Genomic DNA, 288,358 nt, shown 5'->3' on the forward strand with positions numbered 1-288,358 from the left:
GTGTGAGTGTCGCCAGTTTCTCTTTCTCTCTTGTAATGAGTCTGACATTATAATTGGGCCGCTTTAGGGCTGAACTCACTTCACTTCACTCGCCGTGGATGGCTTGAAAAGTCATCCCGCTGTTGTTCCTATATTGCATCACAACACAGAATTCTAACTCTCTCTCTCTTTGCACACACACGCATACATAATCATACAACCGTAAAACAACCATAAAACGTACGCCCTCCTTTCTGATCACTGCATACACACACACACACACACAAACAAAAATGTGATGGAAGCATGAGTAGGAACAGCATCATGACTTTAATGTTTGCAAATCAAAGGATGCACAGTTTGCAATGTCTATAATCACAGAAAAGAGCTGAGAGCGGTGGTCATATATTAACAGCGATGAACGACATGCTGATTAATAGGATTCACAAAACAGACATCCAGTGTGTGTGTGTGTGTGTGTGTGTGTATGTGTGTTCCCTGTATGTTTAAATGCATTGATCTAGGTAGAAGACCTAGCATTGATTACTATGCATCAGTGAATCCTCTCTTATTGGCTAAATGACTTAAGAGCCACGAGGCTCTTCAGACTCGATGATGTTATTCCCTTAATGTAATTACTCCTCCATTACTCTGACAGTAGAATCCACACTTTTTTGTATTCTGCCCCCAATTATTTAGCTACTAATGTTGTTCTTACTAATGTTTTAGAGGCCAAGTTTATTGATCATCCACCTATCCTGTAAAGAGAGTTTTAAAAAAATCACCATGGTGTTTTTCTTGGCACAAACTTAAACATTGAATCCTTCACTCTTCCTTTCAGACGGTTCAGTCACAGTTTTCTTTCCTGCTAAATTTTTTTTTTTTTTGCCACAAAAAACATTTTTTTTAATTACTGGAAGCACTCTTTACATTACTTTACAAGACTTGAGAATTGTATTTCTATATGTTGTTCAGCACCAAAATCTATATACAAAATGGCATCAGGGTAGCGTGGTATTCCCTTTTGAACACTAACTGCAATGGCCAAACTTCCTCTTCATCATGTCGTGTCAACTTTAAGGCAGACTAACTCTTCCATTAGTGTGAGACGTAAATTCTTGTTCCAATGAAACACAGGATTATATGTAAGAACATATAAATAACTAAAGGAAAACAGTAATTCCAGTTAAGTGTAATGTAGTAAACTGTACTTGTACTTGTTTAATGTTTCTAAATAATTAACAGTCATCCGTCTGTGAGCAACAGTGTGAACTTGTCAGGATTAAAGTGAAGTGTGAAGTGAAGGATGATGTCGAGGTGTGCTTTAAATCATCCGTAACATTGCATAAACAGAGTGAAATCAGATCCGTAACAAATCTACAAAAGTGCTTAATTTTGAGGCTGTAATGACCAGTTTGTCAACTAACTAAGAGAGAGTAGTTCTGCACACACGCTACGATATGGTATAAGTATCTACAGTAGTTACAGTATATCAGATATCAAGTGTACTGTCTGCAATAAACCCAAAGAAAGACTGAAGAGAAACAAGAACACAGAGCCTCCTGGTTTATAACCTTAAAGCAGATTCTCTACCAGGAGAGGAAAATATTTGTCCTTGTTGCATTTGATGCTTCACTGAGCTGAACTGATTGTTTTGAATATACTGTACAGTACAATGCTAAAAAAAAAAAGCATATACAAACTGTGTTTTAAGGTTGTTTAAAGGACAAATAGATAAATTGCATATCATTATCGAGAGAAGAATACATTTTGAGGTCATGAAATGGTTTCAGCTGTCCGACGGCCAAGACGCCGAAGTCCAAAATGTGTCTGCCGGATACAAATTGGATTGTAACAAGTAGCAGATCTTTGTAAGTGTCTGAAGAATTCCTGTCAGCTGTAAGACTGTAGCTCTGTCACTGACTCTGACCTTTGACCTCCCTGTGAGAGCAGGTAACATATTATTGTAAATTCGTCTAATCTGTAGCACCTGGTTTATCTGGCAGTTAAAAACATAAAGTTAAATTAAAATGTGGAGGGTGGGGGGGGTGCATATTTTTAATTTATCGTCCAAAAAAAAAAAATCATTGATAGACGGGGTAGCCCGGTTTACTTGAGGAAAAGCGATTGTTGGCCTTCCTTTACCTTAATTTAACTACTGTATGTCTCAATTCTCACTACAAATCACTTGAAGGTTTTCTGCTTTGTCGCTGTTCGCCGCCGCTTCTTATGCCGTCTCCTGGTGGCAGCATCGAAGCAGGTGACCATCATGACGTTGGCCTTGCAGAGGTTGACCCTGTTCTCCAGCCGAGCAGTCACCACCTCAAGGGCCTCCAGGTGCTCCAGGGAGTCCACCTCGAAAGTCTGCCATAGGTCGACTGGAGAGGGACGGTGACATAACACTTTAATTATCGTATGTTGACAATATTACCTTGTAGTTAAAGGGGATATGTTTTTTTTTTATTGTTATTTGCTGCCTCATAGCCAAAAGTTCCCATAAGGATGCTGAGATTTCTTAATTTCAAAACTCTGTTATGGCTCAAAACCACCCCAATAATTGTATTTCAAGACACTGTCATACTATAAGACTTGCTTTGCCTATGTTGCAATTTGAGTTTGTTGCCCTGGTCAGTCCTAAAACAAGGAGAGTGTTAAGTAGCTCAGCGCATATCTTGTTTGCAATCCATCTTGCATAAGAGCAAAGTAAAAATGTGATGTGGTATGATAGGAAATTACAAGTCATGCAAAGGACAATACTAAAGATGGCAATGAGGACTCAGTAGTACGGAGCCCTCCCGGGGTCAGTTGAGAAAAAAAAGATCCATGTGTAAATGTGTGTACACGGTTTAGAAATCTGTGTGCACGGTTAATAGACCGTGTTCTCAGATTTATAATCTGTGCCCTCAAATTACAAATCCATGTCCACGGATTTGTAAACTGTGCCCTTGGATTTGCAATCCATGTGCTCAAACAACTTCTTTCTTCAGAGAACAGGGACCTTCATGCATGGAGCATTTCGACAGTGACCACATCCGCCAAATAAGTCCAATTTATCTTAGATTTAAGGGTAGATTTAATGCTATATTGTGTTGTGCATTGGACGTTTCACAGCTTTGTTCTGTTCTCTGAAGGGCATGGATTCGTAATTCAAGGGCACGGATTATGAATCCGAGAGCACGGTTTATAAACTGTGCCAAAGATTTCTAAACTGAGAGTACAGATTTACACATGGGTCTTTCTTTCTCAGCTGATCCCAGGGGGCCTCCGTACCGTAGGATACTTCCCCCTGCTGAACTGTTTTCACACAGCAAGCTAATTTGTTAGATTTTTACATTCCTGAGCTGAACGTTTGTGACAACCTCTAGTTACTATATACCACTAAAATTAAAAAAGGATAAGCGTTACAGTGAATTTAAAGTTAAAAGACACATTTTGAATGCGTAATGTCACTCACACTCTTGGTTCCACTTGGCGGGCTCCAGCAGGAGGTTCTGTTTGGCCTGCTCCAGCTCTCTCCTCAGGTTGTTGTACTTGGCCCGGACGTCTGAGATCCTCTGCTGACGATGCTCCAAAAACTTCAGCTTGGCGCTGAAGCATGCAGGTCCCTGAAAACACACACACACACATTTCTCTACTTTTATTTATGTTCATATAGCATGTAATATTTCAAAAACTTGTATCTCAAAAACAATTACTTGGTGTCTCCAGATCAAATTACTCCCCATCTCCAAAACAATCACTCACTTCTTTACTGTTCTCTTTACAAATGATAACATCTGGTGTATTGGCTGTAACATTGTTTGGTTTGACTCCTCCATACACACACACACACACACACACACATACACACACACACAGTTTTAGAGGTTGTAGGGCAGGGACTGCACCTCTGGGGAGTGAATCAAAACAGCTCTGTAGGCTACTAAATGGAATTACTCTCTGATTATACTAACCTTATTACACCAAAGACACGGTTGCAAAGGTCAATAGATGCACATTATTTAAAAGGAAACAAAAGAGAACCTTTAAATATGAAGCTGCACACTATTTTAGTTTTTTTTTTAAATTTCTCTCCAAATGGAAGAATTAATTAAAGGTAAGTATCAATATAAAGATGCTGAAATTTCAATATGTGCTCAATTTGTAGTATTTTCTTATATCTTGTATTTTTCTTATGTGTATTTTTATATTATCTTTTACCTACGATGTGTTATATTTGTTTTACTTACAGTGTCCTTTGTTCTTTGCTGCAGCATTGACCCAATTCCCCCCATGTGGTCATTAAAATTGTATCAAAGTTGCAGCGCCTAAGTCTGGTGGAGGCGGGGGAATAGTCTCATGAGGCCAGACCTTTCGTCATGGGGCCATAACGTCAACACATGCACCAGATTTTGTTTTCAAACGCATTTCAACTCTAAATGCGAGGTGGAATCTTTTAACCTTGACTTAACCAGGGTCAGTTTACTGAGCACGCTCTTTTTCAGCAACTGCTTCTACTTATATAACCTTAAGGCCACTGCTGCCATCCAAATTAGAGATGAAGCCACTGTAAGAGATGTGCCTCTAGGATTTTTTTAATGAAGCAATGCTAGCCTGTCTACCTAGAGTACAGGCTGTGGGACACACAGAACTTGCAAAATTACTGGATTCAAACAGCCATGCAAGGCACTGGCCCAAATCCCTTATCAAATGTAAATAGCTTCAGCTTTCAACATAGAAGTAACTCAAGATATACGTAACTAAAACTAAAAGAATACAGAAATTATAGAAGAATATAGAAAGTATTCACAATCCCTAGTTATAACCTGAAAGTAAGATGAGCGGCAGCCTTTTTGCTAACTGTTGGCTAACTGCACATTTACTGTGATGTTGATTAATGTGTGTTGTCCCTGTAAAAATAAAAAAAAAAATGAAATGTTGATTGAATGTATCTCACACTGTAATAAAAGGTGTAGATTTTTAAATTTGACCTGTTTTTGACAAGCTACTGAACATGCTCCAAATGCTGTGGGTGCCAAAGTACATAAGCTAGTTTGGTTAGCGTGCAGTAGTAGGCATTTAGTAGATCTGTGTATGCAGTTAGCTACAATAGCTAATCCAGGGGGCTAAACTCTGTGTTTACTTTGGCTCAGAAACCAAAAGGATTTGAAAGGATTCATGTAAAAATTAAGTTTATTTGTAAAACTGTAGGTGCTGCTGCTTGCCCCAATATACTTTTGCTAGAATTGCATTTACTGAATCTCTACAACGATACCTTGAAACATAGTCAAAATGGCCATAATTATGAGAATACGACACATATTGAAAAATACCAGAATTGTCCTTTAGCAACAGCCATTACAGCCATTAATTAACTAAAGCTAATACAATCTGCTGCCTGTGACGTTTATCATTTGAAATGTGAACGCAAATGCAATGTTTTCTACATTGATCTTTGTTAATAAGAGAGCAAATAGGGATTAAAGGTTGAAGAGATTTAAGTATTTTGGGGGACCAGGTCCAAAATGGACCAGCTGTCAGAGCCTAACCCTAGTCCTGAGAACGCAAATGGCCAGAGCGACTTTAATAGCAAAATGACTTGGGCTCATTTTCAAACCTGATGCCAACATGATGAAAGGGGCTTTTTATGACCCTAAAACAGGTTGGCCAGAGATGTGTTCTACATATGTTGCTATTCCCGCTGGTTACCAATAGAGGTTGATGAAAGGTCATATTTTATGTAATGCCCTTTAACCTCTTAAAAAATTTCAAAATAAACCCAGCACCTGTTTGCCAGCACCTGCTCTTTTCTGCATCCACTGCACATTGTCAATCTCATAGACCTTGATCTCGTAGGCCTCTGGGATTCCGCGATCCACCCAGCGAGATCGCAGACCACTAGCTGAGCGTCTCATTGGGAGGGATGTATCATGGGAAAGAAGACGCTGGTGAGTACCTACAGCAGGGAGAGGCAGAAAGTGCAGTGAAGGGTTGATGTTTCTCGATCTGTTTTCTTTCTCTTCTCCCTTTCCTGAAACCTTCTACTGCATGCACACCGGTAAAAATGTTGAGATATGAAGGTATCTGACTGACTGTATTATCTGCAGTAGATGGGTGTTGGCACCCCTCCCCCCCAGTTTTTAGAAGCAGGCAGAAGTACGGAAGCTAAGCACTGTACTGCTGTGGACAGGGCCAGCAGCAAAACATATTTTAGCCACCTAAAAAAAAATCAATATCAGTTTAAGTGCGCACTATATTTAGAATATTTCCACTGCTTTACATTTACCTTGGCGTCAGACCCTGCCCTTTCCTTTGGCACATTATTTTCTCACACACATGCTGTTACGCTGCAACAGCACTTCCTGACCCAAACAGTTGACCTGCAGCGTAATACAGTGCGTAGGAATACGGAGGTTCTACAGTTGAGAAAACGTAGCGCCAAAGGAAAGGGCTGTCTGATGGTAAGGTGAAAATATTCTAAATATAGCATACACTTAAACTGATATTGATTTTTTTAGGTGGCTAAAATATGTTTTGCTGCTGACCCCGTCCACAGCAGTACATTGCTCTACTTCTGCCTGCTTCTCGTAACTGGAGGGGTTGGGTGGGGGTGCGGACCGTCATCTACTGCACATAATACACTGACTATGCTTCGCTCATAGAGACTGAGGACAGTCTCCCAGGTTTCATTGTTAAAACTGGGTGGAAACAACTGGAGAGTTTAAAAAAAAACCTGCATTGCAGAACCAATCCAAAGTCTTTAGGGCGACCCTTCATATTGGGGCGATGACATGCAGTTCACTACGGAGGAGAATGGGGGGTAGAGCATCATTTCCGGTAAGGCGTGTCCTTGACAAAATGTAAGGGGCGTAGGTTTGTTAGCGGCCGTTCTCGCCGCCGCTCAAGCAACTATCGTGCATTTAGAAAGCTCCAGACTTCGGTAGGCAGAGATCTCCGATTGTCTATTATCGCAAGAATACATACAACCCCACTTTGAAAAATGCAAACTATCCCTTTAAATTTTAATTTTGTTTATTTTAAGTGCAGCATTTGACATACATCCAGCAACATAGCCCAAGATTATGCTGTTAAATTCTAAGGCCATATTTTTACAAGATAATAAGGCTGTGCGCTGGTGCTAATGGATACTCAAGGTGGCTGATGATACAAACGGAGTATTCTTGAGCCACTGTGTTGGTATTGGTGTTAATAAATACAAACACTGTGCAACAATGGCAGCACAAGTCACAGGAACAATAAATGATAAACCGTCTTAAGGCTTGTGTCCCTAAGCGGCCTCAAAGCATCGGCTGTGTGCACTTCTGAGGGACTGAAAACACAGTTAGCCTGAGGGCAAAGTCGGCTTTGCGAAGGCTACCACATTATTCATATAACTCAACACAGGGGACAAGGTTTATTTGACTGTTTCTGGCTTGCCTTTATTTTCCAGTGCCAAAAAAGATACATAGTTTATGTTTTATGTCACTGGGATCAAAATACATTAAAAATGTGTTTTAGTTCTAAAGATATGTGTAGAGCTTTCATCAGACTGTAGATGAGTTAATTACGTAAGGCGATACTCAAGGAGAAACTAGGTACAAACAGAATTGAATCAGCCAATTAATAACATATTACGTTTGGGGACTTTAAATTATGCTCATCCAGCATAAGCTTTGTCTCCTCATATTATTGCTCCATTAGCAGTATTATCACTGTCTCACCATCCTTTCTTTCTTTTTCTTTCTTTTTTTATTTTTTTACACAAAAGCTATTAAATATATCTCAGTTTTTAATTTTACTAGCAAGTATTGTTAGTGTGCACACACTCAACTTTATAATTTATCAACCAACACTCTTCATTTTCTGCATTTACACTTCCATTAGTGAGTGCCATCACTGGGTTCATATATTAATGATGTGACCTGCACAAAATGGCTTTAAATGCCAGTAAGAACACAAGGTCTGACTGCATTCTACAGATGTGTGTCATCTCCTGTTAATGTCACATTAAAATGTTATGTGGTCAGATTACAAACCAAAAGATATGATGATGGAACTATCATTCCTAAAGATGTGTTGTTTATGGGTTGGAAGATCATATCTAAAGAAGAAATGACACAAATTTCTGCAAAATTTGTTAGAGCTAATCCTCATACAATGCCTTTTAAAGTTATTTTCTTTCCCCCTTCAAAAGGAAATATGATTCAGCAGATTGATCATTTTACTGGCACCGTTAATTGGATTGGTGTGTAACAAAACATTCCAATAATGAATCTATTTTTCCTACCTTCCCACAAACACCTTTAATGAATGCGTCTGCACAACATTGGGTCATTGGAGGAGTTTTTTATAGTCTCTGACCTTACCTCCATTACCTTTCAACAATTTCAGAAAACGATTTAATGATAAAACACTGACAAAAATAAAAGCAGACATGCTGTTTGCTCAGATGTTAGTCACATTGTACTGGAATTAACGGAAAGCAATGGTTACGATGAGGGTTGGAAAAAAAAGGCATTAGTCAATCTAAAATTGTCAGTGCAGTTTATCTTTAAGATGCTCAACATGCATCCCAACTGAAGATTCTTTTTAGACTAGACTTGCAAAACTAACACCTAACAACAACGACACGATTAGAGGTTTTGATCTTTCCAGAACAAAAAGTCATTCATTTCAGGTTTATTATTCTTGTTGTTTTACCTGTGTTGCCTCTCCTCCGGGATGATCTGCTGCTGCAAGCCACACTGAGGAGAGAGCCGCTCCTGTCGCTGACTGAATCTCTGTTTGAAGTGCTGCTGCCTGTGGCTTCACTGTCCCTCACCATGCTGTCATAGCCGCTGCTCACCATACTGTTCCGGTTAGAGAAATGCAGGGATGTTTTTCCCATAGCTGGTGGCAAATCGCCACTCAACACACTGGTGGTGTCACTGGCGTGCCCACTCATGTGACTGGGCACACGGGGAGCAGTCACCCGGCTGTATGGCGAAGGAAGTGTGGTCATTTGGTCCAGTCCTCCCGAAGTGGGGCTGGTGGCCCTTTCCTTAAGGAGGTCGGAGATCCGGCCACTGACAAACCCCTGGATGGCAGATTTTGTGGATGAGCATGTGGAGCTCTGGCTTGGAGTCCGGCTGATAGAGTGAAAAGAACGTGGAGGGGAAGAGGAAAGAAAGGAAGATGTTCGCTCAAAGCCAACATTTTTACCATCTGGGGAAAGACTGGCACTTCGGTTGATGGACTGTCGCAGACTTTTGTGGGAGAGACTGAGGTTCTTGATGCTGGGGGCAGATAGCCGACGGACTTTGGGGCTAGCCATCTTGAGTTTCCCCACAGCAGAGAGCTTGGAATGATTTTGTCTAGCAGATTGAGAGTTTTCAGAAGGGAAGAAATGATGACTATGGTCAGACCGGGGATTCTTCCTGGGGCTCCTGCTAGCCCTTGGTAAGGTACAATCTCCCTCACTACTTCCTTTATAACCTCCCTTACAAGCCCCTTCAGTTCTTCCCTTGGAGCTCCCCTTAGAGCTCATGGAGGTGTTACTACTGCCTCTATCCAAAGTTGGGAAGTCCCTTGGGGTCCTCCCAAGGGAATTAGTCCTGCAAGACAGCTGCTCCAGTTTGGCATTGAAAAGCCTGCCACTGTCCTCAATAGGTGACTTCAGCCTCCCGCTCATATTATCATGTTTAATGCTTACGCTTGAGGTCTCAAACAGTGATCCAACGCCCTTTCTGGGAGGGAAAATAGCTTCCTGTTTGTACTCTGTTCCATATTTCAGAGAAGAGGAGGCATGGAGGATGTGATTAGCGGGGGAGCACTGTCTGCCCTGCCTCCTCTCCAGAGTTACCCCTGGGCTACATGGAGTGGATGATGTCACCCCCCTTGGGTCTCTGTGGTTGTCTGCCACGTGACCACCATGGTAGCTGTCCTGGTGGCTGGCATTTTGCAAGCCTCTGGGTAAACTACCTGTTTGAAAGGAAGCAAGGGCGGTTTCTTGGCAACCAGGTGAAACACCAACTCCCCTGGGGGTATTCCCAACATGTCTGCAAATGTTCTCTCCCCCCAATGAGCCCCTTGGAGTGTTAGTGGAATAAACATGTTCCCTGTCTCTAGGGTGGCTCTTATCTGTATTTCTTGGTCTCTTTCCACATGTTTTGTTTTCTGCAGTTCCATCACAGAAAGCTGAATCTTCCATGACCATTGAGTCATAGGAAATTTGGCTTGAAGGTGAGTCACATATCTTGGAAGGCTTTTTGACATGTGTCTTAGAAGCAAAAGCGCCATTCTTCTTCTCAAAACTCATTGTATCTTCTGGACATTTGGCATTATTACCTCTGAGCTCAGACTGTGACTTGACTCCTGTAAAACTGTCATTTGGATTTTCTTTTTCTTTCACACCATCCAAATCATAATCTATATCTGTATTAATCAGTATGGGATTTATAAATGAAGGTAGGCACCTCTTTTCCCTTCTGAACTGATGTTGGGGCTTCTCAGTGCCAGCTTCTGTGGCTAAAGGCTGAACAACATCACTTTTGGCTGTCTTAGAGGAACCTGCAGCTGCAGATTCTTCACTGACATTGCTGATAATTCTGATAGGTTGGGAGTTGGCAGAGCCCTGAGCATGTGCCGATGACTGGGCACTGTCTCTGATACAAATAATGTTTCCACCTGTCCTCCCTCTGTCTAAGGCTCCACTGATGGTCACTTCCTCCACCATAGAGAAGACAAGTTCATCTTGACCTTTTAGGTCCAGTGGTTGTTGAACAGTTACAGTGATAGTGGCCTTCATTTCCTTGATGTCCTCTGTGGGGCGATTAGGTAAGACGTCCCCAATTATAACACTCTTAGCCAAGGAGTTTGAAGAGGAGCAGGAAGAGGGAGGAGATATGGGGGAACTCTTGCCAACTGGTGAGGTCCTTTTGTCTGGTTTGAACCAATCAGCTGCTTCATGATTCTCCTGTTTACTTGTTGGCTCAAGTGCAAAGGCAAGTGAACTGTTAGCAGCCATGCCCTGAGCGTCCCCACCAAAGTCCTGAGAAGAGAGTTTATCACCTGACTTATGAGTTCCAGTGTTGGGCAACTCAGAGCGACAAGTCATGTTCAGGCTGAGAGTTTGATTCAGCAGCTCCTCACTGGAACTGGTTGCACTGCACTCCTCACAGTCATACAGACCTGAATCCTCTCTCTGAAAACTGTCTCCAGGGAAGGTACCATCTGTCTGCTTTTCTCCAACAGACGTCTGATTGCAGCCTAACCCCTGATTCATCGTCTGTTGTGCCTCTGAGGATTCAGTGTCTGTCTGTTTCCCTGTTTCTTTCTGGGGTTGTGATTTGGTTGTGACATTGTTAACAGGAGGGTCTTTTGAGGAAGACTTGAGCACATCCATTGTTATCTCACTTCCATCGATGCAGCCCAAGCGCTCTTGAAGTTCAGCAAACGTGTCACATTTAAGACAGTCTCTCTCTGGCTGCTTCACTTCTGCTTTCAGCACATCAATATGCCCTTGAACAGCTTCATCTTTCTTCTTCTCTCCCTGTAGCTGAGGAATTCTCAGGAGCTCTTGGAGCAGAGCGGTAAACTCTGGGTCATCCATGTCAGTCTTGTTAGGATGCAAAGAGGGTATGATGGGCACGAATTCGGGTTGTGCAAACCTTGGGGCAGCGTTAGACTGGACCAAGCCATCTGAGTCTATTTGGATGACTGTATCACAGGACTGGTCACTACTTGAGTGTTCATCTAGTTCACCACGCAGACGGAAATGACGGATGTCGACATCTACCTCATCGGTGGAGTGGAACGCCCGCAGGGACAGAGACTGAGGCCCTCTCTTCTCTTTAGTTAAACTCCTCCCACAAGGAGAACATGAGGTGGACTGCTGTTGAATAAAGATAAACTGTGGTGTTAGTTTTAGGAATGGACTATGGTTAAGATCCAAAATATCAATCAATAAACAAATTATTGGGGTGCAAGGGAAACAATCACATGGTAAGACAGTACATACAATAAACAAGGTTTGCAAGTTTTGAACAAAATGATTTTGCAGGACATGTATAGTACCTTCGTCCTCTTCTGTGTCCTGCGGATACGAGAAGCCAGCTGGATTGTTGATAAGGTTTCTTGTAGGTGTATCAGGGAATCAGCAACCTCAGCAATCACTGTGGTGTGGCAATTTACATGACCCAAGGACTCTCGAAGGAGCAGAGTCAACTTACTACTCCTGTACAGAGATAGAGCAAATGTCCAGACATTAACTCAAAGGATGCATCAGTCATTTAAATCTCCAAACAGCATAATCTATCAGTTTTCAAATTCTGATGCAGTTGTCATTGCTAAAAACTATAAATTGGGTTTAATAATCAGACATTTTTTGGAAACCAAGTTATTAGACCAACATTCATGATTAACTTCAGCTCACAGTCCAGATATTAGTGGGGTACTTCAGCGATTTAGTATTACACTTCCAAAAACTTAGGGAACTTGCAAGAGACAGATTTTAAAAAGAATGCTCAATATTGAAGCAGCAGAGACCGAAATCCAGACTTCAAATCCCTAATTCCCAGACCCAAAACACTAAATCCTGCACTTTCCATCATTTAACTATATTACGTCTTTTATTAGATTATTAAATGGGCACTCATTTCAAACTCCATTCCCTCAGTTTCTAACTTTCTTTCTCAAGTCTCTAAGAGATACCAAGAGACTGAGATAATCCTGTTTACATCACCAATTATTATTATTGGGTGAAGTGCCCTCTTACAGTTGACTGTACACTAATGGCTAAAATGCTGAAACACTAATACTATTTAAAACTAAATTCTTACTTTTTGGTGATCGTTTTATGTCCACTTAGTAGTGACAAGACAACAGGGCCCAGTTCAGAATGAGGAGGTTTATGTTTGCTGTTGTTGTGTCCACCACCCCTCATACCACTACAGACGTCTATCATAGTCAACTTGGTGGGGCCACGTGAACCTAATGAAGGAAATCAGAGAGTAGATGAGAGTGTAAGAGAGTAGCAGAGCGTGTGTTTCCAAATATGCAAATAAAAAACACATTAATTATTAGATAAATATTAAACTGATTTGAATAAACAGTGATCTTAGGGTTAGGGTAGCTATGGAAAATAATTCATGGGGAGACAAACCTCCCTGGTAACTGAATATTTTAATACAACCTTTGCCAATGGTGCTGCTTTCTGTACGAGGGGGCTGGATGTGGAGAGTAAAGAACATTATGGAGCTGTCGGACAAGAATGTAGTGAAGTCTGTGTGTCGACGCGCCGCAATGGCGGCATCCAGAAGAGAAGCAGCCCGCTCAGCAGTGGGGGCCTTGACCCGGTTGTGGTTACGAAGCTGGAAGAGAAAGAGATAGTCATAAAGTCAATCAGTTGACCATCTAAATAATCATTGACATAAATCTAACTTAGAGGGATCCCAAAGGAAGGAAAGGGTTTTTCTAGGAGCATGAGTACATTTTCTTGGTTCAAAGCTATAAAAATGCCACTCATTTTTGTATAAAATCCCAAATTGACTCTTTGATGCATTGCCAGTGAAGCAGAGCCAAGAAATATATCACTCATAAGCAATAAAAAGTGTAGCCTTGGCTCTCTGGTCTCCAGATTTGGGAGCATCTTGTTTATGTTTACGAAGATTGATTTGACTGTTCTGCCAATAATAATAACTCAAATTTTTAAAAAATGTATTTGATTTTAGTGTTTATCTTGTTCTTCAAAGAAATATTTGTGCTTGTGATTCGAAAGAGACTGACTGACTGACAGAGAGACACAGCAGAAGCAGCGGCTGGAATCAGAAAGTATTTTAAAAAACAACAATGCTCTAAATTATTCCTGTCATTTAACAATCTTGTCCCCAAAATCAACCGTTTTTCCTTCTACCTGTATTCCGTAGACAGGGTCCTCTTGGAGTCTAATATGGGCTGTTGGGCTGTCCTGGATACTGCCTAATGAGGGGACAACCTCCCCCAGTAGATCCCTCAGCGTGTCCTCCTCTCCGCAGCAGAGCTCTATAGCAGACACTGATACAGTCAGATCTGTCCAGGTCTTCTCCCTCCGCCTCTCGATTGCACTGTACAGCCAGGAGATGGCACAGGGAATCAGCCCTAGCTTCCCGATGTTCTCATCACTCCCCACCATGGTGGACCAAGACCCTGAGGGAGAGAACACATCACACAGATATATGGACATGCAAACAATACATGTATATTCTGGCCGATAAACACATTTTCACTCCGACATCACATACACAGAAAAATGCACTTTCAGAACCACCATTTCTGTATGGTTAACTGTATGTTTGAAACCCACTTTAGCCAAATATAGTACAGTTACTCTGTAAAACGCTTTCAGTGCAAAACTGTGTATTTAATAGTTTGTTTTAGACAATGGTGGTAGAGCACAATCAAGCATAATGGCTCCTTATCATGAGAGATCAATCACAACTCCTTGCAGATCTCTACTTCCTCTTTATAGGTGGTGGCAGGTGGCAGCTCACACACTCAAAGTCAACACAAGCAACTCACCAATAATTTAAAAAATGTACTTAGCAGGGGCTTATCTAAAGATCACCACTGAGTATTCCTTAAGTATCATCAGACTGAAAATAATCTGGGATTTAGGAAGCAAGATGGTGCAAGCTCCCATCCACCATGATAATATCTGCTATATCTGGGGTTTGAATCCTGTTAGCGGTATCTCCAGCTTGCCATGGTCGCAGGTGGGAAGCCCTTGAGGGTCCCTGTCTTTTTGACTGTACTAGAAACTCCTACTATTGGATTAGGGCATCTGCACAGTTGGGGGGGGATCTACTGGGGGAGGTTGGAGGGTATAGTGCATCTCATGGATTACATCTCCCTGATAAAACTCATCTATGACAAGATGACAGTTACAGGTGACGAGGACCACAGTGCAGAGAGATTTCAAATTGGGAGAGTAATTACAGAGGAACACATATTTGTAGGACAGTATAAAAACATGGATGCACACAGACACACAGCCCCAGATAAATGAAGAAATAGGTAAACAGTGTATATAATAACAGAGGTACACTGGCTTACACAAAACACAATACATAAACTCACAAGAATGCACGAATGACGGCAGATCAGATCAGATGTATAGAAACACACCCACAAACACATTTAGATTTTCTTATGTATTCCTGCCATACTGTACCTCCTTGTGCACTTTTGCCCCACATTAGTTTTGAGTTATGGTCCTGTTTTACCCTCTCTTGTCTTATCCAAACCCTAATTGAATGAGGATAAGAGAATTGGTTTACTCCAATTAAAGGCCGAGCTGCCTGCCGTTATTCAGAGAGAATAGTATTCTGTGGAGGAGATTGATGTCCCCTGGCTGTGGGCCACATGTAGTCTGTATTGGCCAACTAATTCAATCAGATTTACGGAGAGTGGCGTCATGTGAAAAAGCAGCTCCAAGGAGACCCTGTCCTTACCTCGTGTGTGTGTGTATGTGTGTGTATATGTGTGTCTGCCGCAAATCTATTAAACCCCTTCAGCGACGCTAAGTGCAGGGTCCCATCTCTCTAATAGCAACATATTACAGTCCATTTTGTTTATAGTCCCTGCTGAGCTCAGACCTTTAGCAAAATAAAATATTTGTGTCTTTTGGGCGGTATGCTTGAATATCTATCAAGCGATGGGAAGCTTTTAAAAAAGAATATGTGCTGTATAATTGATGAATAAGCTTTTATTTACAAAGTAACAGGTGAAAGATAAATGACTAAAAAGGAGAGAGTCGAAGTGGCAAGACTTTTCTGTCACTACTAAGGAAAAAGGAAAGAAAATAGACAAATGGAGCCAGAGTGAAAGAAAAAGAACAAGAGGGCTGGAGATGGATATCAAGATTGATAAGAGGACAGAGAGAGAAGATGGAGAGGGAGTTTAAGTGATAAAAAAAGGGTGAATGATAGCAGGAGTGGGACAGAGGTGCAGCAGGATAGGGGGATGGATGGCTTTTGAGCAAAGATAAAAGCGTCCCACTCTGGTTTTAAGATTTTAACCCATGGCCCCTCACTGCGACCGATTACTCACCCACATCAGCACAGCCCAAACCTAGAACACATCCATCGCTGCCGCTGAGCACACAGCGGATGACGTCAGCCAAGACGCCTGCACACACCTCGGCCTGGTCAGGAGAACAAAGGACAGCGAGCATCTTATGATTCATCCTCGCGCTGAAAGAGTACATCCAATGAAACGAAAGAATCGAAGCAGAGGAGGGATGCATACTGATTCTGTAGATTCCCTTGGGCTCAAAATACTGTAAGCGGAGCTTGAAGAAAGTTGAATATAATTGATGGACTGTGTAATTGTGGTGGCTATCCAAGCCCTATCAGCTTTCAGGTCATCAGACAGAGAGAGCAAATCAACGGTGGTGTGTAGTGTACAGAAGGGAAAAATGCATGTTGAATACTTGAGAAAACGTAGAATGCTCTCGACTCATGTTACGTTATCAATGTGCTGCATCTGTCAGTGTAAAACCATCAAGATAGATCAGTATCAAGCAAGCACACATGGAAATATTTGAAACTATATTTAAAATGGTTGTTCATCAATAATCATAATGAAGAACCAAACCTGGCTTGACTCTCGAAGATAGGCAGCATCAAAGTTTATGTTCCTCAAAGGATTTCTGCCATCCCTGCCAAGTGTCATCGTAGTGTGTGGTTGGCTTTGGCCGACTGGTTCCATTATGGTGACTCTTTTCTTGGACTGGTCAACTCGGAGAACAGGTGGTTGGCCTTGGCTGTGTGACAGTGTTGGACTCACCCTCAGCACAACTTTGACCTGTGCACCAAAGGAGATGGAAAAAAAACGGGAATATTGATATATATTGAATATTATTTCCAGTATGTGGAGCATGAACTGTTGAATACCCAGTGAAATCTTTTAATTTGACTAAATTAAACTCATACAATTATTATAACTTGCTGCTTTTTAGCCACACAGACTGCATGATTCTAGAGATGGCAATGTCGGTCTGTTTGTTGGTTAGTTGGTCCACCACTTTTGAAATATCTCAACAATTATTGGATGTATTGCTGTGTACTTTTGTCTAGGCATTCAAGGTGCCCATAGGATGAACCCTACTGGCCTGGGTGATCCCCTGACTCTCTTGTAGCACCACCACAAGGTTTTTGTTTTTAGTGAAATGTATCAACAACAATTGAATGGATTACTGTGAAATTTGAGAAATACTGAAAAGTCTAACTAGGCTAATATTTATATTATCCTATTACTAGCATGCTAGTGCATCCAGCTAACAGTCAGCTAGTGAGCAGCTACGGGCTGAGAGATTAAAGGGTTGCTGAAGGAGAAGTGAGCACAAATATTTCACATACGTCTGTACACATACTGTATACTAGGGATGGGAAGATTCACCAATTGGCATTGGTGCACCGGCATAAACATTCACAATGCAACTGCCCCGATTAAAAAAGTGTGCACCATGCAGAGACCTTTACAGGGGCAGGTACTCAAAGTTAAGAACGGGCACATGGAGCACCAACATAATTTACAGCATAACCTGTTGAATTATAGCAACCCATATTCAAACAGAATGTCACATCGAATCAGACAACAAACCACATCATATTATATCATAGTCCCCCACCCAACGAAACCGGAGGGGGACCATGATTCGCTCTCTATTGTGTGTGCGTGTGTGTGTGTGTGTGTGTGTGTGTATGTGTGTGTTCTGTTGGCACCTATTAAACATCACACAGCCAAAAGCAATATTCTCTGCAAGCTGGATGAGGCACATCCTCATCATAAATTGTGAGGACCAAGGTTTTGTCATTGTAAGGGTAAATGAATGGCTGGATTAGCCCAAGGCTTCGTGTATTTTTGTCTGAATGACTCAGTTTATAATGTGTGGCTGAACAGCATATAAAACAATTCGCTTTCAAAAATAAAAGCCCCTGAGTGGCGAAAAGGCTGCTCCTTTAAAGACATTTAGCATATACGTATTGTTTCTAAACAAAGATAATGCAATTTCTCTGATCTAGAGCATAACATGTAGCTCTTCAAATCCCATAATTACAGAGAAATTTAAAAAAAAATTACAAGACATATAACAAGTGGGATGGAAAGAGGGGAATCTTTAAAGACTATAAAATACAGCTAAAAATAACGGAGAGGCAGAGTTTAAAATTAGTGCAAGAGACAGACAAAACCACACAGCTATAAAGTCTTATCTTAAAAGAAACCATATAAGTGAGGCGCAAGCAGCACATGGCTGCCGTTTCAGAATTTATTTTAATTCAGCAGCTCGAAGCAACACAGTGGAAAAATATTTATAAATCCTTGAAAAACCATTTGCTGTATTTCAGAACATGTTTTGGTTGAAATACCTTATTAGATGTTGGATTTTTAATTGTTCTTCAATGGAGATGTCACTGAAAAAGATTCAACTTTATAGGACTGTTTAATATACATTTTTCCCAACCAAAATGAGAGAAAAAATTATTGATTATTGTGATTATTTCCCACTAGATTTTCTTTCTGATATATATATATATATATATATATATATATATATATATAGTACTTTTCTGCTACTTCTACTTCTAGTCAGCACATCTTCAAGGTTTAAAAGCTGGGATGTGTCATTTTCAGTTGTTTCCAAACATGCTTTTTGTTAGGAATGGAAAAAAAGTCTCCAAAGAATTTAAATATTTACACAGAGATTTTGTTTTTGGGGGTTTTTGGGAGTCTCACTTATTTCGTTAAGGTACAGTTACAGAAAACATCATGTTAATAGAGTTGTGTAGTGTTAGTATCTGTATCTCTAAGTCCTTTTATAGCAGGTTTCAATTTGACTTTTGTTAGTGGGAATGCCCTTTAGTTTACATTTGGATTTGAACATTTTGCCAACAGATTGTGCCTTTGAAAATATTTACCTTTGAATTTTGTTTATGTCTCTCCATCACCTGACACCTGGCAGGGTTCAATGTTTTTTCACTCGCCCAGTGGGGCAGTGGGTCAGAAATCTACTTGCCAAAGGTCAATTTTTACATGCTCCTATACAAATTACTTTATTTATTAGTGGTTATCAAATAACAACAATTAAAGTTAATTGTCATTTTTAATCTTTATTTATGTAAATGAAACAGTACAAGGACACAGAGTGTCATAGATGCGAAGCAACAAACATTCACCTACATTTAACTGAACACTAAATTCCTCTGATCAGCCCAGTTTCCTTCAAATAATGGAATAGACTCCCCAAAAATACAGTTTTTGGATTAATTTCCCCCACTCCACTCTCCACTCTCTTTCGTGTTTCTCGTTCTCAAGAGTATTTATGGCAGTGAAAAGTTCCACGCTCCACTGATTCCTCTATTTGACAGTGCTCACATGATCCTGAGGGATGTTTGTTTCACGCATCACACTACTAACCTACTCAATTCTTGGCCAACGGTGCGTGCCAATATAGTCCGATGTGTGCAAGGGGAGGGTAACCTGACGCACCAGATGGTTTGTTACACAGAACCATCTGAAAAGTTGTCTATGGAAGCTGTTTGGTAAAGGGCAGGCACTTTTCAAAAAAATACTTGGCAGGTGATTGGATGAACCATATGTCTGTCACCATCTATCACCATGCAAGGCAGCTGAATTTACAACGCTGATTGGTCCGAACCACCTGACAAGCCTGACAAGATGGATTCTCGTGTGATCTCGTGATGTGATCTTGCGAATCCAGCTGCTTCGCAAGGTAAAGGGGAGGAAGCTATGCTGTGTGCCAGAGTACGAGAACATAATTTATGAAACAATGATTGAAACTTTTTTTTTTGCCCAATCAGGCGAGTGAGTTGCTAGATTTATTAGCCCAATATTTACTTTCCCCGGGCAATCGGGCAAGCCTTATTGTTGAACCGTGCCTGAGCTGCTTCACATGTGTTTCTCTTTCCTCCCTAAACTTTTTCTTTGAATCTTGAATCGGTTGCATCTTCTTTACGTTTCCTTGTTTTTCTTTCAACACTGTTACATCCTGAGAATCCTCCTAGCTTCTGTCTCTTTGTCTCCTGATTCCTTCACTCACTCTGGAAATGTAAAAAGCCTTCCTTTTAAAAATCTGACAGAGCATGAAGCAAAACTTAACTTGTATGGTGTTAATTACAGTAATTGCGGACAAACAACACACAGTGGGAATGCATCAGCAGGCAAGCTATCCAAACTATCAAGCTAACGTTAAATTAACATTAATGGTAATGTAAAGCAATTTTTAAAAAATTCATTTCACTGAGTTATTTTCTAGCTACTTAGTTGTCTTTTGTCTGACATCGTTATTTGGTGCCGCACATGTCAGTTAATGTCATATATAGAGCTGTCGCAAAAACTGTAATATTGCAATACCGCGCTATAGACAAGCCAACCGCGGTGGAAGGCAAACAAACACCACAACCGCACCATGTTCATGTTTTTTTCTTTTTTTCAAGAGGCTACCAGTTTTCTACATTTCTCCATTTTCTACATGTGTGTGTATTAAATGTCCCATGGCTTCCTTGGTCTGGTCTGGTGGCTCCAGAGGATCCTTTCTGCCTCGCACGACGGCGCCCAGCCCTCGTAGTAGAGCTGGGCTCGTGGTGTGCTGACCGGGGTTCCGTGTTGATGCTTGGTAATTAAAACACATCTGTATGAATATTTTGTCTTGGTTATATGTTTAAACTCTTCTGGGTCACTGCACGGCCAAGCCGGCGGCCATTTTACATGCAAGATAAAGTAGTTTTCCACCAACCACACAATCTAAAGGAGCATCCAGCCAGATTACATTCATAATTCCCAGGTTTAAGGGGACTCGGCTCGGTAGGCCAATGTTGTTTCCTGCCACAACGTGATTTAAAGTGTTTTCTTTGTTCGACAGGTACTGCTGCTCCATTCAGCCGACACATAATCAGACTAACATACCTTGATTTTCACAACAAAAAAATAAGGCTCTAATACCACATAGACCGCATACTGTGCTGTTAAACCACCCTGAACCATTGCAGGGGAAATTCCTTCACCACAACAGCCCTAGTTATATATGATCCTCTGAATTGATTCATTCGTCTGTTCCATGAAAACGGCTCCAGGCTGCCTTCTAGCTTCAGCACAGAGGGTTCATTTGTTTTTTAAACCCAGCGTAGCAGGAGTGAGCGGTGGTTTGTTTGTTACTCCTTGTTAACAGTAACAGCTGTCTCTGTGTCACATACAATAATACGATGTTCAAATGGGAAAGAAAAGCAGCGCTCCTCGAAGCTACAACAGAAACCACAGGAGGAGTCAATCTGAGGTAACAACTGTAAAGTGTAAAGCGAACATAAAATAAGCCTTGACAAAAGGGAAATTTGGACATCAAGGAGCAAAGAGGCAGGTGCTCGTTCTTTTGCAGTGCGTGGAATCGCATTGTGTTGAATTGCACTGCACCGCAATAGGGGTGAGTCGTTTCGCATTGGTAGTTGCTTCATATGTATCTTTAATGTATCGGATTGTTGGCAACGCATCGAGATGCATATCGCATCCGCCTCGGTGATGGAGATGTACATCCCTACTGTATACATTTACAGTATACAGGAAAAGGCTAAACACTTTGAAGTACTCTGAGACACCTTGAAAAGAAAACGTCATTATTTATTGAATGCGAGCGGTGAGGTCTTCTGCTTTTACAGAGCAACATAAGTGATTTCAGAAGAAGCTCGTGACCCCTTCAGGTAAGAATGAACGGCATCAACTTTAACTTTTCAAAACAAAGACCAGCAGCAATGTGTCACAAACAGAAACTCATGAAAAAAGAATGAGTTTCAGGACAGCACGGTTTAAAAATATCCTCATATAAAATTCAGCGAGTTTGAGCCAACACGGTGTTTGCGTCCCCAAAAAAAAACCATAATATCCAAGATATCCGAGAACACCGTATAGACTGAGAAAACTCTGTAATTTATCTGTATATATGCTGCAAATTCTTCAAACTTGATGCTTAAAGCTGACTGCTATGATGACAGTGGCAATGCTTTTTTTTATTTCTATTTATATATTACTTGTGGTTTAAGCCTTTATGTTTACAAAAACAGGGGTTTTATCGCAGGAGGCTGACATAAAACATAGCTGTCAGAAGGAGAAGTAAAAAAGTCTGACTTCAGCACTGAGCCCCTGCTGCTCAGCCGTGGGAGGTTGAGATACTATTTTATGCAACGTAGCTTGTAAGAAACCTCGGTTGTAAAAGGGGAACCTTTGATTTGATTTATTTGGATCTCTTTTAGCCCACTGGCTAATCTTCCAAGAGTCCACACTTGGCAGAACAAAGTGGTAAATGTCAGAAAGGATCAGGATTGAGCACGTTGGATGGTGAGCTAAGGATGGTGTACTTTGCTATTGTGAATGTTTACAAGTGGAACACACAGGGAGGCAATTTAGTACCTTTTAATACATCTGACAATCTGTCCGTTTGATTCATAGCAATAAAAGAATTTGTTAACACATACAGTATGAAAATTTTATTGGGCTGACAGTTGAGAAGAAAAATGTCTGACTGAGATGCCAACATATTTCTTTTAGGCTGCAGTGGGTTGATCCAGTTAGTGCAGATACAGAAACTATACATGCACTTACAACTGCATGGTGATGCATACCTCCTGCTATATTTCTGCATGGCGTGACATTAATTTCTTAATGCAGTTCTCTACAGGAAGGGGCTTTGAAGTCTTAAATTCAGTTACATCCTGACTCTGACAGCCATCTAACAAACCTTGTCTATTCTGCTATTCTGCAGGAAGATAAAGCAACATATATCTCACAAAAGACTGAACAAGCTGAATTAAAGTTAGAAATCGGTTCTAAAATTATTCATAATCAGGATTCAGGTCGATAAGATTGCGAGCACTCCTGTGTGCGCCTGTCGAATATGGTTTTCTTGAAACAGTGCAGGACTGCATTACACCACGATGACATCATCTGTCCATTGACAGTATGAAAATCTGAAAGCCATATTCCATCTGCCACATGATAAGTTCCCAGTGTCTGTGAAGGATTTTTTTCCCTCCCTTCCTCATATTTTTTTTAGAAATTTTTTTTTCTGGCATTTTTGCCTTTATTGAATAGAGGATAAAGAACTGGCCGAGAGGAAACAAGGGAAGAGAGATGGGTACGACATGCAACAAAGGTCACTGGCTGGAATCAAACCAGGGACGTTGCAGTTATGTGGCATGTGCAGTAGCCATTCAGCTACCAGGGTGCTCCCCCTCCTCATAATTTCAATACCTTATGCAAGAAGTGGCTCCCTAACCCTATTGAACATGTGTCAAACTCTATTTATGAGGGTTAAATTATTCAAGAGACCCTTTTACAAGCACAGAAAATCCTCCTCCGCTCTCACACACATATATTCTTGCATGCAGAGGCACACAGAACTGAGTGCTTGAGCAGGTGTGGCTGGCGGCGGGGTCTATCTGAGCCTTTATCTGTAACTCTAGACTAAACCCAAGAGTCCATCTATGAGACATGGCGAGAGCAGGCAGTAATATTGATCTACCCCGGTTTCTCCCAAAGGAGGTGAGGGGAGGGGAGGGGAGGAACAAGATGGAGGCATTAGCACCGCATTACAGTGTATCATAAAGGAGGGGTGATATAGGATCTCCACCAAATTGGCTGTGATGTCTTTACTCCGCAGTATGGGTGGTAAAAACACTTTGAAGATGGTGTTTGTGGGTGAGAATGGTACAAACAATCCAGACCATTGCAATATAGGATACAAAGTGACCAAAGTAACACAGGATGTTCATCATGTGACTGTAATTTTCTTCTGATAGAACATTCACACTCTTCTCAGCAGACAATGTCAACTAAAATGACTATTTGTCGAACTTTTGTATCTTTAAATCCGTCTATATGGGATGTCTCTGTATACTGGAGAGCATACAGTACATACATATCTTAATGAGAAACGTTTTGGCAGAAAAACAGGTTGCATACCTCTTCAATTACTGGGAATGCGGTGTATTATTGTCCTGTGCTTATGCCACATGGTCAAGAGTTCAAATTGATTGATCTTTGAACCAGAGCTATGCTGGCCTTTGTGAGCGCAGCTAATGGCTGAAGTCTACTGCTTGTGCTATGATTAAAGATGGAGGATAAGTTAAGGTGCATTTCTGAAATCTGAAATTTACAATAATAAATTGTGATGATAATGAGATCAAACTAAGAAAACATTTGTTGGGCAAAATACCAGCGTCACATGAAGCTGTGAGGTTTGTTACAAAAACACAGCAAAAACTAGTGATACAACCACCGTTAGCAACAGTCACATTTAGCCTAAAGGTCTTTGCAAAAGTCATGTGGCAAACAGAACAGATCATGATTGGTTATACTGAAACTTTGCAATGTGATATTTTCCGATAACTTATCCTCCAGACTTTCACTCCTCCCTCAAGAATCCCACGCTGAGCAGAGAGGCAGTTAAAGGGGATCTATTATGCTCATTTCCAGCTCTATATTTTTATTCTTTGACTCCACTAGAGTAGCTTTGCATGATTCACGTTTCACAAAACTCCTTATTTATCTTACACTGGCCCTTTATGCAGCCCCTCAGTTCAGCTTCTGTCTCTTAACAGGCAGTTTTAGCTCCTGTCTCTTTAAGGACCCCCTCCCGAAGAGCCAACGCTGTCCTGATTGGCCAGTTTTCCAGAAGCCAAGGGGCAGCTGTATCAGAGTTGTGTTAAGTTACTGCCGATGAAAACTCAACATTTCCTTCTTTATAACATTGTAACATTATATATATATATATGACTCAAAATAATCAATAATAACAGTTCCCCTTTAATGAGATCACCTTGTGATCACAGCTTTAGGCTGTGTATGAAGGTTGATAGTTAATCCACCAGTGACAACCAAACTTTAAATATTGCAAACACAGACTGGTAAAATATTTAAAGGCCCCCAAAACTTATTATGAGCAATCGGTTCATACGTGAACACACAGCTTTCAGCCAAATTTAGAACAATTTTGGTTATTTCACATGAGAGATTTCTAATTGCACTGCTTTTGTCTGTGCTTTTCTCAATGGTTTAAAGTGGGCAGGACTCACTTGGAAAAGATATTGTCACTTACTTTTGTGCACCAATCAGAATTTTTATTCATACATTTTTATTTATACATTTTATTTATGTGATAACAGTTGTACAGCTCTTTGTGTATGTTGTCAGAACTAGTTTGTGTCTGGCTGTGAACCTTTGAAACATGTCATTCCCTGTCATCTCTCTACTGTTGCCTAATAAATGTTTTTAAAAAGTGCTTATTTTATTCTCAGGCAATAAGACTTTTCAATAGTCTGCCATTAGTGGCAAGCAGCCACTTACACTCTGTTGTGTTTATTAAAGACTGTTTCTTTCAGTTGTTTATATATAATGTATGTAAAACTGTGTGTCATAGTGTAACTGTATACTGCGTGTATATTGACTGGAGAGCAGCTAGGCAGTTTTTCATTGTATAGATATGCACTCGTGGCATTTTGATGCATATGAGAATAGACTCCTTGACCTTCACCATAAAGCAGATTAGCAGCATTTTGACTATTAACTCTTTAAGAAATAAACATTAAGGATGTTTTGTTCTTTTATTGTTGTTTATTCACTGATTAATATTTAATGTTAACACTTTGAAACCAAGTTTTTTGGGGCTTTAATACTGATCTGTGATTGAACCGCCTCCCTTCAACCAATCAGTTTGTTTTTTCTGAATGCTTAAGTCTGGATGTAGCCGATCATTGATCCAATATGAATCAAAATCAGGGCAGTTTAATAGGAGATGGAACTGTAACCAAATTGCAACCAAACCAAATGTGATCTGCAGCTACATGTACAAGTATGTTCGGAGGTCTACCTTGCCAACATTGGGCGAGTCTTTGGTTCTGGTGGCAGCTTGAAGCAGGCAGGAGGGGACGGGTGGAGGGTTTTTCTGGACAATCTCCCTGAAGCAGGTGGAGAGATGAGCAGGAGCTGGATCAGAAGCCTGGCCTTTTTTCCTCGATGTCAGGTTGAGTTTCTCAGCTGCCCTGTAGGGAAGGAGGGAGGTGGCATGTCACAGTACTGAAACTTAGCCTACTGTGTAACCAATGTGGAAATGTTGTAGATTAAAAAAAGGCCAGAAAAATAAGTAACTGACATTGATTTTGAAAATGTGCAAACACATAATTGAAAAAGTATTGTAAAGAGAACAGTAAGTGATTTTATATAGATGAAGGTAGATTTACTTGGCCAAAAAGGACATGGCAGCAGAGTTGGCGATGGTCACCACTCTGGAGATGTGAGGGATCTTGGAGTTTGTCTGTACAATCCCAGCGTCTCCACAGCTTAATGCGACAGCGTCTGCAGCCTGCCAGGGGAGAAAGCTCATTATAAAAATCAAAATCTGTAATTGCACTCCAGCACCCACTCCAAAAGGGGCTATTATCACAGGAATTACTCCAGGGAAGAGCAAGGGGTGTGTGAGCCTAAGTAGGGCATCCATGCTGAGAGCATACTGGGTTAAACATACTAACTGCTAGCTGCATATGGAGTGTGAGGAATAGTTTATGATGGCTATAGTGACTGTTGTCTGAGTTTGTCTAAGAAGAGATGCAGTAAACATACTGTCACTGCCTCTGACACACACACACACACACACACCCTCAGTCAAACAGCATTATGTAAAGCAATTCCACTCGCATTGCTAGCTCCAAGGTGCGTGTTTTAGCACTCATTCATAGCTGTACTAACTGTCTCTGTGTGTGTGAGTGCAACACGGACTCTTCATGACCTTTTCAGCATGCCTCTGCTGCTGCCCAAAATGGAGTCACAGAGCCTCGCCGCAGGCCAGGAAGCCAACATCTTAGTATTACAGTGCTCTAATATACCGCTCTCCAGCTCCATGTCTCATCAGTGTCTCAGCTTTTTTAGGGCAAGATAACAACGTCAGGCTTTTTTTTTTCCTGATAGCGTCCAACCATGAACTGCCAATTAGTGCAGTAGAAGACCTACAGTAATAGTTGGTTTGAAGGGAGACTGGGAGCAAAGTTAATATGAATAACCAAAGGTAATATGTATAGATATTGGACTTCTCCACCCCCTCCTCTCTTCTTTTTGACGCATATCTTCTACCTTTTTTTATCTTTACTTTCTTGCTACTCTGCTTTCTTTCTGTATTTGCTCTCATATGGTCTTTTATTCTCTCTTGTTCCTTTCCACCCTCTCCCCCGCCTTCCCACCTCCCCCTTATATCATCCTCTCCCTCCAGTCCTTCCTCCTGCCTTCCATCTTAAACACTTCATTTCCCTTTCTCTTCTTCAACTGTCCATTTTCCCTCTGCCCTCCTTTTTGTCTCGTCTTTCCAAACTCCTCTCTACTTTCACTCCTCTCACATTATTCCGCTTCAGCCGCACAAACCCATATTGATCTGCTCTCATACTGGACTGGCCTGGCTAATTTCTTATGCAGTCTTGCAACAACCAATGCATAATATGCTGTATTGTTATTGTAGAATTTGATTAGACAACAGAATTAGGAACAGCAGGTTAATTACAATAATGCTTTCCTTTCAATATATTTGTTTTACCCTACGAACTCAACAGATTTGTAAAAAATTCCGCCAAAATTTAATCACCAACATAAAAAACATCTAAAACTCTCCTTGTGCAGGTTTGTAACCTTTTTATATTGTGGACTTGGGGGAGGTGGGGCTCGATCTGGCATGTCTTCCATCACAGTAATGCATATTTCACCAGCCGCTCTGTTAAATATGTCCACCCCCCCCACTCCTATTGATCACAAGTGCTTTTTGACTGCCTGGCTTTTATGACAAGGGTAACTCATGACTCAATTCCATTCCATTAGCAAAAGTACTTTTAAACAACGTCCTCAGCCATGGGATCTAAATAGGCTCTGATTAGGCACTATGAATCATTGGCTTGCTGACATGTGCACCCTTAAAGACGTACTTTAACCATATAGCTCATAAAAAGGGGGATGCACACTTGAGGATGTGTTATGTGTGATTTAGTGCTAAGAGAAGGCTTTTAGGGGTACCTGACGGTGAGGGTAGATGGTGACACCATCAGTGTTGGACACAGCTTTAGCGGCAGAAGAGACCAGCTGCTGCTGCTCTTCTACCCAGCGGTCCATATCAAAGTTGGCGAGCTTGGGCCCCCTCCGTCTGAGGGTTTGAGGGGTCCTCTGAGGCGTCCTGGGGCTCCGAGGCGTCTGGGGGCTGTGAGGGCTGTGGGTTCGACTGCGTGATTGGTGCACAGCCGTGGCAGCTTCTCTTGGAGATCTGTCACCATGTTTTGTCTCACTTTGTCCCAGCAGTGTGCCAGCGCTGAGGCCAAGTTCAAAGGGAGGGTTAGCTAATGACTGACCCCTGCTCAGAGCCAAGTGGACGGCCTCTTGCTTCAGCTGAGTCAGTTTTGTACCGCAGGCTCCACACTCACCCTGATCCCTTTCTCTGTCCCTGGCCTCTGTGGTGGACCGGCTGTGAACGCGGAGGTTCTCATGAAGAAACGCAGACAGGTCACTTGAATCCTACAGAATTTGAGAAAAAGGTGGCAGGGATAATTTTACATTTACAAACTAGGGACTGACCTGGCAATTAGGTGTTGGAAGTAATCATTTACAGTATTTATTCCTGCACATTTCACATCTCCCTGTAATTGACATTTGCTGCATTTTCACAAAACAGACAAAACTAATAAAAGCAAAAACATGCAGCACAAACTTCTAGCAAAGACATAATAACAAGCTAATTTGTTTTGTTTGATTTCAGCCTTGAGAATTTCATGAATGATCACTGAGCATAGGAAAATTGAGTTGTGGGAAGACACTGCAAGCAATCTTAGCACTTAGCAAACTAATAATGGAGTCAGTTATATTGATTAATACTTCATAAGTGCGGTAAGCAAAAACCCAGTGACTGTACCTTTAAAATAAATGCAATGTGTCACGAATCTCCACGTCATCTCATGAATATTCATGAAGAACATGCCACCAGGCAGAAATGATTAAAGAAACATTTTTATTTAGCTTAGGCATTATAAACCACTCTATAAACAAGAGAACAATTTGTATGTTTTGTATTTTCTGTGAATGAGGGCTGTGCAGTCATTCCCCATTATCATTTTGTCATTTTGTCATAATGATTTAAAGATAGAGGTTAGTGTTGTAGACAGTTGTTATTTAAATTACAGCTAATGATCAAATTCAATTAAGAAAACTTTGACAACTTGCAGCGTAAAAAAAAACTAAAAACAAAACATTTTTGACATTTAAGGTCTATCCCTGGACCCACGCTGTCAAATATAACAAAATGAAATCAAATCATCGCTTTTCACCTCACGTTTCATCCTGTCAAAGACACTCTCGTGTCACATCCTGTTTGGTCTGCCCTTGACACCTGCTAACATCCAACACACTCACTCCCTCCCTTCCTCGCTGCCCGTTCACCATCCATCGTGCAAGTTGCCAGCACATTGCCAGTGACCCATATTCCCCCAGAGGAGTACTGTAGGAGCTCTTAAATCTTATGTAAAACAGAGTCAATTCAAACTCTAAAAGACCTTCAGACTAAATGTATTTCATGAATTCAGTGGCAAGTTTTTTTTTTTTCCTTTATTCCATGAAATATGCAAAACAAACTGCAAATTCTACCACCTGCAACTTTAACTTCCAGGATTTAGTGCCTTGCTTTTCCATTAACAGAAATGATATCAAGTATATAGAATAATAAATGTGCTGAACTAGCCAAATGGGCTACTGGACTGAGTTTCTCAAAGCATGTGAAGACTTTCCATCTTAGCCAGACTGCAAGCCCATATAAAAAGATGACATTATAGCGCCTTGATGCTTTTGAGAAATTGGGCTCGGATCGATAAGCCTGCATGGAGCTAGCTGGCTTATCAGATTTCTACTGACCGTCTGCGGCCACAAGATCTCTCTCCTGCCTGCACTGTGTGTGTGTGTGTGTGTGTTGTGCTGGCCTGTGGTCGCTCTCTAAAAACATGACGCTATAGCTGCGCCCCATCCCACTTAAGAGGACAAAAATAAATAGTCTTTCCTCAATGGAGCGGACTGTGGAGACGACAACAGGGATGTTGAGATGAAATATTCATGCCCATTTTAAACCACTCGCACAGGAATGGCACTGGTTTACTTTGTCGATTGGGGTGTGTTGGATGGATGTTAGTGGTGACAAATGTACAGAAGGATGTGGGGAAGTACATGTGTGCATTCCTCTTAGAGGCAGGACTGTAAGGACTCATGTGCCCACATGAACATGTTTTATTGTCATAATATCAGAAAATGTGTTAAAAGTGGCAGTTTTATCGACAAAGTCTACATGTGTGTGATTATACAGCATTATGGCTGCAACTAATGATTAATTTCATTAACAATACATTTTTTTCTAGATAGATCTATTAATCATTTGTTCTGTAAAACATCAGAAAATAGTGAAAAAAAATGTATCACAATTTTCCAGACCGCAAGTCAACTTATTATATTGTATGTTTTGTCTGATCAGCACTCCAACCCCAAAAGATTTTCCTTCCAGTTTCAATATAGCAGACAAAGAAAAACTGCAGATAGTCACATTTCAGAAACAGTAAATTTAAGGCATTTTTGCTTAATAAAATTACTTTTCATTTAAAAAATGACTTATTGTTTCAGCTAGATTATATACTGTATATATATTCTGTTCAATGTTCTTATTTGTTATAAAAAAAAAAAAATTAAGCAAGCTCATGAATCCAATTATTTTGGGTGATTAAAATAAGATTTTACATCGCATATAGTTAGATAAAGAATATGCAGTGGCATATTTATGTATTTTTATTATATTGTCAACTATTACACAATACTACCACCTGCTGAAAATCCCCGAGATGTGTTTACCTGAATGATTTTTGATGCCAACACTTGGAAAACACCATTTTGACAATAAAATGTTACTCCATCAAGATTTGTTTCAGCCTAAAAGTGAGCAGACTGGGTTTGATTGCATTTATGGTCCACTACACCCCTGACCAGCTCCTCTCTCATTAGATCATTACGGTTACTGACCTTGCAGGAGAAGTGATGGTGCACAGCCAGGCTCAGAGCTTGTTTCTTCAGAGCAACAAGGGTCGCTGAGCACTTCTCACAGCACGCAACTTTCCGATCAGCCCTCCCAAAGCCAGGATTCATAGTGCCTCTACATAGAGTGCCACCGCCAGAGGACATGATACGGTCTCCTAAGGATCCAGGGAGAGACTTGTAGGACGGGACAGCGTCTGCTCTCTGGCACATATTCCGATGTGGGTCGCCCCTGGACCCTCCGGCACCCTCAGGAGTGGGGCGCTCCTTGGGATGGCAGCCGCAGCCTTTCCCTTTAATACTTGGAGAAAAGCCGGCGGACTCAATGTGATGCTGCACTTCTGAGCTCTGAGAAAGAAATCATTTTAAGAAGGATGTATGTGGGCTTTGGCAGCGGGAAATTAGATATCAATCGACGTGGACAACTGTAACCACACCCAAATGTTTTTTTCTAGCAGTGCAACAATATTATTATCATATAAAAGTCTATAAAAAGCAAAAATTTGTTACAAATGTTAAACAAATTCTTCTCTTAATGAATAAATCTGACTTACCCAATGTGTTCCTCTGACCGAGGCAGGAAATCTCTCTCCCCTCCGAGTCAGAGATGACATGACAACTTGTTAATATTTAAAAGGACATCCGAACAAAGGCAGGGTGCACTTTTATATAATTTTGCCAAAGCTCCATGGACATAAAACAAAAACACTTCACTCATGGCAGGCTTAAATAAAGAATATAATCAACTAAGAGGCTGGAGACACTATGTCAGAGGTGGAGTGATGACAGTGGCACAGTGGAGGAGAAGGAGTGAGCGCACGGGAGGACGCTCATGGATTTACTCGGCTATTTATTAGAAGCTCCTCAGGGAGGCGGTAAGGAGCAAGTGTTCAGACAAACATTCAATTGGATCAGGCGTTGAGCAGTTTATGGTTGTAATTTGAGCGAATATGTCTTTCCTGTCAGGTATGATTTCTCTCTTACGTAATAGTTCCTCACACTGTAGGCTATGTAATGGTATTGTGCACCTTCTTGCAACAGGAATACTCAGATAAACCAGCCTGTATGTGTACAAGGGGACATGCAATTCCTGTAGCATCCTTCTATATCACTGCAGCAACCAACATGATGACATTTTGCATCATGATGTCATTATATTCCTTATCATGAGCCATCTGAATTTACTGTTAAGTAGCACTGGAGGTCACCTTTGGCAGTAAGCGAGAATTATAAGAACAAATTTATTAAACTATGCAAAATGGAGGAAAAGTCTGCACATACACAGCATTTTTAAAATTATAACTCAAGGAAGTAACAATATATATAATAATATAAAGGTTAAAGGAGCACTCCAACAATTAAGTATTTCACTTCCAGAAAGTTAGGAGACTCACAAGGGACAGAAATAAAAACACAATGGTCAAATTTGGTGCAACAGAGGCCAAGAAAGCCTGACTTTTAATCCTTAGTATGGGTCGAGCTCCAGAAACCCTGGATCCTACATTTCCCATAATGCAACTCAATACCTTCTTTCTTTAGATTTGAAGACTGTGGGAGCCATGCATTTGATTTGTGTTAAATGTAATATTCCTCCCGAGCACTAGGGGGTGTATGGTAAAGGTCAGGTTGGCCACAGGTCATTTAAGTTCATGCCAGTAATCACAGATGTTGCTGATGGAAAGAAGCAAAAAGTTTTTGACTATGCTCAGATATATTGTTTGGCTGTCTTTGTATTAACTTTATGTTGAAAGCTTATTAGAAGTGACAGACAATACAGGAAACGGACATTGGTAAGAAAATTAACGCTGTATAAATGCAGTATAGGAAAAGACTGAATATCATTTCTGAGTGCGCGTCTAAACAATTAGGCCCATTAGCAGGCAGTAGCGGCTAAAGTGTAGGACAGAGTCATTAGAAAGACATTAAGGGTTATTTTTTCAGATATGGCAAAGTTCCAGAGTGTGTGTAAAATCAATGGAATCAATAAAATAACTAACAAGGAGTTGAAAAAACATCAAATGTTGCTTCACGTGTCTACCAGAAAAGTAGCAGTTTTTTCTGCTTTTACAGAGATTGTTCAACGACACTTTAAAAAAATCCACATTAATGGAGGAAAAAAGTCTAAAATTGGAAATTGTTTGTTGGTTTTTATTTATGAATATGGAATTTCCTTGCAGTCACCAACCTCCGTGTTATTAATATGTGCAGATACATCATCAAAGAAATGTTTGGCCTTTTTAAGCAGCAGTTAAAAACAAGGTAGGCTGTTTATTCTATTTCAAATTTGGAAAATAAGCATGAAAGAGAAATATCTTTGTATAGCTGTAGTGGAAAGTTGGATGGATTTAACGATAAGCTAACTCCATGATACAATATGTTTATATTCTCCCCTGGAAGTCACAACTTTTACAATATGGAGACTACAGTGACTGGTCTCTCCTACCACCGGGTATATGCAAACTAAATTTTGGACTTGCACTTATACTACATGGACCACTATCTCCTTCTTAATTAGGGTTGATAACATTGTTATTATTTATTTAGCATATTCCTAGCCCATATGGTTATTCTAATGTTAAATTATACATGTGCATTCCTTTCAGAGGCAGCACTGTAATGACTGATGTGCCCACATGAACATTAACGCACGTTTTAGTGTCATAACACCTGTCAGAAAACATGTTTTTATCAGCAGTTTTATCAACAAAGTCTACATACAGTATGTGTGTTATTATTAGGGCTGCCACTATGGTTTAATTTCATTATCAATACATTTTAGATTGATCTAGTAATCATTTGGTCTGTAAAATGTCAGAAAATAATACAAAAACATGTCCAAGACTGCAAGTTGACTTATCATATTGTATGTTTTGTCTGACTTACACTCCAAACCTCCCAAATTTTTCTTCCACTTTCAATTTACAGAGTAGATTAAGAAAAACAGCAATTAGTCACATTTCAGAACCAGTCAATTTAGGGGATTTTTGCCAGAAGCATGAGCATACTTCTGTCGTTCATCCCCTCCCAAAATGTATTATGCTCAGGGGCAGATTTAGTGAACACTGTCTTGCTTTATTTTCACCCTTTCCCCAACTGGGAATGCTGGTTTTGGCAGTGGTAGAAGAAGTACTCAAAACTGTTTTCTTAAGTAAAATGAGTAATACTGCACAGTAAAAATCCTGCATTCAAATTTTTGCTTTTAATTTTCAATAATGCTGGATAGTTTAATGAATAATAATGCATCATGTTTTTATTGGTTATATTTTGTGAATAAAATCCGAATCTGCAACATAACCAGTAACATTTATTTGTCAGAAAATTATTAGCGGTACAATGTTTTCCTCTTAAGTTGAAGTAGAAGTATACAGTTGCATATTTTTTAAGTGCCTTGGGGGCCTTTTGTAAGTCATTTCGGGGGACAATTAGAAAGAATAGTAACATAATTCAATGTTTTTCATATCTAAACATCATAATAAATCTATAGCTGTTTGGGGCTCTTTTAATTGGGGGCCAGATTATGCCATATTATGTTATGCTTCTTTCTTTTTTGCAAATAAAGAATGTTATCGTGTGTTTTCTTTGTGATAAATATGTTTCCTCCACATTTTGTCCAACGTTTCCCCAACAGAGCATTTGTTTTGTGTGATTACGGCAGCGACAGATGGTCGGCGGGCTATATAAGCTGCGCTGCGCTGCTGTGTGAGTAATTACGGTAGGAGACGTCATCCTCCTCCCCCACACCGCAGGCTCTTTTGCCGGTAAAAGATTGGTCGGACAGCGGGTGCCATTTGGCGCAGTTTTGAGCTTCATCCGTTAACAAAGGGCGTCCAGTTATTTATTTGTCGTCGTATTTGTGACTTTTATTTAATACATTTTGTCGTCACACATTCACGATGAGCTCAATTAACGTCAAAAAGCTGAAAGTGAACGAGCTGAAGGACGAGCTGAAAAAGCGTAATCTTTCGGACAAGGGGCTGAAGGCCGAGTTGATGGACCGCCTGCAGGCCGCGCTGGACGAGGAGGCCCTTGCCGGAGACTCCCCGCTGGATCAAGAGGCTGCAGCGGACGGAAGTTTCGGACAGGCCGCCGACCAAGAGGGCATGGGAGAGGAAGAAGAGGGCGAGGGCCCGGTAGAGGAGAGCATGGAGGCCAACAACGAGGAGGAGGAGGAGGAAGAAGAGGAGGAAGAGGAGCCTGAGAACGGGGGCGACGGTGATGGCGCTGCCGAAGACGAAGAGATGGGTGAAGGGGAAGAGGACGCGGATGAGGACGACGAGATGGATCCCATGCTCAAGGGAGACGTAGATGACATGGAGAAAATAGATACGGAGGATGGTGAGCCCGTGGAGCAGGCTGCTGAGGGTGAGTCGACCGGAGTGGTTATGAAAATGTGACTGGCTGGATGGACTGTGGCTGGGTGTCGGTTTTTGATATTTAACGTTAATGCTGCCGCGGGAGGGAGCCGGCGGGGAGTCACTTTAACCTGACTGCGTTACCACACAACAGAGCGTCCATGAGCTAAGATAGCGCTAGATAGCGTGACCCATGGATGTATAATAAGATCGGAAGATCTTATAATACAGCCATGGCGTGACCTTACTAGGCTAGCTTTAGCCACAAACCGAAACCGTGAGTTAGCCGGCCAGCTACATTAACGTTAGCACCGGTTAATCGTTTTATAACGTTAAGATTCGACAGTCCAGTCCACTAGCGTTACCATAGGAACAGTTATTTCATTGCTGGATGTCGTTAGCTACAGTTTCCATGTGAAGGAAGTAGAGAATAACCGATTCATGTAGATTACTTCATGCAACGTTACGGCTTTTCGTTGCGCCTGGTTAGCATGTTAGCTCGCCAGCTAACGTCATTTTCTTTGTCTGTGGTGCTAGCTAGCTGGTCGGCTAGTTCAGTGGTTCCCATGTTGAAGTCTGGCTACGAATGGTCGGTTGGAGGTGCGCCAAGAAAGTTATTTGTTAGCTAGTTATACTTTAAAGTTAGTTATACTAGTCACACTAAAAAAGTGGCATAAGGGGAAATGTCGGAAATAACTACTGCAGTGATTGAAGAGTGTCCTACAGTCACTGGTGCGTTGCTACTACCGACGCCTAAAAGAGACAATTTGGTAATTCAAAAAGAAATACAATTTTAATGTATCATTTCCAATTTCTTGGGGCTAAAGGTCTACACACGGAGTGACAGTGACCTACTGCGTGTGTGTGTACATATAAGTGTAGTTGACTTTATAAGGGCCGGGAACCTCTGAACCAGCTCACGTAAAGCGGTGCGGAAGATTGTGCAGGCGCTGAACTTGCTTGTCTAGCTAGCACGTGGTTAGTTTGTCTGTGGTTTGAATAAAAACACTCATGTCGCCAGGTGAGCAATAGAAAATATGCACTTACAACCAGTCATTTAGGTAACTCAGGGTAAGATATGGATATGGAAAGGGGAGGGGGAGGGGGTCAGTGCAGTTCTTGGTAGGTTTTCCATTTCCTTGCATGATGCATTTGTCCCAGTCAACAGTAAACTTGCCCCATAATTAATTAAACTTATTTCTGAATCCTATTGAAAACAATATATTCTAAGCCCTATATTGCAGGGTTAATGTCCCCATTATTTTTGCAGAGACTTGTTTTCTTCCCCCAGCCCCAGCAAACACTGTTCACTGTTCATTTGGACCAGCTTACATTGTAATTACTATCTGGTCATTACAGCTGTTACAATTTATGGAGTATGATTGTATTGTATTTTTAAGTGTACTCATGAGGTGTTACCTCTTAGTTACCTTTTTTTTATTATTGATAAATATGGTCGACACTATGTAACTAATGAACGGGCTTTGTGGGCCAGAACCCCACTGCCAGTCCGACCTCTCTCTCACACAAAAAGGAGCACCTCATTCTATATGTTTGTTCTATTTTCAAAGGGGATGCGGACAAAGACACGAATGCTGATCAGAAGAATAAGAAGGGTGTTAAGAGACGCCGGGAGGAACATGGAAGGGGCTACTTTGAATTTATTGAAGAGAACAAATACAGCTGGTAAGGATGGGACAGAGCAAAAATGGCCTTCAGCATCCCTGAAGTGCCATCCATAGCTTTGTTGAACTGTATTGGCTTTAAGTGCCAATGCACCTATAACTAGCAAGAGGAAAACCCTCATTTTCAAGTATTATACCATTTATTAATAACCCTACTTTTCACACATGTTTTGAGGGTCATCCCTGTCTACTTAAAGAACCTTACCATTTACCTTTTACAGTGCCCACTCACATTGTCTTTAAGGACTGCATTCTGTAGCAGAAGTGCATCTATCAAGTCTCTATGAATTTTCACATCTGTTCCTCATGCCACTTATTGTTTTGGAAAAGCCGGTTGTGTCCTCAAGGTGAATCAAGGCTGCTCAAAGAGAACCCAGAGGAAAGTAGCAGATGTGCACTTTTCAATGGAGGGAGGGAGGGTGGGGAGGAATAGCTGAGAGGCGTGGAAGGAGGGGTCCATTGCTGCAGGGTAGCACACAAGGACATAGCAAAATTCCCAAAGTGTTTTGGAACGTCCACGGAGGAACTCGCTATTGACCGTCCATCGTTTTGCCTCGCAATGGTCTATTTTTTTTATTTTTTTTTATTTTTACTTTTCGTTTTGTTTTTAATTTCACTGGTTGTATGACGTCAAAATGCTATTTCTGTCTCATGTATCATGTCTTGCGTGTATGTCATCATAGTGTGTGTGCGTGCGTGCGTGTGTGTTTTACAAGGCTCTTTTTCTACCCCTGTGCCGGTGACATCATGCATGGTGTGCATGTGAGTGTGCGTGCGTGTGTGTGTGCATACATGTACCTACTTCTTGGTCAGTGTTTTGTTTTCATTGCGCTGTTAACAGTTTAAGGATCAGCTGGCAGGAAATGGGATCACTTTTTTGAGGGCATCGCTTTTTTTTTTTTTTGCTTTTTTTTTTAAAAAAATTTTTGGAAAAGCCTTGGATTCTTCACGAGTGTTGGAACAAGATAGTATTGCTGCCTCTTTTTCAAGTATTTTTTTTTTTCCTCCTGAAAGCCAAGATTTTTTTTTTTTTTTTTTTTTTTTTTTTTTTTTTTTTTTGAAAGCGTCCTTTCATTTCCAAGTGAAAGTCCAGTTTTTCCTATTACCGCATTTTTTTTCCCCCCTATAATACTTCACCGCATTAATCTACCCTATGTGAAATCGTTGGCCCCTGGGCAGCCACAGGCCTGTAGAGCGTCAGCCAGTATGTGTGACCCGCTGGCTGGCTGCACTGACCATATGCTCCAGTTAAGACAGAATGTTCTACAGAGCCACCATAAATCTCCCCACAGCAGCCATTTGTACAACACTCAAGGCTGTTAGAGGACAAATATCATGACAGATGTCTTTTGACTTGGGGAGATGTAAATACTGCTGCAGATGAGAATGGGGGTGATGAACCCACAGTCTGTTTCTTTCTACTGAATAATTTCACTATTCCACTGGACTGCCTCAGGTGGCACAGTGCTTTAAACATATATATATAACTTTTTTTATTTTTTATTTTTTTTTAATCTTAACAACATTTCACTAGTTCCTTTTAAACTTCCCACAAGAGACTTAAGTACCTAAACTCAAGCTACAGAGTTGGTAAGTTGCTGTGGCTCTATGTACACTGATTGCTCATTTCAGGCAGCTAAACATGCCAACTTGTACTGCATAGATATATAGTTACACAGTACAGTGTGAGATAGTCATGACCTTTTTAATTTAGAATTCCACATACTGGAAGTTAAATATAACTACACCCACTATCGCTATTCAACTGACCCCACAGCAGTCCTGGAGACCATAAACACACGTTGATCTGAAAGGGGAGAGGTCTGTTTGATTATCACTTTTTAACCAATGGATAGCCTTGCATGCTAAGGCTAGCGGAGGTGCTGTTTTTCTGTGTATCTCTCACATTTTAGATTTCACTGGATACTGCAAGGTAAGTGTTGTTTGCCAAGGCCCACAATAAAGCTGACTATCCAGAAAGTTTGGAGGCTCGCTTGCCCAATTTTACAGTTTATTTTTTTTGTATTGTTTCCCCTAGTCTGTCTTCCTACTTCTCCCCCCTCCCCCCTATATTTCTTTTTTTTCAGCAAGTGGTACCCATGCAGCTGAAATGATGTGAATCCTCCAATTGACTGCATGTGCTCTCTTTTCAGGGCCTCATTTAAGTCTCCTGTGCCACCCCTGGAGGAAGAGGATGAGGAGTTTGATGACACAAAAGTCTGCCTGGATACCTGTAAGTGGTTTAATGTGACAAATGACTACACCAATGGATTTTTTTTTTCTTTTCTTTACAATTTATCCAGGTTAATTGTAGTCAAGGATCCAAAATTGTGTTTGCAAATATGTCCAAAAAGAATTAAATGACAACTAACTATAACGTAAATTACACCTACATATTGATATTCACATTGATATGGATATATTTGCATGGATACAGTTATTGAGTGTCTTTTTTTTTTTTTTTTTTTTTCTTTAGACAATTGCGACCTGCACTTTAAGGTGTCACGGGACCGTTACAGCGCCTCATCTCTCACAATGGAGAGTTTTGCTTACCTCTGGTCCGGAGGCAAGGCCACTTATGGTGTGAACAAAGGCAAAGCCTGCTTTGAGATGAAGGTACAATAACAACGAGGATTAACTGCATTAATAAGTTTACTGTGTGAGTAAACATGTTAGTCATTCTCAAAGAATCCATTTCACTTCATGTGTTTTTTCTTAATGTCAACAGATTACAGAAAAGATTCCAGTGAAGCACATTTCCAGTAAGAACATGGACATCCATGACGTGCAGGTCGGCTGGTCCCTGGCTACCGGCACGCTGCTGCTTGGTCAGTGTCTCTTATACTTGCTTTAGCTCTACAGTTTGTCTCTGTAACAGTATTATTGTCAGTTTTCATTCAGGCATTTAATGTCTTGGTATGAAGTGTTGCGTCCAACAGTGACTTTCCATCAACCCATGGCAGCGTTCGCCAGAATGATTCATACTTGGTCACATCACACATGCAGATGTTCACTGTTAAAACGAAGGGTTTTTTTTTTTAAGGAGACTTTTTTTGGTCTAAGGACTGACACATTAATGGGGTATCATTGCCTCTTTGATGATGGCCAAGCCAACGCAGCCATTTGCTATAATTCATTCATTCCAAACACTGCACAGTTTCTTGACTCAACAGTACGTTCCATTCATTTAATGTCAGCAAGAAAGTGAACCTTTGTATTAAAACTTGGACAAACCAAACTGCAACGGGTGCATATTTGCATTGAAGAACAGCCACATTAGTTCACATTAAACACTGAGGCTGGTGTCATCCTCCCTTTTTTTTGAAAGCCAGTCTGTCCTGAGATCCCTCTAGTGGTTCATAAGCAGCATGACACATTTAATGTGAAGTAGTTTCAGTTCTGGCTGCATCATGGTAACGGTAACTGGCCTACTGCCAACACGGATGATTCACACACCATTACAGTCCAAGTGATTGGGACATGATGTTGTAATTCAGAAATATCACCATCTGTTAACTGTCACTATGCATTTGTCAGTTAATGTGTTCTCCCATTATTGTTTAGGTGAGGAGGAGCATTCTTATGCGTACTCAGGGAAGGGTAAGAAGACCACCAACTGTGTAACGGAGGACTTTGGAGAAACCTATGAGGAGAATGATGTCATCTGCTGCCTTATTGTAAGACATAGTCGGATTAAGTGCTATTTGTATTTAGCTTAGAATTTAAAATGCCCTAAAGCATGTATTCAGAGATAACTTAAATATGTGGGAACCAGTTATTCTCTGTAAAATAACCGTGACAACAACTACAAACTGACAATGAACAGCAACCTTTCTTTATATATTGAAAATGAAGTGCAAGTAGATTAAAAGAAATAAGGTTTCTCAATTAATTTCCAGTTTTTGTGCTAAAAAAAAACTGCATCTTTCTTTGTTCAGGACTTTGAGGGTGAGGACCTGGTGTTGTCCTTCTCCAAGAACGGTGGGGAGCCAGCTGTCGCTTTCCAGGTCAGCAAGGACTCCCTGAACGGCCAGGCTCTTTTCCCCCACGTCATCTGCCACAACTGCGCCGTAGAGTTCAACTTTGGCCAGATGGAGACTCCGTACTTCCCTCAGCCCCAGGGCTACACCTTCCTGCAGCAGATCCCAGTGGATGACAGAGTCCGAGGGCTCAAGGGGCCACAGACCAAGGCTGACTGCGAGGTAAGCACAGTCATGTTCAGATATTCTTTTAATCAGTCATGCACTTCTCTCTTTGTAAACTTTTGCAATGGTCTTGACTTTTTTCTTTTCGTATTGCATAGATCATAGTGATGGTCGGCCTGCCAGGCTCAGGGAAGACCACATGGGTGAAGAACCATGTCCAGGAGAACCCCGGCAAATACTACATCTTGGGCAGTGACACCATTGTGGACAAGATGATGGTCAGTTGTGATACAGCTGTGTGGTGTTTATAGTAGCTGTTACATTCAGTAGCCTTGAGAAATCTTGACAAACAATCTTATTCTTTTTATCCAATTTCATTCATAATACAGATCAACAGCCTGAAACGCCAGTCAAAGGACATCACAAAACTGACTGCCATCTCCCAGAGAGCACCTCTCTTCTTGGGAAAGTTCATTGAGATCGCTGCCCGCAAGAAGAGAAACTACATCCTCGATCATGTAAGTGACTTACCAGCATGATACAGATATGACATATGTGAAATAAACTATATTAAATCACAGTATAACTGAGCTATCTTTCTCCTCCCTCCAGACTAACTTGTCTGCCCCGGGCCAGAAGAGGAAGATGTGCTTGTTTGCAGGCTTCCAGCGTAAGGCTGTGGTGGTCCTTCCCTCCGATGATGATTTCAAGGAGAGAGTCCAGAAGAAGGTTGAGAGTGATGGCAAAGAAGTGCCTGAGCATGCTGTCCTCAAAATGAAAGGTACAAAAAAAGATCTTGGAGACCCTTTGTCACTGGTTCTTAACACAGCAAAGACTTATTTGAGGATATGTGAATGTAGTTTTTCCCCAGATGTGGTTGTCTGTTTTCATCATTAATGTTCTGGTTTTGTTTTCCTTCTCGCAGGCTTCTTCTCTCTGCCCGAGGAGGGAGAGAGCTTCATCGAGGTCATCTTCGCCGAGACTCAGAAGGAAGACGCTGCCAAGCTGCTGGAACAGTACAAAGAGGAAAGCAAGACAGCTCTGCCCGCTGAGAAGAAGCCCAACCAGGGAAGCACAACGCCAAAAAGAGGCGGCGGCATCCGTGGCGGCGGCCGGGGAGGCAAGAACCAGTTCGGCCGCGGCGGTGGACTTGGACAGAGAGGCGGTGGCCGTGGAGGCTTCCAGAACAGAGGCAACTTTAGAGGAGGTAGGTTTGGAAGGAAGTCATGGGAACACATGATTACAGCTCTGAACGGCACATCGGCGCTAGAGCGTGCTCCGCCTGGCTTGTGGTAAAGGGCTGTTCAATCTTAATTTGTGCTATATCTGGTCTGTCTGCAGCCCCCGGCCCCCGTGGTGGCTTCAACCGCCCCCCTCGTGGCTTCCTGCCTCCCCCAGCGTTCAGAGGAGGTTTCCCCAACCGTGGCAACTTCAACCGGGGTGGCGGCCCCATTCCCAGCCTTGGTGGATCCCCCAGGGGCGGACCAATGAGGGGTAACATGGGCCCCAGAGGAGGACACATGAACAGAGGCGGCCCAATGAACAGGGGGAACATGAGCAGAGGAGGTGGAGGCAACATGAGCCGTGGTGGAAACAGGGGACATCCCAACCAGGTGGGTTTGACAATGATGCCTTTACATCCTGTTCTCCCGTTTGAACTAGCATTGACTATCTTAAAATGTCAACATGCTATCGATCTTGTGGGGAAACCTCATGGTCATCATTTCCTTGCCTTTCTGCGCCTACAGTTTCAGCAGAGAGGCGGTAACCGTGGCAACTTTGGCAACAAGAACGGCAACTATGGTAACAACAGGAATAGCGGCAACTTTGGCAACAGGAACGGCATGGACAAGGCCCAAGCCTTCAACCAGAGCTGGCAGCAAGGGGTAAATGCTGCTGCTGGAAAAATGTCTCTACTTGCATGTCACACTAAAATTTAAGATGTGGATTTTCTGCACTGTCACAATATAAGTTTACAGGCTATAAACTCTTGAATTTTGCCTTTGATGTCAGAGCATCTCTGAATGCAACGACAAGGGGAAAACTTTTACATTAGTTCTGCTTTTAACTGTATTTTGGAGCAATATAACTTTGACAGAAGCAAAATATATTGAAGGTAGATCATCTAAAAACTTGTTAAGTATAAACACAAAGTCAACTTATGCATGTCTTGTGTGTCCCGTGCAGTTCTGGAACCAGAAGCCGTGGAGCCAGCAGTATCAGCCTGGATATTATTAAGACACTTGTTCTAACGGACTGGTGGCCGACACTGAGACCCACCACTAGCCACGGAACATCCCTCCACCCCGCTGTTTTTTGATTTATTTTTTTTTTGTTTTTGTTTTCCTAGAACCCACTTTTTAAAAAAAAAAAGAGAAAAAAAAAATTTAAAAACCCACCAACCAACAGAGACTAAAGCGATATGGAGAAACAACATTCCACGTCAGAGAGGAGACCAGGCATCCTGAGTGTAATCGAAGCTTTATATATATCTATACACACATGTGCAACGTGGGTTCAGTGTCATTCAATCATCTGTTGTTGTTTTTTTTTTTTGTTTTTTTTCTCTTTTGTTGTATATTATCCTTTTTTTTTTCACCACTTTTAAATGACGTGCTTTTAAAAAAAAAAAAAAAAAAATCTAATGTTTGTAATATCAGGAACCAGAAACATTTTGCCAGTCTGGCAGATGTTAAGAGATTTTTTTTTTTTTTTCTTTTTTTTTCAGGGTTGTGCATTTTATCTGTGCTTTTTCTTTCTTTTTTTCTTTTTTTTTAAATTACAAATTGTAAATATTTGTTTTTGCGTAGTTTGTATGAGAAGTTTAAGAAACAGTAATGATTGAAAGGAACCGTGGCTTCTTAGAGAGAAGCATGGTAGCTGATAATATTGTTAGACTGTCAATAGAGTCGACTGTCAAACAGTTGAATTGAAGCAAATGAATTACAGCAAAGTTTTTGTCTTTTGTTCCCATTATCAAACCTGTAACCTAAACTCCATAGACCTACAATAAACAACTCGTTGGCTTTTTTACATCTCTTCCTGGCTTATGACTTTTGATTCAGTTCAAAGGTGTGTAAAAGACCTTTGAATGGGCGATGGCCTGGTTTGCTACTTCAAACAATAAGGACATCAGCCCCACTACTGGCCCCCAGTTGACACCTCATTAGTAAAGTATTCCCCTCAAGTGTCCTGTCTTTGATACGTCATTTCCAGTTCTTCAGCTATTCTAATGTACATTGCTTTGGGAAAGTATTTTGGCCAAGCCATTTTAAGGATATAAGTAAGCCATTTTTTAGTACTACATTATGCCTTTTAATGCATTTATTTTAAAATAAGTGTTTTAATTTATATATATAGATATATTAAATTAGGGCACTGACTACGCTTGATTCTCAGGAGAAGGTGTGGTTCTTGGATTGTCTTTATCAACGGTTCCTTTAGTGCAGAAACTTCTGAAAACAACTAGCACTGATCAATTAAAAGTCAGAACCACAAAATTGAAATTTTTTTGCTTTTTTTTTGTTGTTGTTGAAAAAAAAAAATTAGATTAACACCACTATTTCAACAAAGTACATTTCTGATGATGCTAGTTCAGCACAAAAGTGGTTGAAAGCAGGCAGGGGTTGCTCATTTTCACCAGCAAACCAAAAAGGGCTACACAGTGTCACAATACACCCACGACCGACACCATCAACTGTTCATAAAAACAAACAAAAAAAAACCTTTTCAGACTGAAGGAAAGAGAAGAAACTTTTTATTTTTCACCTTTTTAAAGGTATGGTTACGTTATTTCAAGGCACTCCGGAGTTCATGTTGGTAACTGTGTGGCCCGGCAATAATGGCAGCTCCTCATTTAACAGCTCATAATGTGCCACACCACATTATCCTGGCAGAGGACACCCAGCTTGTGTTTCAACATCAGAGCTGGTAAACAGACCATTAATACAGAACACACTGGTGTGTGTCCATTGTTTTTTTTTTTTTTGTTTTGTTTTGTTTTTTGGTTTTTCTTTGCTTTATTTTCTGCCCATGCTGATATTTAAACATGTAAATACTTCACCACTATTTCAACCATGCACGAATGTACATTAATTGACTTCCAAGTAATACTGTGTTGTGATTAAGAAAGTGTTAGTTTGCCCGAGTACTGCTGTGTGATGAATTGTCGACTATATTTAAATGTCTGGAGAGTTTCTGCCCTCCTGTTTTAATTGTACTGGATACATAAATCTAGCAGAATGCAAGCTTTGAGTTTACAGTCTAATCTATAAAAATGACAGACACTATATTTTTTAATCGCTTTATGTTGCAGGTTGTATATCAGGTCTTTTATTATTAAACCAACAGTGCAAAAGCTTTGAGATTTGTTGTCTTTTCTATCTGACAGTTTTTTGATATTTGTGTTTATAAAAATCTGGGATTGTATTTTCTTTTTAAATTTGTCTCAACTCTATTAAAAGTCAAAGAAGCTGGTATACAGTGACTTTGTTGTTTGTTACAGTGCTTAAAACAAGTTGTCATTGGAAGTTTTTACTTCTGTTTATTGACTTATAGTGTTAAATCAAAGTAGATTTAATGAGGCTTTTATTGACAGAAAAAGACTTTATGGTCAAAGTGAAAACATTCCTACAAATTGATCTCATAAAATACTTGTTTGTATAAGTTTTTACCCCCCTCCGTGTTAGTGTTGAGCTACAAAAGATGCAACTCTTTCCCATTCTTTGCAAAACTGCTGCAAGGTTGCATGGGTTGACATGACCAGGACCATTATACGACATCCCTGTGTAGCTTTAGCTTTAGCTCGGGCTCATTGTCTCATTACAAATCAAACCACATCACAGGTTTCTTGCAGACTGCGTCAGATTTTCCTCTAGAGTTTCCCTGCGTTCGAGTCACCCTCTACCTCCACAAGCCTTGCAGAGCCTGCTGCAGAGAATCATCCTCACAGCGTGACGCTGACACCACTGTGCTTCTGATGATCTGCAGCGTAACACTACATTTAGTCTGATGGCCTGTAAGCTCAATTCTGGTCTCATCAGACCATAAAAACGTCTTCCTGCTGACTTCAGAGTCTCCTACTAATCTGTGACTGGTGAAGCATCCGGCCAACTGTTGTTGTCTCCGCAGTCTCTCCAATCTGAGCCTCTGGAGCTTGGAACTCCTTCAGAGTCATGACAGGTCTCTTGGTGTCCACCCTCACTCATATCTTTCTTGCACGCTCTCTCAGTTTTTCAGCATTGCCTGCTGAAAGGCAGATTTACAACTGTGCTGTTCTCTTTCCATTTCCTAATGACGGATTTAACTGCACTCCAAGGGATGTTCAACGACTCGGAAATGTTCTTGTATCCATCATTTAACTTGAGTTGCTTGGAATGTTTCTTTCCCTTAATGGTGGAAGTTTTTCTCTTATCCCGTCTCACCAAAAGCGCGACCTTGTAGATGCAGGTGTATTTATACTACAATCAATTGAAAGCACTTGACTCTCTACTGAAAGAATTATGACTTCTGAAACTACTTGGCTGCACAAGTGAGGGTTTCAGTGTCCAGTTAAAGGTGCAAATGTGCACTCTATAGGGATCTGTTTTCACCTTGATGTTGAGTTTATTTTTATGTCGATCAGTGTCAAAAAAGCTGCATTAAATCTACTTTGAATGTTGTAAAAAGTAAAAACAGGCATGATGACTTTTCATAGAGACTGTGTCTTTATCTAAAGGTGGAATAATCCAGCAGTATGTGTGACCTTTTTGACATTCACGTCTCTTCACAGCACCACCTGCGTCCCTTCCATTCACGTGTGCCCCGGTGTTGCCCGGAGGCGCATGATGGGAATCCACTTCCCTCCCAGACAGACAGCTGCTTGTCTTCGGCTGGCCTGCGTGTTTACCTCCATCAGCAGCATATTAGTGAATGACAAGACCCCCCACTCAGACAGCAAACAGCGCATTAGGCATCGGCCCTGATTACCAACGTTTGGCCCGGTCTAAGCCTGATGTAAACACACGAAGACCCCGTTCTAGCTTAATGTGAATTGACTCCATGTTTCTCTGTATGTGGCCGTGTAGCTTCTTCCCACTGCAAATAAAGCATTACAGGTAGGTTTGACCCTCTTTGTCAATGACAGCGTGGCCTCAGTGTAACAAGTGTTATAAGTCATTAGGCAAATTATTTGCTCTGCTCCACAATTTCCTATAAGTGCAAATAAAGAGGTGAAAGAGGAGCTGCAGCAGCTGTATGTAACTGCATGTGAATGCATCATGAATGTGAAAGAGGGGCTCGGGTGCAGACAGACAACAGGGAAGAAGAGGACCAGAAGCTTTAAGTGAAACAAAATATTTTATTTTCCAAACATAAACTCATCCATATTATGTACAGCTTGAAAATATAACATATCGGACAGAATTTGAATGATGTCCCCACGATTCAACGCAATTCATACAAATTCAAATAAAAATAAAAAAGGATATCAAAAATTTACAAAATATATAAAAGTGCTTGTGAAAGGAAATGGAGTTTAATGTTGTGTGTGTGAAACTCCCAATAAATGTCCATTTAAATAGAAAGTACTAGATGTGTTGTTTCAAACCATTAAATATGTCAATTCCCCAATGAAACTATAATATTTCCATAATACTTCTCAGCCATTATAGAATTGTTATAGTAGTTTTCAATGAAGTTAACTTCATACTATGGAAACATTGTCCATTGTGCACGCACACCTCTCTACAATCATATTGGGAAACTCAGCCACTTCTATCTCCGTGTAGTCTCCCTTCTTCACCAGGTACATGATGGGTAACGGGGCGCTCTCAGACACCGTGCACCTCCTCTCTCCGTATCCGTAGTTGCGCTTGGGTTGCTTGCAGCCTCCGGTGCACCTGAAGGCCTGGTAACCCGCCGGCTCGATGATCCAGTACTGCGTCCAGGTGAGCGCACGGAAGTTGATGAAGTACTGCTCCCTGCAGCAGGTGTCTTTGTTTTGGTTGACATCACAGTCGCCACGAGAGCTGCAGAAGAAAAAGATAAAGACAGTTAGATAATTGTTCATTTAAGGGGGGAAAGGGGGCTGGGGGTACCAAAACATATCTTACAGGGGGCCCAGAATCTCTCAGCTACGCCCCTGCTAAGCTATTATCCAATTATGATATATGTTGTTTTTTTTAGTAGGTAAATCTATATAAACAAGCCTAAAATATACCTATGTAGAAGTTTTAAAAAAACATAGCACACTTACAATTAGAGCACGTGCTTTTTGTAAACAGGTTGTTTATTGATACCAGCCAGTACTTTGTCACTAGATTTCTCCAAACCACGAGAATGAGTAAACTAACGCCCCTGTGCCACCCTGCTACAACTCTAATAACGAATGCAAATGCTAACAGGTACCAAAAAAAAGGATATGGGCTAATTGTCACATTGATACAATATCCTGTATATCAAAAGCTCGCGCCCTTACCCGTACTCTTCGAGGTTGAGTGTGTAGAGGATGAGCTCGGGTTTTCCCAAGGTGTTGTCCGTCTGCTCCTGGGTGGTAAAGCGCACACTCTTGGCCATCTCTGCCGCGTAGCTGCCAGGTCTCTCGCCCTCGATCCACACCTCCAGGTGCATAGGTGTCTTCTGCTGGGTCTTGGACCAATAGTGCACCGCCTGTGTCACATCAAAGCTCTTCCAGCCGGTCTCGTGAATTGGGATCAACCTGTGAACACGAGAGATAAGGACAATTAATTAGAAGAAGGTAAAACTGACATTTCCTGATCTGATTGTCTGTTTGGCAACCACTGAGGGGATGAATAACATTTAATTATGATTAAGATAACCCACTGAGAGCTTAATTGCTTTACAGTTAATATATTTTACAACACGTCATCAGGGGAAAAACATCTCTTACCGTGAATCTACCAGTGATGTCCGGTTGGATCCGTTGGGCAACACCTCCACCCAGTAGATGCTGACCCGGGCGTTGTTAACGGGCCGGTGGTTCTTCCTCTCCACCGCGAAGCGTTTGTGGTAGGAAGCCCTCTGGTAGAGCTTCAGCTCCGCCATGGTCACCTCGCTGTTATCCGGGATCCTCGCCTCCATGTCGAACACCATGCGATTCCGAGTGGTGTCAGAGTACACATACTCTCCGGAGATATCTAAAACACAAAGCATTTATGCGATTAGGTGATATTCTCCTATAAATTATCTAGAAATTGCTGTTTGGTAAAGGTAATTCTGTGCGTAAAACTGTCTTTGCGCATCAAGTGTCACAATTACGCACGGAAATAACTGTTTACTTCTACCGGTATCGGTGTCAAAGCTATTTTCATATGAATTGCTATAAATTATTTGTTATATATTTTAAAAATAGGGAAGGTCCTTACCAGCATTGCCAGGGATTCCTCTCAGGATGCCCGCCAGGCTCGGCAAAGATCTGCGTCTCCTGCTGTGGTGCATCTTCAGCATGGACATGTACTTATTTCTGATATGAGCGGGAATAACCAGGTTCTCCAAATCCCTCTTATGGATCTTAGGAACTTCATCCAAGCCCAGTTTCTGCAGCAGCGCGTCCTTCATATCCTGATGCGTAAAAGCCCCGGCGAGACCGAAGAAAACGGTGCACAGGACACAAGCGCGGAGGAAATCCATGAGGAAAACTTCAGTGTGATCGACAGCAGAACGGTAGCACAAGTCACCCAGAGATAGACAGTGCCCCCCTGACACTCCTCCGGCCCCTTATATTGTTGCGGCCCTCCCAGTCGTTCGCACTTTGTCGATGGGGGCAGGGACCCTTATCAGAACAAAGGTGCGACAATACAGCCCCATCCTAAACAGGATATCTAAGTGGCCATACTTCAAACAGCAACAATTAGACTCGAGTGCCATCCGTATTGTGTGGGTGTAATTTCACCATAGTTCCACTAAAACTATGCTTGATGTCGGTGGCCTGTGTTGCATTTGATGCCAGAATGAGGATCTAAAATCTGGTCTTTATAGTGTAAATAAACAAGTTCATTTATATTTATCTAGCTTTGGCAAAATCAGACAATCAAATTTTGTTTTTGTTTTTTTGTGCATTTAATGTATTTATATAATTGTTAAACTATATTTTTGGAGGCCGAACCAAGTATCACAATGCTTAAATTGGTGCAGGGTTTAGTGTTACATAATGGTCTAATTGTTATTTCAGAGACTATTCTCCCCTGAAATGAATAAGATTGTAGGGGAAACAACTAATTTGTGTGTTTATTTGGCCAGAAATGTATCAAATTTAAAATAATGACCATCAACAAAAAATATAATTGACTACAAATATCAGTATTGTGATTCAAAAACCTACATCTGTCCAGCCATAATTATCGGTTAAGTCATCACCAAGGAGAGTTTGACATTCATCAGGATTTTATGTGACTTGCTGTTCTCATTTACAGTAAATCAGAAAGAGGTTGACAGGACTTACAGTTATAATTGGTGTTTATTTCATTTAATTGAACAAATAGTTTAATGTCTTCCTTTTATTTCTCCAGAATACTTTCCTCTCCGTTCCACCCGTCGTGTTTCCTCTGCTGCCACAGATGAGCCCCAGACAGACATCTCTTGACCCTGTGAACCTGAAGTGCCCTCTCTTCAGTAGCACCCTTGTCTATACACACACCCCACGCTCTGACGTGTACATTCCACTGGACGATGTCAGGCCGGGGCAGTCTGGCAACAGTCTGTCACACAGCGGGCTTATTTCTGTCTGGGTGGCTGGAAAGCAATTTTGTCCAGCAAAGACGGACCAAGATCAGGACAACCTCCAGTATGTCCATTTTGGTATAAATGTACCAAAATGAAGGGTCGAGGAGGAAATGCAAGGCTCCGAGGGAGGGGAGGAGGGGAGTATAGGATTAGATGTTTATTCCGAGCCCTGTCACCCATTCTTGGCCCTCTCCGGCAGATTAAAATTATTAGCCAAACAGACAGTTAATCCAGGGGCCGGGGGGCCGGCGTGGATGTGGATTGGGGCAGGCTCTTCACAGGTTGGTGATTATCTGATTCCATTGCGAGGATTTGCCTTGCCTTTTTTGTCACACAAACATTAGAAGAGGGGTGCTCTCACTGGCTGCCCAGAAGGCCCTGCCTGCGGTTGTGTATTGGGCTGTGTTTGCTTAGAGATGTCAGACAGACTGAAGGGGCTCACAGGAAGAGCAAATGACAGATGACTGCCAGACCCGCTCACTCCAGCTACAGTGCCAGAAATATTAATTAGTGCTGTAGACATGATACCACACGACACAGCTCATGTATAGTACAATCACAAGATGCATAACTGAAATGTTTCACACTATGGAAAAACATTTTAAAAACCTATCCAACTGCATGTGTGCAAAGACAGCTATGTGCACGTGTGTAGAGTTAAGACAACTTATGACTCTGCTCTTATTACAGATCTATAATACCTACTTTATTATATTTTTGATGACATTATGCTGTTGTTTTTGTCTTTAAACCTGATAAATTGCAATTGTACTGAAAATACAACACTTGCTTGATGAGATTTGCTCCTTTTTTGCACGCAACTTTTGGTATATAATTTTCAATTGCACAACAGTAATGTAGAGACTGTATTGTGCATAATATAACTATATTAATAATGTAAGTGTTTCATTCTAAAGAGGGTCATTTGAAAACATTTATTCTATTCATCCAAAATTACTGGGAAATTACACTTTATGTTTTTTATTTTATTAGTTCATTCGACATGGACACTGCTCATTGATCAACAGAGAGAGCTGTTAATCCCCGTCCCTTGACAGATGTTAAAAAGGCACCTTAAACATAGAATAAAACTACATATATTATAAAATTCACATACACAGAATTATAATTATACACAAAACACATCCATCAGTAAATACAGTTGCACACAGTTATATTTTTGAGGGGAGAATTACAATATTATATATTTTATTTATGTTTTTTAAAGTATTGACAAATGAAAAAAGGCAACCTTTCTGTCCAAAAACTTAATTCCACAGGGATTATTTAGGAGATGAGTGTAAGATCCCCAACTCAGACTCATCTCCATCAAAGCCTACAAGTGAGGTACAAACTGGTCAATCAGATTGTCTGATGTCAGAAACATCAGCGCAGACATGTAAATACACAGTAGATCTATTGTCCAGTCCAGCCAAAGGCCAGTCTAAATGCCTCCTCTCCACAGCCTAAAATACATATGGTATCCCCTCTCCCTAACATTACAACCCCTAATTCGGGAAATTAAGATGCCCTTTGTGTGATATTTCTCAGTCTTTCTTCCTTCCCATGCCAATCAAAGACAGGTTTCCTAGTTCAAAGCCACTTCTGATGCTCCTAGGTGCCATTTCTTTTCAATCAAAGGCCAACAAGCTCCTACAATCAACAACACAGGTGTTAATTAACATCCAGCCATTTGCATTCAAAAGCAGTCCAATTTATAGGTCATTCCCTTCCATTTGTGAAACATGAAATCCCCTTTGCTTGCCAGAACTGCTGTTTGTGGAAATTTAGACGCTTACATCAATATGCTGTGGAGACGATGCAAAAACATATATATATATCAGAGGAAAGCTCTCAGGAGGAGGGAGAACTGGGTGCAGTTTCTTTCCATGTGGTTTGCACATTACATTACAGCAAAGCAGGCATTTTAAACGTCTCTCTGCATGGGAACAAGGCGGAGCTGCTCCAGAAAGTCAATATTGAACTTGTGTTGGTGGTCAGCGCAAATTCCTCATTATTCACATGGCTGTATTGTCACCGACTTCCTGACCTATTATTGGCTGCATTATCTTAACATCAAATATTTGGGGGAATGAACCGGTCTAGTTTGCACCTTAATGGCCCATATAAGACGTTTTTTTTTCTTTACTGCGGCTGCAGAGTCTGGAATCAATCCATGGAGCTGGCTGCCAATAATCATCGATCAGTCTGTCAGAGGGGAAAGCGCTAGACCTGTGCAAGGACAATACGATTATTGCTCAATGGTCTCCACATCTAGACAAAGTACAGGACAGTCTAATTGCATTTCACGCAGCTAATGACGCGTCAATCAGCGCAGACACGGAGGGTTAATCCCAGTACTGTAGACTTAACCAAATAGGATCAGACATGATTAGATAGGACTAACAATTAATATTTTCATTAACTTTTAATTAATTGACAGAGGGGAGACTTTTAGTGTGCAGGGTGTGTGCCGTTGCAAAGCAGATGGACACAAAGAAACCAATAATATATATATAGAACCACATCTATAGTGGCTGTAGTTGGTTATGTCTGTGGATTCGTATTCACCAAACAAAGAAAATCTTGTAAATGGTTTAAATTAGTTAATATCTGCCGGAAAAAAAGACTAAAAATCAACCAAGAAGTACAAACAGCTACAGAAATTTACCAATTTAACAGCTGTGGGAAGGCAGTTTGTCCACCAGAGGTCGCTATGGTAACACTGAACAAGCACATGGAGGCTTTAAAGGGAAAATCCACCCTAAAAAAAGTATTGACACGCTGCTTTTCATGTAATTTTATTTTTAAAAACCCCCAAAAGAAAACAAAACACCTGTCAGCCCAAACAGGAAATCAAGACTTGAATTGATGACGTCATTAGTTCACACTTGCTGATATACAAACTCTTTAATTGATCAATTTCTCTACTGCACTTTTATTTCCTCTGTTTGCTGTATAGTTGTAATTCTCATCTATTTTTTTTGTCTATTTGTGTTTTATTTAATTTATCTGATGTTTAAAATGAATTTTTATTTTTATTGTGTTTTTAAATGTGGTTCTAATAACATTTCTTTACCTCATGTAAAGCACTTTGAACTGACTCTGTGCCTGAAACGTTCTGTACAAATAAAGCGTTGCCTCACCTTGCCAGGGCACGTACCATATTTTGAGATTTTACATTCTGCTTCAGTGTAAGACTTCCAGCTGTCAATCAAAACAGGCCATTATATCCCATTAAAATCACCATTGTTGTTGTTAGTTGTGTTCGCCATGATTTATTGATTTACTGAAGAGTAACACCTGCACGCTGACTCCAAACTTCATATGTATCTTAATGGACAAAATTTCAATCCCAGTCAGATCTTCGTCAGGTCAAAATGTTTAAAAACGGCCACCACACCCATATGTAACCTATATATACCAATAGGCTGATAGGCTCCATGATAATTATCCTATGTTAACCAACCAACCCAACATCTCAAAACAATTCAATAACTACACAATGAAACTCAATCAAAAAGTACATTATTCCCAAAGAGTGGGACTATTTCTCAAATGTATCAAAAATGTCCCAAATAGTTGTCAGTTACATGGAAGAGGAAACATTATAATAAATATGATTATAATAGTAAAAGCGCCTCATTCACATTGACAAATGAAAACTGTGCTGCACATTATAACAGATGTAATGTATGTCAATTCAATTTTAGAGTGCATTCCCCTTTAATAAGGTGGCCTGGATCTGCGTCGCTATGCACGTCGGAGTCATGAACGATTGTGAAACAGACAGTCAGAGAACAAGTACATTTTCTCTCCTTTAGTATTGTTGTTATCTTGTTATACATTGCAGCACACATACTCTGAATACACAGAATACATTTCCTAACCCAAATAATCAATCATCTCATAGTGGTTGTATTAAAGCATGTATGAACTGGTGTTTGGCTGTTTCTGATAAACAGTCATGCCAATGCAGTATGCTTCAAATTACACTTGGTCACCATCAAAAATCAATTTTATTGGACACATCTTGCATGCTAAGTTGTTCTGTGTGTGTATGTGTATGTGTGTGTTTATTCCACTACAGTGCCTCTTTGTGCCTTTCTACTCCTTGGCACGGAAAAGGATTGCAGCAAGAATCAATTTGAATATTTCTGAAATATAGAAGTGTATTATTTTATTTTAGTGTAAGGTCACACAAACACACACACACACAAATACACACACACTCACATAAGGCCTCAGCTATGTAGGCTGCTGAACAGATGTACTTTGAACAGTGATAAGCGCCACACTTCAAAAGGACGGGACCTTTTCAAACAAAATATGATAAGTCGGCTCACTGTGAATAAAACCTAACATGCTGATTAGGTGTTTTGTGTGTTGTAAGTAACCACTTGCTGATACAGTAGTTTGATTCACTGAAAAATATCTGTGTGACTCATCTACTGTATTGATCTTTGTTTAATTCTCATCTGGTGATCCGTACATATGAAACGTCTGACTCACTCAGCCAGCAGGAAAAACATCAGACCTCGAAAATCCAGCTCTAGCCCACAGGCCTGTTTACCTTGGTTAGTTTGCTCGCAGCATTAAGCCGCTCGCACCCGTGAGAACGAGAGTCCAAGAGACAGAAAATCCCGCACAAACTTGACACACCTTGATGTTGACCCTACACAGAGCTCTGTGAGATGGGAAAGTACAGCAGTAGTCGTATTTTATTATGATCAAGTGACTTCTGATCTGCACACAGGCCACAATTAAAGGCCTGCACATAGTTGGCAAAGTTGTAATTTTTCATGTCATCCATAAAGGTGTATAAACTATACTGCAATATGGATGACGAAGTCACGTCCATCCCTTTATGTACTTTGCTTTGCTTATGTACAGCAAATAGAATGACCCTCCATAAAATACCATAAACTGCAGGTTTATGCATTTACAATGTGATATTGTAAAACATGAAGGCAACCTATGCACGCCTAAAAGATAAGTCCGCAGTCTTAAAGCAATAGTCAGGAGCTCAAATGAACATTGAAACATGTTTTTCTTGCTGTAATCATTCCTCCTGTTCGTACTGGCCATAAGAAGATCCCTTCATAATGCACTTACAATGTAAATGATGGGGGACAAAATCCACAAAAATGTATTTAAAAGTTTATCTGAAGTTAATATGAAGCTTCAGCGTCCAAATGAATCAAATCAAGTAGAAATCTTTCAACGTTAAAGTCTTTTTAGTGCCAAAGTCCCTCTTTTTGTTACTATACTTCCACCACAGCTCAACAGGGAAACACTGTCCAAGGAAACACAAAGAGGAAATTTGATGCTAAAAAGACTGTAAATGTGGCAGATATCCACTTGATATGACTGACTCAGACTGCTGAAGCCTCATATAAGCTTCTCATCAACTTTTAAATGCATTTTTGCACAAAATGACTGTGTGGACACACTGTGGACTTTGGCCCCCATCACTTACATTGAAAGCACATTTGAAGGGGATCTTTTCAAGGCCAGTATGAACAAGAGGAATGATTACAGCGAGGGAAACCTCTTTCAGTGTTCATATAGACAACTGATTGTTGTTTTAAGACACTTTTGAGAAAATTGTCAACCCATCCTTTAAATTAACATAAGTAAAAGGTTGTGTGAATGTGGCCTATTGCAACAGCTATCATGTCTCAGCACAGGTTGTGTTGTTTTAGACCTCCATAGGCACATCTCCATAAACTGGGTGTCTTGCAGACAGTTAAAGGGACAGCAGTCATTGTTATTTTAGTCTGAAGAAAATGTGCCCTCTCCTCTCCGCAGCACGCCACCAGCAGCCTGACAGACAGCCCGCAGTTTCCATTCACAATATTGACAGCCACCGCACACCCCCACCCCCTCCGCACAGCAGATGCTGTGACGGGCGCCATGATGATGATCTGGGACTTTGCCTGCAGCAGCAGCAGCCAGAGATGGTAGAAGACGCGGGAGAGTAGTTGCTATCTGCAAACAAAACGATTCATTCACGCTGGAGCGCAGCAAAGATGGTCGACTCGAAGCTTGAGCGCTGTGCGCATGCGCAAAAGCTGGAAAATATCGCAATTTTTTAGTAAAAATGCTGCACAAGAGTGGTTTGAAATCATCTCGCGTGGCAGGTAAGACATTTTTAAATAAGTGAAAACATGTTAAGTATTTTGTGAGTGTTTTAAAACGAGTGTTTTGTGCGCGTTTAAGCAGCGTCCCGAACATAGCGTCCATTTGTAACTCATTCATATTTTACAGCCCTGCTTCCCATAATCCATTGCGACGCCCCGGGCAGAGCTGTCTGTTGGACCATCTCTCCTGTCGACAATCTCTGGCAGCGAGCTGCTGGTAGCTTGACTGTGCGGAGACGGCAAGAAGCGACCGACCGGCGGGGGAGGCAGGCAAGGCAACGGAAAGGAAAGGACGAGGGGGGGGGGAATTTAGGCTGTGTGTCCCGTATTTGGAATAAGCAAGACTTAGACTACAGCTTTCCTCTTGACGTGAAACGAGCTCCTCTGTAACCTTCAGAAAAGGACCCGCAGTTTTTTTTTTTGTTTTTTTTTTAACGGCTAACTGACGCGGCTGTCCGAAGCTAACCGTCGTTTTGAACTGTGAAGAAAACTAAAAGAGACGTTTTGGTTTCTGGACGAAGAATGGGATTTAAAGAACATATCTGCCAGCACTGAGTTGCGAAAACAAGGGGATATTTTTTCCAGTTGGATGAAAAATAACCACACAGTCGAAGAAGGGGGGACCGAATTCAGTTAAGCTGTGTTAATACTGTGCGTATGACAAGTCAACTCCTGGGAGGAAAAAAAGGGAGCAATGATGGCATTTAGGAGCGGAGAGAAGTAACGTTAGCTCGCTGGCTAGCTAAACAGCTAACCTAGCAGGCTGCTAACTAAGCCTGTGTCGCCCTTTCCATTCCTGGAGCAGAGGAGGGGCGCTGGGGCTTTGTAGCATTGCAGATCTGCCTTGCATTTTTTTTTTGGGTTGCTGCAAGAATGGAGAATCCCAAATATCTGCCACAACAACTCAGGGGGATCTGCTGAACCGCATCGACTCGATTATCTTCCATTTTTCCTTCAGAAAAGACCAGAAAAGTGCCAGCTAAAAACGTTGGGATTTCATCAAAAAAATCAACCGGCCCGGGGCAGCTAGGGTCTGTAATTGTGACTACTTCTTTTTCGTATATGCCCCGTGGGGATAGGTATTATAAAATGGGGAAGTGCTGCACATCTTATCCACCTCCTAGATACTGGATGTCGGTAGGAAGATCATGAATAGATCGGCTGTAACGCGGAATTAGCACCGGCGTCGCCCTCAGCTCAAAGTTTTATTATTTTCGAGGCACATTCAAGGTGAGAGAACTTCTTTTTTTTTTTTACAGGCCCCTCTGCGCTAACTAACAGGCCGAGGAGGTGTTTGCTCATTCCCCCCCATCCACCTCCTCTATCATCATAACTTCAGAAACCAACAAGCCGGAATAATCATGTCGGGAGAGGTGCGTTTGAAGAAGCTGGAGAAGCTGATCCTGGACGGGCCAGTCCAGTCTACTGGCCAGTGCCTGAGTGTGGAGACGCTGCTGGATGTCCTGGTCTGCCTCTACGATGAGTGCAACAACTCCCCGCTCAGAAGAGAGAAAAATGTCCTGGAGTTTTTGGACTGGGGTAAGCAAGCAGTGTCTTATTATTATTATTATTATTATTATTATTATTATTATTATTATTATTATTATTATTATTATTTTAATCCCCTCTTGTTTGGCATGTGCATCCAGCCTCCCTGTCTTTTTGGTAAGATGATAGGCTAATAATGTTGGTGGTGCAGTGGCCCTCCCTTCCCCATCACATTCCTTTTATAGTAGTAGTGGGGCTCAGTTGGCCTGCTCTCTTCTCACACTCCCTAAAAAACTAAAAGCAAAGCCACTTTAATCACCCGCAAATTAAAATGTTTTATATGTTGGGGAAAAGCAAAACACATGATAGGATGTTGGGGGTTTACAAAAACACACGTAAAAACAGAAGGCTCGGTACAAAAAACTGATATGTTTTAATAAAGGTGGTGCCATGTTGACAATGAGAAGGAGTAACCCAATACACAGAAGGACATTAACAGTAGTGAGGAAGAGCTTTAACAGGCCCACTCAAAGTTTTGATATGTGTCCAGGAAAGATCTCATAAAGAAGTCCTATCCTCCAGGCCACCATTTAATCTTCTGAACATGCACTCATACATGCCTTTCTGTTATTTGCCTCAGCCCTTCATAGTTTTCTCAACCACTTTGCATGCAATTTTTGTTTTCCTTTTTCATGGTTGTGTAGGTGAAAAGCTTGTCGATAACCCACCTAGCTCCTAGCTCTTATCAGGTCTACAGTGTTATGGTTAAATAAAAGTAGAAGATCTGTTGCCATTTCTGCATAGAGATCACAGTTGCTTAAAGTTTTCTCCCGGGACTTAAATAGTTCATAATCAGGAAGGCAGTTTTGCTGACTATTTTGCAGTTTAGTAAATTTCCCACTCCTCTGGCTAAAGCAAGGTTAGAAAAAACACAGGAGGCAAGAGGACCACACACACACACACACACACACACACACACACACACACAAACAACTCAATCATTTGTGCAGAAGGACTGTGTGTGTGTATGTGTGTGACATCGGGGGTTTGGTTTGTGCATGAAGCAGGAATGTGAACAACTCACCTTTTTTATCTGGCGCAGAGGCCCAGCTAGCTGCCGGAGCATGCCTGGCTGGCCTGCTTGTCTTTTAAAGCCCTGAGAGAAGTGCTGCAGCAAGGCAGAAGCAAATCAGTGCCCTCTCAGGCAGGAACATGGACCAAAGCGTTTAAATAACACAGCAGTCAATGAAAAGCAAAATGTATAATGTAAGGAAAATGCCATTTGTGATATTTGCCGGGTTGTCTTTGTTTATTTCTGAAACGGTAAACAGGCCCATTGTTTGTGATATTTGCTGGGTTGTTTTTCTTTATTTCTGAAACAGTTTAAATTGCAGTTTTAAAGGGGTATTAGTTGGGCCCATTATGATGTTGCAGTGACAAAGACAGACAAGACAGGATGGCAGTTAAACTGGTCAAATGGTGGTAAATTTTGGCTGTGGCTGCTAAGTTAGTCTACCCCACCAGCCACCATCTGGACAACCTATTCTGAGCTAAAAATGGAGGCATGCTGCCTGGTAGAGTGCTGGAAGTGGTTAGATTTGGTGATTTTTGTCTGTGCATGAGAATAAAGAGGTACTTTCCTGTCTGTCCAAAGCTATACCCAAATGTGTTTGTTCGTTACACACGTAATGCTTCCTTCAGAGCCCTCTATTTTTGCCTTAGTGACTAGTCCCAGGCCACACTGCTGCAGAAAACCTGCCTGTGCAGCTGGCCCTGCAACAATGACGGTGTGCCCTGGCCTTTAAGGAGAGATGCCCTCTGCTTGGGTGCCAATTGGTGACTTCATCCTGACATTTCCCTGTGTTGACACTAGAAACTCACTGACTGAGCTCGGCCAGACACAACACTCGACATACACATGTGTCCAAGCTGTTGCAGTTGGGAAGAGGTCCGATGTTGCTGCTTGTTATTGTATTTCCACAGGGAGATTTGAGAAAACTTCAAGTTTCTACAATTAATTTCAATTCATTTAATTGCGTTTACTTTGTATTCAGAATTATGCGAAGTTGGAGTTCTGTAAACCATATGAGGTGATTATCTTAATCAGGTAGCCCTGCTGATATAAGAGCCCCAAGGGACTTGTGCTTAACTCAAAAGATTTGTCACTACAAACACAAGATCGGTCTTTATCACAATGCATGATTAATTTTTCTTGTCAAATAACTACTTGACTATGTAAACAATAGTCTCACTCATTAATTTGGCCTTTGTCATGCTCTGCTGTTTATAGCTTTATCTTATAAAACTGTACCAACTTGTGACTTAAGCAAACATGGTCATTAATTCAATGGAGGCAGTCTGCCCCTGCAATAAGTAGTTAAGGAAACCCTGTCCAAACAGATGTCCATGATGCTTCACTGGTTTCCATGCTCACACATACATCTCCTATACACAAACACTTGTAGGCGTGGTACAGTATATCACAAAATCCTCACCTTAACAAAATGAACCCCTGGTTGAGGTTACCCAGCAGGCAATAGACATCTTTGAAGAGAGATTCAACTTGTACTTTGTTACAGACCTCTCTGTCCTATAGAAATTCAATATTGAGTAATGGAAGACCCAGCAGACAGTCATTATAATCAAAGACTCCCAAAGGGTCTTGTATGAAGGCTAACGGAGGATTCACATTATGATGCAATGTCACAGTCAAGTGTTTTAGGACAAGCCGTGTATGTGCTTAATCAGCAGTCAAAAACAAACATTCAGCCATCGACCACTGACTGATTCGGTGTTTTGGGACGAGAGAAGATAAGTTGCTGTTGTGTGCTTTTAGCATCATGACAACACATGTTCACAAGATAGCAAACCACACCTTCATTGTTGTAGCCATCAACAAAATATGATATAACTGAGGTCAAGTCTTGTCTTGTCTTCCAAAGTTTTTGGAGTGTCACCACTCCCATGTTTTCTTTTTTTTGGCAGAGCACACAGCCAGATGGTCAAAGGAAAAAGCGCACCTGTTACACATTCAACACCTTTTGTACTATTTGGACAATTATAAATGTTAGCTGAAGAAATGAGATAACGTCATTATAGTCCCGTCTTTATACTGTACCAACAGAGACAGAGAGTGCACATGACCAATTGTAGCCTATAAAAAGCAGATTGGATCAGATGGATAACGTTAACACATACTCAAAACACGGTTTAATCCTACATGCAGTAAATGGTTCAAGATGGGCCCAATGAAACCTTATATGTCTCCAACTTGTGAGTGATCTGCCTTTGTCAGCCACACAGAGGACGTGTTTCCGCAGCCATGCTTTCATAGAAAAGATGCATCGCTGTACCTTAGTCACCGGGCCTGTGCACCTTTTTTTTGTGGATACAGCAGCACTACCGTGACAAAGGTGCACCGATGTTCTCTTCCCTTCCTGAGAATTTATATGAGCCTCAGAAGAAGACAAACATTTGTATTGGGTTTGCTTTTCCCCTTGTTTGGTGACCTCATTTCAGCTGAAATAGAGACCCTTACATGACCCGCAGCCACAGGGGAAATGAACACGGGAAAGTACGCTGTATCCTGATTCCTCACATTTACCACAGCAGTTACCCTGTATAACAATTTCACTAGCTCAGGCCTGTGCTTATATTTGTTCTTTTACAACCAGGCTAGTCAGCTTCAGTGTAAACCAGCCAGCTTATGTCAGCATCCTCCCCATCTGTAATTTTTACCAGGTGTTAAGTGAATTTAAATGTTTCAGTATTGTTGATTACAGCAAATATCAAAAGTTAAGTGTCATCATACCACTATACACGTGAGATTATGAAGGCCTAGATGAAATATCTGCAGAGTTAACATAAAGGGTGAGCGTCATTCCTCAAAGACTATGACTTTCTAAGAAGATGAACTACACCTACTCCCTTTTCACAGAACAAGCAATTTTCAGTCAGGAGCTGAATGATGAATGTGTGAGTGTGATTCTTTCAGTTCCACATTGATCCATGGCTCCTGTGGCCTAGTGTTGGTGTTTCAGTATTAGCACTATCCATGAAGTTGTGGTCTTTTTGAAGTGATTACAACTTTGGTGTAAACTTAATCTTTTATTAAGTGGTTTAAGTGTTATCTTTAGGTTTCTAAACAGGACACAACACTTGCATTCGTTTCTCATAGATATCCTGTTTTCCTACAACCTCCCATCATTTCCTGCTTTTTGTTTTGTCCTGATCCCCTTCCCTGTTTTGGGAAACGGATCGGTGGCAGCTGAATGAAAACGGGCAGCCATGCCAGCCCACAGTTGGCAAACATGGGGGAGGCTGCCTGACCTTTTCTCAATCCAGACGCAGTGTTAGCCCGCAGTGGCCAGCTGTTCAGCTGCAGCTGATGTGTGCTCCACCCTGCAAGGCTTTCATTGGCAGCATGCCTCACACACTACTCGCACTGTAGAGGCACACATAATCATACACACACACACTTATTATTGTGGTTTTGCCTAACTAGGCTATCTCACAGTGCACAGGCTGGAAGTCCCTCCCTGTTATTCCCGCTATAGGAGCTGCCACTATGCCTTTTGAGAATCTGAATTGTGTTGGTTCCAAAGAAACATTTTTGTGTCACATGGTTTAAAATTCTGCTCAGAGGTCATTCCCTCTGCCAAGAGCAAACAGCCCTGTACACAGGGCTATGACTTCCAAGTAGGGTGACCAGATGAGAATGGGTGACATTCGGGACAGGGGAGTCATGTGGCCACGGTGGGTGTGGCCTCCTGTACATTACTTACAGGAGCAAATTCACAAAAATATTGTGCTGCTTTTGCGGCTGCTAAATCTGCACAAATGAGACAAAAAGAATTCACAAAGCACCTGCAAAGAGTGACATGCACCCCAAACTTTGCGGCCATGCAAATAGCGTCTTGAATTCGCCCCTCAGTGTCAATGAACAGTAATTCATGTGAAAGTCAAAACCCAATGCTAAAATTTGTTATTTTTTTCATGAAGTCAACTGTCTGTCATTAGAAAAAAGAAACGCAATGACTGTATTGTATGTAACAGTTCAAATCATTTCCTGTTACATGACATTCCTTTTATTTTACTCATTCATCAATGTGGTGCCTATCACATCTGTCTGCGTGACGTGCATATCCTCCTCCGTGGCTGCCTGCAGCTACACTAACTATTCAAAACTCGGGTTTAATCTAATTTTCGGGACAAACAGGACAGGATTCAGGATTTGGGACATCTGCCCGTAATTCCGGACTGTCCTGAATATTTTGGGACATCTCGTCACCCTACTTCAAACCTCTGCCATCATATTTTTAGCGCATATTACTCTTGCAGTAACAAACATGCCTTTAGACCAGTTTAAGCTAACTGAGTGCAGCTGCAGCAACATCAATGATCTTGAACAATTTGATAAGCCCATAATGCCTTGTTCAGGTAGAGGCAGACCAGGCAGGAAATGTCCTCTGGTGCTTGTGCTTCTTGCAGCCTACGGCGGATTATAAAGTGGAGAGTTGATTGTAAAGCAGTGTCTTATTGTGTTCGGGTCAAGATCAGGAGTAGGTGTTCTTATGTTGCATTAAAATCAATTTTTAAGGGAAGTTACTGAAATGTTGTTCAGATGGACAGTCATCAAATAATTTGGATGTCACATTTTGCAAAGAAACTCAACTTTGAGTGTCGAGAAAAAAAATGTGTGATCATCACTATAGTCTGTATCAGTAATCTGTATCGTTATTCTCAGACCTGAAAATCCTGTATGGGACTGGCTCCTATCAGGACATCCTTGTTGCCTCTTTGGTTGTTGTGCTGTTTCCTGTCTGACTGTCTGGTTGTTACAGAGACGGGCACAGAGAACAGGAAGGAACCGCAAGGACTCAGTGAGGTAGTCCGGACCAAACGGGTACATGATGTCATACAAGGAAATGGGACAGCTGTATCGCATTGTGTCATTGTGTACTCTGTGGCTCGCTTTTATCCAACATTTCGGTGTTGTTGGGAAGCTGCAAGGTCGCCTGCGTGTTTATTTCCTTGCTGGTGGATTTCCCTTTTCACACCAGCTCACATACAGCATGTCTGTTTGCTCACATAAACACTGAGAAGCTCTTTGAGTCTGTAGTTACTTTCTCCATCTCCCAATCACTCACACAGTTTTTTTTTTCCCATTGTCTGTGAGTACACTCAGGACAATCAGACACAGCCCATCCTCTCTTCTCCTGGTGTCCGCTACCTCACACCACAGCGCTTAGTGTCCCAAAGGGAGCAGTCCAGCAGCCACTTACACTTTATTATGTGCTTTTTGCCCTCCACAGTTCATTTGCTATTATTTTAAATTAACCACAAAAAGAGAAAAGAATATAAATATAAATCCTCTATTTATAGAAGATCATTTAAAGTGCCTGAAACAACTTTTTGTATTATTTTAAACTGACAATGTAATGATGGAAATTCCAGCCTGAGCAAAATGATTGGGACTGATGTCATTGTTTATCAGCAACAAAAATACAATACAAATACAATTCATGATTTTAAAAAAACTTGGACCATCTATATGATTTGAACACTACTTTTAAACAGCATTTAACAGAATTTAGTTAACAGCAGTTAAAGGCGCCATGTGGGGTTTTCCTGTAAACAAACAAAGTCATGTTGACATTCAGTGTTTATCACCAAAAACATATTGTATATCCTTGAGGCCTAACAAACGTGTTCAACAGATGTCCTTATAAGACATTTGATTATGTTAAACGGTTTTGAATAGCGCTCTGTTTACATCCTTCTTCGCTTGCCAGCAGTTTTCTTCTTCACTGCTTTTCGGGCACATTACTCTGCGTCTTTGTGCTTGATCGCCACCAACTGGCAACAGGAATGCGTATCACGTCACCCACATGCTCGGGCGCGTACATGTGCAGTCTTTTGTGTGTTCACCATACAAACAAAATGGCTTCCTAAAACATGGCTCCATAGCGCTACTAGTGGCCAAAAAATCCAGAGTGTACCGTTAAACTATTTGTCAAACCAGAGGTTAAGATTTTTGAAGAAGAAACATTTTCTTGCATTTGATAAAGTCGTATTGTGAAGTACTGGGTATCCAGTTCGCAAATTACTATCATTTTCTCAATATAGGTCTGCTACCTACTGAAAATTACCATAATTTAATGTAATTTGACGCTGTCAGTCATTTCATGTGAGGTTATTATTTTTTTCTCCTCATGGTGGATCCATAACTTGCTGCAAGGATTTGAAAAATCACTAAGATTAGTCCGCTCTCAGCCTAATGACGACGATCCAACAATGCTGACTTTTCTTTACAACATACAAGTTCTAATGGGATCTGATGAAGTGTTTTTAAGCTGAAGATGACCTACACATTTACCAGGCTAACATGTGAAATTGTGCATGGCATTTTCAGCATCTGGATATATCACAGATGGCCTTTTAAAAACACTCAGTCAATCTGTCTGGGTGCTTTGTAGGCAGAGAAATGCCTGCTGCTAATTGTGATGTGTCATCAGAAAGTGGCAAGGAAAGGGTCAGCTTCCTCTCTCCTGTCTCCCAGAGGACACACTGTAGCACAGGTCATTAGCCAGCCTCGCAGGACCCTCGGGATCTGACTACAAATGGTCTCCCCCCCCCCCCCCCCCCTTCCCTTTTCCTTTTTTCTTCACCTTCCCTTCTTCTCATCCTCCCATCTCTTTCTTTTTTTATTCTTCTCCTCTTTCTCTCCTTTATTCTTCCCCTGCTGTGCCTGTGAGCTTGGTTTGGCTGACCTCTCTGCTCAGCTGTCTGTCCATCACTTCAGCCAATGTTTATAGATCAGATGAAAATGAACCTGCTCCGTTGGCTGGTTTTGGCTCATTATAATAGTTTCTTTTCATACTGCACCTTTAACAAAAAAAAAAAAAAGTCCTCCTGTTGGATGGAGGTAGTTTAGCATGAAGCACACACCACATACTTGCAAAACCACAGATTGTGTCATAATTTCTGGCCTGTTAGGCATTAGCATGACTTATTTAGTACACTATTATCTGCACTCATAATAATATAACCTTTAATGCTTTTACTGATCTCAAGCGCCTTGACATTAGCATGCATGATGAGTTTAGGCTTTAGTGCTGCATCTAACGCCTTTAATCATTTGTGAGTGTATCATTCTGTACATACTGAAGGAAAAATGTTGGTCTGCTCTCCCTGTAATGACTCTTCAGCTCAGAGGAGCAATTAGCAAGTCTTCCTTTTAGTCTGCCAGCTAAGTCTACACCAGAGACACACACACACACACACACACACACACGAATGCCACAGACAGAACAACATTGTTTTCTCAAAAGATTTTTTTTTTATGTCGTCAACGGTTGAATTTGGGAAAGCTGCTCGCCCCCTCCACCCGTTCAGACGAAATGGTCCCACGGCCAGCTGGCGAAGGCTCTCGCTCGCATAGTTTTGTCTCTTCCCATACTCACTGAACTGGGAGTGTGAGCCAGTAAAGGGAAGTGCATCCATGCTGGTCTTACTGAGCAAGATGTAAGCAAAAGCCAAATCAAAATGAAGTGGAAAAATGCACAACGCACATAATCGTCTGTTTCTTCATTCAAAAACAGCATAGAATTCATAGTAATTAAAACAAAAAAAAAGGAATAGTCCACTGAATATCCATCTTAAAGGTGCTATATGTAAGAATCAGAAATTCTTTCTCATTAATGACACCGGTGGCCGGTGGTGAACTGCAGTCAGCCTCCTGTTGCTTGCAAGCGAGCACCTAAAACCACAATATCACAATATATTTCACATGCTTTGCAGTAATGTTAGCTTACCTGTCCAATAAGAAGAAAGCCAGTTCGGTTGCTGGTCATTTGTTGACGTTAGCTAGTGTTGCAGGAGCTGAAGCCGATGTTGCAGCGCTGAGTCCGTGAATGTGTGTGTGGAGGACTGGACAGAGTGGAAGGACAGAGCTGTTGCTCACCGAGAGACAGCTGCTGGGCACCGGTGAGCTCTGGAGGAGAGAGCCGGGGGCAGAGCCCGAGCTGATGTTGCAGCGCTGAGTCCATGAGAGTGTGTGTCGAGGAGTGGACGGAGCTCCTACTCGCCTACAGACAGCTGCTGAGCTCCGGAAGAGAGAGTCGAGGGAAGAGCCGGAGCCGATGTTACAGCGCTGAGTCCGTGAGAGAGTGTGTGTGTGGAGGACCGGACAGAGCAGCTGCTTGCCGACAGACAGCTGCAGAGCCGGAGCTTCTGGAGGAATAACACCCGGACAGACGTGCTTCACTAGATAAAACTTTTGTTTTTTGGGCTTAGCTGGACTTTGTGTTGGACTCTGTGTTGTGGTGGGTGCCGGTCGTTTGTTGACGTTAGCGGACTCCATTTCTAAGCTAACGTTAGCTAGTGTTGGCGCTGTAGCGGGAGAGAGGCAAGGCACTCAGGAGCGCGCATAAATGTCACATCCTTTGGATTTTTGCGGAAAAACAGGCCTGAGTCCTTCGCATAGAAATCAGTCCAAAGGCTGTAATAGGCAACTGAGAAAGTCGGAGAAGGTCTCATTTTTAAGTTATGTTATAATCCGTTCACTCATTGGCAATAAAAAAATGATTAATACATGTAAATTGCCTCATAATTTATACATATAGCACCTTTTAAATACTGACTCTGTTGGCTCTGTAACTTGCACTTTTTCTGTTCAGTATTATTTTTTGAGTTGTAAAGAACCTCTAAATGATGAAACTTTATGGTGCTTAAATTCAGTGCCAGTTGTGTATTTCATGTTGTATGTATTGTGATACACTTAAGCTGGAAAAAAGCTTAATAAAATGCAAAACAGTCCAAGTTCGGAGAAAACTTCATTTAACTACTGTTAAATCTAGGGATTAGAATCTAAGACTGCTTGGGCAGTAGCCATAGACACAATTTGGCTTCCAAAGAATTTCTACCAGATCCCATTTAAACCATGTATACACACTATTTATAATATTTGTGTAGTATTTCCACAAACAATTGATTTTTCATTAGTTAATTCCAATCCCTCAATATGGGAGACAGATTTGTATAAGTGGCAAATAACTTTAAATTTAAAACACAATTTAAGCTCATAGTTTTTACTCATATAAATCTGTCAGCATGGGAGTGTGCCTGCTGGCTGGCCCTCTACTGTCTCCGACCCCAGGATAAAACCTATTAGCTGCTCTTAAAACCAGATCCCTCAGGAGCCTTGTCAGGGCACAGGTTCATAAATAACGTGGAAGAAAACTGCAGCATGTGATCTTCTCCGGCCTTTGGTTCCTCCTGTTCCCTCTTTCCTCTATCACAGGATGTTTCTCTGACAGGCAGTTTGGCACGAAATCCCAGCTGCGGTAGCACGGGAAGATGCCAAGGAATCCAGTCGACCTCTGCTTGTCTCTGCTTGAGACAGTGGTGGGTAGAATAAACAAAAACGATACTCAAGTAAAAGTATTGTTACATTATAATTATATAGACTCAAGTAGAAATAAAAGCACTATTACGCTGAAGATGAGACAGCCGATCTGCAGCGTAATACAGTGCGATACAATCTAATTATCAATACAATCACTGTCGGGCGTGTGAGCTCAGCTGAGTATAAAAATTGTTTATAGCTGAATGTGTCCGTAAAAGTAGCAAGAAGTGTGTAGCCCAGTGTAAAGGAGTAGAAGTGCATATATTTCATCGCAAACGTACTCAAGTAAGAGTAAAGTATGTGTTCTGCAAAAAAACTACTCTTAGAAGTATAATTTATCAAAAAAAATTCACACAAGTACATCTAACAGAGTAAATATAATGCATTACTACCCACCACTGACTTTAGGGTTGTACTTGCTGGCCATGTTAGCTGCAAAATTATGTTTTTCATCTAATTTAGTCATGGTTTAGAGGTTTTTAGACTTTTGGTTATTGTTGTTATTTGGAATCCGTTCCAACTTTTCATTTTTTTTCTGCTGGTCCTGTTCTGTTGTGTCTGAGTGTAGCTTCTCGTTAGCGTTAGCACAGGACATGATAGCATTCATTTTAGATGCTCATTCCAGCCAGTTTGTTATCCTAGTTCAGAGCTTCTGTTATGTTTTATTGATATAGATGTTCATCTCTACCTCTGTGGGCTCTGACTCTCTTTCACTAAGATGTATCATTAATGCTCTCTTGTTAGATTTTGCATCATAACACAGCATGACCTTTACTGCATCGATTCTAGTTGCCTCCGAAATGTGAAAATGTGGCATCATTTTGTTGCGATGCTGGTTTTTTTTAATGGATAACCACAGCTTATGGTTTACATGCAGAAGTCTGAAAAAGCCAAGCAGAGCTCCAAACCTTTGAATGTGGCTGCCTTATGTCCCTCTGCATGTGCCGTAGCCCGCACATCCCCTTTTCTGCTTTGAGCAGAGGGCTCAGCTGTGTGTGTGTGTGTATGTGTGTGTATGTGTATGTGTGTGTGAAAAGCGCTGACTCAGGCCGCAGCCCCTCATAGCCGGGCTGCTTGTGGAATTTGGAGCTGAGGTGCAATGTTAGGGAGAACAGCAGCTGTTTAGATGAGGCCAGGTCTCCCTCTTTGTCCACAAGCGCCCCATTCACTCTCCCTGTTTGTCTGTCTGTCTGTCTGTCAGTTCTGTTATCTCTTGCTTTCACTGTTTAGGTCAGTGTCACTCACTTCATTCATTCAGTGTTCATTACTCTTATACACTGTAATGCTGCACACCACTTACTGCTCATTTGGCTCTCTTTGTCTTGATATCAGCCCTCTCTTTTCCCCTCCTGTATTCAGTTTCTTTCCCTCCTTTATTTCCCCTGTTTGCTGTCTCCTCCTGTCCTCCCCCTCCCCTTCCTGCCTCTCATAGCTCCTCTACCCCCTCCCTCGCTCCTTCCCAGACTGCCGTATCCCAACTTTGCCTAGTGACAGAGAGGGGTGGGCTGGTGTGCGAGTGTGTGTCTCATTGTGCAGGGAATGTACCAGTAATATAGTGCATTGTGCCGCGTTTGTGTGTGGGTGTACATACTTGTCCTTTTTGGGGGAGGGGGGGGGGGGGTGTTTGCATGCGTATACTTTGCATTAGCCTGTGCAAAAGAGCCACACGTGCCAAGGCTGAGTCTATCATGCAGCACAGTCAGTCCAGCCAGTAGCGTCCTGACAGCACAGAGCTAAGCTGCATCCTTGACAAAGCTCCTCTGATGCATCCACATACACACACGCTTTGATCCTCTATCTCATGCTGGCGTACTTGTAACAGGAACTTCATGCCAAATGAAAAAGACAGGTATTGGTCCCTTTGAATTTGTTCAGGCTAAATAAAGACCGCACGCTCCAGTGGCTAAATTATCCGCTAAGCAAGACCATTCCAACTGTGCTGCAGCAGCCAGAGATGACACAAGCACACTCATGTTGAATCCCAGAATGGCAGAAAAATTCGCCCCCATGACACATCAGTAGCGATGTGCCCATGCAGCTTTTTAAAACAATTTCACAACTAAAATCAGCTGATATTGATATGTATTTTTGTAAGAATCAAAAGAGGTTAAGGTAATCGAACAAACCTGTTTTTAAAATAATTCTTTTTTTTTTTTTTTTTTAGCATGTTGCTATTTTGAGAGTTGTGTTAACTGATGTACGGCTTAAATTAAAGTCCCCAAAAATGTCCACATTCAGCAGATGTCAGCACTAATAATGATAGCAACATTGACCCCATTTAGTCTTGGACAGAGGGAGACACTTAATGCATCTTAGGCAGATCAGACAGCTGTCGAAGCATTCAAGACAGATTGCAGTCCGGCTCAGATGTGTTGTAGCCAGATGTTGAAAAGTATAAATGATTCCGGCTCACCAAGACGCATATGTTAGTGTCCCAAGTGTAACTACGTCAGTAAGCACTCCGGAAACAACCACTCACAAAGTCGTCCCCTGACAGAATGGTAGCTGAAGTCGCACTGAAATTAATTGTTCTCTTTGTCATTTTGGACAGAGAGAAAAGGGACTCCAGTGATTTCAGCGTGTACTATCAGAGCTGAGAGCTCAGAGCTGTTCTAGCATTTATCTGATCTTTCATCAGTTCAACCACTTAAATGATATGTGTTGATGAGAGGACATTAATCTGTACTGGTGAAGGAACAGAGTTGGCGAGAGCCCATGAAGATGATTAACCTTTTGTTTCACTCGTAGTCCATCCATGGAAGTCTTCTATGCGTTTGTGTTAGTTGTTGTATTGTATATAATTGTAACTAAACTGCTAGAGTGCACATAATTTTTTTCTTCTGGTGTTTTTGGCATTCATTTAACAGCGTCAGGTGCTGGTTTGCGTGTAGCCCAGTAAAAGCAAGATGGATTGCGATGAGATTTGTGAACTGTGATGTGGTGACGTGTAAGCGTATTCACTCACATCTGGGTTTTATCTAGATACGAGACACCTGAAATGTCAAGTGTAAATTGCACATTCGCTAAATGTCAAATACCAACTGTATGCTGACATATTGTTTCATCTCTGCTAATCAGATACTCCCGAGCAAACCTCTTCACACCGCACTGCTCCAGTCAGCTGGAGAATGCGCTTGTTCAGAACTTGTCCAAGACATAAATTTGCGTAATTGTGCACAAAACAAATGATGACTGGATTTAAGAAAAAGCATATGTGCTTAGTCAAATGTCTCTCTGGACAAATAAGCATTCAAACTTGTATTTTATGGCATTTCCGCTCAATCTTCCTGATTAGATAATGACAGAGGAGATGTGAGAAATTAGGCAGAGAAGATGAGACAGAGGGAGATGAGGACACATTGAAACAGTTAGATGAGCCCACAGTGTTGACTTTGATTTGCTGAAGAAGAGGAAGATTGGAAGTCAGTTTGTCTATCCGTCGTACTTATTGTTCCTCTGCCTTTGTGCTGCTCGCTGTAGCTGACACTGATGGAGCGCTGACCTTGGCTTGTGGTGCTGCTGCGAATTTGACGGTGACCTGATCTATTTTTAGGCCCGTCTATATATCCACACCGCTGTATGCGTGCGTGTTTCTTGCACTCACTGTTCTGACCTCCCTGTCTTTATAGTGCAGACGCATGACTCAAATCATGTTAGATGGGTGAACACTATGTCAGCACCGCTCATCCATCTTCCACCTGAATGGCGGTCATTCACTCCGGTGGGTCTCACATGCAACTGATCTGATCAGTCTCTCAGTCTTCCTGCTCAGGCCTGAATCACCGTGTTGTCTGGATAAATTCTTAGTGATAACACGAAGCCCCTGCGTAGCGCCTGACAATCTGTTTACACATTCACACGTGAGCATGTTTCCTCCTCTGAGTTGTTTCATTCAGATAGTAATGTAGCGCCTTTGCGGTATCGGTTTTGAAAGGGGGGGTTTTGTGGTAAGAGCAAGAGTGAGTTTGTGACTGCTTATGCGCACCACTGAAAGACTGAGTTTGTGTGCAGCTATAAGTGGCTGTTTTGAAACTCGCTCAGTATGTTTCATCTGTGGTTTGACGAACCCCCACACCCCCACTATTCTCCTAGCGGGAGCCTATCATTCATGCTTGGCTGTCGCTCCCGTCTCTCTGCCTCCTTAGACGTCTCTGGTGGGGGGAAATCCTGTGGTCGCCTCGATTGTCATCTCAATTGTCTTCCACTGAGTCGTCTCTGTTGTTCATCTCTATATATAGAGAGCTGCCTCACATTGTTTCCTCTCTCTGCTGAAGGTCATGATGCAGACATAACAGTTTGACACGGAGCTGATGAATAAATTTCATTACCTCCAATCCATTTTTTTTTCTCCTTTAGGCATTTGAAACAAAACCAATCAGTGCCGTAGTTACTCGATTTATTTTTCTATCTCCCTCTTTATTGATTTTCCATATATTATAGTAGTAAATGGGTAGGGGGGGGTTATTGGGAATAAGTTTAGCATGGTTTAATCTCTTGTAGAAAATTAAATCTAACTTATGCTCTGTAATGAAGAAATGTGTCATTTATATCACAGCTTTCTGGTATCTACTGTCACAATCCTTATTAAGCATAGCATAGCACAGCATAGCAAGCACCCTTTGTTAAAACTCTAATGCTGAAAACACACCGCTGCCGTGGCGCGTCATATGACGCCTGTCAAGTGCCGCCCATCGCCCTTAGTACCAGTTGGAAGTGTGGCTCTGCAGCACGTCAACAGGAAGACATAGTAGTTACCTGGATGTAACTCAATTTTTATGAGTACAGCGTGGGACAATGAAATGCCATGGGTCAGTTGCCTATTGTGTTATGTTTTGAAAGCTGGAGCTCAACCAGCAATTAATTCATTTTTGCCCCTTAGATAGAGGCACAAGTGAAATAGTTAAAACTACAGTGAAAAGCAAGGGGCGGCGAAGCTGAAAATAGGACAGTGGCGTGACGACGGGGCGGCGTGACGACGAGTGCTGGCGTGCACGTAGCCACTGCCGTGTGGGAGTTGTATATAGAAAATGTTTGACATTTGCCGTTCGGCTGCAGTGTATTTTGGCCTTTACTCCCCTTCTTCCTTACCGATAGCCCCAATATATTTTATTAACAAACTGTAAAATTGCTTCATACTTCACTATCTGTAATGTAGAACTTGGGGTTAAATATGATTAAGTTTCTATGCAGCTGTCTGTCCAAAACACTTAATTTACTGATATAAGTTAATAATGACTTTCCATATGCTCTAGATGGTTTAGCCCCTGTAGCGAGATACTTAGCCTTAATTGCGTCCCATCTGTTTTCAAAATGCTACTCCGATAAGGAAATCCTCTAAATGAGGTATTTCCATTTATTAGTATTATAATGATATTCACAATGTTAGAAAATGGCTTAACTGGTGCACTTATTAGCCTGAGTGTGTATCTGCCACTACACAAAAGAAAGTGCAGTTATCAATGCAATGAGGTTTTTAAGTGTGAAGTTTGCAGGTATTATCATTGGAGTAAGAAAGTTGCTGTGGCACTTCTACTGTCACTAAAGGTGAACATTCAATATAGAATATTTAGCATTGTTTTTGTGCTGCATGGTGCTAGTTAGCCCTAGAATTACATCCATTCATTCTGGCTCCAGCTCCTATGTAGTGGATGTCCCAGTCATAAAGGGTTTTTTTCTAATGTAACCAGTAACCTCACAAGCTAATCAGTCAGTCAATAATGTGCTCCTTGGCCCTGAAGTAACACTTGGTTACTACTGAAGGTTGTAAGCTAGTTAGCTGGACATGCTAACCTTTGCAGTTTATGTAAAACACAGTTTAATCCATTCCCTACACTTTTTGTCTTGTGTTTTTGGTTTTACACAGACCCATTGCACACTGCTTCAACATATAGAGAAATGAAAAGCTTGGCAGGCCTGCCATGCTAGTTGCAGTTGCCAAGCTGTGATTGGACAATCACTGATTCGGGGAGGGGGTTAGCGAATGCAGTTTGCCAAAAATGCAAATCCTCACCATCCAACCAGTCCTGGATGGAGCTGCCATTTCATTGTTAATCATTTCAGATCTATCATGGCTTTGCATGAGACTGTGAAGTGCTCAGTCATTATGGTTTCAGTTAAGCAGTTTTTTTATTATATTTTTTCTGCCCTAGAAGTTCACTCCTTGCATCTTTATTATATTAGCAGTCAGGTCTGGATGGCCCACCTTGAATGAAGCGCACAGTTAAGCTGAAGGTGTTAAAAATTTTTAAAAAGTAGCCCCCTCATTCATTTGAACTTTTGCCGAACTGCAACAACACATCATCTCTCTGAATATTATAAACAGTTGTATAGTGTTTTTATGTCTGATAAGCCATCAAAATCTCAAATCTCTCACTCAAACTTGACTTCCTAGATTTCCTGTCTCCATGTTCCTGAAGCAACACACTCCTACAAACGTAGCCCGTCACATTGTTTTGTTGTTTTCTGAACACTTGGTTATACTTCTTTCCTGCTTACTGTTTCGTCCATGAATAAATAAGTCACATCAGAGGTTGTGGAGGTGTTATCGTTTAAAAGCCGAAGCCACAGGTGTAGAGGCTGAGCATGTTTGGTGATAGTATAGTGCTTGGTGCTACTCTGTAGGAAGTTTATGCACACCACTGTGGAAGAGGACAAATCGCGGCCGGCAGTTTATCAGCCTGTCGAGAGAGTCTGTGTCTGCGATCACCTGGATGTCTCATGTCCTCGTCAAAACAAGGGCTCGTTCCACTGTAGCCTCCCACGCTGACTCAATCTGCTTATCAGTGAGGTCATTAGTCTCGTAACTGTTATCTAGGTGTCTGCCTGCTACTGCACGGCCGCTGTTTGTTCTCACAGCTTACAGCATGGGGCCTGAGCTAATGGATAAGTCCTAAATGGATAAGCCTTTAGTTTTCCCTGCCTGTTTAACTCTTGGATGGATGCTTTAATTGACTGGCCAGTTAATTGAATGTAGTGAAAATATGTCAATGTAGTTCTCTGTCCTTGTACATGATTTGTAAATTGATATCAATAGTCTTGTTTGTTCTGAAAGATGTTTTTGTGCTTTTAGATTATTAGGCCATTTAACTACCAATACTTGTATAGGTTAAGTGCTAATCTATATGTATATAGATCTCTATGATAACAGTATGGAGAAGTCTCAGTCCCTGCCCCAATCTGATCTCTGGCTGTCTATCATCTTTGTATTCTCCCTTCGAATGTACCTTCCTCCAGCTCTGAACAGGCGGCGTGTCCTAACACGCCCAGCTGTTGCGAGATGCATATTTTCAAGATACTTTTGGTTACAAGTCCCAGCACTGACACCTTTCTTCTAGAGGTTATAATTAGTAGCCAAGCTAGTCTTTTGCAGCAACGGGGACTGGTTGTGGCCTAGAAAGTGTCTGTTGTGCATGGCTGCAGCAGAGGGGGGAAGTGTGTATATATAGCGTAGCACTTCAGTCCCCTCCATTTATTTTGGGAGCAGAAAGTGGTAATTTAGTGGTTTTCTCCAGATTTCAGTGTCAGTTGACTTTACAGCCTACCCATTATTCTTTTGTAACAGGAGAGGCCACCACCTGCAATGGAAAAGTGAACTTTGGTAGCAGTGTTGTGGTATTAGCCAGGAGTTAAACATATATTCTCTCTAGGCTTTACATAGATGCCAATGAATTGTTAAGATGATCAGTTTTTCTATCTTTTCCTGTATTTTCGGTTGTTCTGATCTCATCCATGTGCGTGGACCAACAAATAGGAGGAGCTTGGATTAGATAATGACTAGGCGTGTAATGGTATGTGTATTCATCCCAAACCGTTTGGTACATGATGTTCGGTTCAGTACGCAACTTTCCTCAGTTCGTTATGCTTCGTGACCCAAACAATTACCGTCAAAATAGTTTAATTACCCACTTACTCTGACGTGCGGAACAATAATTCTACAGTGCTAGTTCCACCCGAAATGTTTTAGCCAGCTTAGCCAAATTAGCTCGGTTACCCTGGTTACCCCGGTTACCATGCTCATGTAGTATCACTGTCGTCAGGGTGACAAACGAGAGACCCGAGCTGAACGATCCTCCCATGACACTGACTGAGTGCAACACTGTTATTAAAATATGCGCCATTATCTCCACATTTAAATGATATCACGTCGCTCCATGCCCCTCCCCTCTCTGTGACAGTTGGCTTTTCACTCCACCTTTGACACGGTCACACAGCATGTTGTAAGAACCAGTTCTTACTGCCAGCTCTGTGCTCCTTGCAAGAAACAGAAAGCCTGTTTTCCTTTTTCATTGCAGCACAACTAAACTGTTTCAGAAATAGTTTTGACCAATGAGCCATTGTTGGATGTTTACATTTTTCAAAATAGAGAACCCAAATGTTTTTTTTAATGTTTTCTACCTTTTTTTTCCCTCCTGTACCAAAATTGTACCGAACCGTAACCCCAGGCTTTTGATTGGTCACGCCTGATTGGCGTGTAATTGGGACGTACCACACCGAGACTTTCTGGGCAAATTAGGGCCCTTCTACACCTACCTTGTTTGGTCTTGACTTTCAGACTTTTCAGTTTGATCTGAACCAAAATTACAGGCGTGAAACCCCCCTCGGACCAAACATGTAAAGTTCTTTAGTACGCTCGCATAATTGCAATGTGAAACCAAAACTAACTTGATCAAATGTATACAGTGCAACAAAAACAGGAACCTTGGTTTGGACTTTCAGGTGTGAAAAGGTCTTTAAATGACACAAACACTTTTAAATTTTGTCAATGATTCACCATCAAAATCTGTGATGTTGGATTGGTTTTCTGTCACCGTGTCCTCCATGTTGACCATAGCTTCAGGTCCTTCCTGTCGGCCCCAGCAAGAGCACACCTAGCCGGGCTGGTTTCCAGAGAATGAAAGGGAGCTTCGGTTACCTCCATCATGACACATATCGCCACAGGGAGCCAGCAGCCGAATACATCTTAATGTTGAATAGGAGAGACCTAGGTCATCTGTAAAGTAAATGGCGCTCTGGTTGTTTTCTCCAGTGACAGCAGAGGGGGGAGGTGTATGTGCACGTCAGTCTGTGTGCAATATAGGCAGTGTAGTTTTACTGTCATGGACATCTCAGTGTTTTTGAGGTATGAAATATCTCTCTTTCCACTCCCCCCAGATTTTTTATTTTCACTCATCTTGCAACTCCTCTCTTTGCTCCTCCTCTCTTCTTTTTGCCTTTTCTCTTCCCACCTCTCTGCTCATCTTCCCTCCCTTTATGTTGTCATTTCTCTTCCCACATCTGTCCTTCCCTTTTCTCACACCCTCTGTTCACCTCTTACTAATTTCCTTCTCTCTCTCTCTCGCGTTGCTACAGCACTTTCCTCCTCTTATCTCTTTTACCCATAACTGTCATAAATTCTCCTCCCATCTGCCACTTCCAGCTGAATTTCCTTATTGTCATCCACTTCACTCTCGCTACAAAGGTCTAAACGAATGCCTAGTAAATGCTTTCATTCCGTTTGGGTGGATCCATTTATAGTATGGGTGGCCCCAATGGGAATCAAACCCTTAAATGGTGCAATGTCAGTGCTGGGCTGTACCAGTTGAGCCGCAGAGGGCCGTAACATAGTAACAACCCCCCTCATTTTCCACAAGCTGCCGACATCCAGAGGGGGAAAAATATCTGAGAGAGGATGAGCCCAGAAAAGGCAGTAGGAAACTTGTGCTGTAATATCTGTCAGGATGTTGTGACATGTTGGTGCTGGAACACAACTGGCAGTAAAGTCTTACCTTTGTTTAAGTGATGGGTGACTTTAATTTGACTGATCTTGATATTTATAAGGTGCTGCTGGAAGTTGAAGAGGTGCTACAGTACGACTACATTCTCGTATGTGCACCGTGCCAGCTTAAATTTTTGCGCCCTCGGTATTGGAAAATATTGTCCGGGTTGCTGAACATTCCCACAGCACATGCCCGGTATTCCTAGCTCTGGCTCTTGTAACCACCCTGTAGTGTTTTTCCTTTCAGGCTGATGTGGGAGCTCTGGCCTGTGAAGGCACACAGAGGCTGCCATAAAGTCATTTGTTCCTGGGATTGAGCAGCAAGTGTTTCTGCTGGCGTTAAAAGCAGAAGATTCATACAGCTGTCAGCATCTGTTTCTCTTGTGGCCACCTCTAGAGCCTGCAACTCCTTCCAAAGTTGAGATGAGAGGGAGTTGGAGAAGGCAAACATCAAATACATATATGTATTACATTTTTAGCTGGATATTGCAACCAGGATTGTTTTTAAAGAACAAAAATTGTTCAATATGCTCAATGTTTGAACTTTTGTTCTTCTTCTAAATGGATATTTTAAACATACCATCTCACTTCTTTGGCAAACTTCACTGCTTTAAATGGAGTGACACATTGCAAATTTAACACCAAGGTAGTTTTTTTTAGTACTAATACTACAGGATACATGGTTATCGGTCTGTACTGATACCAACTAAATTCCCCCATATATTCATGCCTCCTGTGCAATATGGCTGCACAGTAATGATACATTTTCAAGTTATTTAGAAAAAGAGAGAAGTTTATGGAAACCTGCGTGACTTGAAAATGACCTCTGAGGTAATCAATCAAAGACTGAAATGACTAATGCTCATACTGACACAAGATCCAAATATGGCAAATAATACTGGTGATTTTGTTTCCCAAACCATTATAATTTGTGACTCAGGTGCCTTGTGATATAATCAGGATTATTACCGTGAAAGGAATTGTGTAGCACTATCTTTTCCTGACATCCCACTGTCTTATCACAGTCATCGTTCTGTCACTATCAGCACCCACCAGAGGAACAATGCAGCACCTGGTGCTTCTACCACCAACAGAGTGGCAGACAGTAAGGAAACCCAGCCAAGCTGGGTAACATGGCCTGGCAGGCTTCTTTCATATCCTCTCTTTATCTGCAGATGGTATCGGGAGGCTGTGTTGACACAGAATTGTGTAAATCAACTTGTTTGCAATGTGGGTTGAACAGGTCGATGTGAGGGCTTGAAGAATTCTTTGAAGTACTGGGAACACTTCCTCTACAGATAGCAGAAACTGATGTAACCCAGCCCCTCAGAGGCAGTTTTTCTCACATTGCTGGCCTGGGTGTATGCTCACTGCAGTACTCTTTGAGTTGTAATACACACTAGATCTGATCTATTGTTTTGTCAAGCCCTGCCTCCCTCTTTTCTTTGGTGTTTGTGGTCTTAATATTTTGGGAACATCCTGTTTGTGTGTTTAATGTCGTGGGGCACAGATTGTTTCGTTTAAGGCCTCTGACCATTCCTGCCCTCTTATTAGTGTGACAGGACAAGAAAGATGTACTGAGGCAGCAGACGAAAAGACCCAAGAACAAGAAAGACAGACAGAGAGAGAGGGTGGAGGCTGAGGCAAGTGGAGGAATTGGAAAGCTGTGAAGGAAGAGTGAAAATGTAGGAAAAGCAATGAAGGGATGGAAAGAGAGAGAAGTGGGGAGATGTAGGGTGATGTGGCAGAGAAAGGAAAGCGGCATTGAGGGGAACTTGAGGTTGGCTGTGGTGAAGGGGTGGGGCGGGGGGTTGTTGCAGACAGACAGCACTGGGAATTCTGGTGTCGCTGGTGTGCAGCCTAGCATTAAATGCAATTTAATGCTCCGAAGCATGTTTACGTGCTATGTAAGTGATTCCCAGTTTGCGTTTCGAGGATTTCCGGTGCTTATCAATGATTTAATTGCATACCCCCCACTCCTCTGATAGCTGACATGCATCATACACGGCAAAATATGTGTTGCAGTGCCATTTGGTGCCCTGTGGCACAGCCTGTGGGGATCAGACAGCTGTGCACTTGTGAATATACGTGTATATATATATCTATGGGAGAGTGAGACATGGAAAAACCTTTTTTTATTGAGGTTGGTCGTGCCTCCCTACACACATCTGTTGGGAGAACCTCTGGCTATGACATAAAGGAGCCTGCTTCTATTTCCATCTGTAATTTAGGTAATTTACTGGATGTTTTTAAGCTACTTGCAACTGAATTGCTAAAAGGGCTGCTGAATCACTTTCCCTTTTAAGGACTAGGTTATTAGAATCACACAGGTTTCATTTTTCCTTTGATGACCTTGGCGTGCTATTTATTCAGCCCTCACTTACGTGTATTTATTTGGCCTTTTATTTAACCAGGAAGTACTTTTGTAATAAGGCAGCTCTTATTTCTGGGAGACCAAAGCCTTTTATATTTAAAAATTAGGATATGATGGGTCTGGAAGAGTTTCTAACTTTGCTTTTATAACTATAAATAGCGGATGTATGCTTGATTTCTTATGTGGCAGCTAAGTAGTTTTAATACACAACCTTCCTGGAACTGTATTAACCCAGTAGACCATTACACTTTGTGTAAGGAATGATGGGATGACTTCAGGAGCAGAACTTGTTATAGCAGGAAAATGATACAGGAGCTGGTGGCCCAAGTTTGATTTGGCTTTTGGGTTTCTGCTGACACAGTGGCACTGAAATGTCACTTTCGTAGCCAGTTTGAATTAGAAGGTAATGTAACAGACAGCCTGGCAGCATAGTTTAGGAAAAGTCTTTGACCATGTGACCTCACAGGAAATGGCAGGGCTGGTACATTTATTTGAATCTGACAAAAAAAATAAAGGGAAAATATTTGAATGGCAGATTTCTACAGATAGTGACAATTTTAATGTTAATTTGTGCAGGGAATAATGACTGACCACATATAACAATACATATTTAACTGTATTGGAGTAGGGAGCGCTTCCAGTTGACATTTTCCAGCAGGTGTTTTCTGGCCAAACAAAAAATTTCTCAAGTGATCTGCTTCTCATCAGATGTGTTCACCTGTTATCATTCAAAATCAGAAAAAAAAAATCAGGCCCCCAGTTACGACTGGCTATTTATGATGTTGGCACAATCATAGTCCAGAGTTAGTCAGGCCTATCATTTGCTCCTTTTTTATGACGCAGAGTATTTCTTCTGCAAAGGTTTACACAGTCTAGGAAAACTCCCAGCCTGCTTATGAGGTGTGTTAAGTTCACCCACTCCAGTGGTCCCAGCACGGTCAGATGGAAGGGAAGGCCGTCCCTGGGTCTCTTCCTCTCTTCTCTGCTCCCTCTTCACGTCAGATCCTGGAAAGCTTCTCTCTCTCTCTCTCTCTCTCTCTCTGTTTCCATCTCTCTGTCTCCCCTGTCTCTCTTGCAAGCGGCATTTTTGTGTCGTTACCTCACTGTGGTTGTAAATAATCCCCGTTATGGCTTCCAGATGTCCCTCCGTCCCACTCTGGAATTGGGGATGGGGTTGGAGCGCGGCGCGGGTGTAAAGGGTTGGACACGTACTGTAACTGGCTCAATTGCTGACTGGGCCTGAGTATGTGATGCGTTTTCTGTCTTTCACCCTGTCCTGTCCGGTATCACTTTCTCTCACGAGTTGAACTTGATTGCTTTTTCTGTTCTTCTCTGTTCTGTCTCTAGTTCTCATGGTTTTATCCTTCAGTTGTGTTCTGTCTTTCTCATGGTTGTCATTCCTTAATTCCTTAAATTCAGACAAGAAGCGGACATTGGCATCAAGTAAGCACTTACACAAGTGTCCGGCTGTTACCTCAAGCTAACTCCTACCTCCTATAAAACTATCAGTGCTCTCAGAATTAGCTGATCTGAGACTGTACCACCAAAACAACACCAAAATAGTTTTCATCTAGGTTACAGGAGTTGTACACAGGAAGAATACAACTGTTTGTAAACACAGAAGCTTTATATGGCCACAGAAAAACTGGAAACCTGTATGTGATTGATCAGGAGCTGTAATTGATCATTGTAGCTATAGTTCACAACATATAGACTTTGGGAGATTTGTTGAATTAATGCTTCACTTCACCTCGTATGCAAGAGAGAAGAATAGATTTCTTTTGCAAAAAATGGAGGGGGTCATATATTGTTGTGTCTTGTGTGCATTTTTCAGAGTCAGTGTTAAGTCTTTGTCTCTTTTGTCCTCATTCATTCACTGATGTTCTGTGTGGCTCCCTTCTTTTTTTCTACTTATTCTATCCGCACTGATTCACTGTCTGCTGAACTTGCGTCAACTCTCCGAGGAAATGCAAAAAATACACTGGCAATATGTGGATACTTAGAGATACATGACTCATATGCAGTATGCACAAATGGGCAGTATTACAGTATGTAATATATACACAGACACAGCAGCGTTAGGGAAGATTACTTTTTTAAACTGCTGTAACTACTGCTGCAACTAACAATTATCGTTAATCTGTTATTTTCTTGATTAATCGATTAGTAGTTTGGCCATAAAATGTCAGAAAATGGCTAACTGTTTCACACAGCCCAATGTGACATCCTCAAATGTCTTGTTTTGTCCCAACCAAAAGTCCACAACCCAAAGATATTTAGTTTATAATCAAAAAGGACTAATGAAACCAGAATTTTGACATTTTCTTGTTAATAAATGACTCAAAACAATCAATGAATCATCAAAATAGCTGGTTCATTTAATAGTTGGCAACTAACTGATTAATCGATTAATCGTTGCAGCTCTGTCACATGTTTACCTGCCCTAAGAGGTAAGATGTTACCTTACCAAGTGAGTCTTTATTTAAGATCACTAATTTACTAATGCATATGGAAATATTGCTAAAACATGAATTAATTCATTTGAGTTTTTATTTGTTTGAACTTGTCCTTTGAGAAAACATTTAAGAGCCTTGCGACATACTGTATATGGAACTGTATATGATTGTATGGGGACTCTGGGATTATGGAGAAGTATTAGACTGACAGCATGTGTCAGGTGACTGTATGTTTGTTTTCCTGTAATATTGACTGAAGTGATGGGTGTACCTTTTGCAATTAAGAACACAGAAAACGCAGCACACCCATGACAGTCATCTAACAGCTAGAACACATTATGTGTTATAACATTATGTTATAATGGTTTTTTTATTTTCACAATTCTGAAGATGATATGGGACAAGATGATTCATGAATTTATTATACATCTGTAAAAATAAGTCACCGATTAAATACATTGAAAAGTAACATGTTCAGTTACTTATTTATCACTAAAAAGTCATATAGTTACACCCAACACTGAGTCACACACACTTACTAATCACATGTAATACACGTAATAACACTCAGTACACTGATGACACACACACAATGAGACTCTCACGAATTTCACATGAACACACCCTCGAGACATAGCATGGAAGGGACCCAGACAGAGGCCTGTTGTGAGTAGGGAGCATATCATTTGTGGGCCGGCTGCTAAGTGAACACACTTGCTTGCAGTTACCATGTTTCACACAAAAATGGCTCTGACTTCTCTTGTTGGTATGGAGCAAGATGGGCCTGATAAGCACTCAGCATTTTGGGTTAAACCAGTCTGGCTATGTGGATTAGCTGGCGTCACTCATGTTTTTCCAGTTTCACTGCATCCTAAGGCCTACTACTGAACACGTGTGTGTATTTTGCACAGTGCAGACTATGCGAGAATATGTGTATTCTCTTGTGTTTTTAGCACACGTGGGTATGTGCTCATAGGGCAGATGGATGAATGTCTTTCCCGCAAAGAACGCAGCACATTAACGTGACTGACATCTTTTTCCAATCTTGGCTTACAAGCCCTACACATTGCAAAACCCTCTGAAAACAAAGAGCTTCAGTCATGCTAAAGCCTGGATAGTCACCTTCCCAAGCTTTGCAAGGGGTTCTTACCACGCCTTGTCATAGCAACCGTTGCTATGTTTAGGTCAACCTGTATATTTTGTCAGTGAGTTAATGTGTATGACCAAACTTTATGGTATTTATCTCTCTGTTGTAAAAAAAAGGGATGCATCATGTCACTATGAATCCATCTTAGCTACAGGAGAAGCAGACACATTGATCCCTGGGTAAACGTGGGTGAGCTTGTCTCAAATTAACTTTATGACTCACCTGCCAACAAGACTGGTAGATGAAGAAATCCACCGGCCAAGTGTATTATCTACCAGCCAAAATAATAAATTGCCTTTTTGTGTCACATATACATTTGTTTCAATACATTTCATGGAGATAATAAGGTATTATGTTGAATACAAACATACAGAAAGCCTTTTTTTTTCTGTGCTTCGTCCTCAGTGGGTTTTTGTTTTAAAGGTTGGCTTACTCCTTGTAAATGTTGCCACATAATAACTATTTAATTAACGGTAGCTAGCAGCAAACCGGCAGCAAGTGACAGTTTAGCAGAGAGCTGTGATGTCGAGTAGCTGATGTACATCAAACTCAGAGCACTCCAGATGGCCTGTTGCTGGCGCTTCTTCACCTCAGACCGTCTCAACCTCCTACAGTTTCGCGGCACCGTTTAGACGCACATTAAAAAAACACATGTGGTGCTCATGCCTGCACTGTAGAGAGACCAACATGAGTAATTTCCTCTGACCCATCATACCCATTATTTTATTACATGACTATTTTGGTACAAACATTTACTCACCAGCGTGGCGGATAGCCTTCTGAGAGTTACTCGCCAAATGGAAAATCTACTCGCATTTGGCTCTCGGCAGGTGTTAATTTCGGACCCTGGAGGGCAGGCAGTTCTTGTTTGAGTCAGGGTGTTTTTTATGTTGACCCTGCATACTGAAATATGGGCCTAGCATTTCCAAAACACACACACACACACATACAATTGAATTCCGTTTATAAATTACAGTCCAGAATAACAGTTTAATAGCTGCTGTGTGCTTCAATAAACCACCTGCTGTTGGAGTGACGGCCGATGATTTTTCTTTCTCCAGAAAAGCAATTTATATAATGTGTTTGGTCGTGGTATTACTACCAAGGCCAGACAAAGACATAGCCACCAATTATGTGTCAGATGTAGATTTAGGGAACTAGATCGCGCTCTGTGTGTGCGCACATATTTGTATGTGTCTATGTTTGTATGTGTGCTTTGTTGTGGACAGGGCCTGTGGGCTCCTGGCTCAGAGATGAAAGACATTTCTCATGTGGCTGGTTTAGTGGAGCTCCTGAGTCAGCGTGCAGCTACTAATCAGTGTTTTCTCCCTCTCAGCTAGCCTGACTCTGTTCCCCTCACTCTCTGGCCTACCACCCTGTTAGCCCTGACTTGTGTTATTAAGAATTCAACCAGAAGTGAATTGAATACATATATTTTAGCCTTCAACCCATGTAGTTCAGCACTACCAGTGACCAACCCTACCACGTCAGATCAGTTTAGATGAAGAAGCGAGGCGGCTCAGACTACTGCATGATGGCCTAGATGTCTTCCAGACAGCACTGGCTTTTGTAGTTTAAGACATTGAGTATAAACACTTTTGAATTGGGATGACAGTTGAACAGGAAGCACTAGCAAGTTTCCATGGTTGTGTCTCTAAAAAGTAGACGAGTCAGTGTAACTCTTTAAGACAGATAGTGCTAATAAGACTGGATAGTTTGTGTGCACTGTGCTGAATTAATGGATCCCTCCTCTTGAGATAAGAGCATTTATTGATGTGGCTGTCGTCAGTGAAGGGTGTCGATATAATTTACCTGCAGGGTTATAGATCTTCTGCTGCAGTTAGCTTAGCAGGGCTTTATTATTGTAATTAAGACATTTTGGCTATTAAAGATATTGTAGTTTATAAAATAAAAAAATACCTAAGCTCATGACAAAAATCTGAAGAATTTAACACTTAATACTTTGGATAAAAAGACAACAATAAAAACAATAACATGGACTTGTTGTGTGTTGTAATGACCAACAATCAAAAATTGTGTGTCAGTCTCGTATCATGAACAAATTAGCTGAAATAAAATATAAGAATCCAGTTATAAATATACTAAAATCATAAATACGAACACAATGTTTTGTTCTTCATTCTGAAGACATCAAACAGTCTTATTTAGGGGATTTAATCTCTCATTTAATCGTTCGCTGCTCCGGCTTGATTGTGTGGCTTTGATACATGAATTAACACAAATCCAAAGGGATTTAGTTGTGACATATTATCTTTGTCCTGGTAAAAATACATCAGGTTAGAGATGGTGGCTAAAAGAGAGCGCTCACAGTTGAAAAGGATGCGATTCGCAGCAGGAAGCAGGATGGGAAATTAGCACCAGCAGAGAACCTGCGGATCAGCCCCTCCTGAATGAAAGATGTTAGGTGATTATCAAATGTAACATTGCCAGGTAGGCGTTGCCACACTTCCTTATTGAGGGGACCTGTGAAATAAAACTACTTCTCAATATCTCATGCACAGAGATCACATCTTCATAGATTTAAATGTTTTTGTGGTTGATTTTGCGCTGTAAATTAAACTGAAAGTGCATTTTGTCAGCCAACTAACTGTCTGAACTGTAGAGGAGGCTGTTTGGATGTGATATGTTGTTCTAGGACAGAATCTTGGGTCTTGGCAGGTCAGCATCATTTTCTGTCCCTGGATTTGTATTTTTGTTGGAAATTGTACTGTTAGATAATGCATGAAGAAGAGGAAGCAAGAACACCTTTTGAGAAAAACTAATTCAGATCCGTGTCACAGCCTTGTTTGTCATGATTTTTTACAAACTTGTGGTGGTACCCTGTTGAATTCCCTGAAAGTGGCTCACCACCCCTAGCACACCAGTATTGATCGCCCACTAATTATAACTTTAATTAATAGTGACTAAGCGTTTTTCCCACGTCAGGTGTTCCCAGCCTTACTGACTGGGATGACTAAAGGGTGATTTATGGTAAGTTGCTCAACACTTCTGATAAGTGTTGCTCGACAGAAATTACATATTTTCAAAAGAAACAAGTGTTGCTTTACACTTTCCTTGCATGTCATGCACCTGGAGAATTTTGTTATGTTGTGGACATTGTCATATTTTGTTGCGCATTTTGTGATTGGGTAGTGTTATGGCCAAAATACACTGGGCACAGTAATGGCACAACACGTTTGTGACAGCTTGGATGCAGCAGAGCGCGTCTATTATAATCAAATGAGGCTGCTACACTGACCACGGAAGCCGTGGTCCCCTATGTGTGGCTACATTGCCCTCTAAAAGGTAAAAACTACATAGAACTGTGTAAAAAAAAAAAAAAAAAAAAAAAAGTAAAAACTTGTTTAAAAATGTTTAAAATAAATACCTCATTGTACCAGAGGCAATGCAACGTAGTAGTGCAACCTTGTGAGTTTTTTTTTTTTTTACATTGCACATTAAAATAAATCAATCAAATCAATGTGTATCCATGATCCTGTAGTTAAACAATCTAATTAATTAATTCAGTACCAATTAATATAGCCTACCCTGCATAACCAGCTGCATTATCACTTACCAACCCTAACCCTAACTCAATATGCACGCAGTGACGGAGACCGGGTTGGTGTAACTTTAGATTGTAACTTGTATTGTCCTTGTTTAATTAGTCCTGTTCGGGATGATATACTGTAACTAAACAAGCAGGCTGGAGGATAGCGTCTGGTTACCATGGAGATGACCGAAACCTTTCGCCGAAGCATAAATTGAAAACGTCACACGAATCTTTGATCTCTGTTGAGTGACACTTACAAAAGTGTTGAGCGACCTCCCATAAATCAGCTTAAGTTGTGGGTTTATGTGAGTACAGGTTCTGTAGTACTGTGTGCCAGGACATGCCACCCTCTGCCCCGCGGTCATAGCAGGCCAGGCCAGCTGTCAGTGGAGTCAGGAGGGAGTGTGAGGGAGAGGGAGAGCGAGAGGTTGCTGAGTTATGATTGGCCTGTTTGTTTTATTTCTGCAGGCATTTCCCCTTCTCACAGTGGGAGAATGTCCTTTTCCTCAGCACTGGAGGGTCTGTAAAGTCATGGCATCCAGATGAGTTTAACATGATGTTTAGCCAGTGAGGGATTGCAGACAGGTCTAGAGTGTCAGCTTGGCTGGTGGTCAACACCCACACACACATACACACATGCACACACACATACACACACTGCAGAAACCAAAAACAAAAAAGGATGTTTGTATAATGGATGGAGATTTTGTCTTTTGTTAACCAAAAGAGCTACTGTATGTAAAAGTCAAACATCTATGGGTATTTGTATGTGAATGCTTGCTTGTCTGTATATTAATTATGCTAAACCAGGATAACCATGCTGTTAAAAAACACTGATGCACTGCTTAAGTATGGGAGTCAGCAAGTACTTTTTTTAAAATAAAGAGTTAAATTATGTTCCTCCATGTTATCAGAGCATCTGTGTATGAGTATAACCAATATGCTGACCTTGGTGAACTTGCAACCAATCCAGGTTATCCATGGCATGCTGAGATCATGTAAACCAGGAAGTGGTTGAATAGCTCTTCACAAATGAGGGAAATGCTGACTTTGTAGATGGAATCTCTGTCTAGCTTTGTGAGAGAACGCTGGCGTCCCTTGCAGATCCCTCCCAAGTCCTTTTTCCACCAGGAACCATAACTGCAGGCGCAACAATAGCCAACTTTATCATTCAGCCTCTCTGTGTCCGGTGTCATGTACTATAAAGAACCAGGTGGTTACTGACACTTCGATAAAGTTAATTAGAATAGCATAACAGCCTTTCATGAGTAATGGGGAAAATAGTGGGTTTGACTAGGACAAGTGTGTTCACATACGCCTGTGCTGCTGAATATCTGAAACTTTCCACCTGGTCATCACAATAGTTTTATTAAAGTTCACTAATGTGTAATGTGCTGATATGAAGAAAATATAAATGATAGTCAGGGTTGACCCCGGAAAGTTGACTAGTAGAGATTGAGAGTGCTGATAAAAGTCCAGCTGGTTGATAGAAACTTTAAACAGACTTCAAGTCAATGCAGACTCTGTTGGGTAAAACATGTCCAACTGGGGATTATCAAACTAACTTAAGCGGTGAGTTCAGCACCAGATTGTGATTGACTGGGCAGGGTTTGTCAGTTCTCCAGATCTTTTCTCTAGAAATTGCGAAATGTTGTTCTGATGAATTACTGTGAAGTGAATGCATGAGGGGATTTATCAACTTACTGTTTATTAACTTACTGTCTGTTACTGGCAGAGCTGAATCAGACAGATCCTGGTGCAGCTCATGTCGTTATCACTGTAGTTACCAGATGATGGTTTACATCATTAAATACATGGCCTTGGCTGTACTTTTTTTTCCCACCATGAAGCCCAACAACCTTAATATATTTCCTAAAAATGTAATAATGTCTCCTGATATTGATGCAGATGCTCTTTATTTCAGGCACCTTTATGATTATATATCCTTTCTGAGTCCGCTATGTGTCATTTCCTGTCTGATTTAAATTAACCTGACCTCTGTCTCCTTTCCTCTCTGCAGCTAAACCCTTCACCTCCAAAGTGAAGCAGATGCGGCTGCACAAAGACGACTTTGAAATCCTGAAGGTGATTGGACGAGGAGCCTTCGGAGAGGTAATATACCTTCTGGTTATTAACACTCAGCATCACCATGCAACAATCCATTACCGTACAAGCAAGAAACAAGAACCCGCAATTTGGTTTCCCCCCACTTTTTTTTCTCTTTTGTTTAGAAAACAGGTGTTCTAGGTTAGTTTGAAGCATTTCTTTTTACATGCATCATCTGCAGTGCATGGTTTTCGTCTACTTGTCTGTTTTGACAGGAGACATCTCAAAATCTGGAGCTTCTTCCTTGAGGCAGAGGTTTTGCAATATGATCCTTGGACAATACCTGTCAGTAAAGGCCATTCTCTTATACCCTTATACCTTAATACCTGAGCTATAAAAGTCAAGAGAGTTTGATGGTGCAGTACTTTCTGCTGCATTCCAGCAGCAGTGCATAATACTAGTCTGCTACATGAGCATGACTCTACTTGCAGCTTGAACAAAACCTCTTAATTCGTCTTTCACACTAAACCTGTGAACTGCAAATGCATTAAGAGTGCAAGTGAAACTGTCCGGTGCAGGCTTGTATGTTTTTTGTTTATTTTGTTTTTCCTTTTATGTGTGCCTGTAGGGAGGTTGAAATTTGTCATTGGGTTTCAGGTAATGATGTCAAAGCTGGGGAATGTTGGAAGGACAGGTATCATGGTCCTCAGCCAAGACTCTTACATAATGTCAGTGTCCTGCAAAAAAAAACAAAAACTTGTATCTCCAAGCTGACAGTTTTCACCATTGTGCAGAATTATTTGTAAAATCACATTTCCCATTCCAGTAGATTTTTTTTTTTAAATAGAAGACGTGAGGTTTCAGCACCGGATTGATCGTTTGCAGCCTTGTTACACATTTCCAAACATGTCATCTCCGAAACTGTTTGATCACATCTGTACGAACAAGTTAGTGAATTCCTTCTGACAGAAGGCAGGTGGAGAGAGACAGAGAGAAATCACACACAAGTGATAGATTGATGGATGAAGATAGATTTGAACACACCTGCCAGCATGTAGCTGCAGCGCCAGCGCAAAAATACTAATGGTCTCACTTGAGCCACTGCAAAGAGTGTTGGTATGTGCATGTGTGAGTCATGTGTCTGTGTGTGTGTTTGTGTGTGTGTGTGTGTGTGTGTGTGTGTGTGTGTGTTTTGGGCTTGTGTTCAGTGATGTGGTGTGACCCATGAATGGTGCTACCTTGTGGTAACATTCCAGTGCCCTTTCACTAAGCCAGCTGTGCTACTACGAGTTTTACGTGACAGAAGAATTAAATTAGCTGGATAGACAGCATGATCATCTCATGTGTCCACTTTTTAATCGCCTGATGGAAATATACTCGGTGTAGTGTGTTGTAATTTGAATGTTACCATCATGGTACAATAAACAGAAATATGGTAAATAATGCAGGCAAAATGATCGTTTTCTGTCCAAAGTAAGATGTCATATTGGTCTACATTGCAGCTGGCTGACTGGTAGAAGATTAAGTCTGGTTTTTTTTGCAGTTGTCATTTGGACTGCATGATTATATATTTCTTCTTTGCTCATTTTAAAGATTAATGGGATTGAAGTAGCACTTGCTGAATCTGAAGGAGAGTTTGTTGTCGTGTATGTGACACAAATCCACATATTTCTGAGCTCCTTCGTCTTTATATGGATAAAATCCTCAATTATCATGTATGTAATTTTAGTACACTGTGATATAGATAGAAATTGCAATACAGTAATTTTATGGAAAATCATTTGAAAAACTGTTTATGGATAAAATAACCAGACAGGGATGTTTTTGGTTAATGTTAAAATCATATAAAAATCTCATATTGCCATAAAGCAGGTCCTGCACATTGATTTGTGACATGGCTTAATACAACCAGAAACATTTAGGGGGAACCTTCCCTGCTATCAATGGTGAGGCAATATAACTGGAAATATACAGTCCATAATCTCACTGTAAATATATCATCATATCAGCCACCACTATACAATGTCTTATTAAGCAGATGTGAGTTTAAGTGGTACTGAATATACAAACATAACATTACATAACATTCATTTACATACCAGTCTTTATGGCTGCTGGCATCACAAAGTTTGGAAGTCTTATTATATTCTAGTGTGATGACAGTAATAACAGTCATTCAGCCTATGGTCAGACCAAGCAAATATGGTGAATGTGTATTATGGAAAGGCCTCATGGAAATTTATAATTTTTTTTTTTCGTGGTCAGATTTTCAAACTGATTTTACACATCAAAGTCTGTTTAGAGGTGTTGCGGAGTACTGCTGCATATGTGAAAAAAGTTGTAAAAAAAAAAAAAACCTGTTTGCGGCTCCAGAGGCAGCTGAGTGAAATCTGATAAATTGCCTCGAGTGATGTGACTCGAGTCGGTGTCGTTCGGTGCTGAAGATGTTTGAAAATGAAAAAACTCTGAAGAAAGAAGTGATGTTGCCAAACCTCTGTAGCCTGCTCCTCATCTCTGCTTCATTAGCCACTACTAACATTTCACACCCCAATCTCAGACTGAGTCGTAAGCCGTAGAGTTGCATTGTGGGTAACGTAGGCACCTTTTTGACAAGGAAGGAGAATATGCAGAATAAATAGGACAATATCTCCTGTTCTGCTGCATCGATATTGATCTTTTTTCTTTTTAAACTGACAACTGTGAGTCTGACAGTGTTATGGGATACAGTGCTGAACCAGTGGAGTACTCCTTTAAGAAAACTGAGCATAATACTAAGATAGAGATATGGGAACAGAGAGCCACTGACAAGCTGACAAACAGAGTTAAAAAAACATGGAGGCAGCAGACAGAGATAAAGACAGACACAGGAAAACAGAATAACGACAAAATATTTGAGTCATAAAGGGAGGCGAGGGAGCTTGAGCGCAGAATGTTTTGATTTCATCCTCCTATTGTCAGCAGCAGGCAGAGAAATGGCGCGGGTGCGTGTTGTTGTGGAGCTCATCTGATGAATGGACCAGTGTGTACTGGCCTGCTGTCTGTGAGAACGCTCCCATTAGGACTCAGCCGCCTCTTCACCAGCACAAACGGGCCAAACGGTGCTCGTTCTGGTGTAGGTCAGCGGACAGCTCCTGATGCAAACAACGTGTGGATTAGAGGTTTCATTCCCAACGGCTGTCCTTGTTAAGGATGAAGGCTATGTCATCACGCTAACTGTTAAGTCAGTTTAAAATATTATCGTGCCGCTTGTTGCATTGGGTCAAAATGTTGGGTGGTCCGTCTCTACTACTCTGAAAACAACTTGGCTGGTGGCATAATTAAATTAACTGTTGTGGTTTCATGCTTGTTCTCAACTGATTAAACCAGATTTGAAGATACTATTGAAACTCAGCTAACAAATCATCTTCAGTAAAAAAAAAAACAAAAACAAAAAACACATACAATACACACTTTATTCATGAAAATAGAAATGCAGACATGCAAACTCTGCTTAGTCTTGCTCGGGCCTTGCAGTAGACCGCAGGCCTGAGAGGGAGGACAAGATGAAGTAAAGAACAGTAGAGAGAAGAAAGAAGAGATGGGGAAAAGACAAAAACAGCCAGGCGTTGCCAAGAACAGTGTGCTCCCCCCTGTCCTCCTCTCTTCCTCCTCCGTTCCTCCTCTCCTCTGGTGAGGGATCACTAGGGGAAATCCAAACACTGCAGGAATGTTATCATTGTATTGCATTAGCAGCATTCCCCAGCTCATTTAATAGACTACAGACCCCTCCGTTGCATGGGCGCCTGTGTTTGTTTCAATCCTCATCTATGTGTGTGTGCAGCGCACTTACAAATTCCTGTCCTGTCTGTTTACTCGGTGCATTTCTGTGTTTTTAAGCATTTCTCTATCCTGTCTATTTCTGCATATTTCTGTCTTCAATTAACCGCTCAAGAGGCCAAATTAAAAGCTGATTTCTGCTGTCTAGATAAACAAAAAAAAAAATCGTGAAAAGAAATTAGTAAATCAGTTTGCGTGAACATATGCTTAGGGTGTCAGCTCGCAGCGGTTTGTCACAGCAGCTCATGCAGCTCCTTTTTTGGTTAAATGTGAAGGCAGGGCTGAGGAAGTTTATCTTGGTAATGTTCAGCAATTATCAGTGAAGGGAAAGTTGGCAGTTGCTATGTTGTTAAGGAGGTACAAGAGGGTATTAGAAACACAAAGGGAGTGAAGTGAACAGACTGAACAGTATAAGGTGGCAAAAGTGAGACATTAACCTCTCTGAGACTGAGTAAACTAATTACTCGTGTTGTTTTCTCCTGACCGGATCCTCGCTTGTGTTGTATTAACTCTCGTGTGTATGTCGCTTTGGATAAAAGCGTCTGTTAAATTAAATTATAACATAGTAAATTAGAACAGGCAGGGTAGCATTAGTAGCTGGTAAGATCTCCACTGTTTATTTAATTATTCCTGTCTGTGCGCAGGTGTTTGTACATTCAGTATGAGCTAGTTCTTGATCTAAAATGATGAAATGATCCATCTGGGACTTAAAATAAGCTGTAAATTTTTGTGGCTTATTTGTAGTTTTTATAGTAAACACATCAACAACAGTTAATGATCAGAGACTGCTTTCCAAACTGTCACATCTGTACAAATCTGTCCATTCACTATTGATTTGAGCCCATTTTGAAATCATTGGACACAGTGATTAACAAAGTGTCCCATTTTTTTTCCCCCTCACACTGCAGACTGTAGCTTGGAAGCAATGAATAATATCCAAGTGTCCAGCAGCTGTCTGAGGCTGTTTGTGTGTGTGTGTGTGTGCGTGCGTGTGTGTGTATGACTGATCCAGATATCTCTGGTCACTTCCTGTCCCTGCTTCTTCTGCCTCCTCCCCTCTTTAGCTCTACCATGCTATCCCTTCTTCCCTACCTCCTGTCCTTCACTTCTTCTCCTTATTTGTCCTCTCTGCCTCATCCTTTCCTTTTCTCCCTGACCTCATCCTATTTCAACTTTACAACTCATCTTTCTTTATCCACTCCTCCACCCTTATTCCTTCCTGCATCTTTCCTCCTAATCTTTCTTCCACTTCTTCTCTTCTTGTTGTGCCATTGTTTTCTTAAGGGTTTAGCTTGATTCATGATTTCCTTCTCTTCTATCCTTATACTTTATTGGCTTCAAAGGACAGAGATTTGAACCTGGAATCCGGCCGCTTCATAGTTGGCTCTCTGTGTAATGATTTTTATGGGCTGAGACGAACTCCCTCTTGTTCCTCTCTTGCTTGTACCACAGCACAACTTTGTCAAAGAAGGAAAATTATTGCTAAAAGTGTAATCATTATTATTTTGTAAGACATAGTTTGCTTTCTAAATTGTGTAATAATTGTTTGTGGAACTGTGAAACATGAACACACATGAATAATATTTGTGCAGCTCTTGTTTGAGTTGCTTTAGGGAAAAGATATAATCTCTTTGATAATTTCCTATTGGTCTTTTTTTAAACATGCTTCTCATAGTGTTGCTGACTTTGCTGTCAAACAAATGATTAATCCTGTTCTAATCTTTAACTCACCGTGTCTTCTCCTCTCTGTGCAGGTTGCAGTGGTAAAGGTGAAAAACACAGACAAAGTATTCGCTATGAAGATTCTCAACAAATGGGAGATGCTGAAGCGAGCCGAGGTGAGCATCACTCACTGACTGAGCTGTTGTGGGGGGTGGGGGGTGAACCAGTACCAGTGCTGGTGTCAAGATAATGGGCCAGTGCAGCACCAGCACAGATTTAAGAAAATAACAGTAAGGTTTGATGATTCATTTAAAATGCTGTCAAGAAGAAACCACAACCCTTGTTTATCCAGCCTCAAATCAGGCTTTCGTTGATAGATGCTCGCGCAACATGTCCCTGCCTGAGCTGCAGGAGCTGCCGCTGCATGTTTTTCTCATCGACCTCTTCCTGACAGTCTGACATTCCTGTCGGTCCCCTGGGTCTTCAATCTTCATGCCTCATACGTCATAGGCCAAAACTGCTCCCTGCTGTGTGTGTGCAAAAGTCTGGACATGGGAAACAATGTAGAGCAACAGATGTACTGTAAACTGCAGGCACCAAGCATGTAACTGTCGTCGTAGACAGAGAACATCAAACACTAGGGGTAATTTATGTGTTAACATCCAGTGGGGTTTCCTTCTTCAAACTCCACTTCCCCTATCGTTTTTGGATATGATACTGAGTTATGTACTAAAGTGAGTATGCATGTATATAAAAATATAATGAAATGTAGTCTGAGAAACTGACAGACTATCTATTATTTGCATTACGCTTACATGCACACAAGACACCTGGTCATTGGGAGAAATCATTTTAAGAAAACAACTTAACAGTAAAATGATCTGGTTACTGTAACACATTTGGTAATCAGATTTCTCCTCTATATAATACTGTATTTTTCAACAAGCTGGCATATTTCAAGTGAGTGATGTAAGACACATAACCTCCTGTTCAGCTGTGGAAATTATAAATATTTATAATATTAGTTTTCCAGATTTTGGATTCAATTATTTTGGATATAAGGATGTACCAGTACAAGTAATGATCGGTGACAGTTATGCAGATATACTCTTGCAAAACTCATTTAATAAAAACCCAGTTAAAGGTAAAGTCAGTGATTCTAGTTTAATACACTTTTTGTGAAATTCAGCAATAACTCCTCACGTTCTGCTAGCTTTCCGTTCCGTGGGTGCGCTGAAAAAAAAATCTGGAGTCCATAAACAGCCCCGGCTCTGTAAACGGGCATGTAAACCCAGTGGTTTGGAGCGAGCCACACAACACTACTCTGGCCAATCAGCAGCAGGGGGCATTCATGCTTGTGCATGGGACAGAGGGAAGTCATCCCAGCAGCTGTCTACGTGAGGACATGACAGTCTCACATCTCCAGCACCCGTTGATGGAGGGAGAGAGTGGCCGCGGCCAAATTTTTTTTCTCACGGAACAGATTCGCTTCCCTTTTATTAACTGTATCAAACCACACTGAATCAAAACAGTCTCACGGAGACCCCCCTGAGTTTTTTTTACGCTCCGAGTTTGTTTCTGTCGTGTTTATTGATGTGTAATCTGAGCCAGCAGCTGTTTAAATCACACAAATATCCCACTGTGTATGTGTTTTCAACTTATTAAGCGTATCAATTAATCAATAAATACAAACACTGTTGATTTCTTCCCGTGGAGCCGACATGCAAACCGTTTTGGTTCAGTTAATTTCTGCTGTCAGTCAGCCTGGTGAAGGCGGTCTGTCTGGCCGCCGTCCTCTCAGCCTCCCAGGAGCTGCAGCTGACAGACGGCTGCTTCTGTGGACAGAGACGCTGAACGCAGGTCGAGTGAGAAGTGGGGAGGCTGCAGAGAGGCAGAGACGAAACTTTTTTTCTGCTCGTGATAATGTGTGAGAGGATCAGAAGTGACTCTACAGCTGACACATCGCTCTGAATTCAGTCATATTCCTCTTTTGGTTGTTGCCTTGGCAATGCGTTTCCAGGAATTTGGGGGGCGGAGCTTCTGAAGGAGCACGAAGGGAGGGGTGTATTTGTTTGGGTGTTTAGTTCAAATATCAACAATCTTTCTCCAGAATGACTGACTCTACCTTTAAAGATGTAATACTTTTGATTTCAGTTCTGGTTGGTTTGGCGACACAGGTGGTTACCGCAGTAACTGCAACTATGGTTTCATACAACAGCCGTCACTCGTTAAGCAGCTTTTTTGTCAGAAATACAGCAGAAGAACAACAGGTGTATCTGTTTACAGAGCAGACAAACAAACTGTTTTATAAAGAAGTCAGTCAATGATTTTTGATAACATGCTTGTGAATCCCTTGTGCTTAGGTTGGCAGTCCTTTCGCAGACCATAAATGGTTTCAAAAACGATGTTTGATTCAATAAAAATCTTAAGGATTTTAATTTTAAGTGTGTACTGGGGCAAGAAAACAAGCTTCTTTAGAAAAAAAATCAAGCTGGAATAGTTGGGTTTCTCTTAATCCCTTAGTCCAATTAAGAAAACCAGGTTTTCCGTTCCAGAAATCAGGTTACTGCACAAAGCCGACAACAACCAGATCACATAAATGAGTGTAAATGCACAGGGCTGAAAGTTGTTGTAGTGTCCTTGAGCCAAAATCGTTAATCCTTGTCAGCTCCAAGCATGCAGTTCTGTAGAAGATCCTGACCTCCGACCTCCCAGTAGAGGTGAGGGTCAGGTGATACGAGAATTTCTTTACCATGAGAGGTGTCACATATATTATATAGATAATAAGAAGAATGTGGGATCTAGTATCGCATGACATACATGGTTAAATATGTCAAATTACAACATTAAATTTCTAAGGTATAAAATTGATTGTGTCTTTCTTTAGACGGCGTGTTTTCGGGAGGAGCGGGATGTGTTGGTAAATGGAGACTGTCAGTGGATCACCACCCTGCACTACGCCTTCCAGGATGACAATAACCTGGTAAGATGGGAGTCTCTTCTCTTTCTCTATGTGTGTGTATATGAGCAGGAATGTGTGTTTTTCCAGGAACTACCGTAAGTCTATTTCCAAAAATTCTCCTGCCAGTTTTTTTTTTATCTTAATTTTTCAAGGGAAACTATTTCTCTTTACTCAGATGTATCAGACTCCTTTTGAGCATCAACCTTGGTACATTTATATATTCCTGGACATTTAAACTTTAAACCTTTCCAAAGTAATGGCCGCTGTCCCTTACTGTTAGGCACCGAGTAACTCCACCTGCCACTTCCACCATTTCACTCACCAGTTCCTGTTTTAGAATACAGTACCACCTCTGCATGATGCCTGGTGACCTGCCAGATGCTGACCAGCACATTCATTTCTCACCGCAAAACACAACATGACTTAGAATTGTAGGAAATTGGGCAACAGAAGGCAGCAGTGCCAAAAAAACATTTACATAAAAGACCAAAAGAATGACTTTGGAGCTAATAGATTGGTGTTGAGCCAAGCCCTTCCTCACTTTCATCGGCTGCCGGAGGCCGCCGTACTCCATCCAACCTGACAGTCCGTCCTCTCTCCCTGACCCTGAGTTCAAATGCCAGAACTGCTTGTCATTCCATTTCCCACATTCTCACAACAAATGCTTTACCCTAGACACTCCCCAAGGCTTTAAAAATACACACCACTGCCCGTCCAGTCGTCTATTTTTAGGAAAACCTTAAAAAAGTTCAGAACCGTTTAGGCCATCGCTGCCTCTGTGCCACTCTGTAGTAATCATACTGTGAGAAAAAAGGGAGAGGAAAGATGGAGGGGAGATATTATATTTTTGTCTTTCTTGTGTGACTTTCTTGTATTATTTCAGACAGAAATAATCTCACTAACTTCAGTAACTGTCATAAATTATGTACTGCGCTGCAACAACAATGCCATATCACGTTTTCTCTCTGTCTCTTTTTTTTTTTTATTTCTCTAGTACCTGGTCATGGACTACTATGTGGGTGGTGACCTGCTGACTCTACTCAGCAAGTTCGAGGACCGGCTGCCGGAGGAGATGGCCAAATTCTACTTGGCTGAGATGGTGCTGGCCATCGACTCCATTCACCAGCTACACTACGTCCACAGGTGAGGAGCAGACACTGTGTGTGTATGTGTGTATTTCACAGGTATAAACATGTCTCTAATTATTTTATGGAGACGAACAGACTGAGCAATAACACCTAATGATGGATGTTGAGTGTATTTACTTTATTCTTGCTGCGTGGGCAATTTTCCAGCCACAGGGAGCTACATGAAAATAAATGAAAATAGTGGAGAGTGCGTGTGCACATGTTTGTCCTCAGTCATCACTGAGGATTTTCAGTACCGCTGACTAATTGTAGAGTATATTAGTTTGTGTTCCTTTGTGTGTTATTATATCACTCCTGAACATTCCCATTTGAGGTTAAGTTTGTGTGTGAGAGTTAGGATGCAGGATTCAGTGCTTGTTTTTGTGTAGCTGTCATGTCCACTGTTATGGCTCATTTTACATTGTTATATTTAAGTCCTGTTTCCTGTTACAATCACTTTTTCTCATCTTACCGAATGAAAAATAAACCACCTAAAAGGAGACCGTTCACAGGCCGTGGATCTTGAAACCATTTTCTTCTCTGACATATACACCAAAAGAATCTGTTGGCCAATAGAAGATGCCCTTGGGAGCAGGAAGTAAGGTTCTGCCAGACAGGAAGCGGTCACATCGGCATGTCAACATAATTACAATGTCGCTTTCGTCGGGGGCTCGTCACAGCAATTTCGTTCAAAGATGGGTGGAAGCATGGATAGAAGAAGGGAAAGATGAGAGATAGATGGATAACAAGGGAGGGCCAGAGAAAGGGCTGGTGGGATAAAGTTCTGGGTGTGTCTGTAGTTGATCTTGGACAGAAAGAAACGCACTGAGAGACGACAACAGAGTTATAGATGTAGATATAAATGTATAAGTAAAGAAAGAGAGCGGGGAGCCACTAATTGCATGGTGTTATCTAGGGGCCGTAGGTGGGGGTTGGCGGTGGCAGCAGAGACGGAGAAGCGGATAGAAAGAAAAAAGGACACGGAGGAGGGGACAGCACTGTTTCTCTTTAAGTCCCCTCATGGACGCTTTGGGACAGTAATGATGGGGTGTAGGACGTCTGTGGGTGGGGGTGTGGTGCTGTTACATCCCCCATGTACCAACCCCCAACTCCTCCTTTTGCTCTCTCTTTCTCTCTCTCTCTCTATTTCACACTCTCACACACACACACTCGTGGGAGATTTGCATGCTTGCTCTGCAGAGGGTGGAGACAGCCAGGCAGGTCCCCTGAGAAGGGTGTGTCCTGCTGGCTAGGCCCATCTGATGAGAGTGTGTTTGGGTGCATTATGAGGGTGTGTGTTTATCTTGGTGATGGTGTGTGTCTATGTGTGAGTTTGGAGTGTTTCCTAGTCTTATGCTTAAGTTAAAGGACAATGCATTAACCCTCCAATTTAAAGGCTCTAATGTCCATTTAACAGTAAGCCACCCTCCCTGTGTTCATGGCTCACTTTCAGCTGCACCAAACAAACACAACTGACCACTATTTGGAAATGTAAACAGACAAGTTGTGGCTGTACTTGCTTTTCTTGTTTTTTTTGGCTGTACCGGCCACAGACCAGCCCTATAACCCCGAATATCTGTCACTGACTGACTGACTGAGTTATGAAATTTGTTTTCCCATTGGCCGTGGACCTTTCAAAATGAATTGGTGTGAACAGTTTCAGTTACGTCCTCAGGAGGCGTTTACAGCGGAGCCCCTGAGTGCAGTCTTGAAATAAGTTTTAAAAACACAGATTTACCAACCAAAGCGTCTGACACTGACAAGAGCACCAATCCATGGATACAAAGAGACACAAGTGATCCATTTTACCAGCCTGCACAGCAACTAGCAGCTAGTTAGCACGGCTAGCATGACTGTATAAAAATAAGGTGTAGCTGTGGTGTTTCCGGTTTAACAGCATCGTGCTGGACCGGTGACAGATGTGTTTACGGTGCTCTGAAACATGTCACAGTGTGGATACAAAGTCACACAGCTGAAGGACTGTTAGCCTAGCATGCTAATTGTACGTAAACATGGGTGTTTACAGACATCCACAGATAGAAACAGATGAAAGCAGGGGAAAGTATTGTTCTTGCAACTGCATTTATAACCCTTTTCTTGAGTCAAATGTTACTTAACCAGGTCATGTGATATGTTACGTCAGTCACTTTAACAACAAATATTACTGGGACCACGACAGAAAATTGCAGATGAACATTTAATATTCAGGAATTTACATTATAGCCACAACCACCGACTATTCCTGTAACAAATTGACCACAATTACGCACATTGACCATACTAGCCATATACTAGGTTTTGGCCTAGTCTTATTCTCATGGGAGTCACAATTTTAGTGGACTGTGATGTCAGTTTCTCCTGGAAAAATTTGTGGTACCACACTAACTCTACTGTGCCCTATGTTCAGGTCCTCATCCAGGTTTTGAAAACAGTAAAAGAGCAGAAGCCCATTCGTCAAATGTAGTGTTCATCAAGCTATGGGTCAGGAAGTAAAATAGATTGTAAGCTTGTGTTTGGTTGGTTGGAAAGAGTGAAAATAAATTCTTACAAGAATTCTGGATCCCTGAATGCAACTTAATTTTTAATTTGAGGTGCAGCCTTATAAGGATTACTCGATCCATTGATTAGCCAGTCAACAGAAAGTTAATCAACAGATGGGACATGCAGGGAGAGAGAGAGAGAGAGAGAGAGAGGGAAGGGGTTGCAAGGAATCAAATTTGGGATGCTGCACCCAATATGCATGCGCCTCCACCACTAGGTCACCAGACTCCCTAAGCCATTTGTCAAGCAAAAATGGCAAACATTCTCAAGTGTCTCAAATATGAGGATTTGATACTTTTCTTTGTTAAAATCATTGCAAATAGAGTATCTTCCCCCATTTGACCTGTTGGTTGGACAAAACTATCAATTTAAACATGTCACCCAGCATTCTGGGAAATTATTATAGGTATTTCTCAGTATTTACTGACATTTTATAGACGAGTAAATAATTTGTTGATTAACTGAAAAAATAATCCAGTTACTGAGGGGAATATTTCACAGGAGTGGTGCAGTCCTTGTCACCCACTCAAGCTTTAAACAGGCTCAGAAGTATTCAAGTATCATCCCAGACATGCTATACAAGACTTACTCCTTCAGTATGTTTATATCACTGGCTCAAATTGAGCCTTTTGCTGTTTTGTGGGACTGGAATGGTTGTCAAGTTTACTGTTGCATGTCACATGTCCACGTATGTAGCAGAACATACAAAATACAACAGGAGATATTAAAGGGATAGCTACCTTGGTAGAAACAATATCTCTATTGACAAATGTCTGTAGTCTCATAGAATAAATCATCATGATGACAAACAGTCTCTAGTCTAAATTATGTCATTTTTGCTTATCTAACGTGCTTAATCTTGTTTTGTGAAGTCGCTGACCTCGCTTCAACACTGGCCCATCTAAAATGTATATTTACATTCCTGTTGACGCTGATGAAGTTGAAAAGAGCCCAGATGAAAGAAATGAAGAGCAAAGAGCCCTGAGGTCAACCTTCTGTCCCCCTCGGCCGAGTCCCATGAGAGGCTGAGTGTGTTAGAGTCAGACGCAAAGGGAGACTCTTGTGTACGAGCGTGTGTGTGTGAGTGTGTTCATTTATTCAGTGGTCAGTGATCTGCGTGGCCTCCCAGAGGGGTCTGACAAACGTTTCAATAGGCCAACTCAGCATGGCTTTGTGCTGCCTAGCACCACATCTGTCTGCCCCAAGAGAGTGTGTGTGTGTGTGTTTGTGTGTGTGTAAGACACTGCATGAGATAGGGGGATTCAGATGAAGAAGTGGGGGTTGGTGCAGAGTGATGGTTGTGAGTGTGAGTGTGTGTGTGTGTGTGTGTGTGTGTGTGTGTGTGTGTGTATATATATAGGGAGAGGGGGAAATTTGTTATGGCTATCAAGAGAAGAGGACAGACATGGCATCAAAACACACACGTATACAAAATAAGATGTTATGTGTGACAATTAACATCTGTTCTGAGTGGGGTCTCACTACTTTGGAGTGCTGTGTGTTTGTGTGTGTTTTCCTATTGATTGCAGCCTAATGTGTGTTTTATTATTGATCAGGGCCATGTGTCTCTTCATAGCTCAGTGATCTAAGAGAACAGGGCTCTCTCTCTGTCATGCACACACACACACACACACACACACACACACACACAACCATTATTTATCAAAGAGCTTCATTCACAATGCTAACTATATATACTATATATATCGGACCACTTGGATGTTAGAGATATTCTCCAATTTCATTGAAGTGGACACTTAATAAAAATATTTTAATAGTAAGCCTGTGATATGGAGGTTGTGAGTGTGTGTGTGTTTGTGTGTTTGTGTCAAGTGATGCCAGAAGTCACATAGGCAGCAGTTCCTTGAACCATTAGTTAACAAACGCTTGGCTAGAGCCATGTGGACATGCCTTGTCTGTGCAGTTTCCAGTGTTGCTGCAGGCCACATTGTGTGTGTGTGTATGTGTGTGTGTGTGTGTGTGTGTGTGTGTGTATTGTGAGGTGGCGTCCAGATGGCCCTCACAGATGGATGCTGTGGTCTTAAAAGAGATTACCTCCCTCTATTCTCGTCTCCGCGCTGCTCCTTAAGACCGCAGGAGCCCTGTGACACTGTAGCCCAATTTTCTGTGCTAACTAGCCTAGCATTAGCTTAGCGCTGCCACCGCCCTGGGTCTTTCCGTGAGTGGAAGGCTAAATGTGAGTCAGCTCCTGTGCTGTTAAGCACCATATATGTTAGTTGGAGGCGTTAAAGAGGCTGCCCTCACTATCTGTGGGCTCATCACAACAGTCTGGGAGATGGATCGTTGAAGAAAAGATGAGCTGTAGCAGGCAAAATGTACAGTTGACTTTTGGTGTCTGAGAGAGAAAGACTGGTCAGGGAGATTTGTTGTAGACAGACGTTTGCTGCTAAGAGGAGCAAGAGAAGAAAAGAGGGGAGTGGGCAGACAGGGGCTTTTCTAAGACCTAAGTGGTTTATCAGCAGCAGCAACAGCACTGCCCTCCGGTACCCCCACCATGCTTTTTGTCTACCACACACACATTTACACACATGGACAGGAAAGGGTCAACTCACACTGTCTGCTCTTTGGCAGACCAGAAGTCTCTGGAGCAGATTAAGGCCTTGCAGCAGTGGAAGCACCTTTTATACACACATACACACACATACACCCACATCTGTGTGCTTACACAGTCTAGTCCAAGTGTTACGGGTGTCATTCATGATTTGTTAGGCCTACACTTCCTGTCAAGGTGATCCAGATTCTATGTGCAGAGACCGTGTGCCTGTCAGTGTAATGTTAAGCCACACTAGTGATCACACAGTACTCTATTAAGTGTGGACAAATATATTTAACAAATAAAAAATTATATACAACAACTGAAAAATGTGACATTGTGATGTTTGACTTAGCCTATACATTTATTAAAGGTTCTATATGTAAGAATTATAAAGAATTATGGGGCGGACTTACTGGGAGTAAGAGATGCTTTGCAGAAATGGTTAAAAACACAACGTTAAAGTTTTTAACGTTATTATGAATAGTGTAAGCGAGGAAAAAGACATCACCTGCAATAGTCTCACGCTGCTGCTATCTCTACACACAAGTGCAAGCAACAGGATGCTGACTGCAGCTCATTTAACGGCCACTGGTGTCACTAATGGGAAGGAATTTCTAATTCCTACAAGGTGTTGTTAAAATAAACACCTTAAAGTAAAGTTGTTAAGATTCAGATATAACAGAACAATGTCCAAGAGAAATGTCCTCTTAGAGATGTAAAAATTTGATCCAAGAAATCTTAATCCACCGTCTCCAAGTTTTATGCTGTCTTTGATAGTCTGACCTGAAGTATGCATCACGTCAGTTATTTTTGTGTGTTTGTGCCTGCCAAGCTTATGTTACTCCAGATTGGTTTGCGTGGATGTATGCACTTGGGTTTAGTATGTGGTTGCAGTCCAAAATCTTATATACAGTATCCTCTTTGGAAAGCGATGTCCAATCTGGAACTCATCTGTGAGCAGTCACGGTCTTTAAAAAGACTTATAAGTAACTCAGGATGCACACTGTGATTTGGTAAAAAAGTAAGTGTCAATTTATTTCTACATTTTGGAGCCCAACTTTTATGTGTCTGTACAAGTCGCATATGTGCGCACATTACTTTAATCCTTTGTGTTTTATAGGTAAGAGATTTAGTGGTGTCTCTGAAGCAGAGTGATAGCTAGCCCACCCCCCATGCAGCCCCCTGAGATGGGACTATTAACACTACTGGAAAATGACAGAGGCTTCACATCTGGCTTTGAAGAGATCTCTAGCTGAAGACAGAAACATCAAAGCTGTCTTCAACCACCACTAAAAAAAAAAAGCTGTCTTCAAAGCCAATTTATATCAGTTCACTTTTAAAAGCGAAAACAAAAGTCCCTGAGATTTGGGCTATAGTCTTATGTCTTTATTGAGTAGTTCAAAAGAAGTTGAGAAAAATGTGAAGTGGAATGTGGGAATTTTTCAACTTTAACTGATTAGCTTTTACATCCTGAAGCCTCGCTCTGGCAAAAATTGATTGTTTCGCCAGGCAACGTTATCACATTGATTGTCTTTCAGGATGCACTGGAATTAATCCGTGACCGCAGTGTAACTTTTACTAGACAGACAGCTCTGGCTTGAGGTCTGTTTGAAGCCAAATCTAAAAATACGAGGTATCATGTATAACCTTGTGCTCTATAGTGAAACTTTGGCGCTAGTTAGAGCCAAAGTCATTAGTAAAGATAGAAGAAAAAAGGTTATTCTTGTAGCTCCAAAGACTGCAATAATTTGCTGTTACCAAATTAAATAGTTTGGTCAATGCACACGCGTGCACGCAGACTGTGTAGTCACTCTTAACAGGCTGTCGGAGTTTGACCTTTTTAATGTGTTGAGCTTGCAAGTTGTGCTCCTGTTTTATCTCCTTGTCATGTTTTTACTCCATAAACCACACAAGAACTTTTAGAGGAGTACTCTATAAATATATATTTTTAAATTGGTGTTAGCATTATTATGTAAGGGATGTGTTTGTGCATGAGTTAGAGGTGGGTGTGTGTGCTTGTGTTGAACATCAGGTTTATTATTTTAAGCAGAGCCGCGCTCACATCACCGGACAGAAATAGCACCAACTCAGTTTTTTAACCTGTGACATCAAATGTTTGAGTTTCTGTCTAGCTGACTTACAAGTTACACATTCTCCCCTTAACCAGTGGCATTTGTGTGTGGCTGCATGTTCTGTGTGCGTGTGTGTGTGCACTTTTGACAGTACTCTAAAGAGGTTTTCATGTGCCCTCCATACCATGTGTATTGAGCCGTGTCGTGGTTCAATGTTGATAAAAGGGCCTCAGACACAGGGCTCGACATGGTCTGCCCTCTGGGGAAATCAGTGGAATGGTCAGACAAGGACAGAGTCTATATTTAGCCACGGCGGTGGGATACAGTGACATCTCCGTTTCATACCAGTCCAGGCCAGCAAACATTTGGGTTATTTAGCATGTTTTTGCCATTATTATAATATGGATTTCAAGCTCAAAATATTAACACTGACACCAGAGGGTCAGTGAGGACAAAGGAGCCAATGGACTGATTGTTTCTGGAATCACTCATGTAGCACAAGCTGAGAGTCACCCACTATGGGCCGAGACCGGACTAGACCAGGCCTGGCTGTAGATCTAGGCCAGTGATCTACATTCAGACTGCTATGTGAAACACTTGCACTAGTAACCCAACACAAACCACCTGTCAGTGACCACCTGTTTAACATGCTGGAAGATTTCCAGCAACATATTTACTTTTTTTTTTTTTTTTTTTGCTTACATGAAGTAGACAACTGTTTCATAAAGTTGCAAATGATGCAAAACTCACCACTCCCTGGACAAATCTACCTTGAAAATATTCTTTATGCAGAGGGCTTAAGAACACAGGGAAAGAAACCAACACATGCCACCAACCAAATGTTGATACACGCTGTTTATCCGAGTCCTTTAGCTACTCTGATGATCCTGTTCCACTCTAAAAAACCTCTAAAAATGGCTCAGCCGTTGTAGCTGGTAGACAGAAAACTCCTGCCCTGTGTAGCAATTAATCCCACTGACTGGAATCCAGCCACAGTCTGTATCTATATTGTAAACATATCATCAGCAGTAGTAATGCAGAACAGATGCATTTTGAGAAGAACGTTTACAGTGGCCACCATGTACATATCTGTAAAAGAATTTGTTGTCAGTAACGCCCCCCCCCACCCCCCCCACCCAGCCAGCCAGCCTGCCCGCTTCTACTCACAAACACAAATATTGTAGATGGAGGAAAAAAAAAAGAAAAACAGGGGATTGTGTCTTTTTAGGACTCGGGGATCTTTTTTTCTTTCTTTTTTTTTGTGGGAGTGTGTTTGTGTGTTGCATATTTCCTTAAACAGAGTGCGTGTTTGTGTGTGTTTTTTGAAGCTGTGTCCTGTTCTGTGGCCAGACAAAAACACACCCCCCGTTCATGGGACATGAAGACACACACACACACACACACACACACACACACACACACACACACACACACACACACACACTTTCTGCACAGCTAATTCCCACAACAAATCAAACTATTTCCAATGTTTGTTCTTTCTTTTGGTTAATTTAGATTTACCACGCTGCTGATAAATGGGTTTAGGGAAATTACACTTAATTGAATCACAAATATATCTGAATTATTATAAACAAGCTTCACAGGCAGGGCTCCTGGGTGCAACCAAAAATCTGTCAAGTGCGACTAAACATTTTTATTGGTCACACAGGTGCGCCTGAAATTAAGCAGGTCTGATATTTTTTGGAAGTATAAAAATATTCTTAAACACACATAGACATTTGGCTTTAAACAAACAATATAAAATATCCTTTGTTGATTATTATGTCAGTGTATAGCAGGATTTTATGCAGGCTACATCTTGCACATGTGCCGTACAAGTCTCTGTGTGTATGTGTGAGACTGTGCTCCTCCCACTTTCCTTGCGCACAAATGAGAAAAAATCGTGGGCGACATCACAACCTTAAAACATAATTCAAAATGAAGAGAGCTATTGATTATTTTTTCATCAAGAAAAACACTGCAGCGTTGATTAAACTCGTCCCTGGCTCTGAGAGGTCCAACTCAGATTTGACATCATCGGTGGACGTAACTGTTCACCTGTCCCCCCCCGTCCCGGTCCTAAGATGCCTAATCCTGAAACAGTTGAAGTTATTGTTGAGTGTGCTGTGATTTAAATAACGAACGTTTACAATCAGTTATATAATGTGTTAAGAAATTACCTATGTGTATGGGAGGTAACGCAAGTTAACGTTTAAAATGTATTGTTGTGGTGCCAAAAGGCGTGGTGAAAACTTTTGGGTGTACCTAAATTATATGCTGTTGCACCTCAATGAAGAAGTTAGGCACACCAGTGCCACCAATGTAAAACATTAGTCTGGAGCCCTTACAGACAAGTCAAGACAGTTGAATGTCCCCAGGTTATGTAATTTAATTTGATGATAATTGATCAGGGAGTTGCACTGTAATATGAGATCAGGCTTGTGTGTGTTTTGGAAGTCTTATAAGTATTGTTTTGTTTGGAAGAAGGTCTTGTTTTCTTCATCTTCATTCTTCTCCCAGTAATTGCTTGCTCAATTTGTCTTTTCCTCCCACCCCCACCCCTCCCCCCCTTGTCTTTTCGCTCTGTCTTTTTTCAGGGACATTAAGCCCGACAACATTTTGTTGGATATGAACGGCCACATCCGCCTGGCCGACTTTGGCTCCTGCCTCAAACTCATGGAGGATGGAACGGTAAGTTTTTACCACACTGCTGCTGATGCCTCCTCTGGTCCAAAGCAAACATACCAGAGCTTTACTGACCTCTTTGTCAACCCCCTGGGGGTCTCCCAGGAGGAGCGTGTGGTTCAGCTGCTTGGCTGTGCCTGCAGTTTATGATTCAGACAATTCTTCAAGCTAAAAAATGAAAAAAAGTCCGCCTCAGATGTTACATTAAAGAAAAATGACACAATGAAATGGATGAATCAAATCAGTGCCTCGGTTTGTTCCTCCAATGTTAACATAGTGACCAGGTTATATGACCGTTTGGAAAAACAAATTCAGCCCCTGTTGGACACTTCTTGGAACATCTTTGTCAGATTGAAACGTCTAGATTGAAACTGTGAATCATGAGAAGAGTGTATTTCTTTAGTGTCTCATCTGTTAATAAATAGACATGATGCCAACATTCTTTGAATTCCCCTCTCCAACATCTGCTGTCTGTCTTCCTCTGGGAACTTTTGGTACTTGAAGATGACAGTCATGTCTGAAAAACTTTTATTTTTAAATCATAAATCTTCCTTATTTACTGCTTTGACTTTGATTCAGGATTCAGCATGAAAGGTACATTCTCTAAAATGCTTTGAAATGCGTTGAAACAGACCTCCGAGCTCCATATAACAGTACAAACATCTTGTACGATAAACAAAAAACAGTGCAGGCAACAGAGTTCATCCTGAAGTGGGGGTCTGAAAGTTTAATAGGTCTTTGTTTGGTTGTTTGCTATTGCTGGAGTGATGGTATCCATCTTTCCTGTTTCCAAGACTTCAGCCTGTAACTCATCATCATTACTTTGATTAGCATTCAGGCTGAACTGGAATAGTGCTTCTTTGTGAGATTTTTGTCTCAATGTGACCTTTTTTGAAAGAATTTTTTTTTGGATCGGATGTTGACTTTTGTTTTGTACCTCTTATAGGTCCAGTCCTCTGTGGCGGTGGGAACCCCAGACTACATCTCCCCAGAAATCCTCCAGGCTATGGAGGATGGGAAAGGCAAGTATGGACCTGAGTGCGACTGGTGGTCCCTGGGCGTCTGCATGTATGAAATGCTGTACGGCGAGACTCCTTTCTATGCAGAGTCCCTCGTGGAAACCTATGGCAAGATCATGAACCACAAGGTGAGCTTATAGAGTTTGAGCTAGATTTTTAAGCTGCTTCTATGTACATGTAAAACACTTCTACTGACAGAGAATATGAAGCCTACACTTAATTGTAACATAGCTTTCTATTTGGGAATTATCTTTTGCACAGGAGCGATTCCAGTTTCCACAGCAGATAACAGACGTTTCAGAGGACGCAAAGGATCTGATTCGTCGGCTCATTTGCAGTCGAGAGCACCGATTGGGACAGAACGGCATCGAGGACTTCAAGCAGCACCCGTTCTTCTCTGGTGAGTCTAACTTCACTATATCATTATATATTACAGCATGACAATACTAATACTCTTTAATAGCTTTAACCAGTGAACACCACTGCATTGGAATTTCTTCTGTTTACTCATTAACTAATGAATCCTGAATTATCTTGTGCTTTATCTGTGATCTCTCTCTTGTGTTCAGGCATTGACTGGGACAACATCCGTATGTGTGAGGCCCCCTACATCCCAGAGGTCAGCAGTCCTACAGATACCTCCAACTTCGATGTGGACGATGACTGCCTCAAGAACTCGGTAAGGGTCATCCAGGGATCAACAGACAAAAAATGTACTTGTGTTGTTTCTGCCTGTAAATGTGCTCTTTTTTTTTTTTTTAAAGCTCGTGTATCAGATACAATTTGCAGTCTCTGAAAATAATGACAATCACACTTGTCTTTTTTTATTTATTTATTTTTTTCATTGCTTTCAGGAGACTATGCCCCCTCCCTCCCACACTGCCTTCTCCGGCCACCACCTGCCCTTTGTGGGTTTCACCTACACCAGTAAATGGTAAGTGCTACCGAGGGGAACAAATATGTAAAAAGATAAGGACATAGAGGATCGTTGGTTTTAATTACTGCTTACATTTTTTTGGTCATATCACATCATTCTTGGAAAGTCTTCCTTCAGTGGATGATTTGTTGATCTCTAGTTTTTCTCTGCAATTTTGATTAAAAGGGTGAAAATGGAAAAAGGAATAAATAGTCTTGAAAAAAGAGACACCTTATCAGTAGCTGGCTTCATATGTGATTAGTCATTTTAAATCCTGCCCAACATTTTCACTCTATCTTAAGAAGCGTAGGAGCGTAGGTCTTCACACTGAAGTGCTACCCGTGAGAAAACCCACCAGTTGCTTTCTTATCTCTTCAAGGCTCAGTGATAATTGCCTTTTTTTTCTTTCTCTCTTTCCGCTGTCCCTCTACTCTCTCTCTCCCTCTCTTTCTCCCCATGTGCCGTTATGTCGCTGTCATTTCTCCTCCACCCTCCCCTCCCTCTCCCTCCTCCTTCCATGACTCAACATCCTCTCATCTTTCAACTCATCTCTATCTGTGTTGTCCACTTCCCCTTCCTCTTTCTCCCTCCCCCTGCTGTTTCTCTTGTCATATCCTACTGTGCTCTTTCTCCTCCTTAACCAAACACTTTCATGTTGAATTTTCTTTCTGTTTAACACCATTATGCCAATTCTTCACCTCTCTGCTATATACATGGTTTCTTGTCTTCACTTATCACTAATCCTCTGCTATTTTTACCCATTTTCACCACTCTGTTTTATCACTGTCGCTGAACGTCACTGATCTCATGTCTCCTGCACCTTTCTCTTCACTGCCTAACCTTTTCCCGCCCTCCTCCCCTTTAGCACCATATCTGATCGGGGTTGCCTGCGACAGCTGTCAGGAGAGCCGGGTAAGGCAGGGCAGGACCAGGTGGACCTGGATGTCCAGCGTAGCCTGGAGGACAGCCTGGCCACCGAGGCCTACGAGAGGAGGATCCGCCGCCTGGAGCAGGAGAAACTAGAGCTGAGCCGCAAACTGCAAGGTGTGAGGCTGAAAAAGGAGGCTAAACATGTTAATGCACATTCATATTCTGGTCTATCTGGCATGCATGACAATATGGCCCAGATGTTTTCATCATCTAAATAAATTAATCATATTTAGATCCCACTTGTCTTGAGTATTTTCCCCCTCACATCTATGTTTGATTAAAAAGAACATAACTGATGCCTCTTACCTGACCTGGCACAGAGTCGACCCAGACGGTTCAGGCGCTGCAGCACCCAACAGGCGAGGGCCCCCTCAGCGCCAACAAGGAGGTGGAGATCAGGAGTCTGAAGAGCGAGATCGACATCCTCAAGAAGCAGATTGCTGGTCAGGAATTCTGATATTTAATATTAACTTTTTTTAAACACCAACCATAGTGGCTGAAACTCACCAGTTACTTTTACTGCTTCACCAGACAAATTTGAGTTTTAGTCAGGGAACACTAAACAGAATTCAGATTGTGTATAAACCTTGAGAACATAGTTAAACAACCACAGTAAAATGTCACCATTGTTCTACAAACATTTTCACTCAAACTAACCCTAACTTATGTGTGTGTGTGTGTGTGTGTGTCAGACTCAGGCCAACTGGAGAAGCAGCTTGAGGACGTGACGTTGGCTCGTAGGGACTTGGAGGACTCATCCAAACATGTTAAGACTCTAGAGAAACAGATGAAGAGCCTCACACAGGACAGGGACGACATGCAGAAGGTATGTGTGTGTGTTATTTATTTTGACACTGTGCACTGATTCCACCACTGGAAAAATGATCTGTAACTATAGTTAATATGACCTGTAATAATACAATGTTAACTTGAGGAACAATGATGCTATTTTTCTGCAGAAAAGTTGTTCTGTAATATTTTGAAATGACGTTATTATTCATACATTCATTCATACATGCTTTTCTGATGTATTGAGTGTGAGCACTTAGACCCTGCATTGTAGCTGTCTACACACACAATGACATAAAAGTAAATAGTCTTACATGCCACACTGCTACATGGCCAACCAGAAAAAGTCATATAAAATTCCTCATATTGAGGATTTCAGTGTGTATCTGTATTCATACATTTTCTCTGTTGTGACAGGACCTCATGGAGGCCCATGAGAAGCTGAAGTCTCAGTCGAAAGACCTAAAGGAAGCCCACAGTCAGAGAAAACTGGCCATGCAGGAGTTCTCTGAGCTCAATGAGAGACTCACAGACCTCAGGTAGCATCACTGCCACGGTGCACCATTTCCCTCAGCAAACACACTTCCTTGTTTCTCCACAATCACAGCTTCCTGTTGAGGAATTTTAATGCCATATTGAGTTTGTCTAGAAATATAATCTTTTATGAACACACTATAATAATAGGTGGTGATTTATGCGCTAACTTGGCAGTAATGTAGCAACTCTTTCTTTATGGTGCTTAATGTGCTGTATCGTTTCATTTCATAATTGCTTTCTTGGTTATTAATGTTAATCACCAGTGAATTGATCGCAGTAGAAATCTTGTCTTTCTGTTTCTCTTCTGTCTATTTACCACTGGTTCTGAAACTTTCCTCGCAGGTCGGCAAAGCAGCGCCTGGCTCGCCAGTTGCGTGACAAGGAGGAGGAGATGGAGAGTCAGACTCAGAAGGTTGAGGCTCTCCGCCTCGAGGTGCGAAAGGCCGAGAGGGCCAAGAAGGAGGTAGAGTAGACTCCCTGTGGTTGCTAGCACACCCTGTTCCCCTTCCTTCACTGGTTGGTGCACCAATCAAACTTTTCCTCTCTGTGTATTATATCTGTATCATCTTTCTAGAATTTTTTATAGATTTCCATGAATATTTACACAGTAAATTGGAAACAATGTGGCAGCGGCTTTATTCCAGTGTGTAATAATTGTGTCTGCACACTTGTAAAAACATTATGGAGATTATGTGGGGAGGTTTTCATCAGTTTAGAGTAATATTATGCATAATAGTCATAATAAGTCTCCATATGTTCCTACACAGCTAAAAACAGTGGAATAAGGCCACAAAATCAAAGGAAACTGAAATGTAATCTTGTGTATTAGTGCAGTAGTTACATGTGTGGTTTCAATGTTTTAAGTTGCGTTTGTTTTTGTTACAGCTCTGTAGGTTAGGGTTGTATTGCGTACGTGAAAAGGTTCCTACTTTTCATCCCGGTGTGTGAGCAATAAATAGTGTATGATGATACACTTTCATCCAGTCACTGGAGTTTATGTGTGTATCCATGATCAGATGGAGGCGCAGACGGAGGAGCAGGCAGCAGAGGCTCAGAAGGAGAGGAAGCTGAGAGAGCGGAACGAGCAGTATAGCCGACAGCTGGAGGAGGAGTTGGAAGGGCTTAAGGTAAGTGTGCAAACACACACAACTGAACATTAACCTGTTCATCTACAGAGTGTCTGCGCGTCCTTAAAATTAAGTATTTATTTTGTTTGTTTTTGTTTTTGCTCTGTACCTCAGTGTAAATGATTTGAAATGAAACAATGACTACACAGTTTAAGTGTTACCTCTCAGGTTTGATTTGAGTTTTTTTGCACAAGAACACAAAGAAACAAATAACTCAGAAAACCCTTAAATACCACTAAAGCTAAAAGTCAGCAGTTCAACCTTTTATTGTCCTAATACTTAGAGACTATATTGTAAATGTCCAATCTAAAAGAAAAGCTGTGTCATGGTAGGTTTCTGTGTGCTTTGTGTCCGTTTTTAGATTAATACAAAGATTCATTTAGATTGCCTCTTAAGTTTCTCTCGCTGTCACCGTCTTTCTTTCTGTCTCCTGATGTCTCTTAACTAATCAGTCCCAATCTCTCTCTCTCCACTACTTCCACCCAGGTGAAGCAGGCCGGCTCCCCTGCCACCCCAGCCTCAGCGGACCAGTCCCAGGAGGTGGGACGCCTGCGGGGAGATCTGGAGAAGAAAACAGTCCTTTACGAGGAGGAACTGGCGCGCCGGGAAGCGCAGCATGGCACCGAGCTGAAGGCCCTGCGTAAAGAGCTGCGGGACGCTGAGAGCCAGCATCTCGCCCTGCAGAAAGAGATCCTGATGCTCAAAGACAAGCTGGAGAAGACTCGCAGGGAGAGGTATTTTATCATTTGTCTTTGATTTCTGGGCTAGTTTGTAACCATTATTTGATAACACCAGTCTCCTCTGATTAAGACAAATATTTTTGTTGGTGTAGAGCAGGGTTAGTGGTATTGCTGTACTGTGTATGTGTGATATCCAACACCATAAACAGTGATGATACAGTATTATTGTTGTTTTCTTTGTCTTTTCCAGTGATGATTGCATGAGGTAATTACAGTTATATTAAAAAATAGCTCAATTCCCTGTCTGGTATAAATGTGTAGCTGTGAAGTGCTGTTTCTTTTGAATAGTTAGCAATAGTTATGTTAGCCCTAACCCACCAAGAGGTAAAACTCTGTCTTTACCCAGGGGTTCTCAAGTATTTTCATACCTCCATATTGATCTTTCAAATATGAAAGATGATGCTTTAATCCAAGGCACCAAACAGTACCATTAGTGCAAACATTTTACCAGTAGTAGCATCTGTGGTTTCCCACTACTTAGCCATGACATAGTTAGCATCTTTAACTTAATTCTACAATTGTCAAGTTGAAGGAACCAAGCAGACGTCTATCGAGCCCGTACAAATGTGGACATAGCTTAACAACTGAGCAAATCCCTTTTTACTCTCATGTTTATCTCAGTTAGTCACATTCCTGAGCTGCAAAATGAAAATTAAAAGCAAACAGTCAAGCAGTTGTGGTTACAGCGCTGGAGAGATGATATGTTGTTGTTTTACTCATTTGTATTCACTCAGTTTAGGTATTTCTGAATCCAAACAACTTAACTCATTAAACTTACTGGTTGAGGACTTGATTTGAGTAAATAATACTGTGTTTCTGAATGGTACAGAGAGGGTGAAAATGGTTCATTGAGTCGGGGAAAAAAACATTCTGTCAAAATGTGCCAACTCAGAGGTTAAATACCAAGAAATAACTTATTTTTCTCCTGGAGACCCCCTGGTAGGTACTCAGGGGCACCTGATCCCATTTTTGAGAACCGCTGGTCTAATCAAATTTTAATAAAATCTTGTTTTTGAGGAGAAAGCTTTAGAGATTTGTTTTTGTAGCCTCTAGCCTAACCTTCCTGCCTGGTGTTACTGACATATTATTCTCACTACTTTCTAATTCATTTTTAAACACACGGCTGTATCAGATTCTAACTGCATTAATGTGTTTGGGCTGAATAATGTGTACCTGGTATTAGTACCGAGCCTTTGATTTAGGTTTTTGAAGAAATGTGTGGAGCTAAGGCCCACACATGAACAAAGGTAGGAGAAATGAGGCTTTTTGACGTAGAGAACATTTGACTGTGTTTGTGATGTGTTTGTATTTACATTGTTATAAAACCGCTGCATAAGATTAGCATTTCAGTTCAGGAGGTTGGAAAGTGGAAAACAATTCCTCAAAATCTCTGGTTTTTGAAGGGCAGAGTTTGTATCATGTTAAAATGACAGAGTCAAGAGTTGTTGATTATATTTAGGGAATAAATTTACGTTTTATACAGTGTCACAAGTTTAACAATCCTGTGCTCTCTCTCCTCTCCAGCCAAAGCGAGCGGGAAGAGTTTGAGACCGAGTACAAGCAGAAGTATGAGAGAGAAAGAGTTCTTCTTATTGAAGAAAATAAAAAGCTGTCCAGTGAGTTGGATAAGGTAAGATATGTATTCACATATACACACAGAACCAAAATCACTCTGAAAACACCCACACAAGTCAGTTTTCTCTTGCTCTTTTTCAATATTTGTCACTCTTTGTATCAGTATTTTTCTGTCTTGCTTTCTCAGCTTTTTAGCGATCTGTTTATCTCCCTAAAACACACACATGCAAAAGACCACAATTCCCTAACCTGCCCTAACCCTTCTTAGTTCGGCCCAAGTGCTTTCATCACATTCCTCACTCCACCCCCTCTCTCCTAGCAGCGCCAAAGAAATCACTGTTCAATATCCCTCATAAAAACACCCTGTAGCCTCCTACACAGTCAGATGGAATGACTCTCTGGATTACGCTCTATTGAATTTGGAAATCGCTCTTGGAAGTTCAAAAAGGCCCCCAATTTAAACAATGTCCTAGAAGTAGGAGGCTTTTTGACGTATGGAATAAAATGTCTACGTGTTGTTTTGAAAGTCTGTAGCTGATTTAAAAAAAAAAAAAAAAAAAAAAAAAAAAGAGAAAATATCTTGATGAAATGTAGAGAATATGGATGTGGATGCCACTGGAATGATAGCACATATCTCTGTTGCTATTTAATGTATTATTCTGTTATTTCACATGCTGAAAAATTATATTTTCACTCAGGACGGATTAGGGCTGGAATAGTCTTCAGTCTTTTGCACAAAACAGTTCTTCAATACATCCAAGAGTATCTGAAAATATTATCGTTCAACTGCTCTAATGTTTCAAGGGAGACACATAATTTCCACTCTGTTTGCTTTGCAAAATCAAGCCACTCCATCTTCAATTATAAAGACATTTTTCACTACTCGAGACATTGACGACTGACTATTTTACCAGCACAACCTTTAGTTATTGAGCGTCTCTTACTTTTTCCCCTCTCGTGGCTTACTCATGCAAATCTTCTGAGTCAGATTCACCAAACTCTCAAATTTGTCAAAATCCCTCATTTCAGCCTGATGAATGCTGCCAGTTCACAAGTAGGTGCGCGTTCACGCAGAGTCAGTCACCGTGTTAGGGACCTGGAGGGAAAAATAAATAAATAAATAACAGAGATTTTGAAGAGCAATGACTAAACCAGCATCTAACGTGTCCGAAGTGACATTTGCAGGTATGTTTACATGCTGTTTAATATGCTGCAGCTGAGCAGCTAATTAGCTATGTAGCTGCTAACTGATGTTAGCGGTGCACTCGTATATAACATTTTTGTCGTACTAGTGGCTCTTGCATGAGGTCCATTGTTTTTTTAGTTTTTTGTTTTTTTTAACTGACCTCATGTAGCTGGTAGAGTAGGCTAGCTTTAGCTACAGCCGTGATTTGTTGTTTGATGGCCATTTCCAAACCTGGGGAAACATATGTGTGGTTCCAGGTGCAACCATGTTATATCTGCTTCATCACATCTGGGCATGGGAGCATCATTCTGAAACATGATCTAACGAGCACATCGCACATTTTGATATAAGCCAAAGTTATCCAAAACGAACAGTTGAATACTTAAAAATAAGTCAAGAGGCACGTCGTTTACTCTGCAAGAGTTGTTTCCATTATTGTTAAATGTCAGCAGTGAGAAATCAAAAGCACCTCGAGTGATTTTATATATTTAAAACCATATTATACAATGTGTTTCTGATGAGGTATAATGTCCTTGCATTATCCGTCAGCTATCCAAGCCTGCTGTTACAATTAAATATTGTCATATGGAGTGATCACATCACAGGGAAACCATTACAGAATAAAGCATATGGCATTTGGTAGGCTCTTATTCAAAGAGTAACGGTACATGCTGAAAAGCCAGCGTTCATTTCGCTGCATGTTTATGTTTATTTCAGTGACTCAGGGCCTTCTCCTAAGCACTGACATTCCTTTATGACCATGACTGTCCTCAAAGATATCCTAAACATTTATTGGCAGTCACCCACAGGACTGCAAAGCCATTGCAAAACAATATTAAATTACTGTCTTAGCTTGAATATTACCTCACAGTCATGAAGGTTGCAAGACGCCAAAAATGTGCCCACAAAATGAGGTATTTGAGCAAACAATAGGGCAGTTTGAGACTTGAAATGATGTCACCATGGTAATGTGCTCACACACCTCTCATATTAAAGGATTCAGGAGAACGTTTTTAGATTCCCTCTGTGTGTGTGAAGGTGTGTGTGTGTGTGAATGCTCACACCTCCTACGGTGGTCCAGTGTGGTTGAAGCATCTGGGAGTTGAATCATAAAATCCGTCCATAACCTTCAACAATACAGTGATTAATTTTCCACATGTACTGTACATATTGAACCAATCGTCACTTCCAAGGCCCGACCGACACCTCCGCGTGTAGTCGCACAGCAGCTGCTCACCTGTTAGACTCATTACACCGCTTTCAAATGTTATGTCACGGTGTGTGTTTATATATTAATTAATCCATTCACCAGGTCCCATAGTTCCTAACGACGGTTTTAAGACTCTGTGCTCTTTTAATATGAAGTTTAATATGACCTGTGCGCATGTGCTTTTTCCCTCAGCTGACAAGCATGTTTGAGAAGATGAGCAGCTCCAACCGGCAGCTGGAGGACGAGATGAGGGAGCTGGCTGACAAAAAGGAGAGTGTAGCTCACTGGGAGGCCCAGATCACAGAAATCATCCAATGGTGAGACACAACAACTCCCTGAAATGTCTCTAAATACTTGCTGAGGTGTATACTTTCTCACTGAGGCAATATCACAAACTGAAAGAAAGTCTTTAATTCCGCCTTACTCATGAAATACACACACACACATGCACACACACTCCTATGTTGTCTAGCAGTGTATGGCTGCTACCTCACAGTATAACTGCAGCATTTTTCACATACCTCAGAAGATCTTAGAGCTACTTGACCCTCCCTTCCTCACAGATCACTTCCCATTGCAGCTGACACCCTGCCAGCTGCTCGCCTTCCCTCTGTTGGACAAGCCTGCAGTCTTCACATAGCACACATAGTGCGCGCGCACGCACACACACACACACACATGCAGACACAGACACACGCACACACACACATTCCAAACATGCACATACAAATGTTGAGTCTGGAATTTCCTCTTAGAAGAATTCAGTGATCGATGTCGCCCCCTGGTGGGAATGATGTGCTGTGAATATGTTACAAAATGTCACTAAGAGGTCATTAATTGTTGAACAAAAAAAACTATATGCAGTCTTCTTAAATGTTTATTTTTGGGTGTGAACATGAAAATGGTGATGTGCAGAATGAGGCATGTTACACATTTTGAGTGTGTGTGCATGTGAAAGTCACGGTATATTTGAGTTATGGTGAGTTTGGTGTTTATATGTTTAAGAGTGGGAATATTTATTCTGCCTGAGCGTTGGGGACTAATGAGGCGCTCTGGTTTGTTTGTGTGCAGTTAATGAAGTGTGGAAGTGATGATGGCAGTCTGTTTTAGGGTCACAGTACATAAAGAGTGATGCCAAGTTTTTGTCGTCCTCTCATGTATAGTAATGCTAATCTGTGTGTTTGTGTGGGTTTGCTACAGGGTGAGCGACGAGAAGGATGCTCGCGGCTACCTGCAGGCTCTGGCCACAAAGATGACCGAAGAGCTGGAGGGACTGAGGAACACCAGCCTGGGAGCGAGAGCCACGGTAAAACACACACACACACACACACACACACACACACACACACACACACACACACACACACACACAAAAACAATTTATAACTGCTGTAGATGCCCTTGAATGAAACAAAACGGCTTGTTATTGCTGATACGGAAGTATTCTGTGATTATAACCTGTGAAATGAATCAAATTGCAATGTGTGAGTAGTTTTTTCCAGGATAATAGAATTAGATAAAGTCATTTTGTTACATTTTAATGTTATGTCCTATTGATGTAGTAATGGATCTGCATTATTATTTGCTAACTTCTATCTCGTTTTTCAACCCCTCCTTCCTGTTTTAGGACATGCCGTGGAAGATGAGGCGCTTTGCCAAACTGGATATGTCGGCCCGTCTGGAGCTGCAGTCAGCTCTGGACGCTGAGATCAGGGCCAAACAAGGCATCCAGGACGAGCTGAACAAGGTCAAGGCCAACAACATCTCCACAGAATGGTACGGATACTTTATAACAGCAGTTGTTCACTGAAAAACAGATTTGTACGAGCGTTTTGGCAGTGATCTCTGAAAAAAATCTCTCCATCCCCATGGTTAACATCTGCTGCATTAATGTATTTCTCTGATCCACCAGTAAACTGCAGGAGGTGGAGATTAAAAATCAAGAACTCCTGGCAGAGATCGACAGGCTGAAGAAGGAGACGGAGGAGCTGCGGCTACGCAGAGGTACGAGTGAAAATATGAAACAAACTCACAAAGAATGATGTCGTTGTTTCGAGCGTCGCAAGTCTTAACGTACATATTTTATCCATACTGACCCCCAAAGTGCTAATGGCAAATTAATGCAAACAAAAAGACACTTTAGCCACCACTACTGCTGTAGATGGTGGTGTTGTCATGGTCACATCCACAACACCACAGTGGTCTGAAACAGCATTAGAGAACTTCATATTTGAGCTGTCAACTTTTCCTGAGAGATTATCACTGTAAAGAGGGTTTATATTACAACCGGGGGGCCCATTATTAGAGGGTTTTGCGTCAGCCCCCCATATTTGAGAAATAAAATCATGTGCTATGTACATGAAAATGTATTGTTACTTAGGTCATATGAAACACCCCCCACCTCTCACAAGCAGTCCTGTGACTCATTTTGTTTAAGTCACCCTTTGATGTTTTAATATCACGTACTTAACCACGGTTGTGTTATTTGTTCTGTGTCTGTAGGTGTCAAGCACCAGGATTCCCAGAATTCCTTCTTGGCTTTTCTCAACGCTCCCACCTCAGCACTCGACCAGTTTGATGTAAGTGTTCGTCGGTTAATCAGCAAAAGAATCTTTACTGGGACGTTTTTGAGTATACTGGAGGTGTGAGCAACTATATATCTGTCTAGAATTAAAAGATTTAAAATGTTTGATCAGAAGAAACTTTAAAACCATCAGTTGTCGTCATTTTCTTTGTCTTGAATCAGATTTATTTTTCAGTTTTATCTCTGTGTTGTTGCTTTTTCGTGGTTTTTATCATTTTTGTTCCAATGAATTTTCCCAGATTTTTATTTATTTTTGTTTTTACTTCTTTGGTTGTTTCCTTGCTTCATTCTCTGGTACATCAGGACTCTTATTCCTCCTCCTCATCCTCTTTAATTGAGTTTTGGGAAGACGTAAGTTTCTCCTGGCTAGGCGGAGGTTCATGTTTGTGTATGCAACAGTAGCAGTATGCTGTAGGACTGTGAACATATTTACTAGCCGACAAAGACGGTGTAGATCTGTGTGAGTACATGCGTCTGTGATTGTGAGTCTGTGCATCAGTGCAAGTGTGACGAAGAGTGGATCCACTGCAAAAAATGTCAGTCCTGTCATTTTTATAAGGTGGAAATCTTACTTAATTGCATATTCATTTTTCCCATTTTATATGACATTGTTTCAGCATCACTCAAAATTATGTTTAAAGATATATATTCAAGTTTTATCAATCATATTGGAGAGAGAGAGAAATTACCTTACCCTAATAATGCTTTTTTAAAGGTTTAATGGTTAAATATGAGGGCAATACTCCTTACAAACACTTGGCATTTTTTGCAGTGCAGTATGCAGGTGCTGGCTAGTGATCGTAGGCTAGTGGGCCATGTGAATGGCTCCACTTTGGCTTTTTAGTGCTAGGAGTTGGTTTGAACCGAACCATAAAGTGCACAGTATAATTTTTAAAATCCTTCATAAACCCCTTAATCTTCTGTTTATAGGTTTTTCAGCCAGAAACTGATCTTTAGTAGTCGTCGTGCTCCATACTGACTTTCCCAGCTGTTCCCTCCCCATCATTATGTGTACTTTTCTACATTAGCACCCATCTCCTCACTCTCCAGCCTCTGTCCTTCAGTTAAACCCTGGTGGACATTACAGTAGTTTAATATAATAAAAGCTTGTCTTTCAAATGTGTGTTTTCAGCTCAGTCTTTTCTGATATTCACTCATCTCTGTGTCTCTGCCACTCTCTGCCTCTCCTCCTGCCACTGAAGCGCTCGCCATCCGTTGGCCCAGCTAGCAAAGGCAGACGTGTAAGCACCATCACTGCGCTCTGTGATCGCTCCCATTGAGCTTTTCTTAATGTGCCGTCTCGTCATGTTAATGTTTCACTTGTTTGTGTATTTCCTGTGTATGTTTACTGTGGCTGTTTGGTTGCATGGCAGGGTTTTTTTTTTAATTTGTGATGGGTTTGTTGTCAAGGGCAATAATTGGTTTGATTGTTTTATATTTTAATCACATTGGGTATTGCTACATGTGCTGCCTGTGTGCACTGGTGTGTGTATTTTTCCTTTTTTATTCCTCAGTGTAGCTCTATGAATCACCAATGCATGGTGGATGGTGTACGCTTGCGGTGTTACCAATTAGCATGGTCTGTGGGCTGAAATATGTTATTATACATGGTGAACAATAAAGTTGTGGTCAGTCTCTCTAAGTAGCTTTCAAAGTCCAGACCACAATATCTGTTTATTCTTTTTTTCCATTGGTATATTATGGCACCCACCCCTCCCTAAGCATGGATGCTGTATAGTTTTCTCTGATTTATTTGGTTCCACTAACACTTTGTACTTCTTTTTCCCTTCTGTCTCCTTCCCTTCCTCTTCTCATCTTCCTCTGTCCCTCCACCTCATCACCACCTTGTTCCTCTCCTCAGGTGGACTCTATGGATAACTTCACCCCCTCCAACACTCCATCCCGGGAAGAGGACCCTAAGTCCCACCTCAAGTCCCGCTCGCGCTCACCCTCCATGGCTAGCGATATGGAGCCCATAGAGGTCAGACAATCCCACGATCCCAAAGTCTAGCCGAGCGTCTACAGGCCACAGTGACTGCTACATGCTGAAATAAAAAAGATTGATGAGGCTTATTTTAGTTTAGAACATTAGGACAGGAAAAAATGATGAAGAATAGTGAAGCCGAGCAGTAGGAACCTCTCTCATAAACATGGCATGTTTGTCTGGCATGTGGAGGAACAAGAAAAAAATGGGTCCAAATATTTTCCATACCAGTTCAATTGACTATTTGCAATTAAATGTTCAGCTGAAACAGCTACTTAGAGGAACTCACAATACTGAGACTGTCAGATAGGTCAGCGCTTGTGAATTGTAAGTAACTCGATTATGGAGAAATGCAAGAAACAGCAGTACAACACAATAAGTAGGAGAACATTGAGGTTGGCAGTAGACTCCAATCTAAATTGAACCTGGCACATTTTCACTATTGAATATGATGTTGCAAGTGAAAACCAGTGTCCAGACTGTGACTTGAGTCTGTTTCTGTTTAATGGCATTCGGAAAAGTGCTTGTTAGTCAAAATGGGAGCAGAGTTGCTTTGCTAGTTTCTCAAATTAAAAAGTAATAATGGACTTAATTTAAAACATGTAGAGCTCCATGGAAATGTGCAGAAAATGTGCAACTGCACCCTAGCACAATGTTGTCCAGTGTATATGAAAAACAGCATCGGTGGGGGGAAAAAACCCAGCCAAGATGCATTGATGTGTCTCACTGCTTAATGTTGTTGTTTGTTCCCTCATGCAGTTGATAGACCATCCTCCTCGCACAGTCCAGACCCCCACCATGCGCTCAGGAGGCTACGGCAGCATCGGCCGCTCCTCACCTAAGGTTAGACGTTTTTTCTGTGGAGTCACACTTCCTCAGTTACACAATCAACCTCATGTAAGATTAATAACCACTCGTTTGTTTCTCGCCCTCCAAAGCCCAAAGCACATCAGTTTGTGGTGAAGTCATTCAGCACGCCCACTAAGTGTAACCAGTGCACTTCTCTCATGGTGGGACTCATACGTCAAGGTTGTACCTGTGAAGGTAAGAAAATGAATAACGTGAGGTAGAAACACTCAAAACCTACATAACTTAATGATTCCAGTTCATATATTCTCATCTCAAACCTCTCATCTGTCTTCATATCGTCTCCTCCTGTGTCTTCGTCCAGTTTGTAACTTCTCCTGCCACGTAACATGTGCGGACAAGGCTCCGGCTGTGTGTCCCGTGCCACAGGACCAGACGAAGGGCCCGCTAGGTATCGACCCTCAGAGGGGTATCGGTACCGCGTACGAAGGCACCGTCAGGGTGAGTGAGACCGACAAAGGCCTCGGTTGTTTGTTGGTTGGTGACTTGGTTGTTTGCCTCAACACACAAACATAGAACAGTCAGTTGAGAAGAATGTAGATGTTTGGAGACGTTGGGACAAGCACTGGTGTCTTAAGTTGTTTATTTATTCTGGAAATAAACCAGATTTTCTGTCTGAATCCACTCAAAAGTAAACAAAATAAGGCTTTTGGTGGATGCATTGATTTGAGGTTTCTTACAGTACCATGACTCCTCACACTCAAGTACAGATGCACCAAGCAGCAATGAAACCTGTTTTCATACAGTTCTGACTTGACACCTTCATATTTCTAACACTCAAGAAGGTATTTTAATTACAAGCTTTGGTACTGGTCCAACTGGTAAATAACTAAACTGTGTTTCTTTATCTGTCGTAGGTGCCCAAACCAACAGGGGTGAAGAAGGGTTGGCAGAGGGCGATGGCTGTGGTTTGTGACTTCAAACTGTTCCTCTATGAACTTGGAGAAGGAAAAGCAACACAGCCAAGTGTAGTCGTCAGCCAAGTCATAGATATGAGGTAAGACGACCACAAAGCAGGTCCTCACATGTAGCATAAACACGAGAGCTGAAACAGTCAGTTGATTCATTTATTAGTTGATGGACAGAAAATTAATCAGTAACAATTATTTTGACAACTGATTAATTATTCCATCCTTCGGCTCTGGCTTTTCATGTATGAATATTTGCTGGTTTTCTCTGATAGTAAACTAATTATCTTTGGCTTTTGGACTGATGGTAGGAAATTTAATGGCCATTTGTCACTATTTTCTGACATTTTATTGATCAAATAATTACTCAACTGCAGAAAGATCAATAATGAAAATAACCTTTTTATTATATTTACATGTCAACTAAATATCCTGAACCTTCAGTCCAGGATGATTTATTGTTTGAAATGAAGCAGTAGAAGATGTTAACATACTGTAAATCAGAGCTGAAACTAATGATTATTTTTATTATTGATTAATCTGCTGATTATTTTCATTTGGTTTCTAAAACATCAAGAAACAGTAAAAAGTGCACATCAATCCAAGGTGACGTCTTCAAATGTCTTGTTTTGTCCAACCAACAGTTCAGAAAATCAAAAATATTCAGTTTACCTGCAAACATCAACTTAAACAATCAATAACCGATAATCAAAACAGTTGCTGATTAATTTTCTATCAATCAACTAATCAGTGAAGGGATCCTGCATGTCTAACCTTCGACCTCATTCTTTCATCCAGGGACGAAGAATTTTCAGTCAGTTCTGTCCTGGCCTCTGATGTCATCCACGCCAGCCGCAAAGACATCCCCTGTATATTCAGAGTAAGTTCTATCTAATAGTGCCGCATCAACAGCTAAAAACAACAGAAACGCGCCTTAACGTGACGTTTCACAACCCTCCCTCCGTCCCCCCGTCCTCTTCCTCAGGTGACGGCGTCCCAGCTCTCTCCCTCCAGCAGCCACAAGCCCTCCATCTTGATCCTGGCCGACAGCGACCAGGAGAGGAACAAGTGGGTGGGTCTCCTCAACGAGCTCCACCGCATCCTCAAGAAGAACAAGCTCAAGGAGCGATTCGTCTACATCCCCAAGGAGGCCTACGACAGCACGCTGCCGCTCATCAAGACAACACAGTCTGCTGCTATCATAGGTGGGCGTGAAAGACGTGAAATACACGCGAGCTCGGAGAACAGATGCACTGACCAAACCGAATTTACTGCATCTGTAAATCCGCTGCTGCTCATCAAGATCCCAGATGTACACACTCTCCTTTTATCATCTAATCTTTACCGTGTCATCATCTGAAAGATAAATAGCTCCTTGTTTGTGTATTTTTAGCTTAGCTGTTCCAGATACAGCTGAATCTTTGTCTGACATCGTTATGGCCTTTGTGGCTCCAGGCTGAATTCATAAGACAACCAATTAGAGCCGAGAAACCCTCTGTGCTCGGCGGTTCAGCGCCCACTGTGTTATGAAAATAGAAGTTAGCAGATTGGAACATTTTTTGCGCAGAATGCCCTTTTCTGTCCCCTGTCTGGCTCTGAAATGGTCGTCTCTTTTTATTTGTTTTGCTCCTCAGATCACGAGCGTGTCGCCCTGGGCAACGAGGAAGGCCTTTTTGTCATCCATGTCACCAAAGATGGTAAGATCCGCTTGGAAGCTGGGCGCCCAGTTCTATGTCCTTGTTTTTTGTTTTGTTAATGCTGTTTTTAGATGTGTTTACATAGATAGAGAAGGAGGATTGATGATCTGTCTCCAGATCTGCTTCTGTTCTCTTCTCATGTGTTTCCTCGCTCACTCCGGCCCCTCTCCCTCCATCCATCCTCAGAAATAATCCGGGTGGGGGACAACAAGAAGGTGCACCACATCGACCTGATCCTTCAGGAGCAGCTGCTGGCCGTCATCTCCGGCAGGAACCGTCACGTCCGTCTCTTCCCCACACAGGCCCTGGACGGCCGCGAGACCGAGTCCTACAAGCTAGCTGAGACAAAGGGCTGCCAGACCATCGTCTCCGGCCCCGTCCGCAACGGCTCGCTCACCTGCCTCTGCGTGGCTATGAAGAGACAAATCATATGTTACGAGGTCAGAAAACACTGACTAACTTATCTTTGCACACAACCAACAACAGTTTCACTCATTCACCGGGAAGCTGTCTTCTGTAACGGCTCCAAAAACAACAGTCATTAAGAGACTGTTGCTAATTCTCTTCTTATCTTCTTGAGCCAAACACGTTCCTCCATATCTAAACTGCTATCTCCATTCATAGGAACCTACATTTATACAACAACATTTTTAAAAACCAATTTGTCTTCTGCACTCCAGGTGAATAAGAGCAAGGCACGCCACCGTCGGCTGCGAGAGCTGCAGGCCCCGGGGCCCGTCCAGTGGATGGGTCTGCTCAGTGAGCGTCTCTATGTGGGCTATCAGTCCGGCTTCACCCGCTACAGGTACTCTACCTGTTTATCAACTGATTTAAATACACTAGAGATGTTCCTGTAGTGGTTTTGAGTGTTCTGCTTTTTCTTATTAAAAGAAATCTCAATCTAATAAATCTTGACTTTGTGTTGTCTGATCACAGTGTCCACGGTGACACGTCCCCGGTCAACTTGCTCCACCACGAGGACCACACACTGGCCTTCATCCCCCAGCAGAGCCTGGACGCCCTCTGCGCCGTGGAAATTTCCAGCAAGGAGCTGCTGCTGTGCTTCAGCGCCATAGGAGTATATGTGGACTCTCAGGGCCGCAGGTCACGTCAGCAGGAGCTCATGTGGCCAGCTGTGCCCAACGCTGCCTGTAAGTGTAGAAATTAATTCATACAGTAATGATATATAGGTGTTGCAAAAAAATACCTTACCAAAGAGATTTTAACTTGATCTTTTATTTCTCCAGGCTACAACGCCCCCTACCTGTCACTGTACAGTGAGAACGCTGTGGACGTGTTTGACGTCAACACCATGGAGTGGATCCAGACCATCCCACTGAAGAAGGTGAATGCTTTGAATGTGACATAATTGCAGCTTCAGCAGAAACAAGAAGAAATGTCAAGTGAATGAAGCATCTTTGGCTCCACCTGGTGGATTAAATGAATGATTTCTATTTGCCTTGTCACCGTAGTAACCTGGTTTTATTCTTTCTTTTTGTTTCTTTTGGAACATCAACAGATGAATAAAATCCAGATTTTTAAGTTTACATAAATTCCTTGAAAGAAACAGATGAGTACATTTCAGTTATTGAAAATGTATTGATGATGGATTTCTTTGATTTCTCTGCAGGTGCGACCTCTGAACATCGACGGCTCTCTGAACCTGCTGGGGTTGGAAACAGTCCGGCTGATCTACTTTAGAAACAAGATGGCTGGTAAGAATTTACATGTGTGTTGTGTGTCTGGATCAGTCAGCAGGATATGTAGCTGTTGAGACAGTCAGTAGCAGAGTCTAAACAGTTGAATGGAAATGTGTCTTCTGTTCCTTATTTAATGCATCGTAGCAGAAAAGCAAATTAAGTCGCTGTAGAAGCTTAGATGTTATTCTCAGCCACTCTGTGTGTACATTCGCAACACTCTGTAGTCGCTGATGGAAACTTTCTTGTGATCTCCCAGAAGGTGATGAGCTGGTCGTTCCGGAGACGTCAGACAACAGCAGGAAGCAGATGGTGCGCAGCATGAACAACAAGAGACGCTTCTCCTTCAGGGTGCCAGAGGAAGAGCGACTTCAGCAGAGGAGGTAGTTCACCAGGCAGCACGTTGCACTGTACACCAGGAAGGTGTTTTCACAACCTGTGACTGAAGTTTCTTGACAGTTTTTCCAGCGGTTGTAATTCTTTTATTAGGGTCGCTCTTCTTATCTGTATTATTTTAGTTTTTAAATGTTTCCAGCTTGTGTTTTTATGTGCAACAGCTTATAACTTCATTTTGTTGTCTTTCCCTTGGACTTATTAGCAATCGAATAAGCATCACTGCTTTTAACTTTTATCTTCATCGTCCCTGTATTGTGTTATTCATCACTTTTTATGTGCTTTAATGTTGCAAAAGCTTATAAAATGTGTCAGCTCATTAAACAAAATATACGGGGGAAAGACTGTAACAGTGGATAAAAATAAATTAGTTTTGTAGTAAACTCTAAAATCATCATCAACATCACTTCTACAACAGCCTCAGTCTGACTCTGCTGCACACATCTGCACCTGCACTCGTTCCTCTACTCATGTTTTTGTTTTTGTTTGTGTGTGTGTGTTTCCAGAGAGATGCTGCGAGATCCAGAGATGAGGAACAAGCTGATCTCCAACCCCACCAACTTCAACCACGTGGCCCACATGGGACCAGGAGACGGGATCCAGATCCTTAAAGACCTGCCTATGGTAATACACACACACACACAATACACATAAACATGAAGTTATAATATATTACACAAGTGAAAACCAAGCATGAAATATGCACATTTTTAAACACAGACACAAAGACATAAACATATAGAAACAGTTGTGTGTAGACGTGCTGCTTGTACAGAAACAGTGTCTGAGAGTCCAGCATGTTGTTCCCATATTATAACCTGACTGAGTAGAATCACATAATAAACCCACAGTCACATTCCTTCACTGATTCCCTCCACCTGACCTGTTGTGCATATGCATCAAAAGTCACATTAATGTGTTTTATGGAGACTATGAATGCATGTTTTCCTGCCTAACCCTCAACGGTCAATCACATATAGGCTACATCAGTGTTGAGTTGTGTGAGCATGACACCTGCGTGACATATTAGTGTGTATAACTGTGCACCTTCCTCACTCCTCACTCCTCTCCTCTCCCCTGCACTGCACTCTGCCTTGTGCGTGTGTGTGTGTGTTTGTGTGTGCGCGTGCGTTTTTTTTTCTGTGCGTGTTTAAACCAGAACGTCCGTGTTCAGGAGAGCCGCGCAGGCTTCAGCGGTTCAGTCAGCATCCCCTCCATCACCAAGAACCGGGCCGAGCCGGGTCGCTCCATGAGCGCCAGCAGCGGACTGGGCATACGTGAGTAACAGCAGCTCATGAAACCTCTTGGAACCAAAACCCACTGTAGTCAACGTCATCCCTGCAGGACAGGACTGACTTCCTCCATCTGTCCTCCTTTCTCAGGCTCGTCCTCCCAGAACGGCAGCGCCCTGCGCAGGGAGCTGTCAGGAGGCAGCTACGGATCCAAACGCCAGACCATGACCTCTCCCTCCGAGAGCTCCCTGTCCTCTGGAGGAGGCATGGACTGTGGTGACGCTCCCCTCTCACAGTTCGACAGAGAGGTCAGTACATACATCCACACTTCTTACACAGCTCCATACGTCGTTGACTCTGTACTTATCACTAAAAAGATTTGATCAGGAATAAGAGAGGACAGTTTAGGACTGGTTGGCCTTACTGGGAACTAAACCTCTAATCTTGTCTTAATTGCACACTCCAACTTTAATTAACTAATTGGACACATTGTTATAGATTGAATGCAGAGCTTTGTCCAAATACAAATCATGATTGTGTCCTTGCCATGTGATTGTAGTCATTTAGAAATGAAATTATTTGCTGAAAACGGATCACGTTGTTCCCCATTGAAAGAACTCCTCCCTCTATCCCATCCGTCACAAACATCCCAGCCTCTGCGTGCAGGACTCTCACCCCCATCCCACGTGTCCGACCGATTGGTTAGCTCCCTGTGATGTCATACTTCTGCAGCAGCGATTGATAGTGAGGCCTGTGGCCTTCTCCTCTTACCCACAAATGTAGAGACAGTCTTTAGGCTTAGTTTGGGTTAGTTGTTGCCTACACTGTTTATCACGTCCCTTTAACAGCCTGTACAAGGAATTAAGACCTTGAATTGTTAGAATGACTCCCTGTGTCGCTTCCTGTTTAGTAGAACATAGTTCACCCATAGATCACATTTTCAGTTGCGTTGCATATGGAACTTCATCTCAACATTGACTGCGGTAGCTTTTGCGGTTATGGGCAACTTCTACCCCCATCCACCCACCCCTCCTCAAACCACCCGCCATCCTTCCTGTGGCTCCCCATCCTCATGGCCCTTAGAGCCCGGACGCTGTCAACTCCATTTTGCCCCATTTCTCGCCTCCCTCCACCCTCATCCAGCTGCGCCCCGCCCTCCCCTGCCCGCCCCACCCCAGCATGTTGTCTGTGGGCTGGGCGCTGAGTCTGAACTCTCCTCTGCAGTGGCAGGCAGTCTCACCGTCGGAGAAGACCCCCGATCTGAAAAGGGCTTTAAGGACCCTGCTTAGTAAGATGAAGGTAATGTCAACAGCTGCAACGACTTTGCACCCAACACACAACTGAGAGCACTGTGTCCACATGGAAACTGTATTATTTGTGTATTCATAAGCACACACTCACAGTATCATGACAACACACAAACACACACACGTTGTCATGGCCCCTCGCTGCACCATTTCAGCCCCGTCACATCTGCAGCGTCTGATGCTTGTCACATCTTTCACCGGAGCATCAGATGCACGATCAGCCTGTTGTTCTTAGTTTGTGGTTGTGCTGCGCTGATGGAACAGTGCAACACTGCTGCTGCTGCTGCCGCTGCTGCTGCTGCTCAGACATTTTTGCATACTTTTTCCCATCTCTGCCCACTCAGCCAATCACAGAGCACGTCTGTTTCCATACGGCTCCCTGGCGGCCCGCCCATGTTTATAACCACGAGCTGTCCAGCTCAGAGCACAACTAGGCCAGAAGAACATAAAATATGTACGCTGTGTAGTCTGTGCTCACCAGGATCTTGCAATGTTCTCTTTCTGTAGCGATGCAAAAACACTCCTCCCAAAATCATTATAAATGAGACTGATTGGATACTAGAACCAGAGCGATACAGAAGAACAGCTGCATAATTACAAGGAATCCTGATGCACATCTGATTAGTCAATATGGGCGAACACATTTTGTAACAGACAAATATTTGACTCAGTGTAGCAGGGCAGTGCTCACAAAACACAATCAGAACCTGCACTGAGTTTTTACTGCGTGACAGAAAAAGAAACATCCGTCACTGCCCATCTACACTGACCCCTGTGTGTGTGTGCGCGCTTCATCTCTTCTAGCTTACATGACAAGCGTTGAGTGTGTGTGTTTTTTTTGTTTTCTTGTTTTTTTTTTATGTAGCTCTGCAGTCTGTTTTGCTTGTAGCTGTAGATGGTAGAAATGAGACAGTAGGATGACTTTGCTCTTTGGTATTTACAGGCCAAACGTGTTTGTGTGCAAGTTTAGATGCAAACCGGAGACGACTGCTGTACATCAAACCAAATCTACTCACTGAACTGGAAAAAAGATGAATCCATTCAGCACATGAGATCATTATAAATCTGAGTTCATTATCACTGAACTGGAAAAACACACTGAACCACACATGTCAGCATCCATCTGGAGGATCGTGTGTTTTGGGCCAAATTCTGTCTCGTACAGTGAAATAGATATAATTATTATTATTATCACTCATATAAGAGTAATGCAAAGTCATACTGTATGTGATATATAGTATGAGGGTGAACCCACATCCCTCCCCCCCTCATCTGCCCTGCTGCATGTTTGTTTTCCTCCAGCTGATCATTTCTGGTCAATTGAGCCGTTCATCTGCTGATGAAGTGGAATGTAGTGGAAGACGAGGTGGTGGGGGGGGGGGGCTCCATCCCAAACAGCATATTACCAAGCAGAGACCACCTCAGTTAAACATAGTGGTATTTGTAATGTTATATGATACAACTTATAAAATCTAACATATGTATTTTTTTTCTTCCTGTCCCTTTATTTTCTTTCCTAAACTTCACCCACTTTCTTCATCTCCAACTCCCTCTTTCCTCCTCTCCTCTCCTCTCCTCTCCTCCAGGACTCGGACTCCCCCCGTCACTCCACGGCCTCCAACAGCTCCACCTTCAGCAGCCCCCCAAGTCCGGCCTCCCCACACAAGACCAAGTCCCTGTCCCTGGAGAGCACAGACCGGATGGGCTGGGACACATGAGCCCCGCCAGCCGCCCGCCCAACCCCACCGACCAACCGACCGACAGCACAGGACTCCAAACCCTCCACCTCCACCTACTACTCCACCGCGGCCTCTCGCATCCTTTCTGAAATATTTCCCCTCACTGCCCAGAGAACTGCACCTCCTGTCTGCCGCTGCCCCCCCCACCCCCAACCCCACCTCCCCACCCCTACCTCCCCGCGCACCTCCCCGATGAACATTTGTCCCACCTTTAAACAACCTCGATCTGTCTCAGCGTACTTCCAAGTCGGGGCACAAAGAAAGTGTCGTCTTTTTTTGAGGGAAATTCTTGGGGGAGAAGTTATCATAAATTAGTGGTGGTGTACACGTGGGTGCTGATGATTGAGGGTGCAAATGTGTGTGTGTGTGCGTGTGTGTGTGTGTGTGTTTGAGAGAAGCTGTATGCGCTCGCCAGCGTGTGTGCATGTGTTTATTCAGAAAAGGGCATATGATTATAGGAATGACAACCTCCCCTCTCGGCTCTTTCTGCCACCAAGCGAAGCGTCATCGACACGACTCCGCTCACAGCACTTGATGCCCCCCCCCCCATCCCCCCCCCCACCTGTTGAGACTCAAAAACCTCACCGTGCAACAACAAAAAGAAGAGGATTACTATTGAAAGAAAATTATTTGTACTTGTACATAGGACCCTTTGGGTTTTAGGGGACAATATTTTAATTTATTTATCAATCTTAGACAGGAAAGGGAGGTTTGCTTCACGGCCTGAAGCAGACAGGTGGAGTTTAAATGCCACAGCTCCTCACTTAACTCTAATGCTTTCTCTTTGGGTGTCAGAAGCTGCGTAAATTGAAAATGTTAAAAAAAAAAAAAAAAAAAAAAAAAAAAAAGAGCGAGAGAGAGAAAGGAAAGCAATGATTTTTTTTTTTTATTTTGCTCATGATACTAAGTGCAGTGACTTTATAATATTTTCAGCAAACAGCTACAAAAACAGCATTAATAAGGCATCATCACAGCTGCTCTGTGCTACTCTCTTCCTCATTGGTCCAGTGCGAGCGACATCATCCAGCAACCCTGGACGTGTCCTCTGTTGTAGCGTAGACGTTCCACTTTGCTGTACAACCAAACTGACCAACTCACAGATTCCCATCACAATAATGTACATAGGTTCAAAGTAGAGAGTAATATATGATAAGGAAAATACTATAGAGAACTACACGGGAAAGAAAAAAATCCTCTTTGACTTATATTTTCCTTTGTTTGTTTTGAGTGATTTGGGGTTGTATTCACACAAAAGCCATTTTTAAACCACTTTCCAGTTTTCTTTTTTTTTTTTTTTTTTAATTGATTGATTTTAGATTTGTTTTTTATCGTATGTATGACACGCATTGTGTGTTTCTTTTTTTTTTTCTTTTTTTTTCCCTCTCTCCCCCACACTCTGTTGGCATTTGAGTGAATCAACTTGTGTATGGATTGACACTACTGCCCGTACTGTAGAGTGAACACATGCATTTATCACAGAACCTCCTACCTACCGCACATGTATCCGCACACTGAGATGGTGTTTTTATGCAGCAAATGCCTTGTCCTGCTCCTCCTCTGACTGTCAAGAGGCGAGAGCTGTGATCGCTTAATCAACAAGTTAACGTGTGTGTGTGTGTGTGTGTGTGTGTGTGTGTGCGTGTGTGTGTGTGTGTGTGTGTGTGCGTGCGTGCGTGTGTGTTTCCAAATCCGCTTTGGTAACTGTAGGTCAGTCCTTCTAATCAGCTCGATTTAACCAAAAATGGACAAAAAGAGGGAGACTTTGTGACTTTATATTGTCCTTCTCACAGCCTTTTGCTTATTCTGAAGAATGTTTTGATTATTTGTTCATTTAAAAATAAAAAGCTCTCGATTCAACAACACTAAAACAAGAATGTAAAACACTACAACGAACCGCTTCGGTGTCAAATAACTGACCCGCAGATGAAATAACATCAGTGCTCGACTTCCCCTTCCAGGCGGTTTTTCTTTGGCGGGATGGAAAAGGCCTCTGATAAGAGTGTTTTACGGTGCGCGGCATTCACAGCCAAAAAGCCTGTTACCTCTGTTCATCTCTGATTCTGCTCCTTCAGTTTTTACACACACACACAAAGATCATCAAGCTGCGTTTTTAACTGGAGGAAATAGCTCATTCGAGGCAGAACATGGTCTATTTTGTTCTGGAACAATGTGCACGGAGCTGTAAACTGTCCTTAAAACACTAACTTTAACGTGGTTATAATGTGGTATTTATCTGTTAAGAAGCAGCATAACTGTACTCTAATACAGACAGAGGATCACACACGCAATCTTCGGGTCAGAATCCTCCAGTTTGTTGTCTTGTTTGTTAGAAAGGGAAACAAAAGCTCTAATACTTCGGTGGTCATTCCTGCCGATTCCCCTGTTGACACACAAGTGGCTCCAAACAGCCCATTCCAGATGTTTTTCTTTTTTTTTAAGTATTCCATTTTATATAAAGAGAGGGAGAGAGAGAGAGAGAGAGGTTTGGAGCGCCACGGTGCGACTAAGCTGGTTTAATTCCAAACGAGCACCTCTTAAGAAACCGTTTAAGCTATCGAGTCTCCTTAGTTCCTGCTGGGGTTTATCTGTAGAATGTATTAGCTGGGGGTGAGGACACTGTCTTAGCCGGGTGTTTTATTGTACAGAAAAAAAGTGATCCCAGATATCCCAGTTTTAAAAAGGAGAGAGGAAGAGAAACTCAGGAAAATGTCAGAACCAATGAATTCTTTTTCATTTTGATGAAAACGAGCGTGTTTTAAAAAGAGTTTTGTTTGACGGATGGTGGATGAGCAGGAGTGAGTGAAGCAGAGATGAGTCTGGCTGTAGTTGTAGATGTGACCCAGGGGGGGAGGGGAGGGGGGGAAGGGAACGGGGGAGAAAAAAAACAAAACAGGGTGGTGAGGACTCAGACAGGTGTTGATGAAATGGTTTCAGGGGTGAAGGGTGACAGGTGCTTTGATGGCTGAGGTGCCACAGTGGAAACATTACAGAGGAAAGAAAATCTCGAAAAATTCAAACGCCTTTGCATTTCAGTGAGGTCTTATCTACAGTACCTTCTATATTATTTTGCTCTTTCATATCATATTACACTTTGTTTTTGTTTTTTTTCTAGGATTGCTTTGTAATAATTTGTACAGTTTTGCATGTTATAGATGTAATCATTTTTGTTTTCGGTTTGTTGTTTTACTTGGACTTGCTCCTTTTTGAACGGTTTGGGCGTTTTACTGAGGATAACCCACTACAGGTGATGTAGATTCTTTTTTGCACAAAAAATATTTAAGGTGTAAGGTCAAAACAAAAAATAATGTATGGAACTGGCTGCCACACTTATGTGGAGAACTCATTATATTAACCTGACTCCGATGTATTTCAATAAAGCGGAGGGCTGTTACAAATACAGAGCCAGTGTGTTACTGTGTGGTCATTTCTTCTGCAAAAAAAACCCAAACACATCTTTGTCTGCTCTTTTTATAAAAACTTTATTACAAAATTTAACAAATGAACCCACAAAAGTTCAGTTTTTACATCCTATGCACAAGTGTTGCCGCTAGAGGAAATGTTGGTCTAACATGTACAGTAACTATACAAGTAAGGACACACTATTCAGAATTTGACTCTAATTTAAAGGGCAATAAACTCACTATTGTCTCTATTCACACTGTAAGGCAGGAGTTTGGATTCAGCTTTTGTTCCCGTGTTTCAGCCCTTGCATTCAAAATGACCGACAGAAGGAGACATTTTTCCTCTCGTTACTACACACATCAATGCAGCGACATAATGCAACTTGTAAAAAAAACTTTTTAAAATGAGATGGAGGTTTTTGTAAAGTTCAGGAGACATGTACAGCTTTTGTGGAGAGTGTTTGCCAGAATTTTAGGGAACAAACAACTGGTTTATTTTTGACCAAATAACTGCGACAATATTGTAGGGATGACTATTGGTGCTTTCACAAAATATTTACAATGAGATTTTTGATAAATAATCATCAGTAATGTGGATATAATGACTTTAGTGGTTAAAGGGAAATAAAAGAACAGTCTGGTAAGTTCAGAAAATGACGTCACTTCACTGTAAAACCAGGAAAAAACAAAACTTAGGCTATAATATGATTTGATATCAGTATAATATCGATATATTGCTCATCCCTACTTAAAACCAGTTGTTTGTTGCCTAAAATGCCAAATTGTTAACCAACATGTTGAGTTTCTAGTTGAGAGTGAAAACAACACAAGCAAATATGATTTCAGTCAACCTACTCTTGATCTGGCATGTGAAACTGAAACATGGAGACGTGAGAAGCTCAACAGGTGCAAAAAAGGAAAAAAAAGATACCCTGCTTTATCACTCAAATCCTGTTCAGAGTCCTTTATACAAACAGTACAGTAGAAGGAAAGACAGTCCAGTGAAGTTTTCTCTGTGTGTTGGTCACATTTTCTTTCTTGACTGGCTCAGTAGTGTAGAAGAAGGTTCGTCTTTTTATTTTCACACGTCAGACAAAAAAATCATCAGTTTTTGGGATCAGCTAGTAAGATCAGGTAAAGCTGAGAGGACATTTTTAAGGCATCAATCCACACTCAGTCCCCAGCTGGATGTCAACTAGCTTACAGTTGAAAAAAAAAAAAGAAGTATTTGTGCTTCAGCTCAGTTTTCCAAATTGAAACAGATCTGACACGACTGACGTTTTCTGTGGGTCTTTGCACATTCTTTAAGTTCCTGGAAGAAAAAACAAACAAGAGTTCCAGTTCAGGCTGTGGCTCCGTCTTCCTCCAGCACCCTGTGAATCCCGTTTCCAGGGACACCGAGAACAGCTTGGGTGGCGGTGCCGAGGTCCCTGACGCTGCTGTGCCTCGACTGGCTCTCCAGTCTCTGGGTGGAGCCGTGCCGCGATAGGCTGTCCAGGCGATTGGTGCTGCAGTGCCTGGACTGTGATTGGTCGTTGAGGCGGGGCATGCTTCCGTAGGGCATCCGGTCGTCTGCGGCCCGGAAACTGGAGGCCGTGTATCTGCGATGGAGAGGAAGGAAAGGTTATTTTCAGTAGATTATTAGAGTGAAAGTTGAGGCGGTAACTCCTGGAAACCCACCTGCCGTCTCGGGAGCGGTGCAGGCTGCCGTGGTAGCTGCTCATCTTGGAGCGGGCGCTGCGGACCGATCCGGCGCGGCTGGTGCTGGCGCTGGGCGGTTCGTCCAGCATGGCCAGGTGCGTGGAGGAGGCGTGGGTGGAGGTCCCCTGGGTGGATGTGCCCCGTGACTTCCTCACGATGGGCGTGTTGGGGTCCCTGAGCAGCAGCTGGGCGAAGTCGGGCTCCTGGAGCACCTGTCGGCTCTCGTTGACCATCCCGCTGCAGCAGGGAAAGGAGGAGGGCGGGGGCGGTGTGGAGGAGGAGGAGGAGGAGGAGGAAGAGGAGGAGGAAATGGGGGATGGAGGCAGGTAGGGCAGGGAGAGACGCAGGAGGGTGGGGAGGGAGAGGGGGAAGGTGGTGGGATGTCGGGTGTGGTAGAAGAGGATGGAAGAGTGTGTGGAGCAGGCGGTGGGAGACGGGGTTAATGCTCTGAGTTTGGAGGGGAGGGGAGTGAGTGTAGAGAAGGGCCTGTGTTCACCACCGAGCCACACAAAGCCTCACACACACACACACACACCGGGCTACAACAACGCATCGTTTCAACATCAGTCTTTATCATTTGACCTCAATCCTTGTTTGTATTATAAAGGACACACTGATCTACAGATACACAAATAAATGTAACAACATGCCAACAAAGGCAGTGAAGAAGAAAACTGCTATTAAGCACATAAACAAATCAGAACTGAAAATATTCAAGAAGAAATCAGCTTTAGTTCAGTTTTACGTGAAAGGAAAAGGACTCGACATGTTTGTTAGACCTCATGGATACAAACGATTCTGGTGAGAAGCACTGAATGTAAAAATAACTTTCATTTGTTTACAGGGAAACTCCACAGGGTGCCTTTAACGCTCAGTAATAATAATTTGTTTCAGTGCGTATAGCAAAAGTGGAATTGTAACCATGGATACTGAGCCTTTGTTAAATCCAACAGTATTTTTGGTGCTTCTTTCATGTTTTAATGAACTTGGATTATCAGAGCTTATATTTTGTTAACATTAAGTTGTCGTCACAGAAAGGTAGACTCAATAAAAATATCAAAACTAAAAATCATTTACAACTGTCAACATGTCGTATTGTGTTATAATTGGAAGTTGGAAGCCGTTAAAACAGACGTGTCATTCCCAACTGATTTGAGCCAAATCTGCACTGAAAGAAGGCTTCTTTTTTTTTTTTTTTTAAATCTAATTATCACTACAAAGAGACAAAATGCTCTGAATACTTCTGTTTGAGCTAAAAATACCAGGACAAAACTTATGTAAGAAACCTTTTAAAAGATAGTTTGCTACTAAAATATTTAGCATCATTTTTAAAGCTGAAGCTGAGTCAGTACGGCGTGAAGCTTTAAGCTCGCAGTGTTTGATGTACGTACTCTTTGCGTCTCTTGCCGTGGAAGAAGCTGGCCCACTCGAAGCAGGTCTTCTTACTGCCGACCCAGAACACGGAGGGGATTCCTACGATCAGCATCATCAGGTACTTGATCAGGAACAAGGCCAGGTCAGGACGGCTGGTGCGCTCCACCTACACAGAAAAAACACACAAACACAGAGAAACAGATCAATCACATGAGTGTGTTTGGTAGACGTGGGAGGAAGAGCTGGAGGTAGAGAGACAGAATAAGGTTGCAGCTACAGTGATACACCCACTGACGGCCTCCAGGGAGGAATATGTGTGTGTGAGTGTGTGTATACATACATGAAAGGGGACGACTGACTTACGGTAAGTTGCAGGACATTAATAGACTATTTCCTACCGCAGATGTGATACAAAGCCTTGTTAATGTCGATGCAATCACCCAAAAATATAAGAAAACACATACAGGTATGAACACTTCATTCACAGGAAGTTACCAAAGCTTTAAAGCTGAGATTTGGCACTTTAATGTCGTGTCTATTACTTTATTTCAAATTGAATGTGCTCAAGCAAAGAGCCTGATGAATAAAAAACATGTCTAACCGTCCAAATATGTTCTGTCTAGACTGTAAATATCTTAAATAAGTTGACACTCATGACCAGTAATTACAGAGAGGATGTTTAGTCACAGTGAGAATGAGGTCATTTATTTCCAGCCGGAGTTTAGAAGACAAAACAGAGCAGGACGAGTCACCACGCTGCTGCTCGCTGCCACGCCGACAGCGCTACAGCTGCCACGCAGAGAGCCACACAAATACGGTTTACTGCTCTCTGCCTCTCTGACACACAGATGCAGTCATGATGGCCTCATTATGAGTGGGGGGGGGGCAAGGTGGAGAGCCCCCGAGGCTCGGCCATCCACAGATACACTCATTACAGCAGAGAGATAAGAAACTGAACGACTACGACCGACATCCTCGTTACAGACTGGATGGACGTCAGAAGTTCTGCTGCGTTTTTTTTACATGGCAGCTAAAAACCTGAGTGGTCGAATAGTTGAATGTAGATCATTAAACTTGAGGCTAAAATCAGCTTTAAGACTGAAAACAGCCTTCATCTCTTGTTCCTTTGACCAATCACAGTGATAGCGACGCAGCATCTGACTGTGTGTGTGTGTGTGTGTGTGTGTGTGTGTGTGCAGAGGAAGGGTCGAGCATCACTCAGGAGCTGTTGAGCACGGTAGAGGTCCGTGCCTCGGGGCAGGCTTTTAAGATAAATATAGAAAGGCACTTTGAGTCCACGTTATCTTTTGATGCATGTTATGGATTTCTGTGTGTGAGTACATACTGTACATGTGTGTGTGTGCTTTCATGAATACTACGGGGTTGGAGGTGGGGTGTATAGAGTTTTTACAGAGAAGAGAAGCACGTAAACGGTGTAGCGGTGTATAGCGTATGACGACAGTGCAGCACTCAGCTGGGCAGCACATGTTCAGATCTGCTGTAACCATCATGACCCCGCCGACCCCGTCCTCTCCCAGCAGAAACACACACACACACACACACACACACTGGATTACAGCACTGCTCTCTTACACAACGCAGCGTTTACGTGACAGATTAAGCACTATGATGATCTGAATCCTCCTCAGTGCATCTCCTCTCAGCTGTAGTCGTGTCATGTCGTGGCAGGTTTTAAAAAAAAATGATTGAAATGCCGACACCGCCGAGTCAAGTCAGGTCATTTCTGCAGGTGCAACGAGTTCAACTGTGTCTTGTGCTGCGAAGATTTATCTCAACTGTTAAAATGTACAATAAGTCAAAATGTAAATATTTGACAGACCAACACACGAGTGCTGCACACCTGAAACACTCTCACACTCTGGATTTTTTTCTTTTTCCTCTCTCTCGTGCAGGAACACTTTGAAAATGGAGCGTTAAAAGCAGATGTGCAAAGGCAGCTGCTCACATGGGAGGTTATACCTGGCTGAGAGGAACAACAGAGAGGATGAGGAGGTAGGGAGGGAGGTAGGGGGGGGGGGGGTAGAGAATAGCTATTTGAATTATTAACAGCTCTATCAGATGAGCTGCAGTGTGTGTACTTGTGTACCGCTGCTGGAGGCGACTGCAGCTTCTGTGAAGCAACTCAGCTGTTAAAAAACAAGCAGCCTGAGAGTCACGGCTACACAGTCTCATGTGTGACTGTGAGAGTAAGTCAATGTCCGACACTGTGTTTACACACACACACACAGAGTCCAGACATATATGGGACACACAAGCTCACCGAGTATCCTGCTCTCTAATGTATTTGCACCCAAACACATCTGGCACTTATCAGCTTTCTTCCAGCTGTTACCTCCTGCTCTGAAGTCCCAGTTGGACGTTTCATGTTTAAGAGAGTCTGCGCATCAGGATCAGTGTTTTCATGTCTAAAGAGCTCCTTGGTTAGAACAGAGTCGGGTGTGTTACCTGGTAGGGGCAGGGGATGTGGTAGTCTCTACACTTCTCCTGGACCCAGGTGGTCTCCCAGATGCTTCTGTAGCTGTTCTCATAAAGGTAGCAGGCCAGGACTGTGAGCAGAGGCACCAGGTAGAGCACGGAGAACACGCCGATACGAATCATGAATTTCACCAGTTTCTCCTGGTTCTCCTTCTCCAGAGGGATCTCCATGCGGACTCGGTTTAATGCTGCGATGCCCGCCAGCAGCAGAGCCACACCCACCTATGAGAGACAGACGGGGTTGCTGGTTTTCAGTCGTCTTGTTAAATAGATCATGGACAGTTGAGAGGTTGTATCTTTTACCTGTTTTAAATGTTATATTTATTATCATTCAGGAATGCTTCTTTCAAACTGGGAGCCAAAACAGCATTAATTAAATAAAGCTACAGTATCATCCATTTCAAAAAGGTTGTAAAATGCAAAAAAAATGAAATAAAATTGCTCCCATGAAAGATGAAGCAGTGAGAATCAATATTACTAAAGGGTATTTGTGTTTGTAATACACATAACAAGCTAAGGAGACTGAATTAATCAAAAAGGCAAAAATAGTGAGTCTCTCCAGCCTCATTTGCTCTATTATAGTCTTCCTCACCACTACATCCAGTCCCAGTGGGACCAGCAGGAACCAGCGTAGTGCCGTTAAGTTGTAGAGCCCCACGAAGCAAACTCCGCTGATGCTGTCTCCCTCGATCTTGTTCATGGCGAGCAGGGTGACGGTGAGGACGCCGGGGATCCCCCAGGCGCAGGCGTGGAAGAGGAGAGCCTTCTTCTCGATGGCCTCGCTGCCCCACTTAGGAACAGCCGCCAGGAACCAGGTGATGGTGAGAATGACCCACCAGACGCTGCCGGCCATGGTGAAGAAATACAGCACCATGAAGAGAAGCGTACAGGCCTGGCAGAGAGAAAGAAAAGTAGAGATGGAGGATTATTATCATTATGTTCGCAGAAGTAAACAAGTAAACGATTCACAGTCAAGGAAAGACTTTCTGACCTTGTTGTGGGAGCCTTGAGTCACCGTCGAAGCCCTGAACCTCCCGGGAATCGCAGCGTTACAGGAAACTCTGTCCTCCAACAGGAACCCCAGGAAGAACACCAGAGACACCATCATGTAGCACACGGCGTAGAATATAATCGGGCGCTCCGGGTAGCGGAAGCGCGACACGTCGATGAGGAAAGTCAGGAAAGTGAAGAGGGTGGCGGAGAGGCAGACGATGGACACCACCCCGATGAAGTAGCGGGCGAACGTCAGCTCCTCGCGTGTGAAGTACATGTTGGGACACGGAGGCGAGCAGTCGCGGACCCCCATGAAGGAGTAGCCGAACTCGGGGTTGATTTTGAGTTCTCGCGGACACCAGAAGCCGTAGTCTCGCTGGACGGAGATGGGGGATTCAGTCGTGTCTGAGCTGGACAGCAGGTCTGCGGGACGGGGGTAGGACTCGTCACAGTCCGGCAACCTGGGTGGAGACGAGAGATGATGAGCTCAGGGTTTGTTACAGATGTGAAGCTTTTAATAGAAACCTTTTTACAACAAAACAACATGAAATTACTGACAATCAGTGGTGAAACATTTACATCGTTGACAATCACAGTGAACAATAACTTTATCACTGTGTGGTCATGCAGGTAAACATTGGCCATTTTAAGTTTTTTGGGAGAGTTAACAGCAAATGAGAGGAGAGATTGGTGGTCACATCGCATCCAACAAAGGTCAACACCTGGACTTGAACTGGAGACTTTGCAATTACATGATCAGCGTCTTCCTGTAGACCCCAAACGCACCAGGACGCCCAAAATATTTGAAATGGTAAAAGATACCAAACTTTAAAAAAAACAAAAAAAAAACAAAACCTTTGCATTTATGCAAATATGTTTGCATTTGCCTTCCAGGGAACATTATGTGACAATTTGGAAATACATTGTAGTTCTTGTTAACATTAACAATAGTTAAAAATGTCCGTCAAAATGTTGTGAAGCCCAAAGTGACGTATTTATTGCTTTATCTGACTAACAGCCCAAAACACAAAGATATTCAGTTTACTATCAAATTATATAAAGAAGGAATAATTGATACACCTTTAGCTGCAATTCTGTTTTGGTTAAGTATTTTTAATTATTATCATTTGCCTTCTGGGACAAAAGTAGTTGTGAATGTCATTATTTAGCAGCCAGATATCAAAAGTCAAATGTTGGAGCTTCTCATTACTACATGAACTCAACACACAGAGTTAAATGTGACTGTGACTGATTACCTGGATGATAAACGTCACATTTACAGAAAGTTTTGGGGTCTGAGGATTTTAAGGTTAATCTGAACCCTTTAAGCCTTTTCTGTTTTATTTCTGGTAAAAAAGAACAAATCATGTTTTATGTGCTTGCTGGTCTGCTGCTGCATTATTACTCATCCCACCAGAAGAAAATCTGCTTAAATTACTAATGCAGGATGGTTGTTGTACCAACCTGTTGCAGTCCATCTCCTCCGGCCAGCTGACGCCGAACATTTCCATCAGTTTGTAGCAGTCGCTCTTGGCCTGCAGACAGAGGCGGCGGCAGGGCAGAGTCATCCGGCCGTACTCGGTACACACCGGGGCGTAGAGAGCGCACAGAAACATCCTGAGCTCCGGAGAGCACTGCAGGTTCACCATGGGATGGAACGGCTGCAAGCAGAGAAAAAGAAACATATATCAAACACATCAGCACAATTTTTTTTTTTTTATTTGAAACAGTTTTGGCAGATAACAACCACAGTCTTAATCCAGAGTGTTCAAACTTCAAAAATGTGGGCCAAAGGGAGGCACAAAGAGAGCAGTGGAGCATGTCGTCTGACAGTTTCTGGAGATGAGTCCATAAAAACAACACTGGCCCCATTCCTAATAATCCCCTCCACCCCCACAATTTTCAGCTCCCCCCTTCCTCCATCCCTTCTCTGATTCTTCCCTCCAACCTCCAGAAAGGAGGAGCGCTACAAGCTCGACAACCCCCATCACACACACACACACACACACACACAGAGGGCTGCTGCTGCTGCTGACAAGGCCTTTGTGTAACAAGGAGGACCACGCTGTGACTGACTGACACACTGCAGTACTGTGCACACACTCATTCAACACACACACACAAGCAAAAAGTACCAACGGAAGTATATTATTTACATGCTAACACACCCACACAACAGCACAATAATGGTCTCACACATATAAAGTGAGCCAAGAGGCGTTGTGAGAGCAGGAAGCATCTGCAGGGAACGTTGTTAATATGCAAATGCAAAAAAAAAAAAAAAAAAAAAAGGGAGAGTGTAAGTATGCGTGTGTGTGCGTATGTGTGCAGGAATACCGAGTGAGAAAGCACAAATCCATGTGTCCACGAGTGCACGGTCACATGTTTCTGTATCTGTGGATTTGCATATACTTCTCTGTATGTGTGTGTGTGTGTGTGTGTGTGTGTTAAAGAGAGGCCTCCAGCCACACCCAAGTGAGTCTGACACACGTTAACCGCCCTCCCCCCAAATTTAAAGACAGAGGTCTGTATGACAGACAGGGACAGTGAGGGGGGGAGGGAGAGAGGAGGAGGAGGAGGAGGAGGAGGAGGAAGAGAGGCAGGGGGGGAATTTGTGTTTATTAGATGGGTTGATATGAAAGAGGATGTGTCCGTGTGGTTTAAACAAGCTAAACATTTAGTTCGGCTTGTTCAGTTTAGATTAAAATTGAGACCTGCACACACACACACACACACACACACACACACAGTCTCCTTGTTGAAGAAAGTATGTTTATCTGAAAGACAAGTTGAATTGCAGATATCTAAAAACACATTCAAATACACTTGGCTCTCTGTATATTTTTCATGGCGCTTTAAAAGTAAAAAATGTTGAACTAATGCGACCGTTCAGAGTCAAAGGAGGAGCAGCTGTGGTTGGTTATTACACAGTTTAGTTTATACAAAAACATACATGGCTCAGTTTCCACACATCGCTGAGTCTCTCTTTTTCTGACCCAGATGTAAGCATAAAAAAATAAATAGATTTGAGTCGCATACCGAGAGAAGATTCGATTTTTAAACTTGAATTGCGAAGTAAAGGCTGCTGTAATACCGTAGCCTTAAAAATGAAAATGCATGATGGTGCTGTCGGAGGAATATCTTCTTGCGATGGTGTTCCCGCCATATGTCTGTAACACCAGTGCGTATCCCTCTCCTGGCTGACATCATGTTTGAGTCTAGTCTGCCACCCACATGTGATGTCTCTATGTAAAAAGGATTATAATGGATGTTAGGCTTAGCCGTCAAAGCACAAAGCACCCACATCCGAAAAAAGCTTTTTGTCATTGCCTTATCCATATCACGTCTGTGGCAGGAGGACGTTCAGCCGCTAAGGAAGAGACAGAAAGTGATGGTGAGACAGACAGGTGGGTGTCGAGGTGCTCAGGCTGCTGAGGGGATCAGCGAGAGATGAGTGATGAGAAAAAAAAAGGATTTATGTTTGCACGTAGAATCCGTAACGTCTAAATGGAGTCTTAGCTCAATTTAGGTGACTTACACGCCTGTCATAACCGAGATCAATCAACCAGTCGATCGTGTAATTTTCCGTACAAATGGAGTCATCACGTTTCATTGGGCATCGCTGTACGATGACACAATAATAGAGGCAAGCTAAGAGCTGGAATTATCAATGAAGCATAAACACGACGGCTATGAGAGTGATCCACTTTGGTCTATTACTGCAGATGTGCACCGTCAATCACGCCATACTAAAAACTCTTCCTGTAGTGAACGCAGCTACAAACACAATCAAACCTTTGAGTCTCAGGACTTCTCACCACTGGCTGTCTGCTTTTTTCAGTACTTTAAAATATGACTTTTGAGATTAATTGTAATTTTTACCAATTAAAAAAAAAAAATTTAAAAATATGAGTACCGATGTCACAAAACATTTTCCCCCAGTAGCTGTGTTACCAACTACTTAGTTCAGTTTACTAAAGGCTGCAAGTATCTGTTGTTTTCATCAGAAGTTAACATGCAGATTATTTTGTTGATTCATTGATTAATTATTTGGTCCATAAAAATACCTTCCAGAGGCCAAGTTGACTATTTCAAAATAGCCGAAAACCCAAAAGACATTTAATATAGTAGAAAAGAAAGAAAAACAGTAAATATTCTGTGGAAGTTTTGTAATAAACTTTACGTTTGTAACTTGTAATAGATTCTCAAAAAATGTAATGATTAATTTTCTACCAACTAATGGATTAATTGTAAAATAATCCATATAATAAAAATAATAATAATACATTCACCAAATTATATTAAAGAATAGTATTTTAAACCTACACAAACTATTCATGAAAGCTTTTCCATTTGCTCTTCAGGAAATGTTTCATTGTTGACATCAGCAGCAGCAGCAGCAGCAGTGTGTATTAAAAGGGCAGAAGACATATATGCAAATACATGAACATAGCAACACTGAAACACCCAAACACAGACAGAAACACAAACTTCATTGAAAGAAACCGACAACAGCCTTGGATGGATGTCATCAAAATCAAAAAGGATTTCTAGCTTGAAATAAAAGCAATAGAAAAGGTTATATGTGACTATTCTGCAGACACGACTCACATTAAGGAGTCATTTTTCAATGAAGTATTATTTTAATATCATACTACAGCTACATGCACAACAGGGTCAAAGCAGACAAGAGACAGGAAACTAGAGTCTCTAAATAACACTGACCCTTTCTGAAAAAGGCAGAACATTTGCATCCCGCCCAGTGAGTACTGGGGGAAAAAGGTGCTACTGTACTGATTATCCTCCCTGTCGTTGTGTTTTGTTGCCAGATTGCAGTCCTGTGACATCTATTACTTCATCAGTGGTGCCCTGTCAGCATGAGTTAACCACTCAAACATGATCTAATGCAGCTCAAGTGAGGTTGCATCTTCGCTCTTCCACTCCGTTTTGACTGCCGCGGGCTATCGATATGCTCAGTGGAACACAGTGTACGACGCTGTACTGTACTACAAGCGGAGACGCCACAGGAAATGCTTGAATAAATATATAGGCTACAACGAGTGATGATCTACTCGGAAAAGAAACTCTCCTCTTATTCATCCCTCTTCCTTTTCATCATGCTACTCATTTTTCTATTTTTATACTCCTCCATCATCCTCAGCCCCCCTCCCCCCCTCCTCCCTCCATCTCTTCAGTATCTCCATTCAGCCATTTTATTACAGTCAAGCCATCATGTGAGCCAGTGTGGGCACGACTGAACTGAACTGCTGGTGGATGGGGCATATGGCTGAGTCAGCAGCCCAAACAACTCCAAACACCGACATCTTAGGGCCCAGCGGAGCACCACATGCTCTCCATGGTGATTTGCTGTTAATGGCCACACTGGAAACAGCTGGTGAACCGCTGGTCCCATGAATGGCCAGGGGTTTCTCATGGTGCTTTTCACCCTAGAGCCGGCCGTGTAAGGAGAATCAAGCGTGTAATACACAACTCTGTGGAATGATGCAGGCCTGGGGGGGTGGGGAGGGAGGGAGGGTGGGGGGGCAGTATGCTAATGTAATTTCAGCCTCAAACCCGCTGCTACAGTCATTACGTATTCATGGCAGTTTGTTAGGGGATTTCTGATGAAATGTGGAATAATATGTCGATCTGGAAATAGCAAGAACACACACACACGCACATGTGTCAGTTAGAACTGGAGGAGCCGACAAACCGTCCACTGAGGAGGGTAAATGTAGTTAGAACTGCTACAGTTTTTAAATATCAGTGACGTCAGAGCAACGATTAGTCAATTTATTGATTATCACTTAAACTAACATGAATCGGTGACTGTTTTGATGATAAATTAATCATTGGAGTCATTTATCAAGCAAAAATGCCAAACATTTGACGCTTCAAGCTTCTCAATTTGAAAAAGTTGCAGATTTTCCTCATCTTACAGTGAGATATAGTAAATAACAAAGATTTGGAAAATTGTGACGGGCACTTTTCACTGTTTTCTGATATTTTATAGACCAAATGATTCATTGAGTAATTGAGAAAATAATCTGCAGATTAATACATGAAGATAATTACTTGCAGCCCTAAATGATTTATCTATATCCCAATGAATTGTCACAACAAAAGAAGAACTGCAGGAGGGAGAAGCGTTTCCTGACAGCAGAAAACCAAATACTACCAGATGCAGTCAGAAGCACAAAACATAGCATAAAGGATAAAAAAATATAATTTAATGACACAAATGTTAAGAGATGAAAACGACTTCCTACATAAAGACACTGAAACAGAGAACTCACAGTGTTCAGCTTTCTGCCATCATGTCATTGCAACAAGACGTTGTCCTGATTAAAAACAGACATATGCAACATGATTGGTTCTCATATTCTGGGGGTTTATTCAGCCCTTAGAAAAGAAACAATAAAAGGTCACATTTATGAAAAATAATCCTTCAATACCTGAAATGACCTGTCTTGTGCTAACTTGTCTGACTGGATCCATTACTTCAGGCTGATTGGTTAGTTGAATGTCTGGTTAGATGTCGCTGGTTATTGCAGCTGTTCTTACTAGAAGAACATGTGTTATTAATAACATAAGCAATGACATGGAGTCATTAATTCTATTATTTATACCTGTGTTTTTCCTAACATTTTTAGAATAGAGAAAATATTTTGCTTTCCTTTTGATGATCTGGTATTGAAGACATAATTCTGCAGAGTCTGCTGCTAGTTTGCTGTCCTACAGCTCATTAATTGTAGTTAATTGCATTCACATGGTTGCAAGCTACTGAGTGTAAATCATCTCAAAAACCAGACTGACTTTGACTTTGGTGATAAGATTAAATACCTCACAAACTGAAACGAGGAGCCAAATATGTAAATACGTCATATAAAATGATACTACTTTATATTGCTGTTCAACATAAACATAAACGTGTCTAATTAAGAATATTTCTCTTGGGTGAAAACCTAAAATATCCTAAATGTCGGCCTTTGAAGAATTGAGAAAAACAGCTTTGACCTTAGTTTCACCTCTATGCAGTTTTAAGATTATACAGCGCGTTTTGAATAAAGATCAAGAATGGCGTGATATTAATTATTAATAAACGCCCGATCCATTGAAGTGCATCCAAATGTGGCTGCATGTACGTACCAAATGCTAAAGTAATGAGTTTTTAATGATGGCTTTGAGTCAGCTGCTAAGATGCTGTGACTGATGAATTGCTGACAAAGAAGCCCACCGTGGCCAACTGGTCTGTGTTGATTTGCTCTTTTTAGAAATACGTCCCAGTCACCTCTCTTCCCATCATCCCCCCCACAACCCCCCCCCAACCTCCCTCCTTCAGCCTCCTACATTTCTCTCCCCCTCCTTTATCCTCCTTTCTCCTCTGCTGCCATTCCAATTCTCCAAATTTCCAAGCGCAGCGCCATGACGACGAGTGATGCATCACCAGGGAAGAGGAGGAGGAGGAGGAGGAGGAGGAGGAAGAAGGAGGAGAGCAGGGTTCGAGGAGGTCAGGGTACGGGGCGGAGGGGACCACCTCCCGGGAGGCAAGAAAGCCTCTGCTCCCTTTGTTAACAACACAATTGGGACCGTTTCCTGGGCAACGGGTGAGCCCTGCATAGGGGGAAGGGGAGGACAAAAGAGATGGGTGAGGGAGGTGGAGGGGGGGGAGGGAGAAGAGGGATGGGTTGACCGAGTCAGCCGTGTCATTCACCGCTAAGAAAGTGTTTGAAAACCTTGCGTTCTGACAGTGTGTAGTGTCTGCACACACACACACACATACACACACACACACACACACACACACACACTTGGAGAAAGGTTGTTGTGGACCAGCGACTTGCTCTCTGGATGTGCTTCTCATTCAGTCCAGCCAATAAACACGGTGTTGGACATTAAATAAAACAAGAGGCTCTTTTATAGCCTGGGTCACGCTGGGTAGGATTTATCAGACCATGTTGTGTCTATGTGTGTGTCTACGTGTGTGTGTGTGTGTGTGTGTGTGTGTGTGTGTGTGTGTGTGTGTGTTTAGCTGGGATACATCTTTACTTGCTAACACAATAAGCTAACAGTTAAATGGTGCACTTTCTTTTCTTTTTTTTTTAAAGCACACTGCTGCATGTCTGAGCAAACTTGCAGCCATCAGAGGGCTGTTATCAGCTTTTTACAGAGACTCACACACCTCACCTCTCCTTTACAGATCCATTCACACAGCCTGGGTGGAGTATCTGGGTTATTCTGTACAATAGTTGTAACATGACACAGTTTATCTGGACCGACTGTAAAACCCCGAGACAAGAGGCTGATTTAACAACCTGGAAAAGGAGGAGGGAAAGGGTGTGAGTGGGACTGAGCAGACTATTGATTAGTCTTTGTGTCACTGCACGCAACAAACAGATACCATATACAGAGGTTACACCGACATGAGCGAGTAAAAAGGCCTAAACAGGCAGAATACATAACAACACACCAGGATCTGTTTAACCAAGACGACATTCGTTTTTTGTTATCTTGCTGCCGTTAAAAAATGATTTGCTTTGACTTTGCTTTGGCTTCATGTAAACACAACCTCCGATCAGTCTAATTGAATTAACTTTGTCTATCTTCAGTCGGCCCTGAACCTCGCTCGACTCATCTGGCCTTGAAGAAAACGTTGGTGCAGTCCCTGCTCTCATTACTTTTACGACGACAGTCACATGACTCCTCCAACCCTTCCTGAAAACCACGTCACCACATCTCCTCTCCTCATGGAAGCATCATTTATTTACCCCTGATAAACACAAAAGGAGGAAAAGAAGCTTATTTTCCTGTTTATCTATGAATTATTTACTAATAAAAGATATTTGCAATCATTCTGCACTTGATGTCTTCTTTCAACTGTACAATAAAATCTACAATAACCTTTTTTGCTGTGTTGATTGATATGAAAATTTAGTATAAAATGTCATTTTAACTACACAGTAGGTCTTAGAAATGTTGTTTCTCAAGAGACAAAGCAACAGGAAGGTTTAGGACCATATCGTGACATTTTCTTGAAGAAAATGTAAATCCATTGGCGAAGGACTGATCAACTATGACCATTAAAGAGATGATATCACTCTGTATATTATCACAAAGCCGTGATCCTGATGCCATCTGCTTTGGATGCCCAGGACAGTTTGTACCAGATTAATTGATTTACTGTGATGAAGCCACGCTACTTTACATTCATCCGGTAGCTACAGCGTGCATCTATCTCTAAAAAAAAAAAAAAGAAAAAAAAAAAGGGGATTTTAGCCCATTTCTTTTTTCTTTTTTTTCTTTTTGTAATGCCAGTCAAATCCGCTACGCTCCGAATCGTCTTGTAAGAGTGTGGCACAGTATCATTGTGGCACAGAAATAGCCGATTCCCAGCCCCGAGGTCACTGTCCCACTTCAGCTGCGAGGTCATTGGGCGGTCAGCGAAGACTGACTGAGCGAGGATGAACACCGAAAACAGAAAATCCTGTTTTTTTTTTTTTTTTTTTAGAAATCGACTTGTTTGTGTTGTTTCCTGTTCAGACAGCCATAAAAGATTTATTTGTGCAATGAGGTTAAAAACCTGTTTTTTTTTCTCCCTGTGTGAATCCAGCCTGTAAATGTGGTTTTTCTGTCTATCTCTCATACACCAAACGGGTCCTGTGTCACCATCCTAAACACCAACCTTTAGATGAAATATGATCATGAGAACATCACTAGACTAGTTTTAGAAATATTACTGGTATTTCTCATAAGTTTATAACAATATCAAGACAAATAGCGTCCACTTTTCCAAAACCTTGAAAAAACCTTGAATGAAAAAAAAAGAAATTCAGAGAGACAACACTTCAGGGGGCTCAGACAAAAACAGCAAGAACGGCAGGCGTTGGTTCTCGTCCAACTCCCAGTTTCTCCACGGTGCAGGGCATTCATCATCATTATCATGGCTATTCAGTGGACCTAATTCCCTTTAAAATCAACTGTCAATTCTCATTTGGCTGCACTCAACATCTTATAGGCTTTGAATTCTCCCATGAACTGAATGTAGGCAGAGTTATCTGGAAAAAAAACAAGAGCCAAACAGAGGCGTAGTCTCCGTGATTTGGAACCTATTGGGGTTTCTATATGTTTTCCAAACTCAGCGAGCACTTGTGAGCTCTAAAAGAGACTTAATTGTTGATCCATGACCAATCGAAGTGAACACCGTCTAAACCAGAAGTGCATCTCTGTTCACTGCGCTGTGATTAGGCGTAAAAAGCTAACCTGGCTTCAAAAACAACACAGCCAAAACACATCTATCTGATTTGCACAATGTAAATCAAACTGTATTTTCCTAAAAGCATCAAAAAAAAATCACTCTGTGAAGATGTTTGAGTGCAACATGACAGAGTGACTGAACCCAGAAGTTGTGAGAGTGAATATTTCGGCACAGAGCGTGGTTATGAGCAGACAGGCGAGACAGCAGCGGTGGGAGCGTTTGCATCTTTTTCTAAAGACGAGCTCCGAACGCGAGTGCAGCTGTGATGTGTTAGGATGTGATGCGTGCTCCCAGAGCCGGGCATGCCATGCTCAGAGGTTACATAACCCTGATTTTCGTGGCACACGGCTCCTCCCGCCCTCCATCTCTCTCATCTCTCTCTCTCATCCTCTCGGTGCATCTATGCTGAGCACGGCGAGGTGGAGCAGGCACAGATGGCCGGCAGGGCTCTCTCTACACGTCCACATCACTGCTGTGCCAGGCAGGGCGGGGTGGGGTCGAAGGGTAAAAGTGATAGAGGGAGCGGGAGCCAATGGGATGCGCGATGCTACGAATGGATAAACCGAGATAAATATAGATTGACAGACCGGCGGATAGTTACAGCCAGCAGAGCCTCCAGTCTAATGTTTTGGTGCCGTTTGACCAGTAATTGCTCGATAGATTGAGCTTCGAGAGGGATCAGCCATATATAAAAGATGGGATTAACTTAACGAGGTGATGCATCTGCTCCGTGATTGTGTTTAAATGCTCATCTCCGCGTTTGAAAGAGGATAACGCAGCCACAACAGTGGAGATGCTGTGGCTGGTGAATCTATAGATTATCTAAAAAGGGGAGAAACAATAAAATACGGAGTGAAAACTGGAAGCAGAGCTTTAATCCATCAGCTGAACCAAACTGAAACAAGGCACAGTTTGTTATCTTCACTCACAGTCCAAGTTGACTTATAACTCAAAAGCCTGTTATGTAAAATGGCTTTGAAGCACAGCAAATGATGTGAGGAGTCCCTACATGTTGTGGTAAATCACTCTGTCTGTCTGTCTGTCAACGTGCCAGATGTGCGGCCTGGAACCATTTTAGGACAACACTCCCTGTTAAATCAGTGGCGTTTAATAATGCACTGTTCTCGTGGGCCCCCAGGGACAAATATTAAAACTTAATTTTCTGCTTAATGTTTTGGTAATACACTCCCAATCCCCCGAGCGAGAGGAGCCAAATTAAAGTAGGCTAGCACTTTGATATTACCAACTCTCAGCAGATACCCAGTTAGCCGTGGTGATAGCAATCTAGGCTAGTGATGTCCATGGGGCAGGTGGTGCAGCACGTATACACACACAGAAGCACTTATTTAACATGTGAGGAAGGCGGATTATTCCACAAACCCCCTGACCTGACTGTATACATGTGGATAGAGATGCTGTCTGCTTTTAAATGTGAGTGTGTGTGTGTGTGTCTGACTGTACTATGAGTGAAAGGACCCGAGGAAAAATGCTGAGAAAAGGTCACAGACAAGAAGAAAGAGGGAGGAGATACTACAAGCAAACAAACGAGAAAAGGTCACCTTGTAAAAAAATATATGCTGATATGGAAATATGCTTAAATTTTCAAGTATTAAAGGCTACAACTAACAATTATTTTCGCATTAATGTCTTCTTTTGTCCAAAGATATTCAGTTTAAATTGATGTAAGAAAAACTGGAACCAGACGATGTTTGACATTTTTGCTTGAAAAATGACTGAAACTATTAATTGATTATCAACATACTCGCCAATCAATTGTCTTCCTATCAACTAAATCGACTGATCGACTCATCATTTCAGCTCCAGAAAGGAAAACGCAGAGACAGGAAGAGAGCGGCAAGAAAACGCAGATCAAAAACATGCTCACGTTGTAAAAAAATAAGATGTAATATGGCATTTTCCATAAAAACCTTGTTATCTCCAAAAAGTCAATTTTTGTGGGGAATAAGAACAACAGCAACACAACTAGCTAACACTTCAGAATAACACACAATAAACATTTGTTCTTTTATATGATATCTGTTAGTTATGCTCTTCACCTGTAATAAAAAGGTTTATCTATGACTAAGACTAAATCAGACACCCCTATCTCATTTTTCTTGCACTTTTTACACTTTTACTTATAATCAGAATATTTATAAATATGCACACTATAGGTTTTATTTTAAAAAGCCTTCATCGAATGGATGGGTGAGGTCCGCAAACCTGCTAATGCAACTAAAACAACTTCCAAATCCTACATTTCAGTGAGTCTCATTATGGTCGAAATGACAACAAGGAGAAAGTGACACCTTATTGGTCAGTATTCAACAGCACAAAATATCAGCAACTATCTGTCCTGGATTTTCCAGGGAATGTCAGATAAAAGGATGCAGCTAGAGATTATTTTCATTACTGATGAATCTGGAGATTATTTCTCAATGAATCGATCAATCGTTTGGTCCATAAAATGTCAGAAAATAGTAAAAATCACAATGTCCTAAAGCCCAAGGTGATGTCTTCAAAATGCTTGTTTTGTCTGATTTACAGTCTACAGGTCAAAGATATTCATTTTACTCTTTCATAAGACAAAAAAGCTGCAAATCCTCACAAGTTAGAAGCTGGAACTAACACATATTAGGCATTTTCAATTATCAAAACAGTTGCTGATTGATTGATTGTTTCAGCTCTAGTTGAGCAGTAATAATATGGACATAGCAGAAGCTTTTGACATCTCTCAGCAGCGTTACTGTACCTCCATGGCGAGAGCGGCGGTTTGCTGGTCGTAGTGGTTCAGTATGTTGGGCATGAAGGTGGAGTTGTAGGGCAGCCCCTGACACATGCGCAGGGTGATGGGCTCGCAGGTGAACAGGCTGTGGCTCCCAGCAGCTGCATCCATGGGGATGGCGACACATACGGTCAACATGGACACAGCCAGCGCCCACAGGAGATCCATGATTGGTCCGTACAGGAGAAGAGAAGAAGAGAGGGTGGGGGGGAGGGCGGTTGGTTAGGAAGAGAGGTTAAACCCTGTTTGCATCTGGCTCCGTCACCAGGAAGGAGAAATCACAAGGCTTATGGAGTGTTTAGGACTGTCTGGTAGTCTGCGACCCTTCCTCCTCTTCACATCACAGAGAAACAGTCTGGCGGCGTAATCCGACACGGCCATGGCTGAAGCTGGCTGCATCCATTGCCCGTGGGATTTCGGGTCGGCGGCAGGCTGCGGCGGCGCGTCACAAGACCTCCATCACCTGAGAGATGCTGTGGTCCTTTAAGATGCTGAGCTGTGACCGAACGTCTCTCGCGCTACTCCCTCCTCCCACCTCGGAAGGACAGGCAGTGATGCTCCGGACAAATATGTCTGACAGCCGCCGCTGACGTAGATGATGTTTCAGCCTGTGATCTGAAAAATGAAAGCAGAAAAATTCAATTCAGTCTGCTCATTAGCAACATATACGGTGTATTTTGAAGATGGTACCACAGAACTGACCATTTTTTAATGGAGATTTGACTAATTACAGGCTGCAATTGAGAAAAAAAAACACACAAAAGCCTGTTTCAAGAGGGGTGGTAATGGCTTTTTAAGTGCTGTAGTGGGTGAATTGTATGAATGAATGATAAAAATTAACAGCATTAATTAACAGCAATATATCATTGTCAAGAGTAATAATCACATATAAGGTGAATAAACAAAGCATTAGTGGTATAAATGTATTTCTTTGGGTATTAACAGTGTTTTTGTGGTAGAATAAGTAGAAGTGACCTTATGGTAATTTATCCATTTATCTCTGGTACTGGTGTATTTGAATGCTGTGACACAGTTTAGACAATTATATGTAAATTAACGGTACACACCCATAAACACAACCAACAGCTTTCCATTCACTTGACAAGCAAAACACAAATAAGACTTTCTTGTAAACATGTGTCTACTTTACAACACGAATGTTAAAACAAACCCGGCGAACATTTTTAAAGGTTAATTTTTCTTGTAAGTGATATTTAGTGTGTTAGCAGCTACCTGCGCGTCCTCCTCTGCCTCCTCCTAGCATGAATTTAAACCGTTGCTGTTAAAAGTGTAACGGTTGTTCGTGTCCGGTTGTAACTGACACACTTAAAAGCGGATTTTTATTGAATTAAACAGATAAAATGTGAAGCTACGCAGCGGGAGACAAAAGATGACGGTTAGTTCATCCTAACTGAGAGTAACCGTTGCAAATGTAGCCGAGCCGGGCGGCAGCAGAGGAGGCGGCCGTTGATGGGAAACACTCCCGGTACGAGATGAAAGATAAACCGGTTTAATTTGAAGGAACTTTTTACCTGAATGTTGTGCCGAAAAATTCACGTGTAGCAACGAGGTCTGCGCCGCTCCTCGAGTTGGTAACAATGTCTGTCTGAATGTGCCCTCCTCTCCTCTCTTCTCCTCTCCTCCTCCTCCTCCTCCTCTAACCTCTTCCCCCCTCCTCCTTCTCGTCCTCCTCCTCCTCCTCCCTGCTGAGCGTCAAGCTGACGCCATTTTGAAAATGTCTTCCTGTCTAAACTGTCCAACTAAAAGCCTGTTTTTTAAAAATGTTTATTTATTTATTTATTTTTAATGAATTAATTTTACTGAGATTTTTAGCATCACTTTTACTATCTCTCTATTTTATTTATTTTTCTAGATTATTTTTTACTTATATTTTTAGCATCACTATTACTATCTCTCTATTTTATTCTATTTTTTATTTATTTATTTACGATATATTTTTCTTACTTATATTTTTAGTATCACTCTTACCATATCTCCATTATTTTTTATTTATTTATCTATCTATCTATTTTTCCATTTTGGAAAAAGTATTGTATTGTTAATATGAATATGAAAAAAAGAGCAGACAAACATACATTTCCATATAAACAATATATCCATGTTAAATACAAATACATAGAGGTAAAAAAAATGTATCAGCATATAGACATAACATTTTAAAGCACATCATTTGATACTTAATACTGTATCCCATATATCATCAACTATGAGGGTCGCCTGGGGCTCCAATGCTACTTCTTAACAGGAGGTGTGTCCAAAAATCCCTCTTCTCTTTCAGACTTAAATGTTCACTAATCTCTTGAAATGATAAAACACCCTAACCTTATACAGATCTCCAATCTTATTCAAATTCCCCTCCAGCCAGGATTTCCATAAACAAGGTTTTTTTTGTCTTATTTCAATAGATGGATTATTCCAAATAGAGGAGTACTCTTGTCTGTATAATTAATTATTTTCGACATAGATTTTAGTATCACTACTACTATCTCTCTATTTGTTTTCAGTTAAGTACATTTTACTTCACTTTTATTATCACTATTAATGTCTATATCTCCATGTATAGCGGTATTTACCTATGTATACTTACCTGTCCTGAAATGGACATTTAGACTTAGAAATTGAACTACTGATTCATGTATGCCTGGAAAATTTCAATAATCAAAACTGTGAGAAAAAAAAAAGAAAAATGAAAAGCCTCATCGAGGTAGATAGACTTACCTGACAACAATAAAAGCACATGTAATACTGCAGTCACTCAGTCCTGACAATACACAACATAGTATATACACTTTATTTATTGTGAATTCCTGCATTTTATCTCCGTAAGCTTCTAAGTTTTTAAAATAAAACATAATAAGTCATCTTTCATTACAATGCAACGTGTGACAAGGGGTCTCAGGTAGACATTGCTTTATTTTCACAAGCCATAAAAGGTTAAAACCAAACACATGCAATAACAAAACACCCAATCAAACTAACCAACAGACAAAGACAAAAACAGAAGAATCATACAACAAGCAAAACACACTTATGATTGACTTCTCATCAACCATCATTTATTTCAGTCTGTTGTTCCTTCAGAGAACTTGGAGAACTGCTCCAGATAACTGCAGCAGTGTGTAAAAATGTGTTTTTGTCTGCAGAAATTGAATCTGAAAGGAATAATGTTTGTTAAGCTGCCTCTTGTTGCATAGTTATGATGATCTCTGATGAGACTGAAGTAGTAAGTTAAGTAATCCGAAGTTTCACACCAAATAACATTCTTGTTCATTCTTAATAACAGTGAAAACATCTTGATGACAACTGAGAGATGTGGTTGAAAGCTTTGGAAACAACAAGTTAGGTGGACCCAGTGGTGAGTTTTTCATTTCCTCCATGATTAACCTGTTTGTAAAGAAAGTACCTTCACTTTCAACCACAAGAACAAAACACATCACTGCAGCAATGGTAAAGACAACTTTACCCAAAATTAAAATGAAAAGGAAGACTGGAAAGTTGAAACAGAAATAACGAGTAAATAATGTAATATTATATTGTAGGCTACTCCTCAGGATAATCACGAGGTACTGACCAGTTTGTATTAAGACTTTAATGCACCCAGCTTGTGCAAATTGAGTTGTTACAGCAGCAAGTCAAAGTTTAAAGGTTTGTAAACATAATGCAACTAATTTTCTTCAATAGTATACATGTGAAGTATAAAAAGTAAGATAACAGATAACAAGAATAGCAAAAATTTTGTTATTAATATAGAAAAAAATAAACATAGTTTTACTTTGAAGGCCGGCTGCGTTGTTTCCGGCTGTGCTCCGTGTGTGTTTGTGTAACTTGACGCACTTTCTGTCTCTTTCTTCACTGCACGTTTTCTGTCTTCGTTGCGCGCGGCCGCTCATCCGAGGACGAGCAGGTTTTATGCTTTTGAATGAAAAACTTCTCTGACTGGTGGGACTGAGAGGTTTTTGTTTTTGCTTGTTACAAAATAGGCCGAAAAACTGACATTAGGCCCACATTCGAAAAACCTGCAAGCCAAGAGCTGCTATACTACTGCAACTCCTACAACTTGTACCACTACTAATAATGATAATGGAAATAATTTGAATTTTGAATACTTTGAAGTTACATATACTTCATATATATATAATATACTGTATGTAATATATAACCTGTACCAGGTTGACCTGCTGTATTTGTGTATGTGTACCAACCTTTTTCCTTAAGGGACCCCTATTCTAGAGAAAACTGACAGACCCCTGACCAACTGACATATCTTATGGATATTTCATTTTATATTCATTGCATAACAATAAGAGTAAAGAATAACTGACAAACTGTACAATTAACACTAATAGTGTAGTGAACACAGTAACTGCAGGAAGTTTATGCAAAGCCAGCAGTTTGGGTGAATATTGAGCAGATTATTTCCTGTGAATATTTCACTGCATCAGAGATGAGTTTTCCTCTTATTTTTAGGAATTCTTATGCAATTCTGTCTGTATTATGTATACTTTTTAATGTTTAACTATCATACATACTTAATAGGCTTCTTTTTGATATATTCAGTGTTTCCTTCTCCCTGATGTTAACTGTTTGGTTGTTTTAACTACGTGCTTTTCTAATGCAGGAAAAGGCTGTTTAACCGAGAGTGAAGCTTGTGTTCATGTCTATTCAAGTTTACATCTTAAATAACAATCTAAACTTTAAAAATAACAATTACATTTACTTTTTTTCTTCACAGAAATTAATGAAATGCTGAGACATACTGTATATATATTTTCTCACAGTTTTCTCACAGCCCTCAAGAAATCAAGAAGGCCTTGCGACCCCCCATGAAGCTTAGGCCACCCCTGGTGGGGGTTGGGATCCCCAGGTTGTGAACCAGTGGTGTAGAAGATTATTGATACAGAATAGTGTCCAAAAATATATTCCAATTACTGAATTAATTCTGTTCTTTAAGTTTGACACATATGTCCTCAAACATATTCTGAAATCTTAAAGCTGTGAAACATGTTTTGTGCGCTCAGTGTATCAGAAACAGATGGTGTCTTCTGCAGCAGTTGCAGCGTCAGGCCTTCTGCACTACATTTGTCATCATTAGAGCCACTGACGTCTGCACGCTCCACACTACACACACTCCGCTGTGGTTTGCTTTGCAGCGCTGCACCCCCTGTGTGTGACAGGCTGTGACAGCCTGTCCATGTAAGGAAAGCTGCACTCGCGGTTCCTATGGAAACAAGTAAACTATGCACAGGAAAGTGGGAAGAAGAAGAGAAAGAGAAGAGTTGGGTGTACGGACATAAAAGCCATGAGGAGAATGCACGTAGAGAGAAAGTGTTTTTAGGAGTTAGATTTATTATCTTCTGCCAGCAGAGGAGAACTGATGGTGAGTTAAATACCAGAGGAGTGTGTTGTACAGTTCTGAGCAACAATGTACTGTTAGCTCATATAACACTGCGGTGTTAAGTGTGTGTGTCACGTTGGAATCTTTTTCGACTATGGAAGTGTTATAAGTTTTTCCTGACTTGTTTTTACAAGATACAGAATTAAAAATGGTTTGTTATTAGCTAACAGTTCACACTAATATGATAACAAGAGAGATGGAGAATATGTAGCAGAGAGGCAGCAAGACTATCATCTGACATCACATTAGATTAGACTAGACTACATACACTCTAAGTGTTATAAAGCTGGTATGTTACATAACATCAATTGTTTAGAAGAAGGTCAAACACAAGCCTGTAAGTGATGAAGCTGAAGTGAAGAACCACTGAAAATATGAAAAAATCTCAGTGGAAATAGCACCAAACACATGAATAATGTTACATTTTATGTATTTTAGCACATCATCCATCTGTTGTGTCACCAGTTGAGCAGAAAGATGCCACTCGCACCGAGATCATCTGCCAACTGTGCAAAGATGCAGACCAAACTGAGCGCCTGGACACCTCTGAACCACCCGCTGTCCAACAGCAAGGTCAGGTCTGCTCATCTCTCCTGTGACAATAAGGAAAGAGCAAGATGTTTGCAATCCATTATACAGTTTTTATTATATATATACTTACTCTTTGACTTATTATAATATCACATCGTACAGATGCTGTCAACTATGATTATTAGATGGAAAGTTTTCTCACTATTGACTGGTTGTCAAACAAGAACGTCTGACTTTATCTGATGGATTTTGAAGTAGTTTTATAAACTGAAATGTTTTGGACATTCTCATAGAGGAATATTTAGTAAAGTAAAAAAAAAGTGGAGTTAAAAAGTTTCCATTGAGGCACAGATAAGACGTGGTTTACTTTGTGCTAGCATGACCAGAATTAAGCCTTTTGCTCCCTTAAACAATAGTAAAGATAGTAGATAGTAAATCCTCACACGTTCTTGTAGGAAAAAATAAGATTGAAATATGTCTGCAGTCCAGGGAATGAAGTCACAGACAGTTAATCTTACTGTGTTTTTGAAATTAGGTTCTTAAACAGCTTACAACAAGTCATACTATAAGTAGGACCCAAAAGGTCTTATTTGGGCCAAACATCAGGTCATCTTTCTTCTACTTCAGGTGTTTGAAGAGAGAAGAAGCCTTCTGGCAAAGTGGGTAAGTTGAAAGCAGACAAGCGGAGATCCAGTATATACACACATACTCTGTGGAGTCCATTTCGCAACCAGCTCGGTTCAACTGAAGCATTATTATATTCTTTCATCTTCCTTGTCAGTTTGACAGGTGGTCTGACAGCCAGAGGAGGGCAGTGCTGCAGGACTTTGTGCTGAGCTGTTCGGTGGAGCAGCTCAGGTTCCTGAGCCTCAGTGTGAGCAGACGGCTCCCTCTGCAGGCCGCAGACTTCACCTGCCTGCTGCCCAGAGCCCTCTGCCTCTACCTCTTCTCCTTCCTTGACCCCCGCAGCCTCTGCCGCTGCGCCCAGGTACACAAACTGCTCATAACACATACAGTATCTACAGATTGGAGGCAAAACTCATTTCTGGTGCCCTGGATATTATTGGTGTGACGTATGGTGTTATCCTCTGCGGGCAGGTGAGCTGGCACTGGAAGAGCATAGTGGAGCTGGACCAGCTGTGGATGCCTAAGTGTCTGAGGCTCGGCTGGTGCATCAACTTCTCCCCCACGCCGTTTGAGCAGGGCGTCTGGAAGAGACACTACATCCAGACTGTGCAAGAGCTGCAACTCAAGCCAAGTCTAAAGGTCTGCAGAGGTCATTTTTCAAGTTGTGTCAGACTTAAAATTAGCTCAAAGTTCAGCTTATTCAGTTCTCATGATTTGTTTTTCTTAAATATAAAGCACTAGAAAAAAAAAGTTGATGTACTGTTCACCTCCACTGCCTTGTCTCAGCAGCAGTTTGTGGTCCCAGATGTGACAACAATCAGCAGTAGACATGAAGATCCATCAGAAGCAGTTTTCCTCGGTGAGGAGTGTCCAGCGTCCGCCACACAGCGAGGTGAAAGCATCTCTGGGACTGGTACGAGAAAGGAGAAGCAGCCGACTGTACTGCCACCATGGAAAGATTCTGACAGACGTCCTAAAGACACACTACGCTTCAACTACCTGGACAACCTGGACTCCATCGAGCAAGCCCTCGGAGCGTAAGACTACAGCCAACAGTTTCTGATATACAATCCATTTATGAATCCCATTCAAGTTCACTTAAGGTTTCACAAAGAAATATGAATCATGAATGATCATCTTTTCCTCCCTAATGAGCCACATGAAAGCTCTTCATCCCTCCCTGTTAGTAGTTAGTAGATAGTTAAACTGTTAGATATTCAGATGCAACGCTCAGCTTCAATCTATATGGCCAAAAGTATGTGGACACTCTTGTGTATGTTTGTTCTGGGGCTGTATTTCAAAGTTTGTGCTAGTTCTTAAAGGAAATCTTGAAGGATATGTTCCACTTTTTTCATGTTTGTCTTAAAATAACACTCACATGCCCATATGTACACTGAAACAGTTCTGGTTGCTGTCTATACTGGCCATGAAGAGATCCCTTCCCTAACATGATTTCAATCTAAGACATGAGGGGACAAATTCTGCAGTCCTTGTTCTGTGCAAAAATAAACGGCAAAGTCCATTCATTTAGTGCAAACTGAAAAGAAACTGAAAAGACATTCATGATGTTGGGAAATTCCCACTTGATTTGTTATATATTGTGATAACCCAGACTGCTGAAACCTTGCATGCATTTTTGCACGGAGGCCTGTAGATTTTGTCCCCATTTCTTAAACTGGAGTTGCGGTAAGAGGAAGTCTCTTAACAGCCAGTGTGGACAAGAAGAACAATTACAGCAACCTTTAACCCTTTTAATGTGTACATGGGTATGTGAGCATTGTTTTAAGATAGACTTGAGAAAACGTCAAAGCATCCTTTAATGCTAGTGTGCTTCCAGCTTTTTGGCAACAGTTTGTTTTTGGCCTTTCCTGTTTCAACATGACAATGCTCCCGTGCCCAAAACCAGCTCCGCGCAGAAATGATTTTTCCCACTTTGCTGTGGAAGAACTTGACCGGCCTGCACAGACCTCCCACCTCGACCAAACCCGATCCAGCACTTCTGGGATGAACTGGAACACTGACCGTGACCCAGGTTTTATGGCCCAACATCAGCGCCCGATGTGCTCTCGTGGCTTAAATGTGGCAAATCCCTTCAGCCGGTTTCCAAAATCCTGTGGAAAGCCTGAAAACAGAAGAGTGGAGACTGTTCTAGCAGCAAATTAGTGCTCATGGTTGCAGAATGCACACTTGGGAATAATGTTTGGTTGTCCACATACTTTTAGACGTACACTATATTGTATAATTAGATTATATAATTAACAAAATGTGCGTTTTTTTGCAGAGCAACATCCACATTTTGCTCTTTGACCATTAACTGGGGGTTACTGAGATCAAAACATTGCTGCAGCTAATGAATATACACTGTAACTGGTGGGGATAAATGATTAATGTGTCTGAATACTTTCACAGGGTACCGCAGATCCACTGAAATGTTCATCCTGTTGTTCCACCTGCTCACTATTTCTCTGCAGGCAAACAAGGAGCAGAGCCACCACCTGCCCCAGTATCACACCGAAGCCAGACGACGGGAGGAAGAAAACACTGTCTGAGGCGAATTACAAACTACGCAAAGCCAAATCGCTGGTAAACTACCCTCCATTCATCATCACCACCGTCACCCCACTGTGGCTGTGACCTCCTCGTATGAATCAAAGGGAGCCGATAAATGTCGGGGATTCTCTGGAGACTGCGCAACCAGCAGGCATCATGCATTATGGAGCAGCGTTTACACAGTAATGCATGTTAATGATGAGCTGCTCAGTGAGGGAGGTGACAGGAGGGGGGAAGCCAAATTATGCTGATGATTGTGTTTGAAAAAGAGGGTGAGATAGAGGACACTGCGGCATTAAATATTCAGGCTTTGGTGAATTTATTGTAATAACTAAAACGAAAACTATGATATATGACCACATTACACCAGTTCTAAAATCCTTACACTGGGCGCAAAATACATCTCTGACATGCTTGTGTCATATGAATCTTCTAGGACTCTTAGGACATCTGTTGTCCCAACAAAACACGGTAAAGCAGCGTTTTGTCATCATGCAACACAGACCTGGAATAACCTCCCAGATCATATTAGACAAGCCCCGACTGACCACTTTTAAGCTAAAAACTTTGCTATTTTACACTGTCTACTCTATCCTGTAATGACTAAAAGCTCATCTTTTTAGCTTAGCTTTTAAGTAGTCTTCATTTTAATTGTTTTTTCCCGGTAATGCTTACTTACACACGAGTCACCATCGGTCAGAAACCTCACCATCCACAGATGGATGAAAAGCATCCATCTATTTTTGACTGAAAGGAGAATCTATGAGTCTCGTCTGCCTCAGGCGGTGAGATCTGTCGTAAATATTGGATCAAGAGTAGAATCAGGGAGGACGACAGATAAGAAAATTACAGAAAAACACGTGGGTTCACTCACAATGTGCAGCTAAAAGTGGGAGTATTGGTTGTGTTCTTTTATCTTTTTATTTCACTTGATTTGAACTGCACTAGTTTGCTTTTTGAGTATTTTATTTTGTGTATCTCTGTCTGTTCTCTCACTCTTTTTAATTGTAAATCTTTTACCTTTATTGTATTTTTATTACTCTGTAAAGCACTTTAAATTTGCCCCAGTGTATGAAATGTGTTATATAAATTAAGCTGCCTTCCCTTAGTGCCTGGTTATAGTCACAACTGCAACATTTAAGCAAAAAAACAAGGGAACTGTTGTGAAATGTAACATAATAGAGATTTAGATTTAGTATAGATTCATTTTTCTAAATGTTTGGTAACCAGTGTAACCCCGGTTCTCTGAAAACATTTGTCTTTCACGTCCTCCAGATGTTCCTCAGCTCAAACTGCAGACCTAAGCATCCTCCCTCTCCTCCTCCTCCTCCTCCTCCTCCTCCTCCTCCTCCTCCTCATCAGTCTCGACCCCACTGGGCGTCTCGCAGTCCTGACTACCCCATCGCCAAGGAGACCGCCAAGAGCCTGCTGCGGCTGGCCCAGTGGAATGCTGGGATACGTCCGGGGCCGGTGAGGACGGCGGTGCCCAGGCTGAGTGTGGAGGCACTCAGGGCATCCCAGCGCTCACACAGGAGCGCTCCCAGTGAGTAATCATAGCTCCTTCATTCACTCCTCTGGGCTGAATATGATGTAAGCACGCAGCAAGAAATGCATTGGGGACAAATTAGGGGTTAAAAACGACTGATTCTGCAGAAAAATTCAATGTTTTATGTATTGTAACTAAGTCTTGAGTGGATGTAAATAATTGATTCGGAACATTTTAGTCTTCCTAAAGTAAAGCGGTAGCAGTATCTCGCTAAAAGAACATTTGTCTGACAAAATACAAAATATTTATAACTACACTTGATGGTTTTCTCTCATTGAAGGATCTCCATTAGGATGAACTGTTGTTAGAAAAGTATGAACATTTCTGTTTGCTCTTGTATGAGTCTTATTCAGTGGTGGATGAAGTACTCAGATCCTTAAGTAAAAGGAACAATACAGCAATGTAAATAAAAAATACTCCATTACAAGTAAAAGTCCTGCATGAAAAATCCTACTTAAGTAAAAGTACATAAGTATTATGAGCTTGATGTAGTTAAAGTATTGCAGTAAAAGTAGTGGTTTGGTCCCTCTGACTGATATATTATTATATATGACCTCATTATATTATTAATACTGAAGCATCAGTGTTAGAGCAGCATGTTACTGTTGTAGCTGCTGGAGGTGGAGCTAGTTTCAACTACTTTATATACAGTTAGCTAGTTTAGTCCAGTGGTTCCCAACCTAGGGGTCACGCTCCTCCAAAGGGTCACCAGATAAATCGGAGGGGTCATGAGATGATTAATGGGAGAGGAAAGAAGAAAAAACAAAGTTTTGATACACAAATCTGTTTTCAGTTTTTGGACTTTTTCTCTAATCTTTGATTTTTGGTGAAGTATTGGATCATTTGAACATTTATTGAAATGAAACCATGTGAGAAGTTTAGAGGGAAAAATCACTATTTGGTGGAGCTGTTAACAACTCATAGACATCTGAAATGTGACCCCGACTACACACTGTTTTTTGTTAGACATCACAAGCCAAAAAGGTTGGAAACCACTGGTTTCATCTTTAACAATGTGTTGTATTTTAAAAGCTTGTTATATTATCCACTGTGTCAAATCTTCATCTGAAAAGTAACTAAAGCTGTCAAGTACAGTATTTCCCTCTGAAATGTAGTGGAGTGGAAGAATAAAGTAGCATCAAATGGAAATACTCAAGTTAAGTGCAAGTACCTCTAAATTGTACTTAAGTACAGTACTTGAGTAAATGTACTTAGTTACTTTCCACCACTGGTCTTATTTTACTCAAAGATATTCCATTACAGCAGAGTGAATTGCCTTGTGTAGTCAATAACATTAATAATGGCTTAATTCCACTTATCTTTAAGTTCTGCAATATACAATATTTGCCAATGATGGCTTTCTAATAATTAATCGTAATGCAAAATGCAACAACTTTCTAAAGCAAACAAGTGGAAGTGTTCTGATTCTTGAATTTTGCCGACAGACAACAAAAAAAGAGCAGTCTTAAATATCACGTGAGCACATGAGACAAACAGTAGTTAAAATGATCTAACAGGAATGTGTTAATGACATCCATGTTCATTATTAAAGGAGCTTAAATAATTTGTTTATTGGCAGAAGTGTTGCAACCATCTGCATCATCAAACTACCCAAAACCACTGCGGCTAATGTGACCCCATCAGCACCACTGGAGCATATGATTGATCAGATTTCTCACATGTAAAATGGTTTTGTTTAACAATTTAAACCTTTATTGGAAAAGTGACTTGCTAAATGGATTTTATAATCAATCCCAGGTACTCCGCTGTTTGAATTTCAGCCCTGAACTGAACCTGCAGCACAAACAGAAGATGAGGAGTGAAGCATGTCGCCCCCTTCAGGAAGACACCAGAACAAGAATCTGAACTCATGTCACGAGATGTATTTTGATGTATTTGGCACATGTAATGTAATCTACAACTGCAGAAGACAGAGCTGACATTTACAAATAATTATTTTGACACTGTGAGAAAATAACTGCAGAAATTACTAAAGGTCTCAATCATTTCTAACTTTAAAGTCTCTCTTCTATCTTATATATTATATATATATATATATTGTTACTTCACTTTGGATGTTTGCAGGATGTATATGCAGAGTTTGACACTCAAAAGCTGTTTTCACTTTTTATCTGCTGAAAGCAGAAACATTCAATGTGCTCAACTTAAATCTGAGTTAAAGGCGTTTAACGACAAGCACAATTCATGACATCACAACTGGCTCGGAGCCAATCGTGATCCAGTAAACAACTTACTTAAGCGTGATGTGAAGCCTCCAGCGCACAAACACTAAGAATTGACTTTACAGAAGTAGAAGACATCTTGTGTCCAGCAGTTAAACGTCTGACATGAAATACATTTGCATATTCATAGATTCTGGGTTTTTGAGGGAGAAAGAAGGATTTTAACAAGGTAATTATACATTTTTTGTGCAAAAACCATATCAGACATGCATTATTATTCCAAGCAGAGTATCTTTACATGTCTTAATAAATGTCTGGAGAGGGTCTTTAAATAACTTTTACATGTAATTTCTTGTTTTTTTTGAATGAATAATCAGATTTTACTATATTTTCTTTCAAGCTGCTATGACTCATGCAGTATTATAAACAAGAAAGCCAACAGAAACTTGGTCTGTATAAGAAATGTACCACCTTTATTATCCAATCCACACATCCCATTCAGTATGCAATACAAAGCCAAAGCAATTTATATAAACAGTGAGTCTGAGCTCCAAAAATATTAAACAATAATTGTCAGTTAAAGACAAAAAAAAAAAAAAAAAAATTCAAAACATCTTGCATTCAACACACAGTAGCATATCCTGGGCAAAGAAGGAAGCTTCGTGTACATCAATCATGACAGAAGATGCGATTTCTTTAAATTAAAAAAAAAAAAAGACACTTCAGTCCGATATGAAATATCAGTATCATACGTACACCTCGCTTTAAGTCTCGTCCACGTTCAGTTTTCACTCATTGCATATAAATCATCCAAAGTATGGCTCACACGCACACACACACACATATATATATATATATTACTAAATACAAAATGAGGAGCATATTTAAATGAATGGTAGATACCTAACATGTTATAACTTTATGTTAATTAACTGAGTGAATACAGGGCAGGAGTGTGTATGGTTTAGTTTATATATATATATATATATATATATATGGCTTATGGATGACATTAAATGAAATTCTTTGTGTTAAGTGGAAAAAAAAAGAAAATTGTCTTCACAGGTTTCACAGGTTTCGTAGTATTTGTCAGCTTATTTAACGGGAATAATTTAAGGCAATGTTGTGCTCCGCAACCAGCCGCAGACATTTCCATATATTCCACATGATGATGACGACAGGGTTTAAATAAGTTGTTATTGTAATATGTCGGATGGTCAAAATGAAGCAATGTGCTCTGCAGTCACTCTGGAAATAGTGGAAGCAGAGGGTAGGAATAAAAATGCATACTAATAAAGTCATCTAGATATTGATTAATTGCATCCTTTAATACACACTCTATCTTTACCGTTAGCCTTTAGAGAGATTACAGAACAAGTGAACCGCGATTTGAACGTAATACAATAGTACAACAGACACTAATGATGAGATTGTCCAACCTAGTTTGAGCAGGTTAGTTTGAGTGTTTGGTATAATGAGCTTGGATAATGATGCCCCTTTAGGTTACAATCAGCGATGATGATGATCATACACGTGAGAGGTCTTGAAAGTCATTGGTCTTAATTCCACAGTCCAATCTAGATGTAGATTTTGAAGAGTATATTTCTTCAAAATGTCAGTTTTTAGGCTATGAAATGATTCTGGGTGTCTTGTTTGATGTTCAGAAGACGCCAAACTTAGTTTACAAGGAGCTGTGATGATTCAAACGTGGCTTTAATATAAAAAAACAAATCAAAATTCATCTAAAAATGAACCTAGTCACATAATATAGCTTGAATAATTCACCTCGCCCCCGCCGGAGACAAGGTGAATTATTCCTTTCATCAGTATGGAAATAGATTCATATATTAACACAGAGTTAAATAAGAAAAAAAAAGAGAAGTGAAAGAGATCCAAAAATAAGCTTCTTTTAAAAAAAACCTTGCTCTGTTAAGAATCACATATCATTTATTCAGAATTTTAAGATATTTTTGGCCTTTCATTTAGAGAAATGTTTATTACAAAAACCACACAGATTAAGAAGAGGAGTCACTTAAAACATGTCAAAACCTCCGACACAACTATCATTCAGAGCACGGCCACAAAACAATTTAATAAAACATTTGGTGGGTTGATTTGCTGCTGTGATTCGTGATCACGGCGTTTTTCAATCATCTTTACCTCTCCGTTAAAGCCAACTTTGACATACAGGATCTTAACTGGATGTGCAAAGTAAGTTTTATGTTCACAGTGGATTTATTTGATCAGGAACTGTACACCAGGATGAATATTGAGGAAGAAAAAAAAACAGCTGACCATAATAATAATAAAAAAAAAAAACACTCTTAGCAATACATCAAACCAGTCAATCCCTTTCAATATGTAGCCCTTCACTGCAACAGAAACGTCCATCAACGACATTGATTGATATTGTATTGTCATAAAATCCAATTCTATGTGCACTAAGTGATAAAACAGCATGATACTGCTTCACTTGTGTTAAATATTTTGGGTTTTTCTTTAAATGAATTTGTGTCAGGATTTAAAATTTTTCAAAAAAAGAAAAAAAAAAAAATTTTTTGCTTCAAGAATCTGGTTGAATTTGACTAAAACCTGTAATCTTTGACTAAATCCATTGGCAAATAAAAGATTGAAAAAGATTAGTTAAGAGCTTACAGACATTTTTATGCTGCCTTGAGTGGATTTTCAAGTGCTGCTTGCAGAAAACTGTTATATAAGGCTGATAGGTATCCAACATTTGTGCTTTGACAGCTGATAACAGTAGAGGTTTTTTTTTTTTTTTTTGCGAAGTAGAAGGTACATGTTCTGCAGGTTTCAATAACTTGGAGGGAATGACTGTAAATACACACAAGTATTAACATCGCGTCTTTTTAAATAATGTAAACATATACATCTTATTTGAGGTCAGAGCATTGATCCTCTTCATATCTATTTATATTTTATTTTTTTAAAAAAAGAACAAACATTACTGGAGCATCGTCCGGATGTTTTTCGGAGTGGACTCGTCATTCAGGTGTTTTGTGGTGAATCTGAAGAGACAAAAAAAAAAAAGGTGATTTCCATTACTTCCTCAATTGACACCCTAAAATTAAACACTTCATTAACATAAACTGGATTTTCATGGTTATCCGGAAGCTGCCGACAATTAAACATTTGTGTCAATATTCAGCATCTTGATTCACTTCACGTCAAAAAAAAACATTACACACATCACATTTCCCTGCAGATTTATCTTCTCGTCTGTGCGGAAACATTTCTGGAAGCACAGAACACTAAAACCCAGACTGATGACATTTTAATGAAATAACTTACTTGAGGGCGTTCAGCAGGCCTTCTACGTTGTCTGCCGGCTGGTCCTTCAGGACTTTTATGCAGCCTTTCATCTGAGAGGAAATGAACAGAGAATGATCCACCATCCATCCAGAGCGCTGCCGTTACATCATTTGCACAGTTTAAACCACAGTATTTGTGTGCCTTACGTCTATCTTGGACGACTTGTTGAAGGCGCCGTTCGGGTGGACGTGGTCGTAAAGGATGATGACCCCGACCATGACCCTCATGCAAAACAAGAGCGTGTCCTCGCTGCTGAAACGACTCGAATATTCCCTGAATACACAGGCAAAGAAAGAGAAAGAAAGTGAGGAAAAAGTGGATTAGAAAATAGGAACATTCCTGTTAAAGAGTGTCTAAACTGAAAGCTACTGATTAAATAAAATGCTTATGGTATATCATTTGTTGGTGTGCAGTTGGATGAATATATAAGTACATCCTGTATGTATGAACAATGTGTGAAAGAGCTGTTCTGTATACTGTATATCCAGCAGGGTTCACACAACCAAATGGGCATAAAATATAAGGACTTTCAATGTCTTGTCTTGCAATTCAAGAACTGAACTTGACATGTTTTTGGGCAAAACTTAATGTCCGTAACAAATTGTGTCATTTATTGTTCATCAAGGCAAAAAAAAAAAAAAAAAAAGATAGTAAAATATTTTTAACTGCTGGTGTATCAACACAACATCACAGGATTTGAAGTGTTGCTGTAAGAATGGAGACGGTTGACTTTTACGAACAGGAGTTTTTGTGTGTGTGTGTGTGTGTGTGTGTGTGTGTGTAAAAGCGTCGTAACTCACGGTGTCTCCAGCATGACTTTACAGACGCTGGCCATGGTGCTGAGACAGTCCGTCGTGTTCTCCAGTGGAAGAGTCTTGTTCTACAGAAGATACACAAACAACACACATTATAACCATCGACTAAATTGTATTGATCATTTATTGATTTACCAAAAACACGATGCTGTGCGACGATTTTGTTATATCACTACTGTATGTATGTGAGACGATTTTGTTATATCACTACTGTATGTATGTGAGGAATTTAGATTTATTGTTCCTGTGAAATGTATAAAACCCACCACAGTGTAACAAAGTGTGACTGTGATGCACGTTTGTCACATTCTTAGTGTGAACAGCAGCGTTCTCACCTCTGTCACAAAGTTTGTGGTCGCGTTGCTGAGCGTCTTCAGCATGGGTGTGGCCTCGGCGTAGAACAGAGACATCCTGTTGGCCATCTCGTTGTTGACTTCACTCTCAATATCCAACTGTCAGTGCAGAAACACACGACTCACATTAACTGGAGGTGTCAGCGTAGGAGAGTTCATTATTTGGTTTTACATGAACTGTTATTTGAACAGTTGAACAGGTATTCCAGTTTTAATGCTTCGGTGTCTGATAAAATGTGAGTCTGGCCTTTTCTGGAGTCTGATGTGACATAAATAAAAAAAAACCACAGTTGTCCTTTCTTGTATGATTAGACTGGGAGAGTCAGATATAAATATGTGGATTTGTCCCCCTTTACTGCCAACTATGCAGATGTGAATCAATATTTTTATTTTCCGGAACAACTCACATTCATGTTGTTTATCCGGTTTCGACTGATGGTTCTTCTGTAGTAGCTGAAGTCATTCTGGATGGCAGGAATTCTCATCTGATGGAAAACAACAAAACAGTCGATACGTTTAACCACCGCTGTTAAAGAAACATGTTTGATACAGTATGTGGCACTCAGTAAAGTAAAAGCGTGACAGCGAGCGTTTCAGACCTTGAGCTCATCAAAGCGGAGAGTGAAGTGGAGGATCTCGGCGAACTGTTTGGCCAGTGCCTGCTCCTTCTCCAGGTGCTGAGTGGGTGTGTGGGGTGGACATGTCAGGCACTCCAACAAACTCTTCAGAGCCTCCTCTGCAGACACACGCAGACAGACGTCAGGTGTTGTATCGGTGTCGGGTCTCCAATTCAAAATTTCTCTACATTTATCTTGTTATATATTAAGTTCTTATAGGACTAAATAATTAACAACAATGTTACAGCCTCCTATGAGAAATATTATTCATGTCTCCACCCAGTTACTGCACAAAATCAAGCGCACCTGCAGAGCAGCCGCCCCACACTAAACTGATATAACAACCTACATGACCCTCATAAGTAAGACTTGTGTTTTAATGCTGTCAAGAGAAATAAAAAGTATCCTGGTGTAAGTTTAATTATAAAATCCAAGCGCAGCACAGCGTCTCTCCTGCCAAGCTGCTGACGGCGCTGTCAGCCGAAGAGACGACCACACCGGACGGCGGAGGAGGAGACGGTAGAGACGCTGGTACATGTCTGTTTAAACAGTGACTTCACTGAGCTGAGAGCTCTGAGCAGGAAACACAGTCACTCTGCGTCGCTCTGTTTCCATCACTTATGCATTTAGGCCATTTAGAGAACAGAATCTGTAAAGCCCGTCATGCTCTCACCCTGCGTTAGTCTGTGTATAATGACACAGCTAAAAAACCCAGAACGATTCGCTGACAAAACGCGAGTCGACTCAGCAACATTTACTGCAGACAACCAAATGTTCCAGTCATATGACGGGATTTCCCAGACTTCCTAATCACAAATTTTCAAATTAGTTGAACATCCTCTATGGCTGAAATTAGGGAAGCTAAATCTCCAAAGTCACATCTTTAATTTTAACTTTCATTTTCTGCATATGAGGTACGTTTTCTCCTAAATCCTAAGAAAACACAAGTCAGCACTCTCACTTTGACCATGATGTGCTCTGTTCACTGAAAATACAAAAAAATTCAACATCAAACAAAACATTTTTTTGTTCAACACTGAGACATTCACACACCTAGTCTGAGAGAGAAACTGTAGAACTTCTTCAGCTTGATGACAAGCGGGCAGACGGAGTTCCAGGCTCGCTCCTGCAGCGTGTGGTCGCTGGGGTTTTGAATAGCCTAAAAAGAACGCAAACAGCAGAGCCACATCAGAAAACAACCATGATGAAGGACGTAATGATCAACCAGCGAGTTCACCACAAACTCTTCTGGCTAGTCATGCATTTCAGTGCAACATGATGTTAGTTCAACTTTTATTTTATCCTCTGGAGTGCAAACAGTGCAGCTGGTTTTACATGTTGAAACTTTGTGTAGTTCTAAATCATCAGATGTGGAAGTGAAGTGGATTTCTGTCAGTGTTCCTTACATCTCTGATCTCTTGACCGGCTCCTTTGTACGCCTGCAGGCCCGACAGGATGCTCTCAGAGTCCTGGAGGACTGAGTTCACCTGGTTCCACACCTCACGCTCTCCTTCTGTCGGCTGTGCATCTAACGCACAAACACACGCACACAATAGTTAGCTTACAGTCAATATCAATACAAATACATTTGAAAACTTGCCTTTTCACATCAAGAATCTATTTGCAAATGATTCTTAGGTGCACAAAGATTAAAGTGTAGCAGATTTAATCTTCTAGTCTAAGTTTTACACTGTGACTTGATGTGAAACGGCTTTAATTCAATAAATAATAATGACATTTTGTATTAAATCACCATGAAACACTCACTCGGGGAACAAGCGCATTTGTGTGCTGAATGTTTCTGTCACTAAAAAAGTAGCTCATTGAAGTTTGTTCGTTTCTGTTTTGAACTCTTTTATTTAAAAAAGACGAGTACAAAAACATTCAGCGTGATTAAATGTGTTCGGGTCAAAGCTTACAGCGTTATTTCACTTGTAAGCAAACATTTTTAGCTTTCAGCGCATACGGCGTTTCCACATGTCACTTGACGAGTCAGCCGACCAAAACGTACTGCCTTGGGCATCCAGAGTGATGCCGTTATTTGAGATGCAAACCTCAAATGTTAGATGTCTGCTAAAAACATTATCAGAACTACACTGATAAGACTGGAGCAGAGTGCATTACTGAATCCTGCTTTCAGCTCTCAAAGTAGTCACGATTCCCTGTTTTCAACAATAAAGAAGCTTAAACACTAGATGCATTCAAAGCAGCAATATTTGAAGGCTGACTGTAAGAGAACTAGTGTGGAGGTGTAATATGTGCTGGAAACTGTAAATGTTCTACTACAGTGAAATATTTTGGAGCAAGCTCTTAGATAGACATGGAGCTACAGTAGAACCTGGTTTATGAGGTGAATAATGACATGTTTTCAATAATCAGAGCATTTTGTTTTATAGGAATGATTTCATGTTTTGTATAGATTCGTTTTTGGAGGTCTATAGTTCACATACACCTAATTCTACTGCACTCTGCCATGCCTGCAGCCTGCAGACAGGTTGAATGTTTTGTTTCATATTTCCTGCTTTGTTACAGCAAGAATACACTGAATATGCCTCGGTAAGGAGAGGCCGTAAATCTCCCATAAGCTTGGCTTGCTTCATTGTTCAGGAAATATTTTATTACGCGAGCAAATGCGCGCTCTGAAATACAATAAATAATGATACGCTTTCTGCAGAAAACTTCTCCGATAACAAGCTTTTGGCTATCGTGACCACAGAGAGTCAAACTCTACAAGACTTTAACTCTACGAGCTGCTCTAAATATAGAGCATCACTGACATTAAAAAACTCTGTGTGTCTGGGGCCTGTTTTGCATTTCAAAACCCTTCCACTCCCATCATTTCCTCTTTGCTGAATAAACAAAGCCTGAGGTCGGCTACATTGTGAGTGTGGCTGAAATGCCACTGTGGAGGCGTATTGTGTTTCTTTTTCTGTGGGAGGTTTTAGAAAAAAAAAAAAAAAAAAAAAAGGACAAAGAAGATTTATTTGCTGTGTTAAAAATTGAGCTAATTGTCTATTTTATGTGAATATTAGGAAGAAGAACAGTAATTTAGTTGATTTAATATTCATCATACTCTATTCAATGCTATTTTCTGTCTTTGTTTACTGATGATAAGAACTAATATTGACTATATAATGAAATCATAGCTTTAACTATAGATGGTATTATGCAGGAAGGGAAACAAACATGATGTTAGACACAATATACATGCGACTTGATCAATAATGTGTTAGTACACACATTGTGCCACATGTGAGAGATGTTTCGGTTGATACTTATCATTAGTACACATGCATGCAGATGAGTTAGTAAAAGCAGACAGCAAAGGTCAAGGGTCAGCTCTATTTTTTAATTCAAGTTGGCATGAAGTGAATGGATTTTTAAAACCATATTGAAATCAATCATGAATTATAATAATAGCAGCCTTCAGGAGGAGGTGATAGACATTCAGAGGAGGATGGTTGACTGTTCAATAGTTGAATAGGCTGACCCCTGACTAGTCAGAGCAGCTAAAGAGAGGTTAAAGGAAAAATGAATTTGGGATTTGGAGGGGGGAGAAGGGGAGAAGGGGAGAAGGGGAGAGGAGGGTGGGGGGGTGTTGGCCTAGCAGGAAGACAGGCATAAGCTGTGCTCACTTTCAAAGTCAAGGAAAAAGTTTGGCCCCTGTTCAAGCTCTGTGCAAGTGAGCACTTTTAACAGATTCCCCATTTGGTTTCTGCAAGAGAGAAAATAAAAAAAAAAGGCAAGAGACAGAAAGACAGACAGAGAGAGAGAGAGAGAGAGAGAGACACAGAGAGAGAAAGGAAAGAAAAAGTACGTGTGATGTTAAAAAGTCATCAATAAGTTATTCGAACAGAGACGGGAGAAACGGCAGCAGATCGGAGCTGAAAGAGCAGGAGGTCATGACCGAAGGGGAAAGAAAAGGAAAGGTGAAAAAGCAAAAAAGGAGAAAAAGAGAGAGAGAGGAGCATAAGCGGACTCCTTCATGGCTCCGTCATCGAGAGCAGAGAGACCTGCTGATAGAAAGGAAACAGCTGAGCGGGTTCCACCTTTATCCCCCCCTCCTCCTCCCCCTCCTCCTCCTCCTCCTCCTCCTCCTCCCCTCATCTCTCTCTCTCTCTCCATCTTGTCTCTCTTTGTTCCGCTGCTCCGCCAGACTTACTTTCAAAGTCCAGGAAAAAGTGTGGATAGTTCTCTATTTCCCTTGTTAGGACTTTTAGCAGGTTACCCATTCCAGCAAACCTGATGGTCAAAATACAGTGGTAAAAAAAAGACATCAATACAAACATTTTTACAAAAAAAATACAAGGATGGTGTAGTTTACTTGTGACATAACAGAGACAGTCATGATAACTTAAAGCAAGTTTATCACCCAAATATGACTCCAACTCAACAGAGGTTGTTTCTATTTGTTTTGACGTTCAGTTTTCAAATGGATGTGTAGTGTAGCTGTTCTGGATGTGGTCGTGTGTGTGTGTGTGTGTGTTTCTGACTCTACATGCAAATATTTGCAGCAAAGCAAACCGCAAGTCAAATGATTCAACTGTCACTATATTTGTCACGAGAAACTAAAAAAAAAAACACAACACACAACGCCTGTTTCAGGCCACGATTGTCTACTTGCATCACTGTAAGAGACACAAGAAAAATACAACACAGTTCATGTTTTTTCAGATATAAAAGCTGCAAATGTGTGATTTTTTTTTTTGGAGAAAATTTCAAATAGGAGACAAAGACAGTCGATGCTTTCAGCTGCAGGGAAGTTTTGTCTTAGCTGCAAATATCTGCAGTTACTCCAGAGTGAGATGATTAACTGCGACGTACTTCAACTATGACCCTGTCTAAACACTGGAACACAGTTAGGAGGCTCATGATTTGCGTTTATATTGCACATAAAGTGCAATGATTTTGACCCATGACATCTTAAACAAATCCTCTCATTTCAAAGTAAACAAAATATTTTTAATTGTGATTTGCATGTTTTTTTTTAATCAACAATGAACATTTTCTCATTTCAAAAGTGAGGCTCCCTACTTTGTCTGCACATTGTACACGTGAGTGTGTATGTTGTGTGTTTCATGGTCAGTAAAAAAGGCTGAGAAAGCAAAAATATTCTTCCACCCTCACTGGACAAAGCCGTTGAGGTTCTGAACCAGTTTTCTTGGCCTTTTTTTTTTTTTTTTGCTCTTTGCTTTTCTAAAACGTGGCCAAACACAGGGATGTAGTCCTAAATAGCAGTTACACTCTATAAAGATTTTATTGGAGGCAAAAGGCAGAAGGTAGGTAGCAATTTCCAGTGAGGAGTCTACCTCCCTCAGTCGTGGAGGGTGGTCACAAACTCTGTAATCACAGCAGGCCTTAAACTTACAGTAGCATAACATGAGGCCACGATTACGGTAAAAGAAAAGGAACTGGGAGTAGTATAACACAGCCAGGCTCAAAGGATTCCAGACAGGACGTTAACGGTGAGTGGGAAATAAAAGTTGTTATCTAAACGTCTTCTGCAAAAAAAATCAAATCCAGATGAACTATAAAAACATTTTAGAGTGGGTCTATATAGGACACGTAGCTGCATATTTATAAAACGCCTTCGTACTGTACAGTGAAAGTGTAAAAGCACACAGGCTTTTCTTCTCGCACACAGAGATCCAAGTTCCCTCCCCGACTTAAGTCATAGTGTGAAGTGACAACAAAAGAGACACTGTGCTGCAGTGTGCACATGATAATCACACCGCATTTCTCTGCACAGCCTCCAGCAGGCTGTTGACTATTTTTCAATCATGCTATTCATTCCTCATATCGCGCTCCCTCATACATTCCTCCATAAGTGACAATCTTGGGTAAAAACAGCCTCCTTACTGCTTCCTGCTGTAACATATTTGATCCTAGGAAAATTAGAAACCTTATAATGCGTCTGATTATCATGCAGATTTCATGCAGCCATGATGAAATCACGCTGATTAACTACGAGGTTGCACCAGCAGGGGGCGGTGCTGGTTTAGGTTTCACTAACAGGGACAGGAGCTGGATTGAAATGGTGTCATGTTGGTACATGTGCTGCGGTAGTCAGTCTGCAGCCAGATTTTTCCAGACGAACCCTTAACCTGCGGCTAAAACAAGTTCCTCAGGAGTCTCACTCGCCTTAATCTCAAGCCAAACACTGGTTATGCTACCCTCGGGTACCAGTTACAGGTGTCAGTTTAACCGCCAAAACTGACCGCCAGTTTATCACGGATAACTGTTCAAGGACTTCTCAGCAACATCTAAAGGGGAAACCGAAGACCATGTGATGATAGAGGTCTGGTTAATATAAAACCAATAAAAGAAATATCAGCTTTGAGAAACATTCATTACAGTAAGTGTGTCACTTTAGAAGCTTTTAAGTAATCCCTAAAGGAAAATCTTTCACACTGTTGAATATGATTCATTTATCATTTCCCACACCGCAGCAGAATCACGTTTTACAACCTCAATAGAACAAATTTATAGCTTTGAATCTTTGAATGTGTGTTTGCATATTAACATTAGCTTGTGAGCCAACTAGATTGTGAACACCAGGGGAGTGTCGATGATTGCAGTGAGGTCATACAAAAATGTAGCTGCATTGCATTCTGGTATGTTAAAGCTACTGTTCATGAAGAAAGTCATAATTCAGAGCAACACTTTGACCAGACAAGAGCCTTTGATATCTGTGTCTCCAGATGTGGAAGAAAGAGAAAGCAATAAAAAAAAAAAAAAAAGAAGTTTCCAACTTTTCCACGGAGAAAAAAAAATGTAAGATACATTTTCAGAACATTAAAGATAAAGGACAAAACATGACATAAATCAAGCTAACACTATGGATGACAGTAAGACTTAACAAGGAGAATGATACATGCAGCAGCTGTTTTCTAGTGCAGCTGCAAGGTACAAAAGTCAAGACGAACTCTATAGTTTATCACAAAGTCTCTGCAGAGTAGGAACTTGACTCACAAGCAATCTGACCAGAATTCTTAAAGTCCGTAAGTAAAACAAGCCGAAGTGTGTGTGTGCCAATTCAAGCCTGCAATAAAACCCTGCGACAGTTAACTTGCAGTTAAGTGTGTGCTTTATTTCCCCCCTGAGGTAAACAAACCAGCTCCAGCAGCCTTCTCTACTATTTCTCGTCTCTCGTGAAGCCAAGACGGAAATGAAACAAATAGGCAGGCCTCCACCCCAAACAAGCTGAAGATATAGCGTACGCTCGGAGGAAAGTGCACGCAGTAAAAAAAAAAAAAAAAAAAAAGACGGCATGAACTGTGAATAGTGAGTGACATCATGAGAACAGTTGGGTTTTTTTTCCCTGTCTGAGTGAACTACATCTGTGTCAGCCTCTTTATGCTACTTGGGTCAAAAAAAAAGAAGAAGCAAAACACAGCAAACACACAATTTCCTGCGTGAACGTCACAACAAAGTTTTCACAGCAGAGTCGACACAGCGGCGCAGGTGTAACTAATAACCTTAATGATCGCTCTGTTCCATTAAGAGTCCCCCGTAAGCCATAACACCCGAATTAAACGCATTTGTTATTGATTAATGTAACTGATCACACCTGTGCTTTTTCAAAAAAACGTCTGTTGTGAAAAAGGTTTATAGTGAACAATAAAGCACAGACTTTGGTAATGCTTCTGTGAAAGCCTTGAATCTATCTCACAGAGAGCTTTCTAAATGCATTAAATATTCCACATAAACTCTCACGAGTTGTCATGTTTAGTCCATCTTTCATATCTCGCTCATGAATTCTTTATTAATACTCTTGATAACATGTCAGGCACATGGTTTAAAAAGGGCTCATCATTTGACCTAGCTTCAAAACCCTCCTTCTGACCGAACACAGGTCAGGAGGAGGGATGGTAGTTTCATTTAATGCTATTATCAGCCTTCGACTACTCACTAAACAAAAAAAAAAACAAAAAAAAAGGGTGAGAGAACCAGAGCGACCTGAGTGACTGAGCGAGAGACCGCATGGACTGACCTGAAAGCTTAACCTCATTTGGTACTTATGTAATTCTGTGTCATTCAGTGGTTTAACAGTAGTGTTTATTGAGCTACAGTTGCACACTGCAGTCTTTGAATGGTATCTACAAAAAAACAAACAAAAAACCTGTGACCGTTTTGTATGAATCAAACTAGGCCTTCAACCCACACCCAGTTAACACCTTCGCCCAAGATAACAAGCAGACCGACTGACTGTTAGTATCTACTGAGCTTCACAGAGCCATAAACTGCTCCCAGACACACACACACACACACAAGGTTTTACCGTCTTTAGTCTTCAGTCTTAATACCAGACAGGGAAGGAAAAACTACTCAGGGAATTTTCTCGTCTGCTCGGTTCCTCTTTCACAACCACTTATCTATATGGCCTGGACTGAAAGCGTGGAAACTTTGACTTTTCCCTTTCCCATAGCATCAACCGCTGGCTGACATGGGTTCGATTAAAGGGGAATAGCACGTAAAGGATACCATATAAAGAGATACTTTTGTGAAAAAGACACTGACGGTGCAACTAAAAAAAAAAAAAAAATTATGAATTACATACATATTTCCCTTTATGTCGCTCTCTACAAGAAGACCTGATGAGAAAAGTTTGGAACTACTAATCCAACTTTTAACATGCAAAATGAATTGAAAGTTTCAAATGGAACTTAATATTATCCTGTCAGTCAACTTGTCAGTGTTGATCAATGACCAATGCCTTTCCATTACACTTGTATGGTGCCACAAATTGTTCTCAGTGACAGAAACTGACAGTGAGACCCGCTGTCCTCTTTTAACCTCAATTTAAAACCTCTTGCTTCAAAAAAAAAAAAAAAAAAAGTGCCTATGAAGCTGTGCTGCAGGTTATTTGTGCTTTATAATTAAAGCAAGCACCGAGTGCTTTAAATGCATAGAGCGCCATGTTGAGTGCCACGTTTAAATTGCCTTCCTCTGCTTTCTGGAATTTGGAAACAACCTCTGTTGAGAGAGAAATCATGTTGTGAGCTGACAGACAAACCAAATGGTATATCGTATTACTACAACATTTAATACTGGTCTTCTATGTGAAAGGTAGAAATCATTTAAAGTAGCAGATTATCAGACGCCAACAGTATTTTAACATCTAATCTGAGTGTTATAAACCTACAAACCAACTATGTGGACAGAGAAGCATCAAAGTGTTTGAATACCAGAATTTCTGGATGAGGAACATTTTTCTTCGCAAAAGACAAACCCAAACCCAAAATTGTGTAACATTTAAGCAAAAACACATTTTGTTATCATTTCTGCAGTGAGAAAAGCAGCTCTAAACATGCACAAGCTAAACAACTGTTGTGCTCATGATATTCTTGTTTTCATTTACCAGTGTGACATGGTATTTGACATCTGCAGGCTTCAGCCCTTTTTTCACTGATACAAAAATGCTCATTTAAATCCTCAAGAAAAGCTTGTAAAGTCACAGAATTATGTTTAATCTTCTGTGGAAGCAGTGGAAGTTGTTGCAAACTTTTAACTGTATGATGTGTATATCTTTGGGTACCTTATGTGGGAAAGTTATGGAAGTTTTGGGAACCATAAAGAGACATTTAAGAGCCTTGAGGACGAGCAGTTCAACAGCCTCTGAGGGAGAAAGTTTTGCACTAACAAGTGCAGGCTAATCCCCGTTGTAATCATCTACATCGTAGCATTGTTGTTGGGCTGATGTGCTTACAGTGCAGTCTTACTGAAACATGAATGTACTAGCCCGAAAACATGTTCTGCTCTGTTCTGTGTGTGTGTGTGTGTGTGTGTGTGTGTGTGTGTGTGTGTTTGTTTTATGTACCTTCTCTGGTGGAGGACCTCGGGTTGCTGTCTATATCATCCGCTTTCTCTTTGTCTCTGAAAGAAGAGAGAAAAAAAATGTTAAAATCAATACGGATTGAATAGAGGTGATACGGGAAAGAAAAACAATCACACAGCATGTTTTAAAAATATGCATGTGTGTGTGTGTGTGTATTTCAGGGACACACACCAGACTTAAGACCAGTTCATTGAGGACGACTTGTGCAACTGAGGACAAAAACGGCGTCCCAAATTGGTAAAACACTGATTTTTGGGTCAGTGGTTCAGTTTAGGGTCTCCAGGAAGTTAATGTAAGTCTGTGTAAATACCCCCAAAAGTGAGTAAACCTGTGTGTGAGTGTGCGTGTGTTGCCGCATGCACACTCATCCCACACACATACACGGGATAGTCAGACAGGTACAGCATTTGTCCACATTAACCGACTTCCCCTTTTCTCCCGACACATACAAGCATTCAGATAACAAATACAACCCTCCCCCCCCTCCCCACATCACAGAGCACACCACTGAATTATTCAAAACTGAAACCTACACCCTTGTCTGTTATGTCCGAAATAAAGCTGATTAAGCTTCTGTCTGTCGCGTGTTCGCTCGAGTATTAAATATCCTGTGACAAGCGGCAGCTGCTAATGGTCACTGGGATGCAACGCGACTCCCTCCAGGGTCAGGACAGAAAATAGATAACTACTTGCCGTGGTCATATTCTGTAGGAGAAATGAGCATAATGAACATTCAATGTGACACTTATTACAATGTTCACCTTGGAAAAAACATCTCTTTATATGTAGCAGGCTCTCATTCCAGGTGCTAAAAGTCAAATTTAAAAATAAATATATATATATAAAAAGGATCATCTAAAACTCATCATTCATAACAGTTATACAGTAACCTTTACAAAATTACTTTCATTGATTTTGTGCTCTCGTTTTGTAATGGATACGTTTCCCTCCACAAAATAGCAGGTTACTTAAATATAAGGTCAAATTCTTCTGCTGCAAACACTCAATCATTCACTCTGTTCTCAATTAAAATAATAATCATTTGGAAAAGCTGTTCTCCCAGTGCTTAGAGTCCTGCCATCTAATCAGGAACTGATTTACCTCTGGGACATCAGCTAAGTCACATTACTGGTGTTAAAGTCAGTTTCTGGACAAAACTTTGGACCGGTGTCGTCCTAAAACAAGTTTAGAGTGTGTAAAAATATGAGAGTAGATGTATCTTCTTCAGTGTAGTTCTGAATTACAATAAAATAAGTGGCTAGAATGGGGTTTTTTTCATACTCTGTTGTGGATGGTTACCACATCTTACATGTACATGTTGTGTTGTGGCTTGACATGTTTTAGTTGTATGACCCCCGTATACACAAGACTCTAAGCTGGAGTAGCCTTTATATATTACACATGCATGGATACTACTACTTGTTTCAAAACCACACAAAGTTAATGACACAGTAACTTCCTGTTTGCATGATGAACTTTAGCAGCTTGAAAATAAAAACAGCGAAAAGTGTCTCACACACACACACACACACACACGTATTTACAGAACAAACTCACCCTTATCCACATGAAAGCAAAGTAGTGAATGTACCGGGCAGCAGGAAGCATACACCTTATTGTGTAAATATTCTCCCACACACACACACACACACACACACACACACACACACACACACACAAGCTAATGTTGCATTTAATGTAAACAAACAAACACACACACACACGTACTATGAGTAGTAGTGCAACAATCAGCTCTTAATGAACAGCTACTAAATGTCACTTATACAAACTATCTTTATTGAGACTGAAGATTAAGACACACTCTTCATCCCCATCTGTCACAGGAAGTAGTCTTCACTGGTCTGTGCTGACCCCCCCCCCCCCTCTCCCCGTCTCTCCATTTGGAGAACCTGAACAGCAACAGAGCGAGGGGGGAAAAAAAAAAAAAAAAGGTGGGATGCTGCAGATGGATGGATGGATGGATGGAAGGATGGAGGCCCCACAGGGACACTAGACACTCTCCTTAAAAGGGCATGATAGTGTGTGGCAGCTCCCTGTGGTCTGACACATGAGTGGACTTCACCTCTTCGCTATCACGCTATATCCATAGACACACACACACACACACACACACACACACTTCAGATGTCCCTTCTGGACCTCTTACACACACACACACACACTTGCCAAAACACCATGTGGACAGCACAGACTGAGCGCTGATGAGAGCAGACACTTCACCATCACACTCACTTCACTTGTTAAAACACTCAACTTCTCTCTTTCCTTGCACATCAGCTTCGTTATCTTCCCTTTTCTCCCCCCTCCCCTCCTCGATTTTCTTTTTTTTCCCTTTTCACTTCTTTCACTTCCTCTTTCTGACGAACGTGGCTGGATTTCCTTTGGTTTTCCAGCAGGCCAGACAGTCAAGTCATTTACAGGATGACACGGAATATGATTCATTCAATTAACCAGGGAGTCCATTTACAAACTCTGCCGGCAGATATGGTTCCAGATTAAACAAATAGCCGTTAGCTAGCCGAGCAGTCATCCACACAGCTCGTTATTTAGCCAGTAAGTTAGCCCGATGAGTGTAAACGAGCCATACATCGAGCCAGGCAGTAAGCAGATGAATCAGTCAGTTTAGTAGTCCGTCAGCTAGTAAATCTGTCAATCATCCCTGCAGGTGGTGGAGCCAGACAGAGAAGGGAGGCACGTGCAGACTCCAAGAAAATAAACATGTTTTTCAGGAAACATCAATCGAGAGCCAGGATGGAATTTTCCAGTGACACCACAGGAATAATACACATAATAATAATACAGGCCATTATGTACCGTGGTGAGCTATTAACCAGTATGATTGTGCTCTAAAAAGAAGAGAGCAGTAATGTATTTGAACATGAGAGTTCAAGAATATGACATCCTGACTTAAAGCATGTTATCTATTAACAAACAAGAAGTTTTCATCACCTCACAAATCGTATCTGTTGACGTCTCTTGACTCACCCTGAACTAAAATATCAAACAACATCAGTGTTTTTGAATCCTTTAGACATTTAGCTGCTGCTGTAATTGCAAATGACTTTAAGTGAGTAATAAGTTAGTGTCCTCTAACCACGACCGTACCTTGATATAGCTGCCGTGAGCACATATTGAAGGGAAAATTCATTCAGAAACCTGAAACACAAACATTTTAAAGTGCTGTAATTGATGTGGGGTTTTTGCAGAATCATCCGATATCGATGTTCTGTTTGGCCTTGAGGCTGCTTATCTCGCTCTATGTTGCAGCTTTGCTCATGAACACCATGACAGCTCGACTGTTTCTCTTTCTCCTGACAGATTTCACCTGTCCGGACTATAATTTGAGACACTATGACCTTCCATTACAAAGCTGTTTTAATAACTAGCCTGGACCAGTACAAACAGGAGTGATAAAGACAAATAAAAAATTTTAAAAAGCCATTCTGTTTAATCCTTTGACACTTAAGTTTAAACCCTCATGTGTCGATGAATTATGGTGACCGACTTAAGCTGTGGTGTTTTCCTTTATAAACACCCGCCCACACGGATATAAAACACTCACTCGCATGAAAACATTAACAGCCTCCTTTCATGCAACAACCACACATCCCGCCTGCAAGGCCTTGCCTAAAAGCTATCCGTTTCCATGGCGACTACAGAGACGTCCGTTAAAAACAGGGGAAGCACATGATAGAGTGGAACCCAAGAGAGGGACGCGAACATACACACTTTGTTCTTCAATAGTTTACTGTATAGAAAAAAAAGGGAAGGTGTGTGTGTGTGATAAAAAGCTGTTTCACTTCTGGTTGAAGAGGCTGCAAACCCTACTGGGTAGAGAGTGACAGACCGCGAGCGTGTGATGAAGACGAAGAGGAAACGCTTGAAATAATCCTAGGGGGGGAAAAAGGGGAGGAAAAAAAAATATTGCCAAGAGAAAGGAGGTGTGTATCCAAACAAATCATAAAGAAGGAGAGCATCATTTCAGTGTTGCTGAAGGGAACGAACTGTGACTAAAGAAAGTAGAGCGTAACTGACTGAACAACACTGAAGAATATGATCCACATATAAACAGAGAAACAACATCTTCCACTGTTGTTGCTGCTGCGGATGACGGGCTGAAAAAGGTACAGCTCTCTCTTTGAGGCGGATTAACGTGTATGACATGGAAACTTCACATTGACAGAGCGTAATGAATGTTCTACTCCAACAGTCTGTAGCCAAAGTTTACACAAGAGGACAAAAGACCTCATATTCCACAGTTCACCAGGTTAAATGGACCATAACGGCGAACATTCACGAGTCCCTCTTATCTGGCTCTCATATCAGCTGTTTTCACAGCGTGTTTACAAGCCCGTATCGGCCTCAAACCACTGAGTACTCAATAAATCAGTGAGCACATATTACAATCTAAAGTATATTTGTCCAACATCAGTTTGAAGTGTGGATTTCTTACCGACGAAGCCAAAAACTACAGCGTTTACACACATCTTACGCTCTCTTTTTGTGAGTGTTTTCTCAATTTAAATACTTTGGACTTCTTTCAACGTATCCTGCGAGCTGTAAGCTACGTACTCTATAAATGGCATCTGTTGCTGAGGCTGACATTTATTGTTGCCATTTGACCTGAACTGACTCACCTGTGCAGTCGCCTTTGTAGCTGTGATTTTTTTTTTAACAGTAGCCACCAGAATGACTGGTGAATGAGTCATCGACACAATGCAAAGTGACAAGCAGAAAAACCCTCAAATCACGCCGGCGTATGCCATCGCACAGGAAACTGCATTGGCAAACAGTGATTTCAGCTATGGCATTACTAACAGTGAGTTAAAGAGAGCTGACAGGAACTTAGCGAAGCCACAAACCAGCTTGAAAAATTACCCCAAACCTCTAACTAGGACAACAACAACGACAAAAAAACCCATTATAAGCCTGAACGAACTGGATTTTAAAGCAAGACTATTGAATTGTATGATAAGGTTTGTATCATACTGGATGTCCTCTCCACATATTTTCACTACAGCCATCAGTCTATGGATCTGGACAAGCTCAATGAATTAACATAACTTCCTGTGCGTTTTTGGCTTGCAGTGATGGGGAGAGTGATGAGCACACACACACACACACACACAGATACAAAGTCAGTCAAGGGAGAATTTGACAAGGCCGACTGACTGCAGGAGAGGAGACGACTAGCTCGGAGAAAAAAGTCAAGAGTCAAGGTCGTCATGCTGGACTGGGAATACAATGCTTCCTTGAAAAAGACGGTCGTATAAAAACAACAAGAGCTCTAAAAGTGTAGGGATGCATACTGTTTTAGTGCAAGTCTCTCCTCTCTCCGCTTAGTCAAAACATTTTCTTTTCCTGAAGGAGGAAATAGGCCATGACCCACGCATCCATTCCTGATGTTTTTTTTTCTCTGCTAGATTTAATTTCCACAATCAAAATGAGCCTTAATTCAAATTTAGCAAAGGCTACAAATATGATAAACATGCTTTAGAGCACAGGGTTGGAGGAAAAACATAACTTTGCAGCCCTGTATAGTTCAGTCGGTACATTATGGTGATAACATTATAGGAGCTATCATGGGTAAGGCTGTAATCAGACCGAATCAGGCGTTGTGGCGGACCTCCGCAGGGGTCTCTCTAGCTCGTTCTACCACCACTTTTCTCTCTCTCTCTCTCTAAATGAATCGGGAAGCCGTCAGCAAAGACTAACTTTGCTTTTAATGTTATCAAACGAAGAGAAATATCCTCCCATCTTCCTTGTAACGTCTTTGTTCTCCCTCATGGCAGTGTTGTACAGCTCTGATGTGATCGCCGGGTTGAATATCTCCAAAAGTTGATTCTGGTTCAACTTTCCCGCCACAGGCCGCTGCTGCAGCTCTGTGACCCCTACGCCCACAGCCTACATGCACCTCCTGTTCAAATGAATGGGAGGACTGGCGTTTACTTCATATTTACTTCACTCAGAGCTGCAGCTAAATTTTTGTAATGCAAGCACAACACTTCCTGTCGCTATTTCAAATCTAAAGCTTTCTACTGGTGAGCCACTGCTAACTACTTGTGGTGTACTTTTTTTTTCCAGAAACAGCCACAATAAGCCGATTAGATGAATACGTACACATGACAGGTTTGAGCAAACATCAAACATCGAACACCTCACCACTCCTGATGTACTAAAAACAATACGGAAACCTGGCATACTGGTGGTCATCATGGAAAACTAATATTTTGCCCCCAAAGTAAAGACATTTCTCAGTCAATCATTTAGTTTCAATAATAATCCAGTGTGTGGGCTTGTTTACGAAACAGGAATCACAAATTCAGGCGCATGAACGACTATTTAAAGAGCACAAATTTGTGTGCGACACCGGATTAATTCCAAAAGCATGAACTTCCAAAATATTTTACCCCTTGATGCTTGCCAGGCTCCATATAACACTGACACGGTTAGGTATTCAATTGTCACTAGTTCCATCCATAATAATGCACACACAGTACTCTATTGTGTTTTTGAAAAAGGAGTTCACAAAAGAGCATTCAAGTCACTCGAGTCATTTGAATCATTTAAAATATGTCACAATATGAGACATATCAACGGCCGACATAACACTTGTACCGTGGAACAGTTTTCGTTTGTTTAAAATGACCAAACTTTATGACTATTTAGAGGCAAATTCAGCTGTTGCTGCGCCGTTACATCCTCCATAAAACTGACAACAGCAGGCTCTGGCACAAACAGCGGTTAGCGTGACAGCTGTTATGTTCACAGACATCCAGGATTGAACCTGTAAATCAATTATTTACATGAATGAGCATCAACTCCGCCGCTCGAAAATGCGTATTTCTGACATGGCTCCCGGGTCACGCGAGGGGAGTTGGTGTGCAAATTTGTAAAGAGCAAAGAGTGAGCACACGTCCCAGGCGAGACCACCTTTTGGCTTGTGATTTCCAGTTAGGAGATAAATTGTGTGTGTGTGTGTGTATAGAGGAGTGCATGCGCCTTTGATGGCAAAAGCCTGTCTCCTATGTGGCATGAAAACCGAATGATGGAGTGAGCATGGAAGAGTGGGCGGTGGAGGGGGGGGGAGTTACATCTGGCTCAGTACGATCTGCCTTCTGCAGACACCCTCTAAGGGTTCAAACAAGGGTTAACTCTGAATGGAGGTTCAATGGGCTGGAAGACTGCAACCCTCCTGTGAGTAAATGACTGTGTGTGTGTGTGTGTGACAACTCTGGAGCATCTTCCCTCCATTCTGCATGGCAACAGCTGATGAATGGATGATGCATTTGTTACAGCCCAGTGAGCTCTGGGTTTGGAGATTTTTAGGGGGCGAGGGGGGGGTTGAAGACAAGAGGAATAGTGACATCAGTAACCATAAAGATTCACTCACTTCACAATGTTGCATGACAGCAACTCCCCACAACCTGTCTTCAATACTGTTCTAACACAAGACGCACGTAACCCACAAAAGAACAACAACAACAACACATGAATAACAGGAAAATGTCAGAATTCACACAACCGTGCGTAAAAGCTTTCATTCATCAAACCGATACTCAGTTGAAAAAGGAAACGTGTCTGTCTACATGCAACGAAAACCTCAACCCCAAGAACAGGCGCGGAAACGTCAGGGGAACTTTTTCTGTCATGCAAGTCGAGCTGCACAGCTTCATGCGTGCAACTGTATTCTTACATATATACATATACAGTTCCTCTACACTAAACATTTTCACTTTCTATATATTTCTAGAACGTCTCCTGTAGTTAAAACAATCAAGAAAATGCAGGTTTTTCACCCCTCAAACACTATTAATTAATAATTCCAATCACAATATCTAGAACTGTATAATCATCTTTATCCGTTCAGCCTTAACTGGGCAGTTATGAACTTACATAAGTGTTTCTACGTGCTAACGACGTAAGAGCACATTAAAAACAATCACAGATGTAACAGGAAATGCTGATGCTTTCTCTTTTAACACTGGAAACTCCAGGCCGGCTGAACCTGAATTGCAGTTTGTGGAATCTGGTTCCAGTTTGCTTCCTCTTACTCAGGCTGATTTGTGTTGTTCATGTTGAGAAACAAACAACTGCCAATAATAAATAAATACATTTAAAAAAAAAAAAAAGGGCTTGTGGTGCTGTTCAAATACAGTAAATCCCAGACGGAGGAAAATTACCTCCAGGCAAAATGCTTCTTCTACGTTTTGGCTGTCTGGGAGTTTATCTACCAGCCACTTTGGCAAATAATCAGATATAAAGATCTTGTCATGACGATGTATTTACAGTATCTTGTGAAAACATGGTAATTATGGAATGAAGCATAGACAGTATCCAGTTTATAAAAAGTTATTTTAACATGTCATGGTGAAGCCTGGATTTGAATTAACTGCTTGCCGCCATTTTGGAACCACAAAATGCAAATCTTGGGACAGGAAAAGGCTTCAGCGGTGTCACAGTTTTGAAAACAAGTAGCAACCGCCACAACCGACAGTGACAGGCCGAAACAGCTGTTAATCAAGAAAAGAAGCCTCTGTGTGTTAAATCTGCATTTTCTCCCTCCTATCTTTGTTAGGGGTGTAACGGTACACATGTTCGTCTTGAACTGTTCGCTACGGGGCGTTCTGCGCGGTACGCCCTATGACACCAAACAATCACAGATTAATAGCCTACAACAATCTAATTAGGCTACATCATGGCACGTGCAGAACATAAATACAAAAGTGGGAGTTCCCACAGAGCGCTCTGGCAGTCCATCAGTGTATGACTATTATCTCAAACATGCAAGTCAGATTAGCCTCCGCCCGAGAGGCCGCTATCTTCACTAGTGCAGATTCAGACAAGGCCAAAGTGACAGCGAACACCGCAGGAGTGTTTTATCCCTTTGCAGGTGCACAACCATAATTAAGAGTGTTCAAAGTGCTTACGATGACGTACTGACATACTGCATTTAGTTTCATTTATTGACTGTGGTGCAATATTTAAGCGCCTTCTGCTTTCATTTTTACAGCAGGAATTATCAGCTATGAGCTCAAATTCAGTGTTGATGTTTCCCCGCTGTGCCAAAAACACATTTAACTGTGACCCCTGAACCATGACCATTACATATGGTTATACCTAGATATGTCTATATATCTTTCCATGTTATTGCACATGTGAGTTTCTAATAATAATGTTTTGACACTCTAATAGTAAGACTGGATGGTTACGTTACAATGAAGCACATGGCCTGTTCTATGTTTAAATGTCTGTATACCGACCCAGTAGTTCTTATGTCTGTTAAGTCGACCTATTTCCGCTCAGAGGGACTTTGTGTAAACCGAAGGAAACCAAAATCAACACCAATGACCCAAAATAACTTCTGTTTGGGAATCTCTAGGAAAATGACTGGCAAGCACAAACGAATTGTTTAACTGGTGTGTCTCAAAGTGCCAGTTTTATACTTTTTTTTATATGAAATGCTTCTGTCTTTCCTGAGTTACTTGTTCTTCTTGTTGAGCATTCCCTTATAAAGTTGCCATCAAATCATGAAAGGTGTGACCTTTGGTACTGTTATCTATGTATACTCTCTACCTGCTCAGTGTTTAGTTTTATTGCTCTACTTCAGAAAGCGTTGTAACCTAAACTATTAATGGAAACTGCTACATACTAAGTAGATTAGTTGGTAGTAGTAGCAGCAAAACGTTCATAAAAACTAAAAACCCTAAAATCTTGGGTAACTCAAACTAAGGATGTGTAACAAATAAAAAAATATTAAGGCACTTTGGAGAGAAGTGGTCCTTAAGTGGCATATGGTCAAGCTCTTCTCAAGTTAAGCCCATTAACTGGAGCCCGTCAACAAACAAAAAAAAAAAAACACACCAGCCTGTCGCTTAAACAAAAAAACAACTCGATTGGCCTTTCTGCGTCCAATTTTAAAATCCCTCTGCTGTTTTGACTGGCCAGGAAAACAGGCCTTCAAAATTGGGTTAGGGGAGCTGCGTCTCCCTCAGGCTCCCTTCGCTGGAGCAAATGTGACAGCAGGGCGTGTTGGGGGGGTTGAGCTCAGCTTGAGGGGAGGTTGGCTGAGTTTTGCCCTAATATGGACACAAGCCGGGGGGGTGGTGGTGGGAGGGTAGGGAGGGGGTTGCTGTTAGAAGGAGAGGGTGGGCTGGGTGGAGAAGGGGAAACCTGCCCAGCACCACCACAATGGCAGCCTTGCTTCCCTCCGCTCTATCATTGACTCTTTATCCCTCGCTCTTTGCAGTCTACTTCACATACCAGCACATTGAACTGTTTTGGTCTACTGAGCGTGCTCTTTGAGGACTCCCAAGTCCCTCTTCCAAACGCTCCATACGCACTAAAAGGTCTCTTCAGTAGACTCGTACATCAAGCACAGCTTATTTCTGAATACTCACGTTGCTCTCTCAACTCACAAACCGTACATCACATATCACATAGCCACACACTTGAGTCAGTGACACCGAGGCGAAGCGCTGCGTCTCGTCCTCGTCAGCAGTACTCGGCTCTGTTCAGCTGCTGGCTCTGTGATCCCTCTCGTTCAGCCAGCTGGGCCTGCTGCCTAATTTTACACTTGCTCACTACAAACTCACCACTATCCCTCCTCCAGTGCACATCTGGTGTGTGGAGAGAGAGAGGGAGAGAGAGAGAGAGAGGGAGGCTGACAGTGGCAACAGAGACGAAAACTCACAGTGGTCATTTTTTTTTTTCTGTTTAGGGAGCTGAGGAGAAAGGGAGGGGAGGGGTGTCCATGGATGCAGTAAACATTTTCGGAGAGGCTTCTGTCAATGCTGAGAAAGAGAAATTGGTGGAGAGAGAGAGAGAGACTGCCAAGGCACATATGAGAGCATGAGGAGAACAATAGAAGGAGGAAAACAAATCAAGGCAAAAGGCGAGTAGGAAAGTAAAGGAGGGCGTTTTGGTATTTGGACAGGAGGAGGAGGCAAGAGTGGCTGTCTGGCTACTACCAGTCATTGCTGCGTAGAGTGGGACTCCAGGCGTAGAAATTCCTCCTACGTCTCTGCTCAATGCCACTTCTGTTCTGCCAAAGCCCTGCATGTCAACAGCACTGCAGATACAAAGGGAACCATGTCTGTGTGTGTGACTGAGGCTTGTGTGAAACTAGTGTTAGCGAGTGTGTATGTGAGAGCATCAAGCAAAATCTCAAACACTGCGGGCTCCTTCTCTGCTGGGTGGAGGCAACCAATATCATTTACTGAAGGCTACCAAGACCCTGGCAGCGAGCTTATCCTAACCACTATAACAGATGTGCTTCCACCAAAGCTAACTTAAAACCCTGAATCAACTCATTCTTACTTGACAGCTGATACTAATGTTTTGATGAGTATCTATTTAGTATGGGAAGGAAGTTAACTAGAGCTAGGCTATACATTGTCAAATATTGATAAAATGATAATGTGACAGGCTAAAGTCTAGTATTTGGTTATTATACTATTACTCAAAGCTCAAAACAGTCTATTTCTTGTCTTTAATACTGCAAATTAGTAAAGTGAAACAATTTTCTGAACTTAATAGCTTCTTCTATGAATCCATCAACCTGCATTCTCATCATACTCACGATTAATGTTGTTGTTTCTCAAAATTTCTGAGTAAACCCCTAATATTGCTTTAAATTACCAATATTTAACCCTTTACTGTTAATCTCTCCGCACACTGATCTACAGGATACAAAATGCTGCAATGTGTTGACAGTATCTCTAGTAATTTCTGCAAAAACAGACGCAGAGAGTGGGGCACAGGGGTGTTCCTTAAGAAAACAAACCTATTTATGGCTTTTTTTCTTTATGGCTCTAATGTGACAGATCACTGCTAATCACTTCAGAATGGTCCGAGGTGATACTTGACCTTTACAGACCATACAGGCCTTTGGTCTCTGTCATCAGACTGTTGTTTCAACCAAGGCCAGGATCAAGTGCACTTGCACAGTCAGTCATGCAACATATCTAGGTCAATGGGTTTTTTTTTCTGTCCGTGTACGCTGCTTTCACTTTGTTACCTTCGTTTTTGCATCTGCAGGCTGTAGATCTTGTATCCCTTCCTGGTGAGTGAGAGACTAGCTCAACAAAAACTCACAAAAACACACGAGCCTGTGCAAAGCACAACCAGAACACAATGTCAGAGAAAAGGAACTCTGACTGCTGATAGTGATAAGAAATGCTTTGTATGTCAAATATGTCAAGCTTTGCCAAACTGTGATGTGACTGGCCAGCCTCAGGAGGCACTGACCACTTTTACACACACACACACACACACACACACACACACACACAGACGACAAGGCTGCATGTATGCAACTAAAAAGAAACTTGTTTTTCTTGCAACACCCTGCGGACCTCCAAGTACTTACATAATCATATTATCACGATTTATAATCTGCATTCATTATCACAATCCCACAATCAGGATCAGAGTTTAAGCCATTATTCCACAGCCCTCTCCCTCTCTGTCTTTCTCCCTCACACACAGACTTTAAATCAATTTCGACACAGTCGGTGCCCTGCTATGACCAAGCTGCTTTTGTTTTGGTTCACCAACGTTCACCGGTGACGACTGTCTTCTTAAACATCCTAATATTTCTGCTCTCACAGACCGTTAGCTTGTCTTGAACAATAAACAGCTGTAAATCCCTGGATTCCTGCACCTGCTGAGATCAGTGAATGTGCTGCTGAATTGCAAGAAGCCTGTCAGGAAAAGGCCGAGATCCTTCTGCCAGCTGTGGAAAGTAAAAAAAACAAACAGGTGGCACAGTTAGTGTGCTATTATCTATTAAGACTTCTGTATCACCTTCAGCTAGTGGTGCACTCTGTGATGCATATTGATGTATATATATATCTATATCATAAGCCTTCACTACATTCAAACTAAATGTGCTTTCAGCAGCATCATACCAGCAAAAGAGAAGTGTCTAGCAGGTAAATTTAATTTCACAAAGCAGAGAGAGAGATTCAGAAGTGTAAACAATCTTTGTCGTTTGTTAAATTGCAATCAACCCTGTAAAACTGAACACGATAACATAATAACAATTGCTGATTTGCAGTGTCTGTGCAGCATAAATACGATCCGTCAGGAACACAACACAAAAAACATATGACGAATACTGAAAATATGTGGTTAATCCAGTCAGGGTAACTCTCTTTTATCTTGGTAGTTTCATTACTTCCAAACTACTTTTGTACTGTAACACATTTTCCAAGGCTGTCCAATTTTCCAATGGCCTAGAAAGTATGATGCTTTAGGCATTTGTGCATAAATAAACTGCCAAAGCAAAGAAACCTGTTGTTGAGAGTAGTTTGCACAAAAATCGATAGGACAGATGGTGTGCATTTTAAATAACCCCGTCATACCACCACTCATGTTTCAAAAACAACAGACTACTTATCTGACACGATGCAGCATGAGATCTTACCAGGTTAAATAAGGCCAATGAGGGGAAAAAAAAGGGAAAACAGAGACAAAAAACCTTATTCCTTAAAGATTTCTGTGCATTAATACATGTGGGACATGTGGTTTGAAAGTTGAAGGTTTTGAATACCCTGACTTAACCAAAAAAATGTAATTTCCTATAATAAAACAACTTAAGTGACTCCAGTGGGGAGACTCTGTTGTTACATGAGCAAACAACATTACGACAAACCAAAGACAAACACAGTAGCAGTAATATTGAGAAACAGAGAGTAAAAAACAGAACAGAATTGACAAAGAGGTCGACTGATCAATTGGTTTGAGCGATTAGTCTGCGCCGTCAGGACATTTTACAACCTATCGGAATCAGCCGAACCGGTCACGCAGGAACGTACGTAACTGTTTTGCACGGGGGCTCCGTACACAAAGTCGAGGTAATCATGGTTTTCTCTGCCATTATAAGACTCAGGCACAGTGCTCGAGTGTTTTTTCCAGTGCATAAGCCGAATGAAAAGAAAGTAATACTATGCTGAGAGTCTCCACCGCGTTTTGCTGTCATTTACGGTCGCGCTGCTTCTCTGTCCTCTCCTCTGCTCTCTGTGTTCGACACACACACGCAGTAGAGAGGCCGACGGACACAATGAAGTGAAGATAACTCGAGTTGACAACTACGCTCGTTACTGTAAGTGCAGTAAAACCTTTGCAAGTAAAAGGCCGATGAGAACTTTATCGTACCACCTGTTCAACAAGCATAAACATGTAGAAAAGTGATATTTTCAACTGCTTTTTTCCCACAGTCTCAGGGTGTGTTTTACACAACCATGGCCCGCTTGTTGTTAAGCTATTAGCGAAATGTTATGAAAAAGCTCAAACAAAAAGCTGTCTGTATGTAGTCTAACTGTTTATCTTTGCCACGAACCTTTAAATGTGGCAAACTCTTTAAATGGGCTGAGACGAACCAGCCCCTCCTTTCTACCAGCAGTACCTGCAGGCAGTGAATCACATCAGCAGCACAGGGAGACTGATGTCTTTGTTGTTCATTCTTTCTAAAACTTCAGTATTTTGATGTCAGAAATATTATTTATTTTACTGACATTTTAGATTTGTTTCAAGTGAGATATTGAGTTTATAAAGTAACTTTGCTGTTGTAAACGTTACTGTTGCTCCTCTAGAAACAGTATTTACTTGTATTTAAAATATAAATCAATTCAGTGTTTCCTCTGTTTTCATTTAGCAGTGGTGCATCACCACTACTGCAAACATATGTATGAGCAAAGTGTAGTCAAGATGCTTTAGAAGTAATGATTATATAATAATTAAAAGGATTTTTAACATTAAAACCTCAACTTTAAATTGAATTATTGCCCAAAGCACCACAGCTGTATTCAAATTACAGAGGAAAACACTGCAATTCGAATCCTGTTCTGAATTTATTCTTTGGGTAACAGTATTGATAAAGAACCGGGCCGAGAAGGGTGTGGACAAGATAAAGATAAAATCCTAACATACCATCCCTACAGCTGGTTAGTGGATTCGCCCTGACTTTGGGAGGATGAGCACGTTTTAGGTATTTATTATTTTGACTTAGATATTCAGTTCAACAGTCATCCAGTTTCTAATAAATAATAAATTCAGTCATAAATTGTTCATTTCCGACAGGGCGGGTGACATCAGCCGAGTAATCAGTTATCAGCTTTTTCCTGCTTTCGTTATTATATCGGCCTTTAAAAATCCCCTATCGGTCGACCTCCACCCTGCACAATAGCAGCCGGCCCAGCAAACTGAAAACTGCACAGCAAAGAGACTCACAGAGAGCTGTTGTCTCACTGACAGGATGTGAGTATAAAAAGTGAAACGTGAGCGGGAAGTGTGCGGGGTCATAAGGCAGCGCAGTTCGACACACACTCGTTCCCACAGACAGGCAGACAGACAGATAAAAAGCCAGTCAGTCAGGTAGTTTGGGGTAAAACAGGAACTTTGAGCAGTCGGTTTGATTCACATGGTGTTCTGCTGTGCCATGGTCGACTATACACAAATAACTCATTTCCTCAGAGGGGAATAAAAACAGGAGGGGATTGAGGACGGCCAACTGTGAATAAAAATATGGGAGGATTGTGAGCGAGGAACATTATTCCTGGTGGACGTTGAACACTGGTGGCTGAAGTGTTCAAACATTTTAAGCTTTTAAGAGTTAAGCTGTTCCAACAGCTGAGATTTATTAATCCTGTTTTGCCAAATTGTGATACTGAAAGGCTCCTTGTGTCAGCGGGTGCACAAACAGCTAGTTTATAAAGTGATAAATGATCATTCTGATTCATAGGCCGTTTTCACAGCAGACATTTTGACTTGAGGTGTTACTAATAACTGGTTTCAGTCAAGTGTCCCAGTAAGTCATGACAGTGTGCCAGCGAACACAATAACAGGACCTAGAAACCTCAGTAATTAAATGGAATTCAGACATTGTTAAATTTTATTATTTACACCTGTGCTTGTCAAATTGTCTTCTGTGAAAAAGTGATAGTGATAGTGATAACCAGTCTTAACCAGTCTTAACACCCATGCAGGTGTTTTCACTTGTGGTGCCTGATTAGATACCTTCTGGAGGTGCATTTGTTTCCCTTCATCTCAACCAGGAAGGAAGAGAGACACACATTTGGAGAGCTGAAACAGTTAGTCCATTACTTGATAAGTGGATTGACAGAAAATTAATCGATTATCAACATAGATGTGTCATTTTTCAAGCAAAAATGCCAAACATAGTTGTTCAGATGTGAGGATTTGCTGCTTTTCTCTGTCATATGTGTTTTTGGACTGTTGCTCTGTCAAAATATGCAATGACGGGCTTTTTTTTTGGACATTTCATAGACTAAACTATTAATCAAGATAACAATCAAGAGAATAATAAGGCAGATAATGAAAGTAATTGTTAGTTGCAGCTACAAATTTTGCTTCTAGAGTTCAATCTGATTAATTTTGACATGTCCTTCACAATGTGAAAGACAGGGTGGGGACTGATATGTCACTCAGGAAGTATCGACTGTTTACGCCCCTGTTCATATGACTGCATGCTAGATGAACGGAAACAGAAGAGATGCTGAATCAGAAAACCAAACAGTGCACCTGTGTGACTGTGCAAGGCCTTTAGAGAATAACTTTACACAACTTTATGCATCTTGTGTCAATAGTGAAATGAAATGACTTAATATTGTTTTTGCAACATGTTACACAACCTGAAATGGAAATAAAAATTCTATGACTTCAATTTTCAGTCTTTCTCAAGAATTTATGTCACTAGTCTGTATCCTCACGTCTCCTTCACTTTATTTCTTGCTCACTTTTTTCAGAATTAAAGTCACACACGTACAAAAGTCTGTTAGTTGAGCATCTGAGGCTCTCGAGCCTGTGAGAAGTCTGTTGGGTTTTCTGTTCCAGCCCAGATGGCAGTATTGGCTTGTGTCAGCGGTGGCTGGTGGTCCACTGTAAACTAGATGATTAGTCGTCGATAACAGGAGGAAAGCCGAGCACTCGGAGCCAGGAGCTGAGCAACCGAGGGATTCAATGTCTTAGCCAGTTTGTTCAGACTGAAGGAAATAATGACTTCGACAAGTGTAATTAGTGTTCGGCTTTCCCTGAAAAGGACACGTAAATAAATATGATGTGTACTCAGCAGCTCTCAGTCAGGTATATTTACAGACATCAGACATGTGCTCAGTAACTTCTGTCGTTCTTCAATCTGAAATCAATTGACCTGCTTTTGAATTCATTCCCTTCCCCGAAGCACATTTTTAAGTTGTTTTAGGAAACTGAATACTTGATTGATCTACCTAAACCGCTATCTCAGTCTGAAAGACTGTGTAAGAGTTTGAATTGAAGAAGAGATTAAATGACATGTCATTAATTTACCAGACAGTATGTCTTAAAACAATCCCTCTTAAGACGCTGCGACAAACGATTATTCTCATTACAATTAACTCGCTGATCTTTTCTTGATTTGGTCTATAAATGTCAGAAAATAGTGAAAAATGTCCATCACAAGTTCCTGAAGGCCGAGACGATGTTGTCAAATTCCTTGTTTTGTCAAACCAACAGTCCAAAACCTCAAGATATTCACTTAACTGTCACATAAGACAAGGAGAAGGTGCAAGTCCTCACAATCCAGATGCTGGAACTAGGAAATATTTGGCATTTTTGTTTGAAAAATTACTTGAATGACTAATCGATTATCAAAATAGACTGAAAATAAACTGGTTAACTGGCTAATCACTGCTAAATTCAGTTTCACCTTAAATACACCATTATGTCATTTAATTTCAGTCATCTCCTGTTTTGTTCCAGGATCAAACAGGTGCCATAACTGCTGTGGGTTAAAAGTAACTCATAATTAGATACTGTAATAACTGACCGTATTAATTACTTTCTATTTGTTCGGTGAAACTTAAAGGAGGAACTTTACAGTCAGCACATGAATTGCAGATGAGCTAATACTGCTAGCTCCATCTAAGGAGGCATTACAACAGCTACTGGATCATCTGCAAAACTTCTGTCAGACCTGGGACAGTTAATCTGGAAAAGACTAGAATTATGGTCTTCAAGAAACCCAAAAAGGTTGTTACTGGGCTAAACTGACATAAAACACACACACAGCTAAATGCATTTGGGACTAAAAACGACCTCTGCAGGAAATTTCAATCCAGCCATTAATGATCTCAGACTGAGACGAGGGAAGAAGAGCTTTTTATGCTATAAAAAAAGTCTTCAAACATAGATATAGCTGTTAGAATCTGGTTCAAAATATTCAAATTTATAATCTAACCAAGTTTTACTGCATGGTAGAGAAGTGTGGAGTTCAGTAATAAATCAGGACAACACCCAGTCGAAACCCTGCACATTGAGATTTGCAAGAGGAGCATTTTCAGAGTCCACATGAACACCGCCAAACAGTGGATGCGGAAATAGGCCACTTTTTCTTCTTAATTAGGACACAAAAAAAGAGCAAATCAAATTCTACACTACAGCACCTAAAAGCAAGTGACCCCGACTCCTACAGTTACAAAGCTCTCCACTGCCAAGAGGAGAACACAGAGAGGAGTCCCCCCCTTCAGCCAGCTGGCCCTGAGACTCACCTCCTCCAACAGCACAAGGCCTCAGGACAGCCCTCACACAATCTGTCCCAACCAAAATTACATTAACTATTGGACATCTACCACAAAAAAAACTCAAAGCAAACTTCAATGGCATTTGGCTCTGAGCAGACAGTACACGGTAGCAGACTTATCTGACCACCGTGACTGATCAGAAACTGAGAAAGACATTAACTATGTTCAGACTCAGTGATCACAGCTTGGCCAAAGAGACTGTCTGACACAGGCGGACCTGGCTGCCTCGACAAGACAGGCTGTGTCAGCTCTGTCTACACAGAGAGAGAGAGAGGTGGAGACGCAGCAATATTTCTCTGACCAGACTAAAATGCAATGTCTACTTGGAGAAAATAGTGTCAGCGTCATAGAAACAGCGAGATACGTGAGACAAACAGCACAGCATGACGGCCGTAGTTAAGTCTCCTCACAACTCCTTTTGATTTACTTCTCAACTTCATGTGTTTTTACATTTGATACTTGAGATTCTGTATTAATATATCATTGTTAATTGTTTCTTTATTGATCCTAGAAACATTAATTCATTTGATATACAGTAGACCAATGATACACACACATACAGAGTGGTCTAAGGACTGATTGGAAAGTTAATCAAATCAATCAAACAATCTTTCACACACACAAAACATTTACTGTTTTCTGCCATTTTCTTGTTCTGTTTATTTATTTATTTCATTTTATCTAATGAATTGTATTTTTCTTCCATCTCATTATTGAATTGTATAATCCTAGACACTTTGGCAATATTGTTCACCTGACATTCGTGCCAATAAAGCATATTGACTTGATTAATGTGATCCAACGTGCCAGAGACACTGTGGCAGTGCTGCAGGCTAACCTCAGCTGGCATCGACAGTGTATTAGCGATATAAGAGGGCTTCACACTGCTTGTTCAGCTAAAACCTCAATCAGATATTAGGCTTGGCACTGGTGCAGTGTGCACTGCTGGAAGGAAATCCTTTGGGATTTCTCATTTAGTGTCACAAAGCAACTTGTGATTCATTGCTGGACTCTACCAAACAAAAAATCGCTGCTGCAAGCAGTTTCATTTGGAGTTTGAGAGCAGCTAAACTGCAAATATCACATTACCTCTATCCGGCCTCGTGAGAGTTTGAAGCAGCACATTTCAGTAGCTAGATGCCTTTTTGTAATCATACTGTACTGACTGTAATGGCTGTAGTCGTCCTATTTCACACATCAGTAGTCGGGATCAATGCCAGCTTGCCAGTTGTGTTTTAGGTGGATATTTCTTTGATCATAATCACCCAAAGGTGAAGTATTACACAGGCTGCTGAGTAATTTTGGTTTAATTTTGACATGATTACATATTTTCATCTGGTTTTTAGTGATTGTGGGGGTTGCAGAGGTTAAACTTTATTACTGGCTACCTTATCATGATATAAATAATATGCTAAACACTTTCCACATACTTTTCTAAGGTCAGTATTCATGCATTTCTTTCTTATCAGATTTTCTTCAGAAGTCGTGGCAGTGCTCTTGTTGTGGCAGCCTAGCCGTAGTAAAAAAGTACTAAAAGAACACACTGCGATGCAACAAAAGGCTTCCCCCTGTACTTGCTTCAGGCAACCTGTAATGCAACAGCAGGTTAAAAACCACAATGTGCAAAAATGCCACTGCTCCAACAGGGTGTGAGATGCCATATCCTGTTTTTCTGTCACAAACTCAAACCCTGCGCTGTGAGAAAACTAAACTATGAGATTTCAAACTGCAATCTAACAGCCACGGTTCTTTCAGGATGGTAGAGCAGCGTTTCAGTCACACACACACACACTCACTCAGAAACGTGCTGCATTCAGACGCTGCCAAAATACATTTGTAAAGTCTGACACGTCTTTTGGTGTTTTCGCTGTTTCACATCGCATCAGCACGGGATCTGAACCCTTTACATGGTTCACAAGGGCGACACAAAACCCAACAGTAACAGATTAGTCCGTTTACATTAGCTGCACACTCGTAACAAAAGGATACGATTATCAGGTGGATATTGTAGGTATTGCCAATGCCAGGGTGCTCAGACACAGGGCCGATCACTGGGATGTTCCCTCAGCAACCTTCAACTTCAATATTCTTTTACATTCATAGAAATATTCCAGGGTTATACTACAACATAGAGGTCTTACTATTACAACAGCTAAGCCACAGATATTTTAAAGCAAAAGCGTGATACCTCTTTAGAGTGAAACAGAACAAGACTTGGGTTAACACATTGAAAACCAAATGCCACATCATATGCAATTCTTTTTACATCTTGCCACTTGTAGTAATGACTTGGCATGTTCTTTTGCGGTATGTATAAAGCCCTGCATGTCCCCTCTTGCCCCCGCTGCTGTAAAAGTGAATAGTGAAGCACACAGCTAGGCTAAGCCATGCAAAAAACATGCAAAGCATTTCAACTTCTTCCAAGAGAGATCGGGTTCATCCACAACAGCCATTGTCCAGTATGTTTAAGTCACAGAATTCAACCAGCATTCCAGAAATGCTCCAATTACAGCCTGAAATACCAGCTGGAACAAAACACATATGCACACGCACACACATGCAGACACACACACACCCTGTTGCTGTGAAGTGCAGCTGTTGCTGTATGTCCTCTCAAACAAAAGAGCGCCATTTCAGTCAACTGAGAACCACGATATAGCACATTCCTCCCACAACTTACAGAAATGTGCGTCTCAGGCTGGTTTCAAATGTAAGCCATGAGCCTGCATCAAATGTGTGGCTCACTTAGAGTCCTAACACTTACTTTAAGGACCCTTAAAGTAGTTGAATGGTTCACTTAACTGCACAAGACTCACAGACTGCATGTCGAGACAGCCTTTTTTTTTTTTTTTTTTTTAAACATGACTCATTTCATAACTTTGCCCCCCAACAACAACATAAACCTCAACATTACAAAGCCTCGAAGTATTGGTGTGGTTTGGATTAGTTTTATTCTGTCATAAAACAATCTCCACATAACACACCAGTCCAAACATTCACCTAAAAAACAAATAAACACAAAGATTAAATCAAACACAGAAAAAAATCACACAAATACAGTGTTTAAGTATAAAAATGATGGATGATATAGGAAAATAGAAAATATAACAGGTTAAAATAACTCCCCGCTGTGCCTCTGCTATATTTCTGACATAAGTGAAAGTTGTGACATATTGAACTGAATGACTCATAGATGAAATGAAGTTTATGTACTCCAAAAATATCCCATGGGGACAAAATAGAGTCAAGTCGGTCATGCAACTCATGTCAAAAGGAGGAGGAAGAAGAAACAGCTGCATTTACAACACAAGTCTGAGACCCTAAAACATTTAACTGAGCTAGGACAGTTTACAAGCTGAGAAATCCACACATTAAAGCAAAAGTATTAAAATATCTTACTATACTTTGTGCAAATTATCTGCCTGTATATGTACAGTACATTGTTGTCAGTTGGGAGTGGACTCTTAAATAGTTTTTTTTTTTTTTTTTAACAAACTGGGGCCGAAAGCAATACTGATATCGTTCAGTAAGGTGACAACGACAAAACTCAACTGAAATGTGGCTGCACCTCAGCTAGTACTTGTAAAGCTAAGTTTGCTGGCTAAACAATCCGCCTGTTAGCCAGCAAAGCAAACTCTGGAAATGTTACCACATCAATAGAAAAGTCTGGTAGCCTAAAAGGGGCACAAAAGGGTGTTAAAAAAGCGATATAACGCCACCACATAACTCATTTCAGCGCTCGAAAGCGGCTAATATAAGCTAGCAGGTTAGCGCTTCCTTCTCCCGGCATCTCTTCCCATGTGAACTCGTTTTGACAGTCACTGATTTGACGGGGATACACAATTTGGCACGACACCAGGCGAAGTAAGCGCAACTTTGCGTCCACAAAACAGGAATAAAAGTTGGTTAAAATCAAAAACTCACCGGTATGTCTCCTTGGGTTGTACTTTTAGTAGGTAATAACCGAAGTGTTGGTCCGAGCAGTACTTTCACCGACCTTGGCAGCAACAGAACACAACAACACTCTCAGCACGGTACCCCTCCCTCTGCCACCAGAAGAAGCAAGAAAAGGGAACTCAAAGTATCAAGCCCCGCCCACTCACGTTTTTAATTGGTCAATATTAGGGACAGTGCGAAATAAGCCAATTAAATTCACCATTGTTTTATTTCTCTGTCCAATAGTAATGCCGCAAATTATTTCTTCTCAGCAGTGCCTGCCAGAGATTTTCTGCCTATAAGTTGAAGCTGAAAATGAATTTTGTGATGAAAATACGATGAGTCAGTGAAGCTTAATCTTTTATATTTCTCCAGTGCTCATTTAATATAGTTAATCCTTTCATTTAGAATTAAAATACTCATGCTTTAGGTCAGTGGTTCTCAACTTTTATGGTTTATGACCCTATAAAATAAAGCAAAGTCTACTTGGGACCCTTCCTCACACTTTGTATTGTAATGAAAGATGACTTATTTTGTTCTATTTTAATAACTTAGAAGCAAATGAAGCAAAAATTAGAGGATAGCTTGAAAAGAAAAACAATTTTGTTTGTCAGAAATCTTTTTTTGTTTTATGCAGATTCTATTTTTATAAAATCTTATGGATTTTGAAGCTATTATATCTAATTTAAAAAAAATTAGGAAACTTATTTGAGGGAAAAAGGAGCAGATTAATTGATAATGCAAACAATTCTAATTGCAGCCCTGAATAAGGGTAATCTGTCAGGATTCAGATAACCAATTGGACTTTATCAAACTTCCTGCTTGTAACGGCATGTTTAGCCAGATCTAAGATTGATGGATGAAGTCAAAGGCATGTTGGAACATTAGTGGCTCTATAGAATAGGGGCTTGCATACTTGGCCCTGCAATGCAAAGCAACAAGGAAACACACACACACACACACACACACACAGACGCATACACAGCTTCTAAAAATGTCAAGGCTTTACAATCAAAACAGTCCTTTCAGTGCAAGGCCACATGTAGCTCGCTCATGCTATTCCTGTGTGCTGCCATACCAGGTTGCCACGATGCACGCCTGTGAGTCTTGAGTCTGTGGGAAAGGTTGGAAGCTCATTGTTGTCAGCATTGTGGTCAGAGGTATGTACAGGGTAAACACACCTCCAGAGGACTATAAGGGCCAGCCAGGTCAGATGTTGGGGGTCAGAGTACACCCACGTCTTCCACTACCACAACCGCTGGTTGTCATAGAGTTGAGTTTCCTTTGCAGTAAGCTTACACACACCCACGCAGATCAAGAGACAGTCAGCATTTGTGTTTGTGATTCTATACTGCAATTATACTACATTACATAATTACCTATTGATGTGTTATATCACAATATACCATGATTGTAATTGTATAACTCACATGTGGGTTATGCAGTTATGAAACTATGCCTGCTCCTTCATTACCTGAAGATCTCAAGGAAGAAAACATTGCATAGTTATAGCCTTAGGAGATTACTTTACTTAAGGATTGCAATTTAAAAGTTGAACACCAAGATTTATAGGATACAGCAGACATTTTCACTGTCTATCCAGAAACCTAAATGCATATATTTTACTGAAGGCGTTGGTCCAGCTGTTTATTCTTTGACATTCAATAGGACTGCTTTGGAAAAAGACTCCTGAAGTGTCCTTGTGCTGCACATCGACCTGTTTGCTGCAGGGCAGCTGCTCTACACTGACCCTGACCTCTGACCTGGCTGCTGCCACTCTGAAAAGGTGAAAAATGCATATTTTCCCTTTGGGTATTGGCCTTTTAGTTAGTCACAAACAGCCCTACTGATTGTCCAATTGTATAAAATTGTCCAAAAGTGACACCTGGTGGTGATTACTTGTAGTGTTGTCAAAATTGTTGCAGCAAAATGATCCTCATTAGACCAGCCACTAGAGAAATCTTTGCTGTACTGACATTGTAAAATAACAACGATAAAACCGATTAGATGAGACTTAACATGATCGCTCTGGGAAGCTGGAAGCCAATTAGGCTGTCACTTGTCACTGTCGCTGCATTAAGTGGTATTAGAACAGATCATATTCTCTAATAATACACTCTAAGTATACTACTACTACAAAAGTTTTCTACAAGAGCCTCTAGTTTATCACAATGTGATGGGCAGTGCAATAATGTTTAATCCTCTCAGCATGATAGAGGAATTAAGTTTTTATGTCACCCTTAAAACTAGAGTCAACGGCTCCACAACTGGCCAGTTTTTGACTGTCCAGGTAATGTTGTTTATAGCGAGACAAACTATGACTTTATAATGACTGTGAAGTAAAATGTTGGAGAAGTATAACACCTGAGTGGAAAGAATAAGCTTAATAACTGATACTAATACAGTATATACTCTTAAAGTCATCCTTTTATGACAAAACTTTAAAGTTAGAAAACTTATTTGGCAACATTACATATACATATGTTGTATTTGAACTTTGAAGCTACTATATATGATATATGATGCTTGTATTGGGTAAAATATTTTCCATCAAATGAAAATAGACAGATGTTTTGTATATAATTTCATATCATTACCCCTTGAATATCTCAATTTGAAACTAAATTTCTGTAGGTTTGATCAGTGCCTGTCTGTATAACCTCTGTAATGATTGACCCAGTGGCTGAGTGCAGAGCTTTGGTTTTTTTTTACAAAATGACATATTGAACTGCTACATCAGAAAATTAAAGTACATTATATGAATGTATGTAATATTATATGTGATAATGAATAATTAAATCATTAACAGATTTGAAACAAAACTATAAGCAGCCAGTGATGAGTAAAACCAAAATGACCTTCATCCTCCACTGCTACAGAAATTCTGAATGATTTTCTTTTTGTCTCTACAACCTTTTTTTTGTTTATGCATACACTGAGTGAAACACTGCAGGGAAACATTCTCCATCTGGATAAAAAGATGACCACATTCTTGTATTATATTTAGACATGGCTTCAAACAAAGAGGTCATGTTTAAGGTCAATTACACATGCAAATGTTGCACAGATAACTTTGATTTGCAAATATTAATGGCTCTGTCCATGCAGGCGAACTACTGCTGAATTAACATTAAAATAAATCTTCAGCCTCTGGGTGGCAGTAGCTCCACACACTGCTAACTCAGCTGGCTCTGCCTGTATTTGCACCAACTAAACTGAATATGATGTCAATAATCTTTTCCTTTTTGTACATTTTTAGATGCACTTAAAATGCCTTTTCATCCATTTCTTACCTGCGATGTATAATTCTTTATGATGCAGCGACTGTATGTGGAGTTTGCTTTCATTTACCTACCGTATTATAGGATTACATTTGCTTTATGCCTCTTATAATGGACAATCATATTGCAAATGCATGTTAAATGTTGTATTGTACAGTATAATCTCTCCATTCATGGTGACAGGATTAAGATCCCATAATCCCCTGAGAACAATATTTATAATAGTGTATGTATGGCTACAACAAGGTGGGTAGCATTGATTGTTATGCATCTCTTAAGGCAGTTTGAGGCATGATGCAGCAACATGTTAAATATGTTTTAATGTGACTGTGATAAAATGACATATTGGTAGGTAGATTGGAGAGGAAGTTTAGAAGTCAAAGGCTAGTTGAAGCCAACAGCGGCCAGCGTGGCCCAGTAGTGGCCCTGAGCAAGGACACCCAAACCCTGTTTACTGTCTGCTCTAATTTACTCCCAGGATGGGGATTGAAAATGAGCTTAATATGGTGACATAATGCAATTGGCTGTTGTTTCCAAGAGGTGACTTCAGATACATACCGTTATTAACATTAAGGCCCCGGAGGTGGAAACAAACACGATGCCATGTAAGTGCTCCCTTCTCTGATTGCTCTTGGCATTGGGCAAAGCAGAACACCAGTTTCCACTCTTTCATCTCCCAGTGTCCATACTTGGCCGGATGCTGGGACACAGTTGCTAACGGCTGCGTGGACTCATTTTGGATCACTCTAGCTGTTCATCAGTACACTTATATAAAAAGGACACTAGAATAGCCTAAAATACTATGTTCAAGCTTGTTAATTGGTTTGATTCACAGTCATTCCTCCTTTTTGCCTGTTTTCAGTGTGCTTTGGTTTAAAACAGAGGCAGGGAAAATGTTAAGTTATACGTCAACATTTCCATTTTTACAGGTCAGAATGTAAATGCTGCCAGAACAGATGTGAGTATGCACGGTTTCTAAATGTCACCGCTGCTGTTTGATGAAAAGGCTTTTTGTTGGCCAGTGGACCAGGTGTATAGAAGTGTCATTGCTACTTCCTCATAACCTCACCGCGCTGCAAAGCATCCAAATGTCAGCCTCCGTTTGCCCTGGTTTTCAGAAACACTGGGTTCTGTTGTGTGGTGTGTTGCAAGCTGAGCAGAGAGGACAAGATGAAGTAAATCCACCAGCTGTTTTTCCATCTTTCTCTGGTCTGGTGACACCCGACTAAACTGTTCCACTTGTTTGCAGTTTCATAGTGTTTCATATTTATAAAAGCTACCACACGGAGGGGATGGATCAGCTTTAAAACAAGTGAAACCTCACTGAACCTCAGCCCAGGGGAAGCTCCTGGTCTTGCTGGAGGCCCCCTTGCTTGGTCCAAGCTGCTGCTGACTGTCTGTTTCACTTGTTGTCAGACTTTGAGACCATCCAGTCTCACCTCATCTGCAAGCTGTCTGCCTGAATGTTTAAAACACCACAAAAAGGATTCATCTTGTATCATCAAGCTCACAGCTATTTGAGGGGTCTTGAAATTAAATGAAATGCTGTTTGAATTTCGCCTGCCCTAAAAGCAGGCAGTGCCTAAGTGCTCTGCTGCTCTAAAGCACCCATGTGCCTCGCAGAGTTGTCACACTAATTGGCTTCTGTTCTCTGAGCGTGCTGTACAGTCACACGCACACACACACACACACACACACACATACATCTTGACAGTAAACAGTAAACAGCCTTTCTCAGATCTGCCAGGCTCTGCAGACTTTGGAGCACTTGTTGGATCTTTCTGGGCATTTTGATCTAATTAACTTGGTCATAACCCCCTTCCCCTCTTCACTGTCTCTCCGTCTCCTCCTTTCTGCCTGTTTCTTTGCAGCTCACTGAATCATTATCAAAGCTGCTGCTTCCAGACCTCAGTTGCAATGCTAGTGGTTTCTATGTTGCTTTCTCTGTTGTGTGTGCATCTCTCTCTTTCTTCCTTGCTCTTCTCCACCCTTTTCCATAACTCCTTGTAAACATAGTAATGAGCAGCAAATGAAAACTGCACCTCAGTAGCTATGGGTGGCTCTCTGCAAAGGATTCCAGGGTTACTGTCGGCAACAACATCTCCTTTTGTGTCTCAATCAATAGGCAGAGGTCCACGGTGGAATTATTGGTGCGGAGGTATGTCAAAAAAGAGAATAGTAGCAGCAGCAGCAACAGCAGCAGTCACCGGGGTACCGCCTTATTAGTATGTGTGAGAGTAAGAAAGAAAGGAGAGAGAATGATAGAAATTATTCATAAGACAATGCACCTAACACCTAAAACCCACAGCATTCTCAAGCTTTTGTGTACCTACACCCAGGGCTTTATCATCAGATTAGTGTCAGACATTAACAGGGAGAGTGGGGATCAGGCAGTGAAGGTAGATGAGCATTTGTTGCTCACACTGAAATTGAAAAAAAAGTCTGTGTTCACCCTGGAGCTCGACTCTGAGCTTGAATATTCAAGTCTTGTCAGACTGCACCTGCGATGAAAGCCAGCATATGTTGTAGCTCAAACAAAATAAATGCAAATGATACTCTGGTGGCAAATTGCAATAATGATTTTGATCTTGAGCTTCAAAAACAAAGGAAATAACATAAATGAGAAATTTGATTGAATCAAGCTGTGGGCTTGGTTGGATCCCATATGGTTTGGGTATGAACTTGAATTCTAAAATGCTGATGGTTGTTTTTACCAGAAGGGTACTATGGTCTATTTTTGGTCCATTGCTTCTCATTTCTCACTTCAGACTGAGCACATCAAGTCAGCATCAGTACACTTGGAACTAAAGAAACAAAGTAAAGAGGAATACAAACAAGCAGAAATTGCGAAGAAAACACATATATGGCTTAAAGTTATCAGCCAAATCCTGATTATCAATGCTACACCTACAGACTCATATACTCATGTATAAATATATGCAAATTAGGTGGCATTTGGTGGCCATTTTTGCTACTGACATTGATGATGTCAAAAGATTTTGAGGATGCTCAAAACCTTAAACCTGAAGTAACTGATTTTTTGGCCATTTGGGGGCAGAGGAAACACCTTTGATGTTAATATGACGCACTTGCTAACAAACAGTTGCCCTATCTACACATCCAGCAGATACAGAAGAACATAAATATTAATTTGGAGTTGTGTTTTCAGCCACCTGAATTGAAGCTCAATATTCACTCTCCTTTAAGTTTTGTTTTGGTCTCCTGTTACCTTTTCGCATACAAGTAGTCATTTGATGCATTGTTGATATAAAAATATTGATTATAGTCACATTAAAGCTACATCAATCATTGTTTTTATATTAACAATGAATCAGTTGGCTATGTGTAATGTGAAACAAACAAAGAATTATCCTCTCAGCTCTACTCGGCTTTTTAGTCTCTTTTAGCACATTGTTTTGGTTTTCCTGCCTGCAGATTTTTACCGTCAACCTCATTTTCAGGTGCAGGAGGCAACTGTTTTAAGCCTAAAAGCTCTGATAAATCTAATTTACGCCATCTTTTCCAGCATCAAATGACAAGATAGAAAAAGTTAGCTGTTAGCAGCTAAAGAGACAAATATTTCCCTCAGGAGTTGGTGGAGACAAAAACAGAGCTTAAAGGATTTAAATTAACCAGGTGGTCATAAACACAACGCTGAATGAATGCTAATTTTGTGCTGTGTTCCTGTGTTTGTTCTAACAGTGTATAAGGTATGCCCATGTTGTCTGTTAAGCTTGTTCAAGTGGCCAAAAGATCAATTAATTCAACCAATCATCATCAACCAATTTTCCAAATGATTGCATTATGAATAGAACATAGAAAACAATCTACTGCTTTACATACTGAAGTGTACTTTATTAGCACAAGTAAGTCAATGAAAACCATTTCAGAACCTGTGTCAAAAGTTGTATCAGCACTGAAAACCGTCAGAGTAATCCTCAACCCCCCCACAAATATACGCTGTTTTGTTGTGGGCAGTGGTGCTGGTGTTTCCCCATCCCTCTCCACTGGCAAAGACTGAGTGGCTGCTTGACACCATGTTCTTATGCAATCAGTCTAGGCATCAGAGCATGACTATCCAGGAGACGCGAGGGACTATTGGGTGCCAGCAAGAGCAACCGAGTGCTGCCTATGAACGCTGGGAGGGAGCGAGAGAGAAAGAGAAAGAGAGGGAGAGATAGCAAGGAAGGGAGGGAGAAGTCAGTAGATGTGGTAAACAACTCAGAAAAGACTCCTGTCAAAGCCATGTGAGAGGTGAAGCAGATACATACAGAGGAAGGAAAGACCGTTAAGGAGGTGAAGGAGGAAAGAGGGAACTCTCATTAGGGAAGGAAACAGGAACAAAACAGGGGAAGAGATTGTTAAAAAATGACAGAAACACAGGAAGGAAGACGAAAAGAATGAGACAGCAAACAGCAGGGACGCCCTGACGGCCTAATGGTTAAGGCTCGTATACCATATAACCGCAACGTCCATGGTTTGACCTTCAGGGGGATTTTTGTTGCATGTCACACCCCCCTCTCTCTCTCTCTCTCTCTCTCCCCTTGTTTCCTGACTCCCCAACATTGACTCTCAAATAAAGGCAAAATGCCAAAAAAATGGAAGGAAAAAGGAGATCAGAAACAGATAGATGAGAGCAAAGAAGGAGACAGAGCCTGGGAGGGATGTTGCTGTCTCTTTGGCTCTGTGCAGAAGTCTGGCATGGCCACAGAAGCTCAGAGTCGGGACTAAACACACTGCAGTAGTCACGCACTGTTCTCATCAGTCTCTGTCCAGCAACACAGTGCTTTTTGATTTATGCCTTAATTAGCAAGATGTAATGATGGTTAAAAATACAGGCCCTTAACTTTATCCAAATAGGGAATTTATCTACTTATGACACATTACAATAGATAGAAACCTACAAGTACCAACAGAATATTGTAAAGATACAAACAGGATGACGCTCAGATATGACTCTTTTTTGTGTGGAATTTCTGAGAATATCATTTAGCTATCTGCCATTTAGGTCTGAAAAAGGACAGGACATAAAGAATCTGTAATAATAAGAACAGAGAGACCTCTAATATATGCACTACATTATAGAATTACAGTGCATCCTCATTTTTGCTTGTCTTCAGTTTTCATTCTGCATGCAGAAAGTGCTCCTGTTGGTAATATCATGTGTCCCCTTGGTGAATTGGTTCTGCTTATTAGCGCTATTTGAAGTTCTGCAGTAATTGTCTTTTTGATAGAGAGAACTGAGACATGGAGCTGAAAAGAAAGAAGCATTGTGGTTTTGATGATTGTACATTATTTGGCCCAGTGGTCAGCTTACCCCATATTTCATAAGGGGACTGGTGGCAAAACACGTCTTTATCTGGTGTGTCTGGTAACAATTTAGCACGCTGTACATCCATTGCTCATGGTCTAAATAGTTCAAAATGTAGACTTTTAGGGAGACAAAATTAGTGTTATTTCATTCTTCAACCTGTGGAAAACTTAGTCTTTAAAGATGTACTCCAGTTATTTATTACTGCACTTCCATGAAGTTGAGGAACTCACAAGAGAGAGAGTTATCGAGACATGTTGACAGCCATGCTAGCAGCTCTGTGTAGTTGTAGCTTTGAGCCAACTGCTAACATCAGCATACTCACAATGACACTATTGACACGCTGATGTTTAGCAGGGATAATGTTTACCATGTTCACCATTCTAGTTTAATGTGTTAGCATGCTAGCATTTTCTAATACAGCTGAAGATGATAAGAATGTCATTCGTTTTGTAGGTATTGGAAACATTTAAATTGTTAGTTAAACTTTTTACAATTCATCCAGAGGGGGACACAAATATCTGTACATAATGCTTTTTCATGGCAATCCATCCAATACTTGTTGAGACATTTCACACGGAACCTCATGTTGGCACTAGAGTAAAGGTCAGAGGATCCCCAAGGTCAGTAAGCTCCATCCTCTGGGGAACATGAATGGATCCAGCAGCTGTTGAGATATTTTACTCTGGACCAAAGTGGTGGACCGACCAACTGACACTGCCATCCCTAAAGCCATGCAACTCAAAGCTAAAACAAAGAATGGTTGAAATCAATGAAGCAGATATATCCTGACTTTTATTCCTCAGTGTGGTTCCAGAAACAACTCCCCGAGACTCTAAAGCAAACTTCATGTTACAAAATTTCAATCTCAGGCCCAAAAATTAGATAAGTTATATTTTCAGACTTTTGTCAGCTCTCCTCAGAGCCACAGAAGACATTATACACCTGTTTTCACTGGTCAAGTTGTACTCTTCATGTCAAGTAAACAGAATTTTGTGTTTAAAATTGGTGAAATGCCCTTTTAATATTAATGAAGCTCATGACGTTCACCTCCTCTGGCACTACGAGCAGTTCCAAAAGATTCATCAGTCCAGTGAAATATCCAGTCAGGCTTCGACACGTGTCATTAAAATGAATTTACCAACCTGCCTTAAAGCTTTTTCTTTTCATTGGTAGTTGTCAGTGGATACTGAACCATGGCGGTCTCCCTACACACTCAATTGCTGCCCCCGCCTTGAGGATTACAATGAAGTTGTCAGATTACAGAAGCCCCCTTGATGTGCATGGGGGTTTAACGCTAAATTTAGCAGGCCCTACAAAGTCCTAACCATCATTCAGTTTAGCTGTTCAGTAGTTTTCATGGATTTATCAGCAGTCATACATGCTCTCTCATTGCTGCAGCTCTGAACTAGCATGGCTAACACTGATTTTCCATATGAAGCTAACAGCATTGTGCTTTATACCATCCATCACAGACAGATCCACCGTGTACCACTGTATGGCTCTCCTCTCCTCCTGTTTCCATCATCACAGTGGTGTTGCCACCCAGTTTAACGACCACTGCTGCTAGTAATGATGCTGCAAAGTTATATACAGCCTCCTATGTGTGCTTTGAAAGTGTATATAGAGGAGGGTGGAGAGACAGACCAGTAAACGAATAGGCTCCTTGAGAGAGACAGAGGGAGACAAAGAGTGATGAGGTAAACAAAGTAAGAGAACTTAAACAGGGAGGCAGATGGAGCTATTGAGATAGAGAGGGTGATGGGAGGCTCAGGGTGTGTGAAAGCAAAGAAACCTTGAAAGCTTAAAACCTTTGGAAATTTGGCTTGAAATAGTTAAAATGCACATATGATATCAAAGTTGAGTGTCTCATTAAGCATCCACAAAAATCTAAGTGAAAATAAATGTTTGAACTATGTAAACATGGTTCAAAAAACAGCTCATTTTGCTGTTTACACCATTTCTCAAGAGTGTGTAGATGTGGCAGATCACGTTTTGATTGACATCTCCCTGGCTATTGGCATGTACTGTGAGTTGGGCGGTGCTTGGTTTTGGTTAATCCGTTTTCAACACGGCAGCCGGGTCACAAACTTTCTTACATCACAGCTAAACAGTAAACTAAAATATGTTTCTGAAAACATTTGAGTTGAGAAATAGGTAATTCAGTAACAGCATCTTGATTCATATTTGATCAGCATGGCCCAGTTTGATCTGAGCTTCGTGAGCCGTGTGTTCAGGCGTTGCTTTCTGTGTTTCACAACACATTGCTGAGAACATGAAGTGCAGAGGTGGAAGAAGTACTCTGATCCTTTACTTCAGTAAAAAATACCAATACACCAATGTAAAAATACTCAATTACAAGTAAAAGTCCTGCATGAAAAATCCTACTTAGATAAAAGTACATAAGTATTAGAAGCAAAGTACACTTAAAATAGTGAGAGTACTTTGAGTGTTTTATTAATTTTACATGTAACCAAGCGTCTCCAGGCATGAAAACTGACCACATTCAGGAGTTTGGAGTCGTATTAACTCACCAGACTCCCCCTGCTGTCCATAAGAAGTGACGCAACAAGAACTCTGATCCTTCAATACCAGTAGAAATATTTCAGTCAGTAAAACAGACAATCCTCATGAACTAGACTGTTATGGTCTGGTTAAGTAAAATCTACAATCTGATTTGACCTATATGTCATATATCACTCCGACAAAATCATACTGGACAAAATAAATTGTGGACATTTGTCAAGACATGAGCAGTGAAAGGACGGAGCTGCAGTAATTCACATAAAGAAGATATGATCTCATTTAGGAAGAAGGATATGGAGATAATCACATGTTGTTGGCAAAAGTTACAAAATTGTGTCAAAAAAACAACCAAAAAACAGATTTATTACAGATTCAACAAAACCGAACCACAGAGCCAAATAATCTGATGCATTCGTGTTCTGTGGGATTCAGAACCGCAACAAATAACTATTGATTTGTTTAAATGCATCTAACATTTAAAATTAACCTTTTACTCAAGTTTACATTCTGAATTTAATCTGTTTCTCAGAAATACTAAAGTAATTTCATTATATTTTTTATTACTGGAATTTCATCATTTCAGATAAATGAACAGTGATTCATTTATCTGTTGCTCATCTAGTGTATTTGCTTTATTGTAATCAATAGAAAATTTGATTAAACTGAATACTAGGAAAATTAAATTTCTCCGTTCTCGCTGGGAGGAGCTGAGAAGCGAATAAGGGAAGCGAGGAACCACGTTAGCCAAATGAAAAGCACTCAGTATCCCTTTTAAACTGCTCCTCTTCCAGGAATGAATCAGCGCTTGATAACCCCTCTCTCTTCTTCCTGCTCTCAAACACAACAAGCTCCACTCTGTGCTCATATTTCCTTGTTCCTTCCCCTTCAGATCAACAGTTTGAAGATGGGTGTAACCAACACGTAATGTACTACAAGAGCTGTCAGGCTGCATCCTCTGTGGAAACACACGTTGTTCAGATCAGAACTCAAACGTGTTTCACTTGTCAGGAAGTGAAACTCAGACAGTCATTGCTACTGAGAGCTGAAATGGCGCAGAAAGGAGATCAGCTCGACCGAGAAACCTTCTCTTGTTCGATCTGTCTGGATCTACTGAGGGATCCGGTGGCTATTCCCTGTGGACACAGCTACTGCATGAGCTGTATTAAAGGCTTCTGGGATGAAGAGGATCAGAGAAAGACCTACAGCTGCCCTCAGTGCAGACAGACCTTCGTACCGAGGCCTGTCCTGGTGAAAAACACCATGTTAGCAGCTTTAGCGGAGCAGCTGAAGAAGACTGGACTCCAAGCTGCTCCTGCTGATCACTGCTATGCTGAACCTGAAGATGTGGCCTGTGATGTCTGCACCGGGAGGAAGCTAAAAGCCCTCAAATCCTGTCTGAGTTGTCCGGCCTCTTATTGTGAGAAACACCTTCAGCCTCATTATGATGCAGCTCCATTACAGAAACACAAGCTGGTCGACCCCTCCAAGACACTGAAAGAGAACATCTGCTCTCATCATGATGAGGTGATGAAGATGTTCTGCCGTACTGATCAGCAGAGTATCTGTTCTCTCTGCAACATGGAGGAACATAAAGGCCACGACACAGTCTCAGCTGCAGCAGAAAGGACTGAGAGGCAGAGAGAGCTCGAGGTGAGTCGACAAAACATCCAGCAGAGGATCCAGGACGGAGAGAAAGATGTGAAGGTGCTTCAACAGGAAGTGGAGGCCGTCAATCGCTCTGCGGATAAAGCAGTGGAGGACAGTGAGAAGATCTTCACTGAGCTGATCTGCCTCATCCAGAAAAGAAGCTCTGATGTGAAGCAGCAGATCAGATCCCAGCAGGAAACTGAAGTGAGTCGAGTCAAAGAGCTTCAGGAGAAGCTGGAACAGGAGATCACTGAGCTGAAGAGGAAAGACGCTGAACTGAAGCAGCTCTCATACACAGAGGATCACAACCAGTTTCTACACAACTACCCCTCACTGTCACAACTCAGTGCATCTACAGACTCATCCAGCATCAATATCCGTCCTCTGAGCTACTTTGAGGATGTGACAGCAGCTGTGTCAGAGCTCAGAGATCAACTACAGGACGTCCTGAGGGAGAAATGGACAAACATCTCACTGAGAGGGACTGAAGTGGATGTTTTACCGTCAGAAGCAGAACCCAAGACCAGAGCTGGATTCTTAAAATATTCACGTGAAATCACACTGGATCCAAACACTGCACACACATATCTGTTATTATCTGAGGGGAACAGAAAAGCAACACTCACGAGGAAAGGACAGTCTTATCCTAGTCACCCTGACAGATTCACTTATTATCATCAGGTCCTGAGTAGAGAGAGTCTGACTGGACGTTGTTACTGGGAGGTGGAGTGGAAAGGGAGAGGAGTCGGTGTAGCAGTCGCATACAAGAACATCAGCAGAGCAGGAGGCTCATTGGAATGTGGATTTGGACACAATGACAAATCTTGGCTGTTATATTTTGACATGAATAGTTATACAATTTGGTTCAACAATATCTTTACTCCCGTCTCAAATCCTGGTCCCTCCAGAGTAGGAGTGTACCTGGATCACAGAGCAGGTATTCTGTCCTTCTACAGCATCTCTGAAACCATGACTCTCCTCCACAGAGTCCAGACCACATTCACTCAGCCTCTCTATGCTGGACTTCGGCTTTGTTATGATGTTGTCACAGCTGAGTTCTGTAAACTCAAATAGACAGAAGTCATTTCAGACATCGTGTGTCAGATTCTGTTATATTTCTTCTTTTTTTTTTTTGTCTCTATTGTTTCTGAGAGTTTGTTGCTGTGGTGTTTCTGAACTGCACAGAGATCAGCTGTCAATCAAACTGGGACTGTCAACACTTTTTTTTTTCACTTTTCATTTGTTGTTCTGTTAATGTTTTCGGTTTCTTTAAATGTCACTTCTTCCTGTGTGTTTTTAGCCATGCAAGCTGTCACTGCTCATGAAGATGTTTTTAACCTTTGCTAACGTTTCTTCAGATGAAAATGTAAAATTCTCTTTCTTCTAAATGTTAGTTTCATGTTTGTATTGATGTATTTGCTGTTATTTCTCTTCCATTTCAGCGTCTTAAACAGACAAAACAGCAGAACTTCCTTCATCATAGATATTTTGTTCTCACCATTTGGTAAATTCATTAAGAAATGTACAATCAAACCGTAATTATCATGATAATAATCGACAAGGAGATAATTTATTATGTTCGTGTACATATAGCGGACATTCTGGGTTAAACAAACTGAAATGAAATCATTGAAAAAGAGTCATTTAACAGACTTTACTGATTGGATGTGTGAACAATCTGAAGCTTTACTTGATTAATAAAGTTGTTTTTTCAACAATGAGCAAAGTATTTTCTCCTGTCTTCATCTCAGGATCTCATTCAAAGCTTCTGGAGAAAATATGAAACTAAAATAAGAGTTTATTTGAGGCAGTTTTCCTCCTAAAACACCACAAAGTACAGAGTTCAGGTCCAGAGCAGACAAACGTTTTTTAACACCTTATACTGTTGAATAGTCTAATCTATAACAATACATATATAACAAACTGAAATGTTTTATGTGTAAAATACTGATCTGATAGGTAACTAAAGCTGTCAGATAAATGTAGTGGAGTGAAGTATAAAGTAGCATCAAATGGAAAATACTCTAGTAAAGTGCAAGTACTTCAAAATTGTACTTAAGTACAGTACTTGAGTAAATGTACTTAGTTACTTTCCACCACTGATGAAGGGAGAAGGGGGAGGGTACAAAATGGTTGGTTTGCAGAATTAATTAAGTAATTTTTGTAATAAATGTCAGAGCATAACCACACTCAGTTCAAACCCGATATCAGGAATGTTTACAAAAACTTAAAAGACAATATTTCAAATTTGGATTTAAACTAATTTCTAATACTTTATGGATGTTTACTGTTGTGTACATAAGACACTAAATTGCATAGTTAGAAGACTATTGTGGATTTGGGTTTCCAGTGTCTTTAACTCTTCCTTTACTGGTATTTCTCCGTCGCAGTAACCGTGCACTAAAATTATCTTCTTTGGACAACATCATAAATTAGACACCACTGTCTTTTGTTGCACATTAAAAAAAAAGATAGCTAACATGGTTCCATCACAGTACATTAAAAAGAAAACAATTATTTTTTCTACACCGAATGCTCATATACATACACATGTCTGGGATATTATAACTTTAGAGTTGACATGGCTAGAGTGCTACTATAGCAAACACTTACCTGTTTACACTAAAACGCTCTACGTAGAGCAGGGCAAAACTAATGAGTCAGGTGATCTGTGGTCTTGTCAATGACACCTTTTATTAGACTTAGTCATTTTGTCTATAGTTAATCTAAAATTATAGAGTAGTGCAGCTTTAATTGAGAAAACTAATTAAAACTAGGCAGAAATCTACTTTGCATGAGTCTGGAGTTGAATCTTGGTTGTTAGAGTTTAATTTACTCCATGTGAGACTACAGTACCTGTTTCTAGTCTTGCCTCCTTTATATACTGTAGTTCCTTTGTAGTGGGGAAGCCTCTGTGTCTCTGACTTATATTGTTTGGTAACAATTGAATTTCCAGGCCGACACGTGTTTTTGCATTTGCAATTTTAAGAGTACATTTCTTGGATATATTGCACTGACATACAGTGTGCTGTGTGGACCAGTTTGTTACAGTTCACAGATGCTTTTCTTCGCTCAGTGTCTGACTTTAGACTCGTAAGTGGTGAGGAACTTCCTCCCTCACAGGCGTTTTGCAGTCTCTTGTCCCCTTTGCTCTTTCATGGCTCTGAATTTAATTCAGTGGTGTCAGCCCCTCGGGAGCCTGGCTGCTCCTTCAGTGTGTTTGAACTCAAGCGTGAAACTATAAAAAAAAAAATAAAATAAAAAAGAGAAGCAGTCAAAAGAAATGGATTTCTCTTGTATGCGGATGCTGCTGCTTTGTAGCAGCGACCTCACCCATTTCATCAGTGCGTGTTTGCACTGTTGATTAGCTGTTTGGAGAGTAAAAAATGTGATCCTCTGACAGGAGCTCTGACAACAGCTGTTATTTGTCTACAGACACAATGGACTTTCAAGACAAATAATGTTTTGAGTGTATCATTCCTGTAATGCCATGGGGAAATTCTGTTCACTTTCTCTGAGAAGACGCTCTCCTCATTAACGCTAAAAAAGCAGCGAGAGAGAGAGAGAGAGAGAGAGGGGGAAGAAGAGAAAACCAACTTCCTTTAGTAAATAATGGATATTCTCTGAAATATACATGAAAGTCTCCATTCTGCACTTGAATTATGTAATCCAGGGCTCTGTGAATCAAGCGGCTCCCAATCCCAGTCAGTGTTGGAGTCTGGTTGCGTAACACTCAAGATGGAAGTCAAGAGCTTGGGGCATCATCATTATTTCTCCTTAAAACAAACAGCGTTCCCTTGTTCTAAACAGTGGCAGCTGTTACCATATTATATAAAAACAGATAATTGCCGTTCTTTCTCTGTTCTCACTGTTGTTCTTTTCTTTCCGCACACTCCCACGTGCATTCATGCATACAGACTGCTTAGCAAAATGAGACAGACGCCCGCTGATTGCCTTGAGTTTTGCTTGACGGGGACTGACGTGCAATCAGTGGTTGGAAGCGTTAGATTTTGCTTCGCCGCGGTAGTTTGCTGCCTGCGCTGAAGAGACGTAGAGGGGCCTCGGTGCATTTGCATCAAGGCAAACATAATTAAGCTTATGTTTTGTTTTGTCTGTTTCAAGTAATTTTGCCGCTTGTGGGTTTTTTTTTTTACACTTTCCAACATCCTGAATATAAAGAATGGCAGATAATTCAGGCCTCCCTCACCATCAAACTGCACTTTCAGGGTTTTTTGCCTCTTCTAACACCTGATTTCAAATAAATTGTTGCGGATAATTGAGGATGGAGCTCACAGTCTTAAGTAATGATGTGATTTACTGTTCTCGGTGAGTCAATCGATGAGACAAATTAACCTTTTCTCTTTTGACTCAAAGGCAGTTTTAAAGGCTATAATAGCACCAGCGCACATCTTATCTGCCCAGACGGAGGTTTTCCAGATTCTTTGCTCCACCCTTTTGATGCTAAGTGAGGATGACCATTTTTTACAGCTAAAACGACAATGATCTCATTGCTGAGGCAGTTTAAATCATGCGGCCCCCATTTGAGCCACGCTTCGTCAAATTACCCAGCGTGCAGCTTTGGCCGACAGGGTAAATGAATTGGAATGCAAGGTTTTTATCTCACCTCATTTTCTCCTTCGGCGTCTAGCATGACAGTGTTATCTACTATCAGAGAAGATCCTTGCAGATTTATCACCATATTCCAAGGGCAGACGCATGATTGGCAAAGGATGATACTCTGCGCACAGTTGGTTTGTGCTGCGCAATACCCAGTTTCCATCTCCAAGGGAAGGGTTACAAGCAAGGGAGGGGAAAGTGCTTTAGTTACATCCCTGTTTCCATTTCCATATGGAAGCCACAGCAGATGTGTCCCCATTCTGCATGCAACCAATATTAATGGTCCAGTGTTTTTACAAAGAAGTCTTCCTGAGGGTGGAGACACACTGCAGCAGCACTGCAGAACACATGTCAGTAGTGACGTTTGTCTGTCAGTGATGGCTATGTGTTCAGAGAGGTTGTCCCACTATCTTACCCTCAGTGGCAACTTCAGCATGGAACCAGAGCCTTTAAATAAAACTGGTAAGTAAATATGTGTTGTTTATTTATTAAACTGACACAAGAGTTTATATCATGATATATATTGGTATTATGATTTAAAAATCCAAACCAGGTATGTTTTAAGACATATAAAAATACTCAAAAATACTTCAAATAATAATTTACATTGTTTGGTTTTTCCACAAAACAAGTTAAACAAAATCCTTAAAGGGGACCTATTAAGCTTTTCCGTATTATCAGTTATATATATAATGTTACAATGTCGGATGTTCATATTAAACGTGGCCAAAGAGTCAAATAATGAGGCTTCAGACTGCTTTGAATGCTTGGTTTCCATCGCTTTTTTTGACTTTCAGCCTGAGCTGACATCGACTTGTGATGGATTTCTTTATATGGTCATCTGCTCCACGCACAGCGCACCAGTTCACTGCTCCACTCTGCAGACATTATGGCATTTTTTCATTGTTTTGGGGATAGTCACACCAAGCATAGGCGGCTGGGCAATGGCGCAAGTGGAGCAAATCCCCATTATTCAATTAGTTGGAGCAAAGTTATGGGTTTGCTACCCCACTTTTACTATTTTCAGCAACTGACAAAAACAAGTAACAAAAAATCACTCATTTTTGGACCACCCTTTGAGTGAGTTCAGTCAAACCCCTCGCTGATCGATCAGAGTAACCAGACAGTGCAGTGACAGATAGACAGAGTGGAGCTTTTCCTCACAGCGTGAAAGTGTCTGTATTAACAAACAGTCAAATGTTCAGCAGTGGAAAGTGATTTATTTAGACTTCTACAGATTACTTTGTTTTAGTTTCAGTTTTAGTCAGACTTTGGATGGAATTATTTTTAAATACAAAGATGCATCTCTCCTTTCATCCAGCTGCTCTGTGCTTTGCTCTCATTATTCTCTCATTTTTTCATACAGGCGCAAGTTTACTCTCAGGGGTGGTTTCGCAGTAAGATCTAGTCCTCAACTAAAACGGCCCTTTTAAGTGTTGTGGAGCAAAAGTCACCTTCTAAGTTGTGCATTAAAATAGTCCTTGATTTGAGATAATGTAGGTTAAAATAATCTGCTTTTGAAGTTATAATTATTAATTCCTGATAACATTACAGCTACATCAGCTAGTGGTGCTATTGAGAATAGCTCCCACTAGAACCTGTGTTTAAAATAAACAGATGGGATTGGAATTAGATAGTTGTTGTGAGGCCATTTCATTCATCAAAATTGTTTGTACTCAGTTGCATTTGTTATACTTTGGAAATGGCCTTGTGTGTATTCAAAATAGCAACCCTCAGGTTTAACATTGTTTAACCAGGTTTATCCAAATTATATTGTGATGTGCTGTAAGGCTAATTAATTTATATAGATTGTTTGTCCTTGTTTGACCTTGAAGATGGCCTAGTAGCCTGCAACCTACTAACATTTTAGGCTACATAATGTTTTATAAATATAATTTCAAATATGAAATAGCCATTCTTCTGATAGTCATTTCCTGTCCTGATCCACCCAATTATATACTGTTCTTGATTAATTCTTGGTTTTCATAACACCTTCAATCAAACTAATCTAGACTAGTGCAGGTGGCTGTTTCTTGACTTAATCCAAGAGGTTAGGTGGTGTAGAGATGCAGGAAATTTGTTTTAAATTATAATGAAAACAATTATATATCTTTCCAAGTTTGCGCCTCCATTTTAAAACATAACCAGGCAGCTATGACTCAAGTCGAGCTGGGACACCGTGAATGTTTTTCCATTACACAGCATGCCAAAGTAAAATAAGTAGTTTACCTGTTGGAGGTGTGCTGGTCGTCTGCAGCTCTTCATCAAACATCATCATCGCTGTTTCTGCTTGTACTATTCCTCCTTGCATTATTTCTAACTGATCCGCTGAACAAAGAACTCCAAATATCTCCATGTATTGTTGTGTCAACCGGTTTTTAGCGCCGCTAACAAAGCTCTCATAATTTGGTGAGGGACCCATTTCTTTTCCTGTAAATTCTTCACAATAAAAGTCTCCCATTATTGAGTCATTTAAAAGCTTTTAATGTGAAGCAGTAAAGCAGGAAATGTTTGGTTTTCACCAGCAGTCACTTAACACGACTCTGATACGGCTGGCCCTCAGCAGCTTCCTGAAAGCTGGCCAATCAGAAGAGAGTGGGCTCATCAGGAGGGGGGCCTTAAAGAGACAGAAGCCAAGACTGCCTGTTAAGAGACAGGGGCTGAACTGAGGGCCTGCATAAAGGCCAGTATAAGATAAATAAGGAGTTTTTTGAACTGTGAATCATGCAAGGCTACTCTAGTGGAGTCCCAGAATAAAAACATACAGCTGGAAACGAACATAATAGGTCCCCTTTAAAATGGCATCTACTCCTCCCTCATTGAAAAATCCAGAATCCATGAATATGCAAATATTCCAAACAAAAGATGTCTCATATCTCACTGAAAAGTCACTTCTGAAAGCTGCACACTGGACCACAATTGGCTCCAAACTTGCTGTGATGTCACGAATCATGCTCGTAGGTACGCACCTTAAACTCAGATTGTTGGCAAGCAAAGAGTAACTTTTTCCCTTTAGCAGATGAATGTGCAAACAGTCTTTGAGTGACAAATTCTGCACATACATCATTCTGCACAGTGAGGGTCAAACATCCACCCGAAGTGACAATAAGAAAAACACAATTTTAGAAGGAGGGGAACTGAAATGAATGTAATAGAGGATTTTATTCATATTACCCATCTAGACTAATATTTTCCTTGAGGAGCATTTCACACATATACCAATGCAGCATCAAAAATCTTCTTTTGCTATGTAAGCAATGTTGAGCTTTGCCATTTCTACTGTTTCAGTAGACGACATGTTGATCCTTAGCCCCAAAAACCTGATGGAAGCAGGATGTTTTGCGATCAGTGTATCTAGCGTATCTCATTCTTTACATGCACTGAGACTGCTTATTGATAGCTTGGGAAGTGTGTTCAATTCAGTAAGCTTAGTTTCTTCCAGCAACAGCCTTGCATCGAGGTCAGTGAAAACATTATGTGGCTTTCTTCTCTTTGCAATATCTTAGCCTGAAAGAGTACACCTTTGTCTTTTTCAGTAAAGGATTATTTTGAGTTTTGAGTTCTTTTTCTCATAAAGTTGAATTAATTGTTAGCTTTGTTGTCCATGAAGGCAAAAAAGAAAACAGATAAATCCTGTGTCAAACACAGTCGCTATGGTTACAGAGGCCTTACACAAAGAACTACACACCTACACACCAATTCTCTCCTTCCTGGTGATCAGCAATTGACAAGGTTTCATTATTTAGGAAGGATGTTGTGTCAGTTAAAAATCAGTCGCACTGTCGCCACAACAGTTGCAAAATGAGAGTGAAATGAGACTAAATGGTTTGAGTATGGAGCCTTGAAAGATCTGTGATGTTACATTGACTTTCCGTCAACTATGTTTAGTGATTTTCTGCTTTTCCCAAAACGCCTTTCAACAATCTAGAAAGAATGGTTGTTAATGAGTTGAAATCAGCTGTGGGTTAGGAAGAGAGAGAGAGTGAGAGAGAGAAAGAGAGAGAGTTTAATCTGTTGGGATTAAGCCAAGATTTTTACTCTTTGGTGAAGATTTTTGTAATTGCTACATTTAGCTATTTATATACTAGGCTAAATCAGATCGAATTTTTAAAAATGTAATGTATTTGCCAGGGAGGTACATGTCTTTCAGTTATTTTAGGACAGTCTTTGTGCTGAGACCTTTTCACACTTGCTTCCCTTCCTCAGACCATCATTGTTGTACTGTGTACTGTCCAATTGGCACCCAACAGTCACAATCACATCCTTTCAAGTCTGTCCGAGAAGAAGGGTCATTCTAAAGCTGAAGTACACCCACTTTTCCCGCTGCCTGGACAAAGTGTGATTGCTCAATTCAAAGGCTCACCCTCACTTGATGACAGCCTGTCCTCACAAGAAAAACAACAGTATAGGTCTAAAACTCAGGCCGGCAAAAACAGCCTATAGTTATGTTTACACCATCTGATGGCTGTAGTAATTATGACCCGGGGAAGTTCAGATGGTCAACATAAGGTGACTTGACGTCCCAGACAGGTTGGGATAGTCAGTTCTAGTAAGTGTGACTGATTTCTGGCACAACATGCTTCTTAGATGTGGACTTTGCTGCAGGAGACGACTGTTCGCTTCCCGTTTCCAACCGTGAGTCGTCAAACCTTAACATTGTGGGGTTTACTGTTGCCAGGACGGTGAAAGGTTACGTAACTTTAAGGAAGAATAAACCACGTTTCAAGTGATCATTTTAACCCAAACCATGATCTTTCCCTAACCCTAACCAAGTGTTTTTTGTGCCTAAACCTTGTCACACTGTAAAATATCATTATTTTTAACAGTGATTTGAACAATTGACCTACTTGGTTTGGTCGCCACCCATCTTATAGAGGGCGCTGAAAACACTCATATATATCATTTTGGGAGTCATTGGAAATAGACCTATTCTGACGTTTCGAAATGAGGACGTGTTGTCTTTGAAACGTGTCGGAGCATTTGGACACAGAGCACAATGCTCTTCTTTTCATGATTTCTTATGAGATGTTTCAGTGCCTGATATAAATTTTCAATGGGAAATGTGTCCACACGGATATGTCTCTGTGCTTTTTCTCAAGGTTAAATTTGAAGGCTGGCTGTGCTGGGCAGCTCCCAAGCATGAATAGTGATGAGTCAGAACCAGAGTTTGATCCAGGATCTTGCTTGAAAAAGCAGCTATCATGTGAACTGCTTGTGATCTTATATTTTACAGCCTATGGTTGTGATAAAAATCCATATTGCAGGTTTTGATTGTCAAGTGAATATATTCCACTTCCTCCATGTATAGAAACTGTCTAATGTTGAAGGGTTTGAAAACAGCTGAGAAAATGTGGTCTGGGTTTAGCTCGTTCTGTTTTTACTTTTTCCTCTCTGTCTACTTATTTTGTTGGGAAACACAAGAAGAGTGAGGTGACAAAATATGACAATTCCCTGGATTTTGTGAACAGAATCATTACAGTGTAGTTTGCCATGTTGTCAACTGTGTCAGTACAAGGCTAGTTATTTGTTATCGCTGTGACTGAATTTAAGCCAAACTCTTGAAAAGTTTTGGTATACGCTGTATAAATATGAAACTGTTTCCCTAGAAGAAGCCATTGTAGATGTTACAATCTATTACTTTTTGTTTTTCCAGTGATTGTGAGAAATCTGTAACCTTCTTTTTATACATGGCACCAAAAAGTTCACTTACCTTAATGTGCCTGGGACAGTTCATGAGCAGAAATGGATAAGTGGTGAAACATCTTCAACTGCAGTACGACAGTCCAGTAGATAGATTTAATTTCAATCTACCTTACTATGTAGATGAAGGTAATTAATCTACACAGTTCTGTGACATATATTAGACTACATGTACAATATGTTTGTGCAAAGATAAAGATGATTTTGACTCAAGACTTCACTTGGACACTTGGACACAACAGATATATATTGAACCAATCCAACAGCGGCCAATCGGCTTGCAATTTATTCCCTACTATAATGTATTTACTATACAGTGCACAACATTCACTGTCCGCCATTTTATTTGAGTGTCCAGAATCTAAAATAAATGTATTCGATTCATGTTACTTTCTGCTAACAATTAGCATTTTATAGATCCTAAAATGACCGTTGTGCGACTCTACACCTATCAATGATGATGCAAAATGATAATTCATAAGTGTCCAAAATCTCAATTTACTGAACTAGTGAGTCTTCATTATATAGAGAATAGTGAATGAGGGAATGAGGGGGGATTTGTCATGCAGCCAATGACTTTGTTTTACTTCTGCATGTAACCATAGCAACGATACTCATTCTTCATGCCAACCAAACTAGCGCAAAGCAAACTTTAAAAAATGGATGACAATCTTCTTTTTTCCTTTGTGGCCATGGACCAAGTACAATAATTCATTCCACGATCTAAAAGCAGGTTATCCTGACTGATAAATAATAACGCACTCTAAATGTGCTGATATACAAAAATAATAGGCAAGAACAGCATTAATTTCTGAGCTTGGTTTGGAGAACACGCCAGCCTAGGCTCGTGAACAAAAATTACATGAAGTTTCATATTCATCCTGTCAGGTTAAAGATTTTGACAGCAGTGGTCAAAACAGGCCTTTAGCTAAGCATGATGGATGTATATCCGCCTTCTCTGTTTTTTTTAGAAACAGATGAAGGAATATCTGCTACAGTCCACACTGCAGTTTACCCTTGACTGATTATTGTTCTAGATTTTCCAAGCATGAATAACTGCTGGCTATCAAATGTCAACATCCATCTCTTTCTGCCCGTAAAATCTCATGTTGGTTCAAGTTATATTTTCACCTCTTCTGTGCTGCAGTTCTCTTGAAAGAATAAAGCTGCAGGTATTTGGGGCCACCCAGGTTTAAATATTATTCTCACAATGCCAAAGGAAATGAATTAAGCAAATTATTATTCTAGCCCCACGCTGAACCTATGCTTTGCGTCCTGAGACCCAGTCCCCAGCCCCTCACATCAGACACACTCAGCTTCAATCAATGCGTCTTCCATTTTTAGAAGCAGTCAATACCGTTATCAAGACAAAGCAGAGAGCCTGTGCTGCACCACCTGACTGCCAGGCGTCTGCAGCTACCTGCCTCCCTCCCCCTCCTCCCCCTTCCCCCTCCCTCTGCAGGGAAAGCCTGGGAAGGAGAATCCCTTTGTATGAACTGCAGAGCTGTAACCTGCTCGGCTGGGTGGGATGACAAGCTGACTGCAGAGGAGAAAACGAGAGGAGGCGAAGAGAGAGAGGGGGAGAGGCTCTTCTCTTCTTTCATCTCTCGCTCTTTCTCTCCCCGTGTTACAGCATCTCTCTCTCTCTCTCTCTCCGATTCTCACTGTCTGTCTCCTTCTCTCGCTCAGTCATGGTCTCTCTCTCTCTCTCTCTCTCTCTCTCTCTCTCTCTCTCTCTCTCTCTGACTGATTGGTATGCAGTGCCAGGCCCGCTCTGTTCTGCAGTGTGGGTTTGTGAACGCTGCTGCATGTCAGGGGAGAGAGGGGAATCGCACTGCAGTGGCGGGTGGGGTGGGCACACATACAAGAAACCCCTCCTGTGCTGCACCAGGAAACCCTTTTTCAAACCTGACTCTGTCATGCTTCTGTTGTCATTCAAATTAAAGATCTGCATCTCTATTTTTTGCACATATGGAAACAGAGCGTTTATCGATCACTGTATTTTTATGGTAAATGCTCTGCTATGCAATCTCTTTTCCAATACAATAGTATAGAATGTCACAAAGGAAAATGTCTCCTTTTACATTACTGCATACCATTTAGAGGAGGCCATTGTGTAGCCTAGCTGGCTGCTGTGGAGAGATATTGCTGTACAGTAATTGCATGAACTGTAGATATATTGCAATATACTGGGAAACCGAATAAGAAATTTTAAACAATAAGCCTCGACAATGGAGCTTATATTACAGCCCATAATCCAGAATCCACTCAAGTGGCATCAAACCACCATCGGAGACAAAGAGTAAATTGAGTAGGACGGTGAACTGAGCTGCTAAGTATCTAAAATTATGGGGTGTCTTTAAACCCCCCCCCCTTCCCCTCCCCCTCTCTCCCTCTCCTCCCGCTATTATGCTATTTAGGTGTGTTCATTTCAGGTTGAGATGATTGGATGGCTTCATCTGTGCAGTAATGCCTCGCCCTGAGCCAGCGCTCTCTGCAGCAGCAGCAGCAGCAGCAGCAGTAGCAGGGATGTGGGAGTCACAGCGGATCAACAACCTGCTCTCCACTGCACCGGAGAGGAGACTTCAATGGATTCTCTCTCCTGGCGCTGGTTGAACCCAATTACACTTGAAGCAATAAATCCTTAGCAATGCAATTTCCCCTCTAGACAAGATCTGCCGGGCTTCCCCCCTCGCGCTCTCTCTTCCTCTCCAACACACACACACACAAACGCAGTCTCTCTCCTCCTCCTCGGTCTCTCCCTTATTCACTCTACTGATTTCTCTATTTCTTTCTTTCCCTCTTTGTCTTTTTCTTCTCTCTCTCTTCTTTTATCTTTTTTTATTCCAGCCATTTCACTCCCGTGTCTCTCACTCTTTCTTCTGTCTTTTTATTTTCTCCCTCCACTCTTATACGTCTCTTGCTCTTTTGTTACCGCACTCTCCCCGTGACCTTCATCTCCCCAGCCTCTCTTTAACCCTGCATCTTTCCTTCTTCTCCTCCTATCACCTATCGAGACCTTTCTCCAACCATCACCTCATCATAGCCCGCTTGTTTTCTTCTGCGTCTCATAACACCCCTTTTCCTCTATTATACCTCATCATCTGTCTTTGTCTATCTCTCTCTCTCTCTCTCTCTCTCTCGCTCTCCTCCAGGCATGCATCTCTCTTCACTCGTGCTTCCCTCATCTCTCGCTCTCTCCCTCCCTCCTCTTAGTGCTAAAGCGTTTTTTTTTTCTAGTTGGTCAGAAAATGACAGAGAACACGTAGGACATTTTTACCTGCTGTGATGTTTTGCGGTGAGTCCATCAAACATCAAGGGCATGTCATGTTCCTGTGGCTGATGCAAGGACAGGCCCTATAATGAGATAATTCACTTATTCAAATACAATTTGTCCTACAGATGAATGCATTTGTTTCCAGTGCTATTTATTGAAGACTTATGACTGGTTGATTTATATTGTATGAGTTATTTTCTGTAATAATATACTGTAATTAGACTTGTGGTGATAGGAATAATAGTAATTGTTGCAGTAATAGTGGTATTAGTGTAAATAAGCCTCGTTTTTCTCTGCCACATTACAAGTACAGTACGAGGGAGTAACCAGTGAGTCACTGCATGTCATTAATGCAGGAAAAAAGAACTGTACATGAGTTCGTGGCAGTCCGCAATGGCTGAACGAAGTGGTCAGCCAAACTTAAAGGATCTTAAATATTTAAAATCCACAGTTTAGAGAGGCACCGTGATGTTACATTTACACACTGTACATGGAGAAGTACAGAGGTTTGTATCCTGCAGCGTAATTCTGTCCAGCAGATTCAGCCTTGTTGTTACAGTTTCTATGTGACATGTCAGTGAAGCTGTAGGTGTTCTTACTTCAAAGACTATTTATTGCTTTACAGGAGTTGTATTTGTGGTCTGGCTGCTTGTTTTTTTATCTTGCTGGTTATTCTCTTCAAATACAAACAGATAATTGGATTTATTTTCTTCATACTGTGGCAAAATAAAAAACAGCACTGAGAGGCGGATACCCTCAAATGGAGCCATTATGAATTTGGTTGTTGAGACTAAATTGAGTGGTTAATGGTAAAAAATGCCTCTTTCTGTGGCTACTGTGCACCATCATCTATGTATGCACCTAATTACTGATCTGATCAGTAATGTCCATCCTGAGTTTGTGTTTACTGAGCCCCATATTAGTGTTTTTAAGACCCTATTAAAAGCACAACAAAGACTTCCACTATGGTTGGCTGCAGATAACAGCCATTTTCACCAGATGGTCTGATACTTCTGCAGAAGGGTATTGTATCCTATAAAAAAATAGCTCTCAGCAGTAATTCAGGCAAAAAAAATCTGCAACCTTTATTTGAATTTAGCCTCAGAAAACGATAATGCTAGATTATAGCAGGCTTGCTTTCTGCGTGTTGGCAAGACAGATGCCACCGGCACTTTTCCCCCCACATTTTCTTTAGGGTCAGATCTGTCAACTGTAGGTCAGGTCCCAGTGTGAGGTTTCTAAAGGGACTAGACATTGATATAATTGATCTGACATTCCAAGACATCAGTCATTTTGTTCACGCTGATGTCATGCAAAGCAGGTAAAGTCATTATGGTTGATTGTCTAAAAAACTAATTTGGTGAACGTCTCTGGTATTTAATAAATATCATGGATTATGAAGATGCTAGATACACAATCTTCTCATACGGTTGGAGTAAATCATGGTTTCAGGCTACGTTACTGTATGTGTGAAACCTACTGTATGCAGTCTTAAGCCATTGCTACATAATCAGGTCAGATTTAAACCCTCCAGCAATGTGAACAACCCCGACTTCAGCTTGTGTTCAAGTAGAAAAGACAATATATTGACTTTGAACACATACTGTGCAGGATACACTGGATGAGCAGAGAACACAGCACCATCATTTACTCCTGGCTTTCAAGCACAACATAGTTTATAGTGATAAACATGTGTTAAACCCCAGGACTGCAGATCCATCTCAAAGTTCTACAATCTCAGAAAAAGAAAATTGTTGCAGTTTTGACAAACTGCAGTCTGGTTTCCGTAAGAGACACCTCACAGAGACGGTTTGGTCCTCGGTTATTCATCTCATTTATTTTCAACAGTTTGAACAAATCATATATTGTTTTATCTCCTCATGTCTTGACTCTTGTTTAAGCCAAGAAGCTGCAGCAACATTTACAAGTAATGCAAAATCTTGCTACATGATTAGTGTCCACAGCGTCTCCATGTTAACCCAACTTTCTGTTGACTTTAGCGTTGAATTCAAAGTCGGATTCTTCTGCTGATTCTATATACAGTAAACCTGTTTGCTTGTCTTTGATTAAAATATGTATTCAATTGCTTTTTATTGTCTTTGTAAACTTGATTTGAAAATGAGCTTGTCAGGGTGGTTTGGGGGTATGGCCCCCTGAAAAAATGTTGATTTTCCTGATCTAAATATGTACATTTTAATATTTTGTGAGCAAAAATTGGATAATAATAGCTTATAATCATATCAGTGGACAATAACATAAATTATCCTTGTCCGTTGCTTGTGTAACAGATGCAGCATCTTGAGAGGACAAAAACCTTAAAAGTCTTCACATATTTCAGCTCCACTGTGATGGTTTATGCAGCGAATGCAGATAGACAGTTGTTCTGTCCCACTCATCTGCAAGGACTGTAAAAATAAAACTGTCTTATGTCCTTAACTATGTCCTCCTCAATCTCAGCTTCATTTTGAATCCTTTGCTGTCTCAAGATGATGTTTCCGTGTGGCATCGAATGAACTTTCTCCTGTCCAGTTACCACGCAGTACAATGTTCCTCTTTGACAGATTGATTATAACATCTAAGGTCGGAGAGGAGAGCTGTGCGATTCTCACTAACTTTCACAGCATATGCATCGCTTAGAACAGAGTTAATGCATTTCTGTTGCCGTTGTGCAAACTCAGAGGCCTTTAGGTGTCCTGGACTGCAGTTGTGGTTTGAAATGATTCCCAGATTCTCCCCAATGGCATTTTTCCCCATCTCAAAATCCTTTGTTTATGAAAATGGTGTTTGTTGTTTGCTAAATGACATACAAATAGCACAGTAGTTGCAATCTGAGCCAAGGATATTTCTCCTCCCACTTTACATTATAGTGTAATTGCTTTTCACCAAACTTTGTTTTGGGGGTAATTATTATGTTTATCCCACGTATTCTTGAGAAAGCAGCACTTTTCCTCATCTGTCAGTGGTTTAGTTTTCAACTCAGGTGGATCCAGTTCACGTAGAAATGTGTCTGTTTGACTGACATCAGCTCTCTCACCTTTCATCTCTCTCTCCTCGCCTCTTGTCACCTTGTTTCCAACCTCGTCTCCCCCAGTATTGCTCTGCTTGTCTGGTGTGTCTCTCTTGTTTTCCTAACTGTCTCCTGTGGTCTTTTGGTCATCCTCCTTTTCTGTGTTTTTTGTTCTCTCCATAACCTGCTCTCCCTCCCTCATATCCTCTTGTCTGTTTGCATTCAACATGATATGCTCTGTGTACATTTCTCTGTCCATCGTCATCACTTCGTCCTTTCTTCTCTCCTCCTCTCTCACCCCGTGCTCACTACCTGTCCCTTTCTTTGTGACTCCTAACTTTTGTCTCCTGCCAGTGTGATAAAAATAATTTAGTAAAATTAGATACATGCTCTTTATTTCATTATTTTGCTTGAGATTGCATTGTGTGCTGCATTTCCTGTCATCTCCATCACCTCCTCTCTTTCTCTTTCTCTCATTCACCTCTCATCCCACGTCTCCTCCTGTCCCAAAGCTTTGTCTGTCTTAATTTTGTCTCAGTGAAGAAAGTAAACGCAGGGTCAAATGCTGAACTCAAAGAAAAACATTTTGCTTAAAGTTTATCCATCTGTCATCACAAGACTGGCTACATTAGCTAGCTAAATCACTCAGGTGAAACTAGTCGGCATAAAACGTAATGGATGGCCACTGTCTGTTTCACGACCGCACAGAAGCTGATTGTTAAATGATGTCTGGGGATGAAAGACACTGAACAGTCTACTAGTAAAATTAAGTAAAAAATCAGTAGTTTGTCTGGTTACCCAACGTATGCTTCCATTCAGCGACTGCCTGTCAACACGTGTAATCAAAGAGCCGCCGTGTTGAGCAAAGATACTGTAGTAACGGCAACTATGACCCCCTTTACACCTTGCATTAAAATGCATTTTGAATGATCGGATTGCACACATGAAAGTACAAGTGTAAATGCACCCTAGACGCACTGAGGATAGATTGTGATCTGATGGGCCAAACCACCTCATACAACAACTATATGGGCAGAAATATGTAATTATGTGCAACTGTTCCAAACTAGCGAGGTAGCAACCATCAGCCAGTTAGCGAGCTAAGCTACTAGCAAGAAAGACACTTGTGGATGGAGTCAAGACAAGACAAAGTGTCGGCTTCTTCCCCAGCTTTTAAAAGCAAGCAAAAGTCCGTAAAATAGTGCAAACTCACGGATGGCTTCCATCTTTTATTTGGTTGTTTTAGCTGAACTGAGCGATCGGATCTCGATCGGATCTCAATGTGGAAACTGGAGACACATATTAATACCAGGTGTAAATCAGGTTAAATCATATTTATCATACAATCTGGATACGAGATGCATTTTAATACAAGGTGTAAAGGGACTGAATATCCACTTGCCCCGCACACACACAAGCATTCAGGCGAGGAAGTGAGTGATCTGTGTGTCTATATTTACCACTACAGAGCATGAAATTACATAATCTAGTATGTCTAAATAGAAATAATGTGATCTGTAAAAGTTTTAGTGCAAAGTACAATTTATCAGACAATAAATATGGATACCTCTAGAAAAACAAAACTTTTCTAACTCATATTCGTGTAGATGTACAGCAAATGTTACTGCAGAGAGTGTTGACATCAAAGCAAAAAAAACATAATCAAAACCAACCAGGGGTTTTCTTTATTCATTTACATTTTTCATTTCATGCAGCCAACTTAAAACTTTTTGGTCAGTGGTGTGTAAGAGTATCCCATTTTAAGCAAAAACATTAACAAACATAATTTGTAATTCAAATCATATTCCTCCCGGGGGCGTTTCTCATTCAAGCCTCACAGCTCTGAAATCAGCGAGCAGAACGAAGCATTGACACAGCTCTCCACTATCAGCCATGGATTGCTTAAGATACGGCTCTGAATATTTAATCGGGCCTCTTTTGAACGCCTATTTTTATCAGCTTGGCTCAATAATTCAAAGCACACTTCTCCTGTTCCCATCTGTAGCACCGTGTGTGTGTGTGTGTGTGTGTTAGTATGTGTGTCATTGTACTCTACATGTATGTTTGCCTTGGCGTGTGCATGTTTGTACGTGTGACAGTGTGCCTTTGCCTTTGATGCACACGAACGCAGCGTGCATCCATAAAACAGAGAGACAGCAAGTTCGAGTGGCACGGAGAGGCAGATAGAGAGAGAGAGAAGAGGAACAGCTGAAAGGAAACGCTTTGTTTTGGTCCGTGTCAGTCACAGATTGAATGCGTCTGTCCCCACACTGAGCTATCAGAGACTCCCAGCTGAGGAAATAATTTCGAGTTTGCGTGGTCCTGACCGGTTTGTCATCCTATCAAACTCTGTGGGGAGAAAATCTGCTTTCTTCTTCGGATCTGTAATCTTCAGAATGTTTCCAAAAACAACCCGAGATGAGAGGAAGACATAGTTAAACTGCCAAATTCTCACCATAGCTTATTAGTCCGACCCCGATTTCACACAAACTCAGTTCCCCCTTGAGCCTTAAATCTGTTCATTAAAAGGTCTGTTTTTAAATAATAAAACCCTAATCAAGCTCAGACACAGTCAGATGCCCAACACTTGATCTACAATCATACAGCCAAGCAAGCAATCAAAGAGTTTAGTCTTTTCAGTTTAAAAAAAAAAAAAAATCTGCGACCCAATCAAGACAAACAACAGGTCTGGACAAGAGGTACAGTCTGAAAACACCTACTTCCCAATGTTGCCACAGAACACATTTGATTTGATTTAATAAGCTGTATTTGTGCCAGCCCTGAGTCCACTAAAGAGAAATGATGTGAGGATGTTAGACATCCTAACTTGGCCTGTGGGCTTTGTCGTTTGGCATGATAACAACTTCAGTTATGAAAAATTGGAAGTATCCCTGCTTTTCTTGTTCCTCTGATTATTAAAGTCAGCATACAGTGGGAACTGGAAATGGGAACAGACTGGATTTAGGTCAAAAGAATCAGGTTATATGTAAGCACATATGAACATAACATTAGATCAGGCTGGGCGCTGAAGTCATATTTCCATTAAAGGATAAGGCTGATGTTGGTGATCCCCTGACTTTTCTTCACTGCCACCGTGAAGTTGAAATTTGTGGTTTTTAGTGAAATATCTGAACAGCTATTGGATGGATCGCCATGGCAATGATCTTTTCCTCTAATGTCACCAACAGGTCAAACTTTCACTTATAATGTGAAATATTTCAACATTTACAACATGGATTGCTATGAAATTTGGTGCAGACGTGCATCGAGCAGCATCAGCAGGTCTAATTTTGAATTTGTCCAATACTTTGGTTTATGACTAAATACTTGCAAAACTAATGATATTCCCATCAGCTTCAGTTGTACTTCGTTTATTGCTAATTACCAAATGTTAGCATGTTACCACATTAAACTAACATTATAACCTCTTAACATCAGCATGTTAGCATTAGCATGCTGATGTTAACATAAATTTAGCTTAAAGCAGTGCTCACAGAGCTGCTAGCATAGCAGACTCTTAGTTGGACAACAATGGAGGTGTTTGGTACAGATGAATGCTAGTTAGTAGAATCAATTAATTGTTGGTTTTCATCTTTTAATGGGAAAAAAATATAAACTTAACACTGACTGGCCTCTGACTTGCTTCGTCTCCATAGCAACAGCAGCTGCGGCTCATGGGTAATGCAGTATTTAGAGCTGTCCTCCATGCCAAACTGACAGACAACATGATTTCTCAAAAAACTAAGTTGAAATAATTAAAACTGGCGTTCAAAACATATAATGGTTAGTCCTATGTTTCTCTGTAATATTGAAGGTACTGTTTAAAGACCATTTTCAAACAGGAATACAGAATAAGGAAAAACACTTATGGAACCAGTGGCCCTTCCTACTTTGCAGCTCTATTACACGCTCATGCCAACACTGCTGCCGAAGCTCACTCAACCACCCCAACCTCCTCCTAATGTGATGTATTTTTGGCATTGTTGATCCAACTAAAGATTTAATGTTAATGTAGGTGTATTAAGGGATTATTAAGGAAGTATTAGTTCCCCCTCAAAGAGCAGAGCCTTTTCCACCAAATCTAACTGCATAACCATTTTGTAGTAAATGGCCAGATCCTTGACAAGTGTTTGACTGAAGTGCATGCTTCTGCATGTGAGATGCACTACTGATGTGTACTACTAAAGCAATACATTATTGCATTTATAGTTCAGCATTTTATATGCTTTTGTGTGCATATATGCCTGCATTATTTTTCATTGCACACACACAGTATATAGGTATATGTGCATTATTTGTTTCATGCATGAATCTGCATATATATGGACTCCTGCAATTGCATTAAACTGTATATGCGTGCACACAAATGTGTGTCTATGTAAAAGTGTGTGTTTTTGTGTGCAAGCAGGCATACTTTCAAACAGCCATGGAGACAGATGGCTCAGGTGCCCTCCACACCCATGTTTGAGCACTGCTCATGCCGGCGTATTGCGTCGCTCTCTGCGTGTGTGTTCTGTTACGGGTGTGTTCCTCCCTGCGTGTGTGTGCTGTGGCAGTGTGTTATTCTCCGCAGAGACCGGAATTGGTGCTGCGGCCCCTGATGGTATCAGAGAGAGGAGTGCCAGCAGACAGAGAGCCTCGACTCATGTGGGAACACCCCAGACAAAACACAAGAGAGGAGAGCACATTTTGTGTTTTATGGTATTTAGGTTTCTGCTGAACTCAAATTGATTCAGCGTGTGACTCACTACTGTTTTTACTGCCTGATCAAAGACACTTACATCTTCCTGAAGATAAACTACATTAAACCCTGTATATATGTTTTTTGCAAGGACAAGCCTGTGAATGTTACCCAATAAAAAATATACCTTTTGTTCACCTAATGATGTACATCTTTCTTCAGTTTATTTTTCTGTATTTAAAGTGAAAGTGTTGCTTTCTCTTGTGACTTGTTCTATAGTCTGTAAAATCTGAGATACTCATAAGAAAGCAGAATGGGTTCATTGCCTGTGATTCATTTTACCGACTCACCGTGTACTCAGCAATCTTTGTGGTAATCTTCTCTTCACACAGTTCTTCAGTGCATGTCAAGGATACTTACTTTTGGGTTTGTCTTCTTATGAAAGGCATGTATTGGGTTCTTGTGATGAAATGAGATAAGTTCATTTTTTGTGTCTTGACCGCAGTCAAGTGACAGTACAGCTAAAGTAATGTTAACATCACTCATGCTGTTTGCGTAACAACTAATGACTTTTTTAAAGCAGCCATTTGACATTTTGGGAAATATGCATATTCGTGTCTTTGCAGAGAGTCATATGGGAAGATCGATACTGCTCTCTCTCTCGAGTGGTATCGATCTTCTCACCTAACTGGTGTCAATAAAATAAAGCAAATAAGCATATTTTCCAAAATTCATTTTAAGTTGTGTTAAGTTGAGTTAATTTAAGGATAGGTTGTTGGTCACCAGAGGCTACCTGCTCCCATATTTTTCTGGTAAAAGAGGAACGGTTGGTTAGAGGATGCAGCAGAGAGAGGGAGAGTGGGTTTTGTTGACTAAAGTGCATAATTTATGTGATATTGTTTAAATTTAGAATCTGATTTTGTCATCATTTTCCATAAAGTGCCCGAGGCAGGTTTTAATGAAAGGGACAAGTGTGCTTGTTGTCATCCCATTGTTTAATAGATCCCTGTTTAAATAATAACCTGATTTCCAGGGAATCTTTTGTTTATGTCAGAGCTCCTGTATGTATAAATACAATCAGCACTGTAGCACATGGAAAGCTGGTTACATAACAACAGATTGGGGGGTTGGCAGAGCGAAGCAGACAGAGCATCTTATCAATGGGGGATGACAGTGAGGTTTTCAACTTTGGACACAGTAAACAACTCACTGAACAGACATGGGCTGAGCACAGCTTACTCATGTTGTCTCACTGGTATCTTTCTGTTATGCTCATAAAGCTTCATCTGTCTGTCAAAAAAGAAAAAAGAGACCGATAGACGTCGGTTGTGACTGCTGCTGCATCATCAGTGTGATTTTGATTGAAGTTATGGTGCATCTCAAGCATTTAAAGCCCCCACACACCCACAGTACACCCACAAAGGTGTTTTCAGTTTTATTTTACTTGATTGACATTTCCTCCACTCTTATTTAGTTTTGTTGCACTTGTTAGGGCCCGATTTCACACTGAGCAGACGTCTAATTAGCCAGAATAACTGAAAACACCTGTGTGGGCATGCAGGGTCATTAAAAGTGATACTGACAAGCCTTTTTATGGCACAGATTCGGACGTGACATAAAGAAAAGCACATGTGTCTCAAATAACATTGAAAATGACTGCATTGACTAGAGTGCCAGTTCCAGGGCCCTGATTTTACATGGCTTACTGGGTCTATTTAATGCAATGCTAGCCAGCATAAATTAGTTAAAACTCTGCTTTTAGTGTTAAGACAAGTCAAAATGTCTGCCATGAAAAATGTCAATTGCCCTAATGGGGACTGAAGAAGGCTGAAATATTCTAAAGCCTTTAAGTGCCATCACCTGTCTATATTAGACATCTTCGGGGAAGATGCATCGTCAGTAATTACCCAAAAAGTAGGAGAGAACATGTTTAAGTCTGGTCACACCAGCATTCAAAAGGGCAAAGTTTTGAGGCAACATTAATTGATTTCAATGCTTGTGGGGGTGATGCTTAAATCTTTCATACTGAGTTCAACTTTGGAGAACTTTGACAAACTAATTCGGGCCGTTGAACAAGAGCAAACAGGCAAACACTTACCTACGGTAGCTTGTTTACAGTGTTGCACTGTCCTCTTCTATGTAATAGGCCTACTCTTGTGTCTTAATCGCACTGCTCCACAAAAGAGGCATGGTTTGCAAAGAGTTGTGAGAAAAGAGGTGCATGTATCAATAAACTCTGTGAACTCACTGTATGGTTAGCAACCAAGCTTGCCAACTGAGAGTAGGAAAGCTTGCTAGCTCAGAGCACTACTGTGACTGATAGTTATGAATGATATGAATAAAAGATGGCTTACTCGCCTTGTTGGCCAGATTGTTAATATCTCTACATAGTAGCCATTGTGGTATTGCCATGCTTGTCTGTTGCAGTGTAACCTTGCCTTCTCTCTTCGATGAGTGGACTCAAAAACTTTTCTACTCTGCCTGAGTGTCTACATTTCTCTCTTGACTTCTGTTGCCAGCGTTACTGCACCGTGACAGATTGAATACCACTTTAAGAGGGTTTTCTGTAACAAACAGAATGCAAGTCCTGGTGTCTGGTTCAAACTTGTTTCAGCTTTGACAAGCTCTGTTTATCAAGTGGATGTCTGAATACTCCACTTGACTAGTCAGTAATTGACTATATGATTCACAGTGTGGAGGGCCTTCCTTGTGTGTCTGATGAAATAGGGTTCAGTTTGGCATGTTGTGCTTTATTCCCACTGCTGAGATCCTTGTGTGTTGGCAATGTATAAGTGTTAATGTGCATTCAAATAATGTGCATTGCTGTTTTAATGAGATATTGAGCCTCATATTGTCTAAACAATGTATTTTATAAAGCTTTGCAAGTTGTGTCGTTGTATCCCCAAACAGATTGCTGATACAATTTTCTAGAAAACACTGAGTATTATCTAGAATTTATTTCTCCATTGTTGCTATGGAAAAGAAGCCATGGGTGTGAATCAGAGCGTAATGAATTCAAAATGCTCGGTTGCTCAAGTTGTAATCAATAGCCATAACCCTTGATTGTAAAATCAGTTTTCTCAACACTGTAATCTTTAGCTTCCACCCACCGCTGAGCACCAACACCAACAACACCAAACAGCAGAGAGACAAAGTTTGCAACTAGCTGGTGAACAAAGTGGAGCACTTAACTACTAAAGAGCCAGATATTGTTCTCAAGAGTTTGTGGAGACCAAAACAGAGCTAAAAGCAGAGTAAATATTGAAGATTTGATGGGAGCAAGCTAACATTGTGCAAGTGTCTGCTGGGTGTAATAAGCAATAATTTGATAAACACATTAGCCATAAAAACTTTATCTTAACTTAATTTTGGGTAATAATATGTCAATGTTGTATTTGCAGCTTGTTTCTGAACTGTAACCAAAAGACAAAACAAAAAATTTTTACTGTAGCATTATGCGCACTTGAGTTTGGCAGTGTTCTGCTAACAAGCTGGACACAGACTGTCCCTGACAAATCCCCAGGTACAGCCTGATATATGCAACATTTAAAGGACCAGTGTGTAGGATTTAGTGCCATCTAGTGGTGAGGTTGCAGATTGCAGCCAACTGAATACCCCTCCCCCTCACCCTCGTGAGCATGTAGGAGAACCTACAGTGGCAGCGAAACTCGAGAAAAATGTGAAAGGCCCTCTCTAGAGCCAGTGTTCGGTTTGTCCGTTCTGGGCTACTGTAGAAACATGGCGGTGCAACATAGCGGGCTTCATGGAAGAGAATCCACTCCCTACATAGATATAAAGGGCTCCTTCTAAGCTAATGAAAACACAAAAATTCTTATTTTCAGGTGATTATCCACTAATTAAATCATGCTTTTGAATATTAAATTCCATTTCTGCCAAGTCTGTTCCGTTAGATGCCACTAAATTCTACATACTGCACCTTTAAATGGACATGGACATACATAGAGATGAACACTGCAAAAAATCTAAATGCTAATGCTGGAGTAGCCTGGGGAGATGGAAGGAATTAAATTAAAAAACAGCGTTTGCAACATGGGACTGTAAAATGAGTTCTGTACCTATAAACAATCTTCAAGCTCCATGCACACAAGCACATACAGTCACATACTCTCACATACAGCACGTTCCCACATTTTTTTCAGTCTTTCTTAATTATCCAGCAGTATAGATAGATATTTTTGTGCCTGTATGTACATGTGTGGGCATTTCTGTGAGCAATGAGCACAATAAAGTGCACACACATGTATTTCTGCTGCTGGTTGGAATGGATGGATCTGTAATGGTTCACTGAACGATTCCTCCTCCATCCTCCCTTTTCTTGCCATCCATCCATCCATTCATCATTCATCACTCCTCCTTTCATCCCTCCCTCCCTCTGTAAAAGCCGCATTTATGTAAGAGATACTGTAGTGCCCGAACACTAAAAGCCAAATGCAGTGAAGTGGATCTACATTATGGCCTCTGTTATGAGAGGACTCCAAATGGCAACACTGCTCACTTGGAATTAATGGAGTTTGTTACAAAGACAAGAGGGAGGATTTATGGTCAATGGAAAGACTGCAGTGTACTCACAGCCCTCATTTCCATCACCGGGCATCACCAATTTCTGGATGCATAATGTGCATTGCATTTAATTGCTTTATACATAATAGTTGGAAACTAGTCACAATGCTTTGAATTGTCTAAAGCAGAAATTGAGCAGACACCTAGCTGGTTTTAAGCACATGAAGGTGACATTTTCCTACTGAACCGGTGTGACTGTCACCCAGTGTTTTACAGTTACTCTGTGTGAGTTGGGTATATTTAAATCTGCCGGCTCACTGAGCTGAAACTCAATACAGTGCGAATGTACTATCAACATGAAATTGAATGCAGCTCTGTGGATGATAATGTCGGTCCAGACTGAAATATCTCGACTCTTCGATGGACTGCCATGAAACTTGGTGCAGACGATCATGGTTCACAGACGATGAATCTTAATGACTTTGGTGATCCCCTGACTTTTCCTCTAGTGACCATTTTGTTGTTTAGTGAAATATCTCAACAACTATTGGATGGATAACAATTACATTTTGTACTGACGTTCATGTTCCCCTTAATTGTAATCACTCTGGATTTCATCCATCACCATCATCACATCAAAATTGTAATATGGCCTCAGCTGTAATTTGTGTTTAGTGCTAATTAGCAAATGTTAGCATGCTAACACACAAAACTAGGATGGTAAACATTATGCTATACATCAGCAAGTTAATGTTGTCATTGTGAACATGTTAGCAGGCTAATGTTAGCAATTAGCCCAAAGCACCACTCTGAAGTGTGACCAGAACCATTATCTACACATTAATATTCCTAATACAATGTGCTGAGGGAGCCTGAGCACCTGCCCTTTGCCCCTTGATGTCCAAAGTGCCCTTTTGTCAAGGCATATTTTACGTTTGTTTTTTTGTGAAGGCCTGCCCTTGGCCCTTATTAAGAAGAACAGTCAACAATATTAATATTTAATAATTATTTAGCTATAAATAAAATGAAATGCCGCTGGTGAAATGATGACCTTTCACATACGGCAGGTGAACAGACGCTCAGCGGCGACGTTTAGATGGTGAGTTTCATTTGTTGTTTTCTATTATTGCTTAGGGTGGGTTTATTATTGATTAGGTGCAAGAGTTGTTAATTATAGTTAATAAAAGAATATTTAATGCTGCAATAGCAAATAGTGCCTTGTACCCAGATGGAGAGCCAGTGGAAAGTGATGGGTCAGATGAAGAGATGGAGACACAGCAAGGAGAGAAAGAGGAAGACGTTGAGTCACAACCAACAGAAAGTGTTCAGGCAACAGAAGCTCAGGAGAAGGAGACTAAAGCCAGAGAGGGGTCATTCTCGAACCTACTTGGACTACACCACCCAACTGATCCTGTGGATGCCCTACAATTCAACATAAAGTATGATGAGGTCTTCATCCAAATGTGTAATAAAGTTGGACCCTACCAACCAGTACTGTCATTTCCAAAGAATGTAAAGGGACGGTCATTTCAGAAGAAGTGGTATCAGAATAACCCATGGCTAGAGTATTCTCCTAGTACTCATGCCATGTTTTGTTTCAGCTGCCGTCTTTTCTTAAATGATGAAAAATACATGAGTCACAGCACCTGGAAAACAGTTGGGTTAAATCAATGGAGAAGAAAATTAAAGAGCACAGTGCCTCAGAGTCTCATATGTGAGGTGAAACACATTTAAGAAAAGATCATTGGAGGCAGGTTTTGAAGTGGTTGACCTTGAGTTACAAGCCACAAAAGAAAGAGAGAAGGAGAAGAACAGAGAAATTTTATTTTTTAATATCGTTTGATAGCCATTACTCTTTACCTGGCAAGACAGGGTATGTGTTTTAGGTTAGACGAAGAAACCTCGTCAAGCCAAAATCAAGGGAATTTCTTAGAGTTGGTGGATATGTTCAGCAAGTATGACAGTGTAATTAAATTACATCTTTAATATGGCATATAAAAGAGAAGCAGTGAGCTCAAAAAAGACCCCTTGTCTCGCTACCCTCGAACAGAACCCAGAACGATTTCAACAGAGCTTTGGCCTTATCAGTAAGACGTGAAGAAATTGAAGAGAGCAAAATCTTTTCCATAGTAATGGATGAAACCACAGATGTTTCCATTGTTGTCAGATATGTACACAACATGAATATCAAGGAGCGCTTCATTCAGGTGCATAATGTGGCTTTACTGAAAGAAAATGTTCTCAAAAAAGACGACATCCGTGGTCAAGGTTATGATGGGGCTGCAAACATGAATGGGCGCTATAAGAGACCTCAGTCAAGTCTTCTAAAACAAAATCCAAAAGCCTTGTATGTGCACTGTCAGGCACATTGCCTTAATCTGGTGTTGGTAGAAAGTGCACTGTTTTGTCAGTTTTTTCAATTCAGTTCAAATACTTTGCACTGTTATGACCAACCCATCAAAACAACAGTCTGCATTTCTTGAAATGCAGAAGAAAATGCATCCTGATCAGCGTCCACAGGAGCAGCAGAAGCTGCCGGACACTCAGTGGGCCTGCAGAGAAACTGCCCTTAAGACTCTGAGGGAGGTCCTCCCAGCTGTCATGCAGCTCTTTGAGGAAATGACACAGCAAGATCCCCCAGACTCTTCAGCAGGTGATGCAATGATCCATCTCAAGAGCTTCAACTGTGAATTCGTCTTGCGTCTGGAGACTACCTATCCAATCTTCCAGTTGACTGCAATTGCCTCGGATGCATTGCAGTAGAAAGACATGAACCTGGCTGCAGCATACAAAATTGTAAGTTTTGAGGAGGCTGGCCCACAACAGAACAGAGAAAGAGAGTTTGAGGAATTTTATAAACAGGCTACAGAGAAGGCTGCATTAGTGGGCCTGGAGCCCCCATCTGAGGTCCCTGGAGGAGGAAAATACCAGCGAGGTTCAAGTCACAAGAGCTTCAGAGACACTTTAAAGGAGGCGATAATTCCACATGGGAAATCTTAAATGTCTTCCATTGCCTGACAGTCCCGGAGAACTGGAAAACAGCAAGAAATCCAACAGAAGCATTTCAAGCTGTGAAGAAGCTCTGCCGATTCTATAACATTGAAGAGGAAGACAAATTGCAGACAGAACTTAAGGTCTTTCATACCTCATACTCCCCCCACCAGTCAATGAGACATCTATACCTTCAGTGGTCAAAGAAAACAATGCACATCTGGTTTTCCATAACATTTGGCACTCCTCCGATGTCCACAGCAACTGTGGTGAAAACCAAACTTTGTAAAGAGGAGATTTTGTCAGAGCTTCTTTTATTGGGAATTGAGGAGGATGTTCCAATCAACCACAGTGACGTCATAGATATTTTTCGGGACATGGCCAACAGAAAGTTGCTGTTACGAACCAAGAGTAACCAAGAGTTCTACAACAACTCAATCCAATCCTGTCCACTTGTTAATAAGATTAATGCTACTCTGTGATGTTTAATAGATGCCCACAGCACAAACACACACACATGTACACACACACACACACTCTGTTTCTGCACGGCCCTGATTCTGATCCACAGAACATCTAAATGCAATCAGTAGATAATAAATTGAATGAATCCAGCTGTGATAGACTAGTGTAGTATTAAAGGGGAACCACTATGAGAATCAGCGGCAGTAATTAAGTAATGAACCGGAGGAATAAGTGTCATTAAGTTAGAGTATTCCCTACTGTGTTTCCAAAGGGTTGTAGCTCATTAAAATGCAATTTGACCTTATCAATAGTAGCTATTTAAAAACACACCACATACGTTTTCTTGTCTAGATATCCCAGGAGTCACTGATTATTAGATTTTTTGTTTAATATTAGTCAATAACCAAACATTTTTCTTATTCACAGTGAGACCAAGCACCGAAATATCATAATAAAGTATATAGATCTAAAATAAAGACATGGCTACATTATATGCACGTATGTTCTTCATACATAAAGTGCAATGTAAGATAAAGTTGACATTGCTTATGTGGTGTCAAGTAATATCTATGTACATTTAAAATGGATGTGTGATGATGCTGGAACATTGTCTCTTGTTCTTTTTCCAGTTACTATGATATACTGTACGTCCATATGTGTTTCATTTGATTGCTGTCACGAAAGACGGCTCTCCCTGCTCATGCCTTTTCACTGCATCCTCTGAAATTAACTGTTCCCTTTTTTCTCACCACAGTGGAGGCTTTTCTAGCTTTTCCATACGCTGCTTCATGTACAAAGACTAATAATCACATCCGGCGTACAAAGAAAAAGATCTTATGTCTTATTTTGTATAGATTTTTTCATGCTGCAAAGTTAATTGCCTGCTCTGGGACGCAGAGACATGAGCCATTTCTTCCTTTTGGACAACTGCAGGATACTGTGAGGATAATTCGCAATCATCTCCTTTGTTTTATAGTCTCTTGACCGATAAATCAAAATTTCATTATGCAAATTAAATTAAGTGCAGTGTGTTATCATCCTCATCTGTCATAGCGGGAAGAATGCAGCACAAATGAAAGCTGTGACTTTAATATAGCCTTTGCAGAAACATTTTCCCCTGTTTTCTGCAGTTGTTTCATTAAAAATAGGCAAAATACATCCTTTTTGAAATACATTGTTCTGGACCCTTCAGTTACGCAACTATGCACGCGTAGCATTGACATTGGCTGGTCATGAATGATATATTTCCCTCTGTGATTGATCAAACCTTTTAAGTTAATTTGCCAATGCAGGAAAAAGGGTCTCAATCGTCATGAGTCAGGCAACCACAGCAGCAAATATCAATTTCAGTTGCTTTAATCTCCATTCAAAGCAATAACTCACTCTTGACGGGACAGGAAGTTACAGTGTTAAACTCATGTGAATGATGTGTAAGAGTGTGCGCACTGTATACCGATATTGTCACAGTGTAAATGTGTGTGGGGGAAACCGGCCGCCATGCGAGACAGCACAAGCCTGTAGCAGTAAGTAGATATTCTCCATTTACGCTATCACCCACACACACACACACACACACACACACACACACACACACAGCATAATCCTCCAGGACAACCTGTTCCGGTGAATTTGCAGCTCTATTTGTTTCAGTGCAGCTGGCTGAGAGCCCGGCTTCCAAGGCCATCAGGGCCCGCATTTGGCCGCGAGAACCCAAGGGACTGGTGATGCCGGCTGGGCCGCAGAAAGAGACAAGAGCAGGTTGGTACGTCCATGCCAGCGCCCGACTTAAATCAAACACAGGCGCAGACACGCACATCCCTAAATAAAGACGTTAAATAAAAGCAATAAAACACGTTAGAAATTACATAGAATCTGGTAAAATGATTTGCTGAAAGACTGTGAAATGAACCGTTTGTGTCATACATACAAGACTCATCCACTGTGACTATAGAGGAAGATTACTGAGTGTTTTGGTAGAAAACACTTGCACTGGGTCAGTGAGTAACATTTTTCTTGACTTGATTGAGTGGAGAGGCCTAGTATCAAAATTTAAAAGGTTTTTATTCCGCTTCATATTGATTTTTTTTTTTCTGGTAAATTCAGACCATCAGCGAGTCAACACCACAACACACTGATTTACACTCATTGTCCTGGTTCTTCAGCTGCTGATTGACTGCAGGTTGACAATAGAGTTGTGTCAGTGCAAAAATAGATAGAGTATTGATTTTACTGTTGGATCTTATTACACATGTCCTGTTTATCCCTGCTAATATCTTAGCATTTGCTTGGCAGTGTATTGGTCGTACTACTGTATCCTGGGTAAACAAATATCAAATATGTGTGCGTACATAAGAGAGAAAGAGGTTGAACGAGGCTCTTGGTGGCTGTGAGTGAATTATTTCTTCAATCAAGCAAGCCTTAACTTTTCAGCTACATTAGATGGAAAACAGAGAATTTGTGACATGCTCCAAACTGTAATTGCAGTTTGGCAGTGTGAGGGAACCTATCACAGTGGCATCGTCTCATTAGCGTTACACTGTGTTATGTTGCTGCTGTTTCATGTGTTGGACTTAAGAAGTAAATTGAAGCGGATTTACTTCTTAATTAGCTCTCTTTGAGGTTTTGGCAATGAAAACATTTCATCAGTTAATAGCAGTGGTGAGAAAACTTTATCTTGTAAAACAGCAATCAATAACAACACGGACTTTCTTTCATCTCAACTTATTAGAGCATTGAAGTTGAACTCTGCACACAGTGCGCAGCGATGTTAATGCATTATGGATCGAGTGTGATGGCAGAGGAAAAGCATAGAGGAGCTTATTGCAATAAGTGAGTGGGTGAGCAAGTGAGAGAGTGAGTGAGTGTGTGAGTGAGTGAGTGGGTGAGTGGGTGAGTGAATGATAAAATGTTGAAAAATGAAATGACTGAGTGGTGCAATTTGTGAGTGAGTGAGAGATAAAGTAATTAAGAGTGATTAAATTAGTGAGTTAGTGAAATTAGTAAGTGAGTGATGCAGTTAGTGAGTGAGTGAATGAGTGAGGAAGTAAGGAATGCAATTAGTGAGTGACTGAATGTGATGGAATAAGTGAGTGAGAGTGAGTCAGTAAGTGATAAAATGTTGACAACCAGAAATAAGTGATTGAGAAAGTGATACAACTAGCGAGTGAGTGAATGAGTGAATGGAAGTAAGGGTTGCAATTAGAGAGTGTGTGTGAGTGAGTGAAGTGAAGTGAAGGGAAATTACTGAAATTAAAATAAAAGCAGGTTTGAATAAATAAAGGCCAGTTGGAAATAAAGGTCGCAATAATTATTCACATGGTTGATTCAGCATAATGAACATTTCCACAGTTCTGATTCAGTACAACAACAGGTTCATGTCATCACACCATTTGATGTTTTTTTTTTTCTTGATCAGTATGAGTGGTACAAAAACTTTGTGGGGGTGGAATTACCAATTATTAAGTGCTGAAATGGTAAAACCCTTCGCTTATACTCTTACTCACTACTCCACTCTTACTAACTAATTACTTCCACTCTCTTAACTTGCAGTTGTTTGGATCTGTGTTAAGCCGCTGTCAGCGAAACCGAACACCCCTTGCAGATGCTTCACATTAAAAGCCCTCCAAGAAAAGAAGGAATTATGCCTTTTAAACCACTAAAAGGCTTTTAATGTGCAGCATATGTCAACTAAGTGTTGAGTTTATTTGATAGTAGCGAGTAAGAACATTTCTAGTATAATGAGAAATTCAGAGGAATGCAATAGTGAGTATGAAATTAGTCTATTGTTGTAGTGATTGAATTAGAGCTTTGGAAATGTGAATTATTCTCAAAGACAATGAGTGAGAGAGGAAATCAAGGGAGGCAACAACAGAGAAAGCACAGAGAGCGAGTGGGTGAGCGAGTGGGTGAGCGAGCAAGCGGCAGAGTAAATAAGTGAGCGAAGCAGCGAGTGAATCACGGGAGACCAACAAGCCATGGAAGTTGAACTCTATTGTCGACCTGTGCAGAATCTGTAAGTCATCACCTACTGAGTTCACTGTGGGCACATCCAGCTGTGTCATCCGAGCGCCAACCTCCGGGGCTGAAAAACGAAGCCAATGCGAAATTGCCAAGAACTGCATTTCCTTGACTGGCCCCTTGAGGCTCCAAAAGCGAGTCAATCCCCATAGATCCGCATGTTAAAATGCCCAACTTTACAGCAGAAATAAACATGTTTGCAGCCTGGTACAAAAAATGGTTTTGGTCTCTATAGCTAATTTCATGACAACTGTACGGGGGGTGAATTTTTATATAACTCACCTGTTTGAATCTTAAGGCTTAAAGTTTTGCATAATTAAAGGCGTGGACGCTTTGAGTGACAGGTGGGTGTTGTCACAGGCAAGTCGCTACCACAGCAACAATGATGGTTAGGTAACGTATGGTGTAACCCCATATTCATAGAGTATCGGCGTAGCTGTAGTTGTTGCTATTTCAGTGTGTTTTCAGTTCATAAAGTAACACTTTAGTCGCCTAAAAAAAGTCTTGTTCAGTGTTTGGTTGTACTAAAAGACCCTCTAAGGGGTCTTATGTTTTTTTCCAGCAGGTACATTTTGTTTTAATGGTTTTAAGCCTGTTTTCCGCTAGCAAAAATTAGCATTAGCATTATCACAGTTAACCACAGACTGTAAATGCACCACAATAACCAAGCTAGCAGGTCAGCGCCACCCTCTCGTCCAAATATGGTCACTTCTGGCTCCAAAAATCCAAGATGGCGACAGTCAAAATACAAACTGGGAGTCCACAAACCAATGGGTGACATCATGGTGGCTACATCCATTATTTTTTACCATCTATGGTGTCATCCAGCTGTCAACACAGCCCGCTTTGGTGAAGTTCCATGTTTGGATGGAAAAACCTGTCGTTTTCCTGCAGGTACACAGAAGGGATGAGATATCAACACGCAGTGGCACTGATAGTGTTAAATATTTATCATTTTCTCCACAGGCACAAAAATATAATAAAAGTGTGTGTACAATTTGTGTGCATTTGTGCATTTGTGTGTCTCTCTCCATTGAGTGAAATACGTCACTAACCTGTCTTGTCAAGGGCAATCTACCCTGTCTGTTTCCTCAACTGATGCAGAAAGAAAACGAGCAAGAAATAGAGAACGAAGGAAGGTAAAAGAGGAGAATAAAATGTGAAAAATAAAGAGATGATGAGGGAGAGTAATTGATAGATAGGAAATAGAGAATTAGATAGAGAGAGAGTAAGACAGAATAAAAGAAAGTCCATTAAAATTATTGAAAAAGATACAGACTGAGACTATAGATAGGCTACTTTTGATGTTTTTTAGGAGGAGAGCAGAGGTGGCTCTAGTTGACTGCACAGCAGAGAATAATACAGCACTAAAGTAGTTACAGCATCAGTGCAGGGTTATGTAAGACTCTGTCATAGATCTTTCTACTCTTCCATTCAGGCCAAAGCTTCAGAAAAAGCACATTCATATTTTTTTTTTGCTGCCATTGAACAGTGAATTTAATTTAACTTTGTAATAGATGATCAAAAAGAAAGTTTCAGTTGAGAGCAGTGTTTTCACATTAATCATCTATAAGTAATATGACCGTCAGAAACAGGCAATGAAAGGAAAGTGAACACGGGGACACAGTTTTGACTTTAACACATTTGACTGTCATTGCAACCTGTCCCAGCAGAATAAAACTATCAATGAATGCACACTATTTGTAATATATTTCCTGATCTTATCAGGATTGATCTAATTTTTTAGCTTGCTAAACATTTCTGTACAAGATCTGCTGTTTGTAGTTTTAATTGATCTATTATTGCATTCAGTGTTAGTAAAACTCTCGATAAATGTTCAGGAAAAACAAACAAACACCCAAAACACTTTAAAAATGCATTAACTAATTTTTTAGTAACCAGCTGACAAAGTTGATATGGTGAATGTGTTAGCAAACACTTACCTATTTACACATCGAACACACAAGCTGCAACATTAGCAGTCCTTTGAAACTCCATCACTTATCTTCACCTTTAGCTCTGTTTTGGTCTCCACCAACCCATGAAAACAAATGAGTCATTTGGTGCTAGATGTTTGACTTTCATTTGCTTTTCACTAACTTTGCTTGTTGTTTGGTACCTGACAGGTAGCTTACAGTTGGTTTCTTCACTGCCTGCTGCTGCTTTAAAGCAGAGATACACTTGTTTTTGCCCACTGGGGACAATGGAGCAACCTGCATATTGAAATATTATCACCATCTAAAGATGTTATGGAGAATGTGTGGCAGAAGCCCAATACTTTCCCTTTAGCTCTAATTACTATTTCCTGAGGCAAATATCTGGCTCTCCAGCTGCTAAATGTTCCACTGTGTTCACCAGTTAGATGCCAACTTTGTCAATCTGCCATTTGGTTCTGGGCAGGTAGCGTGCAGTTAAAACACTAAAAAACTGCTGCCTGCTGGTGCTACAAATGACGTTAATGAGAGCATAACATTTTTTTTATTGCTTTGGAAAACCAGAGCAATGGATGAAAGAGGCTAAAAGGCTTGTGTTGGTTGATGATTATCTGTGGATTTGTCACTACAAGTGACACCTTTCACATTACTGTAGCCATTTGATCTATTTTAATATTTCAAAAAATATATAGATTAGCTTTAACTTTAGCTGAACAACTCTTTACACTAGAATAGGCAAAAAAAAGACATGACTAAAATGTATTTAAAGTAAGACAGGTCTTAAAGATGTTTTTGCTTTCTCTTCCTGCAGTGCTCTTCCACCTATGAAACCTCCAGTAGTGTTGAACAACCCTCTGTGCACTACTGATACTGTATATGCTAAGCCAACAGAGCCCAAAAGGAGAAATATATTCTCTATATTCAGGTTTGTTTTTTTGTAAGGACACCAGAGAATTCTTCTAACTTGTAAATGAGCAACCTGCACCCAACATGCTCAGTGAAGCTGGAACTTTCAGCGGTAGCAGCTTTGCAGTCAGCCAGAGCACAGGAGGTCTATTGTGCTGTTGGCCCTCCCACACACACACACAGCTAAATGCTACAACATTAACATAATCAGGAAAAAAAAAAATCCTGGCATATAGCAGCTGCAGAATGGATAATGGACACAGAGTCATTTCAAATTCCATTTCTGCAGAGCAGAAATACCAATTTCGCATTGTGGTGGGTATTATGCTAAACGTGCTTTGTATAGCATTAAGAAGAATGAGTGGATGTTGACATACAAGGTTAACAAAGGAATATGCACGGTTGTGAGGTGAACACTCAGGGTGGGAAATTACCAAGAAGAGTCACCACAGCCTGTTATGTGGGGTGGAACAGGTGAACCCAAGCGCAGACACTCAGGCTCAGAGGCAGATGACGTTTAACAGATTTATTGTAATGCGCTTCAGAAGGGGACGAGATGACCGGGGATGGCTGGAGACGGCAGGAGGAATGGAGATGTCAAGGCGGCGTTGTTGATGGAGTTTGTGAGGGAGAATGAATAAGCAGGCAGATGAGCAGACAGGCAGGCAAGCAGGCAGTCAGACAGGCTGGCAGGGATCTTGAAGCACATGGGACAAACAGGCGTTAATCAGTTGCAAACACGAGGAAACTAAATTGGAGAATATCAAAAAGAAAATAGCAAAGCGAGCCAGAGTATAGCACACTAGCAGAAGCAACAATCTGGCGATGAGTGGGAGAAACGCCAGAGTATATTTAGCGGAGAGGTGATGAGACAGGTGTGTTGGCTGAGGAGGTGATGCACTGATTTCAGGCAGGTGTGTAGGATCCAGGTAAGCGGCAGGATCACACACACAAACACAGAAACACACAAACTGGGGACACGGAGCACAGGAGGAATGGGGAACACATGAAAACATAAGAAGAGACAGGGACGCAGCCCAATTCTGTGCCTCCTACTACTGCCCTCTACCTTGACAGGGATTTCCAACTGAAACCCGAGTAAAGCTTAGTAGCCTGAAACTCAAGTATTACAACCACCCTGAGTTTTAAAATGGACACAATGAGAACAAGGGAAACTGTAGAATAATTGTGCCACTTTCAGAATAACTTCAGCGTTAATTTCACAATGTTTGGGGAAGTACAGAAAAGAAAAGATTGATAACACCATGTATGTACGTTAAATAGGAAACTAAAGCCAGGAGATGATTAGCTTAGCTAGCTAGCTTGAAGCAGAGGAAAACTGGCTGGCCAGGCAATTTTTTTTCTTTTCCCCAGAACATAAACCCCCGCAAATCTTAATCTTTATACTTCTTAATTTTGTTACTGTTGGACAGAGCTAGGCTACTAATCTTTTTGCTAAACTAGCTATCTTTAACGGACATATATGAAGAGTGGCATCAATCTTCTCATCTAAATCTCACAAGAAAACAAATATAATATAGCATATTTTACAAAAATGTTGAACTCTTCCTTTGTGCAAAATGTCACAGGAATTGTACTGCGTTGGTTTCATTTTAGTTATCCAGGAATTAAAGTAGTGCTGCAGTCAGTGTTACACTGCATGGTTGTTGGAAAAATCCACCTAAACAACACTTTTAATCTGATAATGTATTGTATTTTTATACCTTTTTGCTCTCTGCTGGTGGCTAACTTGCTAAACTTAGTCATATGCTGTCAGTTTTCTTCTGGTAGCAGCAATTCACTTTGACAACATTTCAATATTTGTTCAGCATCTAAACCATCAATATGTCCCTCAGAATCCAAGAACAAAGGTTTCTTTCTACACCTGCAGTTTTCCTTTTAGCAGCAAGCATTCTGACATTCACATGCAGGGGACTCAGAGCTCCCCATTTCTTCACTGACAGAGGTTGAAACAGATATAAATGCAATGCAGCCACAGCGTTTGTTGCACATTTCAGCAAGGGCACGATTTGCTTTCTCAACGTGAGAAACTCACGCTCCGTTGCTGTTACTATGCTACTGCTATTGCTCCCTCCGCCTACACTTACAGCCAACAGCTATAATACTAAATAAGTCCTGCAATGAACATGAGCATCACAGACACAGAAACATAGCAGTTTTATTTTTCATTGAATATGTCACCGAAGAGGTGAAGCACCTGCTTTAAGGAGGCAGGGCATATGTGGAAACGTGTTGTCAAGGCCAGTTACGTCTACAGCATCACGTTGTTTCATCAGCTAGAACACGCTTGTCAAGTTTCATCCCATGAAAACACATTGTGTACTTTATCCCTTGAGTTTTTGTGTAGGCAGCCGTCATGTCCCTCCACTTTACCGCGACTGGAGTGACAAAGCTTTCCCTCTCTGGCATTTTACTTTGACGTTCAGCACCAAACAGGCTGCTGAGTGGAAGAACATGCTGGGTTTTTTTTTTGTTTTTTTGTTTTGCTTTCATTGAGTGTGTGTGTGTGTGTGTGTGTGTGTGTGTGTGTGTGTGTGTGTGTGCGTGCCCTTCTGCTCCTGTGCTGAAAATAAACCATCACACAGCGAGGCACGCTCATGATTTTAATATGAGCAGCAAAGAGAAAGAAAGGAGGGAGGGAACAGAGAGGAAGATGCAAAACACTCAAGTTTGTTGCAGGATGTTAACACAACAGGACACATTCCTATTCAACTCTGTTCTATACATTATATATACGATCCTCCTGTACATAGAAAAAGGGAAAGGGTGAGTGTATTTGTACTGTGTCTTTATTGTGTGATGTAATGGAGGGAGGTCATGGACGCGAGCACCGCTGGAGCGATGGAGGTCAGGCAATCAAAATGTAGCGCTGGTGGGGGAAACTCTCTGCTGCTCTGCACTGTGCTCACTTGAGCCTGTCTTCCTTTACTGCATACACACACACACACACACACACACACACACACACATACACATTCATAGGAGTAACAGATGCATGTGTACACACAAACACACACTCAGTGGCTGCGATGAAAATGAATGCTGCGCTGGCCTGAGGGGCTGAATTGTTACTGGAGAGCCTGAATAAGAGGGTAGGCTGTATTCTAGCATTATAATGTTGATCTATTAGAGCCATTAAAAAACACAACACAGCATTTGGCTCTCTATTGAGGGAGTTCAACATTTGCAAATTCTCAATTTCTAATGATAATAATAATAATAATTTCTTCTTCATGAGGCAGAGTGAAGGCAAAACAACTATATCAGCAAACATTTAGTTATGAGAGCAGATTTGCACTGTCGAATCTTTACAGCTGCAAATTTCAAAACCATATTCATGTCAACAAACTCTCAAACAAATTTTTCTTTACAGTAAAAACAGCACGACAAGGCAATGATGTCATCTTCGGTTTAGCTGATTGGTATCAGCTGTTTCATACACGCTTCACAATGACTGGCTCATTCACAGCTGCATGACAATCAGCTGACTAATAACATCCAATCATATTCATGCCGGTGTTACTGCTACTCTGCCGAAGATGTTTGCAGCAGAAGCTCCTTCCACCACCCCGAACTCTTTTGTATGCGTTAATTAAATCAATAATGTCAAAAAAGTAAGATTGATGATTGCTTTCGATTATGTTTAGAGCTGCATCGGAAAATTCATTATAAATTCATTATAAATGCTGTTTGACCTGCTGCTCCCTACATAACCGACTGCTCATGCTGTCAGTTCAGAAAACGGTTGTGCTGATTTTACTAAATATAAAATTTCTCTATGAAATTGATATAGAAAGTGGAGATATCCACAAACAAAGCTGCAACTGAAGTCTGCAGCATGTTAATAGTATACTGAGATAGAAACATCTTATTGTACAACCACTGAGGGCACATCAAAAAAGTGAATCAATACAAGATTTAATTTTTCCGTTTGAACTCGAGAAAGTAATTCAGACCGGTGTAAGACTTAGATTTAATGATATGAAGTTGATCAATTGTACAAATAAACCAAAGTACCTCTTTAATCCGAGAAAAGACTTTGTACAAGTGTGTTGTGTGGAAAGATATTCAAGCAAAAGTTTGCATACAAACTCCACTAAGGAAAGCTGGTCATGCATATGTAGAGCTGATTATGTTAATTCACCATGAAAACTTTTTAAACTTTGTTCTTGACGGGTCAGCTCCATTAAAAACCAGTGAGGCTCAACAGCAGACAGCTTGATAGATCAATAGTGAAATTTTAGAGAAGTTTTAAAGTTCAAAAGAACTTTCTACGCTCAGACTGTGAGGGGTTTATTAAGGTGGGAAATCAAGTGAAATGCAAAGTGGATACAGCAAAGTTTCTCTATTACTTAAGCATAAAAGATCATCAAAACTAATTAAAACCTGTGAACTTTTATGGGTTTCTGGAACCAGCTACATAAATTCATGTTTGGCTTTTGTTGTCGTGTCTTTCACTGAGTTGATGGTACTAAAAAAAAACCCTAAGCACGTTTTGTCTGATTCGAGTGATGGAGTGATAACGATGAACAGGTGGCTGCTCTGAAGGTCCCTGACGGATTTGTAAAGGACGGTGTGGGCTCATCTTTTGTTCATTTGTCCTATTGATTTCCCAGGTGTTTTAATAACTCCATCCATGAAATATTGCTGTTCAAGGCAAAAATGAATTTTTTATTTAAAGTTGATATAAATGTTAAACTAGTTTAATTCAATGTGGAATGGCATTGATTCACTTGACATGCAGGGACTAAAAAAACCTTGCAGATGACGTTGGTGACATGGGTCAACATTTCAGCTTGTCTAATAGTTGAGTTTATGAGCAGCTATTTGCAAAACTAATAACATTCCCAACAGCTACTTTGTGTTAAGTACTAATTAGCAAATGTTAGCATGCTATCATACTAAATTAATATAGTTAACATGGCAAAGCATTCCAAATATCAGCATGTTGTGTATGGACACAAACTCATGTTGTTTTCTGCACTGACAGGTGCTGTAAGCTAAAAAAAAAAAAAAAAAGGTTTTTTCAAAAAGTCTGTAATTAATTGTGAGCATGCTGAGATTAGCATTTAGCTCAAAGCACTGCTGTGCCTGAGTACAGCCTGACAGACCTGCTAATGCAACTCTTAGTGGGGCGTGTTGGTTAGATACATGTGAGACAATAAAATATGATCCAGTCGGACAGATTGAGTGTTTAAAGGCTTATCAGATGTGGTTTGTTATACTCATTGACAGGATTTTACATCTCTGCAAAGTTATCACAGCAGCAACTATGTTATCTTTCGTCACAATCACTGAAGTATAAATACAGTATTCATGTTACAAAGTAATCTACCAGGAATGTGCACATGCATGTATGTGGTTGGCCAAAGCAGTCACTATGCATTGCAACAAAAGTTGAGTCTTTTTCAACTTTTTTTGCTGCAGCCCTTCGTTTTAGCATCCCTGCTGCATCGACGGGCTCCATTCAAATGACTGAGGGGGCTGCATTTTTTCCACGCAGAGCTAATGTCAGTCTGAATGCCGCCTTACAGCCAAAATGCACCAGGCACTAACACGGCGCGACACATCTGCCGTGGCATGGCTGCAGCACAGCACATCCATTATAATTAAGTGAAGCTACTACATTGACCACGCGTGCTTGTCCTGCTGCTCATCTCTATTTTTATCCTCCAACAGGCAAAAACTACATAGAACTGTGTAAAAAATTATTACAATCTGTTACAAAATGATTAAAATAAATACTTCGTTGTACCAGAGGCAATGCAACGCAGCAGTGCAACCTTTTTATTTTGTCATTGCACATTAAAATAAATCATGTGACCCATGATCCTGTAGTTAAAATGATCTAGTTAATAAATTCAGTACCAGTTAATATAGCCTACACTCCCAAACCCTGCATAACCAACTGCATTATCATCTGGCAACACAATGGCTGGCACAAACCCGGCTCCGCTCTGCCTACATGACTCGTCACGTCCATGCCTGGTGTATTTCACATGTTAGTCTTGTTATATATTTGATGCCACATGTGCTAGCTGAACTTGTGTTTATTACAGCTATCATTGAAAAATTAATATAAGTGCTTACTTGAGCACAGCTGTGGGTATCAACAGAATTTGAAATATTTCAGATAGTTTAGTTTTTAATTTTATTTCTGTGTCATGCCAAACATTTGGCTCATCAAACATGAGATTGCAAGACACCACTATTCAAAAAAAAAACATGCATCATCGGGTAGCACATATACAAAGAATATACAGAAGCATGATGACAAAATATAGAGCAAAAATCCCTGAACTGTTCACAGAAAAGAAATTCAACATATCTACAGATCATCTCGATAAAGTTCTTTTTTCCTCTTCTCTCAGGCTTTCCACAGATAACTGGTTAATTTATATGTTTCATATGTAAACAGCCAACTCAGTCTTTGTGCATCATTCATATTTACAAAATCACCATTTTCCTAAAAAAGCACTGCACAGTTCCTGATAAAAAGGACATTAGAAAACAAAATGGAAATCATTTTCTATATAATTTAGACGGCACATTAGACAAATCCGCTTTCATTCCTTTATATTAACACAACAGTCAGCGGTAAAATACCAGATCTCAGGCGGGCACACAGAGATCTTTGCTTTTTAGACAAATTATATACAAAATAATTCTCAGTACCACTTTTTATCATCGTAAAGATACGCAGTTTTAGTCTAGTCCATTTATCATTGGCCCACTGATCTTTGTTCTGAGCAAACACAGATTCTCTGAACAAATGTTGAGCTTTTCATTATTGGAAAAAAAAAAGCCTCAACAAACCCAGAGTTGCAGAACAATGCACACACATCTTTTAATCATCTGTTTATCCCAGATGAATATCTGTCTTGTCAACCTATCTTCCATATTAAGTAACCAGTTCCATAACTGAGCTGTACATATCTTCCAATGCGCCTCACATGGTTCCCATCATGTGTCCCCCCACTATAGCCAACTTTGGTGCATATTTGTGCAAACACAGGAAATAATCTTATAGCTCTATTTTGCACTGATTCAACCCCAGCAGTATAATCAAGCACAGGGTACTTTTGAGAACTCATATCCTTCATCTTTTTACTTTTACCAATGAAACTCGACACCTTTTTATGAGATTCTTGTGTTCATTAATATAGAAACAGAGATATGTCTATGAATCTGCATAATTCAGCTTATGTGATCCAACTTTAAACAGACAGTATTAAAAAAAGGTTATGTAGTGAACTGCTCTGAATCAAAAATTAAAATAAAATACATTTGTTCAACTGGAGATAATCTTTGTCAGGAGAGGCAGTTGCTCCAGGATTTGGATTGTCTTTGAGAACTTCAATAACCCTCTACTTTCTCGAGTGAGCGGGATGGTAGTATAATGATGTGTACTAAAAGAGATTAATTAAAATTATGTTTTACAGATGTCTCTGGTGACCTTACAGAATTTTAGATTATTCTCAAATTTGTACCTAGTTTATAAAATTTTAAATGGTTTGGCCCCTCCTGCACTACGTGACTTTGTGTGTACACTCGCTCAGTAAGATCCTCCAGAATATCTTCTACACAAGATTTCACCAGACCATTTCATCACACTGCAATTGGGCAGTCAGCTTTCTCTGTGAAAGCCACAACTCAGTGAAACGTCCTACCTGATGATATGAAGAGCTGCAGTTCTATCAGTACGTTCAAAACCAAATTAAAAAATCTGCTCTAACCACTGACTCTTAATTTACATCTCCTGGTCTTCTCATGAACACAAATAATCTTGCTTTAATTTGACAAGGCTTACGTTATTAATTTCTAGTTGACATTGTGAGTGCATGTGATGTGCTATTGTGTGTAGCTTTGTATTATGTGTCCTGTGTTTTTTTGCTTTGTACTGTTTGTTATTGAGCAAAGATGAAAATTAGCTATAAGTTAACTCTGGTTCAGTACATCAAATGGTAACACAGTCCCAATGAATAAAACAACAACGGTACAATTTCTGCTAACCTCCTTAAACATTAAACTATGATCCATAAACATCAAGACTTGTTTTAGCTTTACAACCAGTCTCCTGGTTTTGTTGTCAAGAAATAACCGCAAACCACACTTAAAATATCTCACATGGATTTGACCACTTTAACAATATACACTGTTTATTCTGCAAAAGCCTACAGTAACAGACATTAAGGAAGCTGGCACCAGTGACAAACGAGCTCACCAGTGGGTGGCACCTTTATAGCTGATTTAACTTACTTAAATAGATGAGTCAGTGAGGAACACATTGTTATTGGTGGTTTGGGGTTTGTTTTTTAGATCCAAAGCTGCAGCACCCAAGGAGAAATACTGGATGTTGACATTTAACTGAAAAATCTATAAAGAGATGACTCAATTCTGCTGGGTTGTAGAAGTAGTTTTGTGTGTGATATGTAGTAGAATTTTTAGGCAGACCACAATTAGATGTAATTTTTTTTTTTACACCATAAATAATCTGTCTTTTCCAGTCTGCTGCAGCACTGTAAATAATAGCAAATAGGAGCTCACTACAACAAAGGCAATGTTTTACTCAGTCATTCCTACTGTGCCACTTACTGTTTTGTTTATTGAGTATGTTTGTATTGTCTTTCCTCTAATTTCCCTGCTGATCCATTGTCCTGTTAGGTTGCTCATAAGTAACTGAAAGCCCTTTACTGAAGCAGTTTTTAAATTGTAATGGGAACAGGCTATGATATAAAAACGATACCTGCAAGGGCATTCATTACTGTGATTATGGGCACCACTGTGAGGCTGTCAGCAGCTCACAGTAAAGAGCGTCTGTGTGTGTCCTGATACGTTTCAGCCATGTTTCATAACCATGTGGAAACAGCCAGGGGCAGCTGTGCGCCACCGCCGCCGCCACCTCCACCCCCAACTTTCCTGCCAGTCTTCCTCCCTTTGTGTCTTTATTTCTCCGTTTGCCAGAGTACTTTTTCAAAATGTCACCGTCTCATTCTGATGAACCAAGGAAGGACTAAAGTACACAGCTCATTATGATGGAGGATGTGAAAAAATACAGATGATGGCTGGAAACAGCGACAATACCGTTGCTGTCTTCTGTTTTTTTTACCCACTACATTACACAGTGCTTTACCTTTTCATCATTTGAGTTAATAATCCATGAACTGAAGCTGTGGCTCGGTCTACTGAAGTATGTGCAATGCAACTACAGCATCCTAAGTCATATCAGCCTTGGTGGCGTGTTCACACTGGCTGTTTTGCATGCTCAGATCAAGTCATGCTTAATTACATGAAGTCCACTGACAGCGATAATGTGGTACAATCAGCTGTATTGCAATATGCTGCTATGCAATGTTTTTGCTTTGTCAGTAATTGTCTCCCCGTAGAGCTGCAACGTGAGAGGATGTTTCCGAGGTCTGGGGTACCGGAGGAAGAAGCCCTGTTAGTTTCCTGCACAGACATGTTGAAGGAAAGGAAGAGTTTTCACATGGTAGATGACTGATGGAACATTTCCAAGACATGAAATTCTCCAGATTGAATAATTAGTACATAAGATGAGCAAGGACACATACTTATGTAGATAACGACATTAGGGGGAGATACTAACTATGCCTTCCAAGGTGCATTTCTGTAACATCCCATCACCAAGCTCAAAACTGTAGTGCATGTGCTGCTAATGGAAACAGAAACTAAAGATTACTCTTCTTTAATCAGCAGCTAAAATACGTTCATTTTTCGAGTCTGTGTCACTTTTGGATGAATTCAGTTATTACAGCCAGTGTTGAAAAATGTAATAATTGACCCATTACTTCTTCAAAAGTAACCACATTACTAATTACTCACCAGTAAGAGTAAATACTTACATTACTTGTTATTTTACTTTAGTTACTCAACCAGGCTCCATCAAATGTGCCTTTAAACAACTTCAAAACCTCCACATCTTACATCTTCTGTGTTCTTTTTGTGTAGAAAACAAAAATGAGACGTTGGGGTTTAAAGAGCAGTCAGCCTACAGTTTGGAGGTAGTTACTGACCATCAACAGCTAACGTAGCGTTACTACTCTAGTGCAGATACTGATGCAAATGCTGAAGCATATCAATCTTTAGGACTTCTAAAAACACACGATTAATAATAGGTCTAAAATCAGCGCGGTTATCTGTATCCAAGTTACACTTCAATGCCAGATGTAAACAGTGTTTTTGGTTGTCATCTTTCATTCTCTCTCTCTAAATATTTCCTGATTCTCCACTGTGAATAATTAAGAAAAAGGCCAAAACACATCTCCAAAAATAAATGTCCATTTTCATACTATGTTACTGATTAATGCTAAATAAACATGATTCATCCTAGTGTATCTTGGGTTCATTAAAGCTCTAACATTTGCTATTCTAAGCACCGAGATTCATAATCCTCCACAGTTTGTTTTGTGGCTGCAGCCACTGGAGTTTCTCCAGAATACAATGAAGAAAACTGTGTTCCCAACATGAATGGGAATATTTGCTGTGTGACAAAGAGCGCCATTGGCAGAACCTCAAATTGATAATCAATGCAAAATGATGTGACAAATACCTTTGCAGACTCTGTATTACTGTAAATGTGCCCTCTATAAAAGTGCTGTTTCTCGCTCTAGCTTGCTGTTAACTGCTTTTTGTGAAACCTGCTAAATGCACCGTAAACTACTCAGATTTTTTAGTCATCTCTCACTCTCTTCATACAATACTAATGCCAAATGTACATTGAAAGAGTTATTGGTCGCTGTAATCATTCTTCTTCTCCACATTCGCCATGAAATAATCCCTCCAGCATGTATGGAATAGGGGACAAAAGCACAGTAGACGTCTACTACTGGACCCAGGACATTCAGTTGCATAAAGCTTCGGTCTCAAATGTGATTTAGTAAGACATGTCTTCAGCCGAAGCTAATATGAGGCTCCAGCAGTCTGAGTCTGAGCCAAATCAAGTGATTTTTTTGTGTCCTGACAGTAGCATGTAGGTTTATTGCCAGTGTTGTGTTCCAGCAACAAACCTACATCCAACTATCCCTGCACCACAGCTCAGCAAGGAAGCTCATCAGGGAATTTAACACAAAAAATAATTAACTTGGGGCATTTTCAAACCTATAGTTTGTTTGCTCTGATCTGAATCAGTGGATGAGTTGGCTAACTTGTTTAATTTTCCCCTTGATTTGATTTCTTTTCACACAAGCAAACCAAAAGGCATCACTACAAACTCACTCTGCTTCTTGGTTAGATGTTTTCTGGGGCGGGAACAAGAACGTAAACACAGGAAGAGGGTCCTATCTGCCAAATATCAAAAATGCTGTTTAATTCAAACAGAGTTTGCATTGTAGTTTGTTTGGATCGAGGTCGGATCACGTTCCCACTGCAAACGAACTGCTCTACAATTGGTTTGGGACTAGACCGAGACCATGTCCACAAAGGGTCTTGGTACAGTTGTTTTGGTCCGTTACTGAGTACAATTGCTGTGTTCAGACCTGCCTAAATGAATCACACCAATGGGGAAAATGAACCAGTCTGATTCAACCAGATTAAACAGAACAGGTCTGAAAACGCCCTTTTACTGCACCAGAAATGTGTTGCTTCTGGGCTAAAGGAGAGAATTACTACAGTGAACAAAAACTTTTTAAACTTACATTTGGCATGTGTCTGTTGTATTAAGATGGACTAAAAATCTGCGCCTATCTTTTAATAAAAGATGCGGCTCAATCAATATCCATAAATCTAGTCAAGACATAATCGCTTGAGTAAAAACTGAAGGATTTCCCGAGGTACCCGGCAGCACTGAGGCAGATTGTGTGGCCCTATTTTCTTTAAACATTATTATGATACATTACAGCTGTCAAGAGTTTGAACTTGGCCCCTTTACACATACTTTCTCAGATTATTAAAAGCCAAATATATATTCCCCCTGCAGCAACATCTAATAGACCTTTAGTCAAGGCAGGTAAAGACAACTCTATGATATTTATTTCCTCGATAAAAACACTGTAGGGGAAGGTCTCAGCAGGTTTTTTTGAATGCAGACAATACAACCCTAAAACAACAGAACCAGATCTTTCTTCAAACTCCAGAAATGCCGGTCAACAAGACGTCAGTGACATTTACAGCATCCTGCAAACAGCCCCGATCGAGATAACAGGATCCCTTTTCTCCTGCATGGCCACTAACCCAGACCACTGACCCAAACCACCTTTGACCCTTCTAGATCTCCAAGAGCCAGCAACATGGAAAGACCAATTCACCTCCTGCCCCCCCAATCTTCTGGGCAGGCAGACTAAACCTTTAAAATAATCTCTTACATGAGAAAGCGGGCGTTTTTTACCCTCTTGCTTTTATCTTAGTCTTTTTGCTTTTTGCCATGCCGGTGGAAAACTTGCTCAAAATGTAGAGTCATGAGTTAAGAATCACAACTAGAAGAGCTGAAACGAGAGGCTCTCTTCCAATGGGAACTTTTCAAATCCAGATTGGCCGATTTACTCATCATTATAAGATCCACATCGAACTCCACAAGAGGCCACCCCAAGGAGCAAGCAAGTATTTCTACAAAATCTTCATCAACTTGTTTAAACCCTGGTGCTTTCATAATTTGAAACCTCAATTGGCAATTCAGAACTAAGCTGTTCTACTATTGATTTGACTCGCTGCTTCTCAGGTAACAGTCATCTCATCTGTTTATCAGGTCTCTTATACCTACTACACAATAGATAACTCTGCATCATTCTATTTGTATATGTGTATATGCTTAGTTATTCCATATTCATCCCTATCCCTCGATAGTTCAATAAACATTGTTGTTGTAAGTTATTGTATTTGTGTATTCCTATAAAAAAGAGATGAAGATCCCTGTATTCAGAATCCATGACTTTCAGATATAAGACTGATTAACTTAGTTTAATTATTTCTCCTGAAATTAAAGAGTGGTGCCCCCAATAATTTTAAGAGTGCAAAAGATTTAATTTCTACAAGTTTTTCTTAAATTTTTGATGGTCCGTCTTACAGGAGGTGGGCGATGCAATGCGCATTTTTGAAGAGGTGCACTGGCTCTGCAAAACATTGTTTGTTTATGTATCACCCCTCTGTTTTCTCCAAGATGCCCTTGTATGTAATTGGCAGGGCGCTCAGGTTTTTATTACTTGTAGGGCTGTAATGGGGGTGTGGGTGGGCAGTGGCAGAGAGGTGCCTGCGAGGGCTGCTGATGTTAGCAATGGGATGGAAATTACCTTTCATAACAGCAACAATCGCACCGAGATCTCCAGGAGATCATTAATATTCATGGAATGCAACACATCACGTACAAAACACAACACTGACTGGAGTGGTAAAAAAAAAAAAAAAAAAATCATAAATTTACATGGAGAACATCAACATAGGTGGTGGGTGCAGATCCATACTGAGGTAACAGGCCGCCGTGTTTTTATTCTGGGAGATACAATTGCAGCTCACGAGTCGCAGCGAGGGCCAGGAGCAAGAGAGGACAACAGAGTACATGTTACTCTTCAGTGCTTAGATTTATATGTGAGTGTATCTAGCCGAGGGCCTTGTATCGTGATTTCAGTGGTAGCGGTGCTCAGTACAACCTGATATGCTGGTCTGTCTGTAGGGTGAAGAAACGTGGAGGGAATTCAATAAGGCAAATACATAAAAAAATACATCATGTACTTGATATCATGTTGAACATTTTACATGTGGAGATTCCTGTCTCTCACTCACAGTTTTTTCTATCTCAGTCTTTCTGTCATTTTCTTCTTTGTTACTCTTTTTTTTCTCTACTGTTTTGCAATTCTTGTCTTTCTACCCGTCCGTCTATCTCCGCAGAGGAAGACTCACTGGAGGCCTTTCTCAATCTCCATTCTTGTCTGTACTCATGTTCTTGTGGACTTGTGAAACATCATCAGTCATGGACAAAGTACTGTTCAGATTTCCCCTGACCACCCATTTTTATTGAGGATGCTGTGGGAGCTGACTTCTGTTAAGTTCCAGCATTTATTTAGCATCATCATGATTCACAACTCACAACTGTTTTTATTTTTTTGTTCTGCATTGTGTCACCAAATTAGGTTTTGAGATTTCTATTAATGAAACTTGGCTCAGACATGTGTAGACCTGCTAGCTGGACAAGAAGCCTTTTCATCTCGGGACCTAGCTGGTAAACTCCACTCTTTCTTAAGCAAGGCTTTGGGTTAATTTAACGGTGGCACTGATGTCTTCATTTTGTTTTAAACACAAGATATGATTTCTTTTGGAAAATATACTATCTTCGGTCAAAATCTAATGTGTTTTTCTGGCCAAATGGGTTTCATTTAAGGTTTGATGATTGTATCAGGCACTTTTACAATAGCATTGCTTCTGTGTACTTTTGACTCCTTATATTCACAGATCTTGCCACATTTCAATAAAAAGTTATAAATGTACAGAAATAAGAATAAACATAGGCAGCATGGTGTGAGATATACATTTTGTTTTGTTGTAAACATACAGTGTATTACAGTGAAGATTACAGATCTGTTGACTGTATCTCTCTGAAAAAGCTAGTTAAAGGGTTGAGATTATTTTGTCACACAGCAGGTGTACAGTTATGATGAAGTATAATCACAGAGCCCAGCTGCTTGTGATATCAGCAGGAGCGCTGTTGTTGTTGTTGTTGCTGCAAATTTAGCTTATTGTGTCCTCCAGTTCCTGGTGTTCACTTCACTTAGGTGTCCCCCTTGTGAAGTGAAGTCTCTGTTTTGCTTTTTGACACAAAGAGATATAGCTTTATGGTGACAAAGAAGAAGAGCTCATAAGATAATTTTCAGCTAATGAAAATGGAACTAATAGGTTTTCACTGCTTGTATATTTATCTGCAGTATGTGTGCTGACGTATGCAATGATGATAATGTAAAAACATAATTATTAATGCATTTTGAAGCCAAAATCAAATCTTTAATCTCTACTACTCTACTCTCTACCCTACTTACATGGCCACCATGGTCATCTGTGGCTCATTAAAAACACAATTTGTAGCAATAGTTTATATCTTCAGACTATCTCCATTTCATATGACATCCCGTGACCTTTGTGCTCCGTCTAGCTAAGCCCTTCTTCGGTGTTTTAATTGGAAATCCAAAGTCAATGTGTCAGGACCGCAACTCCCCCAACTCCAGCAATTAAAACTTCTAATGACAAATGATGTCCCATTGTACCTGAGAATCTCTCGTTTCAGAAGGTGTCGAGTCGTGATAATGTTATTTCACCTCACAGATCTCCAGAGTCATTTCACATGCGGATGTGAGGGCTCGAAGTTCTCTTTCATTACTTTTCAGTACACACTGCACTTAACTCAGCAAAACTCCTCACACCCAGCCTCATATTAGCATTTTGACCAGAGACAAAAGAGCAAGAATCACTGCTAGGTAATCATAACCAGTGTTGTGCAAGTTACTGAAAATTAGTAATTAGTTACTAGTCTAAAAAGTAATTGAATTACTTTACCAATTACTGCATATAAAAGTAATTAGTTACTAGGAAGAGTAAGTTTTGCATTACTTTTAAATGTGTGCTTCAATTCTCCTATATTATTTTAGTGTTGCTGTGGCACAGTGTGGGACAAAACAACTGTCAAATTTTATTTATCGTTGTAGCCATTGTAACTATGATGGAAAGTGAGTAGTGGAACAATAAAACACAATAGATATGATTTGATAGGTCTATTTATTGTAGCCTTGACAGGCCTACAAACCATGCACTAGTATACAAGTCAGTTTTAATACTCTTTTAGCAGCGTAAAATGAAATAACAACTGTTCCTCAGACATTTGACAGTAATTTCTTATTGCAATAGGCCTGATAGGCCACCTGCACATAGACTACAACTCACCAGTATATTTTTGTCCTTGATCTTGAGGAGGGAAAAATAATGTCCATAATTTCAGGACAGCAAGCTCACGTTGCCTTAAGTTAGTCTAATGCTGACTGATTGATTCACTTGCGCCACCATTAGATCATAAAATGGAAAATCTGGGGAATAGGCTGCGTTCGTCTGCTATCTTCTGCAGTCGTCCACGATTTTTACGAAAGATAAAAGTAACGAATAACGAGCCCATTTAAATTTCAGTAATTTTAATTGCGTTATTTAATTTGAAGAAGTTAAGAGTTACATTTCTAGTTACCGCCAAAAGTAGTGGAATTATTTCCAATACTGATGATAATGAAGGCGTTTTAAGCATTAACACTGTATTTTGGCTAGCTTGTCCGTCTCCAGGTCAGTTTTTGGTCTGCCAGATTTTCTTTTCCCTGGAAGAGTCCATCTCAGTGCAACTTTTGTTTTGTGATCTGCCTCCATTTGCAACACATGGCCCAGCCACCCTGTTGCTTCTGCCTTATTTCAGCAATGATGTTCTTGCTTTTGGTTTTTCTGTATAATTCTAAGGTTGAGATCATGTTAGATGATGCAACATAACCTTCTTAGCATCCATTGTGGAACACCTATATCTTTTTCATATCAGTTTTGGCCTCCCACCCGCATTCAGAACCGTACAGTAAGATGGATTTGATGTTGCTGGTATAGTAGACCTTTGTTTTTAGGTTTTTTAGGGAAAATACTCCTTCAGTTTTCTCCAATCGACTGCCTTGATGTCCCTTTGTGTTCGCAGTCATTGCTGGTAAAGCTGCCTTAATAAGTGAAATCCTCCACAAACTCACCAAAAAGTAGCTCATTTATTATATTGGGGTGGGGTTATGTATTATATGTATTATATGTGATTGTTTGTAATTCTGTCATGAGCACACTGAGGCAAATTCCTAACAGCTAAATTGTATGGCAATAAAGTATTAAATCTTAAATCTTAATCTTAAATTAAAGCTGTTGCTGGAGGTGTTGTATTAATGTACATCATCTGAGATTTGGAGGTGTTGGTGCTGAGGCCTGTTTGCTTGGCAACATGTCTGTTTTTTCTTGTTTACTATGTTAGTTCATGGCAAGGATGGTTAGATCATCTGCAAAGTCCAAATCTTTAAGCTGCCTATACAATGTCCACTGAATACCTTTTGAATTTATCTGTTGTGGTTTGGGACATGATCAAATTGATGAGGTGAGGAGGAAATGGACCACAGAGCAAATATAATCTGGTCTAATACCACACTTATTAAGCAAAAAAATAAACCAAAAAACCCCTCTGTTTCCATTTTGCATTGCATTGAATGACAAAGTGTCCATCACAGCACACTAAAAAAACATATGAATTTATTATGCATACTGTCAGTCTACTAAATTTTGGCATTTTACCAGCGTGAACTCACGACATACTCAAAACGCGCATTAATTAGTATGTAATAGGGAACTTCACTGCGGAGCATCAGCAGTGTTTCTCTACTCCTTGCGGTTCAAACTGCAGTTACTGTGTTTAACTGAGCAGAGAGCGGCTGTGTTGGTAGCCTGAGAGATTCTTCACTTCAAAGTCATGTCTGCTTAGTTCAGCACTCCAGCACCTGGTATACAGCTTTACTGCCTTATCACAGAAGAGAGATTTTCTCCTGAGTGTGTGTGTGTGATCCCATATCATAAAACATCCCAACTCCAGCCTGCTTCTCTGCAATGCTCTGAAGAGTGCTCCATTCACTGCAGTCAGAGGATACAAGTCCTATAATAATCTGTTATTTTACATATACACTTCTATTGATTATGCACGTTAATAGTTTCAACTTTATTGTTTCACGTTTGTGCTCTCACCTGCTGCGAGGTGATGAGTTAGAAGCAATGAAATCCTTCCAATATCCATTTTGTTATTTGATAATTGGTGCATTTGGCACTAAGACCATTTTGTTAATCGTGGAAAATGTGCCTTAATTGAGATGCACTGTTTTCATCTATCACCATCATTTCATCTTATTGCTTTTTATGTATTACCCCATTGGTTTGTGTTCGCTGTCATGGGGCCAAATCTAAATTTTTAGTGTGAATACATGCTGCAAATCTTTTTCAAACTGAATTGTTTTTGGACTCTAACATGATTTCCCTTAAGAAGGAAAAGGTCCCCGCTGACTTTTATGCAGTAATTTTCAGCAAAGTGGCTCAGAATATAAATGACTACTGAATCCATGAAAAGGCATTATGCTAAGCCTGTTCAATACTGCTTGAGAAGAGGACACGAGAACAGGCTGAAATAGTGAACTCAAGGCTATTACCTGGTGTGTTCATGCTGCAGTGGCAAAAGAAAACAGAGGCTTCACGCTGCCAACTAGACAGCATGGACACTGACTGAGGTAGGAAAGTGTTATTTTTAAAATCTTCAATACATTTACTTTATTTTCACTGTACATATTAAAATAATGTGATTCTCTATTGATTATATTTTTCTTTGCCCTTCAACTCTCCTGCAAAAAGGTCAGAAGTCATGATCAGATCAAAATGACAAGTTTGATCACAAGTGGCATTTTACAGTACAATAATACAGTGCTGTATGATGCTGACCAAAGCTATGCTATAAGAGCTGCCTGCTGCTGTCAGAAATGGGTTGATCAGAGCAGTGAGAGTGAACCAAAACAGTGAATTTACAGCCATAAAAAAACAGAACAATAAGCTGAAAGATGCTAAAATGCTCTGTAGAGATGACAGGAACAGCAGAGTTGGCTTATTATTCTCTGTGTTTGTCACTACGAGCGACCCCTTTCACATCATGCATTTGATCCACTGCTAATATAAAAATATTTATTTAGAATATTAATGCAGCTTTAAGGTCCAGATCAGTTCATTTGATATTGTGCATTAGTGATGCATATTCCCAAACAAATTTTCAGTTAATCAAATTACCACAAACCAACTGACACACAGTGAATCTGGGACCTTTTGGGCCCCTGAAGGTCTGGGCCCCCGGAGGAGTTGCCTGCTTTAACACACAACAGTTTCATAAGGACTGTTTGCTCAATATAAAGTAGTTCCACAAAAAAAAAAAAAAACATTACAGGGAGGTTTGTAGATCATCCAGAGTAACCAGAACATTGACATAGAAATATTTGGCAATTCATGCACTAATTAGTGCAATTAAAGGCCTCATCAGCACAACTGATTGTGTTTAATACATCATGGTGATTATGAGGAACATTAGGCAGCTCCAGTCCCCCCAGTTAATAAACACGACATGGCTCCAATGAACTGTAATGTGAGAAACACTTCATACTAGCTTGTAAGTTTAAATGTACTGAAAAAATTTTTGGCAATCAGTAACTGTAGGCTAAAAATATCTCAGCATCAGCCTTTAAAAATCCACACCGTTTGAACTGTGGTGCTGTTTAATTTTAGAAGCTGGTCCCAGCTCGGATCAAACACTGACGTGAGCTTTAGTTATCAGCATCCAACACGGTGTTTGTACGTTCTGACATTTGCTAGCATAGCCGGTATTTCCAACAACATCATTACTGATCATTAAAGACTCATCAGGCGAGGATGTGAATGTGTAACTAAAAGGAAATGTATGAGCGCGGCAGATAAGTTAATTCTTAATGAAGTTTGTCGTAAAAGTATGCATACATTAGCCAGTGATGCAAATGGCATATGGGGTGCTTGCTGGAGGGCCTGAATGATTAATTGATTTTTTCGCACAAATTCCTTTGCTATTGATTACCATGAGTGCACTTTTAATTGAGTTGTCCCACGAGATATCCCTGCCTTAGTTTACATGTGTAATACGGGATCAGAGCAGTTTGCAATCTGCGCTCACATTTTTATCCAGATTAGTAACATCCCAGAAACACACATCAGATCAAATTTGCTCACTGTACATGTGTCAGGAAAAATTACTCATGCCAGGTATTAAAATCTTTTTAATGTGAAAATGACAGAATGTCAGAATAAATCCACATAATGACAACGTATGAGATGAAGATGGGAGAAATCTATTTCCGTCCGGTTAGGAGAAGCCGTAACATTTAAATTCTGTTGACTTCCTTCAACTGATCTTTAATCTGAAGCTAAGACACTGATAAACACACACACATCCCCTGGACTGCACTACAAATAAAGGGAGATGCTAAACCTAGCGGGCCTGCAGCAGACTGCCACCCACAGCACCAACTGATTCAGGGCGAGATGTGATGAAACGCTGGCCAGGGCAAACTCACCTGCTGCCAAAAGATGTGAACATGGACCAGAGGGATTTTATGCTTTGAGATGAAGGCAGGGAAGAAGTTTTCCTACTCTGCTGTCATAAATCTTCACTACCAGTGTGAATGCGGGCTGACTCTTAATTTGCTTTGGGGTTCTCCCGGCTCTGCAACTAAATCTATACATACATGAGATATATATGTGTGTGTGTGTGTGTGTCATCTGTGAAGCTATTTATCTCCACATTTTTGGAGTTGCTGGAGGAATATGCTGCTTTTCTTATATGCTTCTACCCTTCAGGGCACTCTAATGTGGTCTGTTCCACTTAACACTGCAAATCTTATATGGGATTGCGGCACTGTTTCCAAAACACTGAGGTATCGTATCTCTATCATTGTATTGTCTGTGTATCCAAAGCCTGATCAGACTGTCAGACTTATCCCTCAACATACACACACGATACAGATGGCCCTTTATTAGATGTTTGATGACACTACATTAAAATTCGTAAAAAGTTTAGGATGCTTAAAAAGGTGCAGCTAACCAATCTGTTAGCATTTTGACATACATTTTGGCAACAGATTATATATTAAACCTAGTTTTACCTGGAAGATACACACACACAGGCTCTGTTAAAGTAAAGGACAGTCTGGTTTCAAATAGCAATTTTTAACATTTAGCAATGTGTCATTATTCATACCTACATCTCCTCTAGCTGTTCAGATTCAGTATTGGTTTTTGAGTGATACTGTCCCCAAAGTGACGCTGTAAGAAGAAAACAGATTGCTTGGTCTTATAACTGAATAAAATAATAATATATAAGAAAGTTGTGCATGACCCAGAGGGTGGGGGGCGCAGATGGGAGAAGTTTGTAATTAGTTTTACACACATGCAAAGAGTAATGACTGTTAGCTTCTCGGACATGCTGCAGGTCAGAAGGTGTAGTAGATTTATGCTGTCTCATTCCAAACTTTTTTCTCTTGAGAGAAGTGAGAAAAAAATGCCTCAGAAAGACTGAACATTACACTTGGCGATAAGAAGAAGTATCATTATTTACACAGGCTGGATCACTGCCTCTCTCCTCCCACCAAGGTGTTGTCCAGTTCATGGTGAGTCATCAGAATATCAAACCGACGGAGGCAGGAGAGAAAACGTGTATGACAGACGAAAATGCCACTTCACTGGCGCCATGCTACGCCATCCAGCATGCGTCATCAAGAACTCACAGCCATAAATGTTGTGTTGGAAATATAACATACAGCACTTTAACCATCAGGTGTTTATAATCACTTTTTGGAAAATTATCCAAAGATAGTGATGGACTACTCCTCAATACCCTTCCAGGATTCATTCTGCGATGAAGTGTCAGCTTTTTCATATAAATAAATGTCTGTTTGCTACTCTCTTTCCCTGAGTGATAGCAGTGATTCAACTTTCAGCAACAGCCAGAACACGAAAATGAGCTGTCTGCGTGTTGTTCTTTACACCTTTAATAGAGGATCATCTTTCATCTGTTGCACAGAAAGTGATATGTTTTACAGAAATAATACAACTATTTCAACCTTCATTTTCATGCGTCTTGTTTGGATTGCAGAGCTATCAGACATCAAAAAAGCAAAGTGTAAATACATCCAAGAAGCACCCCAGGCACACTGAAGTGTTTTAGCAATGGGATTACAATGTTAGCATGCTGATGTTCAGCAGTTAATGTATTTCAGTATAGGAAGTGAGTGTTTGCTAATTAGTACCAGACACAAAGTACAGAGGTGGATGGAAATGTCATTAGTACTGGATAAATTAACATTTTGATATTAGTGTCAGATTCAAATTTCATGGCAATCCATCCTATAGCTGCTGAGATGCTTCACTCTGAACCAAAAACGTCAACCTGCTGGTGGCGCAGCAGGAGATTTCCAGAATTATTAGGATTCATCGTCTGGAAACCATGAATGTCTGCACTAAGTTTGGTGCCGATCACTTGAGTAGATGTTGAGATATTTCACTTGATAAGTGAAAACTTTGATCTGGTGGTTGCACCAGAGGAAAATTCAAGGGATTACTAAATTAGGATTTGGCCTCTGGGCACCATGAATTTTGAAAAAAAGTCAATCCAGTCCAACATTTGTTGAGATATTTTGGTTTGGACCTAAGGCCTAACCAGCATACGAACACTGCCTTTCACAGCGGCAGAGTCATGTAGTCTTGATTATATATAAAACTCAAGTCAAACTTATTTATAGAGCACATTTAAAAAACAACAGGAGGTGAGCAAACTGCTTTACAGAAAAATGTAAAAATACAGTAGAAGAATTTAAACAAAACAAAATAAATATACGCAAAATGTAACAGGCAAAATTAGCAATTTTAATATGCTATAAAAAATGTTCTAAAAATTAGGGGGACTCAAGTGAGTCTATAAAGGTGGGTCCTTAGCTGGGATATAAAAGTTCTGATTGATGGGGAAGATCTGACGGTGAGGGGCAAACTGTTCCACCGTCTGGGAGCAGCGATGGAAAAAGCTCAGTCACCTTTTGATGTTGACTGGATCATTGGTGAAGGTGAAAAGTGAAACAGTGTAATACCTATAAAACCAGCTTCTTCTGCTCTGGGTATCTGCCCCTAAGTACTACAACAATTAGATCATGTAACTTCATTCTGTATTACAGAATGTTACTAATGTTACTTGACAAATGCAAAGAAATTATAGTGCAAGCCACCTAAATGGAGGCATGGCTGATTAATGACAAAAAAGCATAATATTTATTTGACTTAACATAACTTCTATCTTTAAAATCCATATTTTTCAGCTTTCAACCAGCTTTCTCCAGTGAAGCATCCCAGTTGGCAGAAATGTATATACTGTTGTGTATTCACAACATCGTTATATCGAGTCCAATCCATGACTTCAGTCTAATTAGCCCACATCCATCTTTACTATCACTCCTCAGTGTATACTGCATCAAAACGCAAACATAACAACCTTTAAGCACAAAAGCCCACACAGATACAGCCGCAGTACAAATTTGTAAATTGTTTGTGCCTCTACTGTGCATCCGTAACAGCTGCAGGAATAAATTAACTGTCAGCCATCCAAGATGAATGGCTGCTTTTTCCCAGATGGGGTGTGGGATCCATGGCAACAGCTTTACCACCTCTTAAAATGCTGTTGTGTTTTTGGGTATGATTTACTCATTTGGACTCTATCTTCCTGCCATTACAGTCTAATTAGGTTTTAACAAAATGTAACAAAATGTGCCCTATCCAACTGTACTGCTGCCAACATGCCTGTCATTTTCTCACCCGTGGATTAAAGTGTATTTGTTAGGTTGTTGGATCTGAATGTAACTGAGAGGGCTATTGTTTAAACCTTTTACAACAAAATGCTGAACGGGAGGAACTTCTTTTATTCCTACTATAACTTCCCATATTAAGGCTGTTTGTACTCACAGTGTAATGAGATGCTTTCAAAGGTAAAGCAGTCAAATGGCATTATGTTATATATTCTAAGACATTGATTAATAAATCCCTGTAAAATGAGCTGCTCTTGTGTGTAAAAGGTAAAGACATTTGCTGATTTGTCTTGATTATATTGAGATGCTAAAATGCAAAACCTGGAGGGCATCCAAATGGACTGGGGACTTAAAAGGGTTTGGCCACAGACAGAAATGGGTGGAGTGAATGCTGAAGGACGGTAAAATATGTCTATACAGATAGGATGGAATGATAATGAGTTGACTATTCAAGGTAGGTGTTTTGAGATAAACAGATATTTTGATATTTTGGGAAACACAATTATTCACTTTTTTGGAGAAAGCTATATGAGAAGATTGATAGCACTCTCCTCCGCCTAGCACAATGTTTATGTGGCTTCACAGTGATGACAAAAATGCTGTTGCTCAGTGTAACTCCCCATAAATCCACACGTTGTTGTTTTTACACTTCAGTTTGTGTGTTGACTATACAAATGAAATATGTTAATCAATGAGCTTTGAGGGGCTGACTAGCAGACAGATTTTTTTAAACTTTGGACAGCTGGATTAGCTGGTTTGCTAATGTTTCATGTTCTTCTCTTATTACATGTCTGAAATGAAACCGCCAGAGTGATAGCAGCAGTCATGTAAAGCCTATGAACTGTCAGTCGAAATCTTCCCACAGCAGTAAGTGTGCAAGGCAGAAAAAGCCCATTATCTCGAGTTTCCACTTCAGCTACTGCTGCTATAAAATATGTTCAGTGTTATCATGTCAGCTAAATTGACCCTCCAAACAGAGGTTAACTGGTGTTTTCTGATCTTATATTCTGGGTTTCAAGTGCTGTTGAATGCTCATAAAGTAAAAGTAATTTCATGCACTCCTCTGTGAGAACTTTCCAGTCTGCGGCTTGTGGAATAAACTTTGTAGAAATGCATGATACCGGGCAAATTGGCCATGAAATAAATCACATCAAAAGCTGATTGTTTTACTATTTGTTTAAGAGTATTGAATTGACAAATGTGCTGCAAAGGCTTCATTCGGGGGGATATTCTACGGTTTATAAACACAATTTGTGGACATATTGACATTTTTTTTCAGCATCCAAGTTGCATGCGGACTTCAAAATTACCCGTGCGATTTATAGACGAGTCAATCAGTCTGCAGAGCAAAATGCAGTACTTTATCCTCTTATTGCAGAGAAAGCTGAGAAAAGCTAGGGGATTTGGGTACAACCAAAAATTAATAAAATTATTCAACAAAATAGCAACAGGAGTCTCTAAACCCTCATCTCTACAGACAAAACCTTCACAAATGACTGATTTTCTCTGACCATCAGTGCCTTTCTTCCCCAACAAGTGCACCTCTGAGACTTTCTGTTAAGTGGAAAAGCTTATTTGCCTCGACTTCTGGCCAAAGATCAAAACCCAGAGATTCAAGGAGATTGTGTTTCCTTAGGATGGGATGCAAGCTGACTGACGATCTTTTGCAGGCCCAGAGGGATTGATGGAAGAGAGCGATGAAGATAGAGGGAGCAGGAGGGGAACAGATCGATGGTTAGTCGACCCTAACAAACAGATCAAGAGGTGACCTCTTAGTACAAGCCAAGAATACCTCTGCAGCAAAGAAAGAAAAAAAAAGAGAGAGAAAATAGAGCGAGAGAGAGGAAGAAAAGCCCACACAAAAGCCAGGATGTAATGAAGCAGGAAAGAGCTGACAAAGATCTTTAGACACTAAATCACTTCACATCTTTCCAAGGGTACCTTGAAATACTTTGATCAAGATTTTTCAGTGATCATTTCATGGCAACAATAACGTAAAGGTAGAGTGTTTTTAAACATCGGTGTGATATGAAGTCGAAGGGAAATTCTGAAAGAGTCCAAAAGACAAAATCCAAAAATTTCAACAAGTCTGGCTAGCTGGATTACTCGCCAACCAAACATTTAAGACAAGTATTTGTACCATCGACTTATAACTTGTCTGTAAACCACATCTGTTTTGCGGAGCAGTTTATAGCGTGGTTATATAAAAGTGAACAGTGCAAAGACTAGCTAGATAGCCTCCTCTGTTATCAACTCTGGCTACATTTACCATATAGTGGTCTATTTACCATTTGTCATTCTGAGTGTCTGAATGCTGTGTGTGTAAATGAATCCACTACTACCCTCAAAAATGCCACAGTGGGAAGATAAGTAGGGTCCATGGCATGTACTCTACTCTCTGCTAACGATTCCACAACGCTCCACATTACCGTTGCGCGTCTCTACAGCTGATTGTGAATGCACAAAATTAAGATGATTGTGAGTGATGAATGAGAGTTCAAAATCTCAATTTGCTGCTCACTACTGACTAAACTATTTAGTGCTTATTATACAGGAAGTAGTGAATGAGTAAATAAGGGAATGATTTCAGATACAGCTTCTGGCTCTCCGTTCCCTCAAAGGTAAAAAATGTCAAGATCGAATTTTGCTGTATTACACGCTGGTGTCTAAACAATGTTACATTACTTCTGACAGAAAGTATTGACATGGCTGCAAGAGGTGGCTGTCAGGAAAACTTAAACATCTACAAACATACTTTCCCATTGAGGAAGTGTGTCCAAACCTTTGACTGGTACTGCAGGTGATTTCAACTGTTTGAACAAATGACTGATGTTGATGTTTTTTTGTGAAGACGTCATGAAATGTAGACAACAAACATAAAATTTCCCCTTGTGGATCATCTAAATTTGAATTTCCTTCTTCTTTTCTCTCTCTGTCTGTTCTTCCATCTTACTCAGAGCTCCAGGAGCTTTGCAGAAGACAGAGGTTAACAGCGTGCTGGCCTTCCTCTTCCACTAAATTATTTATCCAGCAACTGACAAGCTCATCAGTTAAATCAGGACGGGGACAAATCTGACATGACACTTTTACCTCATCTTCGGCCCCACCCAGAAACAAAACTTTGGTCTGAACAGGAAGTTTGTGGGCTGATAAAGGCAACATGTTTACCTGTGTGACCAGGGCTCACTTCTTTGCTGTTTCTCCATGCTAGCTGAGTGACAGTTGAAATACGCACCTCTGGGCACGCTCCAGCCAATCCCTATTTCCCCAAGCCCCTGAGACTCTGCATTACCATGCGGCAGCAGCATAACTTCATTAAAGTTTTATTGTGTCTTGGAGCAAGCTTGACGGGAGCTCTAAGCTGCCTGCCTGCGTGCCACTGCTGAGTGAAAGTACAAACGTTCTTCTCTCTGACTCACTCTTCTTCTCTTCCTCTGACTCTCTCCGTCTCTTTCTCTTCATCTCTTCCTCCTCTCTGGTCAAGCCGAGCGCTTGTTAAATAACATGCAGGCCCCCCTGAGATTTGCCTTTAAGTGTGTTGTTGAGCAGACGGGCCAGAGGACTCACTTAGTCACTTATAGCTGTCTCTTCTGGTAGTTGAATCGCCATTAAGATGCAGGAGACAAATGTAAGGAACCATGAAGCAGGCAGTTGCCTCCATAGATCAAACTGAGATGGAATATGTGTTGTTTTTGCCTTAAAATAAAGTCACCTGTGATGACATGTATATATGCAAAGCCATATTTTAGATTTAGATATTCATCTGATGCTTTTATCTCGTGTGACTTTCGCTGAGTACAACATTAGCACCACTGCAGCTTTTTCTGGAGCTTCCCAGCAGTGGGTGTGTATGCACCAAGTCAATCAGTCGATGGACTTGAAAGGATCCTTTTGTAAATGCAATCTTCAATCAATTGGGTTTGCTTGTGGCTGGATTTGTAGCACAGGATTTATATAGCTGCTCACACTCTGTGTACATTTGCTGCAAATGGGGTTTTGTTTCACCCACTGAATATCTTCTGAGTCAACAGCAGCTAGCGGGAGATTTTCGGGCAAAGCGTATTTCAGCAAACATTTTTATGAGATCAGATTTATTGTTTACAGTAATTTTGAACCAGATGTCAATATTTCTCTCCGCTGAAAGCGTTATTGTTGCACTCGCTCAGCTTTTGAAGCTGCAGTAAGTCAAGGATCAAGAGATTCACTGCTCTATTTTTAAGCGCTGATGAATCCATCACGGCATTCAATGTGAAGTTATTATTTTTTTACTTGCTGCCAGTAAAGTTAGGAGTTGAAGTCTTTATTTTGTTATATTTTATTGATACCTGATGTGTTGATTTTACTGCTTTTCACAGCGATGTGCACTATTCTGCTAATAATTCTGTTACTTCTAGCAGCACTGCAGTGATGACTGTGTTCAAAGTTCTGCTGGTTAACCTTGAATTAAATGACTAACATAGGGTAAACAATAAGGGCACAAGGCATTTCTTTTGATATTGCACTTCTGTCAGACATCTGCTCTCCCTCAGCGAAGATTACAGTGAAGTCCTGCAGAGGGTAAAGAAAGCCTTCAAAGAACGCTTTTGCTGAACAGGCCCCTCTGTTATCATGGCAGTGATATGCGACACCACTATCATTTCAGGCATTTTTGAAATACCTATAATAAAGGTGAAAACCGAAAAAATTGCTTCAAACACATGGTTACTTTTGAAAAGGTTTTTTTTTCAAAGTAGAATACATACGTAACAAAAATCCTTTTTTCATACCTGATCATTTTGAGTAACTTAAAACGTTTTGGAAATATTTTGACCTTTGAACTCCTCACACTATTAAATGTTCCTTACAGGAATATAAGCATATTCTACTGCTGCACTCATCTTCAATTTGGATGTTTAACAGTCTCAAAAGCTTTATAAAACATGTTTGGGATGCCTCTGTAAGGTATGATATTACTCTGTTAAATAGTTTACAGCCATGCTAGGAGTGCTGTAAGTCTATACTTTGGCACAGTGGTGCATTGAGCTAAATGCTAATGTAAGCATGCTAACATGCATAATGATGGCATTAAATGAAAAATTAAGGGATCTCAAAAGTTATTAAAATTCATCCTGAGATTAACAAATATCTCTATCAAATTTCGTTGCAATCCATCAACTTATTCAGACATTTCACTCAAAACCACAAACGTCAACGTCATGTTGGTGCTAGTGGAAAAGCCATAGGGATCATCAAACTCATTAGGATTCATCCACTGAGAACCATAAATGTCTGTACAGACATTTGTGTGAATCTATACTGTACATGTTGAGATATGTCAGTGGATAAGTGAAAACTTTGACCTGCTGGTGGCACTAGATGAAAGAGAGGGACATCACCAAAGTCAAGATTCATCGTCTGGGAGCTATGAATGTCCACACTAAATTTTTTTCAGTCTGGATCAAAATGGTGGACCAACAGTGCCATTCTTCGAGCAACACTACAATAAAAATAATAAATATATAAGTATCTGCATTATTTTTATATTTGTCTCTTTTTAAAAAAATCTGATTCTGTCTTTTCTTTCAGCTGTGGCACCAAGCTGTTTATTCCAGTCATAGGGAGCAGTTTTGTCAAAGTATTGCCTGAAGGACACCAGATCAAAATGTCAGTGCCTTCAAAGGAACGTCCTCTTGAAGGTCCCATAGCTCACCAGATACTCAGTCCATAAAGTCAAGACTCTAATCACTAGAACACAGCTGTATTTCATGCCTGGTTTACACTGGTCACCAGGGAGAACATATGGAAATAATTAACATTACCAGTGATTACTCTGAGCCCACATTAACTGGTAAACAACATCCTATCAGGAATATCCTGTTGAAATTAGAAAGGCTCCCCTTGCAGGTTTTGTCCATGTTTTAAAAGACAAACAGGCCAAAAAAAATCAACAAACCACACAGTGATGACTCTGAGCCCACATTAACTGGTAAACAACATCCTATCAAAACCATCCTGTTGAAATTAGAGGCGCTCCCTTTGCAGGTTTTGTCCACAGTTTCAGAGACAAACAGGCCAAAAAAAAAAAAAAAATCAACAAACCACACCGTGATCATTCAAATACTCAGTGGGGAAATAAAACATCCACTGCCAGGCTGTGGTTCAGCTCGGGCTCTTTTCCTTCCTGTGTCAACATGTAGTTTGATTTTGCTGAGAGAGAGTGAGAAAGAGAGAGAGATGCGGTGGCAGATAACGAGTGAAAGAGGGATAGAAAGTGAGACAAATACAGAGACAGAGGGACTGTTAATTAGAGGGTGTGACGTGTCCCCTGGATGTTGCGGTGGGGAAGGTTTGAGCCGAGTCTGTCACCTCGTTAATATTCAACATCCAAAGGGGCTAATTCTCAGACAGCAGCGGTGACAAGAGAGAATAAACCAGCGTCATCTTCCATAGATGAGTGATGGCTGTAGGAGGGTAGAGAGGAGGGAGGGAGGGCGGGAGGAGGTGCAGATGGGAGGTGGTGTGGCACATGGCCTGTTACCATGGCAATGAGTCTCATGTCGACCTGCAGAACATAAATTAATTCCAGTTTTTCTCATGGTTGGACATGAAAAATCCTCTCTCCTGCTCTCTCTGCGGCTCCTCTCAGTTGCTCAACTTTGTCGTCCCCAACCTTTCACCGGCTTTGTGAGGCGGACTTGATGCTGCCAAACAACAGAACAACGTTTTAAGATCTGCTGTTTACTGTACGCTGACAGTGTGATAACGCTTAGTCATAGCACTCATTTATATTCATACCGCTGTAACTTATGCTCATAGACACAAAGTAGGATCCTGTGCTGTTGGGAGAAACTAGTTTTGGCACTTGTTATAAACGTGCTGACATGATTTTCATTGCATAATACGCCCTGATTTGTCTGACAGGTTGGTGGCTGTGATTTACGGTGGTAAAAAAATGATGCCGATGTTGAGGAGATGAGAGATTTCTGCAGGTGACGAGGGAGAGAGAAGCGAGAGAAAGAGGGACAGAAAGGCACACGATGTTGTAGACAGACAGTCCTGGATCCTTCAGTGTTCTCATCTTTGGTTGACAGAACTTCAGTTTCGCTGTAGTCTCACCATGTTTTATATGTTAATTTTGAGCAAAACAAACACCTTTGCTAATTTCTCATTAGCAAATCTAATTAATGAATTTTAGTTGAGATACGCATTAATTATGTCGCTAATGTTTTTACAAAAACAGTTGTTTCTACATATACACTGACTTTGGGCCAGGTTGCTTGTTAAAAAAGCTCAAATTCTCAGTGTGTGGTGATGTAAAAGTGGGCTGAGTGGTATTGATCAGCAACACTGGTGAACCCCCAAGGTGACTTAGCTGCTCAGTAGCATCATCTAACATTATGTCTGTCTCATTATCTCCATATGTTGTATCATTGTCATTGGGCTTTTGGACAAAGTTTAATAATGTTCTTTGGGGTGTTTTTTTCCTAAATGTAGCTGTGTGTCTGCACAATTAACTAGCTGCTAGCGTTTAACTATACCAATCTAGAGCTTTGGTCTTCAGAACGACAGCATGGCAGGGGACTTTTGTTCTTCGAGTTTATGCTTTAGACAGTGTTTCTCTCCAGGCCTGATGCTACTTCAGGGGGGGTACAAATTTAGACACAGCATGATTACATTTTAAGTAAATAGGAAGATGTTAGTGGGCTCAGACAGATGAAAATTCACCACGTGAACATAGCTGAAACTGTGCATATGTGAGTTGAGAATGTTTCAACTTGAGTGGAAAATTTGGGAGGAGAAACTGGGGAAAATAACAGAACAAGTTCCTTGTGAGTTCTGAGATCAGTCAGAGGCTGAGTGATCACACAAAAACAAAACCAGTCCACACTTTACAATAGTTGGTTGCTGGATAGCTACAGTTCAGGTATGTCACACTCTGCCTGAGCACCCCTAAAACAGCTATTATTGATATTTTTATAATACCAATGTATCAAATGACAATGTGTAATGATAGAGGCTGAGCTCATGGTGATGAACCTACAGAGAATTATCACCTTCACTGAGCTTTAGAGTGAGTTTCAGCTCATTCTTTAACTGTCTGGCCCAAAACTTTACTGTTTTGGTTTCTCTCCCAGTGCTCTCATAGCATCGTTTGTAGTCGCAGCAGGCAGCTGTTTTCAGAATTTAAAAAAAAGCTCTAAAAGCCCACTGTACACTGCCAGCTCAGCACCAAACTACAAACAGAAACAGTCAGCGACTATCTGGTGGACAAAGCTACAGGGCCAGATATTTCCCTCACAAGGTGATAGACGTAAAAAAAAGAACTAAAGGAGGAGAGTGAATACTGGACTTAAATCACCAGGTGGACAGAAACATAACTTCAAAGGAATGATAATGTTGCTCTGTAGCTCCTGGAAGTGGAAATAAGCAACTGTTCACTAAAAGTTTACAACATCAACTAAGAGTTAAAGCTAAAGTTAGAAAACTAAAGTCCCCTGTTAGCAGTAAACTACAGATTACATGAAAGATTGTAACATGCAAGA

The 288,358-nt window shown here is 40.9% G+C and overlaps 9 protein-coding genes across 28 annotated transcripts in view; 4 read left to right on the plus strand and 5 right to left on the minus strand.

Annotated features, from left to right (window-relative positions):
* Positions 1 to 299: 299 nt before the first annotated feature.
* Positions 300 to 34,676, minus strand: kif26bb (kinesin family member 26Bb). 3 transcript variants are annotated; one of them, XM_067573201.1, is made up of 15 exons: positions 31,620 to 34,676; positions 31,054 to 31,413; positions 28,030 to 28,521; positions 26,220 to 26,341; positions 25,850 to 26,021; positions 16,570 to 16,779; positions 16,024 to 16,117; positions 13,850 to 14,121; positions 13,130 to 13,307; positions 12,777 to 12,927; positions 12,013 to 12,172; positions 8,659 to 11,830; positions 5,745 to 5,914; positions 3,434 to 3,584; positions 300 to 2,357 (listed from the first exon to the last, which is right to left on the minus strand). In XM_067573201.1, exons 1-15 carry the CDS (start codon positions 31,677 to 31,679, stop codon positions 2,164 to 2,166), a joined length of 5,958 nt encoding a protein of 1,985 aa, XP_067429302.1. In that variant the 5' UTR covers positions 31,680 to 34,676; the 3' UTR covers positions 300 to 2,163. The 3 variants fall into 3 exon arrangements, with proteins under 3 accessions (XP_067429302.1, XP_067429303.1, XP_067429304.1); XM_067573202.1 differs by having other exon boundaries at positions 2,183 to 2,357; positions 5,759 to 5,914; XM_067573203.1 differs by lacking the exon at positions 5,745 to 5,914 and having other exon boundaries at positions 2,183 to 2,357.
* Positions 34,677 to 34,811: 135 nt separating this feature from the next.
* On the plus strand, positions 34,812 to 44,280 carry hnrnpub (heterogeneous nuclear ribonucleoprotein Ub). Its single transcript, XM_067573204.1, has 14 exons — positions 34,812 to 35,427; positions 36,989 to 37,103; positions 39,256 to 39,335; positions 39,579 to 39,718; positions 39,831 to 39,930; positions 40,667 to 40,779; positions 41,041 to 41,304; positions 41,406 to 41,525; positions 41,637 to 41,765; positions 41,860 to 42,028; positions 42,173 to 42,454; positions 42,589 to 42,860; positions 42,996 to 43,133; positions 43,435 to 44,280. The coding sequence occupies exons 1-14, from the start codon at positions 34,959 to 34,961 to the stop codon at positions 43,483 to 43,485; spliced, it is 2,442 nt and encodes an 813-aa protein (XP_067429305.1). The 5' UTR covers positions 34,812 to 34,958; the 3' UTR covers positions 43,486 to 44,280.
* Positions 44,281 to 47,568: 3,288 nt separating this feature from the next.
* Positions 47,569 to 50,276, minus strand: lft1 (lefty1). Its single transcript, XM_067572344.1, has 4 exons — positions 49,611 to 50,276; positions 49,136 to 49,382; positions 48,704 to 48,943; positions 47,569 to 48,254 (listed from the first exon to the last, which is right to left on the minus strand). Exons 1-4 carry the CDS (start codon positions 49,873 to 49,875, stop codon positions 47,930 to 47,932), a joined length of 1,077 nt encoding a protein of 358 aa, XP_067428445.1. The 5' UTR covers positions 49,876 to 50,276; the 3' UTR covers positions 47,569 to 47,929.
* A 7,046-nt stretch (positions 50,277 to 57,322) lies between these two features.
* On the plus strand, positions 57,323 to 137,594 carry cdc42bpab (CDC42 binding protein kinase alpha (DMPK-like) b). Of its 9 annotated transcripts, none has more exons than XM_067573400.1 (45): positions 57,323 to 58,340; positions 58,450 to 58,649; positions 90,311 to 90,402; positions 95,907 to 95,990; positions 98,702 to 98,797; positions 99,771 to 99,919; positions 109,671 to 109,764; positions 110,705 to 110,905; positions 111,039 to 111,177; positions 111,347 to 111,456; positions 111,632 to 111,711; positions 112,559 to 112,737; positions 112,944 to 113,066; positions 113,316 to 113,449; positions 113,830 to 113,951; positions 114,292 to 114,412; positions 114,966 to 115,076; positions 115,563 to 115,810; positions 117,341 to 117,446; positions 119,980 to 120,104; positions 120,988 to 121,093; positions 121,415 to 121,563; positions 121,700 to 121,791; positions 122,290 to 122,366; positions 122,675 to 122,722; positions 123,574 to 123,612; positions 124,233 to 124,352; positions 125,115 to 125,198; positions 125,294 to 125,399; positions 125,527 to 125,663; positions 126,080 to 126,219; positions 126,929 to 127,010; positions 127,116 to 127,335; positions 127,765 to 127,827; positions 128,014 to 128,267; positions 128,508 to 128,632; positions 128,764 to 128,978; positions 129,075 to 129,172; positions 129,458 to 129,542; positions 129,784 to 129,907; positions 130,424 to 130,541; positions 131,077 to 131,194; positions 131,300 to 131,457; positions 132,374 to 132,448; positions 134,043 to 137,594. In XM_067573400.1, exons 2-45 carry the CDS (start codon positions 58,472 to 58,474, stop codon positions 134,172 to 134,174), a joined length of 5,457 nt encoding a protein of 1,818 aa, XP_067429501.1. In that variant the 5' UTR covers positions 57,323 to 58,340; positions 58,450 to 58,471; the 3' UTR covers positions 134,175 to 137,594. The 9 variants fall into 9 exon arrangements, with proteins under 9 accessions (XP_067429501.1, XP_067429502.1, XP_067429500.1 ...); XM_067573401.1 differs by having other exon boundaries at positions 57,323 to 58,141; positions 58,370 to 58,649; XM_067573399.1 differs by having other exon boundaries at positions 57,323 to 58,649.
* Positions 137,595 to 137,658: 64 nt separating this feature from the next.
* Positions 137,659 to 158,915, minus strand: fzd3a (frizzled class receptor 3a). 3 transcript variants are annotated; one of them, XM_067573409.1, is made up of 9 exons: positions 158,733 to 158,915; positions 157,168 to 157,815; positions 145,625 to 145,821; positions 144,159 to 144,621; positions 143,760 to 144,059; positions 143,138 to 143,389; positions 140,689 to 140,837; positions 139,277 to 139,744; positions 137,659 to 139,197 (listed from the first exon to the last, which is right to left on the minus strand). In XM_067573409.1, exons 2-9 carry the CDS (start codon positions 157,366 to 157,368, stop codon positions 138,939 to 138,941), a joined length of 2,289 nt encoding a protein of 762 aa, XP_067429510.1. In that variant the 5' UTR covers positions 157,369 to 157,815; positions 158,733 to 158,915; the 3' UTR covers positions 137,659 to 138,938. The 3 variants fall into 3 exon arrangements, with proteins under 3 accessions (XP_067429510.1, XP_067429512.1, XP_067429511.1); XM_067573411.1 differs by having other exon boundaries at positions 139,277 to 139,534; positions 158,733 to 158,906; XM_067573410.1 differs by lacking the exon at positions 158,733 to 158,915 and adding an exon at positions 158,434 to 158,524.
* Positions 158,608 to 170,678, plus strand: fbxo16 (F-box protein 16). 4 transcript variants are annotated; one of them, XM_067573412.1, is made up of 10 exons: positions 158,608 to 158,686; positions 160,505 to 160,576; positions 163,082 to 163,189; positions 163,775 to 163,810; positions 163,929 to 164,135; positions 164,246 to 164,413; positions 164,561 to 164,811; positions 166,246 to 166,357; positions 167,600 to 167,867; positions 169,629 to 170,678. In XM_067573412.1, exons 3-10 carry the CDS (start codon positions 163,094 to 163,096, stop codon positions 169,655 to 169,657), a joined length of 1,167 nt encoding a protein of 388 aa, XP_067429513.1. In that variant the 5' UTR covers positions 158,608 to 158,686; positions 160,505 to 160,576; positions 163,082 to 163,093; the 3' UTR covers positions 169,658 to 170,678. The 4 variants fall into 4 exon arrangements, with proteins under 4 accessions (XP_067429513.1, XP_067429517.1, XP_067429515.1 ...); XM_067573416.1 differs by having other exon boundaries at positions 169,652 to 170,678; XM_067573414.1 differs by having other exon boundaries at positions 164,564 to 164,811.
* A 1,304-nt stretch (positions 170,679 to 171,982) lies between these two features.
* fam49a (family with sequence similarity 49 member A) lies at positions 171,983 to 207,679 on the minus strand. Of its 4 annotated transcripts, none has more exons than XM_067573418.1 (13): positions 207,536 to 207,675; positions 197,695 to 197,766; positions 184,992 to 185,047; positions 178,807 to 178,886; positions 176,578 to 176,699; positions 176,225 to 176,330; positions 175,154 to 175,290; positions 174,962 to 175,039; positions 174,537 to 174,653; positions 174,187 to 174,266; positions 173,533 to 173,659; positions 173,366 to 173,436; positions 171,983 to 173,082 (listed from the first exon to the last, which is right to left on the minus strand). In XM_067573418.1, exons 4-13 carry the CDS (start codon positions 178,877 to 178,879, stop codon positions 173,019 to 173,021), a joined length of 975 nt encoding a protein of 324 aa, XP_067429519.1. In that variant the 5' UTR covers positions 178,880 to 178,886; positions 184,992 to 185,047; positions 197,695 to 197,766; positions 207,536 to 207,675; the 3' UTR covers positions 171,983 to 173,018. The 4 variants fall into 4 exon arrangements, with proteins under 4 accessions (XP_067429519.1, XP_067429522.1, XP_067429518.1 ...); XM_067573421.1 differs by lacking the exon at positions 178,807 to 178,886 and adding an exon at positions 179,334 to 179,413; XM_067573417.1 differs by lacking the exon at positions 197,695 to 197,766 and having other exon boundaries at positions 207,536 to 207,679.
* Positions 207,680 to 219,292: 11,613 nt separating this feature from the next.
* LOC137169641 (tripartite motif-containing protein 16-like) lies at positions 219,293 to 222,032 on the plus strand. Its single transcript, XM_067572924.1, has one exon. The coding sequence runs from the start codon at positions 219,590 to 219,592 to the stop codon at positions 221,384 to 221,386; it is 1,797 nt and encodes a 598-aa protein (XP_067429025.1). The 5' UTR covers positions 219,293 to 219,589; the 3' UTR covers positions 221,387 to 222,032.
* Positions 222,033 to 254,968: 32,936 nt separating this feature from the next.
* Positions 254,969 to 288,358, minus strand: part of LOC137169732 (uro-adherence factor A-like) — a 58,620-nt gene continuing 25,230 nt past the window's right edge. Inside the window, exon 7 of one of the 2 annotated variants that reach the window (XM_067573053.1) lies at positions 254,969 to 257,125. The gene's annotated coding sequence lies outside the window, so the exon portion shown is untranslated. Of the gene's footprint in view, positions 257,126 to 286,326; positions 286,517 to 288,358 lie in introns of those variants that run through there. The other variant, XM_067573054.1, reaches the window with a different exon arrangement.

The sequence above is a fragment of the Thunnus thynnus genome, chromosome 18, assembly GCF_963924715.1.
Source record: "Thunnus thynnus chromosome 18, fThuThy2.1, whole genome shotgun sequence".
Lineage (NCBI taxonomy): Eukaryota > Metazoa > Chordata > Actinopteri > Scombriformes > Scombridae > Thunnus > Thunnus thynnus.

Excerpts from the sequence above, each read along its gene's own strand:
- kif26bb (XM_067573201.1), bottom strand. The coding sequence starts at position 31,679 with ATGTCATCTCTGACTCGGAGGGGAGAGAGATTTCCTGCCTCGGTCAGA. Across the intron at positions 26,022-26,219 it reads GCCATGTCCTTTTTGGCCAA|GGCAGCTGAGAAACTCAACC; the intron begins GTAAATCTACCT and ends CCTTCCCTACAG. Across the intron at positions 13,308-13,849 it reads ACCCTGTCTACGGAATACAG|CTTCGTAACCACAACCGGGT; the intron begins GTAGAAGGAAAA and ends TTTCTCTTCCAG.
- hnrnpub (XM_067573204.1), top strand. The coding sequence starts at position 34,959 with ATGAGCTCAATTAACGTCAAAAAGCTGAAAGTGAACGAGCTGAAGGAC. Across the intron at positions 39,719-39,830 it reads AAGCCTGCTTTGAGATGAAG|ATTACAGAAAAGATTCCAGT; the intron begins GTACAATAACAA and ends TAATGTCAACAG. Across the intron at positions 40,780-41,040 it reads ATGTCATCTGCTGCCTTATT|GACTTTGAGGGTGAGGACCT; the intron begins GTAAGACATAGT and ends TTCTTTGTTCAG.
- lft1 (XM_067572344.1), bottom strand. The coding sequence starts at position 49,875 with ATGGATTTCCTCCGCGCTTGTGTCCTGTGCACCGTTTTCTTCGGTCTC. Across the intron at positions 48,944-49,135 it reads ACATCACTGGTAGATTCACG|GTTGATCCCAATTCACGAGA; the intron begins GTAAGAGATGTT and ends TCGTGTTCACAG. Across the intron at positions 48,255-48,703 it reads CTCAACCTCGAAGAGTACGG|CTCTCGTGGCGACTGTGATG; the intron begins GTAAGGGCGCGA and ends TTTCTTCTGCAG.
- cdc42bpab (XM_067573399.1), top strand. The coding sequence starts at position 58,472 with ATGTCGGGAGAGGTGCGTTTGAAGAAGCTGGAGAAGCTGATCCTGGAC. Across the intron at positions 113,952-114,291 it reads GAGAGACTCACAGACCTCAG|GTCGGCAAAGCAGCGCCTGG; the intron begins GTAGCATCACTG and ends CTTTCCTCGCAG. Across the intron at positions 122,367-122,674 it reads CAGCACTCGACCAGTTTGAT|GACTCTTATTCCTCCTCCTC; the intron begins GTAAGTGTTCGT and ends CTGGTACATCAG.
- fzd3a (XM_067573409.1), bottom strand. The coding sequence starts at position 157,368 with ATGGATCTCCTGTGGGCGCTGGCTGTGTCCATGTTGACCGTATGTGTC. Across the intron at positions 144,622-145,624 it reads GAGGAGATGGACTGCAACAG|GTTGCCGGACTGTGACGAGT; the intron begins GTTGGTACAACA and ends GTCTCCACCCAG. Across the intron at positions 140,838-143,137 it reads ACATCCCCTGCCCCTACCAG|GTGGAGCGCACCAGCCGTCC; the intron begins GTAACACACCCG and ends TTTTCTGTGTAG.
- fbxo16 (XM_067573412.1), top strand. The coding sequence starts at position 163,094 with ATGCCACTCGCACCGAGATCATCTGCCAACTGTGCAAAGATGCAGACC. Across the intron at positions 164,812-166,245 it reads ATCGAGCAAGCCCTCGGAGC|GCAAACAAGGAGCAGAGCCA; the intron begins GTAAGACTACAG and ends ATTTCTCTGCAG. Across the intron at positions 166,358-167,599 it reads TACGCAAAGCCAAATCGCTG|ATGTTCCTCAGCTCAAACTG; the intron begins GTAAACTACCCT and ends CACGTCCTCCAG.
- fam49a (XM_067573417.1), bottom strand. The coding sequence starts at position 178,879 with ATGGGGAATCTGTTAAAAGTGCTCACTTGCACAGAGCTTGAACAGGGG. Across the intron at positions 175,040-175,153 it reads TCCGCTTTGATGAGCTCAAG|ATGAGAATTCCTGCCATCCA; the intron begins GTCTGAAACGCT and ends GTTTTCCATCAG. Across the intron at positions 174,654-174,961 it reads ACCGGATAAACAACATGAAT|TTGGATATTGAGAGTGAAGT; the intron begins GTGAGTTGTTCC and ends CTGCACTGACAG.
- LOC137169641 (XM_067572924.1), top strand. The coding sequence starts at position 219,590 with ATGTACTACAAGAGCTGTCAGGCTGCATCCTCTGTGGAAACACACGTT.